Source organism: Poecilia mexicana, unplaced genomic scaffold (assembly GCF_051168715.1).
Source record: "Poecilia mexicana isolate PSO_F unplaced genomic scaffold, ASM5116871v1 scaffold_2, whole genome shotgun sequence".
NCBI classification, from domain to species: domain Eukaryota; kingdom Metazoa; phylum Chordata; class Actinopteri; order Cyprinodontiformes; family Poeciliidae; genus Poecilia; species Poecilia mexicana.
In genome coordinates, this window is record NW_028263371.1 from 2078019 (window position 1) to 2366376 (window position 288358).

The 288358-nt window shown below is 39.9% G+C and overlaps 8 protein-coding genes and 1 long non-coding RNA gene across 16 annotated transcripts in view; 6 read left to right on the top strand and 3 right to left on the bottom strand.

Annotated features, from left to right (window-relative positions):
• The window catches only part of anxa5b (annexin A5b), an 11786-nt gene extending 9784 nt beyond the window's left edge, over positions 1-2002 (bottom strand). The window contains exons 1-2 of the mRNA XM_014968673.2: positions 1888-2002; positions 1565-1599 (exon numbers count right to left, since the gene is read on the bottom strand). Coding sequence (XP_014824159.2) covers positions 1565-1567 — 3 coding nt within the window. The 5' untranslated portion in view covers positions 1568-1599; positions 1888-2002. The remainder of the gene's footprint in view (positions 1-1564; positions 1600-1887) is intronic.
• A 3729-nt stretch (positions 2003-5731) lies between these two features.
• uchl1 (ubiquitin carboxyl-terminal esterase L1 (ubiquitin thiolesterase)) lies at positions 5732-10552 on the top strand. 2 transcript variants are annotated; one of them, XM_014968667.2, is made up of 9 exons: positions 5732-5856; positions 5944-5955; positions 6361-6489; positions 7878-8019; positions 8833-8918; positions 9186-9233; positions 9378-9447; positions 9520-9578; positions 9775-10552. In XM_014968667.2, exons 1-9 carry the CDS (start codon positions 5824-5826, stop codon positions 9856-9858), a joined length of 663 nt encoding a protein of 220 aa, XP_014824153.2. In that variant the 5' UTR covers positions 5732-5823; the 3' UTR covers positions 9859-10552. The 2 variants fall into 2 exon arrangements, with proteins under 2 accessions (XP_014824153.2, XP_014824154.2); XM_014968668.2 differs by lacking the exon at positions 5732-5856 and having other exon boundaries at positions 5955-6018.
• Positions 10553-11452: 900 nt separating this feature from the next.
• Positions 11453-47783, top strand: LOC106926678 (uncharacterized). The gene is made up of 31 exons (XM_088008842.1): positions 11453-11905; positions 22255-22325; positions 22418-22487; positions 22581-22687; positions 22771-22801; positions 22896-23006; positions 23926-24053; positions 24185-24255; positions 26883-27084; positions 27234-27431; positions 27775-28083; positions 29807-30049; positions 32371-32622; positions 34769-35104; positions 35227-35532; positions 36580-36873; positions 37089-37124; positions 38164-38293; positions 38380-38537; positions 38700-39318; positions 40720-41013; positions 42680-42770; positions 42861-42886; positions 43091-43204; positions 44260-44352; positions 44458-44665; positions 44757-44856; positions 45318-45392; positions 45478-45586; positions 45832-45934; positions 46606-47783. The coding sequence occupies exons 1-31, from the start codon at positions 11843-11845 to the stop codon at positions 46629-46631; spliced, it is 4974 nt and encodes a 1657-aa protein (XP_087864968.1). The 5' UTR covers positions 11453-11842; the 3' UTR covers positions 46632-47783.
• Positions 47784-48143: 360 nt separating this feature from the next.
• On the top strand, positions 48144-61592 carry tmem192 (transmembrane protein 192). Of its 3 annotated transcripts, none has more exons than XM_015001755.2 (6): positions 48144-48280; positions 50036-50191; positions 50307-50568; positions 51462-51584; positions 59266-59371; positions 61037-61592. In XM_015001755.2, the coding sequence occupies exons 1-6, from the start codon at positions 48251-48253 to the stop codon at positions 61149-61151; spliced, it is 792 nt and encodes a 263-aa protein (XP_014857241.2). In that variant the 5' UTR covers positions 48144-48250; the 3' UTR covers positions 61152-61592. The 3 variants fall into 3 exon arrangements, with proteins under 3 accessions (XP_014857241.2, XP_014857242.2, XP_014857244.2); XM_015001756.2 differs by having other exon boundaries at positions 50039-50191; XM_015001758.2 differs by having other exon boundaries at positions 48157-48280; positions 50019-50191.
• A 12690-nt stretch (positions 61593-74282) lies between these two features.
• LOC106926683 (uncharacterized) lies at positions 74283-79796 on the bottom strand. 2 transcript variants are annotated; one of them, XR_001420117.2, is made up of 6 exons: positions 79406-79796; positions 79181-79317; positions 77015-77102; positions 76649-76855; positions 74904-75027; positions 74283-74832 (listed from the first exon to the last, which is right to left on the bottom strand). It is a non-coding gene; the product is annotated as an uncharacterized LOC106926683 (long non-coding RNA). The 2 variants fall into 2 exon arrangements; XR_015764273.1 differs by having other exon boundaries at positions 77040-77102; positions 79406-79795.
• A 1019-nt stretch (positions 79797-80815) lies between these two features.
• Positions 80816-105030, top strand: marchf1 (membrane-associated ring finger (C3HC4) 1). Of its 2 annotated transcripts, XM_088008861.1 has the most exons (8): positions 80816-82514; positions 93402-93452; positions 94609-94664; positions 96760-97575; positions 98376-98556; positions 99884-100028; positions 104383-104427; positions 104523-105030. In XM_088008861.1, exons 1-8 carry the CDS (start codon positions 82428-82430, stop codon positions 104840-104842), a joined length of 1701 nt encoding a protein of 566 aa, XP_087864987.1. In that variant the 5' UTR covers positions 80816-82427; the 3' UTR covers positions 104843-105030. The 2 variants fall into 2 exon arrangements, with proteins under 2 accessions (XP_087864987.1, XP_087864993.1); XM_088008867.1 differs by lacking the exon at positions 104383-104427.
• Positions 105031-106137: 1107 nt separating this feature from the next.
• On the bottom strand, positions 106138-109971 carry tma16 (translation machinery associated 16 homolog). Its single transcript, XM_015001763.2, has 7 exons — positions 109875-109971; positions 109686-109789; positions 109564-109601; positions 109371-109455; positions 108783-108931; positions 108639-108681; positions 106138-107052 (listed from the first exon to the last, which is right to left on the bottom strand). The coding sequence occupies exons 1-7, from the start codon at positions 109875-109877 to the stop codon at positions 106875-106877; spliced, it is 600 nt and encodes a 199-aa protein (XP_014857249.1). The 5' UTR covers positions 109878-109971; the 3' UTR covers positions 106138-106874.
• A 3676-nt stretch (positions 109972-113647) lies between these two features.
• tmem154 (transmembrane protein 154) lies at positions 113648-127179 on the top strand. 2 transcript variants are annotated; one of them, XM_015001766.2, is made up of 8 exons: positions 113648-114176; positions 117233-117307; positions 119056-119100; positions 119194-119223; positions 119336-119500; positions 122641-122695; positions 122980-123056; positions 126216-127179. In XM_015001766.2, exons 1-8 carry the CDS (start codon positions 114104-114106, stop codon positions 126218-126220), a joined length of 525 nt encoding a protein of 174 aa, XP_014857252.2. In that variant the 5' UTR covers positions 113648-114103; the 3' UTR covers positions 126221-127179. The 2 variants fall into 2 exon arrangements, with proteins under 2 accessions (XP_014857252.2, XP_014857253.2); XM_015001767.2 differs by lacking the exon at positions 119194-119223 and having other exon boundaries at positions 113650-114176; positions 119375-119500.
• A 4753-nt stretch (positions 127180-131932) lies between these two features.
• fbxw7 (F-box and WD repeat domain containing 7) lies at positions 131933-234116 on the top strand. Of its 2 annotated transcripts, none has more exons than XM_088008879.1 (13): positions 131933-132362; positions 165585-165827; positions 165942-166469; positions 207214-207296; positions 208546-208687; positions 212356-212490; positions 212581-212704; positions 214835-214971; positions 215468-215581; positions 223968-224149; positions 225844-226069; positions 226864-227074; positions 231904-234116. In XM_088008879.1, the coding sequence occupies exons 2-13, from the start codon at positions 165654-165656 to the stop codon at positions 232170-232172; spliced, it is 2325 nt and encodes a 774-aa protein (XP_087865005.1). In that variant the 5' UTR covers positions 131933-132362; positions 165585-165653; the 3' UTR covers positions 232173-234116. The 2 variants fall into 2 exon arrangements, with proteins under 2 accessions (XP_087865005.1, XP_087865008.1); XM_088008882.1 differs by lacking the exon at positions 131933-132362 and adding an exon at positions 157909-159048.
• The last annotated feature ends 54242 nt before the right edge of the window (positions 234117-288358 follow it).

Below are 288358 nucleotides of genomic sequence, written 5' to 3' on the forward strand. Positions count from 1 at the left end.
TTTAGAAAGCTGGTTCATATGAGGTGACTGTGTTTAGTCAGCTGTTTAAATAGGCAGAAAAATTAAACTTGAAAGTGCAACGATATAAATAATGAAAAACATATTTTATTTAAAATATTTCATAATGATATACTCCCTTTCTTCACCTGCATGCAGTGTTTGTTTGCTAAAAGCATTTAAAACGTTCAGCTTTAGTCTCATTTTACAGAATCTGAAAGTTAAAAGTCCAGCTGGTATTCACAAACTCCACACTTATGAGTTTGTGGTGGTAGGACAGCAATTATTTCCTGCATCCCTTCCAAACAACTGGTCACCATAGAAATCACTCCTGAAGGTTGCTATGGTGACCCGACAAGATGCCCCTCTTTGCTGCAGTCCTCCAACAAGCAAAATGCTGTTAAGTTCTGTTTATATCTGGCTGTGTGTATAAAACTATTTTTATACAGTTGCCGTTTTCTTTTCGTCATTTCCTGATTTTTGAATTTCAGTGTACATCTGCCTTGCTTAAATTACATGATTTGTTTTCATCCTTTTAAATTATCAACCATGTCCTATTTACACCCAGAGAAAACAGGAAGTGGTGTATTGCTAAATAGTTTCGCAGACACACCGAGCAACTTCAACAGGTGGAGTAGAAATTAAAGCACACAAAATGAATGTTGAAAACATTTATTTTGTAGTTTGAGATTGATTTTTTCCTCCACTAAATAAATGTACTTAAATTAAAGTTTTTATTGTCTTAAAATGTTCCACGTGAAACTGTGAAATTTATTTTTTCTGCAGTTACTTGAAATGTGAAAAAAAAATATATATCAAAGTGTGAAAGCTTTGAAAACCCAATGAAACGTCTGGATTCAGTTTCAGCAGAGAGACTGAAGCATTATAAAAAATATCCTCCCATCAGATTATTAAATCTGAATGCTTTAATTTGGCTGTTTTATTGGAATGTTGATACTAACTCCACCCTGGTGAGGAGAAAGATGGCTGGTCTGCCTTTAAGAGAAGGAGGGGAGGTCGAAATGAGCGCATTAAAGAGCAGAGAGGGATCCAGGGGCCCACCCAGTGGAAACAGAGCCCACAGTGAGTCATACACCAAACTTCCCCAAACGAAAGCTGTCTGTGTGCTGAACACGCCCTTCAGTACACACCAAATCTGATGAAACTTGAAAGATTTTAAACATTCATGTGGCTAAAATAATTTCATTCAAATTCAACACAGTTGCAAAAAGCCAATAACATATTTCCTCATTTAGAAAAACTGAAATCAATGCCACATAATTTAGTTTAAAACACAATAACTAAAGTTAAGACAGCTGACGGAGTGGTTTTACTTTGCAAAGTCTAGTAAAAGACATCTGACTGCAAATGGAGATAAAAGCTAAAGATCATACCTTGAGGAGTTGGTGGGCGTGGCCACAAGTTCAGACGGATTAAACACCGAAGAGTCACATATTTGCATAAATAACGGATTTAATTCTAGACTCTAATTGCTTACATTTTGTATATATATATATTCCCCATACTCCTTTTTGACATTAGTCATAGCTGTAATAAAAGAACTTACCATTTTGAAGATCTTGGGAGGTTTTTCAAGATGATCTGCAGAGAAACAGGAGCGTTAATCAAAACGTTGACCTGAACATCCATTAATAATAGATTCGATCAGCTTTAACCGTGTTTCCTGCTGTCTGCTCTGCGGTCAGGCAGCTGTTAACCTTGCCAGAACCAGATGTCTGTTTGTTTTTTCTTTTTTCCTTCTTTTCTTTTCTTCTTCTCTTTAATCCTCACAGGTATTTTTCCTATCCCTGTCTCGCTGTAGATGCGCAGAAAGTTTTCCTAAAGTTGTGCAGCTGAGCCGGATCTGAACCGGATGTAAGCGGGACTTACCGCTGAGCTGTAGCCGTCAGGAGAAGCTCCGAGCGCAGCCTGCAGAGAGGAGAGAAGGACGGGAGGAGGAAACCCACTAACATAAACTCTGTAGTGCACGGACCACGCCCCGGTGTGTCCCATGACGCCACGCAGCTTCTTCTAAAAGCATTCTGGGAAATGCGGTTGCCATAGAACCGGCGTTTCATATTTTAAAGTTTTCTGGAGCTCTTTTAAAGTTTTTTTTTTCATGTGCCTTCTGTCCAGTTAAGTGCGTCACAAACGTATTCATATTCCTTTGATATTCATATTCCTTTGAACTTTCTCACATACTCTCCCGTTGCCAAACCTTTTGATGTGATTTTACATAATAAGGCAACACAAAGTGTATAATCGTGAAGTTGAAATAAAATGATGCATTCTGTTGATTTTGTTTGGCAATGTTCTCAAACAAACCTCAGGAGAGCTTCACGGAATCCCTGCGTTAATACTGAGAATATTTACTCCCAGCTGGGCTTAATTTAACCATTAGTTGGCCTCTTTACAGACCACTGAGTGCACTGGGAAGTTTGAGAGTAACTGGAGCTGAGTGAAGGCAACAAAAGAATGCTAAACTTTTCAGATTATTACTTGAGCAAAATTTTGCAAACCATTTATAGTTTCCTCAAACATTTCACCATTGTACGCTTCTTTGTGTTGGTCTGACCTAAAAAAAAGAATCCAAATAAAATGCAAAATGATTTGTAGCATGATTATTTGGGTGAGGTATTGTATGCACACACATAGGTTTATCTCCTCAGGTTAGAAGTCATTTTAGAGTCTTAATGATTGAAGTCTGAGATAATAAAATATAAATAAATTGGGAAAAATTAGGAATAACTCATTTGATTTCCAGTTTTACATTATTTTTGCATGTTTCACAAAGACATCTCCAGTGCTGCCTTCAATATGGGGCCAAATGCATGAAGACCTCTTCCTGTTAAAGCTCCAGTGAAGGCTGTTTTGTCAGAAAACAAAATTAGGTGAAAAAAAAAACATAATTTTGTACCTAAAACCTAATTAGGTTTGGTAGGACTGACATTCATTTAGCCTGGAGATGTTTTTCCTCACCACCTGATAACTATTAGGTTATTTCATGTGTAACTCTGAGGCTGCAAAAGTCTCCACCTAAAAAAAAAAAGAATATTCAAAAATCCACATTCACCTACAATTCGATTGTCTTCTATATAACTCCTGGGCTACGTACATTGTTTTTCAAGTTTAAGAATCAGTTCCATATAGCAGGAAACTGAAACCAAAAGAGCTTTATAGCTGCTTATGGCAGGATGTGATTTGATAAAAACCAGACGTGAAACAGGAGGATTGATCCATACAGCATACCTGACACCTGAAAGCAAGTCTTTAAATATTCATTAGTGTTAAATATCATAGGCTAACAGGCAGAAAACATTCACATTAATACAGACACTAGAAGGCATCACTGCAGGTTATAAAATAGGTCACATAAAGCCGCATGTTCAACATGATGTTCAGCTCAAAACTAAATCGTATTGAGGTGATGAGGAAACAAAACCAGACTCTTGTCAATGAAGAATATCGCCATGGAAACAAACTATGCTGATTGGCATTGTTAAGGGAAACAATGTGGAGCCTTGTGGACTGGTATGCTGAAAATCCTCCCACTGATATATCACCGTATAAACAAAAAGACTTCCAGACAGGCACATGCCTGAAGAGAGTGTGTTCATTGCTGTTCAATATATTTTATATGGATTTAATCTGATTGACCAACTCAGAATATTGGATGGCAAACATAGTTTTAATTTTGTTTTTGCAATTAAAAATGTGAAAAATGTCTGTGAACATCCATTTTTTTATAATATGGCCCAGTCATGTTTTGTTATGACTGGACCACAACAAAACACGAACACATTTTGATCTAAGCAGTACTTTTCCGAGGCACAGCACATCATATTTAGAAAGATGACAGTTAAAACATTGACACATAGTCACAGTACAGAGAAGGTACTACAAAGAGCCAATAAAAAGTCCCAGGTGTTACAGATTATACAATATAACACAATATAACAGAAGAGGGGTTTCATTTGAAGAGAAACAAAGGTTTAAATATCCATTTATGTCTTTCTTTGTTTTTCTGTGAGCAGACAGGAGGTGAGAACCAATGACAGAGGATTTACCAGGTAGCAGCTGCTCTCATGATGTGAACAACCTGGACATTTATTGGTTGATTCATTGCATTTTACCATTAAGCTGCTTGTTAGAGAACAGCGAATTGTGCAAAACGAACCAAAACACTGAGCAGTTGGACATACATTCAAAGTTTAGAGCAGGTCATGTTGAGTTTAGAAAGGTCATAGTGCATTTTAGATATACCCTGAAACTTCACCTTAATTTCAGGGTGTATAACTTTTGGTGAGTAGTTGAGGTCTTTTTTCCGGGTGTATATTGTTTGTTTGTTGGTCATGTATGCAAGTGAGGACAGAAGAGCCATAAACTGCTCAATATAGTTGTCATCTGGCACGGAAATATGTACAGTTAAAATAAACATACACTCTTCCTAGATTTATGTTAATATTTTGTCATATAAAAATAGTGAAAATACAGGTAAGTATCAAACAAATTACAATAATGAACATGTTGGGTAAGCACTATGTTCTCATTAGGCAATAAACAAAGAACTACAAATTGAAAGTTCAAACTGAAAAAAATGCTATTGTTTCAGGTAAGGTCATTGTTCAAACTTGATTCATACTTGGTTACAGCGCCATCTAGCGGACAGAGTTGCGAACCACCGAAAGTGAGAAAAGTAGCTGACTCATTTAAAGAAGAGTCAACAAAAATTATGTAGTTAAGATATCTCTTGCGTTGTTACTTTCTGAAATCTTTTTGTCCTAAAGTGTCTTCTTCTAAGTATGTCTCAAATAGTCTGGTCGTTTTGGTAACATTCTCTTATTAAGAGAATTGTTGTCGTTTTTCAAGAATGTCGGTGGTTGGTGTTGGGTTCAGCCCGAATATTAAAGTAATTTCCATATCAGAAACCAGTTATTAAAATTAATAATGTAATGTGCTAAATTCAATAATAAATTATAATAGATTTGATTTGTCTCATTTTGTCCTGAACAAATGAGTGGAAATGTATACGTGGTTTATATGTGATTTTCATTGTAAGCATATAAGTAAATAAAACGCACTGAAAATGAGTCCATGGATGGATGGATGGATGGATGGATGGATGGATGGATGGATGGATAGATAGATAGATAGATAGATAGATAGATAGATAGATAGATAGATAGATAGATAGATAGATAGATAGATAGATAGATAGATAGATAGATAGATTCCAGCTGAATTTGTTTGAAATTACCGCCATTCCCATTCTTCTTGAACCTTCTTCCACGTCGTATCTTTTAAATCAGAAGCAGATATGAAACTTCTTTTTTAAAAAGCTTTATTTACAAACCGACAATATGCAGCCACGGACAGTAATATACTCGAGTTGTGAGAATAACAAATACAATTGAATTCATTAAGCAGAAGAGAAGTTCGGCTCTGACATGAACCCTGAAGCAATCAATACGTCACACCTTTGTTTCCAGAAATAGATTCAACCACTGTGTTCCGGGGGGAGAAAGAGGCGGCATCTAGCTTTCATCTAATTATCTTCCACAACAGTGAAGGTTGGTTTTTGGACGTTATTTTGTTTAGAAGAATGGTAAACAAAGCTTGCTATTTGCATTTATCTGTATTTTAATTATAAATGCGCACACCAACAGTTATTCTTTCCGAAAGTCCCCCCGTACGTCTGCTGGTGAATGGTTTGATCCGGGCTATAAAAGTCGGGTGCACCACTCGCTCCCGCTGACAGGTCTGAAATCAGAGGAAGTTTTTCAGTCTAACGGTTTATCTGCTGAGTCACTGCCAAACCTTCTGAACATGGAGTGGACTGCGATGGAAATCAACCCCGAGGTGGGGAAAACGCCTACTCCATTAATAGGTTAAGTGTTCTGCAACAAGAAACGTGAATTTTAATATTTTGTTTTAATTTTATTTTAGATGCTGAACAAGGTTGGTATTAAACGTTAGAATCAATAATGGCGTCAGTTGGTAACCGTTAAATCCAACCGTCAGGTAAGTTTCACAGCAACTCTTAAGTCAGGACTGTTGCACTGAAAACAGAGTACCGACAGGTTTCTGATAAAGGAATATGACGTTGACTTATTATTGTGGCGTATTTAATAAATTCTTGTAAGCAACGAGCGGTAGAAGCGCGCGCGTGTGTGTGTGTGTGTGTGTGTGTGTGTGTGTGAGAGAGATATATTAAAGGGCGACAGCATCCTTCCTGTCTGGGCTGCAGGGTGTGGTCTGGACCCCGACCTAGCATCTTCCAGTCGCCTCTGTCGACATATCACTCTAATTTACTTCCAGGTGTGAAGCTGTTCGCTCTTAATGAACGATTTTTACGTGTTTCAGATTATGAGCAAGCTCGGTGTGAGTGGACACTGGCGTTTCGTGGATATTTTGGGTCTGGAGGGTGAGCAGCTAACCGCCGTCCCGAAGCCATCCTGTGCCCTGATGCTGCTCTTCCCCCTGACGCAACAGGTAATTCAAGGCGAGCTGGAAGGCTGGGGGCTGTTTGGGTGGGATGGCTGGGCAGGCAGGGAGAGAGGGGTAAGAATCTGAAGACTCAGTCCGACATGCTGGGAGTCGACTGATGGTCAGGAAGTGAATCAGCAGACGTCTTGTGACCAGATTGATCTATAGGCCATTAAAGGCCAATCTCTCTGATCAGATGATTATAATAAAATTTAAACTCATCAATTCAATTCAAATGATATATTTCAGGAATTCTGTTAGGAGTTTGGCAAATGGAGATTAGCTAAACCCAAGCTGCATTTTCAGAGATAATGCAGTTTCTCTGAAAGTTGAAACATTGCAAACCACCAATAAAGTCAAACTGTCCAGTTTATTTTCATAGTACATTTCATCAACATGGCAGTTCAAAATGCTTTAGATCATGAAAACCTATCAAAATCAAATGCATCATAGCCAACACATCAGACATTCCATTGTGTCAAATGTTAAAATCAAACATCAAATGTTAAATTCTCTAAAGCAACTTTTGGGTTTTTAGTCTTGATTTAAAGGCACTCAGTATTTCAGGTCTTTGCAGTTTTCTGGAAGTTTGTTGCAGAGTAAAGGATTTTTGGTACAAAAATGTTAATGAAAACAACCCCAAGCATGGGTTTGTTTTCAAATGGGTGTAAAACATTAACTAACACGTAGTGTCGGATCTCCTGGTTCCTTTTAGAAAAGTAATTGTTTCTGCTCATTTTGCTTGAATTGCGTTGGCATGATGGCTAATTTCAGCTTTACTCTGAACGTCCAGCAGATTGGATTCTGTATTAAACTAATCTGTCAGACTTTATCTGAAGACCTTAGAAAACTGAACCCTGGTTGTTTCCCATTCAGATTATTTTTCAGAAGTGGTTTAAATCACTTTCAATTTATCACAACGAATATGGGGATATGCAAGTAACCCTTTCTAAAGCTCCTGTATCAAAGTTGACAAAATGTTTAAACCCTTAAAAAAGGAAGCTACATTTTCCTGAGTTAAAAGCATGGGTTTGTTTTCAGATGGGTGTAAAACATGAACCAACAGGTAGTGTCGGAGCTCCTGGTTCCTTTTTGTAACTATTGTGAAAATTATAAGCCTTTGACTAGTTTGTTTTTTTAAGTCGCGTAACCTGGACTTGTATTATGAACAATTGGTGGAAATTTGCCTGTCATTTGTTTCCTGCAGAAATGGTTAAACCTTCAGATTTCTCTTGATAAACTGCTTCGTTGCACAAACTTGAAATGCCTCCCAGATATAGAATGGACATCCTTGTTTTCATTCAGTGAAACTATAAATGATCATTACCAACTGTTGTGTGAAGCAGAGTTGGCTGCAGATGAAATCAGACTAACTCAGTATTTGTGCATGGCAGCATGAGGCGTTCAGGATCCACCAGGCAAACAAGGTTACAGGAGGCTCCGACGTCTACTTCCTGAAGCAGGTTGCCTCTAATTCCTGTGGCACAATTGCCCTGGTGCATGCCATCGCCAACAATAAGGCCAAAATGACTTTTGGTGAGTGCAGCAATAAAAACCTTTTCATATTTTGTAGCAGTAAGGGTTCATCTTTTTTGTGATTAGGCTGAAGGAAAACTGTAATTTGAGGTGTTTGGTGCTTTGCATCTACAAGTTGAGTCTTGATCAACAGTAGGAAGAAGCTGGCACTTGACATGAGAAACTGCTTTTTCCCAGGCCCGGTCTGCATGTAAACAGTACTTCAACCCTGTAAGACCCAGAGTTGTAATATTGCAACAACTCTATTTCGAGCAGACAAATGTGACTTTTCTCCTGGATTTTACACAAGCATGAAGCTTGAACCCTTTTAAACTTTGAAATGCTATTTAATAGGAAACGTTTCCCTTGACAGGGTTGCAAACCAAAACTTGAAAAACCTTGACCAATCAGGATCCGACAGTACTAGAATAATCAAAGTAAATCATTTCACATTTTTGGGTGGTCTCTAGAACTTGTGTACATGCATGTCACTTTTGTGCAAAATGGTCTTGCAATACAATTTCCAAATATTTGATCATGCACCTCTAAACTTTTTTAGCATAACTTTTTAACCATGGTAGACTGCCCTCCCACCAGGCTTACCATGTTTCCTGGGGGAATCCCTGATATCATATTTTAATCTCCAAAGTATTCCTACAAAACCATCCATGGTTGAACTTCTCATTTGTCTTTTTGGGTCTTCCATGCTTAGTCAACTGTAATCTTATGAAATATTCAACAGACATTCACCCGTCTCAAAGCAGATCAAATAAAATGTAGCAATGACTGTGCTTGAACCGACCGCCATGCTGACTTGATAAATGTGGTGTTTAGAGAACGGCTCAGTCCTGAAGACCTTTCTAGATGAGACGGCTGGCATGTCTCCAGATGAGCGTTCCAAACATCTGGAGGGAAACAAGGTAATGTACAGACTAAAGAGAAATACTTTGCAACATGTCCATCAGTTGGTTTTTCAATAAATGGAACAACCTTTTTTTTTTTTTTTTTTTTCATGAACCCAAAATTGATCCAAAGCAAATTGTCAATCTTGCATGGTTTCTATCATACCCACTATCATGCCTGTTTTAAGATGTGTAAACTGATTAGCTGCCAGTCTTTTTTCTGCCACATGGGGGTGCTATAGGCTGAATTAACATTGTCACAACCTGTCAAATGTCTTCCTCTAGGCAATCTGTGAGGTTCACAATGAGGTTGCAAAAGAAGGACAATGTCGGGTAAGATGCATCTATAGACTGTGGAAACAATTTGATAGATTGGAGTCATACCTTTAAACCAGAAACTTTTACCCTTGTGTATATTAATACTAGTATTAATGAGTTCTGAGAAACTACTGTCAACACACTTTTTTTCTAATGCAGCCAGAAGGTGAACAAGTAAACTTCCACTTTATTGCCTTTGTGAATGTGAACGGACAACTCTATGAATTTGGTAAGCATGTAACAGTTTACCCTAATCTTGTTTTTGATGTTGATTTGTAACGGAGCGATCTCTGTATCAAAGATGGGAAGATGAACGGACCAGTGAACCATGGAGCAACCAAAGATGAGACCTTTGTCACTGTAAGCTAAAAAAAACAAACTTAAATTTTGTGTAAATTGTTCTCAGTTGGTGGCAAACTGGCTTATGAGTTGTATATGAAAAACATTCAAAAGACCCCTATTAGATTTTTCATTTTATCCTAATGGTATCAACTGGGTAAAAATCATTTTTGAACTTTGAAATATGAATCCACTTTGGGTTTTTTATTGTCTGCAGGATGCAGCCAAAGTGTGCCGCAGCTTCATGGAACGAGAGAAAGACGAAGTCCGCTTCTCAGCTGTGGCTCTCTGTCAGTCTTAAATGATCTTGTGACCAACTCAAACAAATTGTAAGCGACATTGTTCTACAGCATTTACATTGCAAACTGTTAAAAGATGACCCACAGTGGTCTGTGCTCCTACATCTGGAGGCACTATGCACTAGAAAACGTCATCCCCTCAACTGTAACGTGTTTAGCATTAGCACAAAACTCCGTGAACTTTATTTTGCCAGTGTTCCAAGCTTATTGAAAAGGATTCACAAATGCCACTGATCTGTTGAACATCACCTGTGCATGTCATTAAGTTTCTATGTTCATCTGTCAAACTTCAACTGCTTTAACACCTTTTGTGCCAACAAGATTGAAACTGTGGAAACTACTTCCTGTTCTGCATGCCTTTAGTTGTCATTCAACTTCGTTAGTTTCACAGTATGTTGTAAAACTTGAGTCGTTTAGGGCACAGTTTCAGGAAACTTGAGTCTTTCTCCCCCATGTTTTTGAATGGACTTTGTGGAAATGGTTCTAGAATCAACAAGAAGAATCGGAAAATTTCAGATTTTCCAGACATCCCATTAAAGTGACTACTGTCTAGTTAAAGTGCTCTTGTAGACTGGGTTGATGTGCTATCTTAGGGTAATTGCTTCAACTTTTTCAATTGTTTACCTTTATGCACTTTTCAAATGGTTTGCTGCTGTTCAGCTATGGCTATTTAATAAAACTACATTTAAAGTTGCATGTGTCTGTGTCAAGAGCATGTATCATCACTCTGAACTCTGTAGTCCAAAGGCTGCAATGACTGCAGATTTTTTCTTATTAAAAACTCATAAGATGAGCAGCATGTGACTCCACCTCTGTACCTTAATGAATAATCCAGATCATTTAAAACTATTTAAATTATAAACTGCCCTAAAATCTTGATTTGCTAAATGATGACTAACTTGCCTGTCCTACAATATTTGGGTATGTTTCAATTAAAGGGGCAGTATTATGTGAAATTGGCTTTTGAGCTTTGCTATATTACTTCAAACATACCCAGAGTTTCTATCATGCCTGTTTTAAGGTGTGTATATATATATATATATATATATATATATACATACACTGCTAAAAAAAATAAAGGGAACACTCAAATAACACATCCTAGATCTGAATGAATGAAATATTCTCATGGAATACTTTGTTCTGTACAAAGTTGAATGTGCTGACAAAATCACACAATGGAAATCAAATTTATTAACCAATGAAGGCCTGGATTTGGAGCCACACAAAATTAAAGTGAAATGTTCCCTTTATTTTTTTGAGCAGTATATTTTTTTTTACATATATTGTGACAATATAAGATGGATAATATGTGAAAAAAATGTAGTTCCACTACATACACGAGGCTGATTGACAGCACGTAGACAGTCCTCCTGCTGATTGGTTGTTTTTGACCGAGCAGTGCATTTCTGCATATGGCAGTCAGTAGGATCATAGGAAGAAGGTGGAGAGACATTTTCAGATTGTGTCTCGTACTGTCACGACATTGACAGTTTTAACAAATATGTAAAAAAAAAAAAGTTTTTTTTTTTTTGTTTATTTTAAATAACGATTCAAAGTAAATGAAACACACCAAGCACCCGCCACTAGATGAACTATCTGAACTGTAATATAGCGGGACATCTTCTGCGGCGCCCTCCATCCCCTCTCTCTCTCTCCTCTGTCTTTCCTGCTTCTCTCGACCCCCCCACAGAGATTCCTGCCTGCGCGTTCACGCCTTCTCCTGACGCGCGGCGGCGGTAGCAGCAGCAGCAGAGAGGAGTCAGCCTCCCACGGCAAGGAATCGATATTTTTAGCACCTGGTTCGTATTGCAGCGTCGCCAGAAGCGGCGTCTTCTTCTGCATCATCTTCTTTTTGAGGGCGACGCAGTTGGAGCGCGAGGGGGCTACGTGACTAAATAGACTGCGCGTGGAGCGGGGAGGGCACCGGGGAAGAAAACGGGAGAGACTTCACAACATCAGCGAATTCCCAACGCTCCCCCACTGATGGCCGGTCCCGAGCCGAGCCATCCCGAGCCAGCCTGCCTGGAGGCGCAGAAATGGATCGAGGTGAGTCAGGGGGAGCCTCCAACAGCACATTTGGTTGAAACGGGCCACACCGCGGTATAAATAAAGACACGGCAGCCGTCGGGTCGTCACCTGTTGGGGGGGCTGCGCAGTGTCGGGTGACCGTTCGGGACAACAAACTTTCAGCCGTCGCTAGGCTGTCAGTTGAGCCTAGCAACGGAGTTAGCACCGCGTCCACTTCAACACTTCTAGCAAGCAAGCAGCCAGGCTGAGAACACTGAGGTCCAACCCGCCATTTATCAGCTTTTTTCTGGTAACGTTGCTGCCGGCCAGGCGGTGAAACGCCCCCCCGACCCCCTTTCACATGGAAGAGAGGATTCCGGTTGCCATGGCTAAGAAACCGGTCTGCCTACCAGCTTCTGATCGCACCGGATGAGATTATCATTTATGCTTTGTTGCATCCCATCATCATCATCATCATCATCTGCCTCTCTCCATAAGCCTCTGTAGAGCAGAATTTTGACCTATTTTTACTCCATCACTGCTCCGTCCTGTACAGTCTGAGGCATTAAAGCCCCGAGGCTGCAGCAAGACGACTTTTATCTGGATGTTGAGGCGTTCATGTTCCTATTCTGCTCCCAGTTCAGTTCAGGCTCTGAGACCTTCACTTCCAATTAAACACCTACTCAACAACAGCTTAATACACTTTAAATGGTTTATTATTTAGGTTTAAAATGTCTAGTCACCATGCAAATTTATCAACACTCTCATGTGTTTTTCAGCATGTCTCACCTTGCAAGGCCCATTTTTCCAACAAAAACTACATAGTGAGGATGACTGCTCCTCATAGGATCTAAAGAAAAAGTGCTGTTTTTGAAGTTGTGGGTTAGGTTTGGGACTAAGGTGTTAACTGATTTTAGATTAAGCTCAAGGTTAAACATGTACTGGTAACAGTTAGGTTTAGGGTAAAGGAGAGGGTTAAGCTATAGACATGACTAAAAATGAATGAAAGTAAATGAAAAAAGTCCATGTCAACAGAAAGACATACTATGTGCATAGTAATGAAGACATGGACAAGTTTCTCAAAGTCTTTAGTACAGAAGCTAGATTGTACCTTTGCTGCAAGGTACAGATGAAAAAAAAATCTTAATTTCACAACAGAGTTAATCGGCTTATCCAATTTCACACAACTGTCAAAATGACACCAAGATTCCTAACAGAAAAGTGATCAAAAACTTGAGTTTTATTTTGATTCAAGTGAAGGAAATTTTGGTCCATCCATGATTTACCGTAACTTCCGTTAAACAATCTGTTAAAACTGTAGGGAATCATCCTTATTCTTTCATGTTTTTTAGAGAAATGTATATTGGTACATCATCTCCAAAGCATTGAATATGACATTTCCTAAAAATGAGTCCAAGAGGCATCTTGGACTCATTTTTAGTCCAAGATGCAAAATACAGCCTATTCTGTATTTTGTTTACAGAATAGGCTGTATTCTGTAAACAAAATACAGCCTAAGATCAAACCCTGAGGGACTTTATAACTTTGGTTTGCTGCCACAGAAGAACAATGATGGAGATGAACAGAGAAACTTCTTTTTTTTTTTATTCAGATACAGCGAGAACCAATTTTTACATGAAATCATTTGGCATATTGTTTTACTTGCTGTTTACAGTCTTCTGCCTACAGTCTTCTGCTTGAACATTTTAAAAACATACAGAGAATGTTTGACCATTCCATTAGCCTTATTGACAGTCACCTGACAGAAATTGTGTGGAGAGAGAAGGTGGGGAAGGCACGCAGAAAAAGCCTCAGGGTCTGGAATTGAATATACTGAATATGTGGTGCTCACTGTGAGCACCACATATTCCAGGGTTCAATTCCACATATTCTGGGTTCAATTCCACATATTCTGGGTTCAATTCCACATATTCTGGGTTCAATTCCACATATTCTGGGTTCAATTCCACATATTCTGGGTTCAATTCCAGGCAGGAGACACCAGGCAGGAGACCTATATTCTAATTTATAGGTCTCCTATACCGGGACGCTGAACATGACTGCACAGCGTCCCGGTATTTCAGAAACCGTGACTCCTGGAACTCTAACAAAGTTCCCTTTGGAAGAGAAACAAGTGGAGAGATTGCTGTTGAAAAGCTCATTCTTGTCAAACCAAGGGACTACGGTTTAGACCTAGTCTTTTTTGGCAAACTCCCCTTATTTACGTTAGCGATGGTAAGACAGAACAACCTTTTTTCGGCCTCTCCTTCAAACGACCAGCTGGCAGTTGGATAGCATCTAATGGCTTTTCGACCACTGTAAATGTCACATAAATACAAATAAGCAGTGACCTATTTAAATGGGTTTCTGAGGTCTTCTTCATATTTAGGTTATGAAGGAGACAACATGGTGACCGTATGAAGTTTTATGTTGCTTGTGGACTTAAGTTGAGGTCACTGCAGATGGAGTAAGTGACAAAGTCTGTTCATCAGGAACTACTTTACGTCAAAATGGACTCACAGACATATTAAGTAGAAACTATGTCATTTAGTCCCTGCTAACAGCACTGATGAAGAGTATGGTTTACAGACCTACAGAGCAGGGGAGTGTGATTAGATAAGGACTGCAACTAACAATTATTTTACTAATTGATTATTCTATTCAGAACTGGCACATTCTGCAGATTTTTAGTTTAACCACTATTTTATGCAATATTAGAAATACATACAAAGATGCAAATTATCAATTAATCCAATTTCTTTAAAAAAAAAAAAACATTTTATTGCTAAGATGAAATAACAGCGTTCATTTAGTGAATGCTTCATCACCAGTAGTAAAGGATGCATCTGCAGGTAAAAAGTTCCTCAACCTGTGAAAAGCTAAGCCGTTTTTCCTCGACTTAACATCATCAACATAGTGACTGACTGATGTGGTGATTCATTTTTGGATTTACTGATTAATAATTAGATAGTAAAAGGCGACTAATAAGGGATTTATTTGCAGAATTTAAACCACGTGAAGCTAAAACTGCCACTAGATTAGCCGTGGGTAAAACAGATTTACAGACAGTGAGTGGGGGTTTTTTTATGCAAAATGCTTTTATTTTTTAACAGTTCGGGGTTAATTACTGCTTTGATTATGTTGTTCTCTCTGCAAATTGCCATTTTGTGGGTATGTATACTCCAGTTAACGATTAATCGGTTACTATATTAGTTGACGATAATTTCGGTAGTTGATTAATCCGATTATTGGCTTCAGCCCTAGATTGGATGTGGAGATGCATGCTACCACAAGATGGCCCTTGCCCTGCCAACCAGGCTGCCTGCCCCCTCCGAGAAGATCACAGCATGTAGTAACTGTACGTGTTCACAGTCAATGTCGTTCATTTTATTAGAATAAATGACGGCAGATTGTGAGCCATTTCTGTTCCTACGCAGCTGCTTCTGTTTTATTACAAAATCAATGGCTCCACCGAACACCCGGGCCAGGGAGTAAAAATATGTTTTAAAACAAGATTTACAACCAAGTACTGATGAAAACTGTCTTATTTGTAGAGACAAACCGATCCAGCGTGTCGGAGCGCCGCTGCAAAAGTGCTTTCCCCCTCCAGATTTACAGCCAACCTCAACAGCAGATACTTGTATTACAGCTTAGCCTCACAGATTACAGATATCTGGTCAGAACTACTCTAAGACCTGAGATGACTGGGTTTACTGCATCTTTGTCAAACTTGACCTTTTTGACAACTGAGTCTAGCTATCAAAAAAACAAGGAATCAGAGCAGACATCTTCACCGCTGTTGCTTCACATTCTTTCACTCAGCTCTCACTCCTCCTCTGCCATGCAGAAACAGCTGGCTGTCTGGAGCTACTGGAGTTAATCCTTCCAGGACAGCTATGACATTTGGCACACACACAGGCTAAGTCAGACACACTCACACATTCCTGTGTTTATTCCCAATCTGCTTGACCGTAGCATTTGCAACATACTGCAGGTCAATACCAGCAGAGGTTAACTGCTGAATCTGCAGAAAATCAACCAGCCTGTCACTGGTTTTAAACCACCTTCGAACAGTTTAGACGTCTTTATGACCGTTTAATATCTTCTGTGGTCTACATACAGTTAGATCATTCATCTGCTTAACTGGACCCTGGAAACACCTGAGCATCTGTCTGTGTTATGTTCCCATAGTGACAAGTGTCACCCAACCAGGGTGTGTCCAAGGCTCAATGCTGACTGGTATGTGTGCCTGTGTGTGCGCATACACTTTGCATACTTCACAGAAATGGCACACTGGAGCTTTGCAGGGCAACTTGGTCAACTCTAAATCATCCCCACCTGTGGGCGAGTATAAATACACCCCTAGAAATAGTCAGAGCCAAAATAAGCGGAGAATTAGGGGACAGGAAGACGACAAAGCAAAAACACTGCAGGGGAGATTAAGATAGGAGGCCAGTATTAACCCAGTGGAGACAGTTCACACCGCCGACGGGACACAAAATCTGTTAAATACTGCATCTAAAAGAGAGACATCTAAAAGTTTCAGGACACCGGCTCTTGAGGACTGGAGTCAAAGACTCTTTAAAACGGTGCAAATTGTCATTTTTTTCATCATTTTGAAACAGTAACTGCAAAGTGTCAGTTTAAATCTCCCTCCTGTGTATAAAAGCCTGGTACACAGAGAACCAGCTGTGACATGGAGTGACGAAATGGTTGTTATTTTGCCACCTCACTCTGTGAGAAAGATGGTGACTGAGGTAAAGAAATCTCCAAAGCTGCAAGAGAAAACAACAGAGGGGCATTTGGGGGGAGGATTTGGGGGTGGGAGGACCACTGGTTTTCCATAACAACCATGGGGACATTCAGTAGATATCCAGCCACCACTAATTTAACATCCGACATTGTGTGTGACAATAAAGTAAGTTTAAGTCTAAAATAAGCTCAATAATTACCATTTGGATGATTTTGTTTTGTTTTTCTCGTGTCTTTTTTATTTTCTTTTATTATTATTAATTATTATTATTATTAATGTTATTATTATTATTATTATTATTTTTTTTTTTTATCAAAGACTGGATTATAAAAGCCTCCAGTCTGGTGCTTTGGTTTCAACTAGACCCTTTTTTTGAAGGACAATTTTGTTCATAGAAACTTCAGTGTCCATTTTATTTGTTGTTTTGGTTGTTTCATTTATTTGGAATATTTAAAATATCTTCTAGATCCAGTGTTACATGTTAGTTAGAAATGACAGTTTATTGGTCTTTTAGAGTGCGTTCTTGCATTATTATGCCATACCACCATATTACTTTAAAATGGTCTCAAAACAACAATGTTATTGTTTATCACAATAACTTATGGGACAATTTATCGTCCAGTAAAATGTGATACAGTGACAGGCCTACACACTTGCTGCCTCCAGGCCTGCAATGGTAGCTGTTGCTGCCATTCACCCTGTCTGCGCAGAGCAGAGCACCACACAGACAGAGGTGACTCAAGTTACCATTACTGGCTTTAAAATACCCCTGAAGCTTTTGGCTGGGTTTTCATAGCAAACATAACTTGAAATATGCTCTGCTTTTACATTTGTCTAAATGTAAAATGTAAAAGGGGGGATGTTTTAAAATCCCCCCTTTTCCTTCAGTTTAAGTCTCTGCAGCAGCTTTTCCTCTTGGATTTCTCTTTGAGTTTCAGCGCACACAACCAGCACCTCCACTTTGCACGAACTGTCTGCAGCCCACGCTACCTACACAAAACACTAGAAAGAAAGTGTTCCCATTAAAAAAAAACAGACAAAAAAACCCCCACCATCTTCTGGAGGTAGATTATGCATGATCAGGCTGTAAATGTTTCATAGACCCAGACTTCCTGAAACATTGGAGGACATGTCAGAAGTGAGGGAACTTTTCTAGAATGAACTGATTTGTGTTTTTTTTTCCATTAGTAAATTTCTGGATTTTGTTTTTATGATGAGTTTCCCAGATTTTGGTGTACATGGTCCCAAACAGCAGGAGAAATTCAGACTTTGTGTGATGAAGACAAAAACGGAGGCGATGCCAGAAGGAAACATCTGGTCATCACTTATGTAAGCAGAACAATGCTGAGGTTTTCTCACTACAGATGGTAAAATGTGTGTTTTCCTTTAACTCTTATGATACATCGGCAGATGTTCTGCAAAAATATAAGATAAATCAAAACGTGGGCCAAATTTCAGAAAGCAAACCTTTCAGAGCATCTGAACTCTCTTTTGAGAATCTAAGAACACATTTTAATCTGACAACAAGATTCCTTATTTTCACTCTCAGGTGTTCAATTTATCTCCCACAAAACTTAAATGCCTCTTGCTCAAACATAGTCAGCCCCTTTTTGAATCCTGCTGCTCGTGCTCAAACTTCCTCTGACTGTGACTGAAACCTGGACTCAGTTCACTCTGCTCAGTTCTCTTTAGAGTTCAAAATACTTCACATCATGAAATGTCACAGTCACCAGTTGTGAAAGAAATCTATAAACATCACATTTTGTCAAATGCCATCTTCAAATCACACCACTAAAACAGCAAACAAATGTTACATTCTGTCAAAAGACACCATCAAAATGATCAATGGTATTCCCTCAAATCCTTGAGTTAAAGGAACTCATTGTTTGGGCTTTTTTGCAGTTTTCTGGAAATTTGTTCCAGATTTGAATGCCGCTTCTTCATGTTTGGTTCTGGATGCAGATATTGTGGATAATCTGGAAGGTTGATACAACAGCAGATCTTGAATGTATTGTGGTGCGAAGCCGTTCAGTGATTTATAAACTAACTATTCTCTTGGTAGAAGGACTTTAGAACTGGGTGATGTGCTCTATCGTCCTGGTTTGGTTAGAACACCAGCAGCAGCGTTATGGATCAGTTGCAACTGGAGGATTGATTTTTTTTTTTTTTAAGCAAACCTGTGAGGACACTGTTGCAGTAATCAATGCGACTAAAGATAAAAACATGAATGTCATAATGTGTGTAGAAGTGGACCCAGTAGAAGCAGGTATAGGACATTGTGGATTCTTTAATGAAGAAAATCAGCTTACAGAAATCAAACATCCAGGGTGCAAGGAAATCCAACAGACAAAGCAAACTGGAAACACAAGGGAACATCAGGTTAACCAGGGAGGGTAACAAGGGTAGTGACAATTACAGACTGGCAAGTTGTGACTGAGATAGAGGAGCTTAAATACTGGGAGGTAGCAAATGGAACAGTGGAACTAGCTAGATGAGATAACTGATTGCAGGTGGCACAGGGAGGCTAAGAAGATCTGCTGGGGAAAACCAAAGGGAGGAAACATCAGGGAGCTGAAAATACTTCTAATACTAAAGAAACACTAAGATTAAAGAAAACCTGATAAACTAGAAGAGAAAAAGGCACGAGGGAAAACAATCTAAACAGAAACAAGGCTGATCTAACAACAAAAAGAACTAAGGAACATAGAGGTAGGGTAACTAGAAGGACTAAACAAAGAAGTAACCTAACTAGAATCACTAAAGAAAGATGGACATAGATTCAGACAAAAAGACTAACTAAACATAAAGTGACAAAGAGAACTAGAAACACTACAGGGGAAAACTGGAAGGACTTAAGAAATAACCTAACTAGGATTACTAAAGGATGATGGGCATGGATGCAGACATAAAGGAACTAAACTTAAGGTAACCAGATAAGAAAAGCTAGAAACACTACAGGGACGCTAGAAGGACTAACAAAGAAATAATTTAACTGGAACCACTAAAGGAAGGTATGCCTAGACTCAGACATGTAAGAATAACCGAACCTAGGCTGATGAAATAAATATAACTAGAAACACCACAGGAAGGCTGAAATAAGAAAAGCAATAACAAGATAATTTTAACCACAATAAATAACCTCAAATAATAAAACTAAAATTACCATTAAGGGCTAACCTAAAGAAAACTAAAACATAATGATAAAGATGAAAAGCTAAACCCAACCCAAAAATCCAGAGTCCTGACAGTGGATGAGTTTTTCTAGATCTTGCTGAGATATTAGTCCTCTAATTCTAGAAATGTTCTTCATGTGACTCTGAAGGTTCAGATCTGAGTCCATCACTACACCCAGATTTCAGGCCTGATTGCTAGTTTTTAGTTGTAATAACTGAAGATGTGGGCTGACTTTAGTCTATTGTCTGAGCTTTAAGTCTGCAAATGTTCTTCAGGTTGACTGGTACTCACAGAGCTAACGCTGGAAGTACAGCAGGTTAGCAGTGGTGTAACGTCACGCCGTTGTCTGAAGCTTTTACCAGGCAGAGCTGCCTCTCCATTCCAAGAAGAAACAGTGAAAACTCACTCTCTAGTTTAGGTTTGTATCTTTATTGAGGATATTAAACTGGGAAGTCCAGAACTCACAAGATATTTCCTGAAGACCCATTAATTCCGAGCACTGAACCAAAGTAAATATTTTTGAGGGTGAGAGAGAAGTACTATATCCACAGCACTTTGGTGCAGTTTTAAACCTGTTTTTAAAAATGCTATGTAAATAAATTTGACATATCTGGGAGGGATAGTGCGGATTTCAGCTCATAAACTGAAGATAATGCTCATATTTTTTAAAGAAAAGTTCCCCCATACAATCATGCATTCTTATTAATTTCCACCAACTGCTAAAAATCCATATTAGTCGATCGCTGTTGTTAATGAACCGTGATCCAGCAAAAGTCACAGTTTGGGTGCAAACCATAATCTGAGCTAATCTGTATTAGACTTCTAAATGCCATCAGTCAAGCCTCTCTCCTTTTCCCCTTAATCTTCGGCCGCCGGTTACACAACAGCCATTGAGATCTCTCTCCTCCTCTCTGTTTCCTTGCGTGAGTATGTGGGCTGATGATTTGGCAGGATAGCGCCGTTAGCTCGCTCACTCTCCTGCTGCACTGCAATGAATCCCAACTGTAGTCCAGGTTGGGGGATTGAGGCTATGTGTGGTGGCATTTCAGAGAGAATGAAATGAGGACATGAAGCAGTGTTTCACTGACCTGGAATCGCTTTAATTTGTCTCCACTGATGCAAAATGTCGAGAGGAGGGAGGGCCAATGGGGAAGCAGCAGGTTCCTCTGTCAGTCAGTCACAGTGTATGAATCCAAGGCAAAGGAGATTAAATTGCAGAATTTAAATCAGATCTACAGAGAAGTAATAATGTTTTGTGTTTTCATCTGACCCACATATGGAAAAAAAATCAGATGCACTGCAAAAATATTTGCACCTCTTGACCCTTTTACAAACTTAAATGTGTGCATTGGGATTGTAGGTGAGACATCAAGACAAAGTGGTGCATGAAATGGAATGAAAAGAAGACATGCTTTTCCATCTCTTTCTAAGAAAAGTCAGTAAATAGAGTCCAACTGTGTAGACTCTGTTTACTGTGCAAAACGCAGCAGAATGATTGCGTTCAGCTCAGTGGAGGACAAAACTCTTCTGAGCTGCAGTTTCCAAGCTTCCTTATTACAGAGCAGCTCTCCCCCTCAGGTCCCTTCAGACTAGCCAACAGCGATTAGCAAACACCTGGTAGAACTGCACATCTGATGACCTCATTATGTTTTTACTGGTGAAAAACTGGTAAAAACTTTGTTAAAGGTTAATAGAGAAGCCATGCTGTGATGACTTCCTGAAAGCAGAGTTTCAGAAAGACCAGGATCTACCTAAAGAGACACAGGCCCAATTTTGAGAAGTTAAATTATGAAGTCAAAGTTCTTTTAAGTCATATTTGATATATGCAGTGTTTTTATGACAAGTGAAGGTAACAGAGTTACTTGATTGTGTGATTAAAATGGTTTTATGTGGCTAATAGAAAATACATAATACTGTCCCTTTAAAATTAGAAAACAACATGCCAAACGTTGACTGCTCACGGTGCTCTGTTCACCCGACGGGTCAGACAGGATCAGAAAAGCAGGCAAAAGGTCCATGGTAACTCTGGAGGAGATGCAGAGAGCCACCGCTCAGGTGGGAGAATCTGTCGCCAGGACAACGCCTTCTTTTGCACTTTAGAATGCAGCCTGTATAGAAGAGCAACAACAGGAGAAAATGTGCAGTTCTGAATTGGAGTTCAGTGAAGTCATTGAACAATCTGTCGGACATATTTGTTGATATTAATCACGTGTCTGTCTGTATTATTATTATTACTATTGATTTATTGTCCAGCCTCACTCTTCCATAAGGACTTGATGTACGGAGTGGAAATCTAATGTTTGTCCTGTCAACAGATTATTCCACAAACTGAAAGTTTGAAAGTCTTTTTTTTCCTGATAAACCTGTACAAACATGTGTGGACTTTGTTGTTTTCTTGTCTGCTGCGTGAACAAATGTCTCCTTTTCTTCTGCCTCATGTCTTCCTGTCCTCCCTCTGCAGGCTGCAACAGGGAAGAGCTTTGGAGACAAAGACTTCCGCAGCGCGCTAGAGAACGGCATCCTGTTATGCGAGTAGGGCTCCTGACATCACTCTCTGTTTTCTGACGCCTGACGTAGCAATAACTCCCACGGACTGAGACTCTGTTCCTGCCCCTCCTCCACAGGCTGCTGAGTGCAATCAAACCCGGACTGGTGAAGAAGATCAACAGACTGCCCACCCCCATCGCCGGGCTGGTAAGAGGACGCCTCTGCAGCATGATGTTGAGCCCAGTACAGCAGCCTCCTGATTGGTGCTAACTGCCTCTGGTCCCCTGCTGCTCCCTCTAGGACAACCTGTCAGTCTTTCTCCGGGGCTGTGAGGAGTTGGGCTTGAAGGGCTCCCAGCTGTTTGACCCGGGGGACTTACAGGATACTTCCATACGCGCTAATCTCAAGTACATAACCAATTCTCTGGGATTTTTTTTTAAACGCTTGAATTATAAATTGCATAATGTATGACATACTTCAATGTTTTCAGGGACTCTGACTGCAGCCGCAAACTAAAAAATGTAAGTCCTTGTTTCCAGTTGGCCCCCCGTCCTCTCACATTCATTCCCCTCTCACTTCTAGATATGAAGGAAATGTTGCATGTCTGCCTGTCAGGTGCTGAACACGGTTTTCTGGCTTGGAAAAGCTGCCAGTGGGTGTCCTTCCTATACCGGTCCTAATCTGAACCTGAAAGAGTTTGAAGGCCTTCTGGCTCAAATGAAGCTGGTGAGTCAACTAGTCTGAAAACACCTGGAAGAGTCTGGAATACCAACACAACATGGAACAACATGTCTGTTTCCAGACAATATTCACTACATTAGATTTTACATTTTTCATTTCCAATACCGATACAGATGTTTTTCTGTATCCTCCTGTTTGAAGGAGGATGCAGGAGAGCAGAGCTGAATTTACTTAAATGCTTCTGTCTTTTAAAGCACATACATAAATGGACCGAATTACAAATTTACCTGATAACTGCACTAGAACAGCACACTTAAATACACCAACAGGTTCACAAGCTTGGTCCACCTTGTAAAAACAACACAACTTTAATTTGTTCAATTAGGAGTTCAAGAACCAATGTAACATCAATAGGTCCAGTGGCTGACCAGGTCCAGTGGCATCTGAGAGGACATAACAAAATGGTACAAATATTGAATAAAATTAACAATGTAACATTATTAGTTGCTATTGTTATAATAATTATATTGTTTTCTTTGTTATTTTGACTTTGACACATTCACCCACGTAAAGATTATGAATAAAAACCCTGTAATTTAGTTGAGTAAAAAACATAACAGCCTTCTTTGACTTAGCTGGTCGGCAGTGCACAGCAATGGTTGGCAGAGGGGTTGTGCTGCATGACTAAACATTTTATCAGCAGGAAGGACTCATAAACCTTCACATTTAAGGATTTTCAAAGTGGCAGATATTTAAACTTTGGTACTCCTATCAACATGTATGCATTTGTAGCTAAGGCTATTTTAAAAAACACAACAAATTTCGGTTCAGTGAAAGGAACATTTACTGTTGAATGGTGCTCTGTTTCAGAAGAGTGGTATTAGACTTGAAGTCCAGTTTTATTGTTAAGGCAGGGACAGCTTTTGTTGTCTGGTTGTCCGTTGACGTTTTCCTGTCTCTGCAGGAAAGTGATGATGGCGGCGACAGCTCTCAGAAGCGCAGCGTTCGAGACAGCGGCTACGACTGCTGGGACTCGGAGAGGAGCGAGTCTCTCTCTCCGCCTCAACACACTCGGGACAATTCTCTTGACAGGTCAGATGTCAGCCATCTTGTCAACACAAAAGCTGCTTTCACATTTAGGTAAATGTAACTATGTTATTTTTTTTAAAGTTAAATATTTTATATCCTTTTGGGGATTTTTTTTTCTGCTTTTGCTTCTTCAGTCTGGATTCCTTTGGTTCCCGCTCGCAGCACAGCCCCTCTCCTGATGTTGTGAATCGAGGCAACAGCGATGGTTGGTGGCATGTTTTTATTTGCAATACCAAGAAGAAAACCTGTCAAATAATCAGAAATAAACAAACATACAAGAAACAGAACACAAGAATAAGATAAACTGCTATAGCAACAACTTCTAAGTAATAATAATGAATTAAATATGTCAAGACCTTTTGAAGTTAAATAAACCACAAGGACAAAAGTAAAGTACAAACACAACATATAATAACACCCCAAAAACCCCAAGATTATACCAGCTGCTTTTCATCTGTGACGTTTTTTCCTAGAGAGTCATTAACAGGTTTCTTGCTGCTGCTTGCTGTCTAGTTTCAAACTTTTTTTGTTTAAAGCCCACTCAAGAGAACAGGAGAAACTGTCTTCAACAGCTCTGGAAACAAAGTTCAGGAATGCTGAGCTATTCCTGTAAACACGAAACTGTTTACCCATAAATACATGGACTGCTCTCCTCCACAGCAGTCCATGTTTAGGTTTACCCTTGGCATAAGGTGACTACTAACTAAGGCTGAGGGCAGACAACTGCTGGACATCACAGTGCGTGCGTGCGTGTGTGTACTAATTTAGGTTGCCCACTTAGGACTTTTCCTGCTATATTCACTGACCATCTGCAGACCGATTCAAAGTCCAGTCTACATTTGTAGGCTTTGTGGTTCTGGTTAGAGGTGTGTTGTGCTTATAGGAACAGTATTATGTAAAATTGACTTGTTTTAGCCTTATGTGATGTTCTAATGTTAACATATCTGGAATGTTTCATGTTCTTTCATGTATGTTTGAGAAATCCTTGAATCTCCCATGGCAACCATTTAAGCTGTGCAAAATGCTGGGTGGACCGAGCTCTGCCCAAGACACAGTCCTCCCGTGTGACTCCCCCATTCAGCTCCTTCAGACTAGCCAGCAGCAATTAGCAAACACCTGGTGGAACTGAGCATCAGCTGAGCTCATGTTGTTAAAGGGTTTAGAGCAGAGGTGTTGTGATGACTTCCTGAAGACAAAGTTCTAGAAAGAGCAAGAGTTTCTTAAAGAGACAGAGGCCTAATTTCAAGATACCAAAGTCAAATTTTTTAAAGTCAGGAGGTCCGCTCTCCTCTGAGCCTCACTGCTGCCTCCCTGGTCCAGTCTGTTCTCATTCTTAATGTCGACGTGTTTATTTCTCATTATGGAAAAAGCATTCGTACTCAGTTTCTTGTCTATCTCTGATACACAGCGCAACTGCAGAGTGGTTTAAGTATTTCTGCAGATGGCAGGACTCTGATTCATGGTGACAGTCTGAGGTGTGCAGAGTGAGAAGCAGTGGGGAGAGAACAGCAGAGGACCAGATGCTACATGTCATGATCCGTGTTTCTGTGTGTTTATTTTTGAGTTTTTTTCTGTGTAGTCCTGTTCCCTGTGAGTCTGTCTCTGCGTCTTCTCTGTTGATTGTTTCCCAGGTGTGTCTCATTCCCTTGATTACCCCTTGTGTATTTAAACCCACCTGTTGTCTTTGTCTCTCGTTGGATCCTTGTCATGCATTGCCTGTTTCCCCGTGCTGTTCTCTGTCTTCTGGATACCATCATTAAAGTCATCATTTTCACTTACCTTCTGGGTCCATATCCTCACCACAACCACCGCTTATGACACTACACAAATAAACTGACTATAAAAACTTTGCTGCACATTTCTTCCTGATCAGTTCTACAGATAAGTTATTAGTGCTGCCAACTGAATATAAAATGTAATCAGATTAATCACACTCTAGAGCAGGGGTCCCCAAGCTACGGCCCGCGAGCCGGATCCGGCCCGCCTCCACATTTGGTCCGGCCCCCTGAACAATACCAGAAAGCGTTCAGATTTTTTTTTTTTTCATTTATTGTATTTTCCGGTTTATATGTGGATTTTTCTTCAACCACCAGGGGGCTCTTTAGCAGGAAGTGTGTCCTGTGTTTCAGCAGAAGGATAACTCAATGTTGCAATATGTACATAGCACCTTGGTTTAATCCAAACTCTTTTCTTAAAGCAAAATTTGCAGCTGAACACGCCAGCTTGACTCTCTTAACATTCTCAGCTCTGCATTGAACTGTGTAACACACTGCTGTGACAAAGACAACCCACTGAGGGCTTTTACGTCAAAATTACAATGGCCATTGTAGACAGAAAAAGCATAAAGGAGGAGGAGTAAATTTCGCCAGAGAACATAGAAATTTTGAGATTAAAATATAAAAAACTCTTTTAAAAAGCTTGGAAATTTCTGAGCTACAAAAGTCCAATTTTCAACTTTTGAAACTCAGAAATTTTCTAGTTTTTTCTTTCTAGAACATTTATAAGATTAATCTCAAGATGTCTGATTTTTTTCCTAGCATATTTTCAACTTTTCAAATTCAGAAAATTCCTTCTTCTTTTTCTAGAAAATGTCTGAGATTAATCTAAACATTTCCAAGATTTTTTGCCAAAATGTCCTACTCCTCATTTTTTGTATCTATAGTGGCCCTAATGCACAAAATATATAATGTGATTAATCTGCATAACGTAATATTAACGTGTTAATCTTTTTAGACTGATCGCATGCATTGCTATTATACTTGTTAGTTGTGTTCAGTGGTTAGCAGAATGTTTTATGCATAACTGATGCGTTTCTAACACCCTGATCCCCAGGACGCGGCAGCGACTCGGAGGCTGACGCTCCCAGCAGGAAACCCGACGTACGGAAAGATGACATGTTGGCCAGAAGAACAGCCAGCAGCGACTCCAGATGCCCGGTTCCCTTCAACCAGTTTCTTCCAAACCGAGCCAACGCCAGCTGCTACATCCCGACCCCGCGACGAAAACAACACCCAGAGGAAGGAGAGCAGAGGAGGTAATGACCAAGAAAACAATCTGAGCTATTTAAGGAAAAACAAATGCTTTTCTGTAGAGGTTAGAAAAAAAAAAAAAAGAAGAAGAATTCCACAGGTGTGAGGTCTTCAACCCCTAATCTGTCCCCTGCCATCACACTCCATTCCTCAGTCACCTTCAAACCATTCCAGAACAAACCAAACGAACCGGATTTCAGCAGAAACCCCCCAAAACGGTGACTTGGGCACCTGAAAGCCAGGCCGAAAAACTGAAACAGGGAGAGGACTTGGAGGTGTTGGAGGAGAGGAGGCTGGAGAAGTTGAAGAAGGCAGGAATTAAGGTTCTTCCTGCTGCCGTTCGCTACAACAGGTCAGGGCGAACAGGCATGAGAGGCTCGGCTGCTGCGCCTGGTTTTCCTCACTAATTAGTTGTGTTGACAGAGTTTGGCTTAAGCTGATGTTGTGGCTTGTGGAGCTTCATCACGATGAGGTTTGTGTCACAGGGTGGATGAGTCATGGATTTGATGTTAGAGAAGGTGGTTTGGTGTTGAGTTAAATGCTTCCTGTTTTGGTTGATTCCTGATTTTGTGAAGAGAAACTAACCAACAGGACTGTCCCAAGTGACCCGCATGTTCCTGCTGCTGATTGATTCATGTTACCGGAGGTGTGTTCTGCTTTCTGAAAATGTCCATCGTCCCCTCTGCGACCCCTAGCACTGCGATAACGGAGGAAAAAGAAACGAGGTCACCGTCTCCGAACATCATTCTTCGCTCTGAAAATGAATTTTTGAGCTCCCACAGTCCGGCTTGTGATTCCTCCTCCGACGGGGAGCAGGACTCGGAGACGAGGAGGGTTCCCGATGTCCACAGAGACGACTTGGCATCCCGACGAGTCCACCGGAGCCCAGGTAACTCCAGGGTCCATCAGTTCGTCCCTCCTCCAGCCTGCACCACCAGAGACAGAGAGCGCTGGGAGGGCATCAGGCGAGCCTCACAGCAGACCCTGCAGCAGATGGAGATCAGGTCAGCTAGGGTCTCATGTGTTCCATTTTCTCCAAACCAATAATAAATATCTCCTTTGTCCACTGGTTGACAACATCAATATACTTTACTGGATACTGGATAGCGCCTATTAGCCACAATTGCAAGTGACGTGCACCTACAGGCGCCATTACTATGCATTGAGTCATGTCAACAAAACCAGACTTGTCCAGGAATCGGTTGCAGTGATATTTTTCTTATCCGATTTCTGTAAACTATGTTTTTATATGTAAAAAATGTATTCACCCTTGATAGATAAATCTATAAACAGTTTAGTTTCTGTCAAGATGCAAGGGAGGACTAAGAGGATTTCTCTTTTATATTGGTCAGTAATTTAATTTGACATATTTGCTGCTGAGGGAGCCATAGTTTGTTAAGATTTAACAAACTATGGCTCCTATGCTTTATAAAATATTTCATCCTTCTTAATGATTGTAATGGCTATTGCCACCTTCAACAAACAAACAAGGCTCTTAGTCCAGCTTTTTATTGTTTATTGAACTTTTAGGAATTACAACGGCTGCAGTGCACCACAACGATGGAAAATAATACAGATAAACAGATGTAAAACAACTTTTAACCACTTGTATTCTGCCTTTTCTCTGTCTCTGTATTTGCATTTCCATCACAAATGTGTGCAGAACTTTGTCTACATTCTGCTAAAGTCTAAAAAACACAATTTTGCAACTTTGGTGTTTCCATTAAATAAGAAGTTAAACTAAAATCACACATGAACATAGTTATGGATTCAACACGTTTAAATGACACCAACATTTTATGAACTGTGTGATGCTGTGAGAGCTCTGGTGGATCCGGCTGCAGATTATCTGAAAAAAACCAAAAACAAACCATCATCCTCCTACCACTTCCCGTCGTCCATTTTTGTTTTTGGTCATTTCAAGTTGCACAGTTTTGTGGTTAATGGAAACTCAGCCTATGTCAGCTTTACTCTGCATGCAGACACGTTGTCATGGCAATGAACTGACAACAACTCCACTAGCTGGCAGGGGAGAGATTATGTTCAAGTGTATCATGAATCGACATCAAAAAACACAAAAACATTTCCCCCACAAAAAGTACATAAAACCCCAAAACATTGAGCCCATTACAGTTTTATGTAATGGGCTCAATGTTTACATTGATGTTTGATGTTTACATTGTAATTATCAATAAGGGATGGTCTGAGTACAGCGCTGATTGATTATTCAATTTAAACACCTCTTCTCCTGATTATCTGTCAGAGAGTAGGTGTGTTGGTCACCTCATTTTTCTGTTAACTGAACCAAAACAACACCAACCTGCACAGTACATATTAAGCTAGCATAACTAGTCAGCAACTAGTTATTATATTTGGAAGTCAAGCTAGCATAACTAGCTTGATTTTAACCTTAAAGCTTCTCTATATTTTTTAAAAATTAAAACCTTTTCCTGACCTGTAAAATGGGATTCCCTTGTATCTTGTGATCTAGTTGGCATAGTGTTGACAATTAAAAGGAAAACATTGCTTCCCTTTTTCACATTCTTTGCATTATTGTTTTATTTTCCCCGATCACTGATATTCCTGACTCAATACATAGTAATGGCGCACGAGTGGCACATAAGTCACGTAATGTCCAGTCCAGTAACATATATCGGTGGTTGACATATGCTTAACTCTGATGGATAACGTTTCCCCGCTTATCGCCTGTGGCTATGGATTTTACAGCGAGAAGGAAGCGGTCTGTGACATCATAACCCGTAAAGACAACCCCTCCCTGAAGGAAGAGGAGGATGAGGCAGAAGAGGGAAAAGATAAGACGATGCCAAATAAGCAGAGAGATGACCTGGCTCGTAGGCGGGGCCAAAGCAGGCCCCTCCCTCAGAGGGACGGACCAATGAGCTTTGTTTCCTCCTCCATGAGTCCGTCTGATGTACAGAAGTGGGAGAGGCTCAGGATGACTGAACCAAGGTGCCAAACACACTGCCTGTATGAGAGTAGTTCAGTGCTGTATGTCAGGGATGTACTGTTAGGTGAAAAAGTTAGGACACCCCATTAAAACAATGAGTTTTTCAAAAGAAATGTTCACAAACGCATCAAAATTTAGTCCTTCTTTTGTTTGTCTCAGTTAAAGAAAGTGATTAATCACAGGTAACCATTGTAAAAATTATTATTTTTTACTCACTAGACACGATACCACTTCATGTGTTTGATAAAAAATAATGTAGGACAACCTACCTCCCTAATACATAGTCTTACCCCTTGTTGGACACTTCTATAGCCTTCCACCATCTCTAACGTCAGCCTGAGGAAAGTCTGACCCACTCCGCACTTACAGCTGGGAGATGTTTGAAGGGTTTCTCAAGGAGATCAGGATGTTGGCTTGGATTGGTCCAGGACTTTTCAGGAAGTCCTGGCTGGATGTCCTAGTATGAGTCGGTGCTCCGTTCTGATACCTGCTGAGATTCATGGTGGGTCGTATGATGATGAGCTGTCCAGGTCCAGCCAAACCATGACACTTTGACCTCAATGCTTCTTTTCCTGGAGTGCTCTGTTTGATTCATACCCAATATTTCCTCTGCTTTAGTATCTAAATAATTCAGGGTTAGACTCCTCTGCCCTAAGAGCATTATTCCAGAAGACTTGACAGTAACTGCTGTAGATCCTATGGCAATGTTTGAAGGTTTATTAAGACCACTTTTAGCATATAATTTGAACTTTGCAGAGTTGTTAAAGTCCTGCGACAGACTGGCGACCTGTCCAGGGTGTACCCAGCCTCTCGCCCGGAATGCTGTATGGTGTTCTTTTTTTCACATGACTGTATCATATCTATCTGTGCGAGTGTGTGTGTATGCGTGTGTGTGTGTGTGTGTGTGTGTGTGTGTGTGTGTGTGTGTGTGTGTGTGTGTGTGTGTGTGTGTGTGTGTGTTAAATTACCTTTAAAAATAGCTAATGCTTCCGTAAATGAATGCAAAGTGAAAGCTCTAATAGTGAATTTGAGTCTTGAATGTGAGTTAGAGTATCAGTTAGCTACATACAGACACAGACTCTCCACACTTAGCCAAGCCTTAAAATGTGTCCATCTTTTGTTGCTGAACTTTAATATCTTACTGAACATTTTAGGAAAATCCAACCAATAGTTTGTGTCAACTTTTTTCATTGGTTGGATGATTGATTTGCTGTTCTTTACTTTTATTGTAAGATAGATGTGCACTCATCTTTCTGAATCAGGAAATGGCATCAAGACGACTGCTACTCACCTAATAATAAAAACAAAGTTTAAAACCAGTGGAAACTGTGGGGGGAGGCTTTACGATGACTCAAATTCATCTTCCCCCCACGCACAGAGAGGAGGCGGTGAGGGAGGGACGTATCTCAAAGAACGGCAGCAAAAAAACCAGCATGCAGAGAGGCAAGGTTTCCATAACAACCATCACACGGAAGGAGAAAACAGTTTTTATACCAACTACCATCACAAATGTAAACATGTAGAGTAATTGGACGTTAGGGAGAATATTTGGTCAGGTGAGACGGAGGGCGTTTTCACACCTTTAGTTTTTCTTCCAGTTGATGAAGAATTGCAACTTTTTCCGGTTTCCTTTTTCCCCCAGAGAAAACGCCTATCAAACCAGCACCACAATGCATTGCGATGAACACACGTGCAATGAATTGCACATGTGTTCATCTGTGTCATTATCAATCAACAGAAATGATTCATCCCAAGATAACCACTGCAGTGTCTTGTTTACACCCCAAACATGTAGTTAGTAATCATTAAAGGCACACATTCAGAAGTTTCAACTTTCTAAACACATTTTAATTGTCATTGGAGCTTTCCACTTCTCTATATTCTCGTTCAACTGGCATTAAAAGGAGCAGGGAATTAGCTGGCGTGTGTGTGCGTAATTGTGTGTGTCTGAGAGCACTGCTCCGGCCTTGTTTCTGTCTCTGTGCTGATCTCATTGCGACATGAGGAACAGGATAAAGGGGTGTTTTGTGCTCCAGCCGAGCAGCAGTGAGGAGGAAAATGCGGCTACCTAATAGTGGAAGAGATAGAAATGCGAAGTGTGTTTGTGTGCTGAAGTGATCCAAACAGAAAACCCCATGCTCTGTCCTCTGTTCACCCACCGCTTCCCGTCTAACTAAACATTTCAACCTCATCAAGCTTTTGTCTTCAAAGTCTGATCTTCTTTTCCATGATTTCTCCTCCGCCCTGTCCCCGTCTGCTTCCTGTGCCTCTGTGTATGTGTGTGTGTGTTTCCTTCTCTTAACTTGTGAGACCGCATCTACAGTGAGGATAGGGCAGCCCCCGTGTGTCAGGCTTGTCTGCAGAGAACTTACGGAATCAGCGGATCAGCAAAGGCTGGACGAGGTCATGGCAGGGTTGTGACCTTTGGGGGTCTGACTGAGATCGAGCAGCCGACAGAGGCAGTCACAGCGGGAGGAGGGGAGGAGCCAGAGTCAATTAGACGACTCCAGTCCAAAGCAGCGGTATCAATGACTACCGTTGACCTGAGCTCCTGGCTTTCAGAGGGGAATCGCAGGTACGGACAAGGCCAAACATGATGAGCCCCAAGCCCAGAGCAGCCTGCATTGCTCTGAGCAGCACTGGCCCCTTTCTGTTGCTTTACTCATAGAGTAGTCAGTCAGGACACTGCTTTTTCCCCTTATTGCCTCATGTTTCAGGGTCCTAATGACAAATTTCCCTTTACTACCTCATGTATTTTGAAAGCACTTCTGAATTGCTCTGCATTGCATTGACCTGCTTGTAGTTTCAGTAGGAAACAAAGCTGCACAAACGCATGCAGAACTACAAGAAGAATCAGGCACCTGATGGGTCTTAATTAAAGCTGCAGTATGTAACTTTTATAAAAAATATACATATATTTTTATGTATTTGTTAAAATTGTCACTATGTGGTGACAGTAGGACATGAGAAAGATAATATGAAAAAAATCAAGCTCCTCTGCCTCCTCCCAGTGATGTAATTGAAACAACCAATCAGAGCCAGGAGGCGGGTCTTAGCGCTGTCAATCATGCCCGAGTGCATACTCTTACCCTTTCCAACAACCACCTTCCTCTCTGCTACAATGGAGCTTCTTCCCATGCCTGATGGGGAGAAGCCATGCTAGGCTAACTAGCATGTTAGGCTAGTTTTCTAGCATGTCTGACTAGCCTTAGTGAGTGCTAAGTAAGTTGATTCTCCGCCATTAGCACATTTAGCAGCACGTTCACGAGATTGATTAAAATCCTCCACCTGACTCTAATTGGTTGTTTATGAGCGGGATCAGTTGTTTTCTTGAGACGACAATAGCAGCACAAGGAGATTGATCTTTTTACAGGTTATCTGCCTCATATACACATAGGGACGTTTTTCTATAAAAGTTACAGCTGCAGCTTTAAATGGCTAAAATTATGCAACATTTTAAATACAATAATTTAACTCAACATGTTCTTCTTAGTGCCCTGTGACAGACTGGGTGTACCCCACCTCTCGCCCGAAACATTTGAAAGATGTGACTGTAAATAATTCAGGGGGTGTCCAAACTTTAGCGAGGCTTCAGTGCTTCATTCATCTGCTGCTCGGGGGCTGGCATCCTGCATGTTTTAGGCTGCGTTTGCGAGACCGCTGTAGTTGAGTCGGCTGTAGTTATCAGCCAGGCCACTATATGGCGCTGTGATTTTAGCATGTTGTCGAACTGGCATGCGCTTTTGACCCTGAGCTTCCACCGCATTCTAATCCTATTGGTTACAGTCTCCCATGAATGGCGTACTCGTATAAGATTTCTGATTTCCTGTCAGAAAATATTCGACAGGATTGTGAACAGATTACAATACTGCACAACATTAATATACTATCCACCATTGTTTTTGTTGTCTGCCTGTTCATGCGTAGAATAAAACCTGTTGCCTACGTCTGCGCATGTGCGCTCTCACACTTGTGGAGTACTAATTCACACTTCTACGGGACGTGTTACAGAAAAGTTTTATTGTGAGACCTGGTTTCAAAAAAGAAGTCATATTCTGTGATTGTCTATATTTTCATAATAGTTGTCATATTAGTGGTAAAATGTTAGGTTTTATTCTTTCTTTTTTTTCGACTTTTTATTTTAGTTTTTATTCTTGGTTCGGATTTTTCTTTATTTTACCCGCACCCTCATTACCGCAAAGCTTACTTTTTGTTTTTTGTTTTTTTTTGTTTGTTTTTTGGCGTAGCATAGTGTTAAAATGCTACAGTGCCTTGTACGATCACAATACGGTGGTCACAGAATGTGGTGTAACACCGTGTAAGAAACTCCAGTGTCGTCTAAACAAGCCGCTGAATCGCAATAATAAGATACTACCTTAACCATCTAAATTATCTCCCAGTCTGCTACCAGGCGTGGTAGATGTGTGCATGGATATTTCCAGAAGGAATATGTTTAATTATTAACCTCAAACATAATTTTAATCCCTATCAGAGTTACAGTCAACTCTAGGAGATGTATTATTTCTTGGACTTGTTTTGGGATTTTTCCACTTTAAGGTAGTTTTCCATAATTTGGAGAAGCAGAACATATTATTATTATTTGTTATTATTATTATTTATTCTGCTTCCTGCTCTCCTTTTAACCTGTTTCTTTGTGTGTTATGCGGATCATTGCGACAGTTTGTGGGTCAGTCACCCATCTCTGCTGCTGTATGCTATAGTGTTGTCATGGATGGATGTGCATCCTCCCCTCCCCCTGCGGAACACCGACCCTGGTCGGCCGAACCCACCCCTACAGCTGCCGAGATAGACGCTCGTTTTGCTCTGTACGAGCAGAGAGCAGAGGCAGAAGACGAAGAGGAGGAAGAGGAGCGGATCCCCGACCTTCAGAAGGACGACATGATGGCCAGGAGGACAGGTGCTTTCCTAAAACAAACAGCTGGCTCCGCAGATTTCAGGCGTTTCCTGCCTCCACCTGGGTCTGGGTGGAGCAGCCGAGGGGAAGTTGCCACTGATGCTGTTTCTCCTAGCAACAAGGAAGTGCTCATCGGCACCAGGTGGGCTGAAAACGGATGTTTGCCGTGTTTAGCAGGGTGCTGAAGCCGCTAACCGGAATGGTGTTGCCTGCTTCTTCATCGTTGGTGTTTTAGTTACTTCAGTTCAGACTGTTCTGCTTTAGAGCGGCCAGCCAGCGGCCCAGAATCCCAGAAGAAACACCTCACCGCCCAGTAATCAGAGCAACGACCCAAACTGAAGGCCAACCCAATGAGTCCGATAGAGACAAGAACATCCCTGATCTGGACAGAGACGACATGGTGGCTCGGAGAAGCGGGACATTCCAGAAAGCGGCCATCTTCAGAGGAAATCAGGGCTTCAATCAGTTCCTGCCGGTCCCTGGGTCGGTCAGACACAACATCAGTTCAGAGACTGCAGCAAAGCAGTCAGGCAACTCGTCCAAACTCAGAGCAGACATGGACGGAGGAAGGTATTTCCTGAGATGGAATGAAGACACGGCCGGTGTGTTTCTAATCCACTTCAGTTCAAACTAGAGTACCTGACAGAGCAGGTGTGGTGTGTTGAAGGGTTTCCTGCTGATTTCTGAATGAACTGACTGGTTCTGGTTTGCTGCAGGAGTGCTTGATAGCTGATCTCTGATCATATGGATTAATGGAAACTATGAGCTCTTTTTAGTTCTAACATGGTTCTGCTCTTAAGCTGTTGGATCACTAACTCCGGCGTTGGTTGGCATGACTTTGGCAGCTGGGTTTCAGCTCGGTGTGAAACTGTCTGGGTTTAATGTTTCAGAACTGAATCACAATGAAACCCCTGCTGTTCCTAAAGGATAAGTTCACTCCGCTCACAATACGGTATAACACGTCTGTGATTATCTGATTGGGTATTTGTATGAATTAAAAAAATAATGATTCTTACATCAAGATAATCTAAACATGCTAATTATTCAGTTCAGTTCAGTAAAAAATTAATTTAATTATATCCAATCTGTAAAATTCAGTGGAAATTCAGTCCAAGTCATAGAATAAAACAGTGAAGAGTATTAGTATGGAAGAGGATTATGGCCACTAAAAAAATACAAGAATTCTGACTTTTTTTCAGAATTTTGACTTTTTTTCTCTCTGAATTCTTACCATAATCTAAGAATTATGACTTTTCACTCATAATCCAAATTTTTGTTGTCAGAGGATTAAAGTCAGGATTTTGAGATTAAACTCAGCATTATGTGGAAAGTCTGATTATTTTTTTCAGTGGCCCTAATCCTCCTCCTAATTTTTAAATCAAACCAATCTCCAATTGTTTTTGTTGCTGTATTTTAGTCAGGATCAAACAAATGTTTTTACGTGCTGAAAGCACAGAAAGGTCCAGTTTGCTCAAAACAAATCAGAAGACAATGATTTAAAATCAGAGTGAACTTATCCTACAAGGCGATGAGCTGGCAGTTTTTGTGGTAGCAGTTCAGTTCAGTGTCGATGTGTTTCCTGTTAATCCTGGCTCTGTCATTGGATCGTTATTTCAGCAGCTTTGTTGCCATGGCAGCGGAACTTGAAGCTCCGCCTTTCAAAGCCCCGTCCAGTCCGGTGTGTCCTGGGCTGGCAGGGAGGCAGGTCCCTGACGCAGCCGTTATCGATACGATCGAACCATCCTCTTCCTCCTCCTCCTCACTTATACGTCCTCCCAGTCCTCCCTCAACTCACACCTGGAGGGTGGAGGAGCAGGTAGAGGCGGGGAGAGAGGAGGAGAAAACCGAGGATGGGAAGATGAGGCGGGAAAAGAAACCATGCTGGCTGGAGGATGAGCTTCCTCCAATGATGTGAGAGTGATGTTTGATTTTTCATCTTTTCTCTGATTTGACCAACAGGACAGTAGCACTGACATCACAGCTGCTCTCTCTCTGCTCGGCTCGTCATGTCTTCATATCAATGATAGAAACAATTGAACTTTGTCTCATTTTCACCTTCCATACCTGCTTCTTTGAGGCCGTGCCTTCCTGTTATCCTCAAACTCTCCCCTCTGCTGCTGTTATAGGGTGAGCCGACGAGTTGCTTTTCTCTTAGACAACGAGTAAGTTTCACCAACTCTCTCTCGCTGACATCCTGCATGGTGACATATGCATGGCCTGCATGTCAACGTGTTGGTTAATAAACTGCAAAGACTGTTTGCAACACCCAAACATGCTGGAACCATGTTCATGACTGTTCACATCTTACTGTGCTTTTCTACCGCTGGGCCACAACGTTTGATTCATTCATTCAAAACTCAAGATCTGTAGTAATTGTCCTCTAGTTTCTTATGCAATATACACTGGTACACTTGAAATAAGACAAAACTAATATGCAAGGAACTTTTTATCCAGATACATAAGCTTGTCTTAAGTCAGTAATTCCTTATATTATAAGTGAAATAATCTGCCAATGGAAAAAAAACTGTCATTTCAATTTGCGCAATTTTACGGTAAGTGGAAACGCAGAAACAATTGCACGATGGACGGATGGATCACACTGGTCAACAGAAAAAAAATTGTCTGGTGTTTTTCAACTGTTTTGGGTCATGTTGATGTGCTGAATTAAAAAAATCAGATGATGAGATATGAACTGATAATGTCACAAAAATGTCATCAATTCAATCAGAAGATCAGATTTCTCTAAATCACATTAGAATAAAAACCTGACCTGATTGAGAAAAATGGATGTCATTTTCGGATTCAGTGGCGCAAAATAGTCCTAATTCAGTTGAAAAAACATAGAAAACTTCCAAAAATATTTGTTTTGTAACTCAGTGTTTTGTACATTTCTGAACCTGAAGCTGATTCTGATTATTAGGTTGAAATCAGTAAATTTGTTCAAATATATCTTGCTGTTTGTTTTTTTTTTTGTTTTTTTTGGAGGGTGAGGGTTTGCCAGTCATTTCTGTTCACTATAATTTTTTGTTCACTGTAATTTTTTTGTTTTGCCTGCTGCTTTTTAAGTATGGGCTGCGTATTGTTTATCATCGCACGCTGCACATCGCTCCAAACTGTGTGCAACACAAGAAAAATCGACACGTGATTTTTGTCAGACAAAATCCTTACAGTGTTTCCTTACAGTTTTTTTTCCATTTCCAGGAGTGTGAGTATGGGAGACATGGCCAACGAGGATGAGGCAGGACACTTCCCTTCGCTGAGCCCGTCGCGTTATGAACGCATGCACCAGCAGTACAATGCTTTCGTGGAGGAGGAGGACCAGTGGCAGGATGTGAGGCTCTTCTTGTCCTGAAACGGCGTGCGTCAGGTAGCGTTCAGCAGACTGAAACTGATGGATGCTGTGAACTTTTGTCTCAGGACCTGGCCCGCTGGAAGAACCGCCGCCGCAGCGCATCACAGGAGCTGATTAAAAAGGAGGAGGAGAGGAAGAGGATAGAGAAAAGGATGAAGGGGAACGGAGTGGACGGCAATAAGAGGAAGAGCATTAAGACTTACAAGGAGATTGTGGAGGAGAAGTAAGTGTAAGACAGTAAGACACTTTGTAAGTTGTATTTTATATATACAGCATTTTTATGACAACTGAAGAAGTAGGAAGATGATTGTGCTATAAAATGGCAGTATGTGCCTGGAAACCCATAATACTGCCCCTTTAAATTGTCTTGGTTCCTGTTTTTCAGAGAACGCAGGGAAGCTGAGTTGTGTGAAGCATACAGACAGGCAGCGACTCCAGAGGAGGCAGCTTTGGTTTTACAGCGCTATGCCCTCCGCTTCACCATCAGTGATGCAACACTGGACAGCCTGAAGCTGCCCAGAAGCACCAACAAACCCAACCAGTTCCTGAACCAGACGGAGCAGGAGCACAGCCAGACGTCAGGCGACGGTGACTCAGAGAGGCTGGAGCATCCAAACCAGCTGGACACAGACGGTCTCACTGAACAGGAACGCTGTGGACAGACAGAGGACAGCCATGAAAAACATCAGTCTGGTGTGAACCTCAGCAGCTCTTTGGAACCAGATGCCCTCCAACTCAAAGACACAAACTCACACAGTGAGCAGCTCCAGTCGGAACAGCTTCCTGAGCCCCCCTCCCATCTGACAGACCCCCATGATGAGCATAAGAATCAGCCTGACCCAGGAGCCCCTCAGCCCCCCACTGAACCTGCTGCTGCACCTCAACCCAAACACAAAGTCTCCTCCCTTCCATCTGCACCCTCCAGACCGCTCCCCCTGCTGGCGGCCAAGCCCTACTGCCCGCCCAGGTGTTCTCCTGAACACAAACTTGTGGAGGTCCAACAGGTAGGAGCGCTGCATTTCTGTTTTCTCATCCTGTGGATCTCAGGACTGTGAAAATATGTTTTTAACATAAAAATGAGAAGCTAGTAAATTACTTTAATAGCTTTTTCGCCCTAAATGTGACACTGATTCTGCACAACTCAACAGAAAAACAAACACATTGGTTAGGAAAACGTGTTGTTGGGGTTTGATTAAAGACCATCAGTTTTCTGATTTTGATAAGAAGCTGACGACGATTTTATTTTTCACCAAGTCCCACCGAGCATCTAGATCAACTAAATGATGACAGAACATCCATCCATTTTCTTTACACCCTTGTCCCTTGGTGGGGTCAGGAGCTGCTGGTGCCTCTCTCCAGCTCACATTCCGGGCGAAAGGCGGGGTCACCCTGGACAGGTCGCCAGTCTGTCGCAGGGCAACACAGAGACAAACAACTATGCATACACACACTCACACCTAGGGGCAATTTGGAGAGGCCAATTAACCTGACATGTTTTTGAACTGTGGGAGGAAACCGGAGTACCCAGAGAAAACCCATGCATGCACCGGGAGAACATGCAAACTCCATGCAGAAAGACTGGGGCCGGGAATCAAACCCAGAACCTTCTTGCTGCAAGGCTACAGCTCTACCAACTGTGCAACCCCATGACAAAACATTTTAAAAAAATATTTGTTCAGATTGATTTACAGCAGGGTTGGACACTAAATCAATAACAATATATGTCTGGGAGATGTAGGCAGAAGAAAAGCTTTAGCTGCTCCACTTCTCACAGTGAGCTAAGCGAGGCTGGAGGCATCAGCTAACTCACTCACTCAGCAACCTGCTGAGTAACTTGTGCGGCAGCAGTTTCAGGTTTTGCCACTGTGCTTCATAACTGCTTAAAAGTAAAAAAAAATAAAATAATGTGAAGTGGAAACTGAATAAAACAGGAACGTTTTGGCAGAATTTCAGATATTTAAAACAAAAATCAAATCAGTAATTATCAATGTAAACTGATATGAATCAATTATGTTGTGATTTTTCAGCCATAACATCCGGTCCAAGTTTATAGACATCATTTTGTCTCCAATAGCTTGTTTTCTTAACAGAATAATTTCACAGATGTTTTTTTATCGTAACACCTTTTAACTAGAGAAGCTGTGATAATGAAGAATGTGCTTTAGAATAACCAACAAAAGGCCAAATATTCTACAATCAGTTACAGGAATAAAGATCTGAAACCTGGGAGCGTCGGTTCCAGGTTACAGATGTATTTTTCTTTCATAAAAGAAAAAATAAATCTGCAATAACCTGTAATGAACATGTGTTTTTTTTTTTATAATGTTAGCATAAAATTAGCTGCTTATTTAAAAGCCTGCATCAAAGATGTACTGTGTTCTAACTGCTGTTCTGTTTCCTGCCAGCTGGACGGGTCGGTGCGGCTGAACGGAGAGACGGCTGAGGACTTCGCTTCCCTTCCGGACCCGCTACAGGAAAACCCAGCCATTTCCTCCCAGCACACGCAGGAACCGGATCCCCCAGAGGACAGCGCAGAACAGCCGGAACCTCCACTGACCGAAAGACCAGCCCTGACTTCAGGCTCCGCCATCAGCTCCCTGATCGCAGGCCGAAACTGCATCATCACCACCACCATCGTGACAGAACTTACAAAGACCCACGTGGAGCCGCTCCACCCAGACGTCCAGGACGACGTTGAGGTAGTTTTATGATCACGCTTTTTCTACAGTTTTACAGTTCAAGGTAGCTTGTTGAATGTGTTTTAATAAGTTGGAGGCAGAAACAAAGCTGCAACATAATTTATTGTCAAAGTTAGCATTATCGTGGTCAGTGGTTGATTTTACAGTGAGAAAACCAACGAGTGACTTTGTGTTGTTCTGGCCAGAAACTCATATCTCGTCTCATCATATTCTGAGTACAGGAACCAAGGAGAAGAACATGATTTGGTCAGACGTAACCAAGACTGAAAACAAACACTACAGATGTCCCCTGAACTTATGACCACCAGAATGACTAAGTGCAGCCCAATCCCAGATGGAAATTTATTCAAACCTTCAGATTAGAGATCAAACATTAATATCTGTATCGATGACAGTGTGTCTGATCCATGAGGGCAGATCTGTCCAGTCTTATTCTATACTTAGAGCTCTGAGTGATACCATGTTTTATTATTTAGTCTTACATTATACTTAAAATTCCTAATTGTTCTTTCTGAATCATTTGGAAGAAGTTTTTGTTGCAGTTTATTTTTCACCAAAGTAGTCAACTTTTTGTTTTTGTCAGTTTCAGTTTTTATTATTTATTTTCCACTGGGTGTTCTACTCCTAATCGCATTGACTGAGCAAATTAAAGTTGTTTTTATATGTTTGACCAAGCTTGTGAAGCTACCAGTGTATTTAAATGTGATGTACTAGTGTACATCACAACAGAAATTATTCTGTTAAGAAACAAATAAATAGTAATTTATTTGATAAAAAAGAAAAGTTTTTAGTCAGTTTGGATCAGTATCAGCTTGTGCTATCAAGAAAAACAAGGCTAAAGTTTCAGAGGGTATTAATGTTTCTGCAAGGCACTGAAAAACTCTGAGCTGGTATAATGTGTAGCTCAGTCAAAATGAACAAAACGTTTCAATTCTATGATGTAAGGAAAGAAAAACAGAAGGAATACCGAGGAGGCGGAATACTTTCCAGCCTCCTGTAGACTCAGCTGTTTCCTTCACCTCTTAGTTAGCTTTTAGCTTCACTATGTTAACATGTGAGAAACTGTACAGTTGAGAACATAAAGCTGTTGTTATATCACTTTAATTTCTTCCCTGGGAGGGTTTGTCATGTAAAGCAGGTGTCTGGTTTCTATTTGGATATTCTAACAGACATTTACATGAACAGAGAACAGCGACCTCAATAAGAATAGCACATTGAAAAGATCACCACAATGGTCAGGAAGTGTTTCAGAATGACAGTGTGTCAGGGCCATTGTAGATGGGACAAAAAAGGGAGGAATACATTTCTGCCAAAAAACTCAGAAATCTTTAGATTAATACCAAAACGTTTTCAATAAAAACAAGGACATTTGAGTTTCAAAAGTTGAAAAACTCTGAAATTTTGAGATTACTCAGAAATGTTCTACTGAAAAATATGAGACAAACTCAAAAATGTCTTTGTTTTTTCTAAAATATTTTTGAGATTATTCTTAAAATTTCTGAGTTTTTTGGTGGAAATTTACTCCTTTTTTTCCATGTACAATGGCCCTAATACGCTGTCATTGTTCTAGTCTTTCACTGTTGTTGCTTCACTTTCTGATAGAGGCAGTTACTTGGAGACAGTCTTTTGGCTTTAGTTGCTTATTTATTTTAAATATAACCCTCAGGATGGAGCCACTGAGACGCCAGCAGAGAAAGGGAATCCTCAGCCTGTTCAGTCACCCAGCAGTTTACCAGAATACTCTCCCAGTGTGTCTGGTAAGTCTGCTCTTCTCTGGCAGCCATCTTGAAAACTTTGGACTGTTTCCTCCAGCAGTCAGGATGTTTAACGTGTCCATCTTTCCACAGAGGGCCTGGAGGAGAGCAGTGTCACTGTAAGTATCTCTACATTTTCAGCTCCGTCTCTTCCTTTCTGTTTCTCCTCCATCCTCAGATTTGACCCCATCCTGACCTTTCGTCTCCAGTGGTCGCTGTAGTCAGACTTGTGTCCTCACCTTTCCTCTCTTTCTGTCCCTTTTGCTTCGTATACATGTGTGTTTTTTTTTGTGTTGGTGTGCTTGTTGGTCGGGTCTGGTCAGATTGAGACCCCCATGTTGAACTTGGCTAAACGTGTTAATCACTGGGTCTGGGACCCCAATGAGGAGCGTAAGCGCTTGGAAAGCTGGCAGCAGGAGCAGGAGCGCCTCCTACAGGTACTGCAGCGTGAGGTTGTATATCTGGAGAGAAACGATGTTCTGGATGGATCTGTCAAAATTCAAGTTCTACTTTTAGTTGGGCTTTTCTCTAGGGTGCAGTGATTGTAATTTTTGACTTTTGGACATCTCCTGAGTTTCAAAACCAAAACATTTTTGAATTTTGAAACTCAGAAAGTTCTGAGTTATTTCTGGAACATTTCTAAGAATAATTTCTAAATTTCTAAGTTTTTTATTGCATATTTTCAACTTTTAGAGCCAAGAAATTTCCTTGTTTATTCTAGAAAATGGATGAGCTTAATCTCAACATTTCTGAGTTATTTTTCGCAAATTTTCAACTTTTGGGGTTCAAATATTTACAAATGGTTTTCTAGAAAATTTGAGGTTTTTGGCGGAAATTTACTCCTGTTTTTTTCTATCCACAATGGCTCCAATATGTCATCGTACAATCACGACATAAAACAAGTCACTATTTTTGTCCGTGTTTAATGTTCCCATGCACTCGATATGAATTGCAGCTAACGCTACTTTGTCACTGAATCGTTTGGGTCCTTCTTGTCAAAGATGTTATTTGTTTTGGGGGGTTTTTCCTTCTTGTTCTTTTGGACTTATTTTTTTCTCTATTTTTAGTTATTTATATCTTGTTACGTATTATTTTTGCCTAAAACATCTTTTGGAAGAAAGCGGGGAGGACTTTTTTTTTTTTTTTTTGCCAAAGCCACTTTTGACAAAAAAATAACTTAGGTAATTATCTTAGTAGTCCATAAGTGAGCCAGTGTCAGATGAGAGATTTTTGGGCCTTGTACGTATTAGAGAAAACCAGTTGAATCTTTTCAGTTCAGCTCTGATTTGAAAAATGCATTGATGTTGCTTGTTGGATCATTACTGCATCCTAGAAAAACAGCTGTTTATATATTAGAAAGCTTAAACTTACAGTGACGTTCATGTCCATGACATGTGGACCAGAACTGTATGTCTGTGTGTTACATTTGTGTGTGTGAGTGAGTGTTCGCCTTTGATGATTGTCTTTGAACATAAACTGTGTCTGTCATCAGGAACAATACCAGAAAGAACAAGAGAAGCTGAAGAAAGAGTGGGAGAAGGCCCAGCTGGAGGTGGAGGAGGAGGAGAGGAAGCACAATGAAGAGGTGGGAACACATGGATGGAGACGCTGGAAGCAAAAATCATTTTCTTCTTAGCCGGTTTATCCTAGATTTTCCTCTTTCTGTTCTCCATCTGTGTTATTCTTCCAGGAAAGACGAATTTTAGAAGAGACCGTAGCTCCTCTCAGTCCCTCTGCCTCAGTGCAAAGGCAGCCGGAGCGCATAGCCACAGCGCCTTTTTCTGCCGAAGAAAACAACAATGGCGCAGTGAGAGGAAACGTGTCTGCGCAGCAGAACGGACAGAAAATCCACACAGGAAGTGAGGATCAGCACGCGTCCAAGCTTCATTTTTTCCAGGGTGAGAATAAAGCACACATGCTCAGGACTACGTCCACATGTTTGTGTGAACCGCAGTGCATGGGAGACGTTATGATGTGTGTTTCTGCTAGATTCTGGATGTGATGAACAGCTCCCACAGAAACAGGAAATGTGGAAGACGTCATCTCTGGACCGCAGCCCTCAGACCAACCAGATGCAAAATGTCAAAAGGTGAATGTAAACATGATCAATGCAGATTTTAATAGTGTTTGACTCTGGTCACGGTAAACATTAAGTGCACCCTCTCTGAGTTTATTACAGTATTTTTACACATGAGAATATAATAATCTTTACCAGGTTCCAAAATAATTAGCATGTAACCTTTTAGTGAACAATGTAAATAGTTTGCTCACTGTTATCATGTAGCCATACTAAGATTTAATATCTTGTAGAGCCATCTTTAGCAGCAATAACCCTTAATGTTATGTTACTGGTTAATGGATTTCTTTCATTTATTATCCTCGAAAGTAGAGCAGATATCCTGGAATCTTTAAAGAAGATCTATGAAATACATTCAGGCCTAAAGATGCACAGAAAATACAAGAAGCTCGTATTTGATGGCTGAACTTGGTGGTTCACAGTCATCGAAGACTGAATGTGACAAAACTTCCTGCTTTCCAAATGTAATTCAGATCAGGATCACATGATGCTGTAGCAGGTAAACAGGACGTCTCCCCTTCAGCACCTCAGCCTCCGTCTCCCAGCAGGTAAATAATGTTCACACACCGACATGTGAAGACGTCCAGGCGTCAGCAGGTCATGCCCGCCATTTTTTTCCTGTGTTTGTTTCAGGTGCGTCAGTGGGAAGCGACTTTGTTCGGGCTGCTCCAAACCTCTGGGAAGAGGAGCTGCTATGATCATTGACACTCTGGGCCTGTTTTTCCACATGCAGTGTTTTAAGGTCTGTTTCATACCACTGTTCTCTGCAGGTCCAAATAGACAGTGGTAGGGATAGAGAGGGTGATTGGATCCTAAAAACTACATTTTGAAGAGCTTGAAAGCCTTTACCACTAGATAACAGATGCAGTCTGGACGCTTTGCTTCTAGAACTGAAATGGGATTTAGCCTCGCAGGAAAAATGTTTGACTTGGTCACCCAAAACTCCTAAAAAGGAGATAAAAAATAAAAAAATATGTCATTTTTCAGTGTGGCGTATGCAAAGGGCAACTGGGTGACGCTACAGCAGGGACCGACGTCAGGATTCGGAACGGACTGCTGAGCTGTTATGAGTGCTACATCGCATCTCGAGGTGGGAAAACATTCACATTGATCAAAGAAACACACACACACACACACACACGCACACACACACACACACACACTGGTTTCAGCACTTTGACTTTTGCTCTCAAAGGAAAAAAATCACTTTGAAAATACTTTACACTATTGTAAAGTATGATAAAATTCAGTAGCTGTATATGTGCTTGGTAAGATGACTAAATGTGGCCATCGCACTATGAGAGAAGAATCATTTAAAATGTGTGGTTAGATCACTGAAAACAATTTAACTTAAAATGAATAAATGCAGTGTCATTTGACAGCCTGCTTATAAGTTTGATAACAAAGGTGTCCTCTCTGAAAATCTAGTATTTAGATGAAATGTACGAGGCTGATAACTGGAATAAAAATTGTTGCTTCAACAACAGCTGGATTGTAAACTTGTTTTTTTTCTCCATTGAGTTTTGAAAAGAAATAGATTTCTACTTTCAGAATTTTTGGCAAACTCTTCCTTTAAAGTTTTTTATTATCATTTTATTGTTCCATCAGTGAAACGCTATCTTTAATGAAATACTTCTTGAATTGTCAGATGCGCCCTCTAGAGGCACAACTAGAAAAACATGATGCCACGTTTTTCAATCCATTCAGATTTTAAATTTACGTCCACTTGCTACAGAAAGAAAACTTCTGCTTCTTTTGCAGGCAGAGGTCAGCCCACTCCTCTATAAGAACTACGTGATTAACTGGAACTACAACACTGGAGGAGCTGAAAGAATAAACTCCAGTTCTGTAACTACGAGTCTGGCTGTTTGGGAAAAGCCTGGAACCTCTGGAATATTCTGTTTTTACTCTGAATTGCACAAACAACAGACTCTTTTTGCTTTGTTTTATTTTTAAACTGGACTGAACCTCTTGACAACGTACTTTGGATGTACTTCTTAACTGTACACATGTAAACGCCTGTTTTAATGTGACTGGCATTGATGTATTCATGGGGGGAAAAAAAAAACACATTTAGGGGTTTGTACATCTATGCCTGAAATGTCCTTCGTTACACGCTAAACCCTTAAGCTGAACATTAAATGTTGACACCTTAAATCCTGCTTTTGGACTGATGCGACTCCATTATTTCCAAATGTGATGCAAGGTGATTCAAATTGAATAACCTAAAGTAGCTTGATGATTGTAATGCCTTACTCCTAACTTTTAACACATAATTTTGGTTTTGTGTTTACAGTTTTGCATGACGAAAAAAACATATATAAGTTATTGTGGTGTTTTCTCAGAAGGACAGTGAGCCTTTAGTTTTATTTTGACACCATTCTAATCATTTTAATGTTTTACAATCCCTTTTAGCTTACAGAAACTGTTCTTCAAATTTCATTTTGCAAAAATGGCTCTGCATGTTATTGATGAATAAGTATTTTCCCGTTTTTGATGTTTTAGCTTTACTTTCTTCTCAGACTGCATCTGAATCAGTGCCTTATATAATGAATGCAATGGTGAGGTGTTGTGCGCTCAGTTTGACCTTTGGGTCTAGGCACAATGTGTGTGAGTGGGTGCATGCCTGATATAGAACTGTTGTGTGTGTGATTTGATTCGAAGTACAGTTATATACCAGCAAATAATGTCTGAAGAACCACTACTTCCCCAAATAACCCACTGTCTACTTAGAGACAGGAAGTTAATTATTTTCTGGCGAATCAAAATGTCCTGAAACCTCTTCTATTTTGTCTAAGCGCTGCCTCTCCACAGATTTATTCTTTCCTCTGCCTCAGCTTGGTGTAAACACCTCACAGCCATGTTAGCCCTCAGTGGAACAAAGCTCCGATTGTCTTTTATAACAAGTGTATGTTTATCAATAAAACAATTTAATCTGGTGTGTTTTTGTCTACTTTCCTTCATTTTATTGGTCCTAAAGTGGTGACTTTACAGTAATTTTGTAGAGAAGTGAAAAGGCTAATATTAATGCAGTAAAATAAGTTTTCACTTCCTGTCTTGTTGGCTTTCATGTCCTCTGACTGAGGGCGACCCGCCACAGTGTTGTAATTATAATTACTTGGGAATTTAATTTATAATTAATTGGGAATACATATATGTAAATGTATATGTACATATATGTATATGTACATATATGTACATATACATATGTAAAAAAGATTAGTAGTTAGTCCTGTTTTCATTTATTTATTTATTTATTTAGAGTCATGTAACAGCACTCCTTACCTGTTGGTGGCGGTGATGCTTCCTCGGTCACCGCCAATAAAAATCAGGAAGAAGTATGTTGTTGTTACGCACAGATGTGTGTTTTTGGTCTGTTTTATGATCTATAACATACTCTAAGTTCATGGAATCAGCGAGACCTGCTCTTAATGCAGTAAGTAACCTGTCGTTTTACGGTCATTGGTTGCCATGTTAACGGCTAGCTGTAGCCAGATAGCCTTGGAGCTCGTTAGCTAGTTGGACCTGTGAGTTGTAAACATCAGGGTTAATTTTTTTTGGCTCGCTGAAGCAGTAAGTTTTCATCAACTCTTTATGTTTTCAGGACGGACAGTCTGGAAGAACCCACAAAGTTCTATAACCCGCTTTCATTGTCGCTTATCTGTCATTTCTGGGTAATTTTTAAGGCTAATGTCGAGTTTCAATTTTACTAGTACCTGTAGTCAGATTCTACAATATCAGCCTGAATGAGTTGTATTTTAATCAGACACTCAATGATATATTTCCCTTTAATGCTGATTATTATAGCGTTCAACTAACAAAAAGCTCAAATTCAGTTTCTCGGAAAAATGTCCATCCATCCATCCATCCATCCATCCATTTTCTTACTCCATTGTCTCTTAGTGGGGTCGGGAGGGTTGCTGGTGCTTATCTCCAGCCAACGTTCCGGGCGAGAGGCGGGGTCAGTCTGGACAGGTCGCCAGTCTGTCGCAGGGCAACAGTCCATCCAACATAAGTGTTCAAATCAGAAATGTCAGCCGACTGGAAAGATTGTTCGTTTGCAGTATATGGACTTAATACGAGATTGGGGCTCCTTTAACGTTAATGAATGCAAACTATAGTTATTGTGAAGCAAAGCTAGAATCGGGAAGTGATTCATAAAACGTGAGCTGTCCACAGAACCAGAAGTAAAGTTTGATCAAAGCATCACAAAGGCTTTTTGAAATCAGGACCCCAGAGTCTGGAGGAAGATGTACAGAATTAAAGAAGTTTGTACATTTTGGGGATGGTTGGGAAGCCATGTCATTTTCTCAGTCAGAAGTGCTTACATCAGCTTTAATGACCATGGTGTCAGTGTTTGATTGGCCAGGTCACTCAGGCCTACTTATCTACAGACCTGTAGATAAGGAGGAAGATCAGAGATACCAGAGTCAACAATGCAGACAACCTGAAGGGCGAAGTTAAAGGGACGGCATTTTGTAGGCACCAAGTGCCATTTTGTTGCTCAATCAAGTGACTGTTGGTTCCAATTGTTATAAAAATGCTACATATATCAAACATGACTTAAAATAAATTGTGACTTCGCAATTTAGTACTTTGAAATTGGGCTTTGGGCTTTTTAAGAAACTCCTGCTCTTTCTGACATTCCACCTTCAGTACATCATCCCAGCACACACTTTATAATTAATTTTATTTGTTATTTATGTTGTCTTATTGATTTATTTTGGATATTTAAAATGTCTTCCCCTTCCAGTGTTAAATGTTAGAATTGAAATTATATTGATGTTTTACTGGGTGTATTTGCATTTGTTTTGCCATTACCACTGTACCACTTGAAAATGGTCTGAAAACAACAATATTATCGTTTATCGCAATAAACCATATTCCGATAATATGGTTTATTAACTTCTGGACTTTTTATCGCCCAGCAAAATGTGTTATCGAGACAGGCCAATTCGTCATGTGGTGTAGCGGTGTAGTGGGCATTAAATGTATGGAGGCCATTAGTCTTTAACGCAGCCGTGCGGGGTTCGATTCCCAACCTTGTGACCTTTGCTGCATGACTTCTTCCTTAACTCTCTGTCCATTTCCTGTCTGCATTCTTTAAAATAAAGGCCACGAGTACCCCCAAAAACCTTTAAAAAAGAGGAAAAAAAATTTTTTTCTTGACCAAGCTGGTGTCCTCCACCAGCAGGCAGGCTCTTCAGCAGACATGACGCGGAGCACAGAGGAGGACTCTCTGGTGGACGGACCACTGATCTCCGCTGATGCTCTCCAGTCTGCCATGAGGAGAGAGTTTCAGTCTGTGCCAACAACCTGTCCTGCTGGTTTCCTGTCTCTAATGCACGTACGTAATGCGCACATTTATTACTTTTCTATTATTATGGTTCGTGTTTTACATTACCGTTACAACATTCCTCAACTTAAACCAGTTTCTGCGTCTGTTCTCTTGGTGTCCTCAGGTTGTGTACGTGGTGCTGTCGGTTTGTGTGGGCGTGTTGTGTGTTCTGAAGTTCGGCCAGGAGGAGGTGTGCTTGCGTATTTTGGGCAGCGTGCAGGGCGACAGCGTCATCGTGTTCGGGAAGGTGTTCCTGTGGGTGCTGATGCTGCTGCACACCGTCTGGATGCACCACCACCACAGCCGTGTCCGCAGCCGGGGATACCTGAGCTTCTACAGACGGACACAGAGGCTCAAGCAGCTGCCACTCGTCATACATTCAACAGGTGGGACGGCACATTGCTCTCTGTAGCTGCGTTTTCATTACAGATGTGAGCAAATCTTTCTCTATGATATGCCGATGTCGAAAAGCCACAATTTTGCCATCGCAGTATCTATGGTAAATAAGAAATTGATTTAAAAAGAATTACACGTGAATAAGCTTGTTCATGAAATAATTCATTAAAAATCATGACAGTGAGGGATATAAAGCAGCTAAATAAGATGTATAGTCATAACTTAGCCATGGTGTTAGTGCTCATCATCTATCAGCCAATCGGAGGAGACGTCTAATAGTAACATCTGGCTGTTGATTATTTGTACTGTACATCTTTTTCCATGTAGTTGGAAAACCACCTCATCCTGGAGCAAAACCTCTTTATCGAGTTTATTGAGTTGCTGAAACTTGCGTGTTTGCATTAAGAGAGTTTATTTTTGTAATTTCAAGTTGCACAATTTTATGGCTAATGGAAACACAGATGGTGCTTTCACACTAATTAGGACGTTTCCTTTTTTTTCTACAACTCAACCACAAATTTCACTGTAATATTTCTATTTTGGTATTTTATGTCATGTAGACCAATACAATGTCACATAAAATTGGAAAGTGTAATAAAATGATGCAAGATATAATAAAAATAAAATCTAAACTTGCTCTATATCCATCCATCCATCCATCCATCCATCCATCTATCCATCCATCCATCCATTTTGTTACACCCTCATCCCTCTGGGGTCAGGAGGGGTGCTGGTGCCTTTCTCCAGCTGTCAATGGGCGAGAGAGGGGTCATCCTGGACAGTCCATTGTAGCTTGCACTACATATGAATATTTATAATTTTCTGTAAGGGTAAATTTCTCCACAAGATGGCAGTAAAGCGCTCCTGTTTCTTTGTGTGCCAGGTAATGTTCTGCTGCTGCTGCTCCTGGCTCTGAGGTTACCGCAGACGATCCACACCTCTGTGATGCTGAGCATTCTGGGTGTTGAAGTTCTGGTGGCCGTGCCATGCCTCCTTTACTACACAGGTAAACTCTAACTGCTTACCTGACGCTTAATGTAGATCACAGGAATCTGAAACTCAGCTTTTTGTTAAGAAGACAAACTATGGTGAACACTGCAAATTTACCAATTTGGAAAATCATTTATTCAAGGTTTTTACATCTGAAGCAGGACATCAGAGATGCATCCCTCCACCACATCTTTAAATTTCCATCGATTCTGCAAAAGGAATCATGTCCTTGTGACTGTAGATACAGATCCACTTTAAAGCTGGTTAGTTTGAAGGTTTTATGTGGTAGTTCCTGGTGAGCTTAGGAGTTCTCTTAGATCTAAATGACTCACTGGTAAAACTCTAAATAAGAGAGGAAAAAATGCCAAATTTCTAAAGAAAGTTCAAATAAATGAAGAGTGGCTCCTTGAATACAGAATACAAAGAAATAATGTTGACTCAAGACTTCTGCTTTTTCTTGCACGTTTTTTCTTTCAGAAATAATCAACAGTAAAGATAATGTCTGGATTCACATCTTTAAACAGCAATAAAAAAAACCAACTACTTTTGAAACCACAGCCTTTATCCCAGAGTTGTACCTTCTGATTATTATGTCGTCTTGTTGAGTGTTATAACAACTGATTCATTCAGAGACATCTTGGCTGTATCTACCCACACAGTGTCATTTCTCCTGGCTCTCCTTCCCAACCATATGGTACTTATGGACAGTAACATTAGTTTATAATCATGATTCATCAGAAATAATAACTACATAGAAAGATAAACAATCATAAAAATGCTCAAGTATATTTAGTGTAAATTGTTGGGTGAAGAGTGAGAAGTTGTGTTTCCATCGACCATATAATGTATGGTTGATGGTAATTTGATATTAAGAAAATAATTTCACTCAATGGAAACACAGCAATTTCCATAATAAGTTTTGGCACTAGGATGAAATGTTTTTTGTTTTGTTTTATTTTTAAATCCATATCAAACTTGGTTTATTTTGCAAAAACACAATGGAAACACTTATTCCACGTCACATTAGTCATAGGCCCAAACCACGAAGAAGACAACAGGATGACTGTTCAGCATTTTCATCATTGACTTATCATGTGTACAAACTTATTCACATGTGATTTTAATTGCATTTCTTATTTAATTGAAACACTGCACATGCAAAACATTGTTCTTTCAACATTAGCGGAATATAGACAAAGTTTTGCGCACATTTATGGAAATGCATCTCGAAACATTTCCTCGCAGCAGACGATGATTAGATTCTGGAAAAATGCTGCTTGGGTTCTTCTTACGTATGAAGTTTACACCATAACAGTTTAATTGATTCTATTTGTCTGCATTTTACATGTGGCAGATGGCTCCTTGTTGTACTTGAAGTCACGTATAAGAAGACCGACACAGGAAAATGATCAGCTCCCTTTACAGAGACACACCTCGCAGATTACATTAGACCCAAACACACACACTCACACACACTTCCCCCACTCTATCTGACCATGTTTGCATCACAATACCCGCCCTGCCTTTCTAAGACTCAGCAGCATGACAATCAGCCATTCAGCTCTGGGTTCATCCTTTGCTGATTCTTTGCTTCTGGCACAAACACTCAGCAAAGTTTTCAGGATTATTCCCAAACCGGTCCAACCCATCCAGTTGTCTTTTCTGTTTTTGTCTCCACTAGAAATCTAAAACAAGTTAGTCACGTTTAGTTAGCTTCACTGCAAAAACACAAGATCTTACCCAGTACTTTGGTCTAGTTTCTAGTGAAAATATCTTAATACACCTGATATAAGACAAAACTAATTTACACAAGTAACTTTTCAGTAAGATATAGGAGCTTGTTTTAAGTCAATAACTCCTTCATATTGATGAAAAATACTAGTTTCATTGTCAGAATATTTCACTCAGAACATGACCTTTTTCCCATGTAAAAAGTGAAACAGTCTGCCGTTGGAATGTCCTCAGCAAAGCAGAGCAGCCAGAATTACAGCACTTACAATGACAGACATTTACACAACAGTTTCTGCAAACTTTTCTGTAAGAAGAGACAAATAATTTTCTTTATTATTTATCTAGAAGTTAGATTTATTTTTGCTTTTTAAAGCTTGTATTAAACCTTTCAGAGGAAGTTGGTGTCTCTAAGCCTGCTAGCAGACGGTTCCTAGCCAGTTTTATCTGTTGGTTTATCCTCTGAAGCAGAGGACATGGATCCCCCCAGCCTGAAAGTTTGGTGAGCTCCTAGCCCTGCCCACCATTCTCACACACACACACACACACACACACACACACACACACACACACACACACACACACACACACACACACACACACACACACCCGAGATTTAAAAGAGAAAGCCAGAGTGCTCTGCTATGACTCAGCATTTTTAATTAGTTTTCTTAAAAAAAGGGAATTTTATTGGCGCTGTTTGTTGTTCACTAGTTGATTCACAAGATCAACTCGGTTACAAGAATCAAACCAGGTGTTTTCAAAAGCTTCCTAAAATGACTGAGTGTATTCCAAGCCTCAAGCAAGGTGGCAACACTGAAGTGAACATGGTGGTCCAACACCCAGGTCCAGACATTTTTCACTTGATTTCCAATGACAAACAACAGCACCTCGTTATTTAAGCCATCTCGTCATGACAACCGAACCCACATTGAGGTGATTGTAATGGTAGACGACCTGAGTCAGGTAGAACCGAGCAGTAGCAGAAAAAATTGGTGCGAGTCGTACTAGTTATTGTGGGCAGCCATGTTTGATTGATCAGAGCTCTGTGGGATGTTTAAAGCTGTAGTATGTAATTTTTACAAAAACCTGTTTTCTCCATATTGGTTAAACTTGTCACCATCTTATTGAACGTTTAATATGAGACTGATCATCTGTGAAAAGATCGATCTCCTCCACCACCTCCCTGTGCTTTCGCTGTTTGAAGAAATGAACCGTACGTTATCAAAAACAACCAGTCAGGACCACGAAGAAGGTCTTAGCACTGTTACCTTGAGTATGCGTTGCTAAATGTGCTAATGGTGGAGAAACAACTTACCATTATAGAAAAACTGCGCATCTAATCGGTGACTGTGCTAATTAGGCTTATCATTCGGGGGCAGGGTTTGAGCAGCGCGTACACAAGGGCGGGTGATGGCGCTGAAACCTTCTTCCAGGTTGTGATTGATCATTTCTGAGCAGCTTATTTGTTCAGATGACAGCAGAACCATAAGGAAAGAGAGACACTCAATTTTTATTTTATTTTTTTATTCACAGATTCTGTCTTATACTTATCTTATCACTACATTTTGAAAGTATAAGATAAGTATAATGTGTAAAAAAAAAAAAAAACATACATTTTTATATAAGTTACATACTGCTGATCTTTGTTCATAATATTCTCTAAGGCCTTCCTGGACCAGCCATATTCATATGGAGATGAAATGTCATGCAGCCGTTTGCAGTTGAATGAAATGGCTGCACTGCGTGTGACTTTCAATTAACGTTACAATTACAATGTACCTCGTGAAAAGCCATTAAAATGTGTAAGTTAGAGGCTGTCATATGAAGAGAATATCAAGAGATATTTAAAGTTAAATTTAAATATCTTAAGTTAATTTAACGTAAAGTTAAATTAATGATGATAAGGTTGATCATTGTTAGAACGATTCAGGATTTTCGGGTGGCTCCTCACCTTTCAGCTTTTCTTTTGGCCGTGTAATGGGGAAACTGCTGCTGAAGATGATGGATCAGACAGAGGATGTTGCTATCGAAGAGTCTGGAATAAAAGGAAATCCATATTAAAGGTTCGTTTGGCCGCTGAGGGGCGCAGATGCCCGGGGGAGATACCGGCAGGCCACGGAGGGAAGATAAGAGGCACGAGGATTTAATGTAGCCAAAGGAGAGCGCTGCCCCCTGCCCCCCCATCCCTCAACCCACCCAGGTATTGTCCCTGTGTTTACAGGGCAGCTGATCCAGTCTGGTGTTCCTCTGGGGTGTGTGTTTGTGTTTGACAGTCACATTCCAGCTGAGATCAGGCCGGTCCAGCATGGTCAAACCATTCAACGCTTCCTGGTAGCTCTCGCTGACGCCAGCAGATGGAGAGTCGGGGTGACACCAGTGGAGTGGCTCCTGGATGGACGCCTGCAGCTATGGAGTCCCCACAGGAAGGCCTCGTTCAGCGGCTCTTTGAAGTGCGTCCTGATTGTTTGAGCTCCTCTGTATGTTTCTGCCTCTCATTTGAACGTGAATGCACTCTGCTCTATAGTGCTGCATGCACATCAAAGCCTTCAAAGGACTCCACTTAGAACACATCCTTCTGTTCTGCCAGCACCGGAGTTAATGTGAGCCCTGCAGGGCACATAGCACCAGCAAGGATCCTGATACCTGCAGCATAACCCTACATAGTTGATCCATTTCTTCTTGGCACAAAGACATTCTGGTCATTTTTTATAGGGGCATTTTGTGTGTTTTCCAGCCACAGAGTATCATTTTATGGTACAATCAAGTAACTATTTTGCTTTCAGTTGTTATAAAAATGTTGTATATATTAAAAATTACTTTTAAAGAAATTAGACTTTATAATGTAACGCCTTGAAATTGGACCTCTGTCTCTTTAAAAACTAAGCCTTCAGGAAGTCATCACAACATGGCTCCTCTATTAACCCTTTAACAACATTTTTACCAGTGTTTTACTAAGAAGTACCTCCTATGATGAGCTCAGCAGACGTCCAGTTTCACCATGTGTTTGCTAATTGCTTCTGGCTAGTCTGAAGGAGCTCAGTAGTGGAGGAGTTTAAGGGGAGGGCTGCTCTGTGAGACAGAAGCTTGGAAACTGCAGCTCTGAGTTAGCAAACACCTGGAGGAACTGTTCATCTGCTGAGCTCATTTTAGGAGCTCAGTATGTAAAACGCTGGTAAAAACTTTTTGAAAGGGTTAATAGAGGAGCCATGTTGTGATGACTTCCTGGAGGTGGAGTTTCAGAAAGAGCAGGAAGTTTTAAAGCGACAGAGGCCCAATTTCAGGGCGTTTTTTTTATATTTGATATGTATAGCACTTTCATAACAACTGAAGGTAACATAACTACTTGATTGTGCTGTAAAATGGCTCTGTGTGGCAAAATACAAGATTTCTTAAACGTGCATGAAAGAATCGAAGCAAAACTCCAGGTATGGTTTTGATGAGGGGATAATATAAATCTCCAAAAAGTCCATTTTACATCATACTACACCTATGATGTTTCAGTTATAGTCAACCTGTTGTTGATCTATTATATCTGCAGGTTTTCTGACGTTTTTCTTTTGGGCTTTGTGTTTTTCTCTAGTGTTCAGTTGATGCGTTTGACCTTGACAGGATGTTATACAGAGAGCTTTTGAAAAATGAGAACATTGGATTAATCGGAAAACAAGCAAAGACTTTAGACAGCTTAGAGTCTGAGCTGAGTTTTTATCCACAGAGTCTCAGAGAGAAAACCACATCTGAATGTCCTACGTGTCGAACCCGGAAGCAGACGACCACACTGGGCTTCTCTCTGTAACAAAACCCCAGATCCCGCCCTCCTCTACCACAACGCTCCTGTGATTCCCGTTTATTGTCGCCTAGCAGCACTGGAAATACTCTGACTCCTTTGTCTCCTGTTTAAACTCGTGTGGTGCCGTTGGCTGTTAGCACTTCTGCAGCTTCACTGTTATCACCTGGAAATGTGCTCTTCCAGGTGGGTGACAGAGGCTTCAGATGAGAGCAGTCTGAGTGCGTCCAACCATGTGAGAGTCTCTGACAGGAAGGTGTGAAATGTGCCACCTCCTCCACACCGCCTGCTACAGCTAGCAGTCTGTCACTCTGCGTTCGCCTTTCTGGGTTTAAATCTACTGCGTCAGTGTTTATTTTATAGACGGGCTGCATTGTTCGTCTACTAAAGGCATTAATGTAGAAATGAAAGCTGTGAAAAATACACAGTTTTTAAATAATCAGCTGTATGGATTTTGGAGGAGAGGCATTGAAACGCTGTGAAGCGTCTCTGTTTCATAATGTCCATCAACTAGAAGCTGCAGAAACCTTTAATGAAAGCACAGGATTGAAACTAGGAGGTGTGAAGTTTAGGCCCCATAATAATTGAAACAGTTATTATGAGTCACTAGCTGCATTTCCATTATAAAGGTGCACAAAACATTGTTGATATTCTGCTAACATCAAAAAAACACACGTTCACAATTTAAATTACATGTTGATAAAGTTTGTTCACACAGTCATTTTAAATATTCCGCACCATCATCCTCCAACCACTTCCTGTCGTCTTCTTCTTCATGGTTTTCGCCAGTGGCAACATCCGGTTGTGGATCATGTGACTCGTGTGATGCAAAAAAAAATATACAAATGTTTCCATTGCAGTTTTGCATAGTAAGCCAATTTCGATTCAGGTATAAAAAAATATATATCATCCTTCGCTTTTATCGAAAAATGAGGATTTTTTCAAAATCGGTGTTTTCATTAAGCAAATTTATTTTCAAGCTGTCAAATCCACATGGTCAATGCAAACACAGCTACTGACGGTGGATTAGCTCTGATTTACAGCGCAGAACATCCGTATCGGTTTCTGCTGAGGTGATTTCCACACCACATGTCAGTACCAGCCCAGTTAACACACACATACATTGTGTTATGAATGACACTGCACAGAGAACGCGCTTACAGGTTTCAGCTGGCTTCTCGTCTTTCTTTACATTTTTGTATCTTCTTCTTGTGTTTCCTGTCTCATCCCTCTCCGTTACACATCATTTATGAGCTAATTTGCATTTCGTTTGTTGAAGTGTTCTGTAACTTTGTCAACTCCATTATCCATCCTTCCTCCCTCCATGTTCTCTACCTAATCTCTGCTTCTCAGAATTCTTTCTCTCCCTCATATACTTCATTTACACACACGCACACACACACACACACACACAGATTTAGGACCTCATTATTCAGGAATGTGGAGTATTTCTTTATATTGTGTGGATCCTCTGAAGCTGAACTGTTCAGGTAAAGATAAGGCTGTTTCCTCTGGCTGATCTCTCTGGAGTCTTATCCCGCCGGCCGTCCTCACATCATCCACAACTCTTCATCTTCTTATTTCGGTTCCCGGCAACGCAGTCGTGTGTTTGTGCTGTGGTTGTTCCCACACCTCGCCGTGAGCCACACCCCGAGTGTTAAGGTGGACGCTCAGGGCGTCAGAATTGGAGGCTGGGGAGCGGAGGACGGCAACTCCTGAGCGTAGGATGTGACGGCTCACGTGAGACTGGAAGAAGACCAGATGGAAAAACAGTAAAGAGACAAACGGGAGACGTTTCACACCCTGCTGGAAGCCTCTCATTAACCGCCTTTCCATCACAAATGTGTGCAAATCTTTGTCTAGATTCCGCTAATGTCGAAGGAAATGCAGTTGCTGTGTTTATATTGAAATTAAATTAAAATTAAAATCACACGTGAATAAGTTATTGAGAAACTTGCCACACAGTCATCCTTCTGCCACTTCCTGTCATCTTCTTCATCTTTTCCCCAGTAGCTTCATCCGACTGTTGAGAGTCAAGATGCAAAAAACTGTTTCCATTGCACTTTTGTGAATTCTGTTTTCTCAATTCTGTTGTCAATAGAAACACAGCTATTAATGTTCTTCATTTACTCAGATTACAACCTGAAGCTTCTAAATGTGTCGCTGTGTGTGTTTTTTTTAGTCAGGGTAATGCAGTTCAACAGACAGCGAGCTCCACCAGATGTGAGCCAAGAGGAGCATTCACACACCTACAGCATCACAAACCTGCCAACTGAGACCGGCTTCAGGTACACCACACACACACACACACACACACACACACCACAGGGTCAGGTCATTTAACTAGGGGGGATTTTCATTTAGCAAGTTCAGATTCAACCAAGGTTACTCTAGTTAACTAAATAACATAAATTGGTTGGAGTTTGAGAAGACGGAGCAACAGAACTGACTGAGGAGTACTTTCTGTGATTGAGAGAGGTCAAAACACACACACACTCATACACCACAAGGTCAGGTCATTTATAAATATAAAGACAACAGTTGAAATAACAGAAAACAATGCAGATTGGAGAGTAGTAGGAGAAGAAGGTGGCAGATTGAGGGACAAGTGGTCAGTTTGTCCTCCAGCAACTTTAGCCTATAGCAGCTTAACCCCTGAGATAGATCAACCAGGACCAGGTGCTGTGATGGCAGAGGGGTGAAGCACAACCCACTTATGGAGACCTTAGTCCTTGATGCAGCTGTCGCAGGTTCGATTCCCAGCCTGGTGACCCCTGCCGCATGTCTTCCTCCTCTCTCATTACCCACTTTCCTGTCAATTCACTATCACATAAAAGCCACTAGAGCCAATAAAACCTTTAAAAAATAAAAAGAGATAGATCAGGATAAGCTAACTACTCAGAATGAGGCGGAGCCATGTTGATACTAAAGCATCCTCTTTCACCATGACAACAACTCAAAGCATTCACTCAGATCAGAAAACGAACGTCTGCAGTTCCCCTTAAGGAGATTTGTACTTTAAATCTTACTGAGAATTTGTGTTCTGTAAGAAAATCCAACTTCATCAGTGTCAGTTTAATCAATCACAGTTTCATTCGTTCGTTCATACAAATAAACATGAGTTTTAGCATAGGTATGTAAAAGATGAATTCTGCAGAAGGAGCTTAATGATATTTCTGCAGCCATATGTTGCACAAGCCTTTATTGCATCTTCTGACCTGCTGACCCCCACAGAGAGGGAATCCACTGGATATGTCATTCATTACAGTCACATTGATTTAGTTTTAGTTTTAGTGGCCTGTTGTTTTTTGTCATGAAATCTTTTATATAACAAATAAAACATGGCCAGTGTTATGTAAAATTTACTTTTTTTTAGCTTTAAATCATGTTATGCTATTCCATCATAAAAAACATCAGACCTGGAGTGTTGCTTTGATTTTTTTCATGCATGTTTAAGAAATCCGTTAATCTCCCATGGCAACAATTCAGCAGTACAAAATGCCTGGATGGACCTAGCTCCACCTTTGAGGACAAAGCTCCTCCTCAGAGCTGCAGTTTGAAAGCTCCTGAGTTTCTGACTCACTCAGCTCCTTCAGACTAGCCAGCAGCAATTATCAACCACCTGGTCAAACTGCACATCTGCTGAGCTCGTTATAGGAGTTACTTCTCAGTGAAACACCAGTTAAAACGTTGTTAAAGGGTCCATAGAGGAGCCATGTTGTGATGACTTCCTGAAGGCAGAGTTGACAGTTGTGTGTACAGAAAAAAGTGTTTTTATCATCTGCTAACTCCCACCAAACTTAAGAGTGGTCTACAGATCAACTGAAGGATGATGATGGTGGAACAGCTGGTCAGAAAAATTAGTAGAAAAGCAACTACAGTCCAAAGAAAAAAAAAAAGAACAGGCAAGTGTTTTGATAACTGAATCTCTGTATGTCCTCTCTGTTTCTCAGAGGCTCATCCGGTCTGGAGGAGGTGGTGGAGAAGCAGGCCGACCTCATAGAGTACCTGAAACAGCACAACACCTTACTGAGCAAGAGGCTGCTCAACCTCACCGCTCAGCACTGAGCTCACCCTGCTGATGAAAGCCTCCAGCTCTCAGGAGGAAAATCCTCCTGAGAGCTCCACCGCTCTGAGAGGAGATCTGAAGGAATAAAGTGGAGCAAACACACCTGTTCACACACACTGAGCCTGCCGGCTCCACCGCCGAGGCCTCCGCACCTGAGATGGACTGATAGAGGAGGAGGATGGGAAGTAGAAGGAGGAGGTGGAGTCATGGGTCACAGATCTGAGGTGACGGAGGTTTTTATCTCTGCTCTACAAGCTTCACTGACCTCTGACCTCCAGTCTGTTCCTCTGAAAGCAACAGAGCAGTAAGAGCATCTGCACAAAGGACAGAGAGGTTATCATCTACCTGGGTCAACATGTACTGTTTTATTGATCGCATTACTTTTCTTACATGTTTTCTCGTTAATTCCGTGAATCAATAAAATCTTTTGATTTTTCTCACTTCCTTTCGTCTTAACCTGAACTTTAGATCAGCTGCAGCAGCAACAGTATTGTGCTTCATATGTTCAGTTTAAAGCCATGGTAACGTGGAGGCCGTCACTATCTGTGTCTCCATTGAAACGGGCAATTTGTAATGGACACGTTCTTCACATTTTTCATTTAACCTCTTAAAAAATACAAACAAATATTTAAATTCAGTTTTTAAGTAATAAAATAGACATCTGATTTCCTAAAATGCAATAACAGCATTCCTTGGTGTACTTGATAATTTGTAACAAAGCATGCACCTGCTAAAAATATGTGTTTAATATGAACATGAGATTTATTTTTATTTTATTTTAGGGTTTTTTTTACAGAATTTGAATCTGGTTAGGCTAAAAAATATTCCACTTAAGGAGTTCTGGGTAAAATACTTTTACATATTTCTTTTTTTATATGAAATGTAAAGTGTATTTTGGGGGTGGGGGGGAGTTTTTTTTTTTTTTTTTACACTTTTGGCTTAATTACTGCTCTGAATATATTCTTTCAGCAACTGTTTCCTCCAGTTGCTGATTATTTCAAAAATCGATTCATGGCGATTAATCCAACTGATTCAGCCAAATTTTAACAGATCTCAGGTGGGACAATATGTCCATAGGTCAACTATAAATCATGCACTCCACAAATCCAGCTGTAATGGAGGAAGACAGGTGGTGGTGGCAGCATCATGTTGTGGGGTCACTCGTCTTCAGCAGTGACAGAAGTTCGCCTCTGTCACAGACATAAACTCACAGCCAGAAATGGAATGGAGCCGTATGTACGGACATTCATAACAGTCATAAGGTCCATTATTTCACTTATGGACCTTATAACTGTCTTGAAATGGCCTAGTCAAAGTTCAAACTTGATTCCAATTGAGAACCTGCAGAGATACTTAGAAAATTTATCGTCCCAGATGTTCACCATCTAACCTGACTGAGTTTCTGATATTTTTTTGTTTTGAAGGAAGAATGGGAGAAGTAAAAATAATACAACTGCACTTTTTTTTATTAAAAAGGTGAAAAAGTTTCTCAGTCAGCAGCAGAAGTTCATACATGGATACATACATTATAACCAGATTGTTCAGTCTCTTTGGTCAGCAGTGTTTCTGCTAAACGCTGAACATTCTTCATGATAAATCTTCTCTCTCCTGGTTATGAAATGTGACTCCAGGATGGAGCTCCAAGTCTCTGAAGTCACATCTGTGAACGCCACGCTGCGCCGCTGTCAGCTTTTATGGTTTAAACTCTGTCCTGAATGAACAGTTTTTCATCTTAAGTCTCGAGGAGAGGCTGACTTTGAAGTTCTCCCTTTGGCGTGGCGTCGTGGTCGTCTCTGAGTGGCGTTTCATGGATTTCTCTCCTCCACTTCCTGCGTCCGTCTGTCCTGACTGATCCATCCACGCCGCCCAGGATCACATCCATCCTCACTCCTCTGAAGAGTTTCCTCTGCCTGGGATGGAAAAAAAAAAAACACTTTTCTTAATGTCCTGCTGAGACAACTTCAGAGTAAATGAGCAGGAATCGCCTCTCTGGCATTAAAGCATTCCTCTTCATCATTAGCTGGATTTATGCCTCAACCTTTTCCTCCACGCTCCCTTGTTCTGCGTGAACCCACTGCTGCTGATCACAGCCACCCTGCTAACTGCCTGGCCTGTAACCCCGCTTTGTTCCATCCATCATGCAGCTTCACTGCAAAAACACAAACTCTTACCAAGTACTTTTAGTCTAGTTTCCAGTTCAACTCTCTTAGCACCTTTAAAATAAGACAAAACTGACTCGCAAGTAAATTTTCAGCAAGCTATAGGAGCTTGTTTTCAGTCTTTATATTAATGAAAAAGCATTTGTTTCTTTGGAAGATTATTTCACTTACAACATAACTGAATCTGACAAGGGAACATATATTTTCTTCATCAATATTAAGAAAATACCAACTTAAAATAAGCTCATATTTATTGCTGAAAAGCTACTTGTGAGTCAGTTTTGTCTTACGATATTTGCACTATAAACTCGACCAAAATGACTCGATAAGATGTCGTGTTTTCGCAGTGTTGACAGAAACACGGTTCACCTCAGGGGAACGGGACTCTGGAGTGGAGAGGCATGCAGCGCCTGTGTGGACAGTGGTGTCTGTGGTATTTTCTCTTCAGGTTCAGGAAGTCTGAAAAAGACAAGATTGTATTTAAAAAACACCAACACACGAGACATGGACAAGCTAGGCCTGTTAGCTGCTAGTTATGGCTGTTCAGACAAATAATCTGGAGGCCGTTCAGTTGGGTTCCATGATTTTTTACACCCCAGTTTTTTGAACACAAAGGAAAGTCCTTTTAAAATTCATTATAAATATTATAGATACCATTTTATTTTAACCCTCCTGCAGTCTTAGCATGACACTCAGCTCATCTCTGAAATTTTATTTTAGAAATATAACATTTCTATAAATAGCACCATATGCTATTCTGTACGTAGCACATTTATAGAAACGTGTTCCCCATGCTTCCCATTAGCAAAGCAGTCTGATGGTGTGTTCCATCAGACTGTCAGTTCTCAAAACAATACATACAAATTAAAAAAAAAAACTTGCAAATGCACATGCTGGGTAAGTTCAACCCCACCTGACTGCGCACAGGATAAAAAGCTTGTGAGGCCCAATGGACCCCGTCTCTTAACAGGGTTAAATGAACGCCATTTTGAACTTCTGTCCTTGCCATTTTTACTCCCTTAAAGTCAGTTTTAGCAAACAAAGTAGTTCCCCCCCCCCATCCTAAATATAAGTCTGATTATTTTCTGAGCATGTTTATGTCAAGAATTGGCAGCAATACTGATTATTTATTTATTTATTTATGTTGTGCAAATATACTTGTAAATAATTGTTTTCACCTATTACTTTACTCCAACAACTTAGTTGAAAATGTATGAGTTTAAATTGTAATTATTCTTGCAAAGTTTGTTTTTACATAACTTGCAGGAACATTTTTGGCTAATGACATCATTTTAATCTTTAACATTTTTTTTAAATAATCAAAATGATCATTGCTTAACCTGTATGTCAAACATTACCCCACTGTCTGGAAGGGATTTTTAAGAAAACGCAAGATTTTTCATGAAAAATAAAATTACTTTAATTTAAACAAATAAAATTTAATGGTTTTAAATGAAACTAAAATGCTATAGGGCGACAAAAATGCCCTAAACTTAAAAATTTTGTATGCTCTCTGCATCAACACAGCCGAATTAATGAAACAATTTCTTTAAACATGTCCAGGGATACTTATCTATTTCCTGTGGTCAGGTTATAAATGTAACTACGCCATAAACTTGATCCCTCGTGAACACTTGCAAGTGTTTTACTGCGTGGAGTCATTTAGGAGCAGCTGGGCAGAGCGGGAGAGAAAGAGACCTGACACGTGATTATTTCTGAACGTCCCCAATAAATCCCCTCTGGTCCCGTGTTTCAGAGGCTGCTGGAGGCCGAGCCCAGGAAGAAGGAGGTCCACTGCTGGATGACTTTATGACCCCCTCCACCACCACTACCACCACCAGCAGCAGCAGCTGCCTCCTTCCAGAAGAAGCGCCTGAAGCCCGGCCTCCACACCTGGCCCTGCTGCAGAATCTGCATGGCGCTTTAACACCGTGATTAACAAAAGCCCGCCGCAGCGCCGGAGGGGGGCAGACCAGGTCGCCCTCGTGGCTCCTGTGCTATTCGCCGGCGGCCAACTCCATCCTCCATCATCATCACATGAACCCCGACCTCCGCCTCACCCCCTAACCTGCCCAACCACAGCTGGTGATCTTGAAATTTACAGCAGAAACAAATGAATTCATAAATTCATATTTTATTTTTTGTGGGTTCAGAAAAACAGGTTACAGAGCAGACTGACCTGGTGTGGAACAGAATGTAAACTAATTTAACAGCGCCGAAAGAAGCACTTAGCCCGTTATTGAACAGCCAAGTCCATGCTAACTTTAGCCTCGCGCTAACAAGAAAATTTTTTTTTCAAAAAATTAAACGTCTGTCGGTATGTTTTATTAATTATTTGTTCATAAACTGTGTTATTATTATTATTATTATTATTATTATTATTAAATTAAGCTCGGTACTAGCTAGGTATTTTTCACTGTTAAGTGTCTATAAGCTTGAAACTGCTATTTCAGTTGCTGTGGTTATCAGCTAATGATGTCCGGTTTCAACATTTTGTTTAGCTTTTGTTTAGAAATGTTTAGCTAAAGGCACAAATTTTATTCATTGGGGGAAGTATTAATGATTTGTTTTCTCAAAGGAGTTTTGACATTTACATCATTCTCAAATTTGACATCTTAAAACTTAATGTAAACCAAGCTGTTTGCTTTTGAGGGTTTAGCAAAATGATTGAGTGAATATTACAGAGAGCTGGGTAGTTTAGGGTTAGGTTTAAGGGTGAGGTGTGGGTTAGGTGAGGTCAGTGTGTAGAGTCTTACCTGGTCTGACTGAAATCATGGGAGCTACTAATGCTGTGAGCAGCACCAACAAGTACAGCAAGTTGAAAACCTTCATGGCTGAGCTGCTGCTTTGAAAATTTTCCAAAAGTTTGGAAACTTCCTCTGGTTCTGGTTCTGATACTGGATGGATTGATGATGCTCTGTCTTCTTGCCCTCCCTCAACTTGTTTCTAGCCCAGAAAACAGAGAGAAGCCATCAACCACGAGCCCGTTCTCCTAGAACTTGTCAGCAGCTCCCAGTAGGATCTGTGGGTCCAGCCAGTGTGAGGTTGTCTCAAAGTGACCAAGGTAACATCTCCCCCCCTTCTGTTTTATCCAGCCCTTCAGAGGGAGGGGTACACCCTGACAACACCCCTCTCCCCAGACCCCCTCCTCTCTCTCTCTCTGCTTTTGACTCGCACACTCCCTCTCCAGCACACACTCTCAGGCGCTGCACATATTGACCCCACATGTAGAGAGTAATTCCAGTGCCAGGAAGCCCCCCCCCCCGGTTCCCTCGGTCCACACAGGCTGCTGCTGCCTTTTGCATCTTGACTGATTGATTTGTTCAAGGAGAGCGGAAGAGGCAGGCAGAGGATTTATCACCGCCGCCATTTGAGAGGCTGGAGCTGAGAGTAGCAGGTCCTTCGTGAACCAGATCCCTGCAGTTGTCCCCTGCCCCCCCATTAATGAGGAACCACATCTGGGGTTGGGTGTTGCTCTTTGACCGGGTCCGGGAGGAGGAGGGGGGGGGGCAGTCGGAGGGGGCTGTTGGCCTTTTTCATCCAGCGTTTAGGAGCCTGACTGAGTGAAATTCAGAGATCTTTTGCACAAGCCAATTATCCGACGAAGACTTACTGTCTGTCTGTCTGGGATGCCATCTGATGTCTCCGTCTGCTGGCTGGACACTGAATCAGAATCATCTTTGTTGTCAGTCTTGCAATAAGGACTTTGGTACTTCTCAATGGCAGCATGATAAATTACAGTATATATATATAAAAATATGAATACATACAAAATACAAGTCAAAAATCTGTTATTTTGGGATAGTCGCTCCAAATTTCTGCCATTTCCAAAAAATATGATTCCATAAAGCTGTTTATATATATATATTTTAAAATATATATAAACATATTTGTCGAAACTGTCACTATATCGTGACAGCTTGGTATGAAACAGATAATTGGTTAAAATGTTGAGCTCCTCAGCCCTCTCCTACACCAACTAGAAACAACCAATCACAGCCAGGAGGTGGGTCTTAGCCCTGTCAGTCACTGTCTCATGTGGTGCTGCTCATTCTCCCTCCCTTGCTTTCTGCTACGCTGCAACTAGTATAGCCTGTTGTGAATAGTTAAGGTAGTTAGCACAGCTGGTGATGACAGTGGATAGAGATTTTATGTAATGGTGAATTGTTATCAATCAAATCAATGCCATTTGTATCTGCTTACTGCCAAATTATATCAATCAGTCCCTTAATCCTTGATAATTATTGTGGAAATTCATCCAAAAATCAACAAATCTCCTCACATCTTAACAATTGGGAGCTTATTGCAGATTTTTCTCAAAAATTGTCAGAAACTTTCTTACTTGTACTATACAGCTGCTTCAGCCTTGATTGATGTCAGAATACAGTCCACGCTATAGCAAGTAATAAAAAGTCGCATTTACTGTCATGAATAAGCGCAAGTATTGCAATTATTTCCAAATTAGCACCACAAACACCAAGTCCTGGAGGGACTGAAAAAAGATGGTCAATAATATTGTTTCATTTTAAGAATTCATTGATATTTTAATAGCACAATCAGCCCTTTAAGAGCATTTGCGTTGTGATAGTTTTTAGAATAAGTCCCAAACAAAGCATTGCTATGGGTTGCTGCATTCTAACCCGTTTCTGTCAGCTTTAATTCTGCTGTCGGTGTGGGACTCATTACAGTGTCTCTGTGGACTCAGACTCCCCATTCAGCAGCCAGCTAATGAATTAACACATTAAGATGAAATGTTGGCCATTACATGTGAATGAGGATTAGAAAAGCAGCAGGACACTAATGGACCACATGGCTCATAACAGAGAGAAACTTTGAACAAGTGAGTGGACCGTCGACTCTCCTGGACCTCGAAACACAGACTGTTCTTTCTTCAAATAGTTCTTCCTGCTTCTAAAGACTGCTGTCCTCTTCATAGTGTCCCCTTTTATGGCTTGATGATGTTTGCAAAAATGCGTCTTGGAGCGTCTTGGTTTGGGTCAGACAAACACCTATGTATACACACACACACACTCATCCTGCTGCAAACACTCAGCCGAGGTATGTAGCTTGTTTCTTTGGCCAGCTCTCTTTGCATATCAGTTGCCATTGTCTTTTAAAGAACTTTTATTTTCCCCCCAACCTGAATATGCTAATTTGGGCCTCAGTTGTCATTCAGAGCCACCCGGTATTCGCTGCCCCTCTGCCAGAGCTCCTCTTCACCAACTCCCGCTCAGCTAGCTCCTGCCAGTCTGCGCTTCAAAACAAAAACGAGACAATCGTATCGAATTCCCCCACCAGGTTTTCTGTGTGAGCGATTAAAGCAGGTTGTAATATTTGCTCTTCCTGGGGATTATACGTCTTTACGAGGATTAGCCAAACACCCCACGAGAGGGAGGGTAACCTTCTTAAACTCTGCCGGGAGTTTGGTACGACTACCATCATTTCTGCAGAGGAACCTGAAGGCCCTGGGATGTAGCTGTTGGGTCACAAAGGTTATTTTCTAGACCTTTGATGAACCTAGATAGGGAAATATTCAGACCTGACCAGAAATGATCTCAGTTAAACGGCGAGAGCCTGAAATTAAATAACAGAAACACATAAAGACAAATTCTAAAAGATAGCAGAAGAAAATTGCTTCCTAAACACCCTAAGTGCAAAAAAATGTCTGTCTATGAAAATGTAATTAAAAAGTTCAAAGTTGAAAGAATCAACTCTACACCCCCATAAAATTTAAATTTCAGCATTAAAGAATTGGAAGATGAATAAAAAACTGTTGATATTTCCATGTTTTATGGGATACACATTACCACTAGCTTGATTCTCTAATCAGAACTTTGTTTATGTTTATTTAACCACAGGTTGTTCAGAAAGACATTCTTTTGCAGGTAAGATACTGACTCCTGATTATTATTCTACAGAATCTTTTAAAAAGAAATCAGAAAACTCTGTTGAAGTGTTGTAAAAATGTTATAGTTTAGGGCTGTTGTAAACGAATATTTTAGTAATCGAGTAATCTATCGATTATTCTTACGATTAATCGAGTAATCGGATAAAAAAAATATATAAAATGAAATATTGGTAAATCTGGCATAATACCGGTGTTACTATCAGATATCAATATCAGTCCAATTTTTCATATTTGAGCATCCCTAACAGTTGATTTTTGTAGTTTAGAAAACTAACCTGTAACAATAATAGCTCACTTTCTAATTTAAACAGAAGAAAAGTTATAGAAAAATCTGAAATTATATTGAATTTAATAACAAAGAGGCAGGCTCACAAATATGCTTATAAAAATGTCTACAATCCAGCTTTTAGTTTATGTATTCATCTTCAGTGAGTTTAATAGATTAATTAAACTCACCTTGCCACCTAACCTGTCACGCTTTGGGTTTGAAAATACGGGAAATGCCGCCTGGAGTGGGAGGAGAGGGCGAATGAACGAACATGGGGTGGAGGGGAGGAAATAGACCAGCGGACTGACGAACCGTTAGACCGGGGGACGAACACGGGGGGAAGCAATACGGGACATTTACGACACCTTCACTGGTCACACTCAGAAACTCATCTACCAGCCATGTACGATGCGCTCCGCCACCCGTTTCTTCAGACCGGGATATGAAATTTATTGTGCGGTTCGTCGGTAAAGCTACATTTACACGGTAAGCATCAGCTACTCAGCCGCCCGCCCTGCTCAGGCTATCCGCTCACCTCAGCGCTCTTCCCGCCGTTCGCTTTCAACCAGCAGCCCCGGAGGAGAAATGCTGCCGTACTCCAGGCATTCCCCAGTCATTTTAAGGATGCTTATTGGTTCCCCAAAAACGATAAAAAGTCGGGCATTATCATCAATCAATAAAATCCCCACGGGCCAATCTTGAAGATTGGACTTTATGCCGCTGAGACTTAGCTTTTGTCAACAACTCAGAGGCGGAAGTGAGAGCTTCGCGCAACGCAAATGAAGTCCCGGCCGGAACACGGTGCGCTAACTAATAAAACATAAATTAACGAAGCTTCGAGGCAGGTAAATTTTCCTCGAGGAATTTTAGTAATCGAGGTACTCGAATCATTCGAGGAATCGTTTCAGCCCTATTATAGTTTTCAATCTGGTCAAAGTTCCTCAAACTTAGACTGGTCAAAGTTTGAGGAACTTTGACCAGTCTAAGATTGATCAGTACAGCAGTTTGATGACCTGCATCCATTTCCTTATTTCTAACACAGATCAGCACAGATAGCTAAACAAAAAAGTTCTTATGTGGAACATCGACAGTTGGTTATTGAGAAGCAAATCTAAAAGACATTGCTCAAAAATAACTCAAATATGCTTTCTAGCTCTCAGATTTGATCTGTCTGAAATGTTTGAATTTCCTCATTTTCTTCTCCTTCTTCTTCTTCTTCTTTAGCGGTCTTAGCAGCACTTAAAAGAGGATCTAACACAGGAAGGAGTTTGGTGTGCAGCAGCTCCGTTTGGTTTGAACGTTACAGCAGTCATGGCCTCCGTAGAAGCTGTGATCTTTACAACTGCATTGAAACTTCACTTCATGCTTCCTCTGCCATCGTCCTGACCAGGATCCTCTGATAAGAAGTTTCTTCTCTGATGAAACAGGTTACGAAGAACAGCAACTCCAACAAACATCAAAATGCATTTATTAATGTATTTGCAAAATAATATTTACACCTCTTTAATTTTTTTTTTACACTTTGTCACATCATCCGCAGACTTTAAAGTGACAGTATCGTTTGTTTTCCTGGCACATAGTGGCATTTTCTAGCATAAATGAGTTACTATGTTACCTCCAGTTGTTATAAAAATGCTCAATATGTCAAATATGACGTAAAAGAAATCTAACTTGATAATCTAATGCCTGGAAATTGGGCTTCTGTCTCTTTAAAATCTCCTACTCTTTCTGAAATTCTGCCTTCAGGAACTCAACACAGCATCTCTCCTGTATTAACCTTTAACAACTTAACAAGAAGTAGCTCCCATGATGAGCTCATTATACATAGTTCCAGCAGGTGTTTGCTAATTACTAATGGCTAGTCTAAAGGAGCTGAGCGTGGAGTAAAAAGCTTGGAAAACTGCAGCAGCTCTGTGGAACTTTGTTCTCGAATTCGGGGCTAGGTCCACCCAGACATTTTGCGCAGCTCAAAGGTTGCCATGGGAGATTAAAGGATTTCTCAAACACGGATGAAAAGATCAAAGCAACACTCCAGGTACGTTTCTGATGATGGAATACCATTATAACATGATGAAATCCTCAAAAAAGTCTATTTTATATAACACTGACCCTTTTAAAACTCCGTTATTTAACAGGATGCTTGCTTCATAGAGATGACACAGGTTCACAAGTTACTCATTAGAATATTTCTTCTTGGTTGCTGTCATTACAGAAGCATTTTATTTAAACAGAGAATGACCAAACGGCCCAGACCAGTGGCTCTGCTGGTGTAGTCACTGTGTGAGACTACGCCATGATGTCTGAATGCTTCTGGAGTCGTCCTTCCATCCACGCGTGCAAGTGTTGATTGTGATCTGGTGGGTCCGCTCGTTGGGCTTCGTTAGAGTGATAGTAGCTCCTGTTGTCATGCCACAAGGTCATCAGTGTTAATTAGGCTCTGCAGTCAGCCGCAGCTTAATTACTCTTAAAACCCTTTATCTCTAATTGCCCAGTGCAATGAACCTTCATACGCAAGGAACGCGGCGAGCTCGCAATACGCAGAAACCAGTTGGACCATTAGTTAGTTTGGACTGAAGCAGACATTCTTCTCCCTGCAGTTTCTAAACAACAGGATGACCTTTCATCTGATTACGTCCGTCTCTGTGGCAGAGCCTCTCATCTAGACGGCTGGAGTGACAGAAAGCTCACAGGTCAAAGGGCAAACTTGACAGGGAGCAACGTCCAAACACCAGCCCACACGGACTCACTTATTTAGTTTAGGCGTTTAACTTCTCTGAATGTAGTAAGTCCATTTCTGGATCTCGTTAGCTGTTCACATCGACATGTTCACCTTCCACCCAATAAAACCTTTATCTCATCTACCAACCACCCACAGTCCTGATCAGAGGAGCCAGCAGTTTATGAACAATAGAAACATAAGCCTAACGAACAAAAGGTTTTGTTGTTCTGGAGTTAGTCAAAAAACGTCAGAAAAACAAGAATTGGTGAAGAACGACGAAATCAGTCAGAACTTTTGAAATTTTTGATGAGCTAATATGTGTTGAATGTATCAGATCAAAGCTGTTCCAGAAACTTACTTTTACATTTTTATGCTTCACATCTAAGGAACAAGATACTTTTTTTGTAACCGTTGTCTCGAGTTCTCCAGGTTTTCTGACGATTTAAAGATTTCTGGAGCTTGCAGGACAGCCTATAGTTCAGTATGTGGCAAAAAGTAGGAAACTTGATCAAAAATTAAGATTGGTCAGGATTCATTAACAGTCTTCAGCATATATGAAGTACCTGAAAGCCGTGCATAAAAACAAATCCGAGAAGATCCAGCAAACACTAAAAGATTTTAGTTTTTATCATCTCCAAGTAGATCATTATTCTCATCTTGATAATCACTTTGTTGAGATCAAAATTTTTATGTTTGGCAGTATTTATAGATTTACCTGTTTTTGTGACTGAATGTTGGTAACAGAATGCTCAAATATCAATTTTTTTTTCAAGCACTTGGTGTCATTTTATAACACAATCAAGTGACTATGTTAACTTCAGTTGTTATAAAAATGTTACATCAAATATGACTTTAACAAAAATTGACTTAATTTATTGCCCGAAAATTGGGCCCTTGTCTCTTTAAGAAACTCCTGCTCTTCTGAAACTCCTCCTTCGTCTACACTCCTTACCGGTTGGTGGCAGTAAGGAGTCTTTTGACAAACCGCAAATGAATCTCAAGAAGAAGGAAAAAAAGGAAGAACAAGAAGAAGAAGAAACTGCCTGCAGGAAGTCATTGCTCCTGTATAAACATAACCCTTTTGCACATATGCGTATGTAATCCACATTACTGAAATACATAAAAAAAGAAACCACCAAATGCCACATGAAATGTCTTCTCGGATTGGCTGTCACTGCTTGTTGGAAGAACATTTAGTCATCTGACAAGATGCTGTCTGCATGTTAGGCGTCTGGCTTCTGCTGTGGCTGCTGGATTTGGCATTCCATTGATTACTCTTCATATCCATTGCTACATATAACTTTACATTTAACTAAGCGGTTAGCTTTGTATCTTTCCCATTTATGTAATTAATTACCTGATGATTAATTAATTTATTAATTTATTAATTAATTTATTTATTAAATTTAGCTGTTTAAAATATTTTCTTGCGGCGCTGCTATCACGACCGCGGAACTCCGTTGTGAAAAGGTTTGTTTTCAGATTTCAATAATAATGGATCAATTTAACCATTATATTTACACTGGACCTTGACATTGTGCACACTTATTAATTTGAAAAGATGTGCTATTCTATTCTGGTATGTTGCCTAATTGATTTTGGGTTTCAGTTTTTATTTTTGATCTCATTTTGTGATAAATATTTTTTTAATCTACCTTCAAATGAAAATTGAACCGAACCTAACTGAACCACTACCACGCTGTTCTTCTTTATTCCCTTTTGTCCTGGGAAAACACATCTGAACTTTGAAAAGTACAGGGAACCACCAGGAACGTTGAAAACAAATAAAACCACAAATAATTCTGAAACAAAGTCATGAACAGACTTTTTGAATTGAAATCTGAGACTGTACGAAACTGTCAAACATTTATAATTTTTGAATTACATAACAGCTGCTTGGAAAATTTATTATTTTTTTATTTTCTTAATTGCGTAGTAAGTACTCTGAAGATTTATTTTAAAGTTTTGAATTTTCTTTAACAAATGCTTTGAACGGCTATTCCCTCCATTGCTGATAAATTGAACTACATATAATTTTGGGTATATTTTTGCCTTCTCAAAATTAATACATTTCCGTTTTTTCCCACCTGCTCTCTTTATTGGTTGTTCACTTTAATTAGGCTCCATAAATAACTGTTCTTCTGTGTTGCTGTCATTTATGTTCCTTTAACCTTGTATTGTCCATTGGGCCACTAGTCTGAAGGAGCTGAGTGGGTGAGGCAGAAACTTGGAAACTGCAACTTCCATGAGGCATTGCTTGGTCCACACAGACGTTTTGCCCAGCTCAATGGTTGCCACGGGAGATTAAAGGATTTCTTAAACATCCATGAGCGAATCAAGGCAACACTCCAGGTATGTTTTTGATTAGAAAATAACATGATGTAAATCTCAAAAAAGTCTATTTTATATAACACTGCCCCTTTAGTGAGGGGACTTTATAGTTCATTGGGCAAAGACAAATTGCTAACTTCTACATAAAACACAGAGAAGCAGGAAGTTGATCTCCAGTCCCAGTTCAGCTCCAGCTGATCCCAGCTTTAAGCCTTCTGTCCAGCCTGTTTGGTGATTTCTCTCTGCTTCTTCTTTACTAGTTGTTTTAACTTCTTGTTTTCGTATGCAGCATCTTCTGAAAGAGGGTAGTCATAACTCGCATTAGATAGGTTTACATATGTTGTGGCGGTTTTTATCTATGCTTACCCGTTGGGCCTTCCTCTTTCTGGATGCAGACCGAAGCCAGACTGAACAGGGAGAAGATGACGAAGGCTAAGATGATGAAGGTGAGCTCAAAGCCAGAGAATGGCACTTCCATCTACACAGCTGCCTAAACAAAGCATGAGGTGAAACTGAATCAAAGCTCACAATAAGATACAGAATTAATAATAATAATATTCACAGAATGTCTGTGTGTCGCTTAGAGAACCAGGAAGACTTTACTGCTTTTAAGGGGTCGGTATTATGTATTCACCTGACACATGGTGCTATTTTATATAACAACTGTTAAAAGAAAATTGAATTCATAAATGAATGTCTGTGGCTTGGGCCTCGGTCTCTTTAAAAACTCCTGCTCTTTCTGAAACTCCGCTTTCAGGAAGTCATCACAACATGGATCCTCTATTAACCATTTAACAATGTTTTTAACAGCTTTGTACTGAGATGAAGCTCCTGCAATGAGCTCAGCTGATGTGCAGTTCCACCAGGTATTTGCTAATTGCTGCTGGCTAATCTGAAGAACCAGGGCAACACTCCAGGTATGTTTTTAATGTGGGAATAATAAAACATGATGGAATGCTCGAAAAAGTCGATTTTACAGAATGCCCCTTTAAATCATATATATATAAATAGAGCTCCAGCTGTGCTTATGATATGATAGAAGCTGAAATGAGGTGATTGCTGCAGTTAATCTTTATGTTTTTAATCATGTAATGACCTTTGAACTGCCAAAGGTAATTTTCTATACTAAAAAACTTGACTTGAAAATTACATTTTGTAATAAAGAAGATATTTTAAAAACATTTTTACAAAGACGCTTTTCACATTAATTTGTACAAACAATATGAACTATGAAAAAATGAAGTTTTTTTTAAACATTTGGCAATTACTGTGCATGACATGGTGCTTTTTCAAACTTCACTACTCACTTTTCTCCACCAGAGGGCCTCCACCAGAGGAACTACAGAAAGAATTCTCTGTAGTTCCTCAAGGTCTAATTTCAGAAACGCTGTGTATTGTGAACACTGTTCACAATAAACAGTGCTTGACTTAATGACTAAATAGTCATTACTGGGTTGAAAAGCAAGATTTTAAAACCTCTCTTGCTGATTAAAACCTTTATCCATAAACATTTCAGCAGCGTATTTACATCTCATTACCTCATTGTAGTAAAGTTAGACAAAGTTCAGAAACTGAATAATAGTGTGGTGTAAGAGTCGAGCCAGAACTGAGGGAATAATCTGCTTTAATAAAAGGAAAACACATTTTGTGTCAACTTTTAGCAGACTTTACTCCACTAAGTGACACATTTCAAGGTCAGAACTTCTCGGCAGCCTAAACTTTCAGTTCAACGCCTCGGCTTCTCAGTCTGTAGTGAACAGGGCTTTTGATGTTGACCAAGTGACACGCTTTAAACATTTAATAAAAAGCCAAAGTCAACTTCAAGCAAAAGGAGGGAACATGAACTGTACCTGTTGCATAAATATTTGATCCCTGAACTCATTCAAACTGTTAGGTATAATCAGGTTAAAGCCTGTTTGCAAACAGGTTCAGCTCTTGAATATCCAACGTGAACAAGTCACACCTCCACAACAATTTGGCAGCAAACAGGTCCGACCAGCACACCTTTTTGTTTCAGACATGAGTTTGTTTTATAACCTCCGTAAGCCGAGGATATATCCACATTTCTCACAAATAAATAAGAATTGTTAGTTTGTTGTTCTTGGACTTACCGATGGGAGAGACACACGGGCTGTTCTCCAGGTTCAAAGTTCACAGAGGAATCTCCCGGTGCTGTCTCTGGACATCCTACAGGACGAGCGGCCAGGCGATGCTGTCGTGAGCAACTTTGTTGGAGCAGATGTCTCTTTCTTGCTTCTTTTAGTTGAACAATTTGGCCACTCCTTTGTGCCTCATCCTGGAAGCAGGTTACACTGGGACTGCAAACAAAGCACATGCGCACGCACACACACACACACACACACACACACACACACACACACACACACACACACACACACACACACACACACACATTCGTTCAGAGGTCGGCCTGCAGGCCTGCTTTTATGAACTGATAAGGATTCATGGCCACACACCAGGAACAAACTGAGCTTTTCTCACAAGCTGAGCATTAGCAGCTGAGTCACACCAACATCTCCTGGCTCTGGGTTCTCTCAGTAGTTTCTGCAAAAATAAGAAAAAAATTGCCTTTTTGATGTTGTTTGCTCTCCTTAAAAAAATGTAAATAAAAAAATAAAAAAAAGTAAAACCATATTTTATGTCACAGTAAATTTAAGAATTTGAACATACAAATGAAATTATACCCTTTTAACAATAGCTTGACTAAATGTTATTGTGGATCTTGGTTTCAAATAATGTAAGGAAATATTCATATTCACAGTTCTATTGTTTGTGAGTGCAGTCAAACAATTAATGCTGTAATTGTTTCCTGTCGTTTATTTCATGCTGCACCTTTAAACAAGACACGGGTAGAAAATAAATGTTTTATTGCCTTCACTGCAATGAAACATTTATTGCAGTGAATAGATGCAATAAATTTGCATCTATTCACTGCAATAAATGTGAATAAATGCACATTTATTGGGCATCGGCGCCAGCAGGTGTGTTGAGCTTTCCAGGTGTGTTCAGCTCAGTTGTATTTTGTACAGCCGCAGCATTGAGACGGAGCGTTGTGACTGTAATGTTTTCTAAACTTTTCACTGCGACGGCATATTATGCCATTGTAGACAACGGCAGAAAGAAATTTCTACCAAAAACATCAACAATTTTATAGAAAAAAAAACTTGGAAAATTCTATTTTAAAAGTACTCAAAAATGTCCATGTTTTTTCTAGATTTTTTTTTTTTAATTTCAAACTTGATTTTTTTTTTCTAGGAAATTGTCTACTTTTCAAACTCAGAAATTTCCAAGTTTTTTCTAAAAAAATATTGAGACCAATTTCAAAGTTCTTGAGGTTTTTCTAGACTTTTCAAACCTAGAAATGTTCTTATCTTTTCTTGAACATTTCTGAGATTAGGCAAAAAAAAAAAAAATTTCCAGCAAATCTTCAACTTTTCAAACTATCATATCAGAAAACAATAAAATGCATCAGCATTTTAATGCTGCACGTAGCTTAAGCTGCAATGTCAAACCATGAACATGTCATCTATGTTTGCTGCTGACTGAAAGAAAAAAAAGATGAACCACTTGAAACAGACCCATCATAGATTCCCTGAATGGCCTGCAGCAACTATTAGTAATTTATAGCCAAACCAAACCAAATGTTGTACAGCAACACATATATTCACTTTTTAACAACACAAACTAGATTGTTTTTCTCAATATTCCTGCCCCAACATTTCCACTTTTACTTACTAGAGTAGAAATATTTTTTTTTCCCCCACAGTTGAGAAAATTTGATGTGCCAGCAGAAAAGCAACAGGCAAATTAAAACATGCAGACAATGTTTTAATTGTACATAACTTATTTTTTGTTAAGTACTGTTCAGGCTAGTTTATATGAACTTCTGGCAATTTATTTATGCCTGACGATGAATAAATTTTAAGAACAAAATATATCCATAAAAAACAAAATTCATTTTGAAGTTTCAGGCGTTTCCTTCCCTTCTTTTATTAAAAATCCAACTAAATTATTCATGATTTGCTGATTTCGCCTACTATGTTGGATTTTTTTCCAGCATTTTAGTTTTCTACAAAATTGATTATTATTACACTGTAACTTTAAGTTACAGTTAATATTCATACCCTCGGATGTTTTAGATTTAAAGCTACCTTTTTGTTTTACCGATGTGTTTCATATTTCTACAAGTAATTTAAATGTCATGTAAGATGACCTGGAAAGTCCTCACCAAAGATAAATAAAATAAATTCCTGTGGAAACACAGTGAGCCGTTATGAGAAGGGTTTGGCTGCTTTGACGCCAAGGAACATGTTTCCATATAAATTGTTTCCCCATCTGTTTTTTTATTTAAACAAAATGGAAATTATGACACATTTTAAAATGTTTTCTTTTCAATATTGCTGCTGTACATTGCTTTGGTTTTTGAAACTTGCTTATTTCACTTCCTATATATATATATATATATATATATATATATATATATATATATATATATAAAACAACTAAATTCTTGGTTGAATTTAGATTAAATCTAAATCTGCCAGAGTCTGGATATTTTGGGGAGGTTGGGGAAAAAAACACACACAGATACTCAACACGTGTGTGTTTCCCTGCAGCCTCACCTTCAGTTTGCGGACAGTCCTCGCTGATCATCCCAGCGAGTGTGAAGAGCGCAAAAACCAGGATGGAGAACATGATGGTCCACACCTCGAGTTGGGTTAACAGGGATTCCATGGAGCCGGAGTCGCCTCCTCCCTGGCTGTGTGTTCACAGTCACAACACTGAAATCAGCAGTGCTGCACAAAGGTGAGGTCCCACCATCACATTAATCAGAGTTAAACACTTACCTGCTGTGTCACGGGGGAGAATCAGCCGATCACAAAGCGGCTGCACTCTCTGCTTTGCGTTCCTCTTTCTCCCCTCCTCTCTCTGAGGAGGGGAGCCTTTCTCTCCTGAGGAGGCTGGAAAGGCTGTGAAGAGCTGACTGACATCAAAAGGTGTCAAGTTTAAGTGGCATCGTATTAACTCTAATTATTTATGGGGACCTGTGACTCATTGTGACAATGTGTTAAAACAGACGATTGAACTCATAGCTGAGTTCTGACTGAATTCTGGGGGTTTTGAAGATCCTGAAGCAAAAGTAAAACCACTTTGTTTGTTTGTTTTGTTCTTTTAAAGTTTAAGGTTCTGATCTGTCCTGTCGCTCTGGAAGCTGCTGCTGATGTGCCGAGATGATTTGCACCAAAGTGCGTTAGTGCGATCCGTGACCACATGTTTTGGCGGGTTTGCTTTTTTAGCATTAAACCACATTGAGTCCACACAGACTTCTCTTTTTGTCTTCCTGGGGTTTTGTAGTGTTGCGTCTCTCTGCACATTGCATGTGTCTGTATGCATGCACTGTAGGGTCGGAGGGCTTTTGACCTGGAAATTACTCTGACAGAAAAAAGGTTGCAAATCTGAAGAGAGTCACTAATGTTGAAAATACACACGCACAGAAAGCCAGTTAAAATAATAATAAAATAGATCTTTAGCACTTTAAAATCAGCAGCCTGTCAAAAACACAATTTGTTTCAATTTCTTCTGTTAAAAAAAGAGCCAAAAGTAAAACAATGACAGAAGAGAAAGTAAAGTTTTAGCACAAATAAGGTGATTCAAAAAAAAACTTTGGTTTTCTTTACTTCGTAGGTCTTAAAGTCATGAGTTTCAGATGCTGTTTTACGCCATGTGATTATTATTATTATTATTATTATTATTATTATTATTATTAATATCATCTTGTACTTTTAGTAAGACATCATAATATAATGAAAGAAAAGAACAGAAATTGAGAAATAAAACTGAAAAAAAAAACAAAGAAAAACTCCACAAGACTTGCTTTATGAGTATGTACTCATAATTAAAACCTCTTTAAGATACAATAAAGTCTGACTCAATGGAGGTGAAATGGTTTAGTTCAGGAAATCAGACGCACAAAGTGGTTTTTACTCTGAATTTGCAGCAAGCGAATAAAAAGTGATTAAGTTGATCAAGGTGAAACAAAAATGTCTTAAAGGGACAACATTACATATTTCTCAGACACATAATGCCATTTTATAGGACAATCACATAACTGTAAACTTCAGTTGTTATAAAAATGCTACATATATGAAGTATGACTTATAAAAAATTTGACTTCATAATTTAAAACCTTGAAATTGGTACTTCATTTCTTTAAAGTCTTTTTTAAACTCTGCCTTCAGGAAGTCATCACGTCACTCCTCAATTAGCCCTATAGGAACATTTTACCAGCTTTGCACTGAGAAGTAGCTCATATAACGAGCTCAGCACATGCACAGTTATAGCAGGTGTTTGCTAATTGCTGCTGGCTAGTTTGAAGGAGCTGAGTGTGAGGGCTGCTCTGTGATGGGGAAGCTTGGAAACTGCAGCTCTGAGGAGGAGCTTTGTCCTTGTAGGCGGAGCTAGGTCCACCCAGGCATTTTGCACAGCTGAATGATAGCCATGGAGATTAAAGGATTTCTCAGGCATGCATCAAAGAATCAAACCAACACTCCAGATATGTTTTTGCTTTGATCATTATAATATGATGTAAAGCTCAGTCAATTTTACATGATACTTCCCCTTTTAATGAATTAAATTTCAGTTCACTGTCAGGCATTAGAGCAGCTTCAGGTCAAAACTTAACAGTTCTCACCATAACAAACCCCATCAATTTTACCAATGGGTTGTAAGAAAATAATAGAAGTGATTTGCTCATCACCAGTTGTTCCGGACTTTTTCCTCAATATCCCGTTTGGACGTTTGAACATGAAGTTTGAGAACCCCGGGTTTATTTCAGAACCAGTAACATTTGTAAAAGGCAAACTATGAAAATGTTTACATCTGTTTATTTTTGGGACAGTTTATGCCTCCCAACCCCAAGACCACTGATATGTCAGCCATCCCTTTAACTCTCCCACGTTCCTATTATGTCAGTCACAATCCTCATGACCTGAGCTAGTTGCAAAACAGGATCCACCCTTCATCATCCTTCATCATCCTCACACGCTTCAGCAGCACTCTCTGATTGGGTTGATTTTTCACTTTGTGTCCGGTTGGATGTTCCTGGTTAGGTTAGAGTGAGGAATACCTCACTCTAACCTGGAGGAGGAAGGAGGTGTTTAATGTCTGTCAGCATATTGCTGCACCGCAGGGAGTCTGAGCAGTGTGTGTGTGTGTGTGTGTGCGTGTGTGTGTGTGTGTGTGTGTGTGTGTGTGTGTGTGTGCGTGTGTGTGTGTGTGCGTGTGTGTGTGTGTGTGTGTGTGGGTGTGTGTGTGTGTGTGTGTGTGTGTGTGTGAGAGAGACTGCTGTCCATGTGAACAAGCTGTGTAAGCTTATTAGCTCCACCACTGGTCAGAGGAGCAGATTGGGGTTAGTCTAAGCCTTAATCCTCGTGAACATTATGCCTGTTATACAGGAAGCACGACAGAGTCCTTAGCCCCGCCTCCTCCTCACGGCCACAGACTGCTCACAGACGCGCGCGTCACAGCACGCGTCGTCCCTACTGTCTTGTTTACCACTTTACTGGAAGTGGAGGGGATTGTGGAGGAAGGGGAGCGAACGGCACGCACTGTTGAGTAGTTCCCCAGTCGCCATGACGACCTCACACTCCACCATCCTCAGAACTGTCTCCTTGTTGCCTCGGTGACCTGATCCCGTTTTGTCTCCATCCCTCCGATGATCCGGATTGGGCCGATAAGGGTGCGCAATCCAGCAGCCGGCGTCTGGTCTTCTCCAAGCAGCAGCCAGTCCAGGAGCGGGGAGGCGATCCGCGATGGGAATGCTGGGAGCGCTGTGGGAGTAGCACCGGAACGTTGCCTGGAAACAGCAGCATGCCAGTACAGCAGATAACTGTGGTCCCGGCAAGAGAGACAGCCGGCAACGGAAAGAGTGCCCCTCGCTCCAAAGAAAAGAACGAGGTGAGATCCTGACCTGCACCAACACCAGCAGAACTCACAGAAACAGTTCAACTCCACTCACATTTCAGTCATCTGGATTTCCTGGTGGCAGGAATCTAAAACACGTTCAGTATGTTTTTTTTTTTATTTTCCTTCAATTATCAGCTGACTACTTCTTACTCTCCTGGTTGTGTGATGGAGATGCACGGAAACCTTCCTAGCCCTAAGACAGCAGCAGCCCTATCACAACTCGAAAGAAAGTAGTCCCAGAGTGTCATAGAACTCTGCTTCAAGAAACCTCATGTCATTAAAAATGCATGAAGCTACAAAGTGATTTAATCTGGCAGTGCAACGGAAACATGAGGTCACAGGGTTCCTGGAACGTTTGTGTTGTAAGCGCTCTGCTGATGGTGCTCCTGATACACACTGTGTTGTGGTTGATTTGTATCTAGATCAGAGTGCAGGGTGGCTCGCCGTGTTTTCGTTCTGCAGTTTTGATATCAGATGTCACAGCGCAGAAGTAAGCTACGTCGGACCGTTGGATAGCAAAGCTGCTAAAGAATATTTAGGGCTTTCATAACTGTTGATGCAAATCCCAACCTATTTCTATGTACTTCTGTGTTGAAGCAGGCCAAATAGTCAGAGATTAAAATGTATTTTTAAACAAGCTAAGACAATTCACAGACAACAATAGACTAAAAATAACTTCCTGTCCTGGTTCCCAGGTTTTAGCTCTCGCTTTCCCTCCAACAACAGGCAGCTGATCCTATTGGATGCCGATTTAGAGTTAGAAAAAGTGGACCAATGACATCACCAACTGAGTTTTTGCTTAAGTTTGACCGTTTTGCTTAAGCTGCTACTGTATTGTTTCTCATTGTGTGTTAGCGAAAATACATTTTACAAGAAAATCAAAAATGAAACATATTCTACGAAAACATGAAATCCTGTTACATCTGCAGTCAGTTATGACCTGAATCACACAGTAAACTGAATCTCCTTCCAATGACAGCAACTTCAAGCACTTAGCACACTGAGGCAAATGAATGAGAGCAGAAAGAGCGTCGGCATAGCCTAGCATGAGCTAAAGTAATGTGATCATTGGATCACTGCTCCCACATCTGAGTAATATGTAGGTGTTTTATGATTTTTAGAAGAAGAACCTGAAGGTAATAGAAAGTAGTAAAAATATGACCTCCCCATGGCCACAGTCACCTTTTACTGTGATATTTCATCTGAGTCAAAATATTTTTCTTATTATTCTTATCCATTTTTATCTCATTTATGCTGAAAGGACAGCATTATGTAAAACTTACTATTTTGAGCTTTACACCATGTTATAATGTTATTCCTTCATCAAAAGCATACCTGGAGTGTTGCCTTAATTATTTCATGCATGTTTGAGAAATCTTTGAATCTCCATGGCAACCATTCAGCTATGCAAAACACTTGGAGGAACCTAGTGCCGCCTTGGAGATGAAATTCCTCCTCTGAGCTGCAGTTTCCAAGCTTCTGCCTCACAAAACAGCTCTCCCCTTCAACTCCCCTACTCAGCTCCTTCAGACTAGCCAGCAGCAATTAGCAAACATCTGGTGGAACTGAGCTCTTTTTAGGAGCTACTTCTCAGAGCAACACTGGTAAAAATGCTGTTAAAGGGCTAATAGAGGAGCCATGTTGCGATGTCTTCCTGAAGATGGAGTTTCAGAATGAGCAGAAGCTTTTAAAGAGACAGAGGCCCAATTTCTAGTTGTTAAATTACAAAGTCAAATTTCTTTTAAGTCATATTTGACATATAGAGCATTTTATAGCAAATGAAGGTAACATAGTTACTTGATTGTGCTCAAAGGTTTGTTTAGTCAGGCTACTTTGAGGTTATCGATTATTACTGTTTAATAAATCAAAAGCTTAGCTCTCCCGCCCTCACGTTTACATAAATATTTTAGATATTAATGGTATTTTTGTGATAAAAGTTAGATTTAGTCATTTTATTGAACATCTAATCTAATTTACAACAAAACTGAAATACTAATGTATGCAACAACCACTGAATCTATAAGATCCACATAAGGAAAGTGGAAGCCCACATTAGTTCTTTACTTCTCTGCAATCGGTCATCCTGAGCAAGCACAGAGCGACAGTGGAGAGAAACAAGATCCTGTTGAGAGATCTCCAGTAGAATCACACTGAGGATGGGCAGCAAACAGAGCCAGGTGTACTTTCTACAGCCAGGAACAACAAAAACAGAACTGGTAATTGAAACCACCATAACAGGTTTGCATAAATGGTTTTATGCAAATAAAACCATTTTAGTTTAACTAGAGTAAGTATGACAGTGTGAAGAAATGTGGTCACCATGTCTGTAGCAGCCTGTCTAAGTGTAAAGGTTAACTAAAGAGCAGAGAAGGAGCATTTTAAGCATACTGCTGTGAAAAGTGGAAGCACTTCTGCACCACAGAAAAACTGAAAGCTGGATCCACAGGAGAGCTATCTGATAAATCAACTTATTGCCTCACATTTATTTTTGGAAACTCTAGGAAAGTGGAGTAATCCTGAGGGGGGAAAAAGGATCCATGAGTTTTTTAAGATGCCACCGGGCCTTCTCATTTAAAAGGGCAGTGTTATGTAAAATTGACTTTTTTGAGCTTTACATCATGTTATAATGTTACTGCCTCATCAAAAACATACCTGGAGTGTTGCTTCAATTCTTTCATGCATGCTTGAGAAATCATTTAATCTCCCACAGCAACCATGCAGGTATGTAAAAGGCCGGAGTGGACCTAGCCCCGCCTTCGAGACGCAGCTCCACCTCAGAGCTGCAGTTTCCAAGCTTCTGCCTCACAGAGCATCTGCTGAGCTAATTATGAGCTACTGCTCAGAGAAACGCTGGAAAAAATGTTGTTAAAGGGTTAATAGAGGAGCCATGTTGTGATGATTTCCTGAAGGCGGAGTTTCAGAAAGAGCAGGAGTTTTTAAAGAGACAGAGGCCCAATTTCAAGGCGTTAAATTACAAGATAAAATGTCTTTTAAATCATACTTGATATATAGATCATTTTTATAACAAATAAAGGTAACAAAGTTACTCTGCTATAAAAAGGTGCTATGTGGGTGGAAAATACAATACACTGGAACAATCTGATCTGTTGGCTGTCAGTATAAATCTCATTCTCCATTTATGAAATGTTTGCTGATATTTTAGTGAATTCTGTTTGTAAATAATTACAGTCATACAGCCTAGATATATCACATACATAGACTTCGGTTTTACAAATATAAAAATTATTTCATCATTCTCTACAGGCCATTCTGAAACAATCACAGGCTGTCTGCTTCTGAACGTAACTCTGTGAAACATTAAAAGTCCAGCTAATATTGACAGTTTGGACAGTATGGAAACTGTGTCTTTTTCACATTGCATTGTGTTAAATGATGTTTATTTATATTGTACATCAAGCCTTGTGCATATTTTGGTTAATTACATATTCTGATTGTCTTGTCAGAATCTATAAAGTTTCCATGTACATTAGAAATGCTAAAGGTCTCACTTGGCATGTCCTGATTTTAATGTTGGTAGTGTTTTCATGTTTTCAGCTTATGCACAGTTATTTGTGCAAAGAATATCTCCAGTTACCATGGTAAAAGCCTTGAAGCCACTGTGTTATTTATATTTTATTTATATATACTACAGTACATGTTACATTTTAAGACTTATGGTTCTTTCTACTAAAACCTGCTTAAAGCTGCAGTATGTAACTTTTATGTTTTAAAAATGTTTTTTTTTTTTTTACATATTAAAATAATTAAAATAATAAAGTTATTATTATTTCATGGCAGTATGAGACAGATAATTTGTGAAAAGATCCAGCTCCACTGCTTTCTCCCAGTGCTCCCAGTACTAACTGGAGAAATACACCACTCAGTCAGAAACAACCAATCAGAGCCAGGAGGAGGGTCTTAGCGCTCTCAATCACTACTCACCCCCTCCTACTGGCTTTGTGCTAAGCTACAGCTGATTCACCACAACATAGCCTGCCATCAATGTTAAGGCTAGTTAGCATGGCCACCGATGACAGCGGATAAACAGTGGCAAGTTGTTTGTTCACCATTAGCACACTGAGCAGCATACAGGAGGATGATTAGCAGCACTAAGCCTAGCTCTGATTGGTTGATTTTGATCGGGGGTGGTCAGTTTCTTCAGGTGGCAATAGTGGCTTACAGAGGAAGTGGGGATCAGTTTTTGTTGTTTGTTTTGTTTTTGTTTTTTTGTTTCCAATTATCTGTCTCATACCACCATTCTGTCATGACATGCTGACAGTTTTAATAAACATAGAAAAAACCTGGTTTTGTAAAAGTTACAAACTGCAACTTTAAACTATAAAGATCTATGCCTGTTTAAAAGGCAGCAGACTGTAGCTCTCCTGCTAAGGATTCTTCTTTTTCCAAACATTTATCATTCCTTCAAGCTAAAGCTCATTAAAACATATGCTGCACAAATACAAACGGTGCTTCCTGGGTGCCCGTCTAAATGCGGCTGGAGGTGGAACCAGAATTTATCCGCCGGTCCACGCCACAGCACCTAATCCCCCTCAGCGCCAACCAGCACATGTCCATACACAGACTGTGTAAAGTCCTCTCTGTGCCTCACACTCAGGTGTTCAGAGGAGCAGAGACTCAGGTAAGAGGAACACGTTTACTCTGAAATGATTATTCTTCTGCAGTTCTATTTTTCAATGGGTTTTTCAAACAAGGTGCGTTGGTGAGTTGTTGTTTTTTATGTGAATGTGTGACATTCTCTGTTTTTTTCTTGAATTGTTCTGTAGTGGTCACCTGCTGGTGTTTACTTTCATTGTGCATCTACAGTGCTGGAAGCTTTGAGTACTGTAGGTATCTGTTGACTGCAGAGGCAACCAGAAATCTGTAGAGTAAGTCAAGCCTGTCGCCATAGGCAATAAATCAATCAATCGCATTATAAATTTATTTCCATTTACATGATCTATCGTTTTTCTCTTTTCTCTTTTTCTTCTAAAAAGTGGATGACAATAGTTTTCAGTCTGGTGCTTTGGTTTCAACAAGCCCTTATTTTTTTATGAAAAACAGTTTTGTTTACAGAGACTTCATAATTCATTTTATTTGTTGTTTTTGTTTATTTTGTATATTTAAAATGTCTTCCAGATCCACTGATAAATGTTCATTAGAATTTAAAATGTATTGATCTTTGAGAATGTGTTATTGCATCATTATCCCCATTACTATTATATTACTTGAAAATGGTCTCAAAACAACAATATTATTTTTATCACAATAACTTCTGGTTATTGTACAGCAAATGTAGTTATTGTGACGGGCTAAGAGTAAGCGAGCAGCAAGATTTTAAGGTCTTCTATGTAGACAATGTGGATATTTATCTTCATGCTACTTCTTGGATTAACTTTTATTTTGAAAAAATTTGGTTATTACCAAAAAACTTTGGACAGAAATTAAGGGTAGCACCCCTCTCCCCCCAGTTTTCAAGGCAAGGCGGTTTTATTTGTATTGCACATTTTCAGCAGCAAGGCAGTTCAAAGAGCTTTACATCATAAAAACATCATACTAGTTGCTAGATTCAATTATGAAACTAGCAACAAACATTACATTTTGTCAAATGCCATCATCAAGCAAATAATGTTGATCCATGTTCCACTTTCTACTCATCTTACTAAAGGTAATTCAAAGTGCCTTACATGATGAGAAGGACATTAAAACAGTAAACCAGCAGAAAAACATGACATTACAGGGCAGAGTAAGAGAAAACGACGACACGTCTGTGCTGGAGAAAATAATTCTGCTTGATGATGCTGACAACCAGACGCTTCTCTGATCTGCAGGAGTTACAACTTAACTGCTTTTTATTTAAACTTGAACATAAGTTAGTCCCTCCACGGTTAGAATAATTATATCTTTTAAATTGTTTTTTTGTTTATCTTAAACACAAAAGTGGGGGGGAAAAATACTCACTAAATTTGGTAGTTTTTAAGTGAATATTACTCAATATTCTATCATTTTGATGTTGTGCTTTTAATGGAGCAATAAAAGTTTACCAAGACATTAACCAGTTATTCATTTATGCTGTCCACTCAGGCAACCAGCAGCTGCAGCTCATTTATTAAATACATCACTTTTTCTTTTATGAAGAGAATCCCACTCAGATATACAACCTATTTTGCGAGGCGGCTACGGCTGATGGAAATGTTTTCCAAACAGCTGAAGTTGGACTTCTGATAAACAAAAAAGTGCATTTTCCTTCTTTGAGCCAGCTAATAGACAGTCCCAGCAACAGATGGGGGAGGGGTAATGGTCACATGATGGCTCTTTGCATCTGGCAAACCTCCAGCTTCTATAACTTTAAAATGTAGATATCACACCCATAAGGTATGAGCTAAAAATGTGAGACCACTCAGTTATTATGTCACTGAAAAGATGAGAGCTTTAGCGTGTGTGTGTGTGTGTGTGTGGGGGGGGGGGGGTGTGTGTGTGTGTGTGTGTGTGTGTGGGGGTGTGTGTGTGTGTGGGGGTGTGTGTGTGTGCAGTTAGGTTTGTGTAACTTTCCCAAAACCATCACATTTCGCTTAGACTTATTACTGAGGGGGTTCCTGTTTCCCATTTGGTCACACCACCCACTGGGATTAACACTACTCTAAGTGAATGTACAACACTTCTAAAATAGTAATAATAATAATTCTAATTAATAAAGGGCCATTTCACAACTAATCTGGCATCTGAACAATTTTAAACCAAGTTAGTGCTTGTTTAGATGTCAGTAAAAACCTTTTCTGTTTTTTTTTTTTTTTTTAGAAACAAGTATTATCTCAAACTCTGTTTTAATAAAGAATATGTATGTAGTGCAGAATAATTGTCCTATTAGGTGCAGATTATGAAACAAAACCCCGTGAAGCAGATCTTTATTATAGCACTCAGAGGCCACTCTGGTCTCATGCTGTTGTAAACCTTTCTAGAGTTTTCTTGCGGATGATAATTCTGACTAATGAGCAAGCATCTTACTACTTTTGTGTCCAAAATATATCAGAGCTGCAAAAAAGGAAACTTGCAACACATTGCAACACTAATCTGTTACAGCAAGTGAGTTTCTCTTCTTTTTACTTCGTCAAAGTTCTTCTCAGTATTTGATCGCGGCTTTTCTTCCAGATGGGAAGCCCAGTTTTGATCCAATTTGTAACTGATTAAATACAAATGATTTATAATTGGTATTATATATGTAGGTCAAACTTGTGATACATATTACTTTACTAGTGGGTTGGTTGTGCAGAAGGAAACAGAAGTCAGTCTTCTGTCAGTAAACCACAGCAACAATTCATACTTTCGTTTTTGAAAGCATTAAAAATTTCCACCAACGTGGAAACGAACTGAAAATCAGAGTTAGAACAAAGGTTTCAGGAGTTGCGGTTGAGTGGAGAAACACGTTAACTGTTCTTCTGACTCATAGGGGAAAGTAATCTCTAACTGATGAACCAATAGAGGTGCAAACCTCTTACACATGGATGTGTCGGTTGACGGCAACGCTTGCTCTCACTCCTAACAGGACGGCTGATTCAAAGGCGGCTGGCTATCAGAAAATCCCTTGATCAGCTTAGAACATGGCGACGGAGTGTGTCCTGTTTTTTTCAGTGATTTTCGCTGATTGATATACGTCACCGTAGCCACCCATAGGAAACTTTCAAAACACCAGTTTGCTATTAGTTTTTTCTCTCTGATTTAATCCATCAAAGTTCATGAATTGTGGGTAAATTTGTGTTCTAGAAAAGCTCTTACATAAAAAACTGCAACTTTTATTCTGTCATTTTTAAAGAAATATGGGTTTTTTCTACTAAAGATATATATTTTTTTCTGCCACAAAAGGCTCAACAACAATAATGTTTTTAATCATATCGTCATTATCTTGTTGATTTTCATTCTGTAGAAAAATCTCAAGCTGTTGTGAATTTTGTCGTCAGGGGAAAAACATTTAGACATGTAATTACTCATCTCCACAGTTTGGTTTAAAAAAAAAAAGGTGTTGATCTGATGAGGTCTGTTTCTAGAGTGGTCGATAACATGCTATCAGTTATGAATATAATTTCAGATGTGTATGTGTATTAGAGTTATTAAGACAGCAGAAATGCACCTGAAATCACACAGACTTCAGCAGATCTACCAGCTGAGGTTCTGACCTGGGTGAGAAAAATGTCAACTTTGGGAAATGACCACAAATCGTTTCTAATGCTATTGCTATGCTAGTGCGCTTGTTTCTGACCTGATAACATGGTGATATGGGGCGATCACCTGTTTACTTCCTGCCTGTGGTTTGTTTCTGAGTAGATGTGACTCATTCCCTGATCTGTGTTCTGACTAAGTACTCAGAAGCCCACAGTTGTTTTGGAATCATTGCATCCCCCCTGAATGCAGGTCATGTGATTCTTCTGGGCTTTTGTCAATCACACTTCAGATTTACTGCAGTACTTCACTTTTATTAAATTCTTTTTTTTTAAACATAAGTAACGATCACTACATCATGACAGTATGAGACAGATTATCTGTGAAAAGATCAGTGTCCTCCACCTCCACCCTGTGCTGTTATTGCTGTTTGATGAAATGGCCATGAAACAATCAGAGCCAGGAGGAGGGACTTGGTGCTGTCAATCAAACTTGTGCACGCTGCTAAATGTGCTAATGGCAGAGAAACAACTCTGCGTTACAGGACCACCGCTTCTGTCACTGATGGCTATGGTAACTAGCTTGAGCATTCATGGCAGACTGCTGAGGGGGAGAAGTTGTATCGGGACCAAGGAGATGGGAGGCATGATTTACAGCACTAAGACCCGCCTCCAGGTTCTGGTTGGTTGCTTCTAGTTGACAGTGGAAGTGCTGTGAAGAGGTAGAGGTCCTCTTTTTTTCCCCCTTTTTCAGATTATCTGTGACATGGTGATTAATATGTAAACACATATGTTTCATATAAAGTTATTTACTGCAGATTTAAATGTTTCACATCATTAACTCAATTTTTATTTCAGACAAAAATGACCTGAACAAATCCAGAAAGCGTTTTCCAATGATGTCACTGATTGACTAGACTCTAAACAGTTATCTCACTTCATTATGCCCTCTCTGATTGGCTGTTCAAAATAACGCTACAAATTTTCGACACAAACTCTGTGATTTCTGTTCAGCTAATCTGCTCTGGGAATTAATGATCACAAAATAACAGTAGAAAACGTTTCGCTGTTAGTGGAGCTGAAAAATGATTTTGAATCAAAACTCAAACCTATCTCCTTTGGTCTCAGGTGAGTAGGGTGGAATATGTTTTTGAACCCATTAAAAGCCAGAACATGGATATGTTTAAAAACCAAACAGCTAACAGAGGGTGTCCTGACTTCTCTCCGTGGCTGTGTGCTATAAATATTTTTCTACTGATCCAGCACCGAGCAGACCCAGTCTGTTAAAGTAATTGCCTAAATCCTGAACCGTTAACTCCTGCAGCGAGGAGCTGAGGCCACGGTTGATCAGGCGATGGTGTAGTTCAAGGTCTGAGCGATCGCTGTTCTGGGTAAACTTCCTTAAGTTGGCTTTAAATAGCAACCCCCTGATGAACAGCGTGGTGCCACTGGGGCTGGACAAACGGCTAATAGGATTCGTGGCTTTAGCGCGGATCACGGTGAAATTATGAGGACATGTGACCTCTGACGTTGGACTTTAAAACTGTAAATACAGCAGGATCAGGCAACACCGCAGAAACAGAAGGTGCGAAAAGGCGGTCATTAGTTTGAACATTAGTTTGTTTTTTATCCACTTTGGGAGCAATTTTTGGGAGTAATTGCTCCCCATTTTTGGGAGCAATTACTATAAGAGGATCTTGTTTCCAAATGCTAATGGTTCACACATTTTGATTTCATGCTTCTAATAAAACTAGTTTTCAAGGTTAAAGTTTGTTTTGGTTATAAAATCAGTTGAAGTTACGTCTTCTGGTTTGCGATTAATATGTTTACAGGCTTGAAGCCGAGAGCGGATGACTCCGCATAATTTTTTCTGATGACGAGTTATCCTTCAAATGCATGGCACAACGGCAGACGGATGAAATTACATTTAACATACACACCATTCATATTTTGCTGATTGGTGTGTGTGTGTGTGTGTGTGTGTGTGTGTGTGTGTGTGTGTGTGTGTGTGTGTGTGTGTGTGTGTGTGTGTGTGTGTGTTTGTTTTTCCAAGCCAAAGAGTTTTTCAGACACTGCACTGTCTGAAAAATTCCAACGGTTTCTGATAGGGAAGACGTTGCGCTTTCCAGCCAATATTGGGTTATTACGGTAATTTGACTCCCGCCGTTGCGGTTAGCACGTTTTCTTCAGTTTAATTCGATGAAACAATCTTTTTAATAGATTATTTTAGATTGTAGACAGTAAATTGAAAAGTTCCTGTTGTTGTGGAGAAATGGGCAAATATATTTACTCACAGGACATTAAAAGAACTTCGTACAGTTTAAAATACGCATACATATATATATATATATATATATATATATATATATATATATATATATATATATATATATATATATATATATATATATATATATAATTAACTTGAGACAATGGGAAGTTAGCTCGTCGTATAGAGAAAAACCATCTGGAAATTAACTTATCTGGAAAAAAAAATTGGGGAAATCAACTCGTTATTTCGAGAAAATGGGTAATTAACATAAGCCACGGGAAAAAAGTCTTTCCCGGCTTCCGTAGAAAACGTCACTGATTCTCTGGATAGTTTGGAATTGATGGTTTCCGTTCTGGAACCGTATGAGTCGAGCTCCGTCTGGACCAGCAACATTATGAGAAACAATATTGTTTTATGTTTCCTAGTGACTCAGAGTTACCTTTGCCTTTTTTGCAGGGAAGGAAAGCTCCTGGGCGCTCTGGCAGTCGGTCCAGCAACATTTCCAAGGTAATAAATGTGCAAATAATAAAGCCTTATCAGTTAAAGACGTCATAATGTCTACCTGCCTGTGTCAAGGCTCCATCTGACGTCGGCTAATATTCTAGCAGACTATGCTGAATGGCTCTCTGAGGAGGCACTTTGTGTTCTTTATTAATTATTTTTTTTATATCAAATTCGAAAGAAGCTATCAACATCTCTGTGACACAATGTCACAAATCCTAAGGTGTTATATAAAAAATCATATAATACAGCTGAAAAACACTGAGTCACCTCCCCCCTCCATCCTTTTGTAATTTTCTTCCAGTGAGTCAGACTCTGCTAGTCTTTTAAAATGGCAACAGTGAGTCTTTCAGGTTTAGATCTAGTTTTTCCTGTTATTTAGAGACATTTTTGTCTGCTGGAAAGAGAGGCTTTAGGTTGTAACATTTACTGCTGCCTAAGACACAAAAGAGCAGCTTGTCATGATGTGGTACAAAATGAGTGAAAAAGCAGCCACATGTTGAATACAAGCACAGACTGAGCAAGTCTTAAATTATAGTTCATTCACACAGGCTCAGAAGTATGCACACAGTTGGGTCTGTAATCAACCCAGTAGTCATTAGGGGTCGATGCACCACGACCTCAGGCGTCTTGTTGCCAACAGCAACACCCTGGCTATACATGTTACCACTCTTCCTGTCAGAATTGGTACCGGCCCTTTAAATTGACTGGATTCCTGGACTGGACCTGGATTTTTAAGCACAGCTCACAAATTTATAATACATTAAGATTGGAGTCATTTAAGAAGTTCACTGTTTGCCAGCTTTTATCTGTGTTATCATTTAATTTGAAGGTAGTCTTAACTTTTTTTTTTATGACATCATTCCCTTTTTTTGAAACCCTCTCTGTATCAAAGAACCAGACCCTCAGCATGATGCTATCACCACCATGCTTAACAAGTGGCAATGTTGAGCATGCTTAAGAGTTGGGTCTGTACCTGGAAACCAACCAGTTTGGATAAGTGTTATGAGAAGAGTGGTAGTAAAGTCATGAAATAATCATAAAAATAATATTTTTGGTGCATTGATAATATGAATTTAGAACGATAATACCTGACAGACTGTTGTTGGAGAAAAAAATAAGTATAAAATAAAAGCTTTATTTTTATTCTTATTCCTTTCAGGTCAGCAACACAGCTTCAAGAGCATCAACAACCCCGTCTGCTCAGGACATCTGCAGGTAAGACGGATGGCTCTCTGGTTGGTGCTACTGCAGAGGAAGGAAGGGCTCTGCATCTGAAAATGCAAAAATAAACGGAGTTATTATATAATATGGAGTCGGGATCGGTATGGAATGAGGAAAAGGAAAATAAGAGCTTGTTGTGGTGATAATTTGTGGTGGTTTTGGGGAAAACAGGAAATACGTGTGCTTGAACCTTTAATGTCCCATCCTCTTCTCACTTCATAACGATTCACTATCCATGTCAGAGATTCTCCTTCTGGTTTTTAGCGTGTAATTTCTACTGCTGTTGGATACATGTAGCGAAGGAACAATATGCATCCCGCCCAGGAACAGCTCAGGATATTAGCATTTGTTTTCAAAAAGTGAATATGGAAAGACTGTGACATGTCATCAGCTATCAGAACAGAAGACAAACATTTCTGCAGGAACATCAGGTTTTATTTGCAACAATTAATTTTTTTTTTACATTTTCTTTGAATAATGGTGGTGGATGGAATAAAGATGTCTTTTTTTTTTTTACATAAAACTGGATTTTCCTGGTTCAGTGGTTTGGTCTGTATTGCCGTACCTACAATAAAGTTTTGTTGCATAAAGTTTTCTCCCCAAATCAACATTTTCAGATGCTAATTTATGCATGATGCTATTTTTTTCTGCTTGAACCCAGAAATAATAAATGAATTGGTTATACTTTTGATATTAGTACAACTTTTTCTTTTTGTCTGACTTGTTATATCTACAGTTTTTTTTTTTTTTTTTTTTGCAGCGCTATTAAAATTTTTTAGCATTTCCTTTCCATTCGATGTATTTTTGCTGGATTTCATGTGACAGACCAACACAAAGTGGTGTAAGGATGTGAAACGGGAGGAAAAATAGGTTTTACAAAAAACAGTGAAAGCTGAAAAATGTGACTTGCATTCAGTTGCTTGAAATTCAGCAATCACATAGGACATCCGTGTGTGTTTGATTTAACCTCAGTATAAATCTGAACATTAGTTGGACAACCAGCCTCAAACTGAGAATTCAAGGCTCCAACAGAGCATGTGGCTGAACACAACATCATCAAAGTAATCCATGGTGGTGGCGGCATCATGCTGTGGGGATGCTTTTCTTCAAGATGTACATAGAATCTGTTCAGTGCACTGCAAAAACACAAGATCTTACCAAGTATTTTGGTCTGGGTTCTGGTGCAGAGATCATAGTTTTGTCTTAATGCACTTAAATTAAGACAAAACTAACTTACAAGTAAATTTTCAGCAAGAAATAGGAGCTTGTTTTAAGTCAGTAATTTCCTAATATTGGTAAAAAAGGACTAGTTTTTCACCACTGGCAGATTTGTTTAACTTATAAGAAGACATTTTTCCCATATTATAAGTGAAATAATCTGTTTGTGAAACTAGTGTTTTAATCGCTATTAAGAAATTATTGACTTAAAACAAACTCATATTTTGCTGAAAAGTTACTTTCAAGTTAGTTTTGTCTTTATTATGTTCTTTTCTCATCAGATAGTTATTTGTAATAACCCTCTATTTTGCTTCCTCTTTTTAATTAAGCAATGCTTTGTGTTTGAAAATCCCAGTGAAACGAATTGACGTTTGTGGCTGTAATTTGATAAATGAGAAAAAATTAAAGGGGCAACAAGTTTCTGACGCTCTGTAGGGCAGCAACGATCCGAACATGCAGGAGGAGAGGCTGCTAATACTTTCATTCTAATTATTCACAAGAAATGTGGTTTCCTCTGTTTTGATTTAAGGCAGAAATTCAACAGATGCATATCAATCAATCAAGTGTATTTGTTTAGCACAATTCAGCAACAAGGCAGTTCATAGTGCCTTACATCATAAAAACATCATACAGTAACCACTTGAAATCAGTAAAAAAAAAAACATTACATTTTATCGAGTGCCAACATCAAAATCATTCATTTCTAAAACATCTGCTGAATATTTTATTTCTTGTTTCCTTCAGTACTCTTTGCCATGCTTTTTTTTGTTTTTTGCACATTCAGTTCATAACTTTTCCCCCACATTTTTGTTCCATCTGCTATTTTCATGTTTGTTCATGTCCATCTTCATCTGTGTGTTTGTGTGCTTAGCTCTGGCCAGCCGACCCGCTTAGATGATATTTCTGAGTCCCGCAAACCGAGCAAGCACAAACCCAGTCCCTCTGCCATGACGGTCACCAGCACAGCCCTAAGCTCGTCGGCCCAGGCCCAGAAGAAGAAGAGACGGCACCGCCGCAAGAGGAGCAGCTGCTCCACCTTCGACTGCGTGGACCTGAGCGGCAAACAGGAGCAGAGCGACCGCAGCCTCAGCTCCGACCGCAGCGAGCTGGGCGAGAAGCGGGAGCGTTCCGTCAGAAACCGCAAGGAGCTTCCTCCCCGCCTCAGGCGCTCCGGCGTGCCGCAGTCCGACTCCTCCACCGAGGACGAGGCTTGGCGGGAAGCCCGCAGCTGGAGCAAAGAGAAAGCCCGACGAGCACGGCGCCGCAGCGTCAGCAGCCGGGAGAAGGACGCCACAGGCGGCCGCGGAGCGGGACAGGACAAGGGGGAGGCCATGGAGCTGCAGTCGGTGAACTCAGACGAAGAGAAGGAGAACCAGCCCCTGGTGGAGGACAGCGGCGGTCTCAAGAAGCGACACAGCACCAGGGGCTCGGCGAAGAGCCCCGTCTCCCATAATCGAAGTTCCCGAAGCAGAGAGGTGGAGAAGAAGAGCCGCCGGTCCCGGAGCTCCAGAGACAGCTCCTCGCTGGCAGAGGACGGCGAGCAACTGATCACCAAGAGATACCAGGAGAGGGGGTCAGGAGACGGGGACATGTCGGTGCCCATCCCCCAGAACCACTGTGGGGCCGGGGAGGGTCACGGGGGCGCAGCCGGACCCGGTTCAGACGACTCTGAGCTGGAGGTCTGCAGGTTAGTGTGTGAACAGGAAGAGACTTAGAGGCAGACCGACACACTAACGGCTGTACAAAAACACTGAACAGCTACTTGTTAAAAGTATTCACGCCCCCCAACATCATTCACCTACATTCCTGATGTTCTCATAAAACTGCTTTATTTTATGTAACAAAGTAACAGTGGCTCTGGAGGAGCTGCAGAGCTCCACAGCTGAAAACCTACAGACCTTTATTCAAACTGTGCTCATATTCATCTACACATCTGAGATTTATTGAAAAAAAAAAAACTAGGCTGCACATCTCCCTGAACATACCCTACCCCCAGTGAAACAAGGTGGTGGCAGCATCATGCTGATGGTGATGGAAGGAGCTGAGTATAGGGCAGGTCCCGACAAAAAACGACAAAAGACTTGAGGCTGGGTCAGATGTTTAACCTCAGGCTGGACAATCAGGGAGAGCTAGAGCAGCATGGATTCAGATGACGCTTTGATACGCTAGAATGTCCTAGTCAAAGTTCAGAGCTGTGAAAGCTGCCTTTTAAAAGATACCCTCCATGAAGAACAGCCGGCTGGTGGACATTTTTCTTTTTATTGGTTAAAAATGTTAACGCATGCTTCATTTGCCTTTTATTTCATATTTTTTGTTGGTCTGTCAAAAAAAAAAGAAAAAAAGAAATGCATTATTCATCAAACACTTCATCAGTCTGTTGTAAGTTGACAAAATGTGAAGAAGTTCAGGGGCATGAACACTTTTGAAGGGCCTTGTGGTTCCCTCTCATGATGTGTGCGTGTGTGTGTAATGTGTGTTTCTGTGTAGGATCTGCCACTGCGAGGGGGATGAGGACTGTCCGCTGATCACGCCCTGCCGCTGCACCGGCAGCCTGAGCTTCGTTCACCAGGGCTGCCTCAACCAGTGGATCAAGTCGTCTGACACGCGCTGCTGTGAGCTCTGCAAGTTCGACTTCATCATGGAAACCAAGCTCAAACCTCTGAGCAAGGTGAGCTCACACACACTCACCGAGCCTCCTGGGTACTCAGCTGTGACCAGCGAATACCCAAACACTGAGCTTAAGTAAAAGTACAAATAAATGGAGAAAAATGTGCTTTTTACTTGAGTAAAAGTAAGTGAGTACATGCTGTTAAAAATACCTGAAGTATTGAAAGTAGTGGTACTTGTTCCTACACTGCAAAAACACAAAGATCCTACCAAGTATTTTTGGTCTAGTTCTAGTTTCTAGTGCAAATATCTGAGTACACTGGAAAGAAGATGAAACGAACTTCTAAGTAACTTTTCAGCAAGATTTAGGAGCTTGTTCTAAGTCAATAATTCCTTAATATTGATGAAAAGGTTCTGGTTCCTTGGGCAGATTATTTCACTTATAACATGAAAAAAATATTGTGCTGTAAATGAAATAATCTACCAATGTAACAGATCATTTCTCATCAATGTTAAGGAATTATGGCCTTAAAACAAGCTCCTATGTCTTTCTGAAAAGTTACTTGTAAGTTAGTTTTGTCTTATTCTAAGTGTATTGAGATATTTACTCTAGAAACTACACCAAAAATACTTAATATTTTGTTTTTGTAGTGTAATGCAACAGAGTGCCTGCTGTATGTATTTTTCCTTTAATACATTAAGATTGTTGTTGCATTTTAACGAACAATAAAATTGTGTTTACTCTTTGTTACATAATTCACACTTGGACTTGTGATTCTGTGCATCATAATTTCAGGGACGACCTACAGAGTTAAACGCCATTAAGCTAAATAAGACAGAGAAATGATTATATTTTTGAATGTTTTTATTTAAAACAAAGGAAAACGATGTGGTTCAAGTAAAACTTGTTTTAATCATTTTTTACTGACACTTCTCCAGTTTGTTGTCAACTTACAGAAACACAGTATGTAATAGCAGATAATATTTAAATTTCTTGATACCAGTTTCAAAAGTTGGACCGGAAAGTTGTTTTTTTGTTTTTTTTTAATCGGCTAACTTGAATAAATCACTTTTTACTTTAAAACTAATAAACAATTAAAAAACACGCAATATGGTCCCATCTGCAATATCTGTTGTGTTACATTATAAATAATGTAACCCAACACATTATAGTGGAATAGGAAGTAAATCTGATATTTAATGTAAAATGTAATGGAGGAAAAGTCACGATGAAACCTACATGCAGATACACAAACGATGTACATAAGTACAGTAATGAAGTATTTGTATTTCACTCCATCACATCACTGATCTAACACTTTACTTCTAAGTGGAACCTCTCTCACCATGTTTGTGTCTCTGTGTGTGTCTGTGTGTGTCTGTTCCAGTGGGAGAAGCTGCACATGACGAAGAGCGAGAGGAGGAAGATCTTCTGTTCGGTTTTGTTTCACCTCATAGCTATAGTGTGTATGTTGTGGTCTGTCTACATTCTGGTCAAGAGAACCACAGACGAGATCCGACTGGGGAAGAACGGTCAGTACGCTCCCGTCTGCCATCAGCCTGAAACACAAACCCTCAGCAGGACCTTGTGCTGTTTCCCTCACATTCCTCATTTTTAAAAAAAAAATACAAAAATAATAGATGAACAACACTACAAATATTTGGAGTCATTTCTTTATAGTTGCCTTGGAACCACCCAGATATCAAACGCCTCTGAGATTCAAGGGATGAACTCTTGAACTGTCGGCGTTCTTGGCAAAGAGATAGTTTGGTTTAGATCATTAAGAACTTTGTCATCAGCAGTCTAAAAGCAAAGAAATTTGTTTCCATTTCTGGAGTTTAATTTTTGAGAAATAGTAAAGATTGCACAGCTTGGCATTCTGAAGGTCGTCCTTAAGCATCAACCAGGCAAAGTTTTAGCTCATGAAATGTGTCATACAGATCAAATACAGGATAATTTATCTCTCAGCTCGTTTATCAGCTCTTCATTTATTAAATACATGAAAGATTCAGGTCGTCTACTTTTTTTCCCTCTTCTTGTCCATTTTCTTAATTTTACATCGATACTGAACTAAAACTCAGTGAAAAGGCAGCCAAACTTTAAACGGATTAGGGGAAAGTCTGGTTCCTTAGAAGCAAAATATAAAGAAAAGACGCAATTCTTCTCATGTGATAAATTTGGAAATGTTCTGATCCTGATTTTTTTTTTGTTAGTTTCTGATCTAATTTAAACATGCAGATGTGAAAATGTGATATGGCTCAAAAACTATGTTTTTAGAGCAAAAATACTTTTTTAAAAATCAAAAAATGTTATTTTTATCTTGAAATTGCCATGTTTACATTAAGCAAGTTCATTTTCATAATATGACTCATCATAATACAGTCCTGTATGTCTTCCCTCCCAGCTCTAAGATATCTAAAGTTGTCCACTGACTAGCTACCCATAAAAAGCCTCAGTCTTAGGTCTAGATGTTGACTGATCTAGCTAACCTAAAGAATGGATATATTGATTTACTCCAAACATGTTTATATGCATTTTGACATTGAAGTGAAATTATTTATCCCAAACTTCTAGATTAAAATGAGGTAAAAATATGACTAAGTGTCTTTGAGTACTTAGAAAAGTGCTATACAAATTAAACATGTTGATTTCATGACCTTTAACCTTCATTTATGCCAATCATCCTTTTAGGTCGATTTATTTAAATGCTGACGAGAGAGCGCTGTTGTTTTCGCAGCTGTGTGTGTGGATTAACGTCCTTCTGAATATTTACTTTTCTGCTTCTGTTCTTCATATTTACTGTACGTACAGTTTAAAGTCAGTTTAGGTTGGAGGAAGTTTTGGATAATTTACTGTCGTCATGAGGAAACATCACAGGGCACCTTCAATCTTTTCACCTGTCTGACTTTAAAGATGTTGTTCATGAATCATTGCTCTTTTTTTTATAATTTACTAAAAATTGTGATTGTGTTGTTTAGTTTGTAGAGCCAGTAAAAAGTTTGGACACATCTATCCATTCTTGAACTATATAATAGCAGCTTTTTACTGGTACTGAGAAACTCCTGTGGTGGTGTTCCTTTGAAATATTATTCTGTACAACCTAGACAAAAGATGAGAATTTTCTAGAATGCATCAACAGTTTAGAAGAGATTTCCTCAAGGCAGTCGTCTCTCTCACAAGGTCAGGTGTCAATTCTGTCTATTTTCTGAATAGTTAAAGAAGAAACCTCCTGTGTGTTTCAAACTCAGTTAAATCATTTTTTTTCAAGCCTGGAAATGTAAAAAAATAACTTTTTAAACGTGCTTAACCCTGAAAAGCAGCTGACATTTTGTTGTTCAATCAAAATGTTGATTTACTTAAAGGTTTATGAGAAAGTTAAAATTCAATAATAATTTTGGAAAAATATATTGTTTGACAATCCAAATGAAGGAAAACTGCAAGAGATGGAGAATTGCTGTTTTGTTGGAAAAATAAACTCAAAAGTCAAGATTCAGACTTTCGTGATAATCAGAAAGGCTACAGAAAGCTTTCCACTACCTCACTGACTAAAAATAATCACAAACACTCCCAACCACCTGACTGCGAGAACGCAGCAGCTTTCAAACTGGTTCGGGTGTTAGATTTCTCCTCCTGTCTGTGGAAGGAGAAGTTGACGATGGCAGGATGGTTTCACTAATGTCAAGGGTGTAGGAGTTTTCCACTAATGTGGTAAAACCTGTAACCAGTTTTTACAAAGTCAATAACAGCTGCAAGTCATTGCAAGGTGCTGCTTGAGTCGGACACTGAGGACGTTCAGAACGTGTGGGGGTTCAAACACAAACATGTCGGCGCTCATTAGGCTTCTAGATGTTTCCATACGACTCTAGTGGTTTTGGACTTTGTTGTTTAATCGTTCCTGGAGAAAGAGCAGCTCAAACCAGCTAGCTAGCTTCACTAGCTGCTTTTTCATTACAAACAAATGTGCACAAAACTTTGTCTATCTTTCGCTGATGTCGAAAAGACACAATTTCGCAATTGTGGTGTTTCCATTACATAAGAAATGCAATTAAAATCACGCGCGAATAGGTTTGCTCACGCAATAAGTCATTTAAAAACATGCTGCGTCATCATTCTCATACTTCCTGTCGTCGTCTTCGTGGTTTTCGCAACATCCAGTTTTTAATCAATTAACTTGTGTGATACAAATAAATTATCTCTATTGCAGTTTTTCGAGATAAACTGATTTCAATATAGCTGAAAACCACCTCATGAAAACTTTTGATCGAAAAACAAGAGTTTTTTTGAAATCGGCGCGTTTCCATTGAGCAAATGTATTTTCAAAATCTCAAATCGTGCAATTAAATGGTCAATGAAAAAGCAGCTACTGTTGCCAGGGACACGGTTGTTTCCGGCCATTTCTATTTAATGGCTTTTCACATATTCTTCCGGGCCGGTGTGCACTGATTAGTTTTATTAAGTACTGCGGTTTGAACTGATTATCTTGGAAGTATCTGAGGAAAATTCTATTTTTTTATGTCTTCCTCGAGTTCCTTTGATGGTCTCATTTTTCAGAGTATTGGTCAATCTAACAAGTGCTGTCGAATTAATCATTTTATGCACAAAATACTAGCTGCACTCAATTATGATTATCAGCCAGACATTATTACGCCACGGCCTTGTCAGATGTTATTAGAGAACTTTTAGCACCATCTATTAAAAGATTTGGATAGCTGTTTTTGATCATTTGTAGATTAGAGAAAACGTTTGATAAAGTCACACCTCCACAAATATCTGTTCAGAAGGAGATGAAGACTGATGTTGGTCTAAGATCTTTCAACCAATTAGGCTCCAAACGGATTAAAACATTTGGAACTGTGAACACAGAAAGGACAGCCTTTCTAGAAAAATTGCGCAGCACCCTCTGGTGTTTGTTAAAAGGAACTGCAACTGTTTCACAGGATTGGAGCAGATGAAGTCCTCCTGACTTCAACTGAAATGAAATGCTGTAAAGCAGGCAGGGAGTGTCTTTTAGTTTTATTTTGAGAAACGAAGAACAGTTTGTGGAAACATTAACAAAAAGGTTAAGTTTTAGATCCTCTCTATCGGAGCATTTTCTGAATTTGGCTATCCTGTAGCAGGTTGATGAAAGTAACACCACAGAAGTTCAGTCTGTTTGACTCCATCTTGTTTTTTCACATTGAAAACAAAAACAAGACTCCCAGTACTTTGTTGTGTTGAAGTGTTGTGTGCTGTCGTCATATTTTAGATGCATAAAACATAGATGCAGTGTATTAAACAGAGCTTATATATTTAAAAATGACTTTAAAGCTACAGTATGTAACTTTTATAAAGAAACAAATGGTAAGACTATCACTATGTTGCAGTATAATATGAGACAAGATAAAATCTTTGAAAAAATTGAGCTCCTCTACCTTCTCCCTGAGCTGCTACTGCTAACTAAAGAATGCAGCATTTCCAACCAAAACCAACCAATCAGAGCTAAGGGGAGGGTCTTATCACTGTCAGTCACCTCATGAAGGTGCCACTAAATCAGTGGTCATGCTAACTAGCCTTAGCATTCACAATGGGCTCTGCTGGTGGGGAGAAGCTGTATGGCAGCAGACAGCAAGATTGGAAAGAGATGGAGGTTGAGCAGCACGCACATAGGCTTGATTGGCAGCAATAAGACCCACCTCTGGGCTCTGATTAGTTGTTTCTAGTTGGCACTGAGAGAATACTGAGGAACTTGATTTTATGGATGTCTCACACCATACTGTCACAACATATTGACAGTTTCAACAAATATGTAAAAATAATACATATGTATATTTTTATGAAAGTTGCCTACTACAGCTTTCAATCATAGCTTCAGACAAACAGAGAAATTACTCCCGCTCTTGATTGCAGACGAGTTACGGAGAGTTTCTCTTCTCAAGTACTATTCAGCTCAGGGTAAGCAGCTCTGCACACACACACTCCCCCTGTCCTCCAGTGCTCCCCTTGCAGCCCGGCTGACTGCGGGTTGGTGGGGTTCTCTGTCTCCTCAGGTGTGCTGGAGTGGCCCTTCTGGACCAAGCTGATAGTGGTGGCCATCGGCTTCACGGGCGGCCTCATCTTCATGTACATCCAGTGCAAAGTCTACCTGCAGCTGTGGCGCCGCCTCAAGGCCTTCAACCGCATCATCACGGTGCAGAACTGCCCAGAGAAGAATCTGCACCACCCTCCTCAGGCCCGGCCCGGCGCCATGTCCAACGGGAAGCACGAAGCTGTGGAAGTTCCCGTCGCTCCGGCTCTGGCTCCGGCTCAGGACATGGACTCGGACTTGTCCGTGGAGGCTGCGGTGGCGCCGGACCCAAACCCCGTCTGACCGCTCCTTCTGCGTGCCGGACCACGCTCTGCTCTGTTCAGAGAGCAAGGCGTGATTCAAGACTCAGGTGGTACTTTCTGCTCAGCTGCAGAGATAGCTGGTCTGCAGCAGATGAGTCTAAATACTGATCCCGTCCAGTACAGCTGGCATGACGTGGAGGGACAAAACGCAAGAGACCGGTAAGAAAAGAGAGACAATAAGAAGGGAACTGAAGAGGAAAGACGTGGTTTAACACCATAGACACATGATCAATATCAATGGATAATGCAACTGTTAGGAAATTCAATATTGAGAATATTCACTGAACTGCACTGCATTCTGGAAGATGTAGGCAAAGGTTTAGCCGCTCAAGGCTAGCAAAGCAAAGTTGCTGGCATCAGGTGGCCAGGCAACAACCAGCCCCTCGTTCTACACTGTTTGCTTCGTACAGAGAGCCTAGATTCTCAGCTGTTGAGAAACAATTGCTTCCTGGAGGCATGGACTCAGGTGAAGTTTTAAACTGAAAATTGTCTGCACTATAAACAATCGTCCTCCACTGCAAAGAGAGAAGTGTCGAGCTTAACAAGATGGCTGTTAATGGTAATTCAATATTTGGAAGAGAGACCAAAACACACTGTGATCGACTTCGTTCACTTCCAACGATGCCATTGGTAAAATTGTGCAGAAAATCAACGTCATCATTGTCGACTCCTTCTGTTTCTGATTGGCCTGGTGGAAAATCTACTGGAGGAAATTCAGTGTTGGGAGAATGCTCAGACTGAAGGCTAGTGGCGTCAACTGACTCACTCGCTCATTGGTTACCGAGCAACAACCTGTTCAGTAACTTGAGCAGCAGCAGTGTCAGGTTTTGCCATAGTGCCTAATAAATTCTTAAAAATAAACAGCACAGAGAGAAAACTGTGGATAAAACAGGAACAGTCATGCCACGAGTTTGGCAGGATTTTAGATATATAAAACAAAAAAGTAATCAGTAATTATCAATAGACTGATATGAAACACTTATGTCGAAATATCCAGCAGACAGTGATGTATAAATGTACATTAGTTGAAATCCTCTCAGTATTAGAAACCTCTAAACGTCACATTTACACGATCAGACCCACTAACTGGTTTTGTCTATATTGCAGAAATATTCATGCCCTTGAAAATCCCTCCTGCCAAACTGCCCCAGGGCAGCCGTGGCTACAAGCTAGCTCCCCACCATCAGTGTGTGAATGTGTGTGTGAAGAGCTGTGGAGATGTAGAAGATCAGGACTTTTACAGATATTTAACATTCTGTCATTACAGCCACAAAATTTTGTCAATTTAACAGAATTTTATTTGATATACAAATACAAAATAAAATTCTGGATGAGTTTTAATTCATCCTCCCTTTTATCTGACACTACTAAATAAAACCCAGAGCTCCACAGAGCGGTTCATAAGAGACTGTCCACTGGGCGACTTGAAGCACACCGACACCTTCAAACACTCCGGGACAATCAGGTCTTCAGACACCAAAGACTTGTAATTATTAAAGCATTTAGTCTTAATTCCAGTCTGGATCTAGATATGTGACCTTTGAAAATGTATTAGGGCAGTTTTGTCGTCGTTTGTTTGTGGTTCTTACTCTGCAGGTCAGTGATTTCAATGTCAATATGATTAGAGGTTTTACAGTTGCCATCTGTTGGTGTTTTTTCGTTAGATTGCAGCCGTGTTTGTCTAAACCTTAAAAAGGGATGAATGTTTAATTTTCTCAAATTTTCTACAAATATGATTTCCAGTGTCACAGGTCACAGTTCAGGGGTCAGAGCGTATTTGTGTCTTCAATCCAAAGTCCGTTCATAGGTCTGATTGGAGACGCTGTGGGTTACATACAAAACCTTTTCATTTTTTTTGTCTGTGCAATAAACGATGAATGTATAACATCCAAAAAGCTGCTGTTATTGAATTATCAAGCGGAAAAGGTTTGGGTGGCTGAATCTGAAGGTCTAGCACCATCTTGTGGACAGTCGTGGCAGAGCAGCATAATCCAGTCAGACTGAGGTGAGTGTTAGTGAGACTCGGGCATCTCCATGTCATCCAGTGCCTCCTCCTCTTCTTCATCATCATCTTCATCATCATGCTCCATCTCCTCTTTTTCCTCCATCTCAGCCTTTGTGTCCAAAACTTTGCTTGAAACTTTTCGCATTTTTATGTTTGGAAGTTTCTTCAGATCTCCAGTCCAATCTCTGAAGAAAATAAAAAATATATTATTTTTTTTATACCTGAGAAACATGTTATAAAAAATCTCTGTATTTTCAACATGTTTTGTACTTTTTTTTTTTGTTTTAAGCATGCCATTTCTAGGAACAAGGGTTGTGAATTTTATCGGATTATGTGGATTAGGCAAGATTACACATTAAGCCTTGAATGTGTATATATATATATGTGTATATATATATATATATATATATATACACACACACACACACTTAGGGCTGGACAAAAAACCAATATATATTTCAATAGACAAATTATCAATATAAATAGATAATACATCTGGTAGAATATTCAGTATATAGAATATTCACTGAACTCTTAAGTGTTTTTTTCCCCGTTTTATTGATTGTTTTTGGTTTTATTTTGAACATTTAACGTATCCAGTTCCAGTGCTAAGTGCTCTTTACGAAATTAAAGTTTGTTGGTCTTCGAGAAGGTGAACTTGCTTATTATACCCTTATCAATACGTCACTCGAAATTAGTCTCGAAACAGTGCTATCGTTAATCGCAAGAATTATTGAGGCAATTTATCGTCCAATAAAATTTATCATAGTGATAGGTTGAAATTCAAAATGTCATATCTCCAAATATTCATCTGGTCACTAGCTGCATTTCCACTACAAATATGCGCAAAGCTTTGTCAATATCCCACTAATGTTCTCCATTGAACAAACATAATTAAAGTGACGTGGATAGATTTCTTTATGTGATGAGTCATTATAAATCATGCCACGCCATCATCCTCCAACTACTTCCTGTCGTCATCTTCAGTGTTTACGCCAGTGGCAACATCTGATTGTTGATCATGTGACGCAAAAAGTGTTTCCATTACAGTTTTGCAAGAAGCAAATTTCAATACAGCCCCCCAAAAAAGAAACCCACCTCCTAGCACCAAAACTTTATCGACAAACATCTTTTCAAAATTGCTGTATTTCCATTATGCAAATTTATTTTCGAAATGTCAAATTGTGCCATTAAATGGTCGATGGAAATGCAGCTATTGAAGCCAAAAGGTTGATATTTTCCTCATCTGACTGTAAAACTTCACACCAGCAGACATTTGGCTTGCCGATGTGAACAGTTGCAGCTTGAATGTGTCTATTTTGCAGGAGAGATTTGTTTTTTGGGTGACACCCTCTGATATTAAGCTTGTTTCACTGTGGACAGTTTGTGGTAGCTCAGGTTGTTCCTGATCAATGTCCTCTTTTGTGATGATAAGAGTTTGGGTCACATGGGTTGAGTCTAGATCAGCGTTTCTCAACCCTGGTCCTCACCGCCCCCCTGTCCTGCATGTTTTAGGTATTTCCCTTCTGCCACACACCTGAATTGTATCTCTGGGTGATTAACAGGCTTCTGCAGTACTTGATGGTCATGCAATCATTTGAATCAGTTGTTCTGGAATAGAGGCACATCTAAAACATGCAGAGCAGGGGGGCGGTGAGGACCAGGGTTGAGAAACACTGGACATGACTGCGTGTTTCATTATGATCCCCCAAATCAAAACTGGACTTGGAATGGATCAGTTAGGTCTAATTAGTATGTCTCAAAATCTGACCTGAATAATTTCAGATGCTTGGTGTTGATGATGTCTGGGATCTCTGAAAAACAAACAAACAAAAAAAACAACAACAGGGAAAGATGGAATCTGACTGGAAATATCAATGTGCACAGCTGCTTTGTGTTTCCGGGAGTGACTCACCCAACCCAGCGCCCTCAAACTGTGCCCGCTCTCGCTCTACGCTCTGTTTGATGGCCGTTTCTCTGGCGCCGTGGAGACGACCCTGACGACCCTTGATCCCGTTCACCAACTCGATCTGCTCGAGCTCCGAGTCGAATCTGTGGAGGTACCTGAACATTCCAGACAAACATATTAATATTAATAATAACAGTCTATTAGCCTATAACCCTATTAATAACAGCTTAGAGACAAGAGGAAAGCAGAAGTGATGAACTCAGGCAGTGCTGGTAACTCTGGTTCTGCTGCTCTGATTTAAACTCAACATTCAGAGATAATAGAAATCCTTCAAACTTGGACACATTTAAATCATGGAATCTTCTCCAAAGTCTTGAACTAATTATCCAGATATATCAGTTATAAATGGTTGGACAAGAAATCGATAACTAACTCGCAATAGACACAATATCTGTTAATAACCATCTACAATAAGTCTTTGAAGAATTTGGAATTAATGATTTACAACAACATTTAATTTTCCTTTGGGATCAATTAAGTGTTTTTGAATTGAATTAAAAGTCTGGGAAGAGCCAGCAGAACCGGGTCTGGTACCTTTCAACAACCTCACAGGCATCTCTCTTGGTGTAGTTCGTCTTGTTTGGATCCAGTTGACTCTGAAACCACAGCAGCTTCTCACCTGTGATTTATAACAAGCAGAAACATGAGTTTACAAACCTCTAACGTCATAATAATTATTACTATTCTCAAAGTTATTTTTTCATTATAAATAGAACCACAAACTCGCCTATGTTGCTCAGGCGTGTTGCTTTTTCACTCTTCATCCTGTTAACATTAAAGAATCGCCAATTAGACTAAAGCGGTCCAAACAATCGGAAACAGCGCTGGTTCTGGTTCTCATGGACTGACCTCTCTTTCCGCTTCAGTCGGACCTCCTCCCGGTTCAGGTAAGCAGCTTTCCTGCTTAACGGATGGACGACTTTGTCCGCAGCTTTGCTCTTCTGGGCCTTGGGCTGAGGAACAACCAAACCAAACATCAGTTCTCCGTCTTTCTAACCGCGGCTGCTGTCAACACACAGCAGACTCACGCTGTCTTACCATCTTGCTCTCCAACAGTACGCGCGTGGAGCTTGTGTTGACAACTGAACAGGAAACGGAAATGGTCCTTCAGTGAAATACGTCCCGGAAGAAAATTCTTTTGCTGTGATTTTGTTCATGAGTTCCGGATCACTTGGTTCAACTAAACTTAAAGAACCGTATCTTTCGACTCCGAAAAACTCTTCAGCTACAATACAAACCTGGTCATCTTCTTAAAAACACATTTTGTTAAGTAAACACTAACTCAAAAATAACAGTGGATACGAAATTAAACCGCATATTTTTGTTTCAGTTTTACAGCAGGGTGGACACACTATGTATAATTCAGTGAGTACAAAGCGTTTGTTCATTGATTCATTATTTTAGGAATTTGGTATATATTCTCTTTCTTGTATTTAGTAGGAGATGTAGTAGATAAATTGTAAATGGATGGCAGAGATTAAAATAACCATGAAAATAATTCAATTTAATTCAGTTCAACACAATCATACAGACATTCCAGTTGAATTGTCAAGCAGTGCATCAAGTTTGGTTTACTATTTAAATTAACTAAAATGGTTCTATCTAGAGAAGCCTAACAGTTTTTATTAGAAGAGCACATAGCGACAGTTAAGAGGAAAAACTTTAACAAGAAAAAACCTCCAGCAGAACCAGGACCTGGCTCAGAATGAGCGGCCATCTGCCAACACCGACTGCAGGTTGAGAAGATGGAGCAGAGACACAAATAAGAAGCGGATGAACCAGGTGTGTTTTCTATGTTAATGAAAAGTGAAAGTTAATAGCAGGAGAGGGAAAACATTTAGTACTTGGCAACATTATAGTATCATCCACAAAGTTGTGAGGGAGGCTGGTGTTTCTTTTCAGTAGTCATTAGACAAAAATGATGGAGTTGGAGAGGTTCTTTGTCATTTGTTGAAAATTATTTTGTAATACCAATTAAGACCATTTTCAATGGATTTGAACATGAACGTTTTGCTTTCATCTTAAAACGTATAGAAAGTGGCACATCAAAAGTGTGCATGGCCTACTAACCTTGGTTAAATAGTTAAAGTGTTTTCTGTTGGTATAAAAATGTTTTTTTGAGCAATAAAATAGAAAAGATGACTCAAAAAGTTAGGAAATTCTACATCTTTCCTTTTTAAAGCAAACGTCTGGAACCCTGTTACTGACCTACGCTGACTGGTTCTTTGCTTTATCTTATGTGTGTAATTGTCAGTGTTCAACGTCCAATTCACTCCCACGTCAGATTGTTACATGTTCTGAAATTGGTAAATCAAAAAAGAGCTTGTTGAAAAACAAAACATGCTGATTTAAATAAAAATGTACATCAGTCAAGCTCTGACTTGTTCCCAGAGACCAGTTTAGACAAGTCAGACTCCTCCTGCATGCTTCCTGGTAAAGAGAGAAAACTGCATCAGAGTTCTTAAAATAAATCTGGAAAGAAGCAATTTACTGTAAAATCTTTCATCCCGGACCGGTTTAACAGTCACTGCAAGGCCCTGCAGGCTGAGGACAAGGTTCAACTTTCAACAAGTCAAACTTAGTTTCAGTTCACTTTAGTTCACTATCAGCACTTGAAAGTTTGCCTAGAAAAAGAACCAACAGCAAATTTAGAATATTATGGGGGGGGGGGGGGGTTCAGCAAGACGTAGATCTAGTTAAAACCAGATATTTACATATATTTATATATATATGTATTTTTATACAGACACATATGTGTCTGTATAAAATGATACAAACACATTTTCTCTTTCTCACTGTTTGAAGTTAGGTTAGAGCAAACCTTTCTTGTTTTAGTTTAGCTAGAATTGCCAAATTTATTTCTATTTGCTAAATGTCAGAAAATGTGGCGAGAACATATTTTAGAAATTTTCAAATTCCTAAAATATGTTCAAAAGTTACATTTGGTCAGTATAAGGGATTCCTTCCTCAAGCTTCTCTCAACAGTTTGTTGGATTGCAATCAACATACATTTCAATTGATAGCCAAAAGTAGTAAAATTTGATAAGTTTTTCTTCCAGGTTTGTTAAATCACTCAACTCTACTAAATCAACCAATTATTCTGCCTAAAAAGGCTTTAACTCAAGCGGTGAACCAGTGCTGTGCTGACATCTAACAGAAAACAAGCAAATAAAAAACAAACAAAAAAAACTTTGCCTTTGGATCTTTTGGCCATTTGCAACCAGCAGTCTGTGACAAATCCAAAGTTTGATCAAATGTCTTCAGCTTTATCTGCCAGCATCTGATAACGCTTAATAGGAATCACACTGTGGGCTTGCATGAGATCATGTGGTGAATCATATTGGCAGCATAGTGCTATCAAAACGTACTGTGTGGGTGAGCGCCCAGACACACACACACACACACACACACACAGCTTGATGAGTAACAGTAACTGAGTACAAATTTCCAGTATCACAACAACAGCACAAATATTTTAAAAAAAAGAGAGAATGTCCTCTTCTCCCTCTTCAAAATCAAACAAAGTCTGTGTTGAAACAACACAGAAAAGAAGCAACCGTATTTTAGAGAACACTTAAAATTGAACATTTCTCAGCTGTCTTGTGTTGCTTCGCTAGCCCGCATGTTCACATCTATGAGCTCAAAGTTTCACATGCATTTACTGCGGTTGCTCAGCTGGATGAGGAAGAGCTACTGTTGCCTCATCGCTCAGTTTCCTAGGAAATGAATGGAGAGGGACATTACTAAACTAAAACATTTAGAACAAAACTGTTTCCTTTGAACCTGCCTGAATATGAAAACGCAGAAAACTGAGAATCTTCAGACACGTTTGGTTTGAGGCAATAAAAAAAATTTTGAGAACAGGGCCGGTTATGGATAGTTGTCCAGGGCATCATCAGAAAGGGGGCAGGACACCCAAGAACTAAACCATTAAATATCTGTCAGTTGAACAAATTTGATACTACATGCATGCAGGCATTGTGGTGTAAGTTTCCCTTAGTTGCTGCTGAGTCATGAAATTATCTGAAACCAAAAAAAAAAAAAAACAAACAGATAATTTCTTGCATTTTAATTGGTTGTAGTGAACAGACGGTGGGGCTTGCTCAGGCCAGCATTCCTATAACTACATGCATATTTTTATTTTGTGCTCACAAAGTTAGGCATAGTCATTAATCATGTTGCTAGTGCATGATCAATCACAATTACATGTTTCAATAGATTGACAGCACTGGTTAAAACACAGTCATAACGCAAGATTTCACTGTCAAAAATCATCTTGATTGCTCCTATGTAATTGTCTGAGAATCAGAATTTTGTGTTTTAGTGCGCTAACAGCCACGATGATCCAATTAACAGAATGAAATGCCTGACCCTGTTGGTAATGGATCTTTTTTAACTTCAGTGTAACTTTTTAAAATTAAATCACTGAAATAAATGAACCTCCCCATGATAATCTCATTTATTTAGTCTGATGCAGCTGTCACTGTGTGAGCTGCTCGTCTTCCCATACAGACATTTCTCTCTGTTCATCCGAAGTGTTTTCATCTCGTTTCTGGACCACGACGGAGTCATTTGACGTCGCCTGGCTCTTGTGAAAACCAGCCTTCCGAGAAAATTCTCCAGCTGTTTTGCTCCTCAATGCCACTTTTTGTTGTGCCAAAAATTGAGGCCTGCTTGACTGATAAGACTGGCTACAGCAGTCGTGTTCAAACACGCCCCGTCTCCGTCGCTGTCCTTCCTGGAAGAAAACCATGTGGAGCCTTGTCTTTTTAATGAAAGTAGGCCAGCGAACCCAGAGATAATCACAGCAGCATGACCCTCGGATGCGTGGTTGCTAATCCACCACACGCCGTTTTTCCGGGACCCTGCAGGAAGGACACAACTGTGAACTGAGAGCCGCCTCGCTGCAGCTGTTTGACAGAAGACACCTGACCTGCTGGCATTCACCACCGAGCCATTTCTGGAAGAAGTTCTTCCTTCCTCAAAGTTAGCTCTCTCTACCCCTCACCACAGCAACGGCACCGCCTCGGTGCAGTTGCTGACCTGACTAACAGGAATGTGATCGCTGTGCAGATCAGGAGCCATCAGACTTGTAGCAACAAGCACACACTCTGCTTGTTGCATCAGATCTGAGAGCAATCGGCGTGAGTCTGTGGGTGTGTTTCGTGTGGCTTAAACAAACGTTACGTTAGATCAGGAAGTGTGATGCTGTGACAGGACAGGAGGAAGCAGACTCAGAATGGCAGTGTGTGCCTCTGCTTGATAATATGATGGGCCCCCGGCTGAAGACCCCGGCTCTGTTCCTGCTGCTGCTGCTGCTCGGCGCTCTGACCGGGACAGGTAGGCCGACAAACCGCCGCGTCAGAAAACAGCTCTGTCATTGTCTGTCTCCACTCCCCATGCTGCTTTCGCCTTTTTTTTCTTTCTTTTTTTTTTTTTTTTTTTTGCTCTGATCCTCCATGACTTTATTGCCACATGATTTTCCAGTTTTGACTGAAAAGTCCAGATCTGAACAGTCTTCCATCAAAAAGCACAAGGCGTTCCTTCCAGGTTCATCTTCTTTTCACTTAATCTTCTTCATGCCAGAAACTCGTTTCTCTGGAATCTGCTTTCTCTGTCCTGAGATAAGCTCCAGCCTGACTCCTCTGTTCCAAATTTCACAACTCACCGACTGCTCAGATAATCAGGTGATCAGATTAAAACGAAGAAAGCGGAAATCTTTTGGGAACGCCACCATCACTCTGTGTAATTAGTGAACTTGGTAACTCCTTTTTGGATTTTTGTTGTAACTGGTTGTTCAGACGGAAGTCCAGAGTTCCTGTGACTCATTTTTGATGGTGTTTTGTTCACAGTTTTTCTTTTCAGTTGCTAATATGCCTAAGTCTAATCTGTAACTTTCCCCTTGTTATTGGCACATAGTAATACATTCAGTTCTAACCCCAAAACCACAAGAAGTCAGGATCCTCTCTGTCGCTTTCATGACAGCTTGCAAAACCCTTTAAATCCTTTCATCCACAGTCTAAACTCGTTGCTCTTTCACGGTCACAGGGGAGCGGCCTAATTGTTTTAGTAAGACCAGAAAGCAGAGCGATACAATAACCTGTTTACAAAAAGGTGAGCTAAAGTCTCTGCTGTGGACAAGGAGAGAACTGGTCACACTCTGGCAATTTCCTCCAGATGATGTTGATGATGGTTTGTATCTTTACATGAAATATGTTCCCAATATTTCTGGAATTGATTTGAATGTCTGCGACGATAACTAAAACTTCAGCTTTGTCTTTACTGAGATCAAAGGACAAAACTAAAATAGTTAAGATTCCCTCAGTGAGTCTGAGGTGAATGTCCTGTCTGATGACACCAATGAGTGATGCACCGATCCACTTTGTTCACTTCCTGTACCAATATCTATATCTGAGGTTTAGTATCAGCCGATACCGATCCAATACAGAAAAGTTGAGCTCTAACGTTGCTCAGAGCACAAAGGATAGAATTAGACAGGTTCATAAGTTTTGTCCTTATGGACCTGGCACATTGTCACTGATACCCAACTTAGAATTTGTTTTCAATATTGGGACCCATAGAGATAATACAATCATGGACAAAAGTTTTGAGAATGACACAAATATTATATTTTCACATGATCTGCTGCCCTCTGTGTATGTCAGATGTTTTCATCACATACAGAAATACAATTGCAATCATATTATGAGTAACAAAAGCTTTTATTGACAGAATGAGTTAATGCAGCAAGACAATATTTACAGTCTTGACCCCTCTTCTTCAGGATCTCTGCAGTTCTCCCTGGCATGCTCTCAATCAACTTCTGGACCAAATCCTGACTGATATCAGTCCATTCTTGTACAATCAATGCTTGCATTTTGTCAGAATTCCGAGGTTTTTGTTTGTCCACCCGTCTCTTGATGATTGACCACAAGTTTTCAATGGGATTAAGATCTGGGGAGTTTCCAGGCCATGGACCCAAAATCTCTATGCTTTGTTCCCTGACCCAGTTATCACCTTTGCTTTATGGCAAGGTGCTCCATCATGCTGGAAAAGGCATTGTTCATCACCAAACTGCTCTTGGACAGTTGGGAGAAGTTCTTTATTCATGGCTGTGTTTTTAGGCAAGACTGTGAGAGAACTGACTCCCTTGGCTGAGAAGCAACCCACACATGAATGGTTTCAGGATGCTTTACAGTTGGCATGAGACAAGACTGGTGGTAGCTCTCACCTCGTCTTCTCCGAACAAGCTGTTTTCCAGATGTCCCAAACAATCGGAAAGGGGATTCATCAGACAAAATGACTTTACCCCAGTCCTCAGCAGTCCACTCCCTGTACCTTTTGCAGAATATCAGTCTGTCCCTGATGGTTTTCCTGGCGAGAAGAGGCTTCTTTGCTGCCCTCCTTGAGACCAGGCCTTGCTCCAAGAGTCTCCGCCTCACAGTGCGTGCAGATGGACTCACACCTGCCTGCTGCCATTCCTGAGCAAACTCTGCACTGCTGGTAGCCCGATCCTGCAGCTGAAACACTTTAAAGAGACGGTCCTGGCGCTTGCTGGTCTTTCTTGGCGCCCTGGAGCCTTTTTGGCAACAATGGAACCTCTCCTTGAAGTTCTTGATGATGCGATAGATGGTTGACTGAGGTGAATCTTTCTAACTGCGATACTCTTACCTGTTAGGCCATTTTTGTGCAGTGCAATGATGACTGCATGTGTTTCTTTAGAGATGACCATGGTTCACAGAAGAGAAACAATGATGCCAAGCACCAGCCTCTTTTTAAAGTGTCCAGTGATGTCATTCTTACTTAATCATGACAGACTGATCTCCAGCCCCATCCTCATCAACACCCACACCTGTGTTAATGGAGCAATCACTGAAACGATGTTAGCTGGTCCTTTTAAGGCAGGGCTACAATGAAGTTGAAATGTGTTTTGGGGGATAAAGTTCATTTTCTAGGCGAATATTGACTTTGCAATGAATTGCTGTTAAGCTGATCACTCTTTATAACATTCTGGAGTGTATGCAAATTTCCATTATAAAAACTGAAGCAGTAGACTTTGTAAATATTAACATTTGAATCATTCTCAAAGCTTTTGGCCATGACTGTACAACATCGGTGCATCTCTACACTTAGCTGTAACACATAAAGATTTTTAAAAGTGAGGGACCTTAAGTGTGGAACACCATAGTTTTGATTTTAGCTTTCTGATGAACAGTTTACAGTATTTACAGAGAATTTTCTGTTGTGAGAATAATAAATTAGAACAATTCCATGAATCAGATTTCTTAGATTAGTGTGTCATAAAAATATGCAGAATGAGTGTTAACAAGAGTTAGTCTGTTTTTGTATTCATGTTGGTGTGCTTGTTTGAAGTAATGTGAGATATTTCATTGCAGCATTTTGTGATGATGGGACAAGTGAAACAGAAAGTAACAGTATATCTAGTGAGGGTACTACTACAACTCCTACAGGTAAGGCAAGAGGACAACATATAAGCAATAATGCTGATTGAATGCATGCAGACAGATTTTACTGTTAGTTTCACTGTTTAACTGCTTTGTGTTATGCTTCTAATAAGTGACAATCATATGTTAAAGAAAAATTTGTTCAGTGAAGCTTGCAGTGTTGGGAATACAGGCCTTTGTAAAGATTTAACATTTTCGCCCTTTTACTGTCTCAAACGGCGTTATTTAAAATTGGCAAAGAGATTCAACTTACATGTAGAATACAGATCGGAAAGTATATAACATTTCTCTGGTAAGACTAAAACTGAACTTTATAGTCATCGGAGAATATATTTCATGTTACTAAATTCAGTCTCATCCTATTGAATATTTCAGTTTATAGTGTGATTTATTGACAGAAATCGACAAACAAAGAGAGAACTGGAGGATCAGTTTGTTTAGATCACAAAATTATATATAAAATATATATTTTGAAGATATTCCACTTCATACCAGTCATACAGACAGCTTTAGATTTAGTGGGTGGGAGCACTACTATATCTCACTAAAGGCATTTCCTTCTTTATTTTGTGCTAGTTTCACTTTTCTTGTGTGTGTGTGTGTGTGTGTGTGTGTGTGTGTGTGTGTGTGTGTGTGTGTGTGTGTGTGTGTGTGTGTGTGTGTGTGTGTGCGTTTGTTTGTAATACCTTGTGGGGACGATTTTCCTGACATATGCTACGTTGTGGGGACCAGTCGCTCCTCGTGGGGACCTGAGCCTGGTCCCCACGAGGGGAAACCCTGTTTTTGGGTCAGGGGTCAGAGTTAGGGCTAAGGTATGAATTGAGTTTTGGTTAGGGTTAGGGTTAGGTATGTGATGGTTAGGGTTAGGAAAAGGGTAAAGGTAAGGTTTAGGCTGTAGAAATGAGTAGAAATGAATGGAAGTCAATGGAAAGTCCCCACAAAGATAGCAAAACAAACGTGTGTGTGTGTGTGGGGGGGGGGAGGGTGTGTGTGTGTGTGTGTGTGTGTGTGTTTATGCATCGGTGCGAATGGCACAATGGGTCTGGATGTGTCGGAGAAGACCTGCTCCACAGAACAGGGAGAACAAGTTATCCCTCCAGTTGTGGAAACCGATTTTATAGAAATTGGTATTTCTATATGTAGATAAACACTCAGAGAGGCTGATCTGCCCAGTCTAAAAACATGTTGCATCTTTGATAAATGTTTTGATAAATAACAACAAAAAAAAGATGCAAAACAAATAAATATAACCCAAAATTCAGTTCATTTGGGCAGGAATCCTGCTTGTGGTGATAAGAATCTGTCATGTTGGAAAATAACACATCAGTTTAATTAGTTAATCTCAGTGATGTTCCTACTATGATTAAAATAATGCATCTTTTAAATTGAAAATATAACAAACCCAAATTTGTGTGGTCCCCTAATTATGGGAGGTTATTGTTTGTTTTTTGATGTTCATATTTCATCCTTTTAGTTTTATGAAAGGAAAATTAAATTAATCAGAACAAAACAGGGAATCCAATACAACCTGTCAGTTTTTTAAGTGATCCTGAAATGATCAGTGATCATTTCAAGTCTTCCCACATCTATACTCTGTTTTCTGTCCCAGTGAACAAACACTGCTTAGAATTAACTGGACCTTTAACTTCATGTTTCTTCATCATCTCCATTTTGTAGGTCTCAAGTTGAAACAGAGTTTGTTAGTGTTTCACAAAATGATAAAAACACATTTCTGTTGATTCTGCCTGTTTCAGTGAGCTCTGACCCTGGAGATGCTTTCACTACAAACTCAACAGCTGGTAAATCCACAGATCCTTTATTGTAATTAAATGATTGTTTGTGGCTTCCAGTTTTTTTGATTTATTTTGTGCTTTATTTATTTACTGCTGAAGAGACTGAAGGATCTGGTTCAGATGAACCTGGTAAGTCAAGCTATTTGTTTCGCATCACAACACCAAAGTCAAAGTGTTAAAATGCCTCAAATTTCTTGATGAAATCTGGTCCGACAGTATTTTCTCTGACTCATTTCTGCAGATACTTCAACAAATAAATTTCCTATGACTGAAAAATCAGAAAGTTACATCGACAATGACCCATCCATCCTGATTGGTGCGGTTGTGGCGGGCATAATCGTTTGTGCCATCATTGTTGCTGGCGTTGTCATCTGGTGCAGAAGCAGTAAAAAAGCAGGGAACCAAGGTGAGTCTGCTGCAATGGGGAACCAGATGAATGTTCATGTTTTTGAAGTCTCAGAACATCTAAAACATCAGAATCTGAGTTTATTTACCAACATTGTGTGAATAACAGTGGAATTTAACCTCAGTTTCAAGCATTCGGACATTAACTATACGCATATACACTTAGAAGGGAAAAAAGAATAAAAGAAACAGTATAAACATGTGTTTGCAACCAACTTTGTATTAGTGTAAGTTTCCATCTTTTATCTATATCTCATAGACACTCATATGGCGACAGATTTAAGCTGCTGCTGCAAAACTGATGAAGCTGTAATAATATCCTCTCCCTTTCTGAAGGTTTTATGCATGAGGGCATCTAAAATGATCTGAGGTTCAACAGTCATTCAGACCTAACAGATTCCATGCTGCCCGTTAGTTAGTAAAAAAAAAAAAAACAAAATCAAATCAAATAGTAGAAAAACCTGGTAGATCATCCTACAGCAACGACTGCAATTTTTCTGTTTGGCTTTCTCAGTCATTGTGGAAGAAGTTCGGCCCTGAGGTTTGCAGACATTTTTGTTATCTATGGGTCTTAAGTTTGCACTACGACTTTTCAGTCTGGTTGAGGTCTGGGATTTAATTAGGCCACTGAAGCAAGTTTCAGCTGTCGGGCTATAACGCATTGAGATTTCAATTGAAGATATAAAGGGCTTTATAAATGAAATGGCTTATTATTATTATTATTATTATTATTATTATTATTATTATTATTTAATTAGTTTCTGGTCAGCTCAGAGCAATTCCCCCCAGCAGTCTGGCTGTCAAACAAGCCCAAATCATCACACCTCCACCACCGTGCTTCAAAGTCAGTGATAAGATTGTCGTCATTAACTAAAACTCAGAAAAAAAAAGAAAACTGAAATTGAGGAAACATTTTCTTTAATGTAAATAACTGAAAATGGTAATTAATGAAGGAGAAAACATAACTAACTGGAGCAATACCATGCGTTTATAAAACTAATCAAAATACACTAAAATTATAGTTTTTGGTTTATGAATAGATTAATTGGCCTTTCCAGCTGATGTGAAATTGTACTTTCCCCCACAACACAAGCAGTTCACATCAGTTATCAATAAATTTTGGTATCCCATAATCCTGCTGGTGGCACTGACACTAATCCTCAAAATGGCGACAACAAAAGTTGGGAGAAAACACCAGAGTCAGCTGGTTGTTCAACAATGATTAATGCATTTTTAAAAAAATGCTTTCTTCTGTTGCGTAGTCATTGTCCAGTCGTTGTTTACACAATCACAACACAAAACTTTGACCTTTTTAAATTCTGCACCTGAAAATGAACTATGAAAAAACTAAAACTACTTCTATGAACACTAATATTCAATTAATACAAATCAAAAACACTAAAAACTAATTAAAACAAACTGAATTAGACAAACAAAAAGTCACAACTAAATAAACCTAGATTAAAAGAAACCAACACTCTAATAACTGGTTGTAATAAGACGTGTTTGCACTGATGTCGTCTGTTTGGATTTCACCAAACATAAATAATATTTACTAAAATCTGCTTCATTCAGTGGCCGTTTTGCAAACATTCTGCTGTCATGTTCTATTTTAGAGGAACTCTGTCAAACAAACTGCACTTGTTCCTTCTTCTATTAGTCATGTTGTAAACTTTAACACTGAACATCCAAACTGAGTCACTATTAAGGAAACTGGGTGTTTTTAGGCCTTTAGAACAACATCGACATTTTGAGCAGTAACCCAGGTTGACAAGTGCATATCCTTTTTTTTTTTAATAAACAAAAATCTGAAAAGTGTGGTGTGCATATGTATCTAACCCTGTGATGTAAGGAGAGCCACCACTCCTTCAGCTTCAACTGTGCATTTCAAGTGTTAAAATTCTAAATTAGACTTTGGTCCAGGAGGTTTGAATGTTCTGATCTGAACCCTTTACTGCAGCTCTGGTTGGATGTTCAGGACTGAAGTTCTACGCCCAACATTTAGCTGGTATCATCATCTGAGAGGACTGTCCGGGTTTTAATATCTTACGTCTCCCGGTTGACTCTAACTAGCTTTTCAATCTCAAATGAAGAAATGCATCTCAGCATAATGCAGCCACTGCTGTGTTTCACAGGATGGTGTGTTTGTGTTCAGCCATCTCCATGCTTTGTTAGCTTCCTGTCTTATAAAAAGTTACATTTTGGTCTCATATTTGACGAGAGCAGCTTCTTCTGTACCTTCCTGCCACTTTTCCACAGAGGTCAGATTTATGCAACTTGTAGTTATTGTGTAAAGAGTTCCCACAGTCCTATTGAAAGTAACATGCCATGTTCATAGGACCAGGGTTATGAGAGTTTTGGGTTATTTATTGTAGCTTAGTTTTATTTTGTTTTGTGTAATTCTGTTAGTTTTCATTAGTTTTTAAAGTGTGTTTGCTAGTTTGTATTAGTTATTATTAGTTAAATAGTTTTTTCATACGTTGGTTCATTTGTAATTCAAAAATAATTCAAAAAGGTCAGAATATTGTGTCGTGATTACGTAATTATCAACTGGGCAATGAATACTCAATTCAATTCAAAAATAATTTAATTCATTTTTTAAAAATTAATTCAGTTATTGTTGAACAACCAACTGAGTTGGTGATTTCTCCCAACTTTTGCTGTCACCATTTTGTAGACTATAAGTGCCGCCGTGTAGTTCCATAACTTGATGACAGTTGACTTCCGGGGGGTGAAGGGGGTTAATTAATCTATTTATTAGCATTTCAAAGTGATGTAAAATTAACACAAAAATGAAGGTTATTGCGTCTACAATTTCAGCATGTTTTAGACCCAGTTAGCCTTTCCCCACCAATTGCTGATTTCTATTTCAGTTAAATTGTTTTCTCAATTTCAGTTGTCATTGTTTGGTTAGTTTTGGTTAACTAATAATAACATTGTGTAGGACTTCCCTGATATTTGCTCATTTTAGTCCTTTAGTTTAACCCAAAGTCAAACCAGAGGTTAGGATCAAAATGCACAATGGTATCAATCAAAACAAGTGTAATTTTTCTAGATATGTGCCTGTAATTCTGTTTTTTGTTGTTGTTGTTTTTTTTTGTTCTTCTAAAATTGACCTTAACTTTTTGGCCTCTCATCCAGAGCTTGCAAAAGAAGACCCACACTTAGACGGACCAAGCTCAGAGAAGGTCCCTATGTAAGTTGAACTGTCTGCCGACGTGAAATGCTGTCAGCTATCAGGCAAAAAGATCTTTTCTGTCCACGGTTTTGCAAAAACGTTACCCTGCTGCTGTAATTTCCTGTTAATGCAACCTAGTTGGTGTGCGACTCAAAACTTGTGGTCAGAATAAACGTCTGAAATGTTTCGCACAATCCTCCGAGGTTTTCTGAAGACAAATGGCGTGTGTGTGTGTGTGTGTGTGTGTGTGTGTGTGTGTGTGTGTGTGTGTGTGTGTGTGTGTGTGTGTGTGTGTGTGTCAGGCCAAAGTTCGAAGAAGACGTGCCATCTGTGCTGGAGCTGGAAATGGATGAACTGGACCAGTGGATGAAGAAAGACAGTAGGTTTCATCTGTTTTTGTTACAGTAACAAGAGTCATGAATAAACGAGAGGTTATAGTTATAAGACCTAACTATTTCTCCATGTAAACCTGGACTTTATGAAGGAAATGTTTATGGTGGGAAATATTTTTATTTTTATTTTTAGTACATTGTAAATACCTACATTCTGGGCTTCTCTTTGGCAGCTCTGTGTGATGAAATAGTTTGTCCAGCAGAGGTCAGTGTTGCTCTGTAAAAGCTGATCACAGTTTTCTGAGGCATCTGTCCGCTTTACCTGTAAAAACTGATCATGTAAAAAAACTTGGAAATACAGTTAAACATTTAGTACTTTATAAATAAATGTTTATATATCTTTGTCAGTCTCTGATAAAGTAATTACGTTGCAGGCAAATGACAAACAATGACTTGGTTTTGATCACTAATTTAAAGATATAAGCAAAAATATTTATGAAGATGTATATATATATATATATATATATATATATATATATATATATATATATATATATATATATATATATATATATATATATATATGAAAAATATTTTTAACAGGATCATATTCTGTCAATCAGTTGTACTTATTTTATTTGTTTATCTCAGAATTTATTTATTTATTTATTTATTTATTTATTTATTTATTTATTTATTTATTTATTTATTTATTTATTCCATAATGGTGTTTAATTTTGTGATGGACCACAGGAACTCCATGTGTTCACATATTATCTGCTTCATGTTACAACATTGCAACAGTTGTAAAAAAATATATATATATATATGTATATATATATATATATATATGTGAAAGAAAAAGGAAAAAAAAAACATTTTCATAAAAGTTGCCTACTGCAGCTTTGACTGAAGAAACTGGAAAGAATGCTTAATTCAATCAAAAAGAGGACCCTGAACGTCTAAATTTAGTTTATCTCTGAATGACGGAGCTTAACAAATAGTAAAAAAAAGAGAAATGTTTTTCTGAAAATGAACTGAAAATAATTTTTAAAAAGCAGTAAAACTAAACAGAAAAACACTAAAATACCCTAAACGCCTGAGAAACTCATTGAAAGACAGCAGGACAGAGCTGAAGGAATGGGCAACGCTTTGAGACTTCCAATGTATTTACTAATCCAAATAACAGAAAATATGGATAGATATTGTGAAAATGCATTTGTGGACATTTTTAAATTCCTTTAGTCCTTATGGAAAAGCGTTTCATGTAGAACAGCCACAGAGTGAAAAATGATCAATGAAGCAACAAGCTGCAGCCCCTGAAGCCCTAAATATCGACTATTAGCAGCACTCCTCGTGTCCCAGCGAATTAATAACATGCAGGTTCTGGCACGATAAACCCAGATTGTCTCTGTGATGTGTTTGTTGTGATGTGTTGTGATGCACCAGCTGCTTTGGGCCTAGCCCTGACCGGTGAACTGTGGACACTTTCGTCATCTCGTGTGTCTGGGAGCACAAACCCTCCTGACATCTGCTAGTGATTACGACAGGCATGCACACTTGGAAGTGTGGTGCAACCTAACCCTGGAACGGTGCTGCTTTACTGGAAGCGCTGGGAAGTGAGGTCAAGGTCCACACGGCTGACTGTTGACCAACCTCGTTTACAGGCTGTTTTGTTTCCCAGGCTTTTACTTCCAAAGCTGACTAAAGGTTAGCCGTCTCTTTGTACACACACGGGGTTATGTAAGGGATCTCAAAACAGAAGTATACGTGAGGTTGTTGCTGCTGTTGCTGCTGTTGCTGCTGTTGCACAATGCGATGCCATCCTCTGCAGCAGCTGTGCTCTGTTTGTTAAACCTGGGAAATTCCTCTCTCACTCAAGCAAAACTACGACGGCGTGTTAGGGCCATTGTAGATAGAAGAAAAAAAAGGAGGAGTAAGTAAAATTTTTAGATTAATCTCAGAAATATTCTGGAAAAAAACAGAATTTTCTCAGAACATTTTTTGACTTTTGAAACTGAGTTTTGAAAAGTTTTTCTTTTTTCTAGAAAATTTCTGACTTTTCTAGCAAATTTTCAACTTTTCAAGCTTGGAAATGTCTCTATTTTTTTCTCAAAAATTTCTGAGATTAATCTAAAAATTTCTGAGATTTTTGGTGGAAATTCACTCTTTTTTTCTATCTACAATATCCCTAATACGCAGAACAAATGCAAAACAGAGCTTCACATTAGGGAGCAAAAGAAGCAAATCAACTGTTTCTGAACCTGCTTTTAAGGTGCTTTTTTCCCTCCCAAAGCAAGTTAAGCAATAGAATTTTCTTCAAAATAAGAAACACTTCAGTCCAACACTAACCTTATAAACAGACAATCCTAAAAACCCGAGGTAAACATCTCTGTTTGAGTATTTCAGAGTCAAACTGGTCGAGTTTCAACTTGTTCCCTCCACTTGATGGGAACCGCCAACTGAAGCGAAAATATGCTGAGCAGGAAGAAAACGAAGAATTTGTTCCCTGCAAAACTAAAGCAATAAATAAAGAGGTCATGAATTGTATTATTACAGCTTGATAGCATAATGCTTCAATTTTTTATCCTCATTTATTTCCTCCAACAACTGGAAGCTGTCACAGTATAGTAGTGGCAGCTTCCGGCAGCTGACACTAGGGGTGCCAGAGCTGCTGTTTTGGGGAACATGTTTGTAATATTGTCTGTTTGTAAATAATTATTTTTGAAATGTTGATGTTATTGGCTATTAAGACTTGTACTATTTTTACTGGCTTTTACTTGATGGAGTAAATTGCAGTTTTCACACGATGACACTACTAAGCTGTGTCAGCTTCCGGCAGCTACCACCGGAAGCGCCATGGCTAGCTGCCACTGCCACGGACTGAGCTTCCTGTCTCTCCACCCAAGAGAAAGTTGTTCTATCATAATTATTCCTAAAATTCCATCAAACCGATGCGTGGGAATGATCTGTAGTCAGAGGAAAGTTGTACTTGTCAAAAATTCAAGAATTTCACCAGATACTGAAAAATTGCCATGATTCACATTTTAACCATTCCCAGCTATTCAATGACAAAATGACCTTCAATGTGAATTACCAGGAATTTTTATGGATGCTGGTGTTTCTGTTGCTTATTTCAACCCCATGTCTGTTTTTAACCTTTCAGTCCAGGTCTGACTCTTGCTCCTTTTGTTTCTCCATTACAGGTTAGAGGATGACACATCCCAGACCGTGCTTCACTTCCATCGTTCATATTTCAACTCTTTCTTGACTATTTTTCCTCAAACCGGACGTGCTTATTTCCTGTCTGGAGTCAACAGTATTAAGCTGGACACAACGCAGCGAAGTATCCGTCTCAAAGGAGCTGCACCTCCTGGTCGTCCCTCAGTGGAGACAAACTGCTACTAATGATGTCATTACTTACGCTTTGTTCAATGTGTTTCATTCAGATCCATGCACAGTGTTTCAATGCACATTTCATCTGATCTTTTGCGCCTAAAACACAGGAAAAAAAGAAAAAAAAACTCAACCAAATGTGTCCTCAGTGTCTCTAGATTCACACAGTTGGTCTGTGTGTGTTCAGCTCGGCGTGTAATGGGAAAATAACCTTCCCCAGCCCTTCCAGATGACTGCTCACTGCTCCCCCGGTGGCTTTTCCTCTTGCTCAAATGTTACATGACTCCCTCCAGCTGCAGGTTGTAATGACTGTGGGCAGGCATGACGGAGAACATCTGTTTGTTATCGTTTGCAGAACAGCTCTGGATTTACACAGAGATTGTTTTTATTCTAAGTCTCCGAGTCGTCGAAGCGATGAGACTCCGGCTTCCGAGGCTTTTGATAAATTATTGGCCACTTCGCCAAAGTGGCTGTTGATCAGATAAGAGATACCAGATGAATATCTTGACTAAATTCCTCTGATCGCCTGATGCTTCTCACAGATTTTCTTCCCCGCCGGTTTTGCCTGTAAAAGTTGTCGGATGTGAACAAGTAAACACTGATGCAGATGTGAGTCCTTTGAGATTCAGGCAGTGTTGGACGTGAACTTGCACTGTAAATATTTCAATGCCAAAATATGTTATTGTAACATTTCTGTAAATATATAGCATGTGGAGTTTTGTTTGGCTTGTGAAGCTCTTCAGTTCCATGATTAAAGTGTCCCGATGAAAAGACGATGCGCAGAGCTGCCTTTCATTCAGACAATTGGTTGGATGGATCTTTAATTATTTAGAGATTCATGACATAAATCCCACAAGCCTGAGTCTGGCTTTGGTTCCACATCATTTGGCTCGTGCTTTTAGCTCTTTGCCCTCTCAAGATGACCTTCAGTTTGACCTTCAGTTTGCTAAAGCTCCACAACAAAACCCTCCTATAATCCCATTGGATAGATTCCTCTGGCTCCATAATGAGTCAAACTGATGGATGGATGGATGGATGGATGGATGGATGGATGGATGGATGGATGGATGGATGGATGGATGGATGGATGGATGGATGGAGGGGTGTGTGGGCGGGCGGACGGACGGATGGATGGACGAATGAACAGATGGACGGATGGCAGCAACACCTATTTTTACTCTTTTCTTCCTCATTAATGCTAACACTACCATCCATATTTGGTCCTTTTTCAACATTTGGAGCCTCCCAGTGTTTCTAAACCTCGGGTCTCAGCGTGTGGTCCGGTCCAGTGTTGAAAATCCACTGCTGAGCCTGTCTGCTTTCCTCTCTGAGTCTGACCGTCTTATGGCCGTTTGTGCAAAGCTGATTACATTCACACCCGGGGAGGGTCTGAGGGCGCGGGAACAGACAATCCAAAGCAATGAATACAAATGAGAAACGAGGCTCCGGCTGCAAACACAGCGCAGCAGGCCCGACTTACTGCTCACACAAACTGACCCCCGAAACACTTTCAGTCTGATCCAATATTCTCCAATTTTATTTGGTGTTTATTGGGAAATCTATCAAATTATGTTCTATCCTCAAGTTTTTAGTAACCCTAAAAATGAAGATTCTTTTGAGTGTTTTTGATAAAGGGCCACTTTGTTTTTTTCCTCCAAACATTTGTTATTGCACCAAATCTAATTCCTAAAACTGGTCTCATTCTGGTTGCTGCTTGCAGAAAGCGAAACATTTTACAGAAGAACCTGACTGTGGCCAAACTGTTTTACAAGTAAACAAAACTACAGTTTCTCATTAAACACAACTTTTGATTTTCATCACTTCTGCTTTTCACCGCGCCATGTGAGAGAAGAAACGTACACAAGAGTGAGAGAAATAAGACGTTTTTCTCCAGAGGATGGGTACAAGAAATCCTATTTTCTCTGTGAATTCTATTTTTTTCATGTTTGTTTCTTTTTTTTGGACTGAATCGTCTGCCCAGATGTTGCTACCAGTTATGTTATCACTTTATACTTTTGCCAGACACACCAGTGTTCCCTGTTAGTTTGATTTAAGGAGCTACAATGTTAGCTTGGTTAGCGTTTCAGATGCAAACATGACACACCAGAGGATCCATGTGTGTTTTTGTCACTGTAGAAGACTTCACTTCACTTCAGTTTTGTTTTGAGCCTGCCTCTGGCTTTAGAGAGATGATTTCCCACAGGATTTGGACAACATCAGACAGATTTGTGTGTGCTTTTAACACCTAGACATCATGTCCTGCATTTGTATGATAACCGTGAGCAAAGCAGGAGAATAAGAATGGCATCGCTTTCTAGGAAAGTTGAGACTGTATAAAATGCAGACACAAGGAATGGGGAATGTTCCCCCTTTAGGTTTTCTTTAGCAAATCAGTTTCTAAATCCATCTGGAACAAGCTGAAAATATACTCCCTAATTTTAGGAGTATAACTGACTGGCTTCCTCAGCAAACAAAGAGCTAAATGAAACACCGTAAAATACCTGGTTTAAGAGCATTTGGGAACAGAGTGAGAACATCAACAGCCCTCCTTTGTTTCCAGGGTGTGCTTTTCATCTCACTGACTGCATGCTGGCCTCGGCTGCACACTTCCCAGGATCACATGCTCGCCGTTCGTGATATCTCAGGGTTTCAGACTCTCCCCTGAGGATCCGCGGGCAGGGCATGAAAATGACTGCAAGTCAAAACTAACCAATGCTGGCACTCTAGGTTTAACTTAAGTTGTACACTAATCGACAACTAAGAAAAAAATAATATAAGGAGGCTCAAAATGCTGAAAGGAGTTAAGCCTTGAGTGCATGAGTTTATGAGTTTGGAAGCATCATGCAAATTGCTCCCTTTCTGGATTGTTTGTATATGATTATTCATAATGTTCTGCCCGTCTTCATTTGTAACGTAAAACTAAGTGATGCTGGATGTTTCAGTTTATTGTAGCATCCTTCAAGAAACTCAGGACGCGTCCATTAAAATGAAACCAAGCCCTTGTCCAGTTTGACTCTCTGAGTGTCGGTCAGGATGCAGAACTGGATCTTATGATCATGCTGTCTTCTTCAGTGAAGAATAATTAAGTTTACAATCACTGTATCTCTTTAAGGAGGCGTTGTATGAGTCTGTGTATGTGATCCTAAAACACAGTAAGGAAGAATCCCTAAATAACATCAGGAAACTCTTACAGCTAAAGATTCTTACAGTCATTAATCCACCAATAAACATGAAGAATTGAAGAATTGACTAAATCATAATATTCAAATTCAGCTTAAGGGCTGCACAGATCTACCATCATTGATTGGCTGGATTCATTTACAGACTGTGAGCTGATAGTTACCCATTAATTACAGATGAGACACATTTAGTATGAGATTTATGCCTGAAAAGTAATTCAGCTAAAAAAACAATAAATGAACAAAGAAATATCTCTAAAGAAATGATTCTGCCACACAGAGACCAAAGCACCAAACTGAAGACTTTCATCATCCAGTTTTGGTTTGAAAGAAAAAAAAAGAGATAAACGACAAATCATGCCAATGGGAATTATTGAATTTGCTTAAATTTATTATGTGATTAATTGATTATTGTTACAGGCCCATTTAACACATTCAAATGACAGACAACCTTCTATGAAGTGTGTGGTGAGGTGAGAGCTCTGGTGGAGCCAGCTGCACATTGTCTGAAAAACACGCAAATATAAACCATCATCCTCCTTCTACCTCCTGCCGTCTTCTTCATTATTTTGACAGTAGGATGTTACCATATGACTGAAAAACCACCTCATCCCAGCACAAAACCGTATATGGACAAATATTAGTTCCTTCAACATTAGCCCGTTTCCATTAAGCATTTTTTTCTTGTCATTTAAATTTGAGCAATTTTATGGCTAATGGAGCTGGTATGTTTATGTAGATCAGTGACCCAAGCAAATGCAAGTGCTTATAAATATAAAGATTCTGGACTTCTTATCTGGTTTCTTAAATAATTTTTTGCCTCTCCTTTAGAGTCATTTATATGCTTTTTATTTGCCTTTTTAGTTCCCTTCCATTCAGAACTTCATGTTGATCTTTAGCAGTAGTAGATCTGCACCAAAGCAGGACACGTGAACCAGAGCAAATTGTTTCGCATCAATACAATGGAGACTGAAAGAGACTGAGGTGGAGTTTTGGATGAGACCCTCCTCCACTGCTGTTTGGTCAGAAGGCTGTCTCTGCAGCTGACAGGAAGACAACAAAATGTCAAATCTGCTCAGAAAACTACCAACAGGCGACTCCCTTCCTCTGAGAGCATCTTTTTGTTTTTCCAGCAGGTGTAGAAACAGAGAGGGTGTCACCCCACCCTCTCTATATGTGAACTCTTCACCCTAAACCATCAGACCAGAGATTAAATAGCTTCACAGTCAGCGCAACAACACCAAAGTGAAGCTTCTTCCCTTTAATTTTCACAATTTGAATTCCAAACTCTCTTCTTGCTCTTTCAGTTTCTTCTTTTTGACACCAAAAACACAACTATTTGCTGTAGGAATCTAACAATCTGTCCACTATAGATGAACTATGGAACTTTAATAAATCTTGCCTGAAGGTTTATTTTGAAAAACTATGTTTTAAGTGAAAGTGAAGTCGAACAAGCAGAAAATGCCTCAGGGCTACATGGAAATACTGACTGAACATTTTAAATGGTTCAAACTTTTACACACTCTTATAAACTTAGTCAAATTTGACATATTTTACAATTATTTAAAATAACTGTAAAATTTACAATTATTTACAATAATTGTAAAATGTAAAAATGCACCTTAGCGTCTTGATGGAGCTAGAGAGTTTTGCTAAGGAGAGGAAGTATGGGTTTTCTTATAAGACCTTTCACCTTCACGACCTTTAATAAGTAAAGACAACAGCTGGAACTGAAACTACGACAAAATCCATATTTTATGTATAGTAAATATTAAACGTTTTCTGCTTTATTACAAAATGTATTTGTTTTAAGTTTTGTTCACTTTTTACTTTTACTTTATTTTCTGGTTTACATGCTTACTCCATTTTTAAAATATCAATATACTGCATTCACACTTTCTTATAATTTTCAAGATAATGCAGCAAATCTACATGTCACTACAATCTAACTATGCTGCTAAGCGTGACCTACATTCACCAACCAGTTTATTGATATATATATATATATATATATATATATATATATAAATATATATATATATATGGCAATTATATCCTGACATCTATATCTAGGGATTATTTTCTGTATTTAGCTGCCAATTTATACCCCAGTATGCACCTTTATTTAAATTTTTATTCTGACATTACTACTATTGTTCAATCATTTATTCGTCTAAGTTTAATTTCTATGAGATATTTTTTAACATATTTATTTTAGGTTTTTCTGGCTCCGTGTAAGAATTGTGATGTGTTAAACGTATAATAATAGCAATATAATAGTTTTTTATTTTTATAAATATTCCTACGTCACATTGCGGCGCAGTGGAGCAAACAAAACCGTGACGTCATCACTTCGCGACAACCACTCTTTCCTGTCGGTAGAGACGAGCAAACCAGGCGCTTGTGGAGGAGCCTGTAAACGGCTAAAAAACACCAGCAACTGAAGCGCAGTTTGGTCTCAGCAGTGTGCTTTCCCCCTCGTAACGACCCGAGACCACCATAAGCTGAACTCTACAAGAACCGAGCCAAGGGTTCCGGCAGACCACCCAGTATAAGCGAGCAGCTAACGTTAGCGGTGTTTTTGGCTCATCTAACCGGTCGTGCTAACGCGTTAGCCTCGGATAGTCAGGTGCAAGCCGACTGCTACTGCTGCTGCTGAAGGGAGGGAATCAAGCGTTGGCTTCCAGTGTCGAGCTTCCATGGATACATCGTCCTGGATCTACCCGACCCGACGGAATTAGCGGAGGCTTCTGCTCTCTCCTTCTTCACATCCACCAGGTAAAAACAGTCCAGTGCAAGATCACAACTGCTCCGTTCAGCAGTGAACAGAGGGGCCTAGCATCAACTAGCATTAGCTCTGTGGCTATCCGTTAGCATCGCTAACTTAACGCAGTCTTTTGAAAGTGGTGTTAAAGGGGTGTGGAAGAACATGAAAAGTTTTGTTTTGGTTTAATTCTCTCGGTCTGTCTTGAGTTTTTTTCCTGAACAAAGCTCACTAGCATCCCGAGCATGCTAACTGCGGGGAGTTAATCACAAGAGCGCATGAACTGGATATCTGGAGTTCTGCTCATCTTTATTCAACTATATTCAGTTCTCCTTATGCACAGCGTTCACAACGCTCGAGTCGAGTCACTTTGTGTCAGTAACATACGATTTAAATTCTTAAAAATGTCAAAATGTAGACGCACTAAGCAGAGAAACCTACTGGAGTAGCTTCATGTGGTTAACCCGGAGAGCTAAGGCTGGACTGTAGCCCATGTGTGCTCACGATACCTTATAAATATAAAGATCTGTTTTATTTTTTAAACGATGATCAATATCTAAATCGCTGTTATGTCTGCAGCCAAAAGAAAACCCGCTTCCCTCTGATGAATACTTGTAGATGTCAAGAATAGTAAAGTTACAAAGAGTTTAAGTAGCCGGTGTTTGAGCCTCTTTAAACGACACTTAAGAATTAGTTTCAAGTGAGGAGCATCACTGAAAAACGCTATGAAACTGTAAAGTTTACATGTGATGTTGTATGAGAGTATTGTTGACAAAAGTTTGTAGAAAAAGTGTTAAGTATTTATTAAAAGGTTTCAAATGCTCAACCTCCAAATAATGCATTTTGAGACTTTATAATATCATAAAACTTGTTTTTAAAACTTGCATGTCAAATTCATTTTCATATCTCATGTAGGATAGATTAGATCAATCTTTGTCAAACTAATTGCACACATGGCAGAAGTAACAGAACAGGGATGTTTGAATAAAGATGTCAGCAAAAATTTTCAAAACAAATAACTTAATCTAGAAGAACATTAAGTGACCTTGTAATTCACACCAAGAACATTTTTGTTGGTTTAAAATCAAGCAGAATATGTGTGTTGATTTTTGTACCTCCCTTTAGCCTAAAACCTCTGGAAAAGCTGCACAGAAATTTTCTGCATTTCAAAACATTTTGTCGATGTCAGCTTGGAATGTCCAACAAATGACCTTTGATGAATGTTCCTCCTTTCTCATGCTTTTATGTCTTGTAATAAGTCTTATTTTTAACCAAATGGTCATGGTCTTTACTGCTTAAATTGGTATATTTTTTTACAATTTAAAATGGTGGCACTCAATGCTCTGCAGTCAAACAGCAGCTGTTTGCTCTTTAGGAATCAAGTTGTTGGGTGTTGCATGCTATTTTAGCTCTGCAGTGTTTGATATTTTTTTTGAATGAATTTTGAATGTATTTTGTCCTTCTGGCAGGCTGTGTGTAACAAAGTGCTGAATATTCAAGTGAAAATGGATCCATGGCTGGGCTCTTTGTAATATGAATGAAAGGCTGTTAACATGTGACTATAGAAAAACAACACACCATGTGCATTGAGAGTATCATTCATTCCACATGAAATATGATTGGAAGTTATTTCAGATTTCGTTTTGACAGATGTTCTGGTAAAGTAGAAAGTTTTGAACCCGGTGCTCGCTCGCTCTCTCTCTCTCCTTCCTCTCTCTCTCTCTCCCTCTCTCTCTCTCTCCCTCTCCCTTCCTCTCTCTCTCTGACTGTCATAAGAGGAAAGCAGTAAGTTAAAGTGATGGAGGTGTAACAAGATGAAGTTTTTCTTTCCTGTTGTACATCACCGTTTTCAGAAATGATCCATTTTGACTTGGATGATTTTAAGCTTGATATGAAGAAGTACTTTGGTTTTTGTCAATGATACGACTTTCCATACATAGAACTCTGTTGGTAGCAGTTCAGATAATAAGTACTAGGGATGCACTAATCTGTTGTCCAGAGATGGGACTCAGCCGATTTTCCCCTGATCGGCTCTGATCGGCTGATCAAATACTGTTTTTTTTTTTTTAAAGGCAAACTCGTTAAAGTTCCTAGATTATAGGAAGAGTAGATGCAAATAAAAAGAAAGAAAGTTTATTAGCCTGAGTCGACAGTATTTTCATCATTCTTTGAATCCTGACACAAACACCCCCTTTTATCGCCCGGTTTGGTCATGATGCAGAAATCAATTTCTATCCTACTGTGATGAACAAATGTTCAGAACAAAGGTTTTTTTGTGATTTGGGATTGATGGCTACAGATTTGTTGGTAGTTTTTGTGTATCTTTAAAGGGGCAGTAGTATATATTCTCCAGGCACGTAGTGTCATTTTATAACAAGTCAAATAACTGTTACCTTTAGTTGTTATAAAAATGCTATATCAAACACAACTTAAAATAATTTTGACTTCATAATTTAACACCTTGAAATTGGTTCTCTGTCTATTTAAAACTTCCTGCTCTTTCTTAAACCTCAGGAAGTCATCACAACATGGCTCCTCTATTAACCCTTTAACGACATTTTTACCAGCCTTACATTGCATTTTAATATTATTACATTATAATGAGCTCAGCAGATGTACAGTTAGACTAGGTGTTTGTTAATTACTGCTGGCTAGTCTGAAGGAGCTGAGGGAGTCATGGGGAGGGCTGCTCTGCCTTTGAGGCGGTGCTTGATCTTATAGATTGACTGCGGCTGTTTAGCTTTACCCAGTGGTTGCCATGGGAGATTAAATGATTTCTCAAACATGCATGAAAGAATCAAATCAACACTACATGTATGTTTTTGATGAGGGAATAAGATTATAACATGATGGAAATTAAAAAAGTAAATTTTCCATAACACTGCCCCTTTAAATCCATTCTGTTACCTACAGCATCAAATGAAAAGATAAAAACCTTTTGGATTTGGTGCTCTCATGTTACCCCCTGGGACACTGTGGTTGCTTTGCGATATTGTTAGATGAATCTGCTGTTAAGAAATGGACGAGCTAGCAATAACCTCATCGGTTTGTGTCCACAAGAACAACATCAGAGTATATCTGATGTATTCTCGTGAAAGAGTTGCAGAACTCCTCGGTCGAAACGTGAAACGTTTTCTAGAAAGCCACCCTCGTGTTTCCCCCCTCGTCCTGGCTTGCGGCATTGCGGCTCGGTGATGATTTTGAAAATGTAAAGTGCGAAGATAGGACAATGGTGTCAGGAAAAGAATGGCATATTTTCGGTCCACATGGGGCATGAGGATGATGACATGAGATTTCCTGGCTGATAGCTGTGGCGAGGCCTTGAGAAGTGAGAGACCAGGGCTATCTCAAGAGTTTGTTTGCACAAAGCCTTACATTCCCACACTCCTGACTTGCGCTGTGTTACCCACCCCAGGGCTTTCCTAAGCCCTTTCTCATGTGGACAGTGGGTTTCCTGCCGTTTGAAGACTCTGTTGATAAATTGTGACGTCAGCTGGCGGCGCTCACGTGGCATTTCTTCTAACGGGTCAAATTTATCCTTAAAATAGAGAACAGTTCCTAATTGCAGCAACGTGGAGCCTCGTGATACTGAATATTTATTTCCACTATGTAATGTAGTCATTGATATGTCTATTCTACTTTTTTTAAACTAGGGAATAGGAATGCAAGTTACCAATTATCGAGTTAATCTGAAGTTCATTGATTTTTATAGATTGACTACGGATTAATTGATAAGCGACCATTTTCTTAAAAACTTGAGTTTTCTCTTGTATTAAGATGGCCGTCGGTTTTTACATAACATAAAGGGCAAAATTTTTAGAATATGCTGAAATAAATAAATAAATAAAAAAATTAACATTAACTTGTGTGAGTTGTGTTAAATTCTGAATAAAAGTAAAATGATGGTTTTCTCACATTATTAATCCTCCTGTGGTTAATAAATCTCATGGAGTCCATTTGGCTCCACAAGCTTTTAACCCTGTTTGCTGTCTGGTGGGTCACTCTGACCCCACATATGCTTTTATCAGGCTTTTTGTGTGTGTGTGGTTTCGGGAACTGACAGTCTGACGGGACACACTGCCCTCTGCCTGTCTCTCCACTCTTCTGCTGTCTAACCTGCTGCCCTCTGTTTCTGTATCTACTGGCTCCGCTTAAAAGTGACCAGTGGCGCCCTCTGCTGGATGGTGGTCACACCAAGAGAAGGTCTAAGTGTGCGTTATTAATCAATTGGAACAAATTTTAATCTAATAAAACATTAATTGACAACTAATCGTTAGTCGATTAATTATTTCGTTCTCTAATGTACCCCCTTGAAACCTTTCTCATTTAACTTTGTTACCATGACAACCATCAGTGTATTTAATCAGGCATGTGGGTGATGGAGGAGCACAAGATGGTTATTAAGTGGAGGGAAAATGATGAATGTTTTTTGTTTGCCTTGTTTGTTTTGTTTTTTTTTTTTTGCTCCCAAAGTCATTCAGATTGGATCACGTTTGTCTTCAACATACTGAATATGATTTTCATAGAAGCCAATACGGTGCATTTCTGTGTCCATGGTTACAGTGGCAGGACAACCGTACGTTTAGCTCTGACAAACATCCCTGCCCTCTCTTAAGCCGTTTTCGCACTGCGAGGAACGGAACGGCACGCTTCGGTCCGGTTCCAGCCGTACTGCAGCCCTGTTGTGTTTGCACATAACTGAGGGCACCATCGAAGCTGTACCTGACGTCATTATTTTTTTAAACTAAACAATGGTTTCGATGTAGCGGCCAAAACCTTTTCCTCAGATACGTAGCGGAAAACTTTCTCAGTCCTCGTTGACTGATCTAGCTCATTCTGTACTCATTCATCAGTGAGTAAACGGAGGAAAAAAATTACCTCATCATGGGACCAGGTAACAGCAGAATATTGAGAGGAATTCATCGCAAATTAAAACTAATAATAATAAAAAAATTAAAAAGAGCACTCTTTACAAAATACAGTAAGAACAGTTTAGTGAGAGCCAGCATCGACGGCTGACTGCAAAACAACCAATGGCTGACTCTAAACCAATCAGATACTGATTCAAAGTAGCCCCGCTTGACCGGCCCGATTGGAACCACAGGTCTTCTGGTTCCAAGGAGCCGGATGGAACCAGGTCGGAAGTTCTAATGCAAACACTGTCTGCCCTACTTTGAACCCGTGCCGTGCTGTGCCGTTCCGTGCGAAAACGGCTTTACACTCAATCCCACAGCATATTGCTGCCAACGCCAGGTTTTGGGGAGGGAGTGCTGTGATCATGGGGATGTGTTTCCTGACCAAATGATCAAATTTGGTCTGATCAGGGCAGAACACCGACTTCTGTGTTTGTCTTAAAAAAATATCAAGAATGTAAAAAATATCAAGAATGTATTATTTTTCATTTCACTTTGCTGTATGTTGGTTGACCACATAAAATCCAAATAAAATGCATAAATGTCTGGGTTTTTAAATGTAGAAAAGTTGTATTTTGTTGTAGTTTCTGTTTGCATCATCAGAGCTGCTGTCCTTTGTTTACATTTCTGTTTGTGGCCTTTGATTGTTTGCAATGGAGACAGAAAAGTATGAGTCTCATGTTCTAGACCAGTCTTTCTTAACCCTGGTCCTCACTGCCCCCCTGTCCTGCATGTTTTAGTTGCTTCCCTTCTGCCACACACCTGAATTGTATCTCTAGGTGATTAACAGGCTTCTGCAGTACTTGATGGTCATGCAATCATTTGAATCAGCTGTTCTGGAATAGAGGCACATCTAAAACATGCAGAGCAGGGGGGCGGTGAGGACCAGGGTTGAGAAACACTATTCTAGACTGAAATCCATCTTGGGTTGTCAAGGAAACTGAAGACCACTGATTTTAGGAAAGTCAAAAACTTGTAAAAATCTCCCTTAAGCGGTGCAAATTAGTCTCAAGTTCAATTATTTTTCAGCCAGGTTTCATGAGGACTGTGGCAAGAACATTCTAGCTCATTTATTGTCATTCCATTAATCTCACCTGTTTCTTTATAGGAATAAGAAATGACCTGTGTTTTAGTTTGTTTGACCTGCGTTGCGTGTGTTTGCAGAAGGTCTGGGCGATAAATCAGGTTTTAATGATTAATTGAATTTTTAGTTTTTGAAGATTTAGTTTGTGGAAATTCTGGATTTTTTTCCCCCCACCATTGCACTCCTTGTGCTTCCGAGTGATGTCAGCACGCTTAAAGACTTTTATCTTCTCTGACTAGTGTGCACTGAAGTTGCAGTGAACTAAGATTGTATATTGTAGAAATAGAGACGTCCCAGGACTAGGAATTGCAACTCTCTACAGAATCAATTTGTTTTCTTTTTTTGCCTCTCTTCACCAGGGCATCAATAAATGCCAAAAATATAATTAAATACAGTTGCTATGTATAGTTTAGTGATTCAAATTATACTTTTTTTAAGTAAAAATGGAAATGTTTCTCAAGAGCAGTATTTGTGTTTGTGGAGCTGATTGCTCTGCCATGCAGTCACAGTCATACAGCTACCTCTGACTGACTGCATGGATTTCATTAATAATAATAATAATAATAATAACAATACATTTTATTTGTCAGTGCCTTTCAAAACACCCAAGGACACTTTACAACATTAAAAACACAAATTAAGCAGTAAAAATGGCCATAAAGACACAAAAGCCACAACATACCATAAACCCTCTCAATATCACAATAGTACCACAAAATATTGCAATGAAATTCTAAATCCTTATTACCCTACTCCTACTGGATAAAACACACCATCGGTATTTTGTTCTTGTAGAAAATCAGAAAACTGTTCTCAAACCTGATTGGCTGGGAAATGGGATATGTCAGATTCCCACAATTGTTTCTAATGTAAATATTAAAAAATGCTTCTCAAAATATTGAGGCAAGAAAAAAATTGAAAACATTAATTGGACATTGAGGTTTGAAGCTACAGCGACGAGGTGAAGCTAACAGAAAGACACGGTTAGATCTCCAGAGTTTACTGTAAAAGCTTTCGAGGTGTCGGTCGCTTAGCGATAACTAAGTCGCTGACACCACTAGGGCTGAAACGATTCCTCGAATGATTCGAGTACCTCGATTACTAAAATTCCTCGAGGAAAATTTACCTGCCTCGAAGCTTCGTTAATTTATGTTTTATTAGTTAGCGCACCGTGTTCCGGCCGGGACTTCATTTGCGTTGCGCGGAGCTCTCACTTCCGCCTCTGAGTTGTTGACAAAAGCTAAATCTCAGCGGCATAAAGTCCAATCTTCAAGATTGGCCCCTGGGGATTTTATTGATTGATGATAATGCCCGACTTTTTATCGTTTTTGGGGAACCAATAAGCATCCTTAAAATGACTGGGGGAATGCCTGGAGTACGGCAGCATTTCTCCTCCGGGGCTGCTGGTTGAAAGCGAACGGCGGGAAGAGCGCTGAGGTGAGCGGATAGCCTGAACAGGGCGGGCGGCTGAGTAGCTGATGCTTACCGTGTAAATGTAGCTTTACCGACGAACCGCACAATAAATTTCATATCCCGGTCTGAAGAAACGGGTGGCGGAGCGCATCGTACATGGCTGGTAGATGAGTTTCTGAGTGTGACCAGTGAAGGTGTCGTAAATATCCCGTATTGCTTCCCCCCGTGTTCGTCCCCCGGTCTAACGGTTCGTCAGTCCGCTGGTCTATTTCCTCCCCTCCACCCCATGTTCGTTCATTCGCCCTCTCCTCCCACTCCAGGCGGCATTTCCCGTATTTTCAAACCCAAAGCGTGACAGGTTAGGTGGCAAGGTGAGTTTAATTGATCTATTAAACTCACTGAAGATGAATACATAAACTAAAAGCTGGATTGTAGACATTTTTTATAAGGATATTTGTTAGCCTGCCTCTTTGTTATTAAATTCAATAGAATTTCAGATTTTTCTATAACTTTTCTTCTGGTTAACTTAGAAAGTGAGCTATTATTGTTACAGGTTAGTTTTCTAAACTACAAAAAGCAACTGTTAGGGATGCTCAAATATGAAAAATTGGACTGACATTGATATCTGATTGTAACACCGGTATTATGCCAGATTTACCAATATTTCATTTTAGAAATTTTTTTTATCCGATTACTCGATTAATCGTAAGAATAATCGATAGATTACTCGATTACTAAAATATTCGTTTACAACAGCCCTAGACACCACATGCAAGCTCAGCAGTTTGGAAATGAAAGACTGGACTGCTGCTGCTGGTGGTGGTGGGGTTTGCTTTCTGGCCAGAGAGCGTTTTATGACCTCTTCCTTTGGACAAAAGTGGTTTGTCTGAGAAGTCGGGAGTTTTACATTTGTGGAAGGAAATTCAAAGCATTGGAGTCTGAAATGGAGAGGAGGAGCTGGAAACTAGCCCCAGACAGCAGAAGCAAAGTCCCGTCTGTTTTAGTGGTGTAATTTTACAGGGAACCGCTCTGTTAACCATCAAAGAAAGAGACGGTGTTGGGATTTAACTGGCTTGGCTTTAGCATTGTATGCAGGCAGTTCAGAGAGTGGAGGAGGAGGGAGGCGAGAGACTGAGAGCGAGGATAAACCAAATGAAAGGGCTTTTTTTCTTTTTTTCCCTGTCTCTCTGGAGGGCCAGCAGGGATCTCCCGTCTCCAGAAACTCCCTTAGAGGGTGTAAGTGATCAGAACCATCCAGCTGGTTCAGGACAGCAGAGCTTTACTGCAGTAAAGGTCAGGCTGCAGTTGGTTCTCACTCTGAAGACCGGCTCTTCCTCCTGGAGTCGGTTGGGATCAAGCCTCTTAGTTAATCACCTGCTACAGTAAATAGAAACACCACAGAGAAGGGATACAGGAATAAGTTCTAAGCTGTAGGTAATGCTATTAGATATTTGTTGTTATTGTTACCAGGTTTTGGACTTTGTAAGGTCTTCATCCGAACCAGCTTACCGGATTTATTTCTTACCGTTATTCTTCTAAATTTCTCTGCCTTTTTAAATCCCCTCTGGATCACTTGGTTCTTCTCTGCTCACTGCAATAGCACAAAATCTTACCAAGTATTTGGCAAGATTTTCTACTGCAAATATCAGCACTAAGATTTCAGTGCAAATATCTTGGTAGACTTGAAACAGGATAAAACTAACTGTAAGAAACTTTACAGAAAGCTATAGGAGCTTGTAAATAATTCCTTAATATTGATAAAGTACTTGTTCCATTGGCAAAAGATTTAACTTAGAACATGTGGCAAGTGAAATAATCTGCCAGTGAACTAGAACTTTATTTTTAAAATCACTATTAAGAAATTATTGACTTAAAGGGGCAGCATTATGTGTTTTCCAGATGCATACTATCATTTTATATCACAAATAACTATTGACCTCAGTTCTATACCTGTATATATCAAATATTACCTAAAAGAAATTTTACTTTGTAATTTAATGCCTTGAATTGGGCATTACATTGGAATTGACCAGAGAATTGATTCTCTGTCTCCTTAAAAACTCCTGCTCTTTCTGAAACTCCACCTTCAGGAAGTCATTATGGCTTTTCTATAAACCCTTTAACAACGTGTTTACCAGCGTTTCACCGAGAAGTGGATGGTATAATGAGCTCAACAGATGCGCAGTTCCTCTAGGTGTTTACTAATTGCTGCTGGCTAGTCTGAAGGAGCTTACGTTGGGAAGTTGCACTCTTTGAGGCAGCAGAAACTTTGGTACTGAAGCTCTAAGTTGGAGGTGCTTCTCTAAGGCGGAGCTAGGTGCCCCCAGGCGACTGGCACAGCTGAGATTAAATAATTTCTCAAACATGCATGAAAGAATCAAGGCAACACTCCAGGTATGTTTTTTGTGAGGGAATAACATTATGACATGATGTAAAGATCAAAAAAGTCGATTTTACATCACAAACCAGCTCCTATATCTTGCTGAAAAGTTTTTGAAAAGTTACTTTTGTTGTTTTTCAAGTCTACTAAGATACTTATAGAAACTAGACCAAAAATACTCTGTAAGATCTTGTGTTTCTGAAGTGTTGTCTTTCTAATATATTAAACTAACCCGGATGTTTGAGCTGCAGCAGCATTTCGGTCGGCTGTGAAGTTGCTAATGACCCTCTGCTCTGTATCTGTGAAATCTGTGACATCTATGAAAGATGTTAATAATTCAGTGCGGGGCATGTATCTTTAAGCTGTTTTGCAAACAGAGAGGAATCTCCCTGGTTCTGATGTGGGCTGTGTTGTAAACATGGGGTGACGGTGCAGAGATGACGGGACGCTGACAGTTGGGGACACAGCAAGTCAGACGCAGTGCTAGAGAATCATTTCCTCACACTTTGCTGGCGGGTGCAAACCGGTGTTAATATATGATGGAACGAACGGAGGCGCATGCTACTCTGTCTCTCTTCCTGTTTGGTTTCCTCGTCCCACAAGGGGTACCACCAGGAGTCTGAAGTACAGTCAGTCACTGCAACTGGAGCACACAAACATCATTGTGAATTCTTGTTTTTCCTTAAACTAAAAGTGAGTTTTCTTTCAAATTGGAGCATTTGTTTTCTCCTGTGCTTCCATCTTTGATAGTAGACACCTTCTGTACAGTTGAAAATTGTCTGTATGAGATCAGTGTGAAAAAACTTTGACAGTTAAAGAAGCAAAAATTTGAGGAATAAAGTATAACTTTCTTTTAACCCTACAGGTCAATTTTCAGTTCACTTTATTTCTACAAACACTGTTTCTTGGGATACTTTACAAAAAAGTTAATTTTATTATTCAAATGAAAAGTTTATATGAGCATGGAATCACTGACATGCTCCTGGACCAGCACTTAGCGATAGCATGCAGCTAACAGATTGGACTCATCAGGATTTATGGATAGATGTAGTTTAGTATCAATAAAATAATGGGGCAAATTAGTCCTGTGCTGTCTGATATATATATTTTTTAAACAGGAGAGAGTAGAATATGTCATAAATTCATATCAAGAAAGACAAAGCTTTGACCTTTTTGTTGTTTTTAGTTTGATGATTTATTTTTTCTAAGTAAAGATGCCAAACATCTCTGCAGAACTCTGTCATCATGGCATTCTTCCCCCTCCCCAGTGTTCACTGTTGCTATTTCTTATTAAAAACATGGAAATGTAAAGTTAAAAAGTAAATGATTTTAATAACACATGTAGCCAGTGAGTTTGGAAACATGCTGTGTCTGCATGTTTGCATACATTTTGTAGAAAAGGAGGGGGAAAAAAAAAGAAGCAAGTGTTGAACCTTTGAACTGTTGGCAGTTTCAGCAGATTTTCCCCGGCTCTGTTTCTCCTGTGTGACACAAACAGTCTTAAAATGTACAATTCAAAGTTATGTAGATTAGTTCTGTGGCCCAAATTTCCCTCCGCGTCGATGAATTATTTACTGTCTCTCTAAATTCAAGCAGGCACGCGGTAAGTCAGCTCTGGTCTAAAATACATCATGTATAATTTCATCTAGAGTTTAATCGGAAATTCTTTTCATCGTGTGGAAAACCTCGAGAAACTGCTGGGCTTTGAACTAAACGTTGATTTAAATTTAAGCTTTTTGAACGTTTTAGTCTTATTTAAGCTACTTTACCATGGCCATTTATTTAAAGATGGATAGGGGACACAAGAGGAGGTGAAATGCTTGAATTATTAATGTTGGTGTAGAACAACAAGGAGAATGTGTTGGGTTGGTTGTGGCAGGATATCCTCAGACTTGACCTGCAGGCAGCTGGCAGCCTGTTAAAGTGGCTTTTAAGTCTATTATAGAGGATAATCCTTTCAGTGAGTTTCAGTGAGCAGACAGAGCAGATAAACACTCCCTGATTTCACTTGTCCCACTGTTCTGCTGTGTCCTGTTCTATAATATTTGTCCCATTTTTGTTGCTTTCATAAACAGAAGACTGATTACCCTCGGCTACCTTGAGCCCCAGGTTGTAATCTCATATTGTCAATGCCACAAACATTCTTTATCACACTGCATTTGCTACTGGAGGTGCAGAAAGACATTGATTGTATAGAGAATCACCATTCCTAGTCATGGGAATCCTTAATCAATTTGAAATGCTCAAAAATTGACTTTGAAACGTGTAAGTTGTACTTATTTGCTGCTCCTATTTGCGAGTCCACAGCACATTGCATTTTGCGTCCACTCGGCTACCGTATGAATTTTGAAAATTATTTTTGATATTTCTTTTATTTAAGAAAAGCTGCGTAACCAAGGTAACCCAACACTAATAAATTAATTTGCAGATTTCTATGCACAAATCCTTTTTTTTAAATATAAACTGATGGATTTTGAGACATTATAGAATAGTTTTAAATTAATGTTCTATTTGTTTACACTAGGTTTCTATTACAATGTTCCTATTACACATAATTTTGTTGATATTCTGCTAATGTCGATAAAACACAATTTTGCAATTGTGTTGTTTCCATTGAGAAATGCAATTAAAAAGATCACACCTGAATTGCGATAAGTCGTTAAAAAACATGTGCCGTGATGCTGCTGCCACTTTCTATCGTCTTCTTCATCTGTTCCTCTGGTAGTAACATCCGGTTGTTGAGCATGTAGAGAAAAGTGTTCTTGTTTCAGTTTTGCGAAATGCACAAATTCTGTAAAACCTCCTCTTTCTAGTGCAAAAACCTTTTTAGCTAAAAACTAGTTTTTAAAAAAAAAATTGTTTGCACTAAGAAACTTTGTGTTTGTGAGTTCAGTATACACAATTTTTATTATCAATGGAAATGCAGTATATTCAGTTTGGTATGATTTATGCTGAAAACTAAGTCAGACACATAATTTTAACAGGAAACAAGCAGAATTGAAAATTGTTTCTGAATTATGACCCAAAAAAATCAGAATTGAATCATTAGACACAGAAATATTTGCATCTTTATTTGCTGTTCTTGTTATGAGGTTATCTCAGTTGTCCAGTGACAACTGAGACAACTGAGATACTGACAGATAACCTGTCTCTGTCAGTCAAAAGATAGGTTATGCCTGTCTCTTGACTGACAGTCATAACCTTCTCTTATAAACAAGATGGCTTGCATTTGTTCCCTCAACTTAATTTCAGTTTGACGTCCAAACGCCTCCTATACTTTCACTTCCCTTAAACTGGTCAAACATCACCTTCTTCCTTAAGACGAGCCTGAAACCAGAAGAAAATATTTCAAGATGATAAACATGCCAACAAGTTTTTACAGAAAAGTCTTATAGTATGGCAAACTTTAGTAAAAAAATATTGTTTCACCCTCCAAAAAAACGTATGACATTGCCAAAGTTGTTCTTATTTTTATTAGCAAACATTGATATAACATTAATTGGAAGGGTTTAAATAATGTTTACATGATTAACATTTATTTATTGTTTTGATTTTACTAAATGCACTAATATATTGTAATGGCCATGAATCCTAGCATCGGTTTTCAGATAAATGTGCTGATTGCCCACAATATTAAACCCTTTTGTCATTCTGCCCTCGAGAACAAGCTGAAACCAACTGATTAAAGGACAGGCTAGCAGTTAGCTGCCTGACAGACAATGCTGCTCGCTGTAGAGTCAGAAGTACACCACCCCGATAAGAGTGCTGGGTGGAGCTCCTTTGGTTTCATGTCACAACTGGATATGCTCTAAACTGCCACATTTATCTCTCCTAAAAGAGAAGTTGCCAGCTGACCAGCAGTGTGCAACAACAAGTGGGAGGAAAGTGGAAAAGCTATTCCAAGGAATATTTGGAATAGCTTTTCTCATAAATGATTCATCAGATTTAATTTTTTTAGCTCAAACCTATGCTCATTGTTTCACTTTTATTTTGCTTTGTTTTTTTTTGTTTTTGTTTTTTTTTTGCTTTTTTTATCCATTTAATGCCATCTTTATTATAAACACGACAAAATGGTTCTTGAGTTTATCACATTAAACAGCTAAAAGTCAGATGCATACATTCAGTTTTCAATTTGGTATTTGCAGTAACCCTCCCAACCCCACAAAGGGACAAGGAAAATGAATGAATGGATGGCTAGTTACAACTGTGTTTAGTTAAACAGAGCTGAAGACTGCACTGGCTTTATCCCGCATGGACTCATGTAGTGATCAGGGATGTACAATATGAAAATTTGGGTCGATATTAATAATGTTGTCATGGCCAATAATTTATATTTACTGATATTGCATATATTTTCTTATCCTTTTGACACCAAGAAAATAGGATCAGACAGTCCTGTGTCCCCACCGCTGTCACATGACCAAACAAATACCACATAACGAAGCACAAGTCCCATACAGCTTAACAAACTTGTTGTTGAAAATATCTCCCCCTAAACACCAGATCAGGCTAAGCTTGTGTTGCTATAGACCTGGGAATTATAACACTTCAGGATTTATTGAAGGGATTAAAGAGACTCGAAGACAGAAATGCTAGCAGCTCTACTCTAACTTTGACTCTGGAGTCAGCAACTGATTGCTGACTCCAGTTGCAATTTAAGTTTAAAACCAATAGATTGGTTTTAAACTTAAATGAAATTCTTATCAAAGTGTGAAGCGCTCTTTAGCCGCATTGATTACTCAACAGCGTCTTCACAGGTCTGACTAATAAATCAATCGCACAGCTGCAGCTGATCCAGATGCTGCTGCTCGTGTTCTCACTAAAACCAGGAAGATGGAGCACATAAAACCAGTTTTAAAGTCCCTACACTGGCTCCCTGTAGCTCAAAGAATAGACTTTAAAATACTGTTAGTTTATAAATCACTGAACGGTTTAGCACCACAATACATTAAAGATCTGTTATTGCTGTACCAACCGTCTAGACCCCTCAGATCTTCTGGTTCTGGTTCTGCTCTGCATCCCCAGAACCAGAACCAAACGAGGAGAAGCAGCATTCAGTTTCTATGCACCACAGATTTGGAACAAACTTCCAGAAAACTGTAAAACAGCTGAAACACTGCATGCCTTTAAATCTCAACTTAAAACCCACCTGTTTAGAGTTGCTTATGGCTAAATTAGTATTAGAGTGTGGGTTTTGATGTCTTCGATGTTTTTAATGTTTTTATCTTTAGTTTTTATCTATTTATTAATTTCTTTTTATTGCTCTTTCTCACTGTTTACATTTTAATGTTATAAAGCCCCCTGGAAAACGTCCCAGTTTAACGATGTTTAACTAAAGTCCTACGGGGTTTAAAGTCCCAATTGACGGCGTTTCACCTAAAACCCTAGAGGTTGGAGTCCTTGTCAAACGGTATTTTTGACTAAAGTCCCAGAGGGTTAGAGCCCCAGTTAAACGACTTAACTGAAGTCCTAAACGGGGTGCGGGTTTTAATGTTTTTATCTTTTTTAATCTTTTTCAAAATCTCTTTCTCACTGTTTATTCAATGTCACATGCTGTTTTTATTTTAATTATGTAAAGCACTTTGAAATGCCTTGCTGCTGAAATGTGCTATACAAATAAAATTTGATTGATTGATTGATTGATTGATTGATTGATTGATTGATTGATTGGAGTCCTCTGGACTTGATAAAGCAATGCACAAGTACAGGACATTTACTATTTGTTTCAGTGTTTGCTCGTGTACTGTCTGAGGAAATTGTTGTTCTTATCAACATTCAGATGATTTAAAAAAAAAAAAATCCAAAAATGGCTATGAATGTCACAATAACAAAATCTGTTGGACAATAAATTGTCCCAGATATTATTGTGAGAAACAATATTATTTTGTGACAGTTTTCAACTAATAATAATGTTATTTTAACCTAGTTCCCCCTGAAAAACTGCTTACCCCTATGGTAGGGATTCTAGAGCAGTCTAAAAGCGACTCACCGTGATTTTGTGTTTAAATTTTTTTTAAAAATTTGGAGGTGCATGAGCAAGCAACATAATACATTGGGGTAACCCTGAATAATTATGGCTTATTAATTTAAATATGTCCACTCAAAGGTTCTTTAGAAATTATTTCTTTTATCTTTAACACTGGAAGTGGAAAGCATTTCCCAAAATAAACAAAATGATAAAAACAACAATAATTAAAATGGGTTATGAAGTCTCCTTAACGAAAATTTGTCCAAATGGAAATGATCACGCTCATTTTCATTCGCCGTGAGATTAATTCTTACGGTGAACGACAGTTTTACTTATACATTTTTAAGAAATTAATAAATATCTTTCATTATGTTTTTCATGCAACTTTTATATGTTTTTAGACAGATAAATTATCATTGTGACTAAGCTGAGAAGAACAGACATGTTTCTTGGCTGCCAGCCGTTGCCCATTGTTCACTTCCTATCTGTGACGCAGAGGAAGAGCTGACACATGTGTGACGGTGAGTCACGGCTACATGCTGCTGCAGGTGTTGTATGGTGATCCTCTGTTAATGCTTTTACAGTCAAAAGAAGTAGTAACAGCATTTTCTCTGCCATCTGGGGAAGAGACTGTGAAGTCCCATCATCCTTATCTTGCTGCTCTGACCTCTCTGCTTTCTTCCCCCTTAATTTAATTTGTTATGACATTAAGAGGACCTGCTGTTTTTCCGTGACCCAACCCTGGATAAGGTAATAATTAATATAAGTTAGAAGATGTTTTTGTTGAGCCCAAAGAAAGCCTGACATAAATAATTATTTGTAGGGCTGTCAAGTGTTTCAAATTCTTAATCTAATTAATCTCAGTGTAGCAGTGAATTCATCATTATTAGTCTTAAATTGCATTTTGTTAAAATGAATGACTTCAGTTAATAAATGAGTTATAAATCGTTTTATTTAGAAGACAAAATTAGTTCTCAATAATTATACTTTGAAATAAAAACCAAAAATAAATCATGCCACTCCATAACTCTTCTGGTTCTTGCACCATTAATTAAAAAGTGAATGACATCATACTTTCACATATGAATACTAAATAAGGATCAATATTTTGATTCTTACCGAATAAAATGTCCAAGTGTTAGTGATGAACTGTCACACCCGGATAGTGTTAGTCACTAAGGTCCAGTGAGCTCCTGTCACAGTGACATACCCTGCAATTTTGCTTCCTTAATTGTTTCGTAGAGTTCAGCAATTTTAATAAGTACTCTGTCTCTTGACTGTGGATTGTAGAATCTGTTGAGATTTTTAATTTTCAAATCTGAAAACTGAAAATCATGGGCAAAGCCCATGTACTTGACTATGTCAGTGGGTCTACAATCCATAGCAGCCCATTCTGCAATAGTTGCAGTGAGCTTGTCAGAGGTAGATTTATTCAGTTGTCTGCATTTGCTGAGGGTTGTCAGGCACGTACTGGATGAAGCGGAGGCTCCGTCAAATAGGTGCGTTGTGTTAAGATGATACTTTAAACTCGAGGTGGTTGGTTGAAATGAAAGTTTCTTTCCTCACCATGTGCAAATGTCAATGCATTAACAGTCTTCTTCTTGTGTTTTATGCCAGTTGGCAGACCAATTGATGTTGCATTACCACCACCAGACTAGTGTGAATGCCGAGAGTCAGTGACAGCCCTATTTCTCAGATTTGAGATGTTTTATACCAGTTGGTGAGTGCGCTGGCTGTTCACCACTGCTCACAAGAGAAAAGGAATGGTGAAAGTACAGTTCCCTGTGTTTCTGACCACCTGGTTAGACACACAGTCCTTCAGTCTAAGAAACTGTGGTCTGTTAGTGATGTAGTCAAAGATCCAGTCGATTGTTGAGGCCTCCACCTGTGTTTTCTGGAGTTTCTCACGGAGCAAATCAGGCTAAGTTGTATTAGATGTTCTGGAGAAATCAAAGAACATGATCCTCACTGTGCTGCCTGCTTCGTCCAGATGACAGTGGGTTTGTTGAAGCAAGTGTATGATGTAGGGCTGAAACGATTCCTCGAACGATTCGAGTACCTCGATTACTAAAATTCCTCGAGGAAAATTTACCTGCCTCGAAGCTTCGTTAATTTATGTTTTATTAGTTAGCGCACCGTGTTCCGGCCGGGACTTCATTTGCGTTGCGCGGAGCTCTCACTTCCGCCTCTGAGTTGTTGACAAAAGCTAAGTCTCAGCGGCATAAAGTCCAATCTTCAAGATTGGCCCGTGGGGATTTTATTGATTGATGATAATGCCCGACTTTTTATCGTTTTTGGGGAACCAATAAGCATCCTTAAAATGACTGGGGAATGCCTGGAGTACGGCAGCATTTCTCCTCCGGGGCTGCTGGTTGAAAGCGAACGGCGGGAAGAGCGCTGAGGTGAGCGGATAGACTGAACAGGGCGGGCGGCTGAGTAGCTGATGCTTACCGTGTAAATGTAGCTTTACCGACGAACCGCACAATAAATTTCATATCCCGGTCTGAAGAAACGGGTGGCGGAGCGCATCGTACATGGCTGGTAGATGAGTTTCTGAGTGTGACCAGTGAAGGTGTCGTAAATATCCCGTATTGCTTCCCCCCGTGTTCGTCCCCCGGTCTAACGGTTCGTCAGTCCGCTGGTCTATTTCCTCCCCTCCACCCCATCTTACGTTCGTTCATTCGCCCTCTCCTCCCACTCCAGGCGTTTTCAAACCCAAAGCGTGACAGGTTAGGTGGCAAGGTGAGTTTAATTAATCTATTAAACTCCCTGAAGATGAATACATAAACTAAAAGCTGGATTGTAGACATTTTTTATAAGCATATTTGTGAGCCTGCCTCTTTGTTATTAAATTCAATATAATTTCAGATTTTTCTATAACTTTTCTTCTGGTTAACTTAGAAAGTGAGCTATTATTGTTACAGGTTAGTTTTCTAAACTACAAAAAAAGCAACTGTTAGGGATGCTCAAATATGAAAAATTGGACTGATATTGATATCTGATAGTAACACCGGTATTATGCCAGATTTACCAATATTTCATTTTATAATTTTTTTATCCGATTACTCGATTAATCGTAAGAATAATCGATAGATTACTCGATTACTAAAATATTCGTTTACAACAGCCCTAGTATGATGGCATCATCAACTCTAACTCCATGGTGATACGCAAACTGCAGGGGGTCCTGATGTGCTGGTTTCCTTACTGGGCCAGCAGGAGTGTCACCAGGACCTTCAGGGCCACAGGTCTATAGTCCTTAATGACTGGTGGGTGAGTTTTCGTTGGTACTGGAACCAGGATGTCTTCCACATCCAGAGTTCCTTCTGGACTCTGACCTGACAGCATCTGGACTCTGGACCTGCATCCTTGTTTTGGTTCAGTCTCCAGATGCCCCATCATGTGACTTCTAAAGATAGACATGTGAAATGGGAGGCAACGGGAGCAGCAGCATCTCCTGATTTGGTTGAAGACAAACTTGTGAAAGCAGAAGAGTCCACGATTGAGGTGGTGATATTGTTCCTCTGTTGTTTGCTCTCCAGCTCCCTCTAGTACACCTCTCGCTGTCTCTAATTTTGACCTTGAGCTGCTTATGTATTGTCCTCAATGATTCTTTCTCCCTGAAAGCTGCTTTTTCCCTTATTGATTTGTTTCTAAGGTCAACAGCAAGAGATTTGGACAAAAGAAAAAAACAGAAAACATACAACTCCTACAGTAGAGGAGACAACATTTCATTTAATGGACTGGGAAAGAGGCAACAGCTGTGCTCCCATTACGAATGTGCACAAAACTTTGTCAATATTCCACTAATGTCGACAAAACAATTTCACAATTGCTGTGTTTAATTATATGGTCAATGGAAACACAGCTACTGAGGTTTAGAATCTCTTACGGACTCTTCACCAGAGACAAGAACATGATTCCTCTGTTCCATGTACGGAAGAGCCCACCCTGTGCTTCATTGTTAGCTTCCCTGGCAGGATGCAGACCTTTCACACTTCTGACTAAGACAGAGTGGAAGTTATCAGAGACATTATGAACAGACTTTCACTCTGAGGCATCCTGCTTTTATTGTGTCATTTTAAGCCTTGTCCAGGGTGCACCAAATATTAGAATTTTGTTTAAGTTTGTTTTGTCTTTGTGCTTGGTGTTCAGAGTTGTAATACTGGGGCTATAGGGGGGAGTATTCCTTAAAGCCCAGGCGTGTGGTGCAGCTCCTGAATAATTGATTCCAGCCACACGTTAGTAATCTAAAGGTAAAGTGATATCACTCTGCGTTGTCTTCTTCAGGCTGCTGCTGCATTTTTAAAGTGTGAACTGGCACTCAGGTGTCAAAATGTTAACCTTGTCATCTCCTTAAAACTCTCCCGTCTGCTCATGGGATCCTGAAAAGGGGGGACATCAGATACGATGCTTCAATAATTCACAACAACGGTTTGGGACTTGATTTTCATTTAGCTGCTGCATCCCTGTTTTTTTTCTCTGCTGTTTTAGACAAGATTGAACTTTCTAATATGATGACATTTAATATTCACTCTGATACTTGGCATATTTCAAAAAGCTTTGTCCTCTTCATATGTTTGAGCAACTGCTGTGATCTCACTTCACAATAATTGATGAAAGACGGATTATGAAATATAAAGCTAGAGAATTCAGTCATCCTAATTTCATTTGTTTTGTAGCATTTTCTTCCGTTTCTTAGCCCCTGTTTACATGGAGCCCCTCTTTTGAATCAGAATCACTTTATTGCCTTCAGTTCACCAGGACTTTGTGAAATCTTTCTGTAACACCCCCTGCGGAGCTGTGAAGTACTTTGCTGATGTAACAGTGAACATGCGTAGAGTGTACAGCTGCAGTGTTTATCCTACGCATGAACGGGTAGATAACAACAAAAACGGTGGCAGATAGCGTGCTAAACTTGTTCAGTTTAATTTCTGATAAGGAATATATTTATTTAGATGAGCACTTCGTTCATGGGAGACGGCAACAGGTTACCATAACCCATGTTGCTAGCATGGAACCTAATTATTATGGGCATTGGGTCCCATGCTAGCGAAAAATAATGACATTTTAGCTTGTTATCATTTCGGCATGATAACATGCTAAAATCACAGCGCCATGTAGTGGCCTGCCATGAACACTACAGCTGACCCCTGGTGTCCTTGCGGTGCCGTCGAAACTTTTTCCCAATCAACATCTGAAAATACCTGCAGTTTCCAGTTAACGGTCTTGTGTATAGCCTCAGTTGTATCTGTTTCTTACTGTTCGCAATCTATAGATAAATATATCTTGCATACATAATGTGATGTTTTATTCGACGGACGCAGAAAGAAGTCACTGCTGTTGTTCTCCAACAGAGTAAACTGCTTTCTGCAGCCGGAGTTGAAAGTGACTGAGATTTAGGTATCCTCTGTGTCATTCCCTAATCAGACCCACTTATTCCCTCTAAATAATTCAGCACAACAGTTTTCCAGCTTCACGGATCTGGTGGCAAAGCGGGATGGGGAAAAAAAAAAACCTGCTGAAGCTGCATGTCAGAAATAAACATCCCTGAATGGTTCTGTTGGACCTTTATTTATTACAATCAGCTTCATGTCTGTGGTTTTGGTTAGTGTGATAAAGGAAATTCTTCTGAAGCTACATTAGATTTAAAATAAATGCTATAAATTGTCATTTTATTTTCTGGTCCAACAAGGCATTACTGCAGAGCATTTCCAGCAGAAAACTTTTTCTGTGGTTCATAAATAAAAGTGACTCTTTACAGATTAATAAGTTTAAAGCTCATGCTGTGTGCATGAACTTTAAATACCTTTTAACACTGTGTGTATGTGTGTGCGTGCGTGCGTGCGTGCGTGCGTGCGCGTGCGTGCGTGCACGCGTAACAGAGAAACTGAGTTCAGTTTTTATCTTCAGAAATGTGTGAGTAGTTGATGCTTTAAGAGTTTCCAAGCGTAGTCTGTGTGTTTGGGAAATGTGTCTTCTTCTCTTAGAGCAGCGTTCTTATGATGGTCTATTAATGTTCCAGTAATTTAATTTTTATTTTAGCCTTATGCCACATTGCAAGAATGCTTGCAATGTGGCAGTCTTTTAGCTGCCTGTCAGTGGATGGTTTTGGCCACTAGAGTGCAGCACACTCATCATGTTTACTATCATTTCAGGCACTATGATGAGATCTATCTCATTTGACCTTCACTAAATACATAATTAAAGAGGTCACATTCAGCTTAAAGGGACAGTAACGTCCACTTTTAAGTGTCCAGGGTGGATTTTTTTAAAATATGGAAATTAATTAAAATCCATTTGATGTGTTTTAAGCACCGATTACATTAACTATAAACTATTTAATAAAACCAGTTTAACTCCTCACTAACTTCTTGAAGTTTGTTAAACTGAAAATGCAAAATTTTGAGTTGATATTTAAGTGCCACATTTGAAGCACATTTGAAAACAAGTAGTTGACCAAAGTGCTGTACATCAAATAAAACTACTTAATGAAGTTAAAATTTTGAACAGACAAAAATAAAATAATAATGTTCTAGTGTCTTCACCAGATTAGCACCCCCCTATTGCTCAAAGTCCTTTACCTACCTGAATCATCACAGATCACAGTGAAACAAAGTTTTCATTACAGTATGGGCCTTATTTAAACACCATTTTGGTGTTTACCTTTATTAATGCGTTAATGTCCTGACCCAATGCGTCTACTGTTTGGTGTGCTGGTGCAGCTGGGCTGCTGAAAGCTGCCGGTGTTGCGCCCTCTAGCTGCAGCTGGTGAGATTTGCTCCTGGTCTTCCTGTGAGACCCAGTGCTGTGGTGCATTGACTCTCCTGTTTATGGATCAGTACTGAAGCAGGGAGCTGACACAGTGAAAAGCAATATTCATAAATAATTAATGAGTCACCCTTTCACCCAGCTTTGTCTTCAAGTCCCGAGCAGGAAAAGAACAAAACTCTGAAGATTCAGCCTCGGATGTGTTGCGATGACGGATTGAAAATTTGCTCCTTTTGTAGACTATTTCTGAAGATCAGAGCATTCTGTTTTAAAGGTGTGTTGTAGTGAGATGATGGGTGGCTGTTTAAAGGAAATGTCTGCCTGTATGGCGTCTTCTATCAAGTTTTATGATAGCATGGAGATTGTAGTTGCGCTTTGAGAGGTTGGCTTTGAGGGTGCGCGGGCCGCGCAAATGGTGAGGCATTTACAGCTGACGTACAGATTAGTGCAGTATTCTTCTAAAAGATAGGGGGCAGTATACTTTAGAGGTGGAAAATGGTTAAAAACAGCTAAGAATACATGATGCCGCATATCAAAATTGGCTGCGTGGTAAAACAAACATAAATGACGAAGAACTGTTGCTTTTATGACTTTTAGGCAATCAAAAACAACGAAAAATATGGCGTGTTCGTCCGTCTTTTTCTGCACTGAGTTTAAAAATCTCGACCAGGCACCGCAACAGCGAGCGAGGCAAACACAAGTGAGGAGGGGTGCGACCGGCGCAGACCTCATGCGCCTCATCTTCCCTGTTCAACGTGTCTGCTATAAACCGAAATTCAGATTAAATCATATTATGATGCTGCACTCCACCTTTTATATTTGTAGTTTCTACTTCCAGACACACACAACATTAATTTATAGTGAAATAATAAACTAGAACTTATCTATTATCCACCTGACAGAAGAATGCTGCTGCTTTAAGACAGCATTTCATCCAGAGAATGTAAATAGATTTTAGGATCTTCAGCATCATCATGACGTTCAGACGTTGATTTGTTGGAACTAGTTCAAGTCAACTTTTTAAGGAGCAATAATTCATTTCTAACATTGATTTTGTTCAAATATAAATCGATGTGTGTTTTCATGAGGCGTCGTTGGCCTTTCCCTCTGAAGTGCTTCCATACTGCATGGTGGCTTTTACTAGTCAGCTCTTAACTAGGTTTGTTAGTTTAGACAGCCTGCTGTTAAGAGTAAGCAGAGTTTATAAATTCAGATTAGAACAGGGTGTTGATCTGAAGCTGCGTCATGCCGCCCTTTTAACAGAACAGGTGTCAGCATCTGTCTGAACTGAAGCAGATACAGATAAGAGTTGTTCATTTTGAGATGGGGATGTTTTTTATAGTGTTTAGTTGAAGGTTGGACAACTTTAAGGACTGTTGTGATAAAATTACTTAGAATAAATGTTGATTATTCCTGCAGCTTCAGTTGAAGAAGCAGTAAAATATAATTTCTCCAGACAGGAGTTGAGTGGAAAGAAATCCTTAAACAAGGTGAACACCACCCTGCTGCCTGAGTTAACTTTGAAACAATACAAACACATGTAACGGACAGCTGTACGTTATGAAATCACTGTATATAAAGACTGAAGACATAAATATGTCACCGTTTGTGTTCCTTCTTTTACTCATATTATTGAACTCCATTGTTGTGTCTGTCATCTTATCTTTGAAGTTGACCCTTGATATGATATGCAAGGTCAAGTTTTATTTTATCTTCTTCCCACAGCCCAGTCTGTCTCTGCGCCTTCTCTCATGATGGCAGGTTAGTCCAGGGTCTATCTGCAGCGTTTACAGCTTCCCTGTTCCTTCAGTCTGATGATGCAGTGCTCCCTCCCCCAACCCTCACATCCACCCCCTTAACAGTGAAGTGCTGAGGTTATTTCTGGACATCTAGTTCCATCTGTCATTAGTTAGCATCATGCATCCTCTATTCGCAGCAGGACACTAAACACAATTCAAAACATGAGTTATTGCCATAAGAGTATGGAGAGATTGATTTTTCATTTAAAGCATGAAATAGTCTAGATAAATATGGAGAACAATGAGTATGAGAATATGTTCCATATCCCTTTCTTAGTATTTCATCCATCCATCTGTTTGACTTTAAAGAAATATATGCTAAAAGTTTACGAGGGATGCATCGATCCACTTTTTTTTTCTGTTTTTTTTTTCCTTCTGACCAATACCGATCTGATGCAAATAAACAGTGCCAAACCGATTTAAAACTTTTCTTTTTTTAAAGTACAGCCATAAATAGACTGAATTACAAATTTATTTAATAACTCCGCATCAGTACAGCACAGTTATATACACCTGTAGCTTCACAAGCTTTGTCAGAAAAACAACTTTAATTTGTTCAGTCAGTTCCATTCGGATTAGAACAGCCAAACTGACAAAAACAATAGGACTTCCTTGGTCAAACTTCAACAAATCATCTTTCAGATGGTTCAGAAATTGTGATGAGAAATTCTAAATATGATGTAAAATAAATAATAAAGCATGATGTCGCTCAGAGCACAAAGCATAGAGTTAGATTGAGTAGATCTGCCCCTGTGGATCAGGCAAATAGTCACTGATACCCAAACTAGAATCGTATTGGTGCATCTCTAAAAATCATGAGAAACTTTTGTGTCTTGAATCTCAAAATTAACCAACATTTTTACCATTTTCTCATTTTTGAGCAGAAAATAAATAAATTTTTGTAAAAAGTCAGAAGGAAACTTAATAACTTCCCAGCTATTTGTGCCACATTCATGTACTATTAATAGCCAGCTGTAGCTAGTCCTTTAACTGGAGATTTTTCTTCCATTATTCCCCCTCCGTCCCTCCTTGTCCCAAACAGTTAATTTGACCCCTGAGAGTAATGTGGGGATTAAAAATACACATTTATAAAACTCATGTTTAACTGGCAACTACTGAAAATGCATTTTGATATCTGATATACTGCCAGGATCAAAGCATGCGCGCCGTTAGCCGCTTAATGACTCGGATGGATCTTAATTGCCACATTTCAGAGGATTTATTTTCCCGTCGCCTCTTGGTCTTTTCCATCAGTGGTGGACGTCTCTGCGTTATTAGGAATTTTTCAGCATCTCTCCCGTTAAGTGTTCTACACTGCATTCACACAGCGCTGACAGATTATTGCTATATGCTCCCCCTCCCCACTCCCCACTGTGGTATCCTCCCATGCTTATCGGTCCCTGTAGTGCTCAGAGTGGCTCAGATCTCCTGCTGTATTCCGTCCTTCCTCAATTAACGGAGCGTCCGGCTCAGATTTCACATGGAGAAAAGCACTTTTTTATCAGCGAGTTGGAGGAGTTGAGTCTGAGTGGTTTACTGCTGCAGCTGGGGGGGGCTGTGTGTGTGTGAGTGAGTGAGTGAGTGAGTGAGAGAGAGAGAGAGAGAGAGAGAGAGAGAGAGAGAGAGAGAGAGAGAGAGAGAGAGAGAGAGAGAGAGAGAGAGAGAGAGAGAGAGAGAGAGAGAGAGAGAGAGAGAGAGAGAGAGAGAGAGAGAGAGAGAGAGAGAGAGAGAGAGAGAGAGAGAGTGTGTGTGTGTCGGGGAGTTGGCACCCTCCCTGCACAGCAGTCGCAGGCAGCAGAGGGAGCAGATCGGGAGACTGCAGGGACCGGCAGCAGACTGCAACCTGGAGAGTTAGTCTGACTACAGAGGAGGGGGCGTGTTGTGGATGGAGGAGAGTTTGTAACCGAGGAGGTGGGGAACAGCAGGAGACATGTGCTGCTCAAGGACCACAGCCGAGCAGAAGTAGAGTCGAGAAGAAGCAGGACCACCAGGGACTCTAGTTCTCCACCTGTCCTTTTTTACTTTGGATGGACCGTGAGCGCCACCGTTCGTGCTATGAGCGTCTCTGAGTCACCACCTGTGGATCAGAACCAGCCGGGTCCCACTCCAGCTCCGAGGAGGTCGCCTGGCGGCAGGAAGCGGGGATCGGCTGTGTACCGCAGCCCATCTCGCCCCCCCCAGCCGCCGCGGCCCCCAACGCCGGCGCGGCCTGGCCCCCCATGAGTGGGTCCATGTGCGGTTGCGGCTGCAGCATCATCTCCTCCCTGATGAAGAGACTGGGCCGCTCGGCGTGCTGCTCGGACCTCCTCTCCTGCAGCCAGACCTCAGAGCAGCTGCAGCGCCTGGCCACCGGCCGCCCACCTCCACCCAAGGTAACCACCTTCAAGCAGCCGGGGCTACGGCTCGGAGCAGGAAGTGGGAGTTTAAAAGGCCAGCGTCCTTTTTTTCCCTTTCCTGTTTTCAGCCTGGAGAGCTGAGCTGTAATTGATTCTTTAATGGAAGCAGGTGATTTAACGGCTGTCTGGCTGCCTTGACAACAGTGGACCTCCTTTCAGTTTGCCCATTTATTTAAATGGATGCCTTCAGTCTGCTTGTGGTTGACCATGATTGCTGCTGCCCCCCTCCTCCCACTCCAGCTGAAGAAAAGCTTTTTCTAATAACAACATGCTGGATGTTTCTTAGTTGGTCCTGATCCTGGCGGTGCGTTTGAGGGTTTCCCGTCTTCTCTGCGGTGGGTTGTTCACGGCCACCAGCCACAGAGATATTAGTTGTTTTCTGTCTTCCTGGCAGCTTGTCTGTGTTGCACCAGAAGGCCGGTTCTCTGGTTTCCAGGAAAATCCACAAAAGATGCTGATGAGTTGTTGCATGGCAACAACTTAAAGAAAATAGATGAGTGACAGTTCTAGAGATGAGCTGTTTATAGACAGTGTCACTCAGAGGTGGGTAGAGAACCCAAAAATTATACTCAAGTAAGAGTAGCACCACTCCAACATATTTTTACGCAAATAAAAGTAAAAAGCATCCGTCCAAGAAATTACTCAACTAAGCTTAAAAATGTACTGGTTAAAAAAGAAAAAAGATACTCAAGTACTGAGTAACTGATCAAATTGTCAATCATTTAATATTTAAAACTTACATAATCATATGGACCAAAATGGAAAGTGAAGTGGACATTTTGGTATTTCAAAGAACAAAAGGACAATTATTCACATAAATAACACAAAATAAGAAAATCAGGCAAAAGACCTTTTTACCAAATCAGTTTATTTCAGTATAAAACTTATGAAACTTTAACAGAACTGCAGGTGTTGATTATTTTTATTTGTTAAACCATGTTTGTTTTTCCTTCAGTGGATAGAGAATCCAGAATTTATACTCAAGTAAGAGTAGAAAGTACAGCTTAGTAAAAATACTCCTAAAAGTTAATTTTTTCCAAAAAAGTTACTCAAGTAAATGTAACTGCATAAGTGTAGCTAGTTACTGCCCAGCTCTGGACAATAGTGTCACTCAGAAGTGGGGAGTAAGTAGGAACTACTGGATCTACTTCAATATATTTTGTACTCAGATAAACGTAAAGAAGTATCTGTCCCAGAAATTACTCAAATGACAAAAACGTGAAGTTATGTTTAATATCTGGTATTTTAAAGACTAAAGGGAAAGAAAAATAGAAATAAGTAACATGATTACAAAATAACAGATGCAGGCATCACTTCAAATCATTGAAACACTGAAACTAATACAGTCTGTAATGCAAACACAGTGAATGTGCTGAAGCAGCAGGCTCAGCAGGGAGAAAATAACATTAAAAAAATAAAACTTGAACACAAACAAGAAGTCTTACTTCTGCATCTCATGCATTTTGTTTTTCTTCATTCAGTGAAGTTACTCACAGTACATAAAGTATCCAGAATTTTACTCAAGTAAGAATAGCGATGCCTTATAATACAATTAATCAGTAAAAGTAAAACATTTTCTAGTATAACTACTCCAAAATGTAAAATTTTCTCAGAAGGTTTCTTGAGGAAATGTAACTGAGTAAATAAAGCTAGTTATTACCAACCTGTAGTGTCACTTTTAGGTTGCTTAGAAACTTTATGCTATGTTATTGAGTAAATTAAAAATAAAAGTTCCTCAGTTGAGCCACTAATGACCATTTATTTATGCATTCAATTTTGATTAATCTAAATAAGCAATTTTCTTCCAACAATTTTAATTTGTTTTATGAAATTAACTCACAAGTAATGCATAGAGCAAAATGCATTTCACGTTGAACAATAAATGGTGTGTTGAATATCAATCCCTGTTGTTTCTCAATGCAGTAGCCTGCATTAGCGTGAAGACAGTCCATCCTTCCTTATAATTCAGTTTGTCCGCTCATCCTTAAAAAGTCTTAAATTAATGTATCTAAAATTAAAACCTAAAAATGTCTCAAATTAATGTTAAAAGATGTAAGTTGGCCTAAGATCACTGGATCACTGGTATGAAACTTTGTCGTGGCAGAACTATTCAATCTTGTGTGTCGTTTTTTTCTTTTCTGTCAGGCAACAGTTTGAGTCACACAGGCATCTTTATTGCTTTCTGTATGGTATGTGTACAAGTAGCTGCTAACATACCTTGGCTAGCTTGCTCTCTTTTTGTGTTTATCGTGGGTAAGTGCAAACATATGAGCAGCTGGCTGGACGACGTTGGTTGCTGAGATACGAGCCAGCAGGATCACCCAAACCATCACGGCTGATTCTAGTGTTTCTGGTCTTCAATTTCAGTCAGGCTGGCATTAAAAATCTTACATTTGACTTGCTGAAACCTGCAGATACCCTGGAATTGTTGACATTTGTCCATGTTTCCTCAAGTATTTTTTGGTAATTTATCTGTTGCTATTAGTTCCAAGTTTGTGAAGCCGCCCTCACCTTCAGCTCACTCCAGATTCTTCATCAGGTTCAGGTTGGGACCTTAAAAGCCTCTTCAGAATGTTAATATCACCTATAGTGCAGAGACGTGCTTTCAGTCTGAACATGGCAAGGTTATGAGTGAGTCAGCTGTTCAATCACAAGTAGCACTCCACCAAATCAGGAAACTACTGAGTTGCAATATTATTGTTAAAAATTGCCATGGCGATATTCCTTCTGATGGAGCCAGGCTTTCCTTGCTTCACCTTACATGACGCCTCCACCTCCCTCCATCAGCTGTACTCAACATGGAGATCAGATGTGGGGCAGTTAGTCCATCTAGCCGGCCTGATGTATAATCAAGATGCACAGAGACAGAATGCCTCGCACGTGAAATGTAACATCTCACTAAATATTATGTTCAAGAAGTAATTTATGATTGGTGAATTTCTCTGCCAGATTCTTTGTTCAATCATTATTAAATGGGATTAATATTAGAGGCGAAAACTGCCTGGATCAAGACAGTAACGGTTCCTCCAGCAATTATGAGCACTGTGGCTAAAATATGAAATATTTCATATACGTCCGATTTTATTTAATGTAAACACAGTAATTGTGAAATAATTATTATTTTTTCTTTTTGGGAATTGACATTATCAGAATATCGACAGTTTTGTGCACATTAGTAATGGAAACACAGTTACTGACTGCTTTTGCCATCAGCTGATGTGTGTGTGCGTGTGTGTGTGTGTGTGTGTGTGTGTGTGTGTGTGTGTGCGCGCGCGTGTGTGTTTTGCGTCCTGTCTGTGTTTCGGTGAATGTTGATGAAACCTAGCAGACTCTGTTCTCTTCACCTACCGTGACGTGCTGCTGTATTTCAAACCTCCAGGGCTTTTAGAACTCTGAAAAAACGCCTTTTGACTCGGCTCGTCTGAGACTGAAGCAGACTCTTTGTGCTGCAGTTTTCTTTTGAAACTGTAGTTGACGTGAAGCCAAGCAAACAAATTCACACAAGCACAGTTGCAGACAGGTTGTGACTTTTGTTTAAGAGGTTTGGAAACATAATGTTGACTGATTATGGCAAAAAATAATTTTTATATGAAGTCTCACCTTACTCTAAAATGTTAATTTTAAACCAGAGCTTTTAGAATTAATTCCTCTGATTAATGAAAAAGGACAGTTAATGACAGATGTTAAAGAAAGATTATAGAACGCGTCATAATTTTTTCTAAAATATTCATTAGCATTCTTTATTATGATGGTGTGTAAATCAGTGTGTTGTGCATTTGATGTGGGAGTGGCTAATTCCTGGGAAGATTGGAAGTTTCTGATTAGTTTCTTGAGTGATATGGACTTCCAAGTATATCACGATATTTGGTTATATAGCATTGTAATGATAAATGTGCCAGTAAGAACTATTTATTACTTCTTTTTTTGGTAGCTGTTTGGCTATGACTTCATGACACAGCAACCATAATCCCACATAATACAAATACTGCTCTGGAAAAACATTCCTGTTTGTGATGTTCTTATACAGGACAGCAGTCACGAGGGCTGGACGATGTGGCTGAAAAACGTATCGCGATACAATCATTCATATCAGTCAATGTTGATAATTATTTAGTTTTTTTTTGTTTTAAATATCTGAAATCTTGCCAAATTGGTACCGTGACATTTCCTGTTTCATCCGGTTTTCTATCCACATCTTTGTTTTTTACTTATAAGCAGTTATGAGGCACAGTGGCAAAACCTGAAACTGCTGCTGTGCAAGTTAATCAACAGGCTGTTGCTAGGTAACCAAGGAGTGACTGAGTTGGTTCATGACACCAACCTTTCATAGCTCAACTATGAAAGGTTGAGTGACTAAAGTTTTTCTTTTTTCTTCCTACATCCCCAGAATGCTGTGCAGTTCTGCATTGGAGTTCAGTAAAATTATTGAACATTCTATCAGATGGATATTGATAAAATATTTTCAGATGTATTGGTATTTGTTGATACTCTAATTGAACTAACAGTGGAGAAAGATAAATATAATCCTCACAATACAGACAATTTAGAAATTATCATGACAACGATATAGCAAAATTCTTATGGTAAGAAATTAATCACGATAAATGATAGACGACGTGATAAATATCCATTCCTTCAATGAGAAAGCCTCTGACTGTACCAGAACATTGATCTCTGTTGGGAACAAAGCAGCTCTTCACTCTTCATTCTGCTTTCGGTTTGCCAGCAGATGTTTTCTCTCCTCATAGAAACACAGTGGTTATTTAATCTGTCTGTCTGCGACACTAAAACAATCTAAAGCACTTTAAGATTCAATAAAAGAACAATTTGTGTCGTTTTTCTAGCTGCTGTGTTATTTGAAGGCCAACTCTGGAATGTGCTTTATTTAGTGATCGATGTCAGACTTTAGTTGTTTGCCTGTTTCATAGCATGTTCATCTGCAGCAGAAACTAGTTCCGGCTGTGCGAAGGCCTGGCTACAGAATCCTGGTCGTTCCAGTAAAAGGGAGAGAAATTTCAGCTATTCATAGTCTTCCTTTTCTAGGCGGTCCCAAGAGACAGGGCCGTGCAATCCGAGCTAGGTCTAATGCTTCCCACCACGCAGCAGCAGCAGCACCGGGTCTATCGGCCAGACAGGCAGAGAGGAGAGGCCTTTCAAAGCTACCTGCGAGTCTCTCCTCAAGGTCGAAGCTCTTAGTGTGAACTGGAGATGATAAAGGTTGCCAGCATCCTTCCAATATTCATCCATTTTCTGGTGAAGTGGGATGTGGGTAAACATTAGGTCTTAATTTTTCACAGTCTGGATTAGATAGAGGTTTTTCACTATTGGTTTCCATGCTTATTTAGAATCTCATAGACACTTTAACAACAATTACAATGGATCTAAACTTGATTCCTGTCACAGATGAGCAATCTGTTGAAGCTAAGGATGCAAGTTATGATTGAGTTAAACTAAAGTTGGTTGACCTTATTGATAAATTAACAATTTATTGATGAGCGGCAATTTTCTTAAAAAAACTTGAGTTTTCTCAGAGGGCTGACTGTTTTGCCTTAACATAAATTTTCTACATTTTCCATATGATGAATTTAAAAGAAAACATTACTTTGTGTCTGCTGTATCAAATACTGAGTGAATGAACCAGAAATTTTGCTTTTCACAATAAAAAATGGTCATAGTTATAAAGTAGCAAAACAGGAACCTCTTAGGTTGCTGAATAGAAAAATAAAAGATGAAAAGAATGAAATATTCTAAGCACTATATCTCTCTGTTCCCCATAAACACAAAGATATTCTGTTAGACGGAATGTTAAAACTTAACTCTGAAGTTAACTCACGACAACCTTGATTATTGATATGTTGTTTTCCAATGATACATTTTTCCCCTCCACTTTTCTGTCATATTATCTTTGCGTTTGTAGCGGATTATGAATTTTTGGTTGAGAAGTTAATGCTGTGCCTTCTTGCAGCTCGGTTGACTTAACTGAAGTTGGTAACTTAAAGAGCTTGAGTGTTTGTATTTCAAAACAGAACGGCAAAAAGCGCAGTTATCTTCCCACAACGGACTCTGGTTGGACCGCTTCTTTTTACCCTTTTTCATCCTTTACGTTTTTCGTCTTGGTATGGCCGCCAACTTTAATTTCTGTATCAGCTGGCGCCTCTGAAGGAGAAGTAGCGCCCTTTGCTGGATGGGGGCCAAACTACAACACTATTAGACAGTCGAAGGCTAAGCAGATGTTATTATTCAATCTAATTTTAATCTGTTAAACCATTAATTGACAGTTAATTGTAAATGTAATAATTGTTTGCATCCCCAATTGAAGCCCAGCTTCCACAGACTCGTGTTTTAAAGAAATTCAAGTTTCAAATGCAGGATTTCAGTATCTGTAATATTGCAGCAGTCGGGGAGAAGAATTTGGAATGACCTTTGAACCCCACTCATTCTCTCTCTGAACTGTTTATATGGAATCTATCCAATGTGAACCCACTCTCTGCGTTTCTGTGTGTTTCCTACAGAATGCCAAGCCCTTCCCCTCCTCAGACAGCCTAGCGAAGGTCCAGGAGGTAGCAAGCTGGCTTTTGGAAATGAACCAGGATCTGCTGTCGGGGGGCAGCAGCAGCAGGCGCAGTCGGGGCCTCGGGGGTCAGGCCGTGAGAGGTAACGCCTCCTCCACCACACGGGCACCACAGCAGGCGGCCGAGGACGATGAGGACGAGCACGTTAACCGAGTGGTGGAGGAAGAGGAGCTGCGGCAGAGGGTAAGGTCTCAGGAGACGCAACCTCATAAATAGGGACGAACACTTTCTCATCAGAATGTTGTCTGTTTTTTTCCCCCTCTTCTTTTTCCCCTCTTCTTCTCTGATCCCGATCAGCCGGAGGCGTCGCAGGCCGACGGCGAGCGGGAGCAGCCGTGGGCACCCGGCGAGTCCGGAGCCAGCAACGGCCCTCAGGGTGAGGGGGAGGAGGGCCGAGGAGGGCCGCTGAGCGAAGTCACCGGGGACGGCAAGGGAAGCCAGTGGCAGTGGGGGACGGACCAGCAGAGGCAGCTCCAAGGACACCGCCCCCTGGAGGAGGATGAGGACGAGGAGGAGGAGGAGGAGAACAACAACAGCAGCATTCACCAAGAGGAGGAGGACACAGAGGGGAGGACAGAGGGAGGGGAGGAGCATGGGAGGGAGGAGGGAGAGGAAGAGGAGGAGGAGGAAGAGGAGGACGATGAGGAGATGGACCAAGACAGCGATGAGTTTGAACATTCAGCGGAGAGTGGGAGAGAGGAGGAGGAAGAGGAGGGAGGAGAGGGAGAGGAAGGGCTGCGCTCCCCCTCCCTCAGGAACAGCGTGTCCGCCCCCAGTAGGAATCAGGAGACGGGATGTCCACACCAAAGTTCTTCCAGCAAGAAGGTAAGCTGCTGCTGCTGCAGGTTCTGTCCCGCTGCTCTGCAGGCCAGAGCACGCCCCCCTGTGGAGTCAGCTGGGACGTCCCAGAGTTTATCTTGGCGCCATACCTTGCTCACCTGCAGAAACGCTCAGGTCAGTGCCACATGCTGCTGTCTGCCCAGCTGTCAACTTGGTCAGAGTCTGAAATAGTGGCAGTAGCCCAGGGCCAAATTTTTTTTTTTTTTAGGGGGGGATGGACACAATTTTAATAAATAAATCATTAACGATATATGTCGCGATAGACATGTGATCAATATCAATAGATAATACATCTTATAGAATATTCAATATACAGAATAATCACTGAACTCTGAACCAGAACCACACAGCATTCTGGGGGACATAGGGAGAGGAAAGGCTATAGCCGATCAACCTCTCATGGTGAGCTAAGCAAGGTTGGTAGCATCAACAAAGTTTCAGGTTTCACCACCGTGACTCATAGCTGCTTAAAAATAAAAAACATCAGCACTGAGTGAAAACTGGATAAAACAGGAAAGGGGAAGCCACTAGTTTGGCAGGATTTCAAATACTTGAAACCAGAAACGAGAGAAAAATTGACATTGATTGATATTAAACGCTTATAGTCTATTAAATGTTTAGCCATATTGTCCAGCCCTTATTGTACTTTATATAGTAGCTATAGGCCCTTATCTGGTGAGATGTAATAATATTTGGGAATTTTTATGAATAAAAACACTCAGTATTTGAAAATGATAAAGATAAAGTCATTTTATGGGGGGAATCGCATGTTAATGACCAAGAAATTAATTAAACCAACCGACATCAGTTCAAACCTAATTATTTATAGAACTACTTATTAATATCCTGTAATTTGCATTAGCAAAATGATTTTTCTCTAGTGGACAGAGTCCAGCGACTCATGTCCTTTTAGACCTGGCCCACCATGGATCTCAAGCTCCATCTAGTGGGCTAATGCTGCCTTCACGCTGCAAGCAGTAGGAATCAATCTGAATGAGAAAAAGAGCTAAAATATCCATTTTGATTGGACGCGTGAGGTATTTGTTAAAGGTGTTTAATGTCCCTGCTGGGGCAGAGCTTAAGGCGGACTGGAGGAGTTTCCAGAACCAGAAGCTCTTATCAGGATCTTCCAGGTTGGAACAGACTTTTCTCTGCCAGGATGCCCACAAATCCTTAAAAAGTCTTAAGGTCATTTGAGAAAAAGTAAGTTCGTGGCTTTAATATGTAAATCACAGGTATTAAATTTTGTCTTGACAGGACTGTTTAGGTTTATAAAATATATGTATTTTTTAAATTTATTTACTTTTTAGAGAAAATTTGTATAAAATATATATATATATTTTGGTTCTCACGGCATTTTCTGTCAGGTAATAGTTTAAGTTAGATCTTCAAAGTTCTTTAACTCAAGACAGTTGAGGCAACAGTGCCGGTAGCCTCAACTAGTTACTGCTAGGTAGCTAGTTACTAACTAACATGAGTCCTAGCTACCTAGCTAGCTAACCAGCACCTAGCTAGCTAACCATGCTAGCTGCTAGTAACCTAGCTAACATGGGTCCTAGCTACCTAGCTAAGCTGCTAGCTAGATAGCAGACTAGCTACCTAGATACCCATACTATCTAGGTTACTAGCTAGCATAGGTACGTGGAAATTTATTGCCAGTCGACTGGATGTGATCTTAAAATTATTATTTTTAATTAAAATGTTAAATTTAGAGAATTGATTTAACAATAAACAACCCCCCCATACTGAATGTGCACCCCCTGCTGCCCACTAGTACGTGGGAGAATGCAGGAATGTATCAAACTGAACCTTTCTGGCCTCATAAGCAACTTGCGGAGTGTTTCTGTCCTCCCAACTTCTCTCAAGTATTTGAGAGAAGTTACACATACCAAAGACAATATGTGTATCTTTGGTTTTCCACATATTATTTATTACTTTTATTTGTTCAGTTGATAGAAATACATCTAAAAAAAATGAGAGAAATTTGGTTGGTGGGATATCTTTGTCTGCAGTGGGGTGGTGTTATGCCGGTATTTGACACCAGAGGGCGACATTGGTTCGTTAGATTTTTGTGAATTTTATTTTTGAGTTTTATTTTTGTTGCTAGATCCATGTTATTGGTTTTACTGATAAAATAAAAAATATTGCTTCCTATTAAAACACAGTAATAAATGTAGTTTGCATTGTCCATCTAAAACACATGGCATGGTTGTAGTTAATGGTTAGGACTTTATTTTCTTGACTTTGAGTACAACTCAAGTGTTTTCTTACCTTCACTTTCCTGTTGAAACTCTGGAGCTTATTTCAGTACACCCGCTTCTCTCAAAGAGACTCTTTAGCTCATCTTTGCCAACCCTGTTGCTGGGGTACAAAAAAAAAATTATAATAAATAAACAAACAATGCCTAGCCTGGTGGGGGCGCAAGTAAAACCTGGTGGCCCGCCAGGCTGGTAATACTCTGAGGGAAACCAGTCATCTCCGTAGTCTCTATCAACTCATTTCAAACTAAAATGTGAAGGAAACAGTTAAACGACCATGCGCGAGAACTCAAGTTGTGCACAAGAGTCTGTCAGCATATTTTAGGTTATCAAGTTACAGCAGGGAATAGTGTGAGAGTAGAAGAGAGGTTCAGTCTCTGGTTACCTGTGCTGCATACTGACCGTAAAGTACAACACCACCCTACTTCTGCTCCACTTCTCCCCAGTAAACGGCTTCATTTGTTAATATTTTTACCAGTAAAGTTCTTGTGTTCAGACTGAGTGAGGAAGAAGTCGTGCTTTTCTTTGTATTTTAGCGTGACATTCTTCTGCAGCTTTAAATAACAGACGTTCTTGCTCAGGTGCCCGGGTTGCTCAGAATAACCTTGAACTACTGATAGCTGCTGCTGAAGCCTGACCAGCCTTCCTCAGCACCTTTCCACAGAGATCCTGAGCTTCTAACAAACCCCTAACGTCTTCTCTCCAGCCGACCCGTGAGGTTCAGATGAGGGTTGGTTGTCTGCTGTCTATTTAGGAACTGAACCCCAGTGATATCCAGAGACTCTGGTCTCCAAATCGAAGGGGTCAGAGTGGTGACAGAACGACCCTGGTGAGGAATCGCCCCGATCACACGTGTGCTGTGTCAGACGAGTCCCGGTGCACATTCCAGCACCCAGGGGTCACGAGAGCTGGGTCTGACTGGGCCCATCCTCTTTTCAGACTCTGACATCAGCTGCTGCGCCTCGCTAAGCTGACACTCTGACCTCAAAGACTACTTTAAAGACTGCCAGGCAGACGGCCGGACGAGTTTCTCATCTGGTCGAAGCTCAACAAGCGCCTCTTTGAGATATCTGGATGATACCAAGAGGAGCTGGGAAAGGTTCTTATATCTCCTTCTGGGACATGATCCACTAGAAGGTTTGCGTTTTTTCTGCAATGCTGCGGCATTGCCCCATTCCCCGTTTCTCATCGTCGGGTGCTCGGGCAAAGATGCCAAATGCTGCCACTGAGAAGGAGAAGGCTGTACGTGTCCCGCAGGAGAGACAGGCCCTGGACCTGCCAGACCCCAAGGACATTACCTCCAAATCGTTACCGCCCCAGAAAGTACTCAAGATCTTTAGCATCAACATCATCGCGCAAGGTTTACCGTTCTGTCGCAGACGGGTGAGTGGCATCCGTCACCAGAGAGGAATGCACTTTGGTTTCAGTTTAATCACTGATCCTGAAATATCAGAGATCACTGCAGAGGCTAGAGCTCACTCACGGGCAGACTCAAAATGTCTGCCGAATAACTACACGGTTAATAACTAAAGAGATCTGCTGATTAATGCTGAACAACTGCAGATGTTTGCTGAATAACTGGATATAACTGTTAAATAACCACTTATTTGCTGAATAGCTACAAATAACTGCTGAATAACTGCAGAGATCTACTGAAGTCTATTCAACACATTCTCTGTTCTTGACCACAGCTTAGCAAAGAATAATTACCTCTTTTGCTCACAGAGATTGATAAATACTTATCTGACAAACATTTTTGCTAAATTTGACACAAAACTACCAAAGTATTTTAGGTTCTAGTCATAATTCATAATTTTAAAAATAAATAGGATGTGAACAGCAGCTTGATTTGTATTATGGTGCTGAATGTGGTAGGGCATTGATTTGTCTTTTTGTCCGTTGTTTCCGTTTCCCATTTATGGTTTTCTCTCTGTGGCTCCGCCCCCAGCAGATGACGACAGTGTAGCAGAAAGGACCGGGCCGAGGGCCTATTTTAGTCGTCTTTAACATTCCTGCTGAATTCAGTCAGCTTAATGTTCATCTAGATTAATGCACAGTGATTCGTAGAGATGTCACAAGACAGCCGTCTGATGTAAAAACTGGTTCTGTGTGCGCGTCTACTGCATGTGATGCTGAGTGATATGAAAATATATATTAATTCTACCAATTTGCATATTTCAGAACACTTGACTGCATATTTGATAAAATTGGTTCAGTTGCCAGACAGATCTATGGTTAGCTATAAAAAATTTTTCCATTTAATGTTAAGGTCTCAAGTCCTGAATGTGTCAAAGACATCGAGAGTTGCAACTTTACACCTGAGCTGCTGTTTCCATTTTAAGGTCCTAGTTTGTTTACTGCTGCTGGAGGATCTCTACATTCCCCCCCGCCCCGTGTGCTTTATCAGTGAAATAATGTGAGCAGTCTAACTCATTAGTGTAACTCTAGAAATTGCTTCGAGGATGAAACAAACCCCCATTCCTAGTTTTATTTTTTCTTCTTCAAGAACAAACATGTAGGCAATCAATATAACTTTTTAATTTGTCACAAATCTTTGAACACAACTGTGGAAAATATTAGGTAAAAAGAAAGAACAATCTAATTATAAGGGATTGAGATTAGGTTCAAAGCAGTCATAGTAATTTCTATGGGGCTGAGATGCTTAGACTTACCATAAATGGCGGGAACGTTGTGATAAAGTAGAAAGTTCAGAACAAAACTGAGGTAATCATAGTCGCCATTAACTTCTCACCATTCAGCAAAAGTCCTGCTGATGAACGAACTACTCTGATGGTTGGTAGCTTCAGCACACATGGATCAAAATGGCTTGAAGTCCACACAACAGAGTCATAGAAAGTAAAAGCTGTTTCCATGTGTTTGTTTGTATCGCTGTACCATATAATTACGCAATTTAACATTTTGAAAATAAATTTGCTTAATGGAGTCATGCCAGTTTTGGAAAAAAATAGTTGATTAAAAAAAACTTTTGATTAAAAAAAAGTTTTGGTTATCTTGAAATTGGCTTGTTTTGCAAAACTGCACTGGAAACACTTATTACATGATCAACAACCAGAAACTGCCACTGGCGCAAACCAGGAAGAAGAAGACGGGAATTAGTTGGAGAATCATTGCGCAGTGAGTTTTCTCATGACTTGAACAAACGTGAACAAACTTATTTCATGGAAATGTAGCAATTGCGAAATTGTTTTTCGACATTAGCGGAATGTTGACAAAGCTTTGCATACATTTTGTAGTGTAATTGCAGCTAATGAGGAAGCATCGATTCCTCCATGTCTTAGCCGCCATGCTGCCCTTTGGTCCTCCTGACCCGTTTCCATTTCCTTCTGGTCAACCAGTAAGCGGTCCAGTTCATCTTCATGCAACTTATCAGTTCAGTTCTCCTGACAGTTACTCATTTTCATTAAGTATGGAGGGAAATTTCACATGTAATTCAGTTTATTCACACAATTATTTTATTTTTGTGCATTTCCTACTATGCCCTTTCTCCATTAATTGTACTTCTGATCCCAGAGGAGCCAGTTAACCCTTATGAAACATTCAAACATAACTCAAGCTCAAACTTTTCTATTTTAGTCAGCATGTGAATGCTGGTTAACAGGCAGAGTTTCACTCTGATGACAGAACAGCCATGCAGACTGAGTGTAGTCACCAACTGGAACCAAACCCAGCTGTATGACCAGGAGTCCAGTCAAAGTAAGAGTAGTTGCTCTGTGCACGTTGTGGGGTAAACTAAGCCATGGCGGTTCATGGAGTTCCTGGCCCTGGTCTCCTCTGTGGCCTCTGCGGTGTATGTGGCAGCTGTCAATAAATAGCTTCACAGGGAACTTCCAATGGCTCCCTCTGGTATAATTTAACTAAATCATCCATCCATCCATCCATCCATCCATCCCTCCCTCCCTCCCTCCCTCCCTCCTTGTCCCTTAGTGGGGTCGGGAGGGATGCTGGTGCCTATCTCCAGCTAACGTTCCGGGCGAGAGGCGGGGTCACTCTGGACAGGTCGTCAATCTGTCGCAGCTAAATTAGCCTGAAATCAAATCTTGAGAACAAATGGCTGATACCAAAACACAGTTTTAATCTTCGTTCTTTCGTTTCAGTGCCTCATTAGTTCTGATGCAAAGTATTTACTTCAGCAGTTCTCCTTTTTCTTTTTATGTATTTGTTTGTCTTTTGGCATTAAAAAGGCAGGGGTAAAAAACAAACTTTCAGTCATTAAACACAAACTCAGAGTAACAGAGTGCAGCTTAAAGCAGCTATTAGCTTACACTCCTGCTATTCTGATGGTTTGCTAATCATGTCTTCCACTCGTGGTATTTACACAGCAAAACATATCCAGAAGTATTTTGCCAGTTTTACAAAATACTGCTGAAAGTATTTTGACTCTCCAACATCAACCCTGATGTTGGAGAGAATTTCAGAGCCTTCAAAATGCATCTGAAACATTACGCAAGAAGACCAAACTATATTAATAAACAATGCTACTGTCATTCAGTGCAACAGACATTAACATTTGGATAGTTTTCACAAGCTTGCACTGAAAATGGATTCAACTTTCCCTTCTGACTGTCGTCTCTAGTTTTTCCAGCGCAGTGCACAGTAGCCAGCTTCACAGCCAGACAGGCAGGCGCTGGCGGTGTTGCTTTTTTGAAATAAGTACATTTTAATGTTTCATGTTAGTTAAATTTATTTTAAACTCTAACTATGGGTAGTATAAGTTAACAAATATTGACTATGTAAGTAAAATGTTTTACATTGTTTTAATGTAAAAAAGTCCAAGAAAAATTAATTCTGAAGTTTGTGGCGTCTTTTATTTAGCCACGACTGTGCGCTATAATCAGTTACACGTAGAGGAAACTCTGGACATCCTACTGACCCATCAAACAAACAGTTTAAAATTCTGTCCATCATCAAATAGAAACTTATATATTTGTAAAAACTCTCAAACTTTTGCTTTTATGAACATAGAGCGTCTATATTTATCACATTTGGTTTAGAAATATGTTACTTTTATTCTTAAACTTTTACTTTAGCTAAACTATATCTAAAATCCTGGAGCTTTTTTCAAGTGATCTAATTTGAGGTTAAGTCATCTAAGACTGGGATTTTATGATTCAAACCAGCCGTTCATTAAGACAGAGGTCCTCTTCTCCAGGTTAAAGAGCTACAGAGAGAATTCCCACTATGTCTGAACTTCCGGAAACAGGAATGTAGCTCCAGCTGTTGAAGGAAATGGCTGCCATGATATAGATCCTTAATGACTGGAGGTTTTAGCTGCGCTGCCACTTTAACACGCCCCTGCTCCCTGAACTGCAGGCCTGTCGGGTAAGGCAATCTGGACGTGCCCACTGCAGCTATGTCTGCATCTAGAGCCATCAGCAGAATGCATCTGCCATGTGAGCAGGTGTTGTGGGTGTGCTGGAGCTTTCTTTAGCCGCTTCCTCTCAGTGTCCAGTTCCCTTCATGAGAGAGTTCAGCAGCTCCAGACCTCCACCTGGATCAGATGGATGGTTGATGACCAGGCTTTGGTCAAACTGGCTGACAGGCCAAGGAGGTCACTCAGCCATCTGATTCAGCTGCGTTGGAGCAGCAGACTGGAGTTGCTGACCTCTGACCTGGGCATTTCTCTCACACCAATGTGGTTTGATTTAACCCATCCCACTGTCGCTCTGGTGTCATATTAAGGGTTCTTCTCCTGCTGGAAACTGAAGCTCTGCCCAGGTTTCAGGTCTTTATCAGCATTTATTCTGCTTCATCTGTCTTTCTCTCTTTTCTCCTGTCAGAATGAGGAGCAATGTTTTCTTTTCCATAGTGGTGCGTTCACACCAAACGCGTTACGCGTATTCAAAACATGTCCAACACTACTAAGTTCGATGTAGACGCTTAATATTTTGCTCTACACCCAGTGCTTCACACATTAGGCGCGTCTGGTTTACATTCAGGGTCTGTATGGAGGCATGTGGAGGGTCAAAATCGCTCTAGCCATTGTTTTCAGTGGACGGCCTATATGTCCAAAGCGTTGAACGCTCAAAATGCTTCAAATTGCACCTTACTAGATGATGGCCCTCGATGTGTCAGGTGTGGTGGTTGCGAGGTGGTGAGGAGAGATGCAGAGACCCAGATTGTGATAAAGATGATGATGGATTTAATGAAGAAAGCTCAACAGTCCAGAACAGGCAGCACGGCAGAGAGTTAGCACACAGCTAATTACCGGTAGCAACTGAAAACCTAAGGACTGAAAAAGAGAGCTAAACCAACACAGGACTTTGCATTTGTTTGCAGGCAGACAAATGACCTATGACATATGTTTGACAAGGACCCGACAAGAGACAGAGACAGCAGGTGGACTTAAATACACAGGGGTAATCAAGGGAACAAGACACACCTGAGAACAATCAAGGGCTGACAGGACAACACAGAGACTCAGGGAAACAGGACTAAACACAGAAAATCCCAAAATAACTAAACAGAAAAACACGGATCATGACACAATGTGCCTCCACATAGACTTTGAATGTAAAAAAAGACGCTATAAATGTTTATCTAAAAAGTTTTGCATGGTATTACATCATGCAGATTAATCTCATCACCTATTTTGACCTAGAAGCCAGTGGAGGGTTACCCACATCACAGCACCGTTTTACACGGTCCATGTTATATTGTACTGCGGTCAACAATCGAGTCACAAACTGGAGTGAAAAGCTTAGCGAGGAGAGTCAGACTGGTGCGCAGCAGCAGTTTCAGGGGGTTTTGCCACTGTGCCTCATAACTGCTTAAAATGAAAAAAAAAAAAAAAAAAAATCATGGAGTGAAAAAATAGATGTAGTACATACACAAAGTTAGTGGTTTTATGGAAAAACCATAAAAAATGTGGTGTCCAAGCATTGTGGACACTCTGTTGTATGTTGTATCATGCCAGCTGTAACATCATATTACGACACAAACCTGGACGTGGACCTGGAGTCAGATGATCTGATGAATCAATTCCTTAAAGGGGCAGTATTATGTAAAATTTACTTTTTTAATCATTAAAACATATTATTATGTTATTCCCTCATCAAAAGCATACTTGGAGTGTTGCCTTGATTCTTTCATGCATGTTTCAGAAATCCTTCAATCTCCCGTGGCAACCATTCAGCTGTGCAAAACACCTGGGTGGACCTACCTCTGCGTTCCAGACGTAGCTCCTCCTCAAAGCTGCAGTTTCCAAACTTTTGAGCTACCACCTCAAAGAGCACATTACGTCCTATTTGATAAATATTCAGCATTTTATAACAACTGAAAGTAACAGTTTCTTGATTGTGCTATAAAATGCCACTATGCGGCTGGAAAATAGATAATGCTGCCCCTTTAAGAAGCTACATATGAATTCCATTTAGTTACCATTTATAGTATTTACTGGATAACTTCCAAAATGATGTTATGTTTTAGACTTATTTACCATATATTTGTAAATTTTGCACCGCCATTGATCAAAAAATACAGTATAAAGCATCAACATGAGCCTGTTAACATGCCCCGATTACTATAGTTAACCTTATAGGTGCACTTGTGAAAGTTTTCAGTCTCGCTGCTGTCTCTGCCTGGTTCAGAGTTTTTCATCTGCAGACGTGTTTATTAAGCAGTGTGGCATGAAGGAGCAGCTGTGTTTACCGTTGGCGCTCTCTGTGGACCCGAGTGTACAGAAACCAAAGCTGGCCTGCAGGCATCCTGCTGCTCCACAAACAACCAGGCCTTTTAACTAGTTCTAGTTAAAAGGCTAGTTTTAGTTTACATATAGCCTGATGCATAATGATGAGTATGACGGAGTGAAAAGCTAATTAGTCTTTCCAAGTTTTTATTCTTTCTTCCCCGACTTCCGTATGTGATGCAAGACATTGCAACGCACTGGAAGGAAGTCTGGATGAAGCTGTGAAGAGTTTAGATCAGATGAACTGCTTGATTTGAGAAGTTCATATTAACATGTTTCAAACATGCATAAAGTACATGATGGAGATGTCAGCAATGATTAGAAATAATAGACATGGAGCATCCTCTTCATTACTGAAAGTTTAAGCTGACTTTAAGCTTCAGCATCTTTCCTTTGCAGATAAAGGATGATTGAAGAGATGAAATATTCTAAAACTTTATGAAAAAAATGATTTAGAACTCCTTTCTAAAGCCAGCCACTTTTTATTTGCTTTAAATATTTTATTATTTAAACAAAAAAACCTTGTTGATAAAAAGCTTTGGTGATAGAATGATGTTTTTTTTGGCTGCATCAAATTTTTTTTTATCTTGCATAACTTTAATGGAAACACTTTTTTCATATCACACGAGTCACATGATCAACATGTCACAAACCATGAAGAAGATGACAGGAAGTTCTTGGAGTATCATTGTGCAGCATGTTTTTTAAAGGGCCACTTTTGTGTAATGTTATTCCCTTGTCAAAAACTTACCTGGACTGTTGCTTTGATTCTTTCATGGATGTTTGAGAAATCCTTTATTGAGCTTGTTATAGGAGCTGATAAAAACATTTTTAGGGGTTAATAGAGGAGCCATGTTGGGATGACTTCCTGAAGGCAGAGTTTCAGAAAGAGCAGCAGTTTCTTGAAGAGACAAGAGGACCAATTTCAAGGTCCTCTTGTTGAATGACAAAGTCATATCTTTTAAGTCATATTTGATAGAGCATTTCTATAACAGCTGAAGATAACATAGTTGTGTGAATGTGCTATAAAACGGCACTGTGTGCCTGGAAAATACATAATTCTGCCATTTTAAAGATTTAGTTCTTAGCTAACGGTCTGTGGTGGAGCAGCAGCAGAAGCGCTGCGCTGCAGGATGGCAGATTCTTTGTCCTTGGGCTGCAAATAACCCAGAGCAGAGGTATCTGCCATTGGCTATTCTGAGAAGCTGCTCCATTCCGGGGAGGCGCACGGATCCGGTCGACTGGCGGCCCAGACCCGGGTTCGCCCGAGCAGTTGTGTTTAATCTGCAGGTTGCCAGGAGGAGCACAGGCTGCGGTAGAGGATCAGTCAAGGCGCTTACATCCTCCTGGTTTATTTTCCTCCTCATGTCCTGATTATTCTGATTCCAGCATCAAGCAGCTCATAATGGCCGAGCTGACACTTTTTTTTTGAACTGAAGTCTGGTTAAAATATGATTTGATGGTGCACATTATCGTTATAGTGTTATACGGTGTTTTACATGCAGTGAATACTGGATGTCGTCATTGCCTCAGCTGCTGCAGGCTGCCTGGAGGCTCTGATAGCTCCCAGGAGGGATGAAGAGGCTTCTTCCATCGGTCACAGACTTTAAATATGGCTTTACCTTCAGTTTAAAGGTACACTAACATTTGTTTAATTTTAAGCAAAATAATCTTGACTGAGGTAGTGGTGCGCCTATCCACTTTTTTCACTTCCGGTACCAATATCGATCTAAGTTAGGCATCAACCAATACCAATCCAATACAGAAAAACAGCTCTGGATTGACTTAAAACTTAAAAAAAAAAAAAAAAAAAATTTAAACACAGACATAAATGTACTGAATTACAAATTTATTTGCCAACTCTACAGCTGAACAGCACACTAAAATACACCAATAGCTTCACAAGCTTGGTCAAACATCTAAAAACAACTTTAATTTGTCCAGTAAGTTCAATTAGGAGTAGAAGAGCGAGTGGAAAATGATCTGACATTGACAAAAACAATAGGTTGACTATGTTGGTCAAACATGTAAAAATAAACTGCAACAAAATGTTTTCTTTCAAATGGTTGAAGTGTAAAAGAAACCATTTGATCAGACTTACTTTGTCAACAATGGTTTGCAAAAGCTGCTTTGACCAATATGTAAGAAATATGATTTCATTATTATTTAAATTTATTTAAATGGCAAAATTTACCATTTTACCATGGTAAGTTTATTTACCAGAAAGAAAAGGAAAAAAAACAACTTTTTTTTGAAAAAAGAATTCTTCAAAAAATGAAGAATTTTTTGGTGAAATTCTTCATAATAATATGTTGATATGGATTAAGATAAATAAGAAAGTTGCTCGAGATGAGGGTAAAATAATTTGGGATAAACTGTAACTTGTTTTCAGCTGTCGACCACATTCTCTCCGTCCGACCTGGTTCTTTATCAGCCTGGATGGTGCAAGTAGTAATTTAGGCCCCAACGTTCATGATGTGCAAGTTCTCATCTTCATAATGACCTTGGCTGTGGAGTAATCTGCCTCCATGTCTGACGGCGGCGACGGCGTTCAGACCAAAAATATCCATCTGTCAGAAACGAGGAGCCACGTCGGTACAGGTAGCGCCAATGAAATACTATATGGTCTAACAGATGAAGGCTTATCACGTCCCAGCTGCAACACAGAAAGGCTTGGAGAACGTTTCACCATGGTTGCCGAGGTAAACAGTATTAATAACACTCAGATTTCACCGATGTTTCAAAAAAGCACAAACATTTACAGTAGAAATCTTTAACTCATGCTTATTCACTCTAGTTTTCACATTATTCTGTGAAGACATTCCTGACAATTCAAAGTTAAATCACGCTTCCTTGTCCCTATTTATTATTAAAGAAACGTTTCCTGCATGCGTCTCGGGCAGCGGGTGATGTGGCTCCCTTTAGCTCGCCCTCTGTTGGCTCAAACAGGACAAATGCTTCCTGACTGGCAGAGGATTAGCTGCTGGTTCAGAAATGAAAGTCATCTCTCTTTTTTTTTTTGGCACTGCCAACGTGTTTTATATTACTTTTGAAATTTGGCTCCTGATGTCTTTTTTCTATATGTTTGTTTGGAGGGGGATAAAATGTTGGCAGGAAATCCCTCTCCACCTCACTGGAACCACATTAGAACATTGGATTTTAAAACTTGACGGTTTCATACACATTTCAAGTACAACTGACATTTAGTAATACGCGATACTTTTTCTGAACAAAAGTTGAAACAAACGGATATGTGTAGGGCTAGATGATATGACTGAAAAACTAATCACAATATACGGTTTCATACTATTCTGTGAAGTATGAAACCATTATTGATATCGGTCAATATCAACAACTATATTGATGTGTTTTTCTTTTAAATATCTGAAATCCTGCCAAACTTATGGTGTCACCTTAACCTTTTTATTCACACTTGTGTATTTTTAAGCTGTTATGAGGCACAGTGGCAAGACCTGACACTGCTGTCAGGGAACCAAAGAGTGAAAGAGTTTAGTTGATGCCACCAACTTTTCTCTCACCAACCGTCTTTCCATAACATAAAGTAATACATTTTTCATATGCTGAATGTAAAAAATAAAAAATGTTAACTTCATTTTGTCAGCTTTATCAAATATTGACTTGATAAACAGAAAATGTTGGTTTTCTCACATTGTTAAACTTGGACATGAAGTGATTTAATTTACACCCGCCCTCAAAATCAACCTTGCTTATAAGCATCATATTTTTTTCTACCATGTTACAATTTTCCAGATTTAACACTTTTGCTTCTCTGTCATCACTTTCTCAACTTTGTAGCCTATCAGTAATTTATGAACGAGAAGTTCTGTCATGCAGCTTGACTGAATGAGCTCTTATTAAGGTGAAACATAAGGAGCTTGTCGAGTGTTTATATTTCCAAAGATAACCGGATAAATTGCTACTTTTCATCCCACAGCAAACTCTGTTTGTACAGTTTCTCTTTCTCGTTCTGGTATGACCTCGCCATATTTATTTCTGTATTCACTGTCTCCACTTAAACATGACCAGTGGTGCCCTATTCTGGATACTGGCCAAACTACAGCACTGAAAGAAGGTCTAACCGGATGTTAATAATTTAATAGACTGGAACTAATTTTAATCAAACTAACCATTAATCAACAATTACTTGTAAGTCCATTTATAGGCTGCATTCCAAGATGGAAATAAACTAAGACTTAAACTTAGTTTTAATGGCTGGGATTCAACGTGGCGCCTAGAACTGCACACACTGCATAACTGGCATTTTAGCTAAAGCAGCATCAGCTTAGATACTTAAAAGAAATAATAAATTCCAACTTATGACAAACCAGCAGTGATGCACAGTGGGCCCAGAGTTGTTGGGGGTGATGAGGGGAGACAGTGTGTCCTGGGCAGGTTTAGCTCCAGGTGGTTCCGACCGCAGCGGACCATCTGTCCCGTCTGTAGCAGAGAGAGAAGCCGTCTGCTCCGGGGTTCCTGCAGAGATGCAGGAATTCTGGAGCGATTCTAGCAGACATTGTTGCCGTAACAAAAAATGGCTGAGTCATTCTGGACGTCTTCTCCAGGAGACAGAGGAGCAGCCTTGATTTGCTCAAATGATAAAAACACTCAATGAAACATGACTCATTATATGACTCGTTCAGATGAGTCAGACCAAGAACAGGAGCTGGAGTTGCTTCCGAACAGAAGTTTACAAAAAGTCTTAATGCATTTTTATTAGGCTAATTTTAAACTACAGCGTTTAAGTGATTATAAACAAAAGGTAACAAAGTATGTATAAAAAACTGGCGGATAAGAGACAAGTGACCTGAAGGTAGCTTGGTTACTTGACTGTGCTATAAAATGGCACTAAAATACATAAAACTGGTCCTTTAAAAACTCCTATAAGAGATTTCTGATGATCTGTAATTCAGCCTTTAAAAAGTCAATTGAATCGTACTGTAAACTGTAAAAAAGAAAAAAAAAGACCTTTTAATAACTGAAATCTTTCTCTTATTTTTTTTCTGTCTCCTTTCTTCCGGTTGGATGGAAACATGAAGGTAAGAAAAAGTTTTGTTTTCCTGTAAATGCTCATGCTGTGATTTCCTTTCTCTTTTCTAATCCTTTATTCTGAACCACATTTTTTGCAAACACATTTTGTTCTCAGGCGCAAAAGCTCAGAATATTTCTGTGACCAATAGGGGGCAGCATGACCTAAAATCTGATGACTTTTAGAGCCTTTGTGTGTCAACCAACCAGGATCCATACGTTCAGCCTCAGCTTTTTGTGCACCACTTTGCCTGATGTGTGAATTTAGTTGTCTGCGGCTATGTCCTCCCTCCCTCCCGCTGGTCTTGTTGTTTGTGCCGATTTTAAAATCACGCCATTTCCTCTTCTGCCCGTTAAAAAAAAAACAAAAACAAACAAACAAAAAAAAACATCCATCCTCGTCTCTACTAAAGCTAATAAGTAAAAGCAGTCCTGGTGTCTGCAGACACACCTGGCTAAGAGCTTTGGTAAACGTTCACATTGTCATGGCCGTGATTGCAGCACTCAGCGCCGTATTAGTGGACCAGATCCACTCCTCCATCTTCCACATTAACACAGTGGTAAGTATGCAACAAAAACGAAAAAACATCCTTTTGTACAAGGTCAATGCTAACAGGCCTGTAGCTTTTGTTAAATATTGAAGCAACAACTTAGCTTAAAAGCAGAATAATAAGCAGACAACTAAAAATCAAATGTACATTAAAATAAGTTGTTAAAAGCAAAGTTTTCTTTAAAGATTCAGCTGTTTAATGTGAATTGCCTCAGGACGTTTATTTTACATAAAACGGCTTTTAGAGGAAGTTTGATGTATTTATTTCTAAATAATATTTCTAACAAAATATTCTTTGACAAATAAAGCTGACATGATTTAGCCATGTTTCTGCTGAGTTGTGGCGAATGTGCAGCCCCAGCAGGCCAGAGTCAAAGATGGGGCTCAGCTATAATCATGCAGTCTAACAGCATGATTAATATTATTATCATCATTAATATTATTTCAAAGTATTTATATATTTAGAAGAAATTTTAAAAGAAAATACAAATTACAAATGCAGTCCATAACTATAATTATAAAAGAAATTTATTTTACCACATGTACTTTCAAAATGTTTGATACATTGATACCCTCAGACTCAAAACGTCGTTGTATTTATCTTAAAAATTCATCTTCAAAGTATGAAGATTTATCAAAATTATGTAATCTGTTTAAAATAAAATGACATTTTTTGTCCCCAATAAGTGATCATTTCTTACATCTTGACTCCACTGTTGTTTTTTGCAACAGTTGCCCTTCTCATGCGTCTTATTTACATCATATAATGTGTAAATAAGACGCATAATATGCGTCTCGGATTTTACTGGGAAAATCCTAGAAGAGACTATTTGGCTTCAGTAAACGACCCAGAACAAAGACATAACAATAAAGCTTGATATATTTGTGTATCAAATACTATGGCACATTGTTCAGAACTAATTTTCCGGCTTCATTCGAAAAATTAACAATGCGGTTCACTCATGGCATCACTTTAACAAAATAAAACTCTCCTGCATTAGTTTATAGTAGAATATTTTCAACTCAACCTGCATCCTCCTAGGAATTACATCAGACCAAGGTTATTAAATTTAACTAAAACCAACAAAAACTGAAATTGAGGAAACATTTTCGTTAACTGAAACAAATAAAAACACTAATTAATGAGGAAAATCTATAACTATCTGGACCTATGTCACGTGTTTGTAAAACTACAACAAACTGAACCTAAATATTAACCAAAGCATGGAAAAACTAAAAGTAGTGCTAACATAAAAACTAAAATAAAACTAAATATTTAACTAATGATAAAAAGACAAAAACTAGCAAAGACACTCTAAAAACTAATTAAAACTAACTAAATTAGACAAACAAAAAGCCATAACGAAATCAAGCTGAATTATCATGAAAAACCCAAAACTGTCATGGGTTTCTCTGTCTGTGTGGCAGACAGAGAGTCTGCCACACAGCTTGGGATGATTTCTGTGCTGATCAGCCATCAGAGTGATGAGCTAAAACATTAAAGTCCCGTTTCCAGGCGGTTCATCATGCAGGACGCTGATGTGGCGTCAGCTGATGCATGTCTGTATACTTCTCACTGTGGAGGACGGAGCAGCCTCTCTGACAGCTCTGATCCGCTGTGCGTTCCCGCTGCCAGGCCCATGATGGATCCATATCATGTCCACCTACAGCAGGAGAAGAACCTCATAAAAGCTTTTCATATGGATTGTTGTTTTATACGTCCAACCACGTCCTGAATGAGACTCTGAGTAGGAATACACTTTGTCTCAACATGGAGAGGAAAAAAATTTCTTGCTGACCGAAAATAACCACAGGGGTGTGTGTGTGTGTGTGTGTGTGCGTGTGTGTGTGTGTGTGTGTGTGTGTGTGTGTGTAGGAGCAGTACTTCAAACCCTCCAGTGTTCTCTAGAGTGTTATCACCGCTCTATATTCCTCAGCCGTTGAGCAGAATCGTGGCGTTAAGCACAAGACGGTGTTCAATTATTTTCCGTCTCTCTTTAAGTGCTTTTTTCTACCTTCCTCTTCATTTGCCAATGGTTCTTAAGAGAGGAATATGCTTCTAAATATGGCACATAGTAATAAGAAATTAGTTTTCTGTACATCCATTTTCATCTGTGCCATTGAAACATTTGGTAAAGAGTCATAAAACCTTCATATGTTATAACGTACTTCTAACCAAAACAACTGCATAGACTTTTTTGTTAAGTTATGGAAACCCAACATGACTAACTAGATCTATTGCTTCTGGAGATGCAAATTATGATTAATGAGTTATGTGTTGATCTATAGTTGACCGATCTTATTGATCGATTGATATATTGATAAGCGGCCATTTTCTCTTGTATCAAGATCGCTGACCATCTTTCCATAAAATAAAGGGCTACATTTTGTCAGCTGTATGAAATACTGACTGAATAAAAAGAAATTTGTGGTTTTCTTGCATTATTAAGCGTAGACATATTTACAAAATATAACAAAACAGGAATCACTTAGGTTGCCGATTACAAAAATAAAAGATGAAAACAATATCTTTTATTTTGAAATATTAAATTCCCTATTAACAGAGCGATATGCATGCAGAAGTATCTGTGGTTGCTCTGGAAGGAGTGTTCAAATGTGGCTCCATGAAGTGCTTCAAGTACTCACAACAGAACCTCTAAATTAAATTTACTTACTGGCATCATGTTTTTTCCCCCCCCAATCATGTTGCAGTTTTTCTGAGTGATCCCCTCCATGTTTCTGTCTTCGTAGCATATCAGTCACTTTTGGTTGAGAAGTTGCCGCTGCTCCACCACATAGCTCAGCTAGATCAGTGTTTAGGTGAAACTTAAGGTGCCTGTCAAGTGTTTATATTTCTAAACAGAACCGCGTCAAATTCATTTTGCATCCCACAAAAGACTCTGTTTGGACCTTTTCTCTTTCTCGTTCTGGGATAGCTCCACCATTTTTGTTTCTGTATCAAATGCTTTCTGGTTTATGATGAGCAGTGACACACGCCCTCTGCTGGATGGTGGCCAAACTACAACACTAACAGAAATGTCTAAGCGGACGTTATTAGTTAATCCATTGGAACTAAATTTAATTGAATAAAACATTGTTGACAATTAATCATAAGTCAATTTATTGTTTGCATCCCTAGCTGCTTCTATAGAATTTGTGCACATCTTCAGTGCATTATTATTTTGGGTTTGATGCATAGACTTAAGACTATATGCGTCAGAAACACCTGCTAATTATCAAGCAAGCTTAGAATGTTTTCACTGGTCTGCTGTTTATTGAGAAACACTGGGAGAGGAACAAGCCGATTGGTTTTCTAATCGGGTCTTTGAATGTGGTAGCTATCCTGCAGTCTGCTGCTTAACAAGCTGCTGATAGTTAAACTGTATCTTTAGAATGACTAAATTATTACCTTAACAGGGTAATAATACTGACTGTTTATCCAGTAAGTATTTTATGGTTTTCACAACAATTCAATTCAGTTTATTTATGTTGCGCCAATTCACAACAAATGTCTCACTTTACAAAACGTGTTTCAGTTCAGTTACACATACATGGATCCTAGTTATCCAACAGCTATCCAACAATTATGATCAATTAATTATTCAAAGTAGATTTAACAGTTTTAATCTAAGTAAACCCAGCAGGTTGCAAATCATAGACTTGCAATAACTATTCTCTCCTTGATAGCAAAAAGACACATTTCTGGGACTATAAAACTGGTTTCTTTGCACGCACGCACGCACGCACGCACGCACGCACGCACGCACGCACACACACACACACACACACACATAAACCCAGACCATCTGGATTGTGTGTGTTCTTATTTAGTTATGCTAGCTTGATGGATGACAGAGGAGGGGAGTCCATGGCTACATTAGATTTTTCAGCTTTGTTTCCGGACCAGAACACAACATTCATAGTCAGGCTCGTTATCTCATTAAGCCCGTCTTTCTAACTAGAGGACAGTGTCCTATCTGGACAGTCAGTCTAGTGTGGATCAGTAGAGTAGTTGTCTTCCTAGAGAAACAGGTGAAGTGTCATATTTGAGTTTTTCAACCATACCTTATACTTTCTCATGTGCACAGGCTATCCAGACTCATCGTACATCCATAACCTGAAAGGACTTTACACATTAGCTGTATGAACAGACATCTAGTTTCAAATTCTTTTGGCCTCAATGGAACAAATCTATTCTTAGTTGAAAAAACAAAATTTGGTTCACTTTCAAGATGTCTGCTATTTTCATTGTTAAATAAAATGACAAAAAAAGCAGATTTGGGTGCAGCAAAGTCAGCATTTCAGTAAAAGCATGTGGATAGACTTGGTTTGACTCGTTATAAGAACTTGGTAAAAATACACAAATACTTTGTGCTGTACTTATCATTTTCTGTTGTAAGAAAATTCTATCTGTAGTAATTTTACCATGTTTTAAAAATAAAAAGTCTCAATTTGCATCACACACCTATGCTGGATGGCCCAAAGTTGTGTCGAAGGGCCACAAATGGCCAACGCGCCGCACTTTAGACATCCTTGGCCTAGTCGAAGGAACTGTTTGCATTAAAGTTGCTTGAGGATACCAGAAGCCACATGTGTTGACTCTTCACCATCCCAATCTGGTCAGGATCTCACCCAACAACCCCCCATCCTCCCACGCACACAGAGATGTACACCTCCTCCAAACATCAGCATGCTACTCTGGATAGAGCAGAAAGTGCTGATGTAGTCCAACTGGCCTCTTTAATTTGTGATGAGCGGGGCCAGCACGGGACCGCCAGGGCCTGATGGCCAGATTGTACTGCCGTTCCATGCCCCCCTCCAACCCCTCACCTTCTTACATGCCAGTGGTAGAAGCATCTGCTAAGTCAGCAGCAACTACAGAGTTCAACTTCCCGTTCTCACTCCTGAAAAGACACATATTTGGAAGCTCAGACCTGAACTCTGTGTACAGGCTCGGGAAGTGTCAGCTTCACTTTTGGTTGGTCTCACTATAATAATGGTTAACCAATGACCAGCTGTTATGTTACATTGCTATAAATAGTAGGGTCACCATCTTAACTGAAAGCTGAAACTTAAAGCTAATCTCACATTTTTCTGGATTTCCAAAGATTAAACCGTTGCATTTTGCAATGGTTGCGAGTATTCCGCAGGTGTGAATGCACACATGTGCAGAACGCAGCTGCAAAGTTATTCTTTACATGAACAGGCAGACAACAACAAAGACAATGGTGGATAGCATTTTTCTGCATTTTGGTGTATTGTGCTACTTAACCTGTTCAGTTTAACACAATTCCTGATGAGGAATATATGTTACAAAAGCACTTCATTCATGGGAGACAGAGACAGGTTTCTCTTTAAAGGAAGCGGAAGTGAAGGGTCAAATCACATGTTTGATGACATGCTAAAATCACAGTGCCATGTAGTCGCCTGGCAAGACAACTGCTGCTGTGACTCAAGGAGTCTTTGCAGTTCCATCTAAATCTGGAACTTTTTTCTTAATCAGCACCTGCTATTTGCATTTGTTTTATGCAAATATCATTATTTGTCTCTAAACCAAGACCTCCTCTGTGGAAATCGGATCACAATCTTATTTATCTCTGCTCTGAATGTAAACCTGACTACCTGTTAGGAAGACGACTGTTATGAAGTAACTGATTGGATTGCTCTTTGCCAGCCACATAGAGAGGACATCAATGCCCTGAATGAGTGACAACATAAACTTCTGTGTGGACAGCACCATCCCCACCAGAACAGTGAGATGCTTCCCTAATAATAAATCCTGGATCACCAGTGAGCTAAAAATTTTATTCCCCTTTGGGATCAATAAAGTACTTTTGAATTTGAAATACCATGAGGCAGTGGTCTGTGTAACTAATCTATGTCTAAGCAGCAGGGTCAGGGAAGGAAGAAGAAGTACATCTTATTTTCAGTCTCGTTCACCTGTGTGGGGATATTAATGGGGTATCTGGGTGAAGGAGGCAGTGAAGCTGTTATGTTACACGCCGACAGGTTTCTGGTTTATTTCCAGCCTCATATTCTGGTCATTGCTCCTAAGAAATGGAGTTTGCGGACTTTAGAGGCGAATGGGAGTCTTCTCCTGAGACGAGGCCAGAGGCAGCAGCACACACTGCAGGCTGAAGGCCAGCCACAGCGAAGACTGTTGCCTGGCAACAGTTTACAGAGTCTAGCGGGGTCCTTCAAGGCTGCCCACAGCCCTGCCTGCCCTTCGTCATCGTCACATGAAGATTAGGTCTGCAACTTGCCTGGCCTTGAATTATTTATCTGTTATTTTCTGGCAGCCTTCAGTGTTTCAGTCTGCTGGTCGTGCTTCAGGTATCCACATCACCTGCCACTGATCTGAAGTCTGATGTAGATCAGATCAGACGCCTCTGTCCAGCCATATGTGGATCGAGGAGTTTGAAGATAGATTCAGTCAGGCTCGTTTGTTCTAAAGACTTCAGCAAAGGGAAATACTCCTTCAGCCCTAATGCGTTTGATGTTTTCTGTTTGTTAGTTCCTTCTCCCTCTGGGCTGTCTCTGCTGCTGCTGCTGATCAGGGGTGCCCGCCTCTGATTATTTGTTTCCTGAATGTCTAATCTGCCAAGTTCATGCCTCTGGCTACCCCACTGAGAAGGGCTTCCTTGTTCTGCGTCTGCCTGGCAATCCCAGTGACTGCTGCTGTCCCCAGCCTCTTGTGCACATTACCATACAGCTGTCCCCCAGGACGCAGAGAGGCAGACACCCAGGAGCTTCAGAGGAACGCCGGCCACTCCCTCCGCCCTCCCAGGCTGGAGCTACGGCAGATGGGCCGTGCAGATTAAACCACCAGGCACATGGCGCCCATTGTGCGTCGCCTATTGTGAAATCGGAAAGGTCACCTGTTGGGGTCAAGGCTGAATTGGTTGCGAAGAGCGCTGCCTCTCATCCACGATCTCTGCTGGTGACGGTTTTGCTAATGTTAGCTTTATGACTGCAGGGAAATATTGAGCAGTAAAGGCTCAGACTACAGGTCCGGCTCTTTGTTGCTGTGGTGTTGTAAAACAATTTCTTCACCAATCGAACCAATTAAAAAATCATTCAGACTGGTCATTTCTGTGCCTAAATTATTATAGTCAGCTAAAACTGGTGAAATAACGAAAACTGAAATTGAGGGAACATTTTTGTTAACTGAAGTAAATAAAAACGGTAGTTAATGGGGAAAGAACTTTGACCAACTGGAACTGTATCATGTATTTATGAAAATAACTAAACATACAGAATTTCTAGATATAATATTCTATTTTTTCGTGTTTATGAATCTGCTTATTAGCCTTTCGAACTGACGTGAAAGGCTAATAAACTATGCCAGCTGTTGGCAAATTACTGTCCTCCAGACTTCTCATTGTGGTACTTATTCTAGTCCACAAAATGGCTACAGCAAATTTGGGAGAAAACATTTTTTTTAAATTGTATCTTCTGTTGAGTATTCATTACCCAGTGAATCGGTACATCTATCTATACATAATCACAATACAATATTTTGACCTTTCTGAATTCGGCACCTAAAAATGAACCTAAGTGTGAAAAAACTTAAACTACTACTATAATAAAAACTAAATTAAAACTGAGCATTTTTTAAGTGATAACTAAAAATAATTAGCAATCACACTCTAAAAACTAATCAGAACGAACTGAATTTGACAAAAAAAAATCACAACGAAATAAAACTGAACTATAATGGAAAACCCAAAACTATTCTAACCCTACTATGGTCAATACATGCAAACACATCTCCTGGACTACATCTTTTAGTGAGACTCCATTAAAATGTTTAATAGAGTCCATTTCAGGATGCTGTACTATAGGAGAGATGTGCCGCATCGAAGTCTGTAGCGCCAGCATACCAGGTGCCCACTCTGACCGCTGTGCCATGCATCGCCCCAAAAATTACCTTTACTACAGCATAGTGTGAAGATTAGAAATGCACAACATTGCATCCAAACATGTGAACATGAACCCAACACCTAAAAGTTAGATTTTTCTAAAAGTCAGAAAGATGAAGTGAAATGTGTAATATAGACAGAGGTTCATCACCAAACCCAGCATAGAAATCCAGCTACTATTAGTTGCAGTAATAAACACTGTACTACACTTCTTGCGGTTTATTTTGTTGTATTAAATCCATGGTGCATAGTGTCCTTACCAACACGATTTATTGGTAGTTTCCTGACCTGCACCTGGAGCTCTGGTCAGTCAGGAGTGTAATCATTCCCATATCAGAGTTTAGACATGCATCTAGTGGTGAGGCTCCATTAAAATGTTAAATCGAAATCATTTCAGGGTCCGTTGTTAATTTCCTGTTCAAACTGTTACCTTCTGGCAGACGGTGTAGAGCTGTGACATCCAGAGCTTCTATTTTTTTATTCTTCCATTTTTTCAATTTGCATATCATTTGTAATGAGTTTTAATTACATCATTCAATGCCTATCCGTACCATTTATTGGCATCTTTCAATTTTTGTTGTACTGTTACAGTGCAGTGATGATAAAGGCTCTCTATTATAATTATTTTTTTTTTTAAATCACATTTTAATCAAATTATATGTTGATAAAATAAGCAACACGGAGAAGCCCGAGTTTCAGACGGGTTCTTGACGTGTTGCATTCAAATTCCAGGTTCTGAAAACCTTAAAGGTTAGAAGTGGCCCTTAGCCTGAATTCTGTTGAACATCATGAGCTCAGATGAAAGTTCCTGAATGTCCCGCACCAAACACTGCACCTCATCATATCTAAAGCCCATTAAAAATACATTTTAGCCACTATGAGAAACGTAATCTCCACTGTCAAACACCCACTCATGTTTCTGTTTGTATCCAAAGTGGAGTGTGTCGGGACGAGCAGCTGGAAAAGTTGCTGCGGTTCAGGTAACTCCTCATGCTGTGGTTTCATTGCAGAAAGTGTTAAATCCACTCTTGGGAAGATTAAAGTTGACCAGTTGACCAGTTGGCTGGTAAAACCTTCTCCTGTCAGTGGGAAATGTAAATAGAGGATCATCCTCAAATTTTGGAAAGATGCTTTTAAAGGGGCAGTATTATGGGTTTTCCAGTCACATAGTATCATTTTATAGCACAATCAAGTAGCTGTTATCTTCAGTCGTTATAGAAAATGTTGAATATTGTAAATATACCTTTAAAAGAAATTTTATTTTGTAAACGCCTTGAAATTGGGTCTCTGTCTCTTTAAGAACTCCTGCTCTTTCTGAAATGCCGCCTTCAGGAAGTCATCACAACATGACTCCTCTATTAACCCTTTAACAACATTTTTACCCGCGTTGCTCTGAGAAGTGGCTCCTATAATGAGCTCAGCAGATGCATAGTTTCAGTGTTTGCTAATTGCTGCTGGCTAGTCCAAAGGAGCTGTATTGACCCAAACACTTAAACTTTTTTTCTGGTATTTTTCTTTAAACCGTAGAAACAGTTTGGCTTTAACTTTTTAAAACCTTTTGTTTGCATAGATATAACCAGCTCATCCCTGATCTGCATGTATCCACTGTTTAAACAGCACTTTATCCTGCTTTTTAAAAGCTGCATGTTTAATTTATGCTCTGAATAAAACTCAGCAGTCACTCAGTGGCATATTAATATCAGCCCATACCAGAGGAACTGCTGTGCAGTGCTGGTTGTATGAGTGAGTGAGTATCTGTCCCACATGTTTCAGTCTTTTGGGAGAAACATTGACAATCTTTCTGCATTATTTAAAGCTCAAGACATAAGCAAACAGAAGCAGTAAACAAACAACCCTCCGGCCTCTGGAGGGTTCTCCCACTCCGACTGGGAGTCAGGAAACAGGGAAGTGGTGCGTGCGTGTTTGTGTGTGTTTGGAGGACTCTGTGAGTTTGTTCAAACTTAAATGAGTTGGAGACGGAAAGGATTGGAGCAAAGCATACTCTCAGTCAAAACTGCTTCCAGTGCCTTTTGTTCTAATTAAAACATCTTAACATTGAATGCATAAGTTTCCAAGCCATCCAGCGAGATAGCTGGATCATTAGGTAATGCCTCTTTAAAGTGGTGCACCAATCCAGTTTTTTCACTTCCTATACCGATACTGTATCAGCCATTACGATCCAATATAGAAAAATGGTGCAGAACTGACCTAAACGTTTTTTTTTAATAAAGACAAACATAAAAGTACTAAATTACAAATGTATTTGCTGACTCTGCACCAGTACAGCACACTTAAATATACCAATATTTTGACAAGCTTGGTCAAACATGTAAAAACAACGTAACTTTAATTTATTCAGTTAATGCAATTAGGAGTAGAACAGCAAATACATTTTGCAGTTGTAGTGTTAGATAAACATAATTAAAAACACACGTAAATACGTTTGTTCACACAAAAAGTCATTTAAAAACATGCAGCACCATGGCCCTCCTTCCACTTCCTGTCGTCTTTTCTGCCGGTTGCAGTTGAAGTACTTGACTGTATCAACCTGAAATTCATTTCAGTTTATTTACACAGCGCCAATTGATAGCACATGTTGTCTCAAGGCACTAAGCCAAAAAAAAAAAAAAAAAAAATCATTTAATTACATTTATTCTAATTGATCCATTTATCAAACAGTGTTCTAAGCTCCATTCGCTATTCAAAGTAGCTGAAAAAGTTTCTGTCTGTCGCACCTCCTGGACCAGCAGGGGTGACAGCACTAAATTACTTGCATTGTAGGCGTGGGCGATATGGACTATGAAATTTTAGCACAATATTTTGTAATACTATTGTGATAACAATAAAAGGGATGATGAAGAACTATTTCATGTTTTCATGTGAATGCGTGGCAGAGCAATAATAGTGCCACATACTACTCTCTCTCTCTCTCTCTCTCTCAAAAAAAAACATTTCTATTTGTAATCGTCTTCTTCATGATGCCACTTATTTAAAAAAAAAAAAAGAAGAGGCATTTATATCACTAAACCACCAGAGGAACTGCATGTAATCAGTTTTAAACTTACTGATATTTATTGATCCTCTTGTGGAACAAACGGTGGAGAAAATAGTAAAAATGTTTCCAATAATATCCTTTTTTTTTTTTTACATCAATAATTAAAATTTATCGAAGCAATGTGGAATCAAAACCTTAAAAGAAATTTTCATGATCAATGATAAAACATACAATAAATGGCCAACCCTTTCTCAGCAATCCCTCATATTGCGACAGTGGAAAGGGAAAACTTCCCTTTAAGGAAGAAACCTCCAACAGAACCAGAACCTGGCTCAGTATGAGCGACCATCTGATGTATGTTCATAAAAATAAAAAAATATACTTTTAACAATAGATTGTTGCTGGACTGGGGAACAACTGGAAGTGTGGATTATCTTGTAGACAGAATAACACCAGAAGGAGTGAATAATATAAAAGCAGTTGGGCTGTGGATGCTAATCCCAACACACTGTGAGCTCCTTGAAAGCAGATCTGGGTCTAGAGACGACGGGAACACCTCGCAGTGACTAATAAGCTCACTTTGCCTCATCTGGGATGCCGAGTGGAAATTCTGGATGATTAAAGACGTCATTTTGTTTCTGTGTAAATGTTTCTGCCAGCTCTGGCTGAGTTTCATCTGGCTTGTCAGACACTTCTCTGCAATCATCTTTTCTTTTCTTCTAAATGAGAGCAGACTGCTCAAACCCCACCTTTCAGGTGAGAGGGTGAAATGGAGGAGCAAGTAACTGTTACTTTAAATTGTTACAAAAATGCTATATATATTAAATATGATTTAAAGGAAATTTGACTTTGTAATTGAACCCTTACAAATTAGGCCTCTGTCTCTTTAAAACCTCCTGCTATTTCTGAAGTGCCACCTTCAGTAAGTCAGTCACTTAAACAGAATCTCTACATCATTTGAAAAGGAAAATTGGTTTCTGAATCAAATCAGGACCCTAAAAATCTGAATTGAGTCGCTACATATTGAAAGATTTGCATTTCCAGTATTTCACTTTAAGGTGGATATTTTTTTTTTTTGACCTTGAAGCCTGTTAGAATGGTATTTAATCAGAAAGGTTTCAAAGTTTTCCAGACTTAAGTGAAACATTTTCCATTTCCTCCATTTTGACATTTCCATGTTGTGCAGGTACAGGTCTGAGTCCAGTGGTCCTGAAAAGCTTTCTGACCGCTCTCCTGGTTTCTCTCAGATGCGGTGAGCTGAAGCGGATCACCCTTTTCTCTCTGAAGCATCTTTTAGTCTCCGTCGAGCCTCTGCTGCGTCACCCCGCTCCTTTACTGTTTCAGCGCGACGCTTGTGGCCCGACAGCATCATGACTGAGGGCATCATTTAGCAGAAAAGCCACTCAAACCCAGTCATTGATTTCTTGTACTTCATTACTTCTGCTGCTGCAAAATGACCACATTGAGGAAGCTAACGAGGCAGTGTCCATCTTAATCAGCTCTCCCAGTCATTGTTCTCCCGTCCTGGCAGGACTACCGGGGCATGCAGTTGATAATACTGCTGTCCTCTGCTGCCGGGAACAGCTGGGATTGTGGCATTGTAATAATTTTAATAAGGTAAAAATAAGGAGCTCCAGGGTTTATGAGCCTCAAGTTTCCTTAAAGGTGAAGTATGAAACTTTTGTAAAAAATATTTTTCTTTTGTGTAAAACCGTCACTATGTTGTAATAGTGTAGTGTGAGACAGATGGTCTGTGAAAGAAAACAAAGCTCCTGCAACTCCTACCTGAACCACTATTGTTGTCTGAAGAAATGCACCACTCTGGTCAGAAACAACCAATCAGAGCCAGCAGGAGGGCCTTAGCGCTGTCAGTGAACCTCGTGTACGTGCTACAAAGTGCGCTAATGGCGGAGAAACAACTTACTGTTTCAGGAAAACAATTTATGCACCGTCATCGGTGATCATGGTATCTAGGCTTAGCATTCACAACAGGCTTCAATCTAAATAAATACTGAAGCTCAAAGCGGTCAGAAGATACTCAAAAAATCTACTCCAAGGGTAATATTATGCTTTTTCCAGGGATATAGTGCCATTTTATAGCACAGTCAAGTAACTGTTGCCTTCAATTGTTATAAAAATTGTTGTATATATAGCAAATATGACTTGAAACAAACTTTACTTTGAAAAATAATACCTTGAATTTGGGCCTCTGTTTCTTTGAAAACTCCTGATGTTTCTGAAACTCTTCTTTCAAGAAGTCATCACAACATGGCTCCTCTAAGAACCTTTTAGCAACGTTTTTGCCAGCAACATTGCTCAGCAGATGCACAGTTCCAACAGGTGTTTGCTAATTGCTTCTGGCTAGTCTGAAGGAGCTGAGTGGGGCAGTAGCAGGGAGGGTCTCCTCTGTGAGGTAGAAGCTTGGAAACTGCAGCTCTGAGGGGGAACTTTGTCCGTGCTAGGTCCACCCAGGCGTTTTGCACTTCTGAATGGTTGCCACAGGAGATTAAAGGATTTATCAAAAAAGCATGGAATAATCAAGACAACCCTTTAATGAGGGAATAACATTATAATGTGGTGTGAAGTTTAAAAGGGTTGATTTTATATAATACTGCCCCTTTAAGTACAGCACTCAATTAGACATACTCCATTACTGTCCACCCCTGGTTTTAACTGACATGTAAAAAAACATATTTTTATTAAAAGCTCCATACTGCAGCTTTAGCAAGATGAGCATCTGCTCAAGTCAACTGCCCATCATCTCTACAGAAGTGAAAAAGTCATATGTGTTGCATAAATATTAAATGAAACTTTGCTTCTCTTTTGTGCTGGAAGAAAACTTTGAAAACAGTCAAAAGGCTCAAAGAATATTGATTTACAAACCTTTCATTCTTCAGCCTCCAGGTCTCCTGCTTTGTTTCTTTCTGCTATATTTGGGCTGTTTTCTGGGTGATGCTTTTAAGCTGAAGGTGAGCAGACAGCAACGTATGACAGCATGAGGGGGCCTGGTGGTGTAAAACATGTCAAAACAAAGTTGTATCCGCCTACTTACTTTTCTGGTAAAATATCTCCACTGTGCACACATTTTACATCTGAATAAAGACTCTCACAGAACATCAGTGACACCTTATGACAGGATTTTTAAGGTGGGTTTGGAGGGAGGAGTCACGATGAAAGACCCAACAGGAATGATCAGGATTGTGTGTCACTAATCTGGATTCTTCATCTTATTTCAAGTGATTGGCTTAAAAACTTAGTAGTAGTAATGAATTACTTTTATAGTTTTACATGGTCTACAGTTTATTTACTGCATCATTATTTGTGGGGGGTTTTCTGACGCTGACAGTCCCATCAGTCAAATGTGTTCTACAACCTTACATTTCTAATTTCATTTTTGAATTGGCATCCAGCTGCAGTCTAATGAATTTACATCTTTGGTTCTAATGCTAGGCTAACAATAACATATTTAGTCTGTATTGATTATTTAGCTTAAATAATCTGCTTCCAAAATTTCTCACTTTGAACTTAATGACTAGGTGGAGCATTATGTTTCTGACTGCAGAGTTGGCTAGTCTGAAGGACAGTCTCCTTCAGACTAGCCATGCACTTCTGAAAAAGTGCAGCAATTAGCAAACACCTGGTGGAACTGCGCATCTGCTGAGCTCATTGTAGGAGCTGTTTCACAGAGCAATGCTGATAAAAAATAAAATAAAAAAATGTTGTTAATAGAGGAGTCATGTTGTGATGACTTCCTAAAAGTGGAGTTTCAGAAAGCTACAAAGTTTTAAAGAGACAGAGGCCCAAATTAATGCCGTTACATTACAAAGCAAAATTTGTAAAAAAAAAAAAATAAATAAAAATAAAAAGTCATAATAATAAATAGCTACTTGATTGTTCTATAAAATGCCACTATATGCCCTTTTAATTTATTTATATATTTTTATTTGCTCAGGAATATAGACTAAACACCTGCAAAATGTTAGCATAAGTACTTAAGTAACAGTGTTTATTGTGCATAGTATACATTTATGTAATTATGTGCTCTTCATAAGGACTCACTGGTCAAACAATCCACACTATATTCATCCTTAAGTCATTTAATACTGTCGGGGTTTTTAGTATACATCTGCACATTTTACACATTTACCTCTGTGGCAAGGTGGTGGAAGTCTCATCTAATTCTGATGGGTTATGGATAGGAAGTAAAACTGCAAATATTTGACTAAGTACTCCAACAGGAGAGCATACAAAGGTCTTTATTTTTACATTTTTCTCCAAAGCTAATTAGTCTTTCTAAGTCACAATACAGAAACCTTGACTTTGACGTTGTCTTTGTGTGTGCAGTCAAACGAGACGGCATTTGCATTTACCCACAAGCTATCCCCTGCACAGCTCTGTAGCAAGTTTATATTTATACACCTGCGGCTGTTCAAATACTGCAGCAAGTGTTTAATGAGGATGTTCACCTGAATTTGTCTGATTTAAGATAACTTGATTTAGTTTTACACACAATACACATGCCCTGTGGTTTCCTTCTACAGTCCCATAAAATTAACAATACACAAAAATAGCATTAATCCAACACCATGCAAAATATGGAAAACATCCCAGAACACAGACATGGTTCACTAACCAGTAGAAAAAGAATGACGGCCGATCTAAAGGCCACAGTCCAGCCTCCCTTGCATGCCAAGCATTCCAGAGTGCTGTGTAAAGGTTGCAGCGATGTAGACCATCAAGAAGGGCTTCATCATCAGAGCCCCATTAAAACACACAAAGACCCCAAACTCTGTTTCATACACTTCAACATCTCATGACTCCCCCAGCTCTTTCACCACTGAAGTTCCACTAAACCTTTGTGCCCCTCAAAAGACATCCATTCCTTCACCTTCTACTAGAAAATTAGCATTTCACAAGCATAATAGAAGAAGGGTGGAACTTCACTAACTAAATAAAAGTCTGTTGAATAGTGACCCATTTCAAATTTTAGACTGCTGCTAGATGTGAACCTCTAACCTCCAACTCCAGGTCACTCAGCAGCTACTGGTGTCAGCAAGCGATGCTTGAGAACTGTGTTCCATCACCTCTGAATAAAGTCCTTCCCATGCTAATTCTTTATGAATTCCAATGCCTTATAATGTCAAAAGAAGGAAACATTGAATGTGATTCAGTTTAAGCAGGTAGGTAGACTAGCCTATTGAAGCCTTTAAAGACCCCGACATACTTCATGCGAAGTGCTGAAATCAGTTCTCATTGATGTAGGTGCTTGATGAAAGTTGTGTCATTTTGTTTGCAGGCATGCATTTGCTTGTTGCACTCAACACCAGGCCCTGGTCAAACTATTTCGACAGAGCTCTGTGCAAAATGTGGTGTGATTAGTTAGAAGTTTGTTGCTGTGCTTTATACTGAAATGCTGTCTGACATTTCACTTCAACTAGTCCGCTTCCCGATCCGGTTTTTAGTATCTGTAGGAGCCATGGAGACTTTTGAAGAACATTTATCTGATGCGGTGAGAAATTATGTTAGATCATATTTGTGTAATTCTTCACTAAATAACTCCTATTAAAATACGCCTGGTGAATGATTAGGTTAACTTCTGGATGGAAATTGTAATGTCGTTCACCGAGGAGGATGTCTGCAGAAAAATGTGCTGCTCTCTCCATGACCATTTTGTTAAAACAGAGGTAGCAGGGAGGGGGGAACCCCCACGAGTAGTGGAGGGACATATACCGAAGTAGGAGTGTCCCTCAGGTGGTCTGCACCGTTGTATGAAAGGTATGATCAAATATGAACATGAAAAAGTCACATGACTGTTTGGCTTCGGAAGGCTGCATCTTGTTAAACCTCACCATCAGGCATGAAAGAAAAAAAAGTCTGCTGCTGGTCCAAACCAAAGGGCTTTACTGGTGTGAATAAACCTTGAAATAGACAGTAAATGTTTTCGTGGACTTTGTTTATTTATTCCTCCCTGTTTATATGCTCCTACCTAAAGGTCAAAGCAAACCCCTCACTGGTGGTTGGCTTGATGGGAGAAAATGTCCAAGTTTGTGACAGCTTTCATCGCCATAAATATAAGCTGCCAACTCCAGGTTGTGATATTTTTCCCTTCGGCTGCTGTAGTTGACGTTGGGCTACAGGCGGTGCACGGTCTTTCAGTCAGTCATGGATCATCATTTGGAATTTCACTCACTGCTGTTCTGACAGAAGGCAGTACAGACTACATCAATCAGATTTGACCCATGGAGCCATTGGCTGACTGTAGAGAAAACATGATCCATCAAACCAGATCCCCTTCATCCACCGATCCTTGATCCAATTGTGAAGCTCAGTGTTCATTGTCACATGTTCAGCCATCTTCCATCCTTGGACTAATTTTGATAGTTGGTGATCTCAGCAGACTGGGAACATTCCCCGGGAGCTCTGACCCAGCTGAGGGCAGTTTGGTCCTTGTTAAACTTGCTCACGTTCTTGTAACTTCCCCCATTTCTCCACTTCTGATCCAAGAATTTCTGCACAAATATTCCATTTGCTGCTGTCGCAAACATGCGACATAATCATTATGTAAAGTCTACTTTTTATGAGCTTTACATCCTGTTGTAATGTTATTCTATCATCAAAAACATGCATGGTGTGTTGGTTTGATTCTTGGTTCATGTGTAAGAAATCCTTTAATTTCCTGTGGCAACTATTCAGCTGTGCAAGACGCTTAGGGGAACAGAGTTCCAGCTTCGAGACACTATTAACTGCATTTTCCAAACTTTCCTTCCACTCAGCTCCTTCAGACTAGCCAGCAGCAATTAGCAAACACTTGGTGGAACTGTTTAGCTCATATATGAGCTGCTTCTCAGTGAAATGCTGGTAAAAACGTTGTTAAAGATGTTAACAGAGGAGCCATGTTGTGATGACTTCCTGAAGGCGGAGCTTCAGAAAGAGGAGTTTTAAAGAGACAAGGAATAAAATTACTAAGTAAAAATTCTTTCAAGTCATATTTGATATTTATAGCATTTTTATAACAATTTAAGGTAACACAGTTACTTGATAGCTATTTTATAGCGCAATGTGCCTGGAAAACACAAAATGCTACCCCTTTAATCACTTCCTCTGCCAGTGGTCATAATGTTGTGCATTGTCGGTGTGGCTGAGAGGTTGATGTTTTGAGATGTGATCTTCATATGTGGATCCATCGGTGTGATGCGGACCGGTTGAAGCAGAGCCACGAGGCCGCTGGGGGTGTGTGTTCGCTGCGGTTCGCAACAAGTGAAGCCCTCGCGAGCAGACCGTACCCCACCCTGCAGCCTCCCCCTGCTCTCCTCTGCTCTGCATAACCCCCCCTATCAGCAGAGGATGCGCCGCACACGGTGCTGCTGAGGAGACGTAGGACTGCACCATTCCTGCCGCCTCCACCGGGGAGGCTGTAATCCCATCCTGTAGGGAGGAAGAAGAGGAAGAGTCACTGCTTTGCACTCTGACGCTCCGTCCTCTCCTCCCCCCGGTTTTCCTACCGTCTCTCTCTCTCTCTCTCTGTCTCTCTCTCTCTGTGTGTCTCTCTCATCTGTTCCCTCCCCTGAACGCAGAGGCTGCTCGGTCGCAGCTCGCGAGCCTCCGGGATCATCGTATTGTTCGCCCACCGCTTTCCCCCCAACCCCCCTTCTCTCCCGGTTAAATCGAAGCAACACGGCGGACCTTTTCTCCTTTTCAACCCCCTTTCCTCCTTCCCTTCTCCTCTGGATGTCCTCACCGTGGGAATCTGCGGCAGCCGAGCCAGTCCGGTGACGTGCCCGAGCATGTTCTTACCAGAGGCGGATTTACCTGACAGTCCGTCGCTGCCCTCGCTCCCCCGCCAGCACGCGCGTTTGGACTTCACCGACCGCCACTGAGGAGGAAAGGAAGGAAACACACCCCGGCTCTAAGGATGGGGTTCTACGGCACTTTAAAGATGATTTTCTATAAAGTGAGTATGGTCGGCTCCGGCCGCTGCAGAGGAAGAGTCGCGGTGTGACGGACCCCCACCTCCCTCTCTCCTCCCCAGGGGCGGCTCTCTAACTGCTGGGGCCTTCGTGTTATCACGGGGCACGGTGGGCACCGGTCACTGCTTCACTGCATCGCTGTGATTTGTCCTCTTCTTCGTCTCTCTTAACTTCAGCTGTAGTGAATTAAAGCCTCTGCTCCCATATGGTTTGGAGAAGGATGTTAGAAATGCTAATAATGATTGGATTTTTTAAAAATTATATTATTCACCAATATTTCTGGAGAAATACCTAGATTTTTTTCACACACACGAGAGCAGCTCTGCACATGAGCTGCTGTTCTGCCTTTCTTAAACCACCTGGACACATTTCCAAGCTACATCCAACCAACACACAGCAGACAGAACCGCTAGCTCTGCTTTTGTAAAATTAGACTTTTTAATAATAAGTTGGAAACAGGGAGCTGACAAACAGCCTGTCCGCCTGCAGGCCAGCTTGCAGGGTTATCATAATTAGATGTTATGCAGCACTGCTTATCTTCCTCTGAGCGAAGTGACTGCTGGAGATGTGTGCATGTGATCGGCGCGCCTCTGCCTCTTCCCTGACATGGTACTCCTCGCCTCAGGCTCCACAGCACAGATAATGGGTCACTGTGTCAGACCGAGTTGAACTAGAACCTCCTCAAAGATGCTTCCTGTGTTACTGGAGCTCATTTAAATGGTGACACACCGTCCAAGCTGCTAAGTATTAAATTAACTGTGCTGTGATCTAAATAAAGTAAATCATTTCTATTAAATTTCTAGCTCTATTCTTTAGAGACTTTTCATTTTGTCCAAATAATCATTATGAGACAAAAATCTCATAGTAGGAAGTGATTTTTATGGCAGAAAATATTTGCTCACTGAGCTCTAATCAACCACCTGGAGATGGTGATCCTTAGTAGCAGTGAACCGATTTCAGTTTTCTGGCTGATCACTGATACCGATTTTGACTGATATATATATTTTTCTTTCGGGGGTCAGGGGCGGGGGGGGTTGTCTGAAATGTTGCTAAATATAGCAAGAAAGTCGCTGAGCTGGCTATAGAGTTGGTGACTGTCAGAACTTGCAGACTTGACCTGGTGGGTGTGTCAGTCAAACCTCTCACAGCAGAACTAACGTTGATTTTTAGACCTTTGCTGAGGTAGATGAGATCAGTGGATAGCATCGACTTCATGTGGAAGTTTTGGCTGATCACCGATCTCCCAACATGAAGGAAATTGCGGCCAGATTTTTTTTGTGCACTGCAAATCCTTAGATCAGATCTGATCAGCAGGTTAGATCGGTTCTCCTATTAAATGTGTCAAGACAGGAACGTCAATCACTTTTCCTGTGTTTTCCATCCACTTTTCCATATACTTTCATGAGTGATTATCAACGAACCACTTTTTTCCCCCATGTTGGGTTGAAAAGTACTTGTGCTTGAGCACAGTTTTTTTGTGTGCTAAGAACCTCAAAGCTTAACTTTGCCAGACTTTGCTTTCCTTCAGGAAAGCCCTGAACATGGAGTGTCTAACAGTGATGTTAGTTTGAATATTTATTATCTTCTGTTTGATTTCCATTGTGATTTTTGGAAATCATAGTTTAGATTTGAGTGGGTTCTGTTGCAGCTCTATTTTTTTTAACTATTTTTGAACAGAACTGTTCTACATGCTGCCTTAATGAAAACGCACACGATTCCTGAGAGTGATTGCTTCTCTGAGAACGCCGTTAACCCTCTTTGTATCCATCCCGTGGTTCTTTATTGGATCGGGCAGAAGAGAGGGAACCCAGCGGTGATGAAGGGGGAGGGAAGAGGAGCGACTCGGTCGCGGTGATTTCCAAACACTGCGTTCTCTCCGTCTCTTTAGCACAACTCTTTTTTCCTTTCCTGTGCTGATGTCCAGTTTCAGGTTTTCTCACAGAGGCGCATATTCTCAACCCAACCAGTATGCCCTCTTTTTTTTTTTCTTTCTTCTCTCCTGTCTCACTCTGAAACACACACACAAAACAATACCACACACAAACACACACCCTCCGCATGCATACACACACCCAGGCTCTCCTTGGCTACTGAACTGCCGATGCAGTGAGATCACCATTCTAAGAACAAGGCTTTTGGGTCTTATTTGCTACTCTAGATATCTAATAACTCACCCTAATTACACCATCTTAAATTAAGTCTGACACAGGTTACACACCTTAAACTCCCAGAGATGTTTCTGTAAATTTCCCTTCATGGATTAACTGGAAATTTTTCTAGTAATACTCCCCACTTTTGCATGCATGAGATGAAGTTTGAGGAGAAATAATAAAAGACTGAAATAATTAAGTGGAACAGGAAACTTTTAAAGCACAGGACATTGTGTGTAATCATTTACACACAGGTTTGGGTTCTTGTCATTTGTTGTGGTCTAAGCTTGTCAAAACTGGATTCCAAAAACACTTTGTTTAGAAGATGAATTGATCATTTTCAAGTGAAAATTGCATTTATGAGCAGTGATTTAAAAGTGATCCTGTAAAACTGTGATGAAATTAGGGTGCACCTATATATATATATATATATATATATATATATATATATATATATATATATATATATATATATTATTAGTATACATGTTTGTTTTGGGATGCTTCTTTAAACATTCATATCTTTGAATATATCATGTTTGAGTTTCTAGAGGGGGTAAAAACCATCTTACATTTAGATTTGGTGTTCATAACATTTCTGTAAGCCCAGGAAGCTGAAACCACAAACAGACGCTCAATCTTTTTCTCCCTAAATTATAGTGATAAACAAAAAAAGCACATATCTGGAGGTAGACGTGTAATCATGCCACTGTAGAGCCAGACAGCATGGAGTCAAATGTCCAGCGCTGTTCCCTGAGTAGAATACAATAGCACAATAATAAACCTGCATCCAAACGGCATTGTCTGTCTCTAAAGGGAAACATGGGTTGCTTTTGGTTTCTGGTTTCTATAAGCCATCATCTAATTATGCTCTGACTTGGCACAGATGATTGTTTTCCTGCACAGGATGTGGCAAAACAACTGAAAGCGACACAGTGGACAATGGCTAGCTTTGCCACCAGTGTACTAACAATGTACTAAGTTGGCCTGGAAGAAAAACCAAAAATTAACTCACGAATTTTTGGTTAATTTTGAAAATTAACAGATGAATTGTTGAAAATAACCAAAGTCACTTTGCCCAAGTTGGTATTTTTGGTATTTTAAATAAAAATGAAAAGAAAAGTTTTTTTTTTCGTTTCTTTCTTTCTTTCTTTTTGGCTTTGTAAACGTCAGCTATTCTAATGTCCCTTGACGACGCAGCGCTACCTGTGCTGTCTGTGGTCACATGGCTCCATCACTTCCAGTCTTTAAACAAAATTTGTAAAGAGTGACGTTTGCAAACAGGAAGTCAGTTTAATGGTTCCTGTAACAAACAATTAAAATCCTGGAGAAAAGGAGAGATTGTCACTGCTTGCTTCGCCGGGAGAGTGGTTAGGTCATCAGGCTTAGAGTGATTCCTTCAGATGTTAAGTGTCAAGGTTTAAAAGGTAACAAACTATTCAGAGCAGGGTACTTGGTGCACTTTATTTACTTTACAAATGCATGTAAGCTACAGTTTGTACTGTTTCAATTAAAAGAAACATGTTTTCTCACCACTTCTTTGATTCATTTTGTCCAGCTGTCGACTTTAAGTCTGTGTCCATGTCCAACCAGAGCCAGGTATTGTGTAGTTGGTGCTTTTAATCAGTTTTCAGTTAAATTAATTCAGTCCAACTCTATAACAGTCACAAAATGTCACCAAAATCACTCTGTCCCTCTAAAATCTTTCAGAAAATCGCAAAAGTGTATTGAATTGTATCGTTTGCTGAATATTGCAATATATAATCGTATCTTGAGCAGAATATCGTGTATCGTATTGTATCGTGAGATTATTGTCTCACTACAGCCCTAATATAAAGGATGGTGGTTCTTAAGCAGAGATGAATTTATATTTGAGCTTCAAAGATGAAGTTGTTCTTAAAATGGTTCATGTTTCTCCTCTAAACCAATTGAAAATGATTATGGTAAGGCCAGGCGGTTGCGTGTTGCGTCTCGTTGTGGCAGGACACTAGAGGAACATGATCACTAATTCCTCTTGCTGATGAAGGGAGGGAGATCACTCGCATGTGTGTTGGTTAGTCTGGCCAGGGGGAGTGGCTGGCCCAGGTTCCGCACACAGCCGCTTTTGTTTGCCCAGTCGGGTGGGTTGTAACGGGGACCTGAGGCAGCGCACACACGCAGGTGATGAAGAATGATAAAGAAGCCACTCTCTGGTGTTTGTTGTGAGCCGTCGATGTGAATCACAGCCAAAGAATCCGGCGTGTGCCCTCTTCCTGAGAGTTGCCGTATTCTGTGGTTATTTAACGAACATTCTGTACCCTTGGAATCTGGGCGTGAATGTGTTTGCCTCTGGAAATTATTGTTCGTCTGGTTGCTTAGGGATCACCGTTCCCTGTTCTTGTGGTTATCATGTTCAGGATGGGAACTCAAACACAGTGAAACATCCAACGACGGTGCGCTTTCTTACAGTGATGACTCTCTTTAAGTCTACCCATAGATCTGGTTTCTGTTTGGTGCAGCAAAATGTTGAACTTATTCTGTAGCCAATAGGTGAATTTAATGCACACACACGTGTCTATGCAGTGGTGTTAATGTTTGAATGTCCTCAGTTTCACAGCTAATGCTGACAACGTTTCTAACTTGCAAAAGCAGTCCTCCGACAGAACACTGAGGCATGTAGGTTCACACACAAAATAAAAGTGTACAAATAACAAATATACAAATAAAATTAAGAACAAGATGGCAACATACAATCCTGTTCACTTATTAAGAATGTACAACTCAGTAGAATAATAATTTTAAAAAAAGCTACATAATGTACATGAATATTTGTGCATGGCAGAATAAATCTCCCTGGGGCTTCTCAAGATCTTTACAGATTTTGAAAGTGTGGCCTCCAAGCTTTCCAACAATGTCAAACTCATGGAAATAAATTTTTAAAAAAAACAAAGTTTTCGTTTCAGCTCCTCCGCCTCTCGTCCAAAACATTCCTCCTCTTCAGCTAACTGCAGCGATGTAATGCAGTCGCTTTGCTGCATTCTTTCGTTTCATCCCGTTCTGATCCAGAAGCTGAGGTGAGACCGACTGCCTTGTTGTAGAAGTTGCCATAACGACGCATTGTATAACCACAACTCAGTTTGTGAATTTAGTAATAGAAGCGTGTGAATGGCCAATAAGACCCGGTTTGTTGATCAGCTGTGGGTTTCTTCCTCACCCCGAAATGGCTCAGATTTACTCTGTAAACGAACTGCATTCAAACACAAAGTTTATCTTTTCAAAACCTCCCAAACTGCTATTTAAAGTGTCATGGGAGGGATTCTTCATAACTTTGACTAGTTTATTTGGTAGGAAAAAAAAAATAAAAAATTATTTTGTCAGAAAATGGTTTGTCTTGAAATTTTTGTCTTCTCTGTTCGTCCTCTGGTGACTTCTTCCTACTTTCTCTGTGGCGCGTCACATTTATGCATTTAAAAACAATAGGCTATTTACAATATGTGGAAAATAAAAACTGCAAACACCAGAGACGTGCAAACACTAGCAGGGCTGTGAACACTTACTGAGTTTCTAGAGCCTAACAGCTGCTAGTTGGAAGGATCCACGATAACGCTGCTCTGTGCAGCGTTATCGTGGTTGTGATCCCTCTGAAAAGCAACCCCCGTGTCAGATCAACCCCACAGAACGAGGCTGCTACTATTTATGATGGTGATTGTGTTTATTGTCACATTATAATTCACATTTAGGCTTTGCGTTGGTCTGTCACTTCATCATTAGGTACAAAATGAAAAGCGTTTTTAGTTTTCACATTTTGTGGAAAGGTTTGTTGGTAAATTCCTTGTAAACACTGCCTTCTTTTTTTTTTAAATCTCTTTATCTTTAATTTCTTTTTATTTCTCTTTCTCACTGTTTCTTTTTCTTAAAATCTCTCTCTTTCTCATTGTTTATTCAATGTCACATGCTGCTTTTATTTTAATTATGTAAAGCACTTTGAAATGCCCTGCTGCTGAAATGTGCTATACAAATAAAATTTGATTGATTGATTGATTGATTGATTCTTTAAAAGAAGTGTGATTTATTTATCTTTTTCCTTTCTGAACATAAACTTGAGTGGTGTCATGTTTTCTAACATTCTCCCTTTATTTCTCTCCTTTTCTCCTCAGATGAAGAGAAAGTTGGACCATGGCCCAGAGGTCCGATCTTTCCCTTCAGGAAAAAAGCCCTGCAAAGGCCCGGAGTATCCGAGGTATGCTCAGAGATCCTGCTCGCCGCCGTTTTCCTGAGGTCGCCAGGCCTTGGCCGTTCCTTTGTTTACCATCTGCCTCATAGTGTAACGGTGCCAATGAAAATGTCAAGTGTTCTGAACTCTGGGAGCTGCGTTCGTCCTCCAGCGGGAGGCCGGTTACGTCCGCAGTGTGCTGCCTGGCGTTTGTTCCTCTGGCGCTCGATCTTTAATGCATGAGATCACATGTAGCTGCTTTAAAATTCAAACCCAACACAACCTCTTCTGCGTAAACGGTGCGCTGTAACCGGCTCCCCGTGCCATTAAAAATGAATCGATAATGAAACCGACCCCCTGGCTTCCAGTTCTTCCCGCCAGCTGACTGAACCTGAAGCATGGAGAGGTTCTCCTGCTGTCCGGACCCGGATCAGTGGTTGTAGAAACCTCCTGCCACAGAAATGTGTTCTTGCACAGTTGGTCAAATGAAATCTCTGACTGAAAATAAATGTAGCTCAGCAGAAACCTTTGTGTATGTCCAGATTTAATTTGTATTTAAACGTTTAAAACAAAATGATTTCCGTTAAGCCTTCCAGAGTATAACATGGAAACCTGAGAGTCTTCAGACATGTTTGGTTTGAGACAATAAAACATTTTCTCGAACATTATTTTGAAAATATTCATAAATTGGCAGTTTTTGATATGCGTTACATGGGCAGTTGCGCAGGGCAGCATCAGAAAGGGGCAGAGCACCTAAGAACTAGAAAATAAAATATATCTTATCTGTCAGTTGTCCCCTGAACAAGTTTGCTACTACTTGTATGCATTTGTAATGGAGTAAGTTTCCCTTAGTTGCTGTTGAGCACTGGGAGAATACACAAACTGCTTTCTGCTGGAATAAAAAAAGAAATCAAACAGATAATTCTTTTCATTTGAACTCCCGCCTTCTGCCGTTGGAGTGCAGCAGAAGGCGGGGTTTGCCCAGGGCCCCATTCCTACAAGAACCAGAAGTGTGTGCATATTTATATTGTGAGCATACAAAGTTAGGCAGTGCTAGATTAATTTGATTACATTTCTTAATCAACTTACTGCACTGATTTAAATATTTGTCCGGATCGCAGCAAAGCATTGCCAGATACTCCCGTGATATGTTCCTTATTGTTGATGCTGAAAGCAGAGCTTCCTCTGCTGCCTGTTCATGCGCTCCTTTCCTGTAGAGGAGCAATAAGAGGGCCGATGCTGACTTTAAAGGTGCTTTGTTGTGTGTAAATTGCAGCCCAACTGGAATTGTCCCATGTCCAGCCACACCCACCACCTTCGGCCACATCAGAGCGGCCAACGGCCAGGGCCAGCAGAGACGACGAATCACCTCAATCCAGCCTCCTACGGGGCTCCAGGAATGGCTCCGAACATTTCAGGTGAGCCACCTCTGACAGGCCGTCAGAGAGCAGGTGTTCGTCCAATCACTGCGCTTTTAGTCTCCCACATAATTGGTTGCCTTGTTGTGTCGGCCCAGCATATTATCAGGAGCATCGTGGTGAGGGATTGGGATGAGCCGAAGCTGCTGGACAGAATAGCAATGAAAAGATGAGTTAGTTGAGAGCTAGCTCTTTATTAAAGCTTCACCTGAATCTGATAACCTATCTCTGTTTCTGATAGTGATGTATCGATCCATTTTTTCACTTCTGATACCGATACAGATATCTGAGGTTTAGGATCGGCCGACACCAATCCAATACAGACAAACAGAGTTGACTTGAAACATTTCTTTTTTGTAAAAAAAAAAAAGACATAAATGTACTGAATTTAAAATTTATTTGGTAACTTTGCATCAGTACAGCACACTTAAGTCCACCTATAGCTTTCAAGCTTGGTAAAACATGTAAAAACATGTTTTAATTAACAACTTTAATTTGTTCAGTCAGTGCAGTTAGGAGTAGAACAGCTAATAGCTCAATTTCACAAATGTGCACCAAATGTAGATAAAATACCTATTTTTTTTTAATCTCGCAATTACAGTGTTTTAATGCAATTACAATCACACATGCATAAGTTTGTTCCCATAAGGCTTTAAAAACATGCCATGCCATCGTCCTGCTACCACTTCCTGTTGATACAACTGAAAAACCACATCATCCGAGCGCCAAAACCTTTTATTGAAAAATTTACTTGTGTCTTGTTAGTCTGGAGCTGTAATGACCTCCGACCTCAAGGAAATTAGATGTAATATAAACTTATTAGCCCTGATAATCCCGGTGATTTTGTAGCTGTAATGACTTGTCATAGATTTCATTTCCACAGAGAGTTATGACTTATTATCTTCTAATAGCTGTGTGGACCTGTGACCCCTCTGTGTTTGTTCTAAACATTATTTCATCAAAAATATTTCTGTTCTGACGGCAACAGGGAGATGAAGTTCCATGTGTAGAGGCTGGACGTGTTTTCCTGTTATTACTGGTTTGTGGTGAATTTAAGAAACAATGCGTTTGATACCATAGGCTGTAAGCTAGCAAAGAATCACAAAAATATATATCAGTTCCCTATTTTGTTCCCCACTAATACTCTAATAAATGCAGGGGGTAAAAAGTGTATTCTAGTGTTCCTCTGATCATGTTTCAGTCCACCAAATTTTTGCTGCAGTTGTGAAAGACAGTTTATAACAAGGTAGAAATTTTAGAAGAGAAAATCATTTTAATCTCTGGTTGAGAGGACGGACCTGAGGAGGAGAAGCTCGTGTTTGAAGCTGAAGATCAGTGGCTGGAGTTGATGTAAGAGTTAACTATCTGTTGCTCAGCGCTGTTTGTGGGCAGCTCTCTGCAGCCCCTCATTACCCTGAGAACCAGCACCTCCGGCTAAACCTTTCAGTTGCCAAATTACAGGTGTAGAGCCAGATTTTCCACCCCGCCTGTAATCAGCGTCAGAGCCCAGCTTTTCCAGGGCAGGGAACCTTCATCTGCCAGCTTCAGCAAACACCTCAGAGTGTTGTTCTGAAGAAATGGTTGAGATGTTGAAGATGAAGGTGCTGCAAAGCAACTTTATGGTGTCAAACTTTTTCACTGATGCACTGGTGGAAAAACCTAAGACAACTGGAGCACATCCACGCCTCACTTGCTGCCTTTCCATGACAAAAGTGCGTAAAAATTAGCCTATATTCTGCCAACATTGGAAAAACACAATTTAGCAATTGCGAGAAATTAGCACAATCAAGTAACTGTTAACTTCATGCTACATAAATGAAATTATTTCAAAATAAAATAGACTTTGTAACTTAATACCTTGAAATTGGGCCTCTGTCTCTTTAAAAACTCCTGCTCCTTCTGAAACTCCGCCTTCAGGAAATCATCACAACATGGCTCCTCTATTAACCCTTTAACAATGTTTATACCAGTGTTGCACTGAGAAGTGGCTCCTATAATGACCTCAGCTGATGTGCAGTTTTCCCTGGTGTTTGCTAAATCTTGTTCGCTAGTCTGAAGGAGCTGGGTGAGGTGAAAACTTGCAAACTTTAGCTCTGAGGAAGAACTTAGTCTGAATGCAACGCTAGGTCCACCCAGGTGTTTTGCAGAGCTGAATGGTTTCCATAGAGATGAAAGAATCAAAGCAACACTTCATGTATGTTTTTGATGAGGGAATAACATTATAATATGATGTAAAGCTCAAAAAATTATATTTTACACAATACTGCTGCTTTAAAAACATTTTGTGTCATCATCCTCCAACTACTTCCTCCCATCTTCTCATTCATGTTTTGCGCCAGTAGAAACATCACATCACACGACTCATGTGACTCGTGTGATGTGAAAAAAGTGTTTCCATCACAGTTTTGACAAATAAACCGATTTTGATTTGGCTAAAAAAAAAACACCAAAACTTTATCGACAAGTTTTTTTTCCAAATTGGCATGTTCCCATTATTTTTGAAATGTCAAATCGTGCAATTATACAGTTATACAGTGTGAATACTTGTATTGCTGCCCTGCTATTCGCACTTTTCTTTTTTTCTGAATAATATCTGCAGAAGTGATGTGGTTCGGAAATAAAACCAGAGGTTATTACAGAAGTAGATCAGAGAGAAAGTGTGTTTGGCTCATCTATCTGGTTCAATAGAGCCTTGTTACGCTGTGCAGCAGAATGTCTATAACTGGCTCAGTGTTTCATATCAACAACTACATATTATAGACAATCCAATAAAATAGCTGCGAGTTTTTTACTGGAAGATGAACTGCATTCAATTCCACCAGTACAACGGTGAGTTTATAGAAATGTCAGCCTTTAATTCTTCTGTGAAGTCAGTCAGCTCCGTTTGCTTCTACTTCATACTTTACTGGCTGAAAATGAACTTTGACCTCATCATCATCTTCCATCTACATTAGGCCGTCAAATTCATTTTAAATTTTGGGTGGGCCTTATCAAAAATCTGAATGTTGTTAAAGGGCCAGTTGTGCCAGAATCTATTGATAGAACCCATTAAACGGTTTAAATATCAATAAATATCTGTTGGTTTGAGAATTCAATAAGTGTTCCTTAAAAATAAATAATTGAACACCTTTTCAGTCCATCCAGAATTTCTTGATTGTTTTTGTGGGTTTTTCTTGCAATCAAAATCACAGATTTTCTTGTGCTAATTTAGAAATATTAGATTTTTTTTTTTTTTTTGCAATATTTGTGCTAATGTAAGACGTGAAATGTGACTTTTTATTTATCACTGTATTGATCATGAACTACAGCTTGACATCAAGTAAAATGAAGGCAGCAGTCATTTAAACACTGGTTTTTGGCCAATTTTGAGAAAAAAATTACAGCAAAATCTGAAAAAAAAAAATTGAATTTTGCATGAATTTTGTGGATTTGCAAAACAGTGGAGGGACATATTGATATAATTTGGAGTCTAGAGTGCCACATAGAAAACTACGTCGGACCGGATTTGGCCCCCGGGTCTTGAGTTTGACAGGTGTGATCTACATCCTTTTCCAGATTGATGCTTTAATGATGATGTCATCTAAAACTGAGCGCGTCCAGTGTCGTTGTCAGCCGGTGTCTGGCCCCTGAATGAAACCTGTCTCCACGTTTGCTTGTGCTGTCTGCAGAGCTGGAGCGGCCCGGAGAAGCTGCTAGCGCTGGATGAGCTGATCGACAGCTGTGAGCCCACACAGGTCAAGCATATGATGCAGGTGATCGAGCCGCAGTTTCAACGCGACTTCATCTCCCTGCTGCCCAAAGAAGTGAGCGCCTCATATCGCCTGGCCCTCTGCCTGCTATCCTGTTCTGTTGTGAATTTGCAGCCCTCTAACATTGTCTTGGTCCGTCAACAGCTGGCTTTGTACGTACTTTCATTCCTGGAACCGAAGGACCTCCTGCAAGCGGCGCAGACGTGTCGCTACTGGCGCATCCTGGCAGAGGACAACCTGCTGTGGAGAGAGAAATGCAGGGAAGAGGGTGAGTCTGGCTGCTTCCCACTGGGACTGTCGGAATAATGGATGCTAGAAAATGAATCACTCAAAAATACTAGCATGCATTAAAATTTATGTAAACTTGCAAACGTAGCTCGTCCACTCCCTGTAGAATCACCCAGTGAGCTGAGGGCATCCAGAAATGGCATGAGTCAATCTCTTTAGCCAAGAAGGTGAACACAAGCGTTGTTCTGCATGCTAGCTTGCTAATGCAACACGCTAACTCTACCAGACTGATGTTGGAGAGCAACTTAAAAAGGTCGGGGGATCTCTCACACATCACAAGCTTAACAGCTAGTGATTAAATATTAGTGTCACAAAGAACTCAGAGACGGTGCTCGATTTGTCTGAGCTACCTGTCTAGATGAGCTTCCCGGGCTGAAAAGTTCCAAACAATGCAATGTCCCGTTTCCTGTTCTGCTACACTCAGTTTCCTGTTCTGTGACGCTCTGTTCTGATGTTCCGCTCATGTGACGCAACGTTCCGTTCTGCTGTTCTGGTCCCGTTCCGTTCCAGTATGGTGTAAGTTAACGCAGGAAAATGTCGATCAGCTGAGACTGATCTGCTACTAAACAGGAAGCAGTGAAACAGCCAGAGCTCCAGTTGTAAGGATAGCTAATAATAACAATGGTGGAGCCAGGCTGGAGCTGACAATTAGAGCAGAAAGAGCCAGTAACCCGTAGCAATCCACCCGGCCGCTATAGCTGATCACTAAAGAAATGACTGTGCAAAAATTACCATCAGGCAGAAATTGTACAGAGCTGCTCCTGAATACATCGTCATAGACTGGATCCTTGTTTACACTGTAAAAATGCGTTTTATTATGCTCCATATCCATGGTTGATTTCAAGCAGGTTATTATTTTTTTGAATTTATCCTTTATTGCTGTCTCAGTAACACTGATTTGGACCAACAGCAAATGAACAGACAGATGGAAGAACTCAGTGTCTCACTAAAGATAAGCAGTTGTTGTAAGATCAAACAACTGCACACCTGAATCAAAGTTCATCCTCCCGTAATAGATATTATGGGAGAGTACTTCTATGAAATATTATCTTGTCTGTTTTACCAAACGGGGAAGTGACACTTTAAAACTTTTTATTTTTGCAAATGAAGTCTGAATTCTCCTCTATTCATACAAATTGACCGCATGTGTGGTTGCACTTAATGTGCATATAGTTGATCCGTGCCTCAAAATAATATTTTTCTACTCTACACATTGTAAATGTGAGCACCAGAAACGACAAAAGATGCATTAATAATCAGATTATTAACAACAATGCGCCTCCTTCTCTGCTACCTGCTAAGTGTGACGCATAATAAACAATAGGAGTGTTAATATGAGCAGGTGCTGTCTATAAAAATGTGATTATAAATATGGTCACAAAAGCCGAGATTCCGTTTGCTGAAGTACAGCAGCGACTCTGAATGTAATTTTCTTTGTTCAGTCACAGGTGTTGCAGCCAGAAGAAGTAGATAGAAATAGATTTGTCATATTAGTCCACAGGTTTGTCTACAAAGTACATATTTTGACAGCAACCTGTTCTATATATTATTGACTAAGTTATTTTAAGAAACATTTGAAAACATCCTAACTGCTAATAAAGTGATCAGAGTGAGTCTGTGCTGTATTAGATGATCTGTGTTTGTTTCCTCTGGATATTAGCCAGCCACTAGTCGACTCCCAATTTATTGTAACAAAGTTTGCTCAGCTTCAGATGATGTGATGAAAACGTCTCTGTGCTGTTTTATCGCATTTATTTACACCCTTGAATCCAACAACATCCAACCATTGCGGTTCTTGAAGTGGGAAGCTGCTTCCGCCTATCAAAATGGTGGCGGGAAACCCAGATGCAGGAAATGTGGCGTCATGTGGGAACTATGTATTCATTAAGGAAGTTAATGAATACATAACTTCCTTAATTAATACTTCTTTGCTCTTATCTAGACAGAAATATCTGCCTTTAAAGAAAAGTTGCGGAGTGTTTTTGTTAGGATTTGTGTTGAGCTTGACGTTTGACCACAGTGACCACCCTGCTGAGGGCGGTGCAGATCTTAGTCACTGCTGCTGTTTTGTACTGTGAAGCACATTGAGCTTGTGTTTCTCTCCATGCAGGTATCGACGAGCCTCTGCCCCCGCGGAAAAGGAAGGTGGCCAAGCCGGGCTTCACCCACAGCCCCTGGAAGAGCGCCTACATCAGGCAGCACAGGATAGACACCAACTGGAGGAGAGGAGACCTGAAATCACCCAAGGTAGCTTCCTCTACTGATTCCCAATGGGGTTAGATGAGGATGAAGATCTGTTATCAGACACATTTAAGTTAAAGAAAACGGCTTCAAACGAGGCCTGAGGGTTGGAATTGATGGAAAATGGTGATAAGTCACGTCTGCAGTGTTCCACTGAAATAAGAGCGGAGCAGGCTCTCAGGACGGTGTTCTTCAGTCTGAGGTCTGGTTTTATCTTTTACCTGTGAAGAAAATTTTCATCACATCATGACCCTGAAAAATAAAATCTTTAGGAAACCTTGGAGGTTGCAGTTGCTTTTGGGACATCGTGAGGTCATTTTAGGACACAGATTATCTTCCTGAGGTTTTTGTTTTCTTCTGTGTGGGCATATAAACTCAGAACCAAACACTTCCTCTGAAACGGCCTCCATTTTTCTCTTATCTCACTCTGACCCCTGGAGACACGCCACTGTCGACCTCCTGTTGTCTTCATCCTGTCTCACCCTGTCTCTCCTGTCCCAAGGTGCTGAAGGGACACGACGACCATGTGATCACCTGCCTCCAGTTCTGCGGCAACCGCATTGTCAGCGGCTCCGACGACAACACACTGAAGGTCTGGTCGGCCATCACAGGAAAGGTAGTTCTGTTTCTATTCTTGAGCTGGGTTTTCTGGAGTCAGAGTGGTCACCAGGCTGGTTTTCAATTTATGGCAAAGATACATGGAAATATTTTTGCAGCAGTTTTTGCCTGAAACTTACCATTCAGAAACCGCTTGCTGCATTCTTGTTGGTTATGCAGGAGGCTTCACTTCTGCTTTTCAGAGATAATTGAGCATCTGTTTGCAGCCATTTTCATATGCGAGTGTGAATGTTGAGTTGGGGAGGCGTGGCCAGCAAAAACTTATTTGCATTTAAAGATACAGAGGCCCTAAAACATTATGAGAGGAGCTCAAAATAGACTAAAATTTCATTATCTAGGAATGATTTTGTGCAGAAAACGTGATGAACGTTCTTTATAGCCCCTAGACCTATCCTGACCTGTTTGAGGAAGCATTACAGGTCACATTTAAAAGAAAGACAGTCAGGAATGAGCTTGAATCATCCCAGGTCTAAGCGTGTGTTTAGCTGATGAAGTGTGAGGTGTTGGAGTCCCAGATGTTCTTCTGAGGAAATGATCAGTGAATGTGACATCATGCAGAATCAAAGCTGATTCTCAATAACAGCTGTGATCAGTGGAGACTTTTCCTCTTTCCAGAAATATTTACTCTGCTGTTGTTGCAGATTAAATCCTGTTAGAAAAAAGCATTTCTGTTTAATGGTGACAGAATAAAACACAATAAACTACCAAACATTATGATTTATATCAATAAGCTGCACACCGTAACTGATTAACAGATTCTCAAATTTACTGATATTTATTGATTTGCTCGTGGAACAAGCGGTGGAGAAAATATCAAAAATAACATTTACATCATACTTAGTTTTGTTTTGTTTACCGTCAATAACTAAAATTTTTAATGACAACGATGAATCAAACTTATTCTCAAAATTTTTCACAATAAATAGTTTGCTTTCCAGTGTTGATTTGATTCACAGTCATGCAGGCATAAAAGAAATAAATACAGTAATAAAACATGAAAAACTTTATGATTGCTTGTTCCTAGTGCCATATGTACAGAAATATTTGATTTGCCCCGTGTTGTTTTGAAAGGCAGCATGTTCACCACATGTCTCAGCTGGAGGAACTCACAGCAGCAGGCTGTCAGTGTCTCTGGTGATCAAAACTTTTCTCTGCATCCAGATCCAATCTTCTCCTGAAGAGCCTCACCAGTCTGTTTTGGCTTCTTACGTTGATGCGTTTCGCAGCGCTGCTCCACAGCATCCGCCTGCACACACTGTTGGTATTCATAGCAGGAGCTGGAGCGGTCACACTGAGCTGCTGCTTTATTAAAAAGGAGGTGGAGGTGTGGAGAGGTTGCAGATCAGTGTTTATGCCTCCCTGTTGGACTCCTGTTTAACCAATAATCTATAATGATCATCTAAGCACACAAATGGAACATATCTTGTGCTTTTTTTCTTCATAATATTAGATCCATATTCGGGAACCATCTTTGTGGAGTTCTTTATAGACGCGTTGCAATGCGACTCCATGCGTGTTAGATCCCATCCTTCGGCTCTCTGCTGGAGGGCAAAAACACTGCTTACTGACGATGACTAGCTGTCAAGTCGTCAATATAACGAGTGATGTATAAAAGAGAAAAGGTTGTGGAGCTTTGCTGCATACAAGACTATGACATTTCACAGGTCAGGTGTAAGTTTTAATAAATAAAAAAAAAGATGAAGAGGAAAGTATGACAAGTGTGCTAGCTTGACTTTGACAACTTTAACATGTAGATGTGCTGTGGAATTGAGAGTGTTGTGGTTCAGTAAAAAAAAAGGCGACCTACAGCTTAGTTGACAGAGAAGAAGACAAAATAAGAATCCGAGTGGTTTTTAGTTGTTCAATGGTTTGTCTGTGTTATTTTTCCCTTTGCTGTGACGCCAAATTAATACCTACGTCTCCATGTTTCATTTAGTTAACTGAATTGTTCTACCGCCTCAATGCGGCTACAGATGGCAAGTGAAAGAATTAACTTTTTTCCCTCCAGCGTTGCACAACATTTCCAGATGTAAATAATAACATGCAACTTGCCTATAGGCATCTATGCTGTGCATTTTCATTCAGTTATGGATTTTTGGCATTCTTGGCATATGGTGGGGGTGAGGGGAATGCTTTTTATGGATGTAAAGATTCTCCTTTACATATGCTAATGTTGGCTCTGGGCCCATGGCTAATTATAAACCCACCAGTCACAGCATTTGCTGATCTGAGTCAATCTCGCCAAGGTGATCCGACCGGTAGGGAGCTGGCTTTGGCTCTGCTTCACTAAAACCCAAACGTCTAGTTGGCAGGTTGCTGAGTTACGAGCTCAGCGGCTGCATGTTGGGGGAAGGAGTGTGCAGTGAATCGCAGCAGCAGGATGAACCACCTTCATTCAGACTGGTCGACTCGTCGCCTGCAGCGTTTGAACTGCCTCACCATTGTTTGCTTGCAGCAGAAAAACGAGCTGGAATCTGTTTGTTTGGGTGCTGCAGTCAGACCACACTGCCCCCTCACACTCCCATCCTCCCACCCCAATGCTTCTGAAAGAACAGTCAGTGAGGCTGAGTCAACCCTTTCAGTGAACCGTCTGTCGATGCTCATAAAACCAAAGTAAAAATCCTATAAGGGTCCAAGCTCTCATCATTCCTCCTTCTTCTCTGTTGCCAGCCTTTATTAGTCTTTACCCGTTATATGGTTTCACCTTCAAGTGTTACCTGTGGAGCAATCAGGCGTGTTTAAGAGAAATTCACTGATATTAGTTTCTGTATCGGTCCTGATATTGACAAAAATTCTTGATCGGGTATCAGTGACAACAAGCCCAATCCATAAAGGCAAATCTATTTAGTCTAATTCTATGCTTTGTGCTCTGAGTGCTCTTTATTATACATCATACTTAGAATTCCTAATTGCACTTTCTAAATCATTTGAAAAAAGGTTTGTTGCAATTCATTTTTACATGTTTAACCAATGCAGTCAGCCTGATTTTTGGTCTCCACATTTTTCTAAAGCATAAATTTGGTTCCAACAAAAGTCCTTCTGATATATGACGTCAGAGGAGCAACAGTAAAGTTGTTCTCTAGCATTTCTTCCATCACCATCTACAATAACTCTTGAAATGAGCTACAACAACTTTTTTTTTTTTTTTTTTTTTATACAATTGAATTAAAACAGGATAGGGGAAGAGTTGGCCTGTGATGAAGGAAACCAAGAGCTGTTGATCTGCCATCTACCCAGCAGGTCTCTAAATATTATATTATAGTTATTAAACTCATCTATGTGAAATCCTGCCCCTATCAAAGATGAGTGAGTTAGAGACGTGATCTAAATGTTAATATTTTCAACAAATTAGAGCAGCTAATTCCTGCTCATTTTTATGTTTTGTTTTGCTCCATTTGTTCTCTCCTTGGATTATATTTTTGGATGAAACGCTAAATCGAACCCACGCTGAGAGACAATCAGAAAATGAACTCTTATTATCTCAATATTTGTGAGTATAAAGGAAAAAGACAAGGTAAACAAAACTGCCTTGTATTTGTCTTCATGAAAGTAGTTTTGCTGCTAACTTGTTCCCGTGGAGGTGTTTAAAGATGCTGTCTTTAGTGGAGGAACCTTTTGTCTCGGCGTGTCTTGGGCTCGGGCTGGAGCTGTCAGTCTTCCATCCACACACACTAACAGGTGCACACACATCTCAGCGCTTCAAAGGTGGCTGCCTTGTGTTTAACAGAGCACAGCTTGTCCTTGGGGTGCCTGTCAGCAGCAGGCTCGGCTGTCACGGAGATTTAAGATGGCAGACCAGTGGACTGATGTTGCATCCAGGGAAGAGGGGGCGTGTCCGCTGGGGAGCTGCAGTGATCCGCGCTTTACCCTGTTCTTTCCATCAACAAGACAAATGTTGCAGCTTGCTTCTTCTGAGGCTATCACTGATAATTTAAGACTGGGGAATTTATACAGAGTCATTATTGTTTTATTTAAATGTTTGGAGCAGGTTATTGACTTCATTGAAAATATAATGCATACTAAGCAGAGTTTCCCACTGGGCTTCACTTGCTCCCCCAACAGGCTAAATGTTGTTTGTCTGTTTATTAAAGGTTCTTTTATTCACCAGTAAGCAGAGATGGGATAAAGTCTCTTAAGTAGAACTGTTAGAAGCACAATGGCAACATAGTACGGTCAGTATGTGAACACAGGAAGATTGAGGTCACATGTATTTATTTATTTATTTTTTTAATTCACTGGAACTTTGTGGTCACTTCCTGTCTTTAATGGTCTGCAAGCTAACAACTCCGGCAAAGAAAGTGACAAGTCCTGGATAAAGGATGAAACATTTGTTATATTTGTTGTTTAGGTATTGTTGATAATGTCTTCTCATAACACGTAAATACCACGTTACATTTTCACATTTTTTTGTTAACTTTAAACATTTTTAGCTGAAAAACACAGTAGGCTGCTGGCATCTCATCCAACGGGAGGGGTGTTATGTTAGCATTAGCTTTCTGTTTCCTGTACTGAACAATCACAGCCTTAGGCTCAGTCAGGTGTGATGACCACTGCTCTATATCGAAAGAGGACGTACTCATGTTTTTATTGCACAATCTTAAATTACTGTCTAAAGCACTCCACACCAAACTAATGCAAGAATGGTTGGAAATAATGGCATACAGGAAGCTAGATGTCAGTATTGATTGCTATTGATTGTTTTTAAAGAAAAAAACATTTAATCTTTGTTTGGATAAGGATTTTTTTCAAAGCATTTTATACATTTCATGACTGTACCCAATATATGAGGAGGAATAATTAACTCTAGTCGTCCCCACTGACACATATAAACTCTTTTATTTGATGTGACGATAAGACGTGAAGGTGAAACATGTCTCCTAGACAGCTTTAACAGTTTGTTGGCGTTTCTGGATCTTTCAGTGTCCTGGAGACAGAGGAGAATAAACATTTATTCAGCTTCCACATGTTAGAGCGTGTTTCTTTTATGTGTTTGTAACTTTGGCTTTGAGGCTTTTCCACCCCCTGAGACTGACGCGTAACATTTCTAACCTCTTTCTCCTGTCGTTCTTGTTTCAGGCTGTCTGGTATGAAGATGAAACATTAATCCTCAATAATCTTTGAATGATGTGGCGTTTGGTTGTAAATATGTAGAATCTTGTTCCTCACCTCTGGCTGTTATAAAACCCAGGAACACCTGAACATAGGAAACGTAGGGGGAAAGAAAACAGTTCAACCATGTAGATAGCTGGTTACAAGTATTTTTGAGACAAAAATGTGTTTTCAGACTTTTCTTTTGTAATGTCTCATGAAAATGTAATCTTATATAATGAAATTATTTAGTTTTTTGTACAAGGGTTGCACAAAAAATATGTTCTAAGCATTATTTAGAGTTAGGCCTGTCAGGATAACAACGTTTCCTGGGCGATGAATTGTCCCAGAAGTTATTGCGATAAACGATAATATTGTTGCTGTGAGAATATTTTCTTATGTTATAATGGTAATGATACAGTAATACAATTATAAGACATTTTAAATATGCAAAATAAATAAAACAACCAAAAGAGCAAATGAAATTATTTTGTTTTATTAAACAAAATTGTCTTTCAAAAAAACCAACACACCAGACCTAAGACTTTAGTCAATCAGATTTTGGTGAAAAAAAAGAAAAACGATAAATTATGCAAATGGAAATGATTAAGTTCGTTTTAATTCATCATGCGATTAAACTGATTTACTGCTTATTGCCGATTTCCCATCCGGTAGCATTACAGACTGAATAATAGAGTTCCATCTTTAAATTTGAGTAAAAACCAGAAGAAAAATCAACATTTATGGCGTTTTTTTTTTTAACTGAGACGTAATATTACAGCACAGTCTTACAGGGTTAATCTTCGCTCAACATACATTTGGCTCCGTTTATCCTTATTATACTCCCCACAACGTTCATAAAAAGTACATTTCTTTATTGATATTTAACGCAGAGACACAATTGACCCTCTTCTGTAGATCTGCATCAGCAGCTGCGTCTTTAAAGTGGGCGTTCACAGTTTGAGTGAAAAACGTTAATCTTCCTTCATTCTCAGGGAGAGGCTTGTTTAAGGTTGGATTGCTGAGACGTTCATCTCAGATGTAGTCTCTTCCCACGCAGTGTTTGAGGAGCTCTAATCACACGGATTCTTGTTCTGAGCTTCCCTCTGAAGCTTTAATTCACCCGGTGAATCCTGCATCCGCATGTGTCCACCGCAAATTACATAAAGGTGCAGCCCTCTCAGTATCAAACCCAAAACTGTAGAATCTATTTGTCAAAAAATGTGATTTGGAGGGATTTTATTACACTGATTTTTAGGCATTCAAATAGTAAGCTGTACTATGCAACAGTAGTAAACCAACTGTGACGTCTAGTAAGTAGTATTTAGATTCTCATGATGGGATAATATTGAGTAAAGTATCAGTTCAAACTCTATTTTATACCTAATATTCGTGCCTTCATTAAAAACAAAAGTTATTCTAACTGCTGAAAAAATCATTTGTTACTGATTATAACTACTGTTTAATTCATAAACATGAGCTAAAACGTCAAATAAACTCTTGCTAAATATTTCAGTAGTTTTACATTAAGCATGCTTATTGGCATGCTGCTGATGTTAGCTGGTTAATTAACTGTGTTTCTGTTCAGGCGGCCTGGTCTGCAGTCTACTGCTCTACAGACACGCTCCTCATACCCTGCAGTTTTAAAACAGCTTTAGTTATGCTATAGTTGGCTTTAAGTTGGAAGATTGTGTTAGATTCCAGCATTCTCACGTCTGGTATCTTTGGCCATTTTTGTATTGAGTCAACAAATTAAATGGGGAGCAAAGTTGATACCAACTGAGGGGAACAAAGAGCCAGATTAAAAATGTCTCTTTAGAGAGTTGTCTATCATGTATGGACTTCAGTAGACGGGTTCATGTCTCCAGTTTAGGACTTCCTTTGTCTGAATAGGTTATTTGTTAATAGAGTGACTTAAAAATGAAACGAAGCAACTCCTTAAAAGGGCAGTATTATGTAAAATTGACTTGCTGAATGCTACTATTCAGTTGTCCAGAATGCCTGGATGGACCTCGCCCAACCTTCAATGACAAAGCTCCACCTTCCCATTCAGCTCCTTCAGACTAGCCAGCAGCAATTAGCAGTTCCTCGTTGAACTTCACATCTACTGAGCTCATTATATGAGCTACTTCTCAGTGCAACTCTGGATAAAAATGTTTTTAATGGGTTAAAAGGCGAGAGATGTTGTGATGACTTCCTGAAGGCGGAGTTTCAGAAAGAGCAGGAGTTTCTTAAAGAGACAGACACCCAATTTCAAGGCATTAAATTAGAAAGTCAAATTTCTTTTAATTCATATTTGATACAACATTTTTGTAACAACTGAGGGTAATAACATAGTTACTTGATAGTGCTATAAAATGATTCTATCTAGATGGAAACAGCATAACATTGCCCCTTTAAAATACCTGGGTAGAGAAAACCTTTCAAAGAACCTCAGCTTGATGTGAGAAACTTATGAGAAAAGAAGCAAAACATAAAGAAGGTTGGAGAGGTGTTTGTTTGGATGCAGCTTGCTTGAAGTGTAGAAAGTGCGTGCAGTGAAGCAAGATAAGATATTGTAACTGGACGTTACAGTCGCGTACAGCGGTCAGTGAAGGTCCTCTGTCCCTCACGGGAGAAGGAAAGTCTGCCGCTTCATTTTCACTCCTCTATCTGCGCCAATGTTCCCTTCAGCTGGAGCTTATCAGGCGCAGTCAGAGGTCACATGTTCTACAGGAGAGCGACAAGCTTCAGCCTGACGCTCAGAGCACCACAGCTGCTGTCCCCCACCCACCCAAACCTCACTGCCAGAGTTTCACTTTAATGCGTTTAGGATAATTAAATCGACCCAAATGTGGGACAAACTGCAGAGACGCAAATTCAATTGATCAGAAAGATTTCCATAACTGCTGTAATCAATAGCTAATCAGGCATCCCTAATGAGGATGAATGGACGTGTTTTATTGAGGACGGTTGTCAACCCCTTTCTCAACAACAATGAATTGTCTGCCTTTCAAACAGATAAGTGAGAGTGATTCTAACAGCTGGCTGAGGAACGGGGTATTTTGCCCGTGAGCAGGAGCGGCGTGCAGCAGGCCTTTCTTCCAATAAAGGGTCGCAGAAATTGAATTTTTCTTTCTTTTTCCCTTCCCATCCCCCGAAGGCAACATGAGGTCGACGGCAAATGAAATCCCAAATGAGATTTCCAGTTGTGAACCTGATGCTGGTGTGTGTAAATGCAGACCGGGGGGCCAGTCCTCCGGGAGGCAGCGAGGATTCCTGACTCTGTCTCTGTGTCCCCCACCCCACCCCCATAGTGTTTACGGACGTTGGTGGGCCACACCGGGGGCGTGTGGTCGTCCCAGATGCGAGACAACATCATCATCAGCGGCTCCACCGATCGCACGCTCAAGGTTTGGAATGCAGAGACGGGAGAATGTATCCACACCCTCTACGGGCATACCTCAACAGTACGCTGCATGCACCTACACGAGAAAAGGTAGGAAGCCGATCCGCCCATCAGCCTCTGACTGCTGTGCTTCAGGAGACATTCTGTTACCGTTTTCTAATAGGAACTGAGTCCTTTAGAAATCCACCTATCCGATTTTAATATCCGTATCGGTGTCAATATCGAAACACATTCTAGGTTGGATTTCTGTAACAATGTGGCCAATCCATGAGGGCAGATCTATTTAGCACCGACTGAACAAATTAGAGTTATCTTTAAGTGTTGACCAAACTTGTGAAGCTATTGGTGTATGCAAGTGTGTTTTACTGGTGCAGAGTTATCAAATAAATTAGTATTTCAGTACATTTATGTCTGTTTAAAAAAAAAAAAAGGGAAAGAAATGTTTTAAGTCAATTCAGCACTGTTTTTTTTTTTTTTTGGGGGGGGGGGGTTGTATCAGATTGATATTGGACCTCAGATATCTGTATCGGTATCAGAAGTGAAAAAGCATAATCAGTGCATGCCTACAGTTCATGCAGTGTAACTTTCTAGAGCAAAACAATGTATGTTTAGTTCACAAATATTTTAATAAATAAGATTTTCTGGTTTGGTATGATTTATTAAAACAGAGACTAAATATACTCCTGCAGCCATTATGTCTTTAGCTTAGTATGTAGATACTAAGCTCATCATGGTTGACACCTGTTTAGTGCCAACTGTAAAAAAAAAAAAAAAATGAGCCTGTAGTCGTTTATTCCTGTTCCTTGTGATGAACAACCGGCAGAGCAATCAGGCAGAAAGAGCAACAGCAGCTCTGGAGCAGAGGCCTGTAGCAGTTCTCCTGCCTCTGCAACAGGCAGCTCACGCTTTCACAGCGAATAAACGGAGCCTGTGAGGCGTCTTAAGTGAACTGCTGCTCACTTGTTCACGCTGCAGCACTCTGGAGATTCAGAAGTGCTCTTTTTGCCTCGGGGCCAGCCGAGTTTTTTTTTTTTTTTTTTTTTTTTTGTGTGTGTAGTATTTGATTACTCACCGGGTGGAAAGAACATGTCAGTGATTTCCATCTTTTAAAGCGCTGCAAGGCGTTGACTAAATAAAGAGCGTGAGCTTTGTAGTTATTGCTGTAATATTTTCTATCTAAGCGATTTACGAGATGCTCCGGAAGGTTTGCAGGTGTTTGTCTGCGTTGTTCAGTTCACGGCTGATCGAGGTGAAACCGTGAGGGGCGGCGACCAGACTCTACACTTTGAAACCCGTCTTCCTCCTAACCTACGATCATATTGCCGTCTGTCGTGAAGACGTGGCTCGAGGCGGCCGTTTGAACTAAGGAGCACATTCTGTACTTTCAAGTGTGAACATGAATGTTGCAGGATGCTGCCGCTATTTAACTGATGACCGATGGAGAATGTTGAATCTTAGAAAATCATTATCAAGCCTGGGTGGATATGGAAAAATAATATCCTGTCAAAATAAAAGTTTTCATATTGCCACCTTCCTAAAATAATGGCCTAAGTTACTTTCTGACAAAAGTGATTTTTTTTTTATTTTTTTGCCTAAAAATGTATTTTTTATATTTTAGGTAGGTGACGATATGTTGATATTGATGTATATCACAATATAAAACAAGTTACTATTTTTGAACTTGAACTACATGAACATCTAATCTGAATATTTCTGAAGCAATTTAAACAGAGTTTTGCTACTGAAGCTGAATCGCCACGTCTGTGTTTGCGGTTGATCCACAGGGTGGTCAGTGGCTCTCGTGACGCCACGCTTCGTGTCTGGGACATCGAGACGGGTCAGTGTTTACACGTCCTCATGGGCCACGTGGCAGCGGTGCGCTGCGTCCAGTACGACGGACGGCGGGTGGTCAGCGGGGCCTACGACTTCATGGTCAAAGTGTGGGACCCAGAGACGGAGACCTGCCTCCACACGCTGCAGGGCCACACCAACAGAGTGTACTCCTTACAGGTGAGCTGAGTCAGCTCCAAGAGCCGCCTCTAGATGGTGTGTGTCTTTCTCACGCTTTGTGTGCCGTTTAAATTTCACCAAAGTGAATTTGGGAAGGCTAGTTGATCTTTTGTGACTTCTGGAAACATTTGTTAAGATCTTTAAAATGACAGAGGAGAAATGAAAATTGTTGCTACACAAATGTAGCACAGTTTATTAACATCACATTTTGTTGAATTTTGCAAATTTGGACTGGCTGGTCGGCCTTTCATGACCTCTAGAAACTTCTTTTAATATGTTTTTATCTATTTTTATTTATTTATTTTAGTTTGAACATAATAGCAGAATAAAAGAACAGTCATGAAAAAGGAATGCAAAAGTTATTTTGTACCACAATAATCTTAACATGCTCGAAAAAGAGTAAGAAACTTTTGAACTCCTACCCCATAAACTCGGACCATGTTTTCAGATGGATTAATAAATGTTTCCAGACATCATGAAAAGTAGACCAAGCCCTCAACATTTACCAAATCAACTGGTAAATGTGCTACATTACTGGTAGTTTGTGCAAATATTTGTTTGTGCTGCTATCATTTTAAAGATATTAATAATTTATATATCAATAAATGTTTCCAGCCCCGCAAATCAACTCTGCTACATCAATAAATCGATCCCTTTCAATGAGTTTAATCAAAAGTTTGTAAGCAAGAATGCTGCTTCAGCTAAATGTTTTTTTTTTTTTTTTTTTGCAATCAGCTGCCAGCTGCAGTTACCCTGCCTGAATATATTTAAAGCGATCGTTTTGATTCTCCCAGTTTGACGGGATCCACGTCGTGAGCGGCTCCCTGGACACGTCCATCAGGGTCTGGGACGTGGAGACGGGGAACTGCATCCACACCCTGACGGGTCACCAGTCCCTCACCAGCGGCATGGAGCTGAAAGACAACATCCTGGTCTCAGGCAACGCAGACTCCACTGTTAAGATCTGGGACATCAAGACGGGCCAGTGTCTCCAAACGCTGCAAGGTGAACACACATGGCTGCTGCTTTCACTCACTTTTTTTTTTTTTACATATTTGTTAAAATTATCATGTTGTCATATCGTAAGACAGGTAATCTGTGAAAAAAAAAAAATCGAGCTCCAGCACTAACTGCATAAATACACCACTCAGTCAGTAATAGCCAATCAGAGCCAGGAGGAGGGTTTTAGTGCTGTTAATCACTCTCATCCTCACCCTCTCCCACTGGCTCTTTCCAGCTAGTTCACCATAAATATAGCCTGCTACCAATGCTATCATTACTGTGGCCTCTAATGATGGCGGTAAACAGTTTTTCTGTGGTGGTTAGTTGTTTTTCCACCATTAACTCATTTAGCAGTGCGTTCACAAAGTTAATTGACCTAATACCTAAGCTAAGACCCTCCTCCTCGCTCTGATTGGTTGGTTTTGACCTGGAGCAATGTATTTCCTCAGATGGCAACAGTAGCACTGTGAGGAGGTGGAGAAGCTTTATTTTTCACAGATTATGTTTCTCATATCGCACTATCACAACATTGTGACAGTTTTCAAAAATATGGGGCAAAAAAAGTATTTTTGTAAAAGTGTCATACTGCAGCTTTGATGGCACAAATAAAATATTATAAGCACCAGGGATGGAAGTAACTTATCTGACCCTTAGGGTTGATACATCTTCTGTTTGTTCACTTGAAGTAGAAACATCTGCTTAGCTGTTTACTTCAGGAGAACCTGAAGATGATTGTTTTATTATTGATGAAAATGTGGGCATCCTCACCTTTGTGAAGAACTTTGATGTACAGCAGAAATTATTGATGAGTATTTAATAATTCACATCTCCTGATAAAACCACACAAGTTGTAAACATGTGGTGCGGTACGTGGACTGCAGCTGACCTCGGGTCAGAAGAATCAGAGCTGTGTTGCCATGGGAAACACAGGTGATTTCTGGAAGCAGAGTGAGCTTGTTGATCGGCTGCTAGGTCAAAGGATTATTAGTTATTATGCAGACAGTAGCAAACAGCCGCTGCTATCACATTCATGCTGGCATCACCAGCATCACGTCCGTCAGACATAATGGAGGAGCATGGCTGCCAAACACCAACGCTGCTTCCAGTCGGAAACATGTTGGTAAAATTAAAGGATTACTTTCAACCTAAAGATCCCGGGGGTATGAATAATTCTGAGCTTGATTGTATATTATTGAATGCCCAGTACAAATGTGTTGCTTTTATATATTTAGCCAATGTGTTTTGGAAGTGTATCCAGTAACAACCTTGTAAAAACATTGTGATGGTGATAAATTTTCTATTTATTCTACAGCCATAGATATTCTAGCAAACACTGATACCGTGACATATTTTCTGTTCCTTTCACACTTCACCTCCTTCTAATATTGAAGCATAATAAACAGCCATCGTATTGTGTAAAAGCTAATGATGGTGGGGCTAAACTCATTTGTTACATTTTTAGCTGCTGCAGTTCACTTTCACACTGCACTGACTCAAATGAACCAAACCCTTGGAAAACCTGTTCTCCCCCTCGCCTGTGGTGGCGCTGCACCAAGAACTACTGAAGGAATCAACATGAAAACCTCTGAGGAAGACATGAGCGCAACTTCCATCTTCACAAAATGTAAACAAAAATGGAGTGCCGCTAGATTTTAGCAGTTGTAGGATTTCTCTCTTGCCTTTGGTCAAAGTCCAGAAGCCACTTCTTTCACTAGCACAAGATTTGTGTGTTGCATTTACCCAGAATGCCATGCGGTATAGTCTGCCTCCTGCTTTTGGAGCGGTCTCTGTTCCGCTTGATGTTCACACATGCATTCAAACCGCACCAGAGTTAATTTCAACTGAATGAAGTTCACACCTCCCCAAACCAAGCGGACTGGACTTTCTAGACAAATGAGCTAGAGTTTGACTGAACAAGCCTGGTGTGAGTGCACCCTAAAACTTTGATCATACGTTGGATGCCGATAGAACGACAACTGAAGAGCGGCCGTGTAGTCATTGACCTCGGCTCAATGGTCTTGGAAAACTGACCCGATTCCCCCCAGTTTCAGTCAGACCAGCTGTGTTCAGTCCATGTTGTCCTCTGATGCAGATCCAGTTTCATAGCAACCTAACATTTTGTTTTTGAGAAAAGAAAACTTTTGAAGTTGATGTGGATCAACCAGGCGCTAGCATCATTTTGAGGATTTGAGTTACATCAGTGATGTTACAGATCCTCCTGCTGTGTGTTGAGATCCTGGTTCTTCTTTTCTTCCTCTTGCTGCTTGTTCCCTTGTGTCCTTTGTGTCCATTTGAACAGTTTTATCTCCATTACCAGGACTTAGTGCCTCACTGTAAGACCAAAGTCCTTTTCCTGAACACCCGTGGCTGTCACTGGTGCCCCGTCTCTAAATGCCCTCATTAGCAGCCTGCAGTCCAGTGAGCTGGCCCCCCACATGCCAGAACAGCATCTGAACAAAAAGATGCCCCAGTGAGAGCCTGGAGAGACGAGACGGGGGAGGAGAGGGCTCCAGCAGGAAGGGGCTACAGATCTTTGTAGGTCAAATAATGAGGTCATGATGATTTCTGCCGGTCATTAGTGTGTTCTGATTAGACCATAGTGAAACAACAAGGTCTTCACTGTCCCTGGACCATGATGAAGGTTCTGATGAAGCTGCTTTGTAGTGTCAGAAAGGAGGCCAGCATGGTGGTGGGAGCAGGGATAGGTTCTTAGGGAGGGGACTCAAACCCGAGAATTCATCCTCACACTGAAATATTCTTTAAAGGGGCAGCATTATGTAAAATCCACTTTTTTAGCTTTACATCCTGTTATGTTATTTTCATACATTATGTTATTCCAAGTATGTTTATTCCTTATAAACATACTTGGAGTGTTGCCTCGATTATTTCATACATGTTTGAGAAATCCTTTAATCTCCATTGTAACCATTAAGTTGTGCAAAACACCTGGATGGACCTAGCACCGCCTTCGAGGATGAAGCTCCTCCTTATAGCAGCAGTTTCCAAGCTACTGTGCTTATGCCTCACAGAGCAGCCCTCCTCCATGACTCCCCCAACTCAGCTCCTTCAGACTAGCCAGCAGCAATTAGCAAACACCTGGCGGAACGGCATCTGTTGGGCTCATTATAGGAGCTGCTGCTCAGTGCAATGCTGGTAAAAATGTTGTTAAAGGGTTAATAGAGGAGCCATGTTGTGATGACTTCTGGAAGGCCAAAGTCTTCCAGAGCAGGAGTCTCTTTAAAACTCCTGCTTCAGAAAGAGCAGGAGTTTTAAAGAGACAGAGGCCCAATTTCAAGATGTTAAATTATAAAGTAAAATGTCTTTTAAGTCATACTTGATATATACATATATTAAATGTATTATAACAACTGAAGGTTACAGAGTTATTTGATTGTGCTATAATGGCACTTTGTGGCTGTAAAACCCATAATACTGCCCCTTTAAATTCATTATTATTTTAAACTAAATGATATCATTGGTGTTTCCATCCATCCACCCACCCTTACATTAGCAGCAGCTTTTATTGCATGTTCAGTGTTCCTGATCTGTTCCAACTAAACTTTTCAGGACCTTCAGTGGTAAAAAAATAATAAAAAATAGTACATTTTTCCTGTAAAGCTTTATAGGAGGTGATAAACCTCGCTGATCCAGACAGACTAATATGAAACAAAACGGCAGTGGAAACCATGCCAGTCGCAGCCGTTGGCTCTGATCACTGGGACTATAACTTGGCTTATTAATCTAGTTCTCTTCAGGCCAGCAGACATGATCATGTTGTAGAAACAAATTGTCCAACATGACAGAAACGCAGTTTTCAGGTGTTCGCTTTCACACCGACTTAAATGGTCCACAAGACACACCGAGCTGAGCTCCACCTCCCGCTGAAGGAACGACTGTTACCAGTCCACAAGTTCAGAGGAAGTAAGTGATGGGCTGGAAAATCTCATTTTAGTTGTCACTAAAAACTAAAATGAGAAGAAAAAAACCCAGAAGGTGTCGGTGAGCCGTTCTCTCGCTGCATCAGACCAGAACTGAGCAGAAGAGGTTTAATATTTCAGTACGTATTTCCTCATTTTCTTCCCGTCTTCTGGCAGGAAGCACAGAGGAACTGGAAAGTGCAGGGGGTCAAGGTTATGATAGAAAATTATTTAAATCAAAAAAGTTGGATCAAAACTCTGGAGCCGGATCTCTGCCATCTCAGAAAGACCAATTGGATGGCAAAACATTGACAAACATGCACTTCGAATATTCATCATAAGTGATGTCAAACTGTTTCAAAATAAACTAAAAATCTACTGTTGCAAAAATATTCCATCACATTTCAGCAACAAGGCAGTTAAAGAGATTTACATCATGAAAACATTTTAAAAATTCATAAACGCATCATAAGGTGACCAACTGCGAAACCAATAAACATTGCATGTTGATTGGTGCCATTAAATCTGTGCAGGTTTTAGTATAAATTTATAGGAGCTCAGTGTTTCAGCTGTTTTGCAGTTTTCTGGAAGTTTGTTTCAGATTAGCGGTGCATAGAACCTGAATGCTGCTTCTCCTCATTTGGTTCTGGTTCTGGAGATGCAGAGCAGAACCAAAACCAGGAGACCTGAGAAGGTTTGGAAGGATGATACAACAGTTCAGTGATTTATTAAACTAACAGAAGTATTTTAAAGTCATATTTTCACAACTACTGTTGATTTTCTTGGTGTATTTTTTGACGGTTTCTCTTGGTTTTTCTCATCTGGTGAAGTTTGTGTGCTGAAGTCCAAACGCCACCAAACAAATTCCTCGTCCTGTCTTCTCCTAACCGTCCTTTCTCTGTCTGTCTGGTCCAGGTCCCCACAAGCACCAGAGTGCCGTGACGTGCCTCCAGTTCAACAAGAACTTTGTCATCACCAGCTCTGATGACGGCACGGTCAAGCTGTGGGACCTGAAGACGGGCGAGTTCATCCGGAACCTGGTGACCCTGGAGAGCGGCGGCAGCGGCGGCGTGGTGTGGCGCATCCGGGCGTCCAACACCAAGCTGGTGTGCGCTGTGGGCAGCCGCAACGGCACGGAGGAAACCAAGCTGCTGGTGCTGGACTTTGACGTGGACATGAAGTGACAGGAAGTGGTGCAGGGGAACACGCCGTGGAAGGACGAAGAGAGTGACCCACACACAGAGAGAGAGAGAGAGAGGAGGGGGACGGGAGCCCGGAGACCGAAAAACTCTTCATCTACACTCAGAGAGTCTACAATCACAAAACCCGCCGCTGTCCGCGTCTCCCGTTTGAGTTCCTGCTACGGACAAACTCAGTCCAGTCCCCTCTGACCCCCGGCCCCTCCTGCTGAAGGTGATCTGGAGGGAGAAACAGAGCGAACTCCCCTGAAACCGGCCGGCTTCGCACAGAGAACCCGCTTTCGCTCGAGTCGGACAGATTTTCAGATGTACAGAGAGATATTATTTTTTAAAACTCCCCCCACCCATCCATCCCCTCCCTCCCTCCTATCAGAGCGTGTGCATACAGTCATCACACGGCCATGATGACTGGCTTCCCCTCACAGTTCCTCCCAAAGAGCTGCTGGACGTGGTGGGGGGAGCGTCGGGGTGGTCCGGCCCGTTTCCGTCACTCCGTTTCCGTTCTCATCGCTCTGCACTCGGTTTTCTGGACTTCTGATTTCTCCACATAAACACAACTGTGAATTTCAGGATCTGAAGAGGTTTTTTTGTTTTTTTTTGTTGTTGTTGTTGTTGGTTTTATGCTTCATGCAGAATTTCAGTATTAGAGGAAGAATCCGGTCCGGTCTCTGTTACCGTCAGTGCTGTTCAGCTCTGGGGGGGGTTTCCTCAGAAGCTGGAGGGCTGAGGACAAACACCTCTACTATCCACTGACCCCGCGCCCTGACCCCACCCTGCCCCCGCCCCCCCGAGTGGCCAAACTGAATCTAATGCTGCTAGAGGAACCGGAACCAGAGAACGGAGCTTCTACTTGCTGTGACGTTTTAGTCCACAGGCGAAATTCCTCACAGGACTCTGTACGTTTGGACTTAAACCAGAAAGGCGACATGACGTGACGTGATCACCATTTTTTGGGGGGTTTTTTTGCATTTGTTTTTTTGTTTGTTTTTTTTGCCACTGAAACTTGAGCCAAACGTGCCTCTGCGTTTGAGGCTACGAGGAGGGAGCGCGTCCGACAGAAACTGACAGGAGACACAAACGAGGGGGAATTGTAACACTGTTAGAGAACGTGTGAGTGTGCGTGTGTGTGTGTGTGTTCAAGTGTGTTAGCTGGCAGCTTGTTATCACATTCCTCGGGACAACGCTTCTCCATCCTGTTCTTTGGGAAAAATGTCGAAATGCTGCGTGGACTGGCTTCAAAAAAAAAAAAAAGGTTAAAAAATAAATCAAACTAACAGATGTACTGATTTTAACTTGTGAATGAGAGAATGGCCCATATGTCTGTGTGAGAGACTTTTTTTTTTTCTTTTTTTTCTTTTGCCCCTCCACAGGTGTCTGAAGCAACAGAGGAGACCACCATCAAGCATCAGCTGGCAGGTCGGGCCACGGAGCGTCTCGGTGTTCCACCGAAACGAACACAGACAAAACACCTAGTAGCCAAAACAAGTCGTCTCAAAACCTCCCAGAGTCACAGCTCCAGCTGAACTGTGAAAGTGGTATAACACTGTATATTAAAAAAAATGAAAGAAAGAAAGAAAGAAAACAATCTCGCTCTATCTCCTCCTGTTGTTTTCTCCGTCTGTTTTTAATTTATGATCTGGTTTGAGAAATCAGATTTGTTGCAGGTGTTTTTATTTTGTTCAGTTCATGTAAAACTGCCTGGCAAAAAACAGCAAAAAAAAACAAAAAACAAACAAACTAAAAACAGACAAAAAAAACCTGAAAGGGATTGTGTATTTGTTTGATTCACTTAGAATTTTATTTTCTTATAACTTAAGTGCAATAAAATGTGGGTTTTTCGTTTTCATTTCAAGCATATCAGTTGTCTGTTTTTGTTTACCTCTGTGAAGGCATCTTATATGGTCAATAAAGCAAAACTATTTGGTTAAATTCTCCTGGATGGTCATCATCTCAGCTCCTCAGTTATCCTAATTTTTCTGGGATGAAGTGAATCTAAAACAAATAACAGCAATGATTTTAAAACCAAGAATCAGGTGGAGAAGTTTCAAGTTATGGACTTTCTCAAACATGGAAGCTGGAAGCTCAGTTACCTCACAGAGAGCCTGCTGGAGTCTGCATGTTCTCCCTCTGCATTTGTGGGTTTACCCTGGGTACTCCAGCTTCTCAAAGGCATCAACCAGCTGTTTTTGTTGAGAAATGTGCACAAAACTATCGATATTTCGATAATGTGGAGAAAACACAATTTCACAATTGCAGTGTTTCCATTAAATAATGCAATTAATGTCCCACGTGAATACTTTTGCTCACGCAATAAGTCGTTAATCTTCCAACCACTACCTGTCGTTATCTTTGTCGTTATCTTTGTCGTTTCAGTTGATCACAAGCTATTTTTTTTCACATCACTCCTGATATGAAAAAAGTGTTTTGATTGGAGTTTTGCGAAATACATCAATTTCAATACAGCTGGAAAAACCACCTCATCCTAACACAAAAACTTAATGAAAAATTTGCCTTTTTTTAATTGCTGTGCTTCTGTTAAGCAAATTTATTTCCATAATTCCTATTTGCGCAATTTTAAGCTCTACCTTTGGGTTTTTGTCTTCCATCAGTGATGCATCATTAGGCCACTCAGTTCGAGCAGCAACGGAGTCAGCCCTGTGCTGCAGGTTTCCCCGTTGCCTAGCAATGGCTGGTTTCTGGCCCAGGAAACAGTTTACTGTGTGGGAGCGTTGAGGGGGCTGCACACCGTCACATGAATGGATGTGTGTGGGGGGGAGAGGGAGAGGGAGACGGGGGTCTTTACTGTGGTTGGCAGGTCACTGCAACTGTTGCTTCCCAGACTCGCATCATGTTGTGTAAACAGCTGCTCTGCTTGTAAACTAAATGGATGTAATCTAGATTTATATACTCATTTCTGCTGTTTAGTTCTGGCTGAGTTGGCCTTTTGTTTCAAGTCTAGATGCTGCAGTTAGTCACTTTTACCTCCAAACAGTCAAACCAGCCCTGTAATCTTTAAAACTAGTGTGTCAGTATTTCTGCAGGATTTGCAGAGGTCGTTCTTGTTTGTTTCTGAGCTTTTGCTGCTCCTTCTCCCATCATTTTCAGTTCAGTGGCCAACTTCTATTTTCAGAAGAATGCCTTTTTGTTAACATGCACAGCATACAGTGGCTCAGAAATGTGTTGTAGACACAGTGGAGACATTTCTAATTCTTTACAGAGACAGACTTTGCTGCCATTTCTCTATCTGAATTGGTTGATGAAATATTATTTAATGAAATAAGTTGGCAGCCAGGAACTAGACAAAAGAAGTTTGGCACCCAGAAAACACTGATTTTGACCCCACTGTAAATGCTGATCAGCATCAGACATGTAAAAAATCTTATTGGTTGTGATGTGAAGAAAAACAAAAATAAATGTTCAGTTTGGTGCAGATCAGATGAAATATGTGGAAATCACAGCCAAACCTATGGTTATGGTGTGACCCCACTTCAACCTGCAGGAAAACTCAGGACTTTGATCACTTTAGATCCCCAAACTCACCAATTTTCAAGCCAAGAAAAGTTCAATGAAATACAGAGCTTAAAAACGACTCAAAAAAAAAAAAAGGTTCAATCCAACATGGCTGATGTCTTGTTTGTTGTATACTTGTCTATAGACGGGGCCTGGACTTTGACCCCAGCCCACGGCTGCAGGAGACTTCTGTAGGTCCTGGGAAGTTCTGTAAATGTGACAAACTTCAGACCTTTGCAGTAAGGTAACCTAAATGAGGACAGCGTTTTGAAAGTTGCCAGGTGGCTCTGTTGAGCTTTTTCTGTTGCGACTTTTCCAAAACCATTATAGTCATTTTTACCAAGACTGGTAAGCCAACAAAATTCGGTGAGTTTTCATATATTGATAGACCTTCAAAAAGTCAATATATTTCCTGCTCAGGCCTAATAATGAAAGAATGCTTGTTTTTGTACCAATAATTATGTAACTAAAAAAATTGTTTATATCATTTATTAGAATGAGCCACGGTTATTTGGCTAATTTTAATAGCCAAATAATTAAAATGAGCAGTAGACTTTGAGAAATATTTTAGATGTAAAAAAATAATGCAATGAAAATACTGTAGGCTATTTGGTTTTCATAAACTTAAAGTAGTCAGAGACGTGGCATGTTGTTGGCGCTGCTATGCATTCTGGGTAAATGAGGTATGCTTGGTCCGTTCGCGCTGTTTCCGTCCAGCCAAAAGACCAGTAGATAACGTCTTAAGATTTCTCAATTTGAACCGTAGCGCTCTGAAACTGTAGAAAACACAAGGAGTAATGAAGATGAGGAGGACCAGACGGAGGAAGAGGAAGAGTTGCCTGAAGAAGTTGCTGTTTGTGCTGCTGCAAGCTTCATAAATGAAACAATGAATGACGCCTGCCTCTGGTACCACGGTAAGTCTTGTCCGGTCGTCAGTCAGGTTAAACCTATTTAGGTCCTGATCTTCAGTCCGGTGTAGGGGCCATGGTTTCACATTTGGTTCCTGCGGCAGTGGAAATAATTTGATCATTTAAAGAGCTTCCAGCTGTCTGCCTTTAAAGTTTCTCCCAGCGTCTTTCGCTCACTAGCCGGAGTTTTAGGTGCCAGCTAGCACGGCTTGGTTTTAGCTTTAGGGTAACGACCACCTGCTAGCTCCTTCATCAATTTTGCTCTTACTCAATTTTTGAAGTAATTGTGAGTTATTACTTATCACAAAGAGCATTTTTTTAGTTGATAGGAAAATGACAACATATTTAAGCCAACGTGTTTAACTAAATGTGGCTCACTTTAAAGTGGGACGCTGAATAAATGAATTCAAATAAAAGGTTTAATTTTTATTTCTATAGTCTCAGATTTTGATGTTTCCACAAAAGGTTAGTGCTAAACCTTTTTACACATCGTGTGTATACAGAATCAGATTCATTTTGCTGAACAATAAACAAATATTTTATCACGGATAATAAAAATCTACTCATTGAACAACCAGGTTGCTAAGCATGATAGTATCTTCCTTGCTAATCTCAAAAGCTACAATTATCCCACTTGACTGGTTAATTCTGCAAACTTCACTCTTCACTCCTGTTTTTACCCATATTTGCTCTATGTTCACTGAAAACACTTTTTGTGTTTTAATTAAGATTTTTTATTTTTTATTTTTTTATGGGTGTAAACATTCAGAGTTCACACAGCGTAACAAACAAGATAGTCTGCTCTGTAGCAGACACTGATGGATCCCCGCTGGCGGTCCTTAAACGAGCGTAATATCAGGAAGAGATGAATCATCTCATTTCTTCAGGTGATTAGCCATTTATCTACTTTACTCTTGCTGCCACAATTGCACTGCGCATCCTGTTGATGAATGAATGTGCCCCTTTTTTCCCTCCATTCTCGGCGCTCAAACGAAGCACGTCTGCTTGCCACCCCAGCAGCACTAACTCATCCTGACAAACAACACGGCGTGAGGGACGGAAGGGATGACGGGATGTTCTCTGCCAGGAGCTGATGGCACGGCAAAAAGTTCAGGGAAGGGAAGAGCTTTGGGTGCTTCATTCAGTGTATCTCCCATCTCTTTGTTCGCTAATCCTGCCCTAAAGCACTGCAGCCCCTCTAATTGTGAGCAGATTTTCTAAAAGGACCGTAGCATCAGAAGTGGTTGTGTTTCACACTTCAGCCTAATCCTGTTTGGGAGGTTTTGTTGCAGCACATCAATGGGTAATGAAAAGGTTTAATCGCCATAAAGCTGCAGTCAGTGGTTGATGACGGGAACATTTAAATCTCCTTTGGTTCCTTTTGGACAGCTGATGTTCATGTTGGTCATTAATGCTGACCTCCTGATAAGAAGGTCAGGAGGTTCCTGCAACCCCACAGATGCATGACTGCACCAACTGTTACCCTCATCCTCCCTCCCCCACTGCTACTCAGGTATTTCAAATTCTTCAGCTTTAAAGTGGCAGCATTATGCGATATCAATGTTTTTATCTTTACATCATGTTATAATGTTGTTCCCTCATCACTACAGTGTTGCATTGATTCTTTAATTCATGTTTTAGTAATCATTTAATCTCCATGGCAACCATGCAGCTGTGCAAAGCCCTTGGGTGGACCTAGCTCAGCCTTCAGGAACGAAGCTCCACCTCAGAGCCTCACTTTTCAAGTTTCTGAGTTTCTGCCTCACAGAGCAGCCCTCCCTCCACTCTGCTCCTTCAGACTAGCCAGTAGCAATTAGCAAACATCTGGTTGAACTCCACATCTGCTGAGCTCATTATATGAGCAACTTCTCGGTGAAATGCTGGTTAAAAAACAACAACTATGTTACAGAGTTAATAGAGGAGCCATGTTGTGATGACTTCCTGAAAGTGGAGTTTCAGAAAGAGCAGGAGTTGTTAAGGAGACAGAGGCTCAATTTCAAGGCGTTAAATTACAAAGTCAGTTTTCTTTTAAGCCCTATTTGATTTAGTATTTTATAACATTTAAAACCTGTGTAACATAGTTACTTTATTGTGCTATAAAATGGCACTACGTGGCTGGAGTAAACATAATACTGCCTCTTTAATATCAAAAACTACCACAAGGCAAAAGGTGAGAAACCAAGAGGAGCTGCTCCTCCAGAGTCAGCTGTTATAGCACATGAATCATGTGGTTCTGACTGTGACGTGAATGTAGTTGCCCTGCTGGAAGGTGAACCTCCACCTCTGTTTACAGCCTCCATCTGCTTTGTTTATTTCCATCCATTTCCCCATCAACTCTAACCAGATTCCCCGTCTCTGCTGAACAGAATCATCCCCACAGTATGAATCTACCACTGCCATGATTGTCCTCCTCTTCAGGGTGTCACTTATTGTGACCGTAACTCTTAATTTTGTTCTCATCTGATCTGAACAGCTCCCGTCATACTTCCAGTGCCTCCTACATGGCATGAAAAGTTTCATAATCTAGCAGAGATAATCTTCAAATCTTCTATAAACCACCGAAATATTGTCTCAATTCACAACCGATCCACAGCTTCTGGCCTGTTTTTTTGTCTTCCTCTTCTTTGACCTTGTTCCTGCAGGTTTTAAATGTCTCGCAGTCAAAATGTGTTAGCATGCAGCGGAGGCCTGCGAAGGAGCATCGGGCTTGGTGCCACATCGGAGCCCATCTGCAGGGCCCGTGTGCGTGGGTGGTGAAAGTACGTCGGAGGAGAGGAGAGGATGCCAGCGCTGTAGGTAGGAGCCTCCCCTCCCCGCTGACTGTCCGGCACCACCTGTCCCACTCAGCTGAACCGATGAGAACAAGGTGTGCGGCGGTGCGCAGCTTTCATTTATCTGCAGAGGAGGAGATGAGTAAGCAAATCCACTCCAGTGGTAATTATATGCCCAATTTTCTGCAACAGAGAGCAGCGTGAGCGCTGCAGCGATACATCCGCTACGTTCCTGGTTCGTTCTAAAATGGGACAAGACTTGGTAGGGTTCAAAGTGATCCAGTGTCAGATGAATGTGTCTGCACCCTTTTCCCCCCCGGTTTGAAAGCTAGTAAGTGTGTGCGCACGCGTTTGTTTGTAATACATTGTGGGGACCATTATCCTGACATACTACAATGTGGGGACCCACTGCTCCTTGTGGGGACCGTAGCCTGGTCCCCACAAGGGGAAACACTGTTTTAGGGTCAGGAGTTAGATTTAGGCTTCAGGTGTGAATTGAGTTTTGGTTAGGGGTTATGGTTAGGTATGTAATGGTTAGGTTAAGGGTAAGGTTAGGCTATGGAAGTCAATGAAAAGTCCCCACAAAGATAGCCACACAAACGTGTGTGTGTGTGTGTGTATAGCTGGGGCTACATGCTGCCTGCTGCGTTTGGCAGTGACACTATGCGGCTCCTGAGCAAGAAACTGAGAGCTGCAGGTGGAGTTTGGGCTTGACAAACCCTTCTGAACTAGACACGTGATTCAGCTGAGCTACTTAAAGCTGCAGTATGTAACTTTTATTTTTTTTTTTAAATAGTTTTTTACGTATTTGTTTAGAACATCGCCATTTGGGAGACAGATAATCTATGGAAAAAAATCTAGCTCCTCTCCCAGAAGGCAGAGGAGCTAGATTTTTGGTTGTTTCTACAACCAGTCAGAGCCAGGAGGCGGGTCTTGGCATGTCAATCATGTCTGTATGCGCGCCATTCACCCCCAATCCTATAAGCTCTGTTGCTCCCTGCTTCAAACATCTTCTGCCTGTCAGCAGAGCCTGTCATGAATACTAAGGCTAGTTAGCGTAGCCGCCGCTGATGGCAGATAAGCAGCTGTTCTGCTTATCTGCCATCCGCCAATGGCTGAGTTGGTTCTCTGCCATTGGGACATTTAGCAGTGAGTACATAAGGTTGATTGACAGCAGTAAGACCCTCCTCCTGGTTCTGATTGGTTGTTTTGGGTCGGGTGCGGTGCATTACTTCAGACTGTACTAGTAGCTCAGGGAGGAGGTGGACGAGATCAGTTTTTTCACAGATTATCTGTCTTATATTTAACTGTCATAGCATTTTAACAAATATGTAAAAATCATATTATTTGTTGCATATTGCAGCTTTAATGTCCTGACCTCATGAATCATGAGGTCATAGTGCAGAAGTCTTTAAAATCCATCTTTTATTCATAATTTTCTCCTGCAGGCAGGCTCCTTCTGGTAATCTTCTCAAATGTTTCTGATCAATAATTCTCCAAGCCTTCTGAAGATGGAAGGATTTTTCAGCTTTTTCAAACATTTTCTGTTTGAAAAAACCTTGTAGCACCCAGTCAGTGAGCACAGGTTTTGTAGAGAAGTGTTTCCCAACCCGGGTCCTCAAGGCACACTGTCCTACATGTTTTAGAGGCTTCCCTGCTTTAATGTGCCTGATTCAACTGATTGCAGTTCAACAAACATCTGTTAAACAGTCATCAATTGAAATCAGCTGGACTGAAGCAAGGGAATACCTAAAACATGCAGGGCAGAGAGCCTTGAGGACCAGGGTTAGAAAATACTGGTGTAGAGGGTTAAACGAAAGAGCATAAAAACTGAACGCTGCTTCTCGTTTGGTTCTGGTTCTGGATGCAGACCAGAACCATATGACCTGAGAGGTCTGGAAGGTTGATACAACAGCAGCAGATCTTTAAAGTATTGTGGTGCTAAGCTGTTCAGTGATTTATAAACTAACAATAGTATTTTAAAGTCTATTCTATCAGTATAAGGACTGTAGAACTGGGTGATGTGCTCTATCTTCATGGTTTTAATCAGAACACCAGCAGCAGCGTTCTGGATCAGCTGCAGCTGGAGGATTGATTTTTATTTATTAATTTATTGTTTTGTTTTTTTTTTTTTTGTTTTTGTTTTTGTTTTTTTTTTAGGTAGGCTTGTGGTGAAAAAAAAAAAAAAACATCCAGATTTTCCCAAAAATTAAATAGTCATTAAAAGAAATCAATTCATCATCCAACCTAATATCTAGTTGCTCTTTAAAGACCGAAGCTCTGAGAAATCCAGTCGTGTGTTTTCTCTATCCAAACTCAAATTTATTTAAGGTAACAAGTAGAAATTCCAAATTAACCTTGTCAAATGTTTTTCTGCATGTAATGAAAACAATTCTTATTTTGGATGTTGCAATATTCCATTATAGTCAATATGCTATTACGGAACAATCTTCTGCATATCGTCATGGATGAGTCATCTGAGGGATTCTTTCTGGCCTACTTAAGCTTTATGGGACTGCAGCGACAACCAAGGACATTGTGGTCTGATGTGTTAGAAATGATTTTATACTGTGTCCAAACTGATGAATGTTGATGATTTTGTTCCTCCTCTGTTCTTGAATTTCTGTAGCCAGGATGTGAAGTGTTGTTTTGTGATCTTTTCTGCCTTTTCAGTGGTACCAGATAGGTTCCATTTAAGGTTTTTCTTGATTCCGCAGACTTGGCAGTAATCAGGCCTGGGTCTAACTAGCATTGGCATTAGTGACAGGCTACACTACCACTAATGTATTGGAACCACCAGCGTAGCAAAGAGCAAGCGGGAGGGAGTGAGCATGAGAATGATTGACAGCATTAAGACCCTCCTCCTGTCAGTGATTGGTTGTTTCTTAATGACTGGTGTATTTCTGCAGTTAGTGCTGGAACACAGATTATCTATCCTATATTATACTGTTACAACATATTTACAGTTTTAACAAATGCTAAAAATAACATATTTGGTTCTAAAAGTTGCATGTTGCAGCTTCAGATGTCACCCAGAGAGTGCACTACTTATTATACTCGTATTATTTGGCTGCTGTTGTGTCGTGTTGACAGTTTCCTCAGTCTCTAGTTGTCTTACATGTCACATCAGAAAGAAAGATTTTGTTATAAGTGAAAACAGCAAGGAGATATTTTAGTTTGAAACCAAGTGCAAAATACATTTAAACCCTCCTCAATGTGATTAATACAGCTTAGTGTAACCTTTCTGCAAAAGAACTAACATTACATGCAAAAATAGTTGTGCGACTGTTTTTTGTTTTTTATTTTGTTTGTTTTTGTGCATAAGCACTGATTTAAATCACCAGATTTTCTAACCAGCTTTTGGGAATTTAAAGGATCCATCTGTCTGGCAACTGAGAAAGCTGTTGGGTTGATGAACTGGATGCATTTCAATGTGCAATTTAGTATCGGGCGATTAGCAGCTCCACAGACCAGGAACGGGATCTTTAAAATCAGACCAATACGAGACAGGAAGCAACTGGAGATGTTTAAGAGAGATGGGTAAGGCTACGAAACATTTAGAAAAAAATCCAGCTGGGACAGAACGATGATCAGGAGCTACTGTTCGTGAAGGTTTGGGGGGGGGGGGATGTTTGGGCTGCGATCAAAGATTTTACAACAGGTATAAAACCTCTGAGGACTGCAGTGGAACTGCTGTGTCAGCTCAATGCTGAGCTCTTGAAGCAGCCGACACTTCCAATCATTTGGAAAATATTAGGAGAAAAATGAAAAATTACTGATTGTTGCTCTCTCAAAGATCCAAAATCTGTTTTAAAATATACATGATGGATTTGTTGGACCTTTGTGTTGACATTTTTATCTCCAAATCCTGTATTTTGTTCCCCTAGACTGATATTGATTAATTTTTACATTTGGGTGAGGCGCTGGGGAGCTGGGGGTGAAATACCCCACCAGGGAGCCAGCTCCCCCCGCTGGCCCTGTTTGATTACTCTTAATAGCTGAAACGGTGTAAGAGCAAACAGATGATAAAGGCCATAATAACTGCAGTGCTGCTGCTAATCCCCTTCTATGAAATTCACAGGGTTTTCTTTCACTCGTCATTTCTTAATTAGTCTCAAATCAAAGGAGTTGTTTTATTCCATAAACAACTCCTTTTATTAATAGCCACAAATGAGGAAAAGAGACTGTGCTACTTCCTACATCACACATACTGGCTTTGCTGTTAGCAGCTGGGGTTATGGATGCAAGTCAGCACATTTGTGTTTTCCATCAACATAGTGCCATTTTATAGCACAAATCAAATAACTGTTACCTTCAGTTGTTATAAAAATACTAAATATATAAAATATTACTTAAAAAAAATTTTACTTTCCAATTGAATGCCTTGAAATTGGGACTCTGTCTCTTTAAAAACTCCTGCTTTTTCTGAAAGTCATGAAGGCAGTCCTTCAGGAAGTCATCACAACATGGCTCCTCTGTTAACCCTTTAACAATGTTTTTACCAGCGTTTCACTTAGAAGCAGCTCCAGCAGATGCTCAGTTCCACCAGGTGTTTGCTAATTGCTGCTGGCTAGTCTGAAGGAGCTGAGTGGGGGAGTTGGGCTGAAAGTGCTCTGTCCCGGAAGGCGGAGCTAGGTCCACCCAAGTGTTTTCAACAGTTGTGTGGTTGCCACGGGAGATTATAACATGATGTAAAGCTCAAAAAGTCAATTTTATATGATGATGCCTGTTTACAGGCTACGAGAACGTATTTTATAGATGTTAGTGAGAGGAGATGAAAGAAAAAAAACATCAGTAGAACAAAACAAGCTCATGTTGCTGGGCTGGAGAAGCTCAGACTTCTGGGAGACATCAGACGAACAAAATGGGACGAGAAAGAGGTCAATCACAGACAGAGTTCAAGTGAATGAAAAGGTTGAAGGTTTAAGTTGGAGCTCCAGAATGCTGTCAGGGAGAGACACGCACGCACACACACACACACACACACACACAGACACACACACACAGCAAAATCCAGAGACACATCTTTTGAAGCCAGCAGGACTTTTACATATAATTAAGAAAGCTGCAGATGGAGGTTGGCGTACTGCAATGCTCTAGTCTGTGTTTTGATTGATAATAATGATGGTGGCCTCTGGTTGTGTGAGAGGACTCGCATGATGATGTGCCTCACACAAAACTGATCAAAGTGTCTGAAAATGAGACGTGAAGGCTAATGTTGGAAATAAGAGCGAGAGAAAAAACTCAAAGGGAGGAGAGAAAAAACCCCAGGAGCCTGACCACGGAGACGGCAGATGTTTTACAGAAACCATCTCGTTTCTCTCAGTAGGGGGAAGGCCGGGTGAAACGGAGAGGTGGGGGGGCGGTCCGCTTCTAAAACGCACAGCAGAGAATGTCAAGATGCAGCGGGCGTTTCCTCTGCAGAGAGTTGAAGAAGCGTTGAAGGAATCTGCAACAGGCATTCAGTGTTCCACCAGAGGAGATCTGTTCTATGAGAAGAGGCTCCGTTAGGAAAGAAAAACATAAAAACACCCACATGCTATCCCAAATGTCCGTCCTCATAATCTGTTAGATTTCCACACCACTGCCAATGAGACAGGAGGCTTTGTGATCAGTCAGACACTGAGTGGGATGAGACGATGAGCCGGCGCCGCCAAGCAAACCATATTCGGTCTGCGTCCTGGTTTCTGCTGGGTTTCCAAAACTACTAGAAACGTTTCGTGTCAGAGACGTCACACCTGGAGCAGGTGGGGGTTTCCGAATGATATTATCCAGGGACAAATGGATCAGGAAGGGGGCTGGTGTTCGCCCGCTGGCTCTGCCTGGAGCTACCTTCTTACGTTTTGACGATCGTGCACAAGGTTCAGTGCAACTGGATCAAGGAGCAGATAGTGGGCGCAGTTGCTGGGACAGGTTCTGAAATCTTTGGAGCTGCTGTAAAGTGTAGTATAATGCTGTACAGGTGCAGTTAATACATGATCTACAATGTAGTGCTGCCAAGAGGTTTTACCAATATATGTGAGAAAATGTGGCAGAGTTTGGTTATTGTCACCAAACCAAACAAAAACATGTAAAGTTTTCGAGTTGGTTGAAGTTTGATCAGTCTGTACACAGGAGTTTCATGTCTTGGTACAAGATGGTTCTGATGGGCAGAAAGCTTTGAATTGCTTCTTTTGAGATATACATTTTTTTATCAATAATATTATGGTTTGATAAACTTCAGTCTGTGTTCTTATTGTTTGTTCAGCATAGAACTACACAGTTGAGATTTTTACTCTTTAGTATCAAATGCATTCAGATTCCTCAAAGGAATATGAAGTGGCCCAGAAAATTATCAGCCATGAAGGACTCTAATCAGACACCAACTTCAGTGTCATCAGCCAGTTATGTTCTGAGGCAATGCACTGCAAAAACACAAAATATTACCTAGTATTGTTGGTCTAGTTTCTTGTGCAAATATCTTAATACAGTTGGATCTTTTCAGCAATATATAGGAGCTTGTTTTAAGTCGATAATTCCTTAAAATTTATGAAAAAGTACAATTTCCACTGACACTTGTGTAAGTGGAAAAATGTCATGTTATCAGTGATATAATCTGCGAGTGGAACACGTACTTATTCATCAATATTAAGGAATTATTAACTCGATTATTTTGTCCATAATCAAGTAATTCCCTGACTCGGTAGTTTTGATCTAAATGACTAGTTTTATTTAAAATCGCCTTATTTAATTTTGTAATTGTTCATAGTGATACATAATTTATACTTGCAGTAGTGGGAATGTTTTTTCTTCTCTACTCAAAAACATAAACTTACTGTTCAAACACAGCAAAGAAAATCCTGGTTAAGAATCTGATTTTGTTGAAAGTCTGAACATGTTGATGTGCGAGCGCACAAACACTGAGGAGACTTTATGCTGCAAAATATATCATTATTTTTAGTATTTTGTAATGTATTTATATTTGAGTGGAGTGCTGTTGACATTATTGTGAACAGCAAAAGGCTGTTTTTTTTTTGTTTTTTTTTGCTTTACTGAGAGAATAAGGTTTAATCAAGACGTACTATAATTTTTTTGTACCAAAATGTTATATTTAATTACGTATTTTTGGCTATAAGCAGTCATTTTTGGGGGTTTTATTTTAGGAAACCTTTATTTTTGATAACTGTTAATTTCTGAGATATTTTTATATAGACGCTAACCAAACTGAATGCTGTTCTTCATTTTGCACTGCAGTTCTCTCACTCAAAGCCCGTTGCAGAAGCAAAGGGAATGGCTAAAAAAGGCCGGAGAGTTTGGGATTCTGCTTGTGCTCCGGATTTCAGTCGGCCTCTAATTGAAAACTTCTAATGAGCTTGAAGGGAGCTCAGCCGAATCAGTCCAGCTTGACTCAATTTCCACATTAAAACCCACTTGGACTTGGACAGGACCAAACCGTGTGGAAACAGATTCTCACTCCCTCTGTTTACTGACTTTCTTATGAAGCTTCAAATGAAAGCTGTGCAAACATGCAAATGAAACGAACCAAATCAGTCCGTATTATTCATTTCTGCTGTGCGTGTAATCAGTCCGTTTAGAGTGGTGGGAGGAAACGAAAGGGGAAGGAAAAAAAAAAAACACAATGCATGCATATTGCATTAGGGAGCAGACGGCTGGGGAGGAGCTCATTAATCAAAGGCTCACAGGCGCCGCTCATAACGTTGAACCGGCGGATGTTTTCAAAGACGTGGAGGCTTCTAATGAGCAATTTATCTCTACACAGTTTTTCAACAAAGTGGAGAGAGATCTATGGCCAGATATGTATTTAATTAGCTGTGCAAACATCTGTATGAGCAGCAGAGGTTCCTCCCATCATCGCTGCAGCGCTCTGACTTAAAGAGAATCCTCTGGATGTTCCAGGGAGGTTCTGATGAAATTCCTCAGATGTCTAACGACACACAAATAAATGTGCAGATGAATGTCAGTTTAAAGAAACTCCCCCATAAACATCACAGCAGGCAGACAATTGGCTCCAGCTCAGTCAACCTAAACTGGTTCTGTTCCTCAGCAGACTGATATTGTAAATGTTTGAGGAAAGCTGCACCTCTGGTGTTCTCTGAGTCGTTTGGCAGAAAGCTGGTTCAAAGGTGGTACATTTTTTATTTATTTTTTTTTGCTTGCCGAGACGGAAGAGGAAGATGAGGAAGAATAAATTATTCATCAGGCTCGCCTCCCTGCTGTTAAGAGTTTGTACAAACTGCTTTTGTAAACAGGACGGCGTACCTCTGATCCAGATTCAGGGTTCTCTCTTTAGGTCAACCAATCAGATCCTCTCTTCTTGTTCTGGATTTAGGTCCCAGGTCATGTAAGGCGGTTGGTTTTGTGTGTGAATAAATTATAACTTCTGTGTTGGATTGGAGCTTTTATCTTGAAAAACCCAATGAAGACCAACACTTTTCATTTAAAGGGACAGCATTATGTATTTTCCAGCCACATAGTGCCATTTTATAATGCAATCAACATTTTTGCATTTTTATGTATGTACTGAGTGTAAGCTGTAAATCAATGCTTTGGTGTTAGTAGGTTTAACTACTACCCCGCCTCTCGCCCAGAACGTTCGCTGGAGACGGGCACCAGCACCCCTTCCAAACCACTTGGGACAAGGGTGTAAAGAAAATGGATGGATAGTTTAACTACTACATTACCGCTAATGAGTGGAACATCTTAGTTCAACTTCTGGCAAAAAAAACATTTTCCCTTTTGCCTTCCTTGACTTTATGTTCAGTCACTGTTTTTAGTTCCGTTTAGTTAGAAAAAAAAAAAAAAACTAGGATATTTTCGCAAAAGGTGGGAACCAACCTTCAACACAACAGGCAAGACTAATTATCAATTGATCAAATTTTTATATTTTTTTAAGTGGAAAAAGCATTCTAAGTTTGAGTTTACATGAGTTTACTCTTGCAAAGGCCAGAGGAGCCATTTTCTCAATCATTTATGAAGATGAAGATGTTATGATTTATGAAGGTTCACGCATATCGACTGTGGTCGGGCAATGTTATTATGGCTTTATTAATTCAATGGTCATGTTATATGTCTATTTTGATGCTTATTAACTTTCCCATAATGAACTTACTGTCTGATCTAACACTCTGAAGGTTACTCTGATAGATACACCTGCAAGGGAGCGAGAAGGTCTCTCCCCGTGTTTCCCTTATATTTCAACCTCTGGTATACAGACTTGTGTGGGACTCTGTAAATCAGAGGTGACTTGACTTTCTACTCTGACCTGTTGAAGAGTGTGTGATTGTGTAAGCTCTCATATCATGTACATAATATTAATAAACCTGACAGTGATTTTCACCTTCGCGGTGCTTGGATATGTTTTTACTGCCTCACTTGTGTGGTATGGTTTCGTTTAAGGTCTTTTATTCATATTTATCGGGCGTCCCAATACATGTGGATGATCCTTTAAAGTACGAAACTTTTTTATACACTTGTTGAAACTGTCACCATGTTGTAGCAGTTTGGTACAACACAGAAAATCTGTGAAAAAAAATCAAACTTCTGCTTTCTCCCAGTGCTAACAAGAAACAACCAATCAGAGCAAAGAGGCGGTGCTTAGCGATGCTAATCACCTTCAGTGTGGCGCTCCTCTTCTCCCACTTTCTCTCCTCCCCTGGCTGTCTGCTATGCTGCAGCTGGCATAGGTTGTTGTGAATGCTAATGCTAGTTAGCATGGTCATCATTGATAGCAGATAAACGGTTTTCCTCTAACAGTAAGTTGTTTGTCTGTCATTAACACATTTAGCAGCGCATACATGATTTGATTGACGGCGATAAGACCCACCTCCTGCCTCTGATTGGTTGTTTTTGGTCCGGAGCAGAGCATTTCTTCAGACAACAATAGCAGCTCATTTCACAGTAGACCGTCACGACATGGTGACAGTTTTAACAAATATGTAAAAGAAATATATTTTTTATAAAAGTTACATACTGCAGCTTTAAGTGTTAGCCTAAATGTTAAATACAGGTCTGTCTAAGAAAACTGAAAAAGATTCTCTTCCATATTCCTTGCATTCTCATAGTTCGTTCATATGCGCCACCTTTTAAATCCCGAGAAACAGATGCTGAATGCAACCTGTGGGCTTTCCTGTTTCTTCAAACTCACTTTGAATCATCCTTTACCTCTTGCTAGTTCCCAGCAGAAACAATATCCAATATCCTGTTGGTTTTCTGCCAATAAGGATTAAGAAAGGGAAAGAAAGATGAAGCAAATTAAAGCTCAAAAGTCCAAATGAACCCAGTACCATCATTCCCACATGAAGCTTTTGTTGTATCATTTCACTCGGGGCGTGACATTCACAGGTACCTCTATCACCCCTCAGGAAGGAAACTTTGATAGGAAACTCATAAAAGTTGGCAGGTTTGTTGTCGTTTCAACTTAACTGCCAGTGTTCAGAGCATTTTTTAATACAGACCTCTGCATAATTTATGTACAGCTATGAATTAAATATGGCTTCTCACTGCAGTGATGGGAATTGAAAAAGATTTGACATTTGTTTTACACGTTATTTGCCTAATACTCTGACAGTCCGGGGCATTTAGAGAAGATGGGTGTCGAACAGGATGGAGATGAACCTTACTGTTTCTAATTTTCCTTCTGTGTTTTCTCAGCTTTTAGCGCCTGTGTCAAAGTAAGCACTTTGAAACAGGAAAGCAAAGAATCAGCAAAGTAAGTAGCTTGGAAACAAAATGAAATTTCTTTGTTTAGTTTAGTTTTTTTTTTTCTTTGTATTTCTACGTTCCTTTTTGCTCTCCTGGATGCTCTCAGGCCCAGAATGATCATTCTGGTAGCAAACTGCTGCTCTGTTTTCTTTAGCAGTCCTCTCTGGGCCTCATTATAATCACTGCATGTTTATTGCTGGTGCAATCACACAAACTGGATCATAAAGTTCCTCTCCCTTCTGTCATCACACATCATGTTAGTTTGAATGTATGTTATGCTCCTGAAAACAACTAGACTGACACTGTTGTTAATTGTGACTATTAAGATGGTTTTTGATGTCAAAATACTTCAAAGAACTTTTGGTAGCAGCACAAAGTCTAGCGAGCACAGTCTAAGAAAATGGTGGCTTACTGGTTGCATTTTATAACTTTAGGGTAGAGTGAGTGCTTTCTAAGAATATTTGTGAAATGTAGTTTACCAGGGACTTTTTTGTTGTTTTTTATATTGTCTTCCCTTAATTAGTGTTCTTTCACATTCATTTTTTTAAAACTTGCATTAAATTGTTTTTTATTAGGTGACCATAAGCCCAACAAAGGACTGATAAAGCAAATTAGCTAGCATGGGCCAAAAATGTTGTAATAATAGATTTTATTTGTTAGCACCTTTCAAGACACCCAAGGACATTTTACAAGGAAGAGAAAAGAACAATCCAAGAATGCACAAAAAATGAAGGAAAAAAAAGAGGTAAAAGGAAAAAACAAAAAACAAATGAGATTATAAAGAAAAGGCTAACTTGAGCAGATGAGTTTTGAGTTGCTTTTTGACAGTAAGAAGAGAGTCAATGTTGCGGATGTCTTGAGGTAGAGGGTTCCAGAGTTGGGTTGGTGCTGAGGACAGAGAACAGTGAGCTGGATAGCAGAGGAAGAACGTTGGATTGTGAATGAGGTTTGATGTTACGAACAAACTAGACCTGGTAATCTTATCAATGTGAGAGTGAAATTGCAAACTACTGTCAAGAATGACAGTCAGACTCTTAACCTGAGTGAAGGAGAAACCAAGGAGGGTGAAAGTGAGGAGTTTGATGAAGCAGTTAAGAAGAACTGAGCATCATCAACAAAGTAATAGAAACTGATATTGAATTTATGGAAAATATTGCCAAGAGGAAGAAGGCAGGTAATAAAAAGAAGGGGACAAGGACAGAATTTTGGGGCACACCTTAGCTAACTAGGAAAGTGTGAAAGCTGAAGGATTTGAGTTGGATGAACTGAGAAGCTCATTAGTGATTCTCAGGAGAGCAGACTGGGCTGTGACCGGGGTGGAAACCAGACTGGAATGGTTCACAGAATCAGTTTTTAGTGAAATGAGGATGGAGGCAACCGTTTTTAGCTTTTTCAAGAATTTTGGAGTCAAATGGAAAGTTGGAAAGGAGACGGAGATTATTGGAGATGTTAGGATCAGATCCAGAGTTTTTAAGACGTGGGGTGACAACTTTTGAAAAGAGTTGGAAAAATTCCAGCTGGGAGAGAGGAGCTGAAATAAAAAGAGAAAAAGGCAAGACTTTACGTAACAGGATCTAGTGAAAAAGAACATAAGGGAATCGTAAGGTTCAGCAGAGTAAAAGTGAATAATGTTTGATATCTTTTAAAAAAACATTAATACATTAAATTAATTATTCACTTTTCTAAAACTTACTGGGTGTTTTCTTGGAACTTACAGCAAGTAGTTGTTAAATTTCACAAAAGTAAACACTAACTTCTGAAAAGTACCCAGTTATTCGCATCAGAAACCTTTAAAAATAAACAATATGTTCATTAAAAAACCCCTGGGGTACATCGTCCAGAAATGTTTTTTGTCCAAGAATATTTACAACTCTTGAGAATTAAGCTAGCTATGAAATAACAGCTGTGAACATCTTGAGACAGAAGTGATTGTACAGCTTCTGATGAATGCTAATGATACACTTTGTAATGCATCTGTTAGATGGGAAACCACAAGAACCCAACTTAATGTACCAGAAACTAGTTTTGCAGACCATCTTTAACTTTTAGAATAAAAAGGTTGGATTTGGTAAGTATCCTCAGATTTCAACTAAATAATGCATCCTGCTCGTTTCTATCAAGTATCCTCTGTTTAATTAAAATCTCAATCAAGCAACAAAGGGAAACAGTATACATTTCCAGATTTCTTCTGTTTCTTCCATGCTAAATGAAAAGCAAAAGTATGAAAAAACCAATCAGTCCCTCCTGGAATCTGTACTGTTCAACACACTGCACTGAATGCAGCCAGAAAACCTAAAGTTAAATACAGTGAAAATTACACACTTCAGCAAGCATAAAGCTTTGATGATGATGAATAAAAAGTTATGAGAAATTAAGAGGAGCATGAACAACTCGGCGATTAAAGACAGTGACGGATATTTTAAAAGTAGTCGGATACAAGACCGTCCTGGCTTTTGGACTTTGTTTTGATTTCTTATCAGTGTACAAGAGTATTGAGAGTCTTGAGGTGGAAGACAACGATGTCCCCTGGATAAAAGCTCCTAATCTGGCTTCCATAAATGAGGGTAATGGGTGTGTGCCTCCAGTCCAGCCCTGCTGCTCTGACAGCCCGGTCTGCTTCACAGGCCTCATTACCATCCTCTGAGCCCTCCTCGTCTTTTCTACACTCTTGCTTTCCCCGCTGTCTGGGCCGGATCCCTGACTGCCACTCCCACCTATTTGTGGGTCTGTCCACTGCCCTGAGTGGCAGGTAATTATCAGCGAGGTGACAGCAGGCTATTCCAAGAGCTGAGAGGTCATCAAGGTGCTTTCTGGTGCGCAGTTTTCCTGGACTAACCGAACTTTCTCCCATTGCGAGACGGTGGGGGGTGAACTCATCTTCCATCACCTGACTTACACAGACTGAGGAGATTCACCTTGTCTTACCTGTTGCTAGTTCAAGTGGGCAGGAATGTAGGTACTTTAACTGAAAAATGTAAAAACTGTTAATGTGAAACAATAGAAAATTGTGTTGAAAGGAAGCTAGATGCATTGCAGGGAACGTATTATACAAAATTTGCATTTTGCACACTTTTATGCTTCTATTTGGGTTCCTACTGCTTCTAAAAACAACCCAAGCCATTCAACAACAAAAAAAACATCCAACCGGTTTTTGACAATAAGTTAATATTTTATGGTGTCTGGAAAATGAGCCATTTCAAAAACCTTTGGAAAATACTGTCACAAATCAGCGGGTACTCCTCCGTTACTCAGCAACCCTGTCGCCTAACAACCCAAGCGGAGCTCCAGCGCATTTGGTCAGCTGGTTTTGCCTCTGTATACGCTGTACAATGGCTGCTGGAAAAGATAAATGTATTGTTGTTGACTTGCATTCCAGAAACCACACGCTTGAATCTTAATGATTGTGTAGGACACTCCACTTCTGCTTTTCAAAGATGTATGGTTGTATAATATTGCAACTTTTTGCAGCTATTTTCACGTTTGAGTGTAAACGTTGGGGGCGTGGCCAGCAGCTTATTTAGATTTAAAGTGACAAGACGCCCTAAAACAGCTCATAGGCTGAACGGAGCAAACTAGAATCTCATCTAAGAATGATTTCATGCAACAAAAAACATTTAATGAGCATGTTTTATATTGCCCAGAGACGTTTCCTAACGGAAGTAAAATATGTCACCATTAAAGTGATAGGTATAATGGTGTATTCACACCAAACGCATTTCGGACATCTGGTTTACATTCAAAGTCTATGTGGAGGCACGTCGAGGGTCCGTTGTGGAGCGTCTGATATAGGCCATATGGAGCATTTTGAGTGTTTCACGTCTCCGACGAATTGGTCAGCAATGGAAAACGACTAGAGTGATTTTTGATGTGTCTGACGTGCCCTCTGCTTCCACATAGACTTTGAATGTAAACCTGACACACCTGATGCGTGAGATGCTAGGTGTAGAGTAAAATGTTCAAAGTGCACATGTGTCAAACTTGAAGCGTCGGACGCATTTGGTGTGAACACACCATAAGTAGAACATCTAGACAAATGGAGCGGAAGGAGTATTTTAATAATAGAAACAATAGGCCAGCAGCTCAAACTGTCCTTATTAAGGAGAAACTTTCAGTTAGAACTTGCTAGCTCTTGCTTGTTCGTAGTAAAATTAGCCACATCATATTTTTGGGGAGGTACAACCAACGCAATCAGGTTGTAATCATATTTTAAGTTAAAACAATTTTTCACCATGTATCTGCTCCCGAACCCCCCCCACCCCCCCAAAAAAATAAAAATAAAAACAAAACAGAAACAAAGTCAAGCCCCAGTTCTGTTCAGCGTGGGTAATACCAACATGTCTTCTGTTTTCTTCTCCTCAGACGAGTGTTATCGTACGCATCCACTCTGGTTACATAAGACCAAGTGGCCTTTATTTAGCTTGAGAAGGCTCCAATTTGAGGTGCGGCATAAACCAGGCAGGGCTCTGAATGACGCATGTAGGCACAAAGAAGTGGAAACATTTCCAGTTTTGGTACTGGGAGTCACCAACACGGTGGCAACGTGTTTCAAACCGGGACGTCTGGCGCCTCTCATGAGAAAATAAATCAATATCTGTCTTGTGAATCAGATGTTTGAACATGAAAGCAGAGCTCAGGAAACCTGGGGATTGAGGGAGGCTGGGTAAAAAAAAATAACTTTAAAAAGAGAAACAGTACTTTGAATCTGTGACAGACACGTGAGGGCGTGGTGGGATCCACCAGACAAACACCACAGAACAATCTGGAAACTGCTGAGTCATCTTGACTTGAACCACACTGCCATGTAAAGCCATCATTTACTAACAAGACGGTGGCTTTTCCACCAGCTGACCCGAGTTCCTACCCTCACACTTTGCTGACATGAGCTTTCCTCATCTTAAAATTACACTACTATTCATTTCCGCCGCGCGATTTGTAGACGCAGCAGCAGGCAACACAAGGCTTGAAGTTCCCCGCCTGCGGCTCCGTGATGGATCTGCACCCTGCGCTCCGATTGATATGCAACAACTGTCTTCAGATAGGCTTCTGCTACTGCTGCTGGAGTGGATGAAGAAGAAAAAAATAAAGCACGTGCAGGCAGACAGGCGCAGAGCTGCAGCAGAGACTCGGATAAAAACCCCCAGCTTACTTTGTGATCCCACTTCTCTGTTGAGCCCTCGAAAAACAGAGCAGAGCTGCACTCTGAGCTGAACAGACCTGCGGATGTAGGCTGTTAATCTAATGTAAACCTGCGGCTGCTTTGCATTCAGCTCCCTTTTTAACTCGTACACTCACTTCATTTGAGATTCAGAGTCAGAGAGGACGGTCTCTAGATACGGCTGGATTTCCCGCAAAAATCTCTCCCAACAAAAGGCTTTTCTGGGAATGGAGGCCAGATAAATGATGTCTGCCATTTTTGGTCAAAGTGTTTTTTAACAGTAAAGTGGGCTGTGGTCCAATCAAAATGACTCGCTGACCTCGCTGTGTTTTTCAGATGAAGTTGATGTTCTCGGTGCTCCTCTTCATCATTTTATCTGCTGTTTCTATGGTGAACACATCATCACCGCCTTTCAAAAGTATTCACACCCCTTGACTTTTACTGTATAAAACTGGATTTATACTGACTACGTTACATGCAGGTTGACTGTTAAATTATTAGGTGACTGAATAGATAAGTGAAGGATGCTGGTTGCCCTGGATTAACTGTCAAAGTGAGAGTTCATCTATTAAATTAACTGAAGATGAATACATAAACTAAAGGGTACAGACATTTTTTCAGAGGTGTCTTTGTCAGCCTGCCTCTTTATTATTAAATACAATATAATTTCAGATTTTTGTATAATTTTTGTCCGGGTTAACATAAAAATGAGCTGCTATTGTTGCTGGTTAATTAAACTACAAAAAAATAATTGTGTTGATTTACAAATATGAAAATTTGAGCCAATGTTTATCCAATGATAAGACTACTGTTATGGTAGAATTTACCAATATTTTATTTTATCAGATTTTTATCTGATTACTCGATTAATCATCAGAATAAATCAATAGAATACTTGATTACTAAGATAATCTTTTACAGCAACCCTAATATATATTTACACATTAGCTAGGGCTATCGATCGATGATTTTTAATTGGATTAAAACAACTTTGCTGTGAATTAGCCATGACTAATCATTATAAAAAAAGGGACTGAGTTAATGAGTTGTAAATGCTTGTTTATTTATTAAAATATGATCTAACAGGCAAAACATGGGATCATTTCTCAAGTCTGTCATGCTTTTATATTTATCATTGTTCATGTTTTTTTTATTTGTCTACAGCAGTTTAGTGTTGCTTCAGTTGTGAACGGTAAAATGCACGCAAAATGATCCTTTGGTATGTAAAATGTTGTTTTGTCTACAACAGTAAAACAATTCTGGGTTTTTTTGTGTGTGCTGTGAGTGATACAGCACAGCACAGAGGAGGAGGAGAGTGGAACCGTTTTCAGAGATGACTTTTTTAAGAAACGATACATCAAACCCAAAGAGAAGCAGCTGAAACAGAAGGAAATCACATTCAAAGTACACAAACCTATGCAATTAATCCCACATTAAAAAGAGATTAACGGCGTTAAAGAATGTGAATTAATGCAGGATTAATGATTCATTTTGACAGCCCCATAAGATGTATGTAAATTCCAAGTGATGTGAATACTTTAGTAAAATGTTGCCTTCATGTTAAATAAATAAACCCTTCTACATCAAAGCCAGAACTACGTCGCCTTTAAAAGGTGACTAAAGAGGATTCAACAGTTTACATAAACCTCAACATATATACGAACTGTAAGCCTAATCAATACAGGCAAAAACATCTTCTTAAATGAAAGTCATTACTTTGACAAATCCACTATGTAAAGCACTAATTAATTACATGCAAAGCTAATGTCCCTAATAACGGAAAGCAGGCGAGAAGAATGGAGGAACGATGATGGATCCATTTACTGCGGCTGAGAGGGGATGAGAACAGATGGGTGTTGGTTTTGCTCGTTCTGCTGCGTCTTTCCGAAGCTCGGTTCAGTGTCCCGCCCAGACCGCTAAGCTGCGTAGCAGAGGCGTGGTGTCAGCCGTCTGCCAGCCGATGGCAACAACTTTGTTTAGGGAGGTAAATGAGTCTGTTGGAGCTCCTGCAGGGGCCATCTGTTGACGTAGGCTCGGTGACAGCCATAGCAAAGATGTAAAGCTCCGGCAGCACTGCTTGTTTGATTATAAAGAGCTACAAGCGCGCGTGCGTGTGTGTGCACACTCACACATCTGCATGCTATTGTTTTTGGAATGCAGGATAAGTGTGTGTTTGAGAGCATTAAACATTCATCCTTGTTGTGCCCCTCAGACGCCATCATTGCATCTAAGCCAAGACAGTTAAGCATCTGTGTTTCAAAGACAGTAAACACAAGTTGTTCTCTGGAAAGCAAGAGCCTTTTTATTCATAAATAATGATGCGGCTCATTTGTTTGGGGCAATTGTTATCTCAACAGAATTTGGAAGTTAAAAAGGTTTTGAAGACATTATTTTGTTGTATGTTTTTAAGAGTTACAAAGAAGATTCCATTTAAATTGAGGTCCAGGATCCTTACAGAGGTGGATGAAAAATTCACCATCTCTGATTTAAAAAAAATCTCTTTGTGGTAACGTCTTAAAACAATAACAATTTCATCATGTCTTCACGTTAAATTAGGCTTATTATTACTGCCCCTTTAAACAGTTTGTTTAAAGGGGCAGTGTTATTTGTTTTCCAGACTCAGTGCCATTTTGTAACACAATCAAGTAACTATGTTAACTTCAGTTGTTATAAAAATACTATATGTATGCATCAGGAAGTCATCACAACATGGCTCCTCTATTAACCCTTTAAAAACGTTTTTACCAGTGTTGCTCTGAGAAGTAGCTCCTATAATGAGCTACATACTTCCATCAGGTATTTGCTAATACCTGATGGATTTTTGCTAATTGCTGCTGGCTAGTCTGAAGGAGCTCAGTGGGTGGATTCATGGCGGGGCCTGCTCTGTGAGGAGGAAGCTTGGAAAGTGCAGCTCGGAGGAGGAGCTTCATTCTCAAAGGTGGAGCTAGGTTCACCCAGGCGTTTTGCACAGCTGAATGGTTGCCATGGAGATTAAAGGATTTCTCAACATACATCAAGGCAACACTCCAACTATGTTTTTGAAGAGGAAATAACATTAGAACATGATGTAAAGCTCAAATAAGTCGATTTTAAATGACACTGTCCTTTTAAGACATAAGAGATGGCCTTTTATTTCTTTTTTGCAATAATGAATCTTTGAATGAATGAATAAATAAATAATTATTTGGCTCATGTTTATGTATATATATAAAAATACAAATTTAGAAACACCATTTTGACCATCCCATGCTACATTAAATATCAGATACTCGGGACTGGTTTCTGTTCTCCTAATATTAATGGCTTATTTCCTTTTTTTTAAATTTGCATTTATCATGTTCTGCAACTGGAAAACCTATTTTCCCTTCACATCAGAAGGACCCAGACCGTGCCGTCATTTTCGTTTAATGCCGACCGACCAATAAGACCCTGCAAAACCTCTCAGTGTGTGACTTGTCCTCCCCTGACTCCAGAGAAAGACACAGATCCAAGCCGGCCCGGCACAAACAGGCGACTGCAATCGATGGGCAACATAAACACATAGCAGCTGTGTTCTTCCCTGCTCTTTATCTATTGCTCCAAAGCACCGGGAAGCTAAATAACCTTTTAGCAGGCCCAGGCAGGCGAGACAGATGACTCGCCTAAATGAGTCTTCTGCTGATGCTGGGCCTTAAATCAATGGAGGTGGCAGGCATTGAAATGAAGCTCCTGCAGCTCTTGCTCATGGTTTTCCTTCAGTACAGCCGGAGGAGTCGGCCGTTCCTCTTCTCGGGTTTTCATGTTTTATCTCTGGCGCGCTCGTTCAGTCATGATTTGGCCATGAGCAAAGTTACGATCGACTCTCGCTCCGATTCGCCAGGACGGTCCTAAATATTTAAAGATTAACGCTTTCAGCTGTTCTACATCCGCAAAATGTGAAAACTTAAATTGTGATTTGAATTATAGTTGTGTGCATTTTTGTCAACATTTTTCCTAATTTTGAAGTTTGCATACTCTGAATAAAAAAAAAAACAAAAAAAAAAACTTTTTTTTTCTTCACTGTCTGAAGAAAAAAAAAGTTAAATCAGAGCAAAATTCTCTTGTTTTTGGTTGGAATTACCACAACTATTTGTATTTGCTAAATGCCTAAAAAATGAGTGAAATATGTCAGATTTCTTGTTAGGCGTTTATGTGTCGTGGAGGATCCTAGAGCAGAAATGTAGTGAAGCAAGGATTCTCTATTTACAGCTTACAGCAGGATGACAGTCAGCACAGGAAGTAGGATGGAGATAAAACGAAGGAATCTGTGAGACCGAAGGCAACCTGAAGAGTTTTAATACTAAGGAAGAGTTGGAAATGACAAAAGGGGCTAGAAAAGCTAATTACAGGCAAGTAGATGCAGCAACGGAAGGACACAGGAGTGACAAAAAGGAAAAGACTGAAACTAGCTGCGTTTCCACTGACTGTAATAATTGCAGAATTTGACATTTTGAAAATAAATTTGCTTACTGGACATCCTGCTAGTTTTTTTTATTTTTTATTTATTTATTTTCCTTCTCCGTATCAAAATTATTTTATTTTGCAAAAAGTGAAATGGAAACACTTTTTTTGCATCGCACGAGTCACATGATCAACAACCGGATGTTGACACTGGTACAAACCACAAAGAAGACGACAGGAAGTAGTTGGAGGATGATGGCACAGCATGTTTTTTAATAACTGATCGCATGAAGAAACTTATTCACGTGTGATTTTAATTGCATTTCATATTTAGTGGAAACAGCAAAACCTTGTTCTTTTTTTCACATTAGTAGAATATCCAAAGTTTTGAGAATATTTTCTGTAGTTACTGATGCTTAAATAATAAACAGAAACTAGAGACCAGCCAAATTGACAAAAGAGATCAATTACAATGACAACACAGGAAAACGGTCAATACAGAAATGATCAAGAGAGAAAATAACTGAAGCGAAAAGTTCAAGCATGTCTGCGGGTCATTAGGCTGTACGTCACTCTGAAGCTTTATTTTCCCCCCTGCGCTGTTTGGTGTGTGTTCTTACTGCTGCTGCTTTATGTACATCATGTCAGCTGACACTGATGGAGTTGCTTCTTAATTCTTCTTCACATTCTACTGCCTGTACAGGTTTAGCTGAAGATTTTGCAGGATGAAGGAAAAGGTTCCCACTGGAAAAATAAGCTGTAATTTTCTGCAACAGAACTATAAAGCAATAAAAAAATTTTCACTGTGGCTTCACTCCAGTGACTCCAGACTGTGAAAAGGTTGAGCTGTAAAAAGTATTAATTCATTTCACCAATGCAGACTTCAGCTTTCACTGCATTTGAACTCTCATATTGATTAATTATTGAACTGCTGATTCTTTTGCAGAAGTTACATTCTGAAGCAGCATTGAAGTTGCAGTATTATGTAAAACATACCTGAAGTGTTGCCTTGATTCCTTCATGCATGTTTGAGAAACCCTTGCATCTCTATGGCAACCATTCAGCTGTGCAAAACACCCTGGTGGATCTAGCTCCACTTTCTAGGTGCAGCTCCTTTGCAGGCCTGTCGTTTCCCTCCCATGTGACTCCCTCAGCTCCTTCAGACTAGCCAGCAGCAATTAGCAAACACCTGGTGGAACTGCACATTATCTAAGCTCATTATAGGAGCTACTTCTTCTGAAACGCTGATAAAAAATCCTTGTTAAAGGGTTAATAGAGGACCCATGTTGTGATGACTTCCTGAAGGCGGAGTTTTAGATAGAGCAGGAGTTCTTAAAGAGACAGAGGCCCAATTTCAAAGGGGTTAAATAGAGCAGGAGTTCTTAAAGAGACAGAGGCCCAATTTCAAAGGGGTTAAATTATGAATTCTATTTTACATACATCATTTTTAAAACAACTGAAGGTAACATAGTTACTTCATTGTGCTATAGAATTATTCTATAATACTGCCCCTTCAAAGTCTGCTTCAGCCTTGAGAGGATTAAAACCCCAAAATTACTTTTGACTGGAGGATTTTTTTTCCCTGTCTCCACACACAACTGAAAATACAGGCATTACATTAATAGTGAATAAAATTTAAAGAGCAACACAATATTTGAACTGCAGAGAACTTTAAACAGACATCACCCTCCAGGTTCATAATCTCTTGTCTCCCAAAACAGTTGCAGATGCACCTTTTCCTGTAGGAAAGGTAACCTGGATAAAGCTAAACCTCGAGCCTTTTGAAAGAGTTCATCCATCCATGCACAGAGGAACTTGCAAATTCCAAACACAAAGACCCCAAAAAGAAGAAAGAAATGTGATAATTTAAGACTTTTTCGCAGGACACAGTGTGTGTGTGTGCGCATGTGTGTGTGTGTTTTTTTGTTTTGTTTTTTGTTTTTATTGCCCTGGAGAGTTTTAACTTGCCTTTTTGGAGCTCTGACCTAATTTTTGCAATAGAATTGTGTCTGCTTTCAATTACGGCCATCTGAACTGCGCTGTTTTGTGAAACCGCGCTGTGTAAATGAGCCTGTGTCTCCATAAATTTCTGTCCCGGTCAAAACATTATTTGTCTCCAGTTTGGTCATTTGATGTTTTGCATGCTGAGACATTCAGAAAGCCTGACCTGCTGTGTTGGGGCTTTTTATTGAGATGCAAATGTTGTCCCAGGGATTTTTAGCTCCCAGTCAATGGTTCATTGTATTTGCCTGACTTCTTGGGCTCCACAAATTTATGGTGTTGTTTGTGACTCTAATAGATCCACCAGGGCGCCGGGTGTGTGGAAGCTGTTTGTGCACATTTGATCTGAAACACTGGATGGAGTATTTGTACATTTCTCCTTTATTTCTGTCTTTTAGCTTCATGACAAATGTCTTTAACGTGGCGATCCATCACTTTGCATGATGGCAATTTATAAAACCTAATTTGGTATCAAGAAAATAATGGGCACTCGGAGATTTGATCATTAATACTTAATGAATAATTTTCCAAATGCTGAAAGTGATGGCATGCTAATAATATGAAAGCAATTTACTTTGACAGGTGGCAAATGAGGTTCAGAGAGACTGGATGGATGGATGGACAGACAGATCTGTCCGTCTGTCTTGTAATCAATGGAAATCTTAATAAAAGTAAAGGAGCAATCTTAGCCTATCTGCATTACATCATTGTCAATTTAGAAAAGTTACTGAACCTGTTTCATTAGCTGCATTTTTATTGACCAGACAATTGTGAAATTTGACATATCAAAAATAAAATAAATGTGCTCAGTGGAAATGTGTCCATTTAGAAAAAGCTCTTTTTTTTTTTTTTGATAAAAAGTTTTGGCACTCAGATGAGGTGTTTTTTCTTTTTTTTTTTTCTTTCCTTTGGCCATATTGAAATTAGAGTATCTCGCACATTACAATGGAAGCACTTTTTTTTTCACTTCACACACAAGTCACATGACCAACGACCAGATGTTGCCACTGGCGCAAACTACAAAGAAGAAGATGACAGGAAGTAGTTGAAGGGATGTTTTTTGATATTGACGTTTTGCGCATATTTGTAATTGAAGCACAACTAGTACTGACCTCCTCTGTCCTCCATGTTACATTATTGCCTCCCTTGCATGGTCTTTTACTTGAATTCATCAATAGTTCTAAAGATATTACCCCTCATAATCAAACACCTGTTCTAGAAGTCAGCTCATATTCATAACTGCCCTCCTCCCCTCCCACCTGCCACACTGATGCTTTGCTCTTTCTTGCTTTGAGGTTCAAATGAAATGTGGCCGAGTGACAAAACTGTCAATCAAAACATGTTTCGTGACCACCGGCGAGCCCGGTGTGAAAATGTCCGTGGCTCTGCGGCCAATGTTCCATGAAGAGGCAGCAGCAGCCGGCCTGACTCGACTGTAAATAAGTTACAAGACTCTCTCTGAACTCAAGAAAATGGTCTCAATGCAACCGTGTTGCGCCGCTCTCAGAGCCACTGCTGAGCTTGTGAATACGGACAGCCTATTTGTCAAGTCTTTCAATTACGAGCGTTTAATTGTGCGGTGTGCCCAGCCAGGAATGTGGGTTTTTAAGATGTATAAATACATGGTAAACACCCTTATTTACCTCGGTGTTCTCAAACATAATCACCAAGCTTGGCTCCACACTCTGTGCTCTGCATGAAATTAGCTGGCTATTGATTCCTCCGACATTTCCCCACAGTTCTCAACATCACAGGGCTCTAATTGGCAAACTTACAGAGTTTCAGACAAAGTGACAGTTTTGTTTCTAAGAGTTTTTTTTTTCTCAGTTTGAGAGAGATTGCACAGAAACTGTGCAGTCTTTTTTTATTATTCATTTTGATCACATTTTACATCGCTTGCTGTTCTTGATGTGACATTTGGTGACATTTACCGCAGGAATTTGAATGACTGAGTCTTAACATGAAAGGTCATGCCATTCATGAGAGTTTGCCCACTAGAGTTGCCTTATGTCAACATTTCCTGAGTTGTGCAGAGTGTACACACAGTGTTGTTCGGGCTCCTTCTGTTATGTCTGATTATTTTTTGCCCTTTGAGTCGGGTTGTAGTTGTTGTTTTCAACAGGCTGTAAAATCCCACAAATAGTTCTCGTATAATAAACTAACACTAACCTGTCACTGTATGCATGCTGGGTATGAGGGATTGCTGCAAAGTCAATGACAACGCAACGCCCCCTGCTGGTCCAGACGATGGAATAACATATTACTATTCTGAGGTTCCTTAGATAGAAATCTGTCGCAATATTGGACTGCTTAGGTTTTGGGTTTCATTTGTGTTCATACTTTATTTCCTTGTTTATGTAAGCTGAGATCTTTACCTGTTAAATTATTTCTATTTAGTTTCTCTGTTAATTCGTACTTTACATATTTTGTGTATTTTATGGCCCCTTCAGTAAATACTTTGTTAAACCACCTATTTCTGCTTGGGATGCACCGCTCCATTTTTTTTCACTTCTGATGCCAATACAGATATCTGAGGTTTAGCATCAGCTGATGGTTCTGGATTGACTTAATTATATGATAAATGCACCAGCGCAGTACACTTATACATTCACAAACTTGGTCAAACATGTAAAAATAAACAGCAACAAGCCTTTTGAATGGTTCAGAAAGTGCAATTAGGAATTCTAAATATAATATAAAATAAATAAAGCATGACGTCACTCAGAGCACAAGGTATAGATCTAAACTGTACAGAACAGGCACCGATACCTGATCAGCGCTGATTAATTCTTACCTTCTCTGATCTCTATTTTTGCAGATCTTGGGCACGATGAAGAATAAACCACTGCCTCTTGACTCCAGAGATAAAACAAATACCTTAATGATTACTTTCTTTAGTCTGCATTTTGGAATTTTGGCACCAAACGTCTGCAGAAATGTCCAATGCCAAAATGTTGATTTGTCGTATTTTGTTTTCGTAAATTGCACTTTATAAAATTTGGGGTTTCTCTCACCAGACTAATGGGAGTGTGAAGTTTGGCAGTGACCGTAATTGGACGGGGACCGCGAGGGGACACTTCTGATGCGGCAGACAAAGACGAGGGAAGCACGGCTGAGCAGCGCCGTCTGTGGGAGCTCTTATCTAAGGAAGAATCAATGTGTGCTTCTGGCCCCGCTGAGGCCTCAGTGAGGCTACATTAGCAGAACTAATTAAAGCTCATTTTAAAAGTTAATTTGCAGCTGCTTCATCGCTGCTGTTTGCTTCTCCTCTTTTTCTTTCGTCTCCACATCGGCTCATTGATGGAGTCATCGCTATATTCGTAGTCCGTTAATAAGTGTTAGCAATCAGCATGTGCTACACTACTCAAATTACCGATTCAAATTACATCCAGGCGTATTCATGCCATTCATCCAAAAGTTCCTAAGCTTGTCAGAAGTTGTTCTAGATTTTCCAGAGCTAAATAAAAGAATTTTGAATATCCACATATGAGAATATCCAGTCGGCCAGCGTCTGCTTAGCTGAGTTTCGGTTGCAGTTTTACAAGATAAGATAACAACACGATCCAAGATTTTTCTGCTGTGGGATTTTTCCCAGAAGCCAAAGCCGCCTGGTTAGATTTTCAACAAGGAGGTTTGACCCAACTTACCAAGTTCAAAGGCAGAAGGAGCAAATACTGAAGAAATACATGTAAACCTTTGATATGGAAGACATTTTCTCTCATTATTGAAACGTTTAGCAAATAACATTAATTAGGCAATTCTAACTGATCTGATGCAAGATGTTAGTTAACTTCACAGTGAAAAAAAAAGTGGATGTATCTTTTTATTCTGAGTATGTAGCTTTAGCATGTACAGGTCAGAGGACATGTCTGAGAAATTCTTCATTTTAAACTCTTTAGACACTTGAGAAACGACTTGTGAACATCTCTGCAGGTGAAGCCCTGATCTGCTAACACATCTCCTGGTCCATTCTTTCATCCTGCACTCATTAACAGGGAAGCTGTGCACCTTAAATTATGTAAAGTAAACTTTTTTGAGCTTCACATCATGTTATGATGTGGAGTGTTGCTTTGATTCTTTCATGCATGTTTGAGAAATCCTTTAATCTCCTGTGGCAACCGTTCAGCTGTGTACAATGGAAGGGAGCACCACCTTAACACACTCACAGAGCAGCTGTGCCACTCAGTTCCTTCAGACTAGTCAGCAGCAATTAGCAAACACCTGGTGGAACCGCACATCTGCTGAGCTCGTTGTAGGAGCCACTTCTCAGTGCAACCCTGGTAAAAACCTTGTTAAAGGGTTAATAGAGGAGCCACATTGTGATGATTTCCTGAAGGTGGAGTTTCAAAAAGAGCAGGAGTGTTTAAAGAAAAAGAGGCCCAATTTCAAGGTGTTAAATTATAAAGTAAAATTTCTTTTAAATCATGTTTCATATATATATATATATATATATATATATATATATATATATATATATATATATATATATATATATATATATATATATATATATATAGCATTTTTATTATAACTGAATGTAACATAGTTATTTGATTGTGCTCTAAAATGACACCGTGTGGCTGGAAAACACATGAAACTGCCCCTTTCACTCCTCACCCTCAGCCCAACCCTTCACTCGGCTCCAATTTAAAGAAGCTGACCTTAAAGTTACGACTTAAAGAAAACAAAAAAACTCCATATAAACAGCTCAGAATTTGTCTTTGGTCCCACAACAACTCCAGTGTAGCACCATGCAGACTCAGCACCAGCTCACGTATTGGTTAACGCTGGTCCAGACAACTCCTCTGAGATGTTCTCTGTCTCGCACACAGAGCCTGTCCTCATTGGGAATCCAGAGGTACATCCCTCCTGCCGGGCCGGCTGGGCCTGAGCTGACGCGAGGAGACAGGCTCTCCGAGGGGAGGTGAGAAGGCTGTCGACTGGCTCGGCCCATGGGGAACCGAACGGCAGCACTGAGCACTGCAGCTGTCTTCTCCAGCAGGACGTGTGATAGGCTGGAGCGTTACACGATGGCAGAGGAAATAACAGGATGCCAGACATGGATATGACTTAAACATGGCTCAGGTTTGTATGAACATTTACCTTAAATGGGACGTATTTCCACGCTTCCTCATAGCCAAACCGATCAAATGATTTGCTCTTCAGGTCATGACTGCACCAAACCGATTTATTCACAGCTGGTGAGCATTTAAATGGAAAATTTAAACATGTAGTAGTTTTGTACATCACTATTTTAAAACCTATTGCTTCTGAGAAAACTGTTGTGAAACCAGAAAACAAATCTCTTCCAGTATCTCTTGTCTTAGAAGTAGTTGCAGTTTCTCGATCAGAAGAATAAGTCAAACTTTAAAGTGTAACTATCCTGGTAAAAACCGTCCTGTTGTTCTACGGGTCACTTTGTACAGAGAGTTTACTCTCAGCTGTAGAGAACCAGTTGCTTCCTGGAGGCGTGGACTGTGTTGAGGTTTTACATTTTACCAAATCACTAACGTTTACCCATGACGTATGTAACACACCACTTTGATGCTATGAAGCTAACTGGAAATTGGGTGAAACTGTAACTGGCAGGGCACAGGTGAGAGGGTATTGACCCTTTTCACCTGATGTCACACTCTCCAGAACTCCGCCCACTCCGCCATGACAGACGTCAAAACAACAAATACGCTCCTTTAAAGCTAGTCTAAAAACAGACATCTGTAGTCTAATGTCGCTTCTATTCAGTTGATTTCCCTCTAAAAAGTCAGGCGCAGTCAGCTGCACAAGCAGACAGGGATACAAACCAAACTTGTGATTTTGTTGTATAACTTTTAATGAGGAAGGAAATGGCAGTGATGGATAGCAGCTGTCAATCATAATGACCATCAGCCCTCAGTGGAATCACGGATTTGCAGTGAACACTTTTACAAGGTTAGGTTAACGTTCATGTACTTTATAAGTAGGTGTAATTAGAAAGATATCAAATATTGCATTATGGAGAAGGTACGCATCTAACCATTAGTAACCATGGAGACAATGCCTCCACATCATGTAGCCTAGCATACATAGAAAAAACTGGTTAGCATCTCGTCTTTTGTACGGTTTTAAGGTTTCTCTTGTTTAAGGGGAAACTATTTTAATGACATAGTGACATAAATCATGTGGTGTGAATTCAGGCAAAGTCAGGAATTTGATCAACACGTCAGGAGGAAAAAGGCATGAGTCGGTTTCTATACTAGCTATTTCCAACTTTTGTAAATACCTTGTATGAGCCCCAACCGGGTGTGTTATGTTCACAGACAAAATTAGCTCAACTCGAACAAGTAGAAGCCATTAAAAAACTGGCAAAAACAACTTGGGAAAACAGTTTCAGTGATCCGACGTCCATCATGGTGCCTGGAATGATTAAGTGACGTAGTTGCAAAGGGTCAATAGCTCATGTAACTGTTTTTCATCCGTCACTGTCATGATTTTTAATGACTTATTCACATGTGATTTTCATTTCATTTCTTATTTAAAGGGAACACCACAACTGTGAAATTTTGTTTTGTTTTGTTTTTTTCTTACATTAGGGGCATATAGACAAAGATTTACACACATTTGTGATGGAAACGCAGCTGATGACACACCCAGCGACCCACACACAACTCTGTACTCAACACTACGCTGACATATTATCATCATTTTTATTGTTTCTCTCTCTGTCTTCTGAAAGTTCCAGTTAATGCATTGCTAGTCTCGTCACAGATCTCCTTTACAAATCCTGACGACTGACTGTTGTCTCTACGGGAGCTCTGCGCGTCCTTTTTTTAAAAAGTCAAGGTGAAACATCAAATTCTCAAGCGAAGGCAGGACGGGGTGGTGAAGTTTGGATTTTAAAGCTCCTTTAAACAGCTGCATCTGAAGTAGCCCATCTCCCACTATCTGGTCTCCCCTGAGAAAGCTTGAGAAGTCGGGAAAAGAGTCAGACAACTAGTAACGAAGCGAGGAGACAGTTTTTCACAGAGTAAAGTGGAAGTCACAGTGACTGTTTTTAATTAGTGTGCATCTAAATTTATTTAGCATCTAAAACGAGAAATAAGTCATTTATTTTTGATTGTGGAAACACTGTACAATCAAAAAAAGCTAATTTAGCTTTAAGTTAAGTTTCAGTTTTAATCATTCAGGTGGATTTTATGTCAGATGAATAATTTGTTGTTTTATGCATAACAATAAGTGATATGGAGGAAATGCCCTACCTCAGAAATAAGTGATTTGTTAGATTTCAGATGAACTGGTAACTCGGTTAATGACCAACAGTGCGGTGCACTCTGCTATTTGCTAACGCCTGGTGGACTTGAAGTGTTGAAAATTTAAAGCGGAGGAATAAATCACACTCCGCTGTCGGTTCAGGACCGTGGCGCTGGGGATGTTTGTCTTTATTGGCCCAGAATCATTCAGCTTCAGTGCAGCTGTCCTTGTCTAGACTCTCTTATGGCGCCCATTCAGCGAAGGACACTTTCAAAATAGCGTCATGCAGCAAAGACATCAGCAGGTAACCGTGCTGCCTGTAGGTTAATACCCTATATTCTGCGCTGGCCTGCCCCCATCTTTTATTTTCCCCGAGTTGGGATTTCTTCCCCTCTCTGCTGTCGGCACAGAGATAACTGCATCTTTCAGAGGAATATTACATTCCAATCACGTGAAAACACATTGTGAAATGAATGCAAATCACCAATGCGAAAATTAGACAGAAGTTGATGAATATGTGTGGATGTAAACTGCATAGAGACTGACATGGCAGCTCTACATGCAGCCTCTACTACCAAAGATGCAGCCAAGAGAAGACGCTGTGAGTTTCCATTGACCATATAATTGCACAATTTGGCATTTCAAAAATAAGCTTGCTGAATGGAAACACATCAGTTTCGAAAAAAGCTGTGTTTTGATAAGCATGAGATTTTTTTATTTTTTTTTTATTTTTTTGCTGTATTGAAATTGGTTTATTTAGCAAAACTACAAAGGAAACACTTTTTCCCCCCATCACACGAGTCAAATGGTCACGAGTCATAACTGGTTGTTGCCACTGCTGGAAGTAGTTGGAGGACCTGAGAGGTGTGGAAGTTTGACGCAACAGCAGCAGATCTTTAATATATTGTGGTGCTCAGCCGTTGCTCAGCCGTTCAGTGAGCTATAAACTATCAACAGTATTTTAAAGTCTATTCTCTCAGTGGATGGACTGTAGAACTGGGCGATGTGCTCCAACTTCCTGGTTTAGTCAGAACACCAGCAGCAGCGTTCTGGATCAGGTGATGGCAGACCTGTGAATTCACTGCTGCAGTAATTGATGCAACTAAAGACAAACACACAGATGAGTTTCTCTAGATCTTGCTGAGACATTAGACCTTTAATCCTAGAAGACAGAAGGCCGACTTTGTAGCTGCCTTTATGTGGCTCTGAAGGTTCAGGTCAGAGTTCATCACTATACCCAGATTTCGGGCCTGATCTCTAGTTTCTTTTTGTAATACCTGAAGCTGTGTGCTGACTCTAGATCGTTTATCTTTAGGACCAAAGATAATAACTTCAGTTTTATTTCAGTTCAGCTGGAGAAAACTAAGGCTCCACACATCGATTTGTTCTAAACACCTGTTCACTGCTTGGATGAGTTCAGAGTCACCCAGTGACATCATAATGTAGAGCTGTGTATCATCTACGTAGTCATGGTAACTAACCTTACAACTACTGTAGTCGATGTAAAATGGCATGTTGAAATTTTCAAGAGTAAATACCTTTGGGAGCTCTTGCATCCATTTTTGTTGTTTTGCCATTTGCACAGTAATTATGTGTTTCATATTTCATCTGTATGACCCGCTTGGACTCAACCTTATGTACCAGCAGGAGGATAACTAACAGAGCAGCTATGGCCGCCAGCCCATCCAATCATCCTTGCTATTGATTTATTGCGGGACGATGGCCTTTGGCTCCGAGGTGCGTGCTGCCTGACCCTCCTCCCAGTCCATGGATTGGTTTCCACTTTCATGTCACACATTGCCCTGAGCTGAAGCTACACGTTGTTAATAAAGTGGGGCCAGTAACTCAAATGACACCTTTGTTTTCTTCTGAACGCAGTCAATATGCTTGATAAGATGCAAACTGTGATTTGATTTTATGTTTACGTGAACATTTTCAGGGGTTAATTTATTTACGATGTAGAATGTCATTGAAAGACACTAGTACATTACAATGCTGTTTTAGTTGATTCATATTCTGCATAGCCTCTGATTAATGACTAGTGTTTTAATTGAAATATGTTTCAATTATCCGAACGCAGATCTAATGCTCAGCTGAACCACAGCGGATCTGTTCTTGAGGGGAAACTGAATCATCTCCTGATTGTATTTTATGACAACGGGCATTCACTAATTCACTTTGTTGGAGCAAAATGCTTTATGCTACTGGCCTCCCCCCTCCTCCCCCCCCCTCCCCCCCCCCCAATGGTTTGCAGTGCTCAGGTTTTCATGTGGATGAACACCTGAGCCAAACATGGAGGCTTCTTGATACTGAGACAGGGGCCAAAAACTGGCCCTAGTGGACCACCATCATTATTCATATGAAATGCGAAAATACATGCCATACTAGAAGATGTGTTATATGAGCAGTCTTGTTTCAGAAGTAAAAATAAAACACAGCAACCTACAAAGAAGACAGTACATGTGTTTTAAATAAATGGATGTGGTCAGTGCTGTTAGTGGGTAAAAATACTGCTAAAAAACGTCAAATGTAAAGTAAAAGTACTTATGTCGTACAATTATCGGTTTCATAGATCCGTCTGGTGATCTAGATCAGTAGTTTTATTGAACAGAAATGACAAAGAACAAAAGAACAAAACTGGTTCTAAATCAAATCCACACAAGTCAAATTCAAAGTGTTTAAATAACATTGAAAAAATGCTATTTTCATTTCAGTTTTTAAAATACCAAACTTTGCACATAACTTTATGCTTTTTGTCAGATTATACAATTTGTAAATATTAAATTGGACGTCATAATCATGTTACTCAGTATTTGAGCAGACATTTTTCCAAATACTCTTTTATTGTTGAGTAATTTCTTGGATGGATGCTTCTTAAGTGTGGAAATTGAGCATAATTTTGTTGCACTCTGCCCACTTCCTCATAGTTTCTGCCATATTAGTTCATTCCTTGAGATTTATTTCATAGTTAATTGTTATTTTTCCTCCTCCTGAATACTTATTTCCTTTAGGGTTTTTTTCCTATCATGATCTACTGTTTTTACTTTAGTTCAGATCTTGTCATATTCTGTTCAGGCCCCTGTATTAACTATTGCTTGAAATGTCTTACCGTAGAAACACTGTAAGATTTGTAACAATGCGGAAACAATGAGAAGTAGGACCATAAATATCAGTTAACTTGTATAAACAGGTAAGAATGCATTAATTTAGAGGAAGAATGTGGATTTTTTTAATCAGTGTTTGACACATAGCAGACGGCTAACCAGAGGCTGCACTGGTTCCAGTTCAACAGGGAAACTCATCTAGATGTCACCGGTTTACTCGAGTCATTTTAATACAGATGATGCTGGGGAATATTGCCAGCATGAAGTCATGAAACTTGAAGCAGGACCACGCAGGGTAAACACCGACCGGGTGGGAGGGTGACAGGTGAGACGAGCGCAGCCTGGTTGGTTCATTATCAGCCGGTGGAGCTGAGCTCTGCAGGGCGCAGCAGGTGGAGGTGAGGCTGCCGGCCTCCTCATCAGCATCCTTTCCCCTCCACTATACTCCGGCACGCTGACTGCGTCACCAAACCAGGGAGGAAACTGTCTGAGCTTGGTTCAGGGAAACAGGGGAAAGAAAGAGACTTTTTCTGTTGTCACAGAAGAATTGAAAGTGGACATCTGTAGCAGAGTGTTACATGAGCTTAAAATGCAGTTTGGGAAAGAAACTGAAAAACTGTCAGCATTTGTCTAAAATGAACAGATTTTTCAGCAGACTGCATCATGGTTGTAAGGCTGAGGACTTTTTTTAATGAAACATAAATGTTCGTTATACCACCTCTTATATCAGGGCAGTGTTATATAAAATGTACTTATTTTTAGCTTTACATCATGTCATAATGTTATTCCCTCATCAGAAATATACCTGCCATGTTCCCTTGATTCTTCCATCCATGTTTCCTGGAAATCTTTTAATCTCCCATGGCAACCATTCAGCTATGGAAAACGCCTGGGTGGACCTAGCCCCTCCTTCAAGAAGAAGCTCCTCCTCAGAGTATCTCTCTCTCATGACTCCCCCATTCAGGTCCCTCAGACTGGCCAGTAGGAATTAGCAGTGCAACAATGGTTAAAAAAAAAAAAAAAAAAGTCAACATGGCTTCCTGAAGGTTGAGTTTCAGAAAGAGCAGGAGATTTTAAAGGGATTGAGACCCAAATTCAACTCACTAAATTGCAAAGTCAAAATTCTTTTAATTTGATGTATTGAACATTTTTATAACATCTGAAGTTAATATAATTACTTGATTGTGCTGTAAAATGGCAGTGTGTGCCTGCAAAACACATAATACCGCCCCTTTAAAAGACATTTTGATCAAACTTAGGCCAGACCTAAAATCTTTTAAAGGCAAAGAAACACAGAACTACTAACCACAATATGAAACAAAAAAAATTGTCTAATTATATAAAAAACAGAATTTCACATCATTAAGACTTTTATTTATTAATGAGGATATTTATGACACTTCTACTGTCTGAGCAAAGCTTTTATTGGAGCCATTTGATATGTATACTATATAAATATCATAGTTTGTGTTTCTCCCCTGATGACAGCAGTCGGACCCGTCAGGCAGCATGCAGACGTCTCCACAGGTGATGCAGGGTGTTTAATTATACTCGGGTTGGGTGGCGAGGGCCCGGTTTTTAACTCCTGATCTTTGGTGTTGTTGTGTTGACGTCGTCGGACATCAGATTAATCAGCACAGCACGCTGTGGAAACAATCAGCTGCAGCTGCGGCGGTGGATAGTGATGTGATGAAGCGTGCGGGGCTTGGCTTCCACGCAACACCATTAACTTCCCCACTTTCCACCGCCGTTCTCACATTTCTCTCCTAGGCTGCCAGTTAGTTCACTTAATTCTGAGCTGCAATCAAAGAGAGCTTTCCGCAAGGTCAGCTTCACAGAAAATGTCTTTGAGAAGTTCCCCAGACAATTTCGCTGCAGTATGAGAGTACTTTTCACTGTTATCTTTTAGTAGAGGAGGTGGAAGAAGGAAGTCATGCAATATCAGCCTGCAATATGTTTAGCTGAGAGTAAGAAATAGCCGGGCTTGTAATTGCTTTGGGACAAGCAAGGATGGTTCTTCTGGCAGTGGGAGATTTCCAAGCATGAGGGCAATAAGACAGATAAGAAAAAGAGAGAAAGAGGGAGGGAAAGAAAAAGAGAGAGATTTTCAGATTTAAAAAAAAAAACTCTACAGACTAAATAGACATATTATTCTCCCATGAGTTTACAACAAAAAAACACCCCACAGTTTAAATAAAAAGTTTTAGGGGGGAAATATTGAATTGCCAAAAGAGAAGAAGTTTAGATTCTGTTCTTTTCTTTTTCTGAAAATCTTTTACAACCTTTCTCAGTCTGAGCCGAGTTTGACAAGAACCCTCAGAGGAACCGTGTTGCCATCTCAGCTTTCAGTCAACATCTTTTCTCCAGCTGGGTTCAGTGCATTTTCCAATCACTTCTTCACAAAATCGAATCCACCAAAGGAAGAGAGGAAAACACTGAAAGAAGCACACCGGCTGCGCTTCCATTACAAATGTCCGTAAAACATTGTCGATATTCTGCTGATGTTGAAAAAACACAACTTCACAATTACAGTGTTTCCATTTTGCGATTAAAATCACACGTAAATAAGTTTGTTCATGCAATAAGTTATTAAAAAACATGCGGTGTCACCATCCTCCAGCTACTTCCTGTCGTCTTCTTCGTGGTTTCTGTCAGTGGTAGCATCTGGTTGTTGATCATCTGACTGGTGAGATAAGAAAAAAGAGTTTCCGTTGCAGTTTTGTAAGATAAACTAATTTTGATACGGCCCAAAAAAATTGCCAAAACATTTCTCAGAAAATTTGTTTTTCCAAAATTGTTGCGTTTCCATTAAATAAATTTATTTTCAAAATGTGAATTTGAAAAATATGCTATTGATCTCAAAGGAAAGTTAAATGTTTTTTGTCTTGTTTGAACAAAGCTTTCATTGGAGCTATTTGATATATAACCTACATACGTTTTGTAACTAAATTACTTCCAGGTTTTTCAAGAATTATTGTAGATAGTGGATCTCCCGTAGTGGCCAATAGTTTCATGTTTCCTTTAAAATCTACAATCTTTTTTGTGTTCACTTTCGAGATGACATAATTACTTAGAAGTATTCTCTTTTGTTTGTTTTTTTTTTCACATTTCAATATTTCTTTCTTCAAAGTAAGTTAAATATCAGATGAGTAAATTACTAAAACTTACATCATAGTCTGCCATTTTATATTAGCTATGGATTCAACACGGTGGAATGACACAAAACGTTTTATGAACTGTGTGATGCTGTGAGATCTGGTGGAACCAGCTACACATTGTCTAGGGAAAAAACCCAATAACAAACCATCATCCTCCTACCACTTCCTGTCGTTTTCTTCTTTGTGGTTTTCACCAGTAGTAACATCCGGCTGGTGATCATGCGACTCATGTGATGTTAAAAAAGTATTTCCATTGGAGTTTTGTGAATTGAATCTGTTTTGATGCTGACAAAAGCCTAGAGCTAAAACTAGGATGAGTTTTTTAGAGATTGCTGTGTTTCAGTTTGCACGAGTTTATGGTTAGTGTAAAGGACATAGACAGTGTATTTAAGCAAGAACTCACTGCATCTTCTCCTTGCTGGTGTTTAAGTAAAAGCTCTAAAACAGACTCTAACTCTGGTTATTTCTGTCTTGGTTATTTTTCCTAAACTGTTTTTTCTAACAAAGACTTATTGCAGGTATAATAACCGCTTGATGCCAGCATTTGCTACCCAAGATGGAACAAGCATTTATGTTTACACAGCAATTTATTGTTTAATAAATCAAGTTATGATTTTATAGCCTACAAAAACATAAAACCCCCAAAAACTGAAGAAATCTGAAAAGAGGCTCATATGCTTTCTCATAGCTTTTTTTTTTTTTTTTGACCAGATGCTCAAATGTTGTACTTGCAATTTACTGTAGTCATATTTTAATTAAAGGAACAAAGACTGTTTGTAATATTGTCTGTTAATGGAGAATATTACCCTGGAGAAAACATTTAATCGTCCATACCCTGAATGGAGAAAATCTTCTCCTCTTTGTCAGTTTTCTCTGCATCTCCTAATGAGATACAACCAGCTTATTAAAGTGAACAAGGCCGCCTGGAGCCACCAAACACCACATCATTTTATCTCCCTTTGTTTTCCTCCAGCAGGAATGTGTGGGGAAGATCTGCATCGTATCGTTCTCTGGTTTTCACGCTGCAGCCAAACGCCGCGAACGCCTTCCTGTTGCTCTGCTCCAGCAAATCATAGCAAACGTGCACAAACACAGGAGCTGCAGAGGTTTCTCTGGCTCCCCCGTTCACTGCTTTATTTCCCCAAACACACATTTTCCAGTTGGGCAGTTAATTGAATTCTGTGCTGGATGTAAAGTAGTGGGTGCTTAGATACAGCTGTCTGCTCACACAGTATGGAGTAGTGGGGGGAGGAGGGGCTACCTGCCGGATCCAGCCTCAGATAGAGGAGGTAGTGGTGCACAGACACACCCACAGAGTAACTGATGGGCAAAACCTGCTGCTGGACATCAAGGTTCAATTCAAACACTCGACTGTAACCCAGGAAAACACCCAGGAGTTGGATACAGTCCAACTAACTGGAGGCAACCAGGACGAGGCTCTGTATTCTGAATGTGCAACATATTCATGTTTTGTTTAGAGTTTCAAGAAAAATTTGGCTTTATGTATTTATTATGTAGCATTTTAAAGGGGCAGTATTATGTATTTTCCACCAGGTACATAGTCCCATTTTATAGCAGAATCAAGTTACTTCAGTTGTTATGAAAATGCTGTTTATATCAAATATCACTTAAAAGAAATTTTACTTCATAATTTATCCCTTTGAAATTGGTCTTCCAATATTCCATTGACCCCACATGCACTTTTCCGAGGTTCTGTGTGGTTTCAGGAATTGACAGTCTGACAGGTCAACCCCCTGCTTCACATGTATGCAGACTTGAGTGTAAAAATGACTTGTTTGTGCTTGACTGGGCTTTAAGTTTAACCTTCCTGAATTGGGCTTTTAAAATTACACACTTAAAGGGACAATGTTGTGCGTTTTCCCGCCACTTAGTGTTATGTTAAAGCACAATCAGCTAACTATGTTGACTTCAGTTGTTATAAAAGTGCTGTATATATGAAGTTATACTTGATGTATACAGTCCATATCCTTAATGGAGAAAATCCTCTCTTTTTTTGTCAGTTTTCCCTGCATCTCCTTGCGCCTTGAATTGGGCCTCTGTCTCTTTAAAAACTCCTGCTCTTTCTGAAACTCCACCTTCAGGAAATCATCGCAAAATGGTTCCTCTATTAACTCTTTAACAACGTTTTTACCAGCTTTGAACTGAGAAGCAGTTCCTATAATGAGCTCAACAGATGCTCAGTTCCACCTGGTGTTTGCTAATTGCTGCTGACTAGTCTGGAGGTGAAAGGGAGAAGGGCTCTGTGAGGAGCTTCATCCTCAAAGGTGGCCCCCCAGGTCTCCCTAAGAGTTTCACACAGCTGAATGGTTGCCGTGGGAGATTAAAGGATTTGCATTAAAGAATCAGGGCCAACCTCCAGGTCTGTTTTTGGTTACTTTATAAAGTGATGAAAGTTTTTTTTTTTTTTTTACAAAAGGCTGCCCGTTTTAAATAAATGTCTGCACTTGCGTTGATAGCCTCTCAAAGCTGTGTTTTTTTTTCACACAGCAACGCCTTCCTCATGTAATTACTCTTCTTAAACGCTCCTCTATTTTTATCTCATAGTCTTTATTCCATCTTAAAGGCGGAGCTAATATGTGACGAGCCCTCACATAAGTCAGCCGGTCTGCGTTACAGCGCTGCAGCCCACCTGACCTTTCCAATAGCTTTGATAGCGTCTGTAAAAATAGCGCTGGCTGTCCGCCTCTTCCCCCTCGCTCCTCACAACGGGCCACCGTCAGTGTGTCACACCTGCTGCCGAGAGACCGTTACATAACCGCCGCCGCTCACGCAGCAGATCAGCGTTTTCCTCCGGCTTCACGCTGCGTGTGCCTCCAAAGGCTTCCACCTGACAGCAGCAGCCAGACCTGAAGGACGCTGAAGGTCGACATGGGTATCAAAAGGGACAAAACGGGTTTTCTTTGGGTGTGTGTGTGTTCGTGTGTGTGTTCTCAATAATTGTGGGACTTACCAAAAGGACAATAATCTATAAAATAGATAAATATATAAAAGAGAACACAACATGAACTAGGCATAAAAAAATTAACCAACATGGCAACAACTAGGAAATAGGAGAAAGTGAAATTCACACAAAACCCAAATACCTTCCTTTCCTTTTTTTGTGTTTCAACCACTTCACATAAAATGTCTCATATTTTAGGACAAATTGTGGCCTAAAAAAAAAAAAAAAAAAAGTTTGTGCATTTATTTTAAGACTGCAGCTGAAATGAAACTCAGGCTGATGACAGAGAGTGAAGAGCTGCAGGGAAAAGCACAAGGAATTGATCTGTCCACTGAGGTGTTTTAGGCACCAATGGAGAGCGCTGTGATTATTTCAAACGAGCTTATTTATTGCTGTCATCCATCAGTACTGAAGAGCTTTGTTTAAACCTTTTTTTTCTCTGTGATCCCTAAAACAGATGGCACTAAAGCAACACCAAATATTATTTTAGGCTCAGCGAAAGGACAGGAGGCTCTGGATGAAAGTCGGTCATTTCAGTATTTTTTCACTTAGAATTTAGGGCATCAAAAGGGACACTTAGAGTTTTTTCTTTATTTTTAATAATGATTAAAAATAATTGCCTTTGCCAGATTTCACTTAATGAACTTGATAATTGTTTGGCTTGTTTTCATGCAGTGATATTTCAGACGCCTTGGACTGATACTGAAGGAATCATAAATGTGCACAAATCTTCGTCTACTCTCAGCTAATGTTGTTTTGTTGCCATTGAAAAGGAAACAAACTTACAATCACATGTGAATATGCTTGTTCACAAAATCAAAAATGTGAAAAAACAAAAACAAACCATCGTCCTCCTACCACTTCCTGTCGCCTTCTGTCATTTCCGCCTGTAGTAACATCTGGCTGTTGATCACATGAGTTGTGTGAAGCAGAAAAAACATGTTTCAATTGCAGTTTTGCAAAATATATCCATTTTGATAAGGCTGAAAAACCACCTGATCTGAGCTCAGAAACATTTTTATGGAACAACGTTTTTTTACATCTCACCAGTCTCATGATCAACAACTGGCTCTTGCTACTGGCTGACGCAAACCACAAAGAAGACGACAGGAGTTGGAGGATGATGGCATAACATGTTTTTTAACGACTTATCGCGTGAACAAATGTATTCACGTGTGATTTTAATTGTTTCTTATTTAATGGAAACACCACAATTGCAAAATTCTGTTTTTTCGGCATTAGCAAACGATTGCTGAATAAGTTTGGGCACATTTATAACGGAAACGCAGCTACAACAGATAATATGACCCTTTTTTGTTTTTAGCACAGACAAAATAATAGTCACAAATATAAATAGATCATTCATAACATGTTTCATGCAGTTCTTTTTAAATTACACTGCCCCTAAAATCAACATCAATCTGTGGTGTGGACATTGGTTTTGAAATTTTGAATTAAAATTTAAAGTCTGAGATAATTTGCTTCACAAAGACGTTCTCTGCAGTGGAGTCTTCTGGTATGTGAAGCAGAAAGAAAGGCTTTGACATTGATGTTACTCTTACGCTACTTTGACTTCATAAGCTTCACAGCAAATTGGTTTGGGGACATTGAGTCTTTTGTCTCATGTTAATGACTGATCAAATCATTTAAGCAAAATCATTTTTGCTAATCACATTCATTCTCTATTCGCTCCAGCCTTGTCTCACAAATAATTAGTGAAGAGCTGTGGAATCACTGGTGCAATCTTGTCTCTGTGTGGATGTGAGTCTGAATGTGTGCTGCCTCATGCACATCTGCAAATAACAGGATTTTTAATGATGGTTGTAGAACAGATTTATTGTCATTAAAAATTTATAAATTGAAAGAAATTGTATTGCATGGCTCCAATAATAAATAAAAATATATTAAAAATATTACATATTGATACTTTTATAGAAAAGTATCAATAAAAAGATTAAAATAATGGCAGTTCAATAGTCTTACAGCACAGGGGAAGAAGCTGTTGTGGAATCTGGTTGTTCTGCATTTGAAGCTGCTGAACCTTTTCCCAGAGGGCATCAGGAAGAACAGACCATGTTGAGGGTGGAAAGGGTTCTTTTAGAACGTTACAACTACAAACATGGCGGAACACTCAGTTACTCCAGAGGAGCGCTGACCTGGCATTTAGAACTACAGTGACGCCGCCTTGGCGGAACACCTGATGCAGACAAGATGGCAGCAGGGCAAAGGAAGTAAGTTCCATGACTCATGAAACTTGATGCTCCTAAACTGACAATAACTTTGGACTGTCAAAATAAGAGCAACACATACCCTACAAAATAAAAACCTTCATATTTTTCATACCAGTTACACATGGGATTAGTGTAATATTCAGTAAGCTTTAAAATTAAGCTTACTGAATATTTCAAAATAAAAGCCTCAATATTCCTCGCCTTAGGCAGTGCACTAATATTAGCCTTTTCCTTAGTATAAGTATTTTAGCTATTTTTCATGTATTAGCTATGTTTAGTCTACAGAATGGAGGAAGTCAATGTCAATCAGTAGCCCCACATGCTACTGACAGCATTTATGCTAACATTAGCATTTTGGCTAATTTTAGCTTTTACACTAATTTTAGCATAATGGGTGGAGTAAGTCCATGTTAGTCAACATGCTTGTGATTCTCCACGTTATTTAGTAAATGTTAGCTAAGCTTAGCATTGATGCTAATTTTTAGCATCAGAACGCTCTGTTCAAATCGACGGGCACAGTTTGGCAGGCCCTGTTTAAATTTCTTCAGATATTTTCTAGTTTCCCTTGTTGAATGAACATTGTGTTAGTTTACCTCAAGAAATATACCTGAAATGTACATGTTGTTTGGAGGTTTGAATGCTTTTGTAAAGCCTGTTTTCTATGAACACAGCACCACTAAACAGGGTTTTCCTCTAGACTGCATTTAACCGGGTCTTCCATGATCAACTGTACCTGGACAATAAAAAGTAAAAATCAAAAGCTGGTGGATCAGCTCTGGTATCAATGGGACTATTTGACAGCTGTGGTGTAAATGAGATTTCTCTGACATGCACTGGTGTCACTTGGCTGCATCTCTAATTGGACGTGTCTGTCAATCACCGCGGGGTTTGTTAGCAACACGGTGACGACCCAGATTAGGAGCAACGTCTCCGGAGATCTGCCGATCTGCCGGTCAAATAAACAAACCAGCTGCTAAGTCGGCTGATTTCGTCATGTGTCAAGATAGCGAGCTGCAGAATCGCTGCCAGTAAGCACAGTTCCCAACAACACTGTTAATTATCTTTGATGCAGAATAAAATGTTGTTGCTGTTACAGTTAACGTGGCTGGTTTCAGATATAAAGAGTTACTGCTGTATGGTTTTCAGATGCCGAGAACATCTTTCTCAAAATCATTTTGACCTTAAATGGGTAACATGTCTGACATAGAGCCATTTTAGAGAGAGTAACACAAGAGAATCCTAGCCAAGACTGGCAGCAGCACACGGTTTCCAAAACATTCCCAATAAAACAGAAAAAGTTAACATCATAAATAAAATGGTAAAAAGATTCCCCAATTAAAACATTTACAGAGAAATGATTCCTTCTTAAAACCATTCATGTTTGCTGATAATCAGTTGTGAATGCTGCTCCAGTTAATGCTATTGTTGCTCCTGTTTAGCATAACACTAATGTTGCTTTGGATAAATGTTTCTAAGATGTCATATTTAAAATTGTTATTGATTATAATCCTCCTGTTTTCGAGCTCTGGACGGTTTTAAAGCCAGCTGTTATCTGTGTGCTCGGCCATGAGTGCTGCCGTCCAAGCGGCTACAGGCAGGAAGCTGCAGACGATAAAATCCCTCCAGTTCCTGGGCAAGACTTTTCTACACAGCTGATTGCACCTCTTATCTTTTATTTATCACTCAGAGTTGCGGTGCAGCTGTAGCTCACAAAGCTCACACATCAGAACAAGAATAAGGACAGAGAGAGCTTCATCTGTTAGGTTGTTTTTTTTTTACAGAATACAATATACAGTTGAACCCAAATGTTTACATGCACTGATTAAAAACACACTTACATACATAAGGTGTGTATGGAAACCCAGAACCTTTCACCCAAGTCATACAGTTTAAAAGATGCCAAGCAAAGGAATGTAAACTTTTGAAATTGAGGAAAGTTTTAAAAAATGTTCTTCAGCTTTCTGGCTTTCAGCAAATAAAAACTCTTCTGGTGACTCTGAGTTGCCTAAAACAAGAGAAGTTTGGTCTGATTTACATCTTTATTAAAAATGTTATTTTTGTTTTTTACGGATCTGATGTAATCTGAAATGTTGCACAGCAAAAAAATCATCACAACTCTCAGAAATTAAGTATTTATTAATAATATTCAAATTTACTGAATGTCACTGCAGGTCCAGTCCAGTGAATAGTGGTATGAATAAGTTCATAATTACTAACATAAACATTAGGAATGAGTTGATAAATGAATTAATTCCATTTGACACATTTTTAATTAAAATCTAATTGTGAAGAAAAAATGTTGAAGTCTAGATATTGACTATGTAGACTTCAACATTAATAAAAAAAATGTAATGTTCAGACGATTATGTTGTTTTTATACATATTACAATATTGAATTTAAAAAAACAACTAATTTCAGTCAGACTTCAAATAGTCTGATCTTGCAGTGATCATCAGGAAATAAGCCGTAATCATGATTCTCCCGCTTGCCCTTGTAACTGGTCCATTACAGGTAATCATACATATGTTTTTGTTAATGATAAAACATTACTTTTATGAAACAAAATGGACTTCTTTGACTCTGAAAGTCTTAATGTTGGTGGAGACCTTTCATCTTGTTCCACTCAGCGTCTGAAATCCATTCAGGAGGCGACTTTGATGCCCAAACTGCTGATTTGTGTCAAATTATTTTGACTGAAAAGCAGAGTGAGGGATTATGTACCAAACTTTTTTGACAAAATATTGTAAGAAATGCAGAATGTGCTAATGTCATCACACTCTGAGTCAATAGTTGTCTTATACATTCGTCTACACCTTATTTATTATTACTATTGCCTCAGTAAAGGCAATAAAATAAATATATATATATATATATATATATATATATGTATATGTAGATTGTGTGTGTGTATATATAGCAACAGCTGAAGGAACTTGATTGTGCTATAATATGGCATTATGTGCATAATTCTGCCTCTTTAACACTTGAAGTTTTCTCACCCTTTTCATCCTCTTGTCTTAACTTTCACACTTGTACTGCAAGCTAAAACAGTCCAACAGGTTACACAGAGCGTCAAAAAAATGTTTTTTTATCTCATGTTGCCGCTGACTGAGGTTTCGGTTTTTGAAATGTAACTAAAGGTCATATTTTCTTTTCCGTGTTTGTAAAAGGAAGACCCTGGGAAGGAAGAGATAGAGTCCCACATCTATCGATGTTTTTTACTTCACTTGAACACCATTAATCTCATTTAATGAGAAATAACGATGTGTTTGCTGCTTAATTGTTTGCAGTTTCAGAAACTCTGTTCCTCAGTGGAAATTAGCCGAGCTCGGTTCCCGAGGCACAGCTGGGGAACACCTCTGGTGGCTTGTTTTCCACTAACAAGGATGCCATAGCTCAGATAACAACCCATGCATCACCGTCTTCTGTGACTCACTCAGGGACACCCACGGCAAGAGTTGCCAGGGAGAAAATGTCAACCGTGTAATTGTCACTAAAGAAGAAGAAGAAGAAAAAAAAACTTTAATTTGTGGCCCAAAAAAAAAAAAAATCCCACAGGCAGATGCATATCTTTAAATTTTGTTTCCCTCGAAGCGTCTCGCAGGGGCCGAGCACATGGCGACCGCCGAACATTCATCTTGTCACGTTTGCTCATTACGGGGGAGCTGCACACCAGCTGGGACAGGATTCATGCTTCCACCGAAAACTATACAAACTCAGCAGCCGTTCCCTCTTCAATCACACCAAACATGCGATGAGCTGTTTCTCTCAAATGAAAAAGGGGAAACAAAAAAAGAAATAACAGAGTAAGAGACAAACAGGAAGAGGAAAAAGAAACAAAAGCCCGGAGCAGTCTGTCAGGTGAATAAATTACACAATCATGGAAAACATTTTGTTTTCGGGCCCTGGAGGTCTGAACCACCTTTTTGTCTCCGTTGTGATGGAAGACAGAGCAGACCAGTCGTTCATATTGATTTCATTCTTATATACTGAAGAGTTGAGCTAAAAACCCAGCAGGTCATATAAAAATGATTTCAATTTCCGTATATGCTATCTTTTTATAGCATATACACAAATACACAGTCGTAGATGAAACCTCTGCATGTACTGGTTTGTTGTATCCTGTTTGTTTTTGTGATGTATGAAATGGCATACAGCATACCGCTTACTGATTTTTTGTTTTGTTTTGTTTTTGCTCTAGTGTCACATATAAATGTTTCAGATCAGAAAATAAATTTAAATATCAGAGAAAGATCATGTAAATAAACACGAAAGCAGTTTGTAAATGATCTCAACAGAAAATGTCTTAGCATAAATGTTATTTTCCCTCATGTTCAAAGAAAAGTCACCCACATTTCTTATTATTATTAAAAAAATGTTGGTTTTGTTAAACCTCAGTGCAGTATTTGACACTGTTGGACTGGTTCCAGTCTGACTTGAAGAACAGGGACTTCTTTGTGTCAATAGATGCTTCCTGATTGGAGCAGACAGAAGTCAGATGTGGGGTTCCCCTGGGTTCAATCCTGGGACCCCTCTTGTTTCATATTTTCATATTAGTGCTAACTCAGATAATAACAAGTAATAAGATTAGTTATCATAACTACAAAGACAGCTCTATATTATGATGTTGCCAGAAGGCTCTGAAATAAGACGAATTCATAAAAATGGGATTTAAAATTAAATATTTAGCAGCAGTTTTCATAAGGAATAACGCAGACATAGATTTGTTTCCTAACAAGTTTTAAAGTGAAGATCTAATCAGATTGTGCCCTTAATCTCTATCATTTCAACATTGTTAACGTCCCATTTATCCTCCATTTACGAAATTTTTTCGATAAACAATCTAACCTCCATCACAACAAGCTTTAACAAAAAGAAACAAAATGAATCTTCCTTTTTGTATCGTGAAAACTTTTTCTTTCACTTCCACTGACTGTGGTGTTTAAGACTGCATGCAGAGTTACGACTGCAGAGAGAAAACCATTCATCTCTGCTGAAACATTCAACAAGTATGATGCCTGTGCTGTATCAGATTTAATTATCTTGAGTGAACATAATCTAATTACACAAAGATGTTTGTGTGAGCTTTAGTTTTATATTGATCTTGTTGTATCTATTTGTCTGGAAAGGATTTAATATAAGCATAAATATATACATGCAAAAGGTGCTAAAATATAGTCTTAGTGTTTTCATATCAAGATGTCTTTTTGTTTTACATTTTGTAACGCAGTAAAATTTAAAAATATTGGTGTTGCCTTATTTCCTACATTATTCAATTAATATCTTCAGTGACACAAAAAAAAGTGTGTCACTTTTTTTGCCCATATTGTTCACATGGGCAGCTGTGAGGTTGTCCCGAGAAAGGAGGGAACCAGGAGACGAGTGGTGAAGAAGCCTTGGAGGACAGTGATGGAGAGGATACAGAGGCTGCTGATGGCTGCACAGCTTGACCGGAGGCGGGTAGGTCTCCTGAAGGTGTAGGTTGGATGGGCAGCAAGTCAGGAGGACCAGGAGGCAGATGTTGAAAGAAAGCCAGGAGTCTGGTAGAAATGGTCTGGATGAACGAACTTGGAGACTGTGACGACAAAAGTCAGGATGCAAAGGAATCATGTAGAACCAGAGTTTCCACCAGTGGATTGTAACCCACCAGGTTTATCATCAGGCACAAGGGTGTGCACACCAACTCCGCCATCCCCACCTGTGTGTTGATCTTGTTCTCTGTCACACCATCCGGTAGTGCATTTTCTCTGTAACTTACGGTGCTCACAACCTTTCACTCAGAGTGATCTATTTGGAAGGTGCTCTTGGACTGCAGGGTCGTCTGTACAGTCATCTATCCGATCCCTCTATGAAGGCTGTCGTTTTGGAGAACACTGCACCAAGTATGCCTCTAAGAGCGTCACTCCGAAGGCAATTCTGGACCAGACAGGACAAGAAGAAAAAGTATTTTGCCCTTTCTACCTCTGTATTATCGCATTATACGACTTTTCCATGAGATCTGTTTAGTTTGTTGCTGTTTTTCTTTGCAAGAAAGTGACGAGTGCCGAGGCTACATGTTGTCCGATCAGATGAGACTGTCATTCCCTAAAAGATTGTTTGAAATCAACTGTGAGATGGTAAACAAGGGTGATTGCATCAGAGAATGTGAGTTATGGTTTTTCTTGGTAGATAAGATGTTTGAACCTGATAACACCGAGTAACAGCGGTCTGATGAAGAGGAAGGAACAGAGAGAGAAAAGGAAAATGTTCAGAGAGCACAGAGTCTACCTGGTGGGGCTGATGCAACGAGTGTATCCAACTGTCATCACATCCCAACTGCTATTGCTGTCATGAATGAAACGTGACAAGGACACAGCTTCACACTGGGATGTCAGCTCCTCACACAAAAGCCTGTAGCCTCATGCACACTTCTCTAAAGTTGTTCATTTTCCAAAGATAAATTAGAATAAAAAACTATCTGACATCAGAGACAAAAATGTCAGTCCTCCCATTAAATCTGAGGTCATAATGGGGGGAACTGTCACCAAGGACTCACTCCATCAATCAATCAAGTTTATTTGTACAGCAACAAACGGCTTTACATCATACAAACATGAGCATAAGAAGTCATAAAAAACATCATACAGTCACCAATTGAGAAACCAATGATAAACTTTACATTTTGACAAATGCCATCATCAAGATCGTCAATGCACTTTGAATATGTTGGTCAGTGTTTCATTTATTATTGTTCAAATTCAGCTCCAAACAGCTGGGCTTCTTATTCTTTATTTAAAGGAACTCAGTGTTTCAGCTGTTTTACAGTTTTCTGGAAGTTTGTTCCAGATTTGTGGTACATAGAAGCTGAATGCTGCTCCTCCATGTTTGGACTTAATGTTTGGTTCTGGCTTATCGTCATTGGATCCAGTTTGAAATGTGTAGCCTAAGCATGTGGTGCAGGCCTTTATTTTACTCCACTTTCTTTGTTTTAAAGCTGAAGATGGTAACTTTTAATAAAATATGTTTTATAGTTATTTGTTAAAGAGGCTGTATGTATTTTCCAACCACATAGTTCCATGTCATAGCACGATCGAGTAACTATGATTTCTCCAGTCGTAGAAATGCTGCATATATCAAGCATGACTTAAAAGAAATTTGACGTCTTGAAATTGGGCCTCTGTCTCTTTAAGAACCTCCTGTTCCTTCTGAAACTTCGCCTTCAGCGTTAGGTGTATCCACAAAGGTGTGTTGTTTAGGCTGTGGGTCCACATGGATGGACAGACTTCAGCTGCGACTACAGTGCTGTCAAACCATTTAGCAATGTTGCACAACTGCATCAACCTTAAACAGATTCCCTCCTGTGGGAATACTTTATTCCTGAAACTGCTTCTCACACACTGAGCACCGGCAACCTTGGACAGAAATAGCTGCGTGAAATCCAAACGACCATTTACTTCCACGTGTCGGCTGCACGGCTGAAATCCATTATGCGCCTGCAACGTGCATGACTGGAGAGGACGGAGACAGAGGGAGCTTTGCGGGGAGATAAGCCACGGAGTCGTGTCAGCTTTGATAATTACTGTTTCCACAAAGGAAATGAGACTTTAATCAGGAGAGCTGGGTGTTGATCATCGCTGCTCAGTGTTCCACAGAGGATCATCTGTCAGCTAATCAAGTCGCTGACCCAAAAGCTTGTCGGGTGAAGGCACCAGGAATGGATGTGCTCTCTCACTTAACTCTTTTTTGTCTTTTATGCTTTTTTTATGCATACCGTTGAAGAACGGTATGCATAACATTACGAGTGTTGTCCCTTTAGCAGTTGAAGTAACATTTGTTTGCAGCAGTAACTGTGCTGCTTCAGCTTTGTTTGTCCTGCTGCAACCACAAACTTCAACGTATGATCAGTGATTTTCAGTTGTATTTACAGAAAAGCGATGTGTTTTATTCCTTCACATCAACCTAGTTCTAGAAAGACAATGTTCCCCTCTGCTCCAGGTTGTTGGTGTTTTCAGAGACAGTTTCAAATATCCTGAAACTTTGTGTG

Coding starts and splice junctions, on each gene's coding strand:
- uchl1 (XM_014968667.2), top strand. CDS start 5,824: ATGGAGTGGACTGCGATGGAAATCAACCCCGAG. Junction 6,490..7,877: donor TCTTCCCCCTGACGCAACAG/GTAATTCAAGGC, acceptor TGTGCATGGCAG/CATGAGGCGTTCAGGATCCA. Junction 8,020..8,832: donor TAAGGCCAAAATGACTTTTG/GTGAGTGCAGCA, acceptor TGTGGTGTTTAG/AGAACGGCTCAGTCCTGAAG.
- LOC106926678 (XM_088008842.1), top strand. CDS start 11,843: ATGGCCGGTCCCGAGCCGAGCCATCCCGAGCCAGCCTGCCTGGAGGCG. Junction 35,533..36,579: donor GCAGACATGGACGGAGGAAG/GTATTTCCTGAG, acceptor TCGTTATTTCAG/CAGCTTTGTTGCCATGGCAG. Junction 38,294..38,379: donor AGGAGGACCAGTGGCAGGAT/GTGAGGCTCTTC, acceptor CTTTTGTCTCAG/GACCTGGCCCGCTGGAAGAA.
- tmem192 (XM_015001755.2), top strand. CDS start 48,251: ATGGAATCAGCGAGACCTGCTCTTAATGCA. Junction 50,192..50,306: donor GTTTCCTGTCTCTAATGCAC/GTACGTAATGCG, acceptor TGGTGTCCTCAG/GTTGTGTACGTGGTGCTGTC. Junction 50,569..51,461: donor ACTCGTCATACATTCAACAG/GTGGGACGGCAC, acceptor TTTGTGTGCCAG/GTAATGTTCTGCTGCTGCTG.
- marchf1 (XM_088008861.1), top strand. CDS start 82,428: ATGCCAGTACAGCAGATAACTGTGGTCCCGGCAAGAGAGACAGCCGGC. Junction 97,576..98,375: donor TCTGAGCTGGAGGTCTGCAG/GTTAGTGTGTGA, acceptor GTTTCTGTGTAG/GATCTGCCACTGCGAGGGGG. Junction 100,029..104,382: donor GATCCGACTGGGGAAGAACG/GTCAGTACGCTC, acceptor TCTTGATTGCAG/ACGAGTTACGGAGAGTTTCT.
- tma16 (XM_015001763.2), bottom strand. Junction 108,932..109,370: donor GCCTGTGAGGTTGTTGAAAG/GTACCAGACCCG, acceptor TGGAATGTTCAG/GTACCTCCACAGATTCGACT. Junction 107,053..108,638: donor AAGCATCTGAAATTATTCAG/GTCAGATTTTGA, acceptor TATTTTCTTCAG/AGATTGGACTGGAGATCTGA.
- tmem154 (XM_015001766.2), top strand. CDS start 114,104: ATGATGGGCCCCCGGCTGAAGACCCCGGCTCTGTTCCTGCTGCTGCTG. Junction 117,308..119,055: donor TACTACTACAACTCCTACAG/GTAAGGCAAGAG, acceptor TGCCTGTTTCAG/TGAGCTCTGACCCTGGAGAT. Junction 119,501..122,640: donor TAAAAAAGCAGGGAACCAAG/GTGAGTCTGCTG, acceptor CCTCTCATCCAG/AGCTTGCAAAAGAAGACCCA.
- fbxw7 (XM_088008882.1), top strand. CDS start 158,896: ATGAGTGGGTCCATGTGCGGTTGCGGCTGCAGCATCATCTCCTCCCTG. Junction 208,688..212,355: donor AATGGCTCCGAACATTTCAG/GTGAGCCACCTC, acceptor TGCTGTCTGCAG/AGCTGGAGCGGCCCGGAGAA. Junction 224,150..225,843: donor ATGCACCTACACGAGAAAAG/GTAGGAAGCCGA, acceptor GTTGATCCACAG/GGTGGTCAGTGGCTCTCGTG.